Below are 282,291 nucleotides of genomic sequence, written 5' to 3' on the forward strand. Positions count from 1 at the left end.
TGTGTGCAGACCCTCCTGGTGCAGGTCCCAGGGGCGGAGTCCTCACCTGCCCTGCTGTTCGCTGTGGTCTGGGTCCTCCAAGATCGGCGGCTACAGAGCCCTGGCTGGTCACTAGCCCATCCTGGTGCGAGGCCTCACTGTGGCGAGGCCCACTGATGCTCTTGTTACATTTTTCCTCCATGTCAGGGGCTGAACGTGCGCTGGGCTGGCCCACGTCCATGCAGGGCAACACCCTCACATCTTGCCCTTTTATCTAGAAACTCTCCCGACGAGATGAGGAAGGACTTTTCATCCCACTTCCAAGTCTCCTTAGTGGTTGCCCGCATTTCCCTGGCAGGCTTCTTTGAAGTCCAGTGCACTCAACACTACTGGGTGGGGCCCTTCTGGGGGACTGTCCCGGGCGCGTTGGCGAGCCCCGAGGAGCACTGTGTTGGTGAGGATGGCGGCCTGTGGGTCCCTGCCCGGGTTTCGGGATGCTGCCCGTGTGCAGCTCGGATCATCTGCTTCTGTTCCGTCTGTGCCTATGCAGGTGCTGGTGAGTCCCTCCCTTCTGAGCTGTCTTTCTCCCTCTGAAGCCATCCTGAACCTGTCAGTCTCCAGGGCCAGTCCGCAGCTGGCCAGCCCAGGCTGGCCTCAACCTTGCAATCTTTCTGCTAAGCCTCCCAAGTCACTGGGATTACAGGTGTGCACCACCACATTCCCGCTCTTCCCCTTTACCCACCATGTTCTCTCCCGGGGCTGTGCCTCCCCTGCTGTCCTGCAGCCGTCCGCTGCTCTCAGCTGCACCTGCAGACCCACAGAGCCCGCCATTTCTCAGGTGTGACCATAACTGGTGCATTAGCCAGTTTGTGTATATGTTCTATTTTGGATGGCTTTTCTTTTCTCTGCTCACTTTGAGGTGAGACCTGTGCTCCTGTATTGTAGATGTCTCTCTGGGTGGGATAGGGTGGGCTGGGTCCTTTCTCCAGCCTCTGGACACTCAGGACTTTCTCTCCTGTTCTCCCAAACCGAGACTATTCTTGGTCCAGCCCTCTACGTGCCAGGCACAGCTCAGCCCCTCTCTCCTGTCCAACAGGCTCCTCCCTTGGCAATTTGGAGCCTCACCCAGGAGCTGATGCTCAGGCTGAAAATCTGTCCTGGGAGGTGATCTTGTGGGGACATTCAGCATCCTTGAGGCCTGGCTGTCCCAGTTCTCCATCCTCTTCCTCTGTTCCCTGAGGCTCTTTGGCCACCTGGACTCAGGGGCCCTGGAGCCCTCTCCAGCTCACTGCGCAGGTCATCTTGCTGATCACCTCCGTGTGGTGCTGCTGCTGTCCCAGGGCCTCTTGTGTTGGGGTCCCTCTCTGTCCCTCCTCATCCACACATCCACGGACCCCCAGGAGTCCACGTAGTCCTCTGGCAAGACCACGTGGTCTTGCCATCCTGAGATGGCTGGGAAACCGTCTAAGCAGTCCTTCAGGATGCCGTCCAGGGGAGCTTGTCAGCAGCCGCCCCAGTTTGTCCTGGCTCTCTGCTGCCAGGGCAGAGACGTGGGGGCTCAGGAACCACGCTGTGCTTGTGCCTGAGCAGCGATTGCTTGACTTGTGTCCTGTTGTATTTGGCCAGGCAAGGACCTGCAGTGTCCCGTCCCTCGTGTTCCCAGGGCTGTAGGTGACACTTCTCAGGTTGCTTAGTTCTTCCTGTTCATGAAAACAGAGGCTCTAGTCCTGGGTCACCTGCTGCTCTCTGCAACATCCCCAGGCTCCGTCCTTGGTGGTGCTCCACTGGGAAGCAGCTCTGGGGCAGCTGAGCCTGTGGCCTGCAGTTCACCCACACAGACCCGAGCTGCCGTGTGCAAAGCTGCGCTCCTGCCTTCGGCTCGTCTTCAGAGGCTCGGCTCCGACCTTGCTGGCCGCTGGGATCCTCCGGAGCCTTCCCTCCAGGGCGCTCCAGCAGCCCTCCCTGGGGGTGCTGCAGACGGCAGACGTGGATCTTCAGCCCAAGCAGATCCGCGTCCCAGTCCCAGCTGAGGCAGTTGCTGGCTGCACGTCCCTGCGACTCTCTGGGGAAACTGGAGTTGGTAATGTCCTTCAGAGGGACGGGACCCTGCAGGTCCTTGCCTGGGAGGGGTCTAGCTGGAGCAGAAGGCCCTGGACTGCCCTGCTTTCTGGGGGCAAGGGGCCTGTGGTGCAGGGTGCCACTGTGGGATCTGGAATGTCCTGCTTGAGTCAGCTATTTGCCACTGTGACCAAGAGACCCAGAGAACAAGTTTAGAGGAAGAAGGTTTAGTAGGCTCAGGGTGTCAGAGGTCGCAGCCCATCAGTGGCCGACTCCATCCCTCTGTGCCCAGGTGAGGCAGGACATCATGGCAGAAGGGCATGGAGGGGGAAAGCCACTCAGGACGTGGCACCAGGAAGCAGAGAGAGCTGTCCTCACTGGGGACAAAGTACAGACCCCAAAGGCATGGCCCCTCTTCCTCCACACCTCACCAGCTTGCAGTCAATCAAATCAATCCATTCAAGTGGATCGATGCGCTGATGAGGGTGATGTTCTCAAGCACAGTCACCTCACCTCTGATTCTCTTACATTGTCTCACACGTGAGCTTTTGGGGACACCTCATATCTAAACCACAACATCCCCCAACGCAGCAGTGTTCAGAGAGGAGGAGCTTTGGGGAAGTGAAGGGGTCTTGGGGTGGGTCTGACCCACCAGTGGATTAATCCACTGATGGTCACAGCTGAGTGGACACTGCGAAGGGTAAAACCTGTGGGGTGTCGGGAGCCCAGCTGGCAGAAGCAGGTCTCTAGGGGCCTGCCCTGCAAGGGCCATCCTGGATCTGTCCCGTCCTCGTGCCCTCTGTCCTCTTCGTTTGCCCTGCCCCGCCTCAGTCCACCCACAGTGCAGCCAGCCCGCTGTGGACTGAAACCATGAGCCGGAATAAATCTGTCCTCGTCTCGGCTGCTGTTTTTCGGGTATGCTCACACAGTAGCCGAAAGCTGGCTGAACAGAGGTCTTCCTGGCTCCTGGGGAGACTTGGCCCTTGGGAGCAGGGGCTCCTTTCATAGTTCTTAGACCACGGCGGGGGGGGCATTGAGCCAAACACCAGAGGAAATGTGGGCTTGGAGTCTCCCCGCTCCTTAGCAGAGGTCGGGGGTACCCAGGGCCCCATGCCTTCAGAGGGTTTGGGCTGGTGTCATGCAGGCTGTTGGGGGTCACTGGGTTCTTAGGCTCCGGCTCTGGCCTCTCAATATGGGGGCCGGGCGCTGCACAAGGAGCCTCGGGGGGCGCTGTACTGTGGGGGCCTCCGGTGTGTGAGCTGGCCTCATTCCAAAGATGCTCCCCAAACCTTAACCAGACCAATAATCTTATGTTGATGGACAAAAATTAGTCTCTGAATTCTAATGAGACTCTGCACCCGGGAGACAGACAGCTCATCTGAACATTAAATGAGAAAAATTGCCACTTTTGCTGGTTCCTTTAGAAACTAATTTGCATTCTGTCAGCTTCCATAATGAAGGGGAGCTGCAGATACTGAAGGGACACGGTGCGGGTGGGGAGCCCTCTGGCCTGGCTGGGGAGGTGGCTGTGCTGGTGGAGGAGGTGGGCTCTCAGCAGAGGCTGTGTCCCCCGGACCCGGGGACGCTCTCCTGCCTGCCCCTCCTCTGCCGGCATCTCAGACGGCACCACGCCTGCCCAGAGTCCTGCGGGGGGGAGACACAGCCTTCTCAGCCCCCTCCCTTGCTGTCTGAGTCTTGCCTTCGGCAGGTCCCCCTTGTGTCTCTGTGGGATTTGAGCAGGCCGGGGTCCCAGGCACCAGGGACACTAGGTCTCTGCTCACCACAGTTGTCTGTGTGGATGAAAACCACGGTGGCCCCTGTTTCCTGATCATTCAGTGTTGACAGGTCCATTCTGCTGCTCTGACCTCAGGGCTTCGTCCATAGGACCATCCACTGGCCTGCGTCCACCTGCAACCTGGCCAATCTGGATGGTTCTAGAAGATCTCCCCACATACTGGGCTCCTTGGTGCTGCTCACCGGCCACTGAGGCAGGTGGGGGAGTGTCCGTTCTCTTCCACGGTCTTCTGGTGGCCCAGGCAGGCTTCCTTCCGGCACTGGGGTTGGTGTCCAGGCAGCCCAGGCCTCCGCTGCTGCTTACAGCCTAGTTCCAGAGCTGACCTGGCCTCGCTCCTAGAACCTCGGAGCTCACAGCAAGTGACAGGCATCCGACTCCAGGGCAGGAGGGAGGCCCTGTGTCTGGACAACAGGGAGGGCAGAGGTTACTGTCCATAAAGACCACCCGCCTGCCCACGTCTGACCATGGTGAGCCGTGGCCCTGCTCTCCTGCATGTGGCTGGTGAGACGTCCACCTCTAAGAACCTGGCACTCATTCAGCGTAGGAGCAGCCCCCATCCCTGTGCCATGTGTCTGCTCTTGACCCTAACACCAAAGTGGGGGGCCACAGAAGCACAGGACCATGGCAGTTGGCGGTCCAGCCAAGAGAGGAAGCCCGGGAAGTGGCTGGGGAGGCCGCTCAGGCACCCAGCCAGCCAGGCTCCGGCACCACCCCGGGGCAGAGACGCTCTTGACCTGGTCCCATCCTCTTACCTGGAGGATCTTCCTTCACCCCAAGGTCAGAGGACTGAGGCCTCAGGCAGCCCTGCTGCTCTTCCTGTGTCGCAGGCAGGGTTTCACGGGCTGTCCTGGCGACCCCTGTGCCTCTCCCGCATCCTCACACTCAGGGCGGGGCCCCGGGTCAGCCATCTGGGCTGCACAGAGCAAGCTGGCTGGCCCTGCTTGGGACCTGGCAGGCTCTGCCCCCCCGGCTCTGGCTCTCTGTGCCCACCCTGCCTGTCCGAGGTGGAGCCCTGTCCTAGGCTCTTTCCTGCCCACAGGAGGGTGAGGCCCACTGGCCGCTGCTCATTCTGCTCTGCGTCCTTCCCTTCAGTCCAAGTTAACCACACTCCCCGCAAGACTCCTTGTGAAATGTGGCTTCTTAAGAACCCCGTCTTACGGGGTCCACGCAGGCCGCAGACCCGCCTCAGGCTTCTTCCCGTGGGGGATGCATGCTGTGGAGGTGGGACTTTCCCCCTGGGGCCCCGCCCAGCTTGGAGGCTCCGACTCTTCCTGAGGGCCCCTCGAGGGTCTTGTTGGAGGTGGAAGACCACAGGAAGTGCCTGTAAACCAGCCCCCTCTGTGGGAAGCCATTCTCGCAGGTGATTGGCCACCTCCCTGATTGGGTGTGAGGCGTTCTGGCCAAACTGTGTCGGAGCTAATCCCCACCTCTCCAGGTGCGAGAGCCTGTCCGTGTGGGGGTGTGACTGACCATTGACCCTGAGACCAATCACTGACCCTGACCTTGGAATGCTACCCCCCTCGACCTTCATTGGATGGAATTTTCCCCTGAATTTCTTGTTCCCCAATAAAAGGCCACTCCCTGGCATGCTCTCTCTCTCTCTCCTGCTAGTCCTGAGTAAGCCTTGCTGCCCCACCAGGTGGCTCGAGGCAGGAGCCAGAGGGGAGAGCCATGTCGGACCTGGTCATAGAAAAAGGTAATTGAGTCTTGTGTGTTTATTTTGATCTCACTAGTTAACTTCTATGCCACGAACCTCTTTAATGAAACCAGCGAGCTGGCCGCGCGGTGGAATTGGCACCTAACGAGGAGGCATTTTAGTTTAACTAGATTGAGTGGGAGCGCGCTATAAAGATAAAGGAATTGGTGACAATTTGGGGTCACAAAAGTACCTGGAGGTACTGAAGGAACGAGATGTTAAATTAATTAAAATGGTAAATTCAACTTCTACGGATAAGGAGATGTATCTGACTATTCTAGACACCATAATTAATCAGAAAGGAAAACAGATTAAAAAAAAACTCAGTTATTACAATTCTTAAAAGTTGTAGGCGAATTTTGCCCTTGGTTTTGTGACCAGGAATCCCCAAATTTACTTACTTGGGAGAAACTAGGGAGGAAATTACAAAAAGTTTGCCTTTCTAATGAATTACCTGGAGGCATAGAAAATATACAGAAAACACGGACAGGCTCTTGCACCTGGAGAGGGTGGGGATTAGCTCCGACACAGTTTGGCCAGAACGCCTCACACCCAATCAGGGAGGTGCCCGATCACGTGCGAGAATGGCTTCCCACACCCCTCCCCAGCATCTGGGGCTCAGGCACCTCTGAGCCACCCACTGGATTTGCTTCTAGAGTTCTCCCTGTGCAGGTTGGGGAGGGCTGAAGTCCTGGTCTTCCCTCCTGGGCCTGCTGTTGTGGTCTAGGTGTGAGATGTCCCCAGAAGCTCATGTGTGAGTCAGTGCAAGAGGGTTTAGAGGGCAAGTGATGGTTAAGGGAGCCTCCACCCAATCAGTGCATTAACCCTTGATTGGGGATTAACTGGTGGTAACTGTAGGAGGTGGGCAGGTGGGTGTGGCTGAGGAGCTGGTCACTGGGGCGTGCCCCTGGGTTTATATTTCGTCTGTGGTGAGGGGAGTTCCCTCCCTCTCTCTGCTTCTTGGTGGCTGTGTCCTGAGCTGCCTGCCTACCCCACACTCTTGTGCCATGACGTTCTGCCTCACCTCAGGCCCCAAAGGTCGAGTCGGCCATCTGTGGACTGAGACCTCTGAAACTCTGAGTCCCAAAACATGTTTCCTTCTCTGGTTGTTCTCATCAGGTCTTTTGATCACAGTAGCAAAAAAGCTGACTGAATCATGGTCAGAAGCTAGGGTCCTGTCAAGCCCCCGCCAGGATGCAGGGACTGTCCTGGGGTCGCCCAACCCGAGGCCCCCAACGAAGCTGCTCTTGACCCAGCTGAGGGTGTGGCCAAGTCTCCACAGCAAAGTCCACGTGGCCAGCAGCCTGCCTCACTTCTGGTGCCGAGGTGGGCTCTGAGCGCCTTTCACAGGGACCGGTACAGGCTGGCACACAGAGGGGAAGAGTGTGGCGCTCAGAAGGGGAAGGAGGCTGGGGAGGCAGGCTGGGGTCCGAGCCTGAGTGGGGCCCCGGGTCTTCCGACAAGGCATCACTCGAGTGCATGGGCGCGAGGCGTGTGGGTTTCCCATGATCCACTGAACACCACACCGCTGTTTGCCCGACGACCTCTCCTGCCCTCCCACATCAGAGGAATAATACAGGCAGATCATTAAGTCGGCCACCAAAGCTAACAGCTGACATTGGCACTAATTGTAATTAAAAATTAGCATAGAAATGTGCTTTTAGGAGATTAAAATTATTGGTAGGTCGTGGCCCCGGTGCGTCACCCTAAGTGATGGACAGCAAATGAGCCTCGCATTAAATAAAGTATGTCTAATGGGCTTTCGGGAGAGAAAAGATGCAAATTCATTGATTTTCCTCTCTCCTTGATTTACAAAGGCGCCTCCTGCATGGGTAAACACCGCGGAGACCGCGCACGGCGGCGGCTGGCCGCTTTGCAGGCAGTTTCTTCATCAATTTCCATACAGGGCGACGACCTCTGATAGCAGCTCTGTTCCGTAAGCAGTTTCCATACTCTGCAAATTGTATTACATATTAGGAGTATTATCTCCCTGCAGCCAACTATCACCTAATGACTGTCGCGTGGTGAGTGCGTGTCCGACAGGGGAGGCGGCTCGCAGCACCCTCATGGTGCCTGGAGCTGGTGGAATCTGCGCAGCCCCGCGATGGGCACCGGGGCTGCTGTCAAGGGGAAGGAACATGAAGACAGATGTGCCAAGGGCATGTGCCAGTGCAGCCGCATCCCTCTTCTCCCTCCGCCAGGGTCCCCGAGGCTCGGGCGACAGTCGGGCTCCCCAGACTGCGCTGGGCCAGCCTCTCGACCTTGCAGGGCCAGGGTCTCTCCCTGACAGACAGAGGCAGTGGCCAGCTGGGGTCTGCAGGCACCATTCAGTGAGATGCCTGCCCGGGGGACGCTCGTCCTCCATTCACAGATTAAGTGGCTGCACTGGCTCCGTAGGGTGACAGAAGTGTCCCTGTGCTTGGCAGCACATGGGCTAGAGGGTAGCAGAGGGACGGACAAGGGAAAGGACAAGTGGACAAGGCCAGAGGTCACCACAGCACGGGCAGAGGAGGCGAGGGGCATGGGGGGGAGGGCTGGCTGGGAGGCTGCGGCCACCGAGGGCCTGCTGCATGGCGTCTGGCGAGTGTGAGGGAGTCACGGGCGCACAGATGAGAGGTTCCTGGGCAAGGCAGACTTCAGGCGCCCCAGGGTTAGGGGACAAGCTGCCTCAGGGCAGTGCCGGGGGAGGGCTGAGGGGAGGGCCTGCGAGGACCCTGGTGGTGCCCGGATGCTGGGCTCCTTCCACCCACAGGGAAGGCAGGGGAGGCCGGTGGATCCTGCTTTCCAAGGCCGGCCTGGCCTCCGTGCAGGGCCTGCCCAGGGACGTGCACACGTGGGGGACACGGAGCAGCCTGGAGGGGGGAGCTCGGGAAGGCTGGATTCCTGCATGGTGGATCGCCCTTTCAGGAGCGTGGTTGGGGCAGGCTGGTGACAGGGTGCAGGGGAGTGGGGAGCCCGGGGAATGCCCAACCTGTGGCACAGTCACAGGGGCATGATGGGCCCTGAGGGAGGTGCCAGGCCCTGTGGGGGACCAACCTAGGGCTGCCTGCAGGCCCACTGAGAGGCCAGTCCTGTCTCTGTGGAGCAGGTGGAGCGTCAAGTATCCCCACTGCCTTCCCCACTCATGTGCCCCCGGGGCCGATGGGTCCACCAGAGAAGATACAGGACACACGCAGAGCCCCACGCCAGCACCAGGTTGGTGCCATGTCTCCCCCACCCACTGCCCACTGCACCTCCCTGGTGGTACCAGGTCAGCCAGGGTTTCTCTGGAAGCCCCAGCCCTGCCCCAGACCTGAGATGGCAGGAAATTCCTGCAGCCTCCCCCTCCTCCCCACGAGCCTCGGCCCCTGCCCCATGTGTTCTCCCAGAAGAGGGCCAGCTGCTGCTCCTTCGAGGCTGCGTGGTTCCCACCTGGCCCCGGGAGGGGCCCAATCTCCTGTACCACAATTGCCCAGCTGAGAACCTGGAGGCCGTCAGGGTCAGGGGACGGTAGCCTTCTAGCTGGTCTCCAGCTCCTGACAGGGCCAGCGCTCAGCAGTCTGTGGCTGGAGGAGGGAAGGTTGGAAGGACACCCGTGGGGTTTGCTGGCAGGTGATTGGGGAGCTGAGATAGATAGATAGAGACCAGACCCTGGGTGGAGGGCGCCTGTCCCCCCTTCCCCAGAGGAGGAAGCACACACTGAGGATCACCAGGGCCCTTGGGCCCCTCACCGTGGCTCGGGAGCCGGTGCCCCCCGAGGAGCCTCTCGGGGTTATTTTTAAAACGAGCTGCGGAGCTGTGGGCCAGGAGCCGCAGCCCATCTCTCAGCGCCGGCACCTGTGGCCTCTGCCCAGGAGCGCAGGTTGGCTCAGAGCCTAAACTCCCGGAGATTAATGGATAAAGCAATCATATTCCCTAGAATTGGGTCCTGAAGTCAAAGAAAGGGATGAGGAAGGGGTGGCGGGAGGAAGGTTCTGCAGGCAGTTTTATTAACCCCTCTGTGACCTCAGTGATTTCTTCCCGGCGCTCCCTCTGCCCTCCCCTGGGCCGCTGCAATTGGCTGGCATTTGTGGAGCCAGCTGGGGGCAGGGGGGGCCTGAGAACAAAGCCGCCCGGCCCCCACCACGGCCAGTTCACAGGCTCCATCCATCCGCCAGAGGAGCTCCGCGGCTGCGCTCAGACCAAGTGAGCCGTTTAGAGGGGGTGGACGCCTGCCCTCCCAGTGCCTTTCAGAATATGGGGGACTTCGAAGGCGGGTTTGCTTTCTTTAATAACATCTCTGTTTGTCCTGGAGGTGCCCCGTGGGCGGATCTCAGCTCCCTGTGGCCAGCAGCAGAGGCAACAGGGGTCCACTCCCCGGCTCCCCACGGTTTAACCCAGGCAGCGTAGCCCAGCCTGCAGCACCCGCCGACCCCATGCCTGGCCTGCCATCTGGGACCCTGTGACCTCACCGTCTCCCACGCCTCTTGGCCCTCCGTAGCATTCCTCCAGCAGATTTCAGGTGGAGAGGAGAGCCCGGAGGCATGTGGTGGCTTCCCTGATGCTCTGTCCCTCTGCCCTCCCTGGCATGGCCACAGCTTGCCATTAGCCACCCCCAGGTGTGGGAGCATGGCCCTGGTGTGAGGGCTGACGTGGCCCGTGTCACATCCTTACAGCAGTGTGTCCTGCCCGAGTGGTGCCTGGGGAGGGTACAGTGAGCCCTGGGGACCCCAGATGCCCATGCTCCACACGCCAGCCTCTGAAGCGTGAGGGAAGACCAGGGTGAAGGGGAGGGGCAGGAGGCACAGCAGGGTGCAGGAGGGAGCCCAGGACACAGATGGGGCTCCGCAGCACCAGGTGACAGTGTCAATTCAAAGGGACATCACTGGGGGAAGTGCTCACTGGAGCCTCCTGCCATCTAACCCCCTCCTCTGTAGGTGAGGTTGGCTCAGAGAGTGGGTCCCTCTGAGCCCCTGAGTCCTGGGACCTGCACTGGGGCCAGGGGCTCCTGCAGATAGCTCCTGTGCAAAGAAATAGAGGGGGCCTCAAGGGGCTGCAGCCCAGGAAGGGTAAACGAGAAGGAACGCAGCCCCTGAGCCAAGGGAATGAGCCCCCCGGGGAAGCCTGCCATCGACTGGATGGGACTTGCACATTCCTGCAGACTGTGAAACCAAGGAATCAGCCTCCACTGTACCTGGACTTGCCATGCTCTGGGTCACCTGCCACAGACAAAGGCAATTGCCCCCAGGGCACACCTGTCCCAGGCCCTGCCAAACCTGAGTGCACAGTGCCGGGCAAGAAGCACAAGCCTGGGAGCTGCCTGCTCCTGCAGACACGGTGGACGGCACGGGCAGCGTACCACGCCCAGGCTGGATGTGAGGTGCCAAGCTGGGGCTCCGGGCATCAGTTCAATGAAGCAACTCAGAGGCAAACCCAGGGGGCCAGGAAAATCCTGAAAGGAAGGTGCTGAGAAGACCAGGAAGAGTCAGGTGTGAAGCAAACTAACCACTACAGGGGGAGACATGGCCGAAATGCAAGCCGGACCTGAGATGCTCCCCGGGGAGGCAGGAGAAGCAGGAAGGTGCCTCCTAAACAGCAGCCCCCACAGCGACGCGCCACCTTCCATCTGAGCCCCGCTGAAGTTCCCAGCCAAGTGCCCACGACTTAGAAGGTGCCATCTGAACCCTGTCTGAGTTCCCTGTGGTTCAGTGGACCTGGCCCCCCGTGCCCAGCCTTGGGCAGCCGCAGCCCCCACCCATCCCCAGAACTTTCTCACCTCCCACACTGAACCCAGGCCTGCTGAATGTGAGTGGCCGCCCCGGCCAGCCCTGGCCACCGCCATTCTGCCTCCCGTCTCTGTATCTCTGTGAAGTGCAGTTCTAGTCGCTCATGGGTCCTGTCACTCATCATGTGAGCTCCAACTCTGCCCTGGTGCAGACGGTGCGGGGCCTCCTTTCCCAGCTGCGCGGCATCCCTCATGGTGGACCTTCACTTTGGCACGTATCTGGGTGCCTGGGCTCCTGCTGCCTGTCTTCTGCTGTGAGCACCGGGGTCCAGTGTCTCTGAGACCCTGGTTTGAATTCTCCTGTGTGTTCACCCCCACAGTGGCCAGATCACCTGCTGCTTCCGTTTCTAATTTTGGGGACCAGCACCCGGGGCCCAGCACCCTGTTTTCCTCAGGGGCCACCCCTCATGCACTCCAAGAGCAACCTGCAGGATTCCAGGTGTGGCATCCTCACCCCCGAGCACCTGAGGGACCTGCGTTCTGGATGTGCTGTGCCAGGGGTGGAGCTGGTGACTGACCGTGGGGTGCATCACCCCTTGTGTCCTGGCCTCAGAGTTCACGTGGTGTCCCTCCTGGTTCAGGAGGAGGGAGACAGACCCCACTGCCAAGGGGGTCTTACCAAGTGTGGCTCTGCAAGGGCCACATGGGCCACAGCGTGGAGCCCACACACGGCCCGCTATCCCGCAGATGAGGCAGCCCACAGCCCAGCGACTCAGGCACCTGTGATTTCCAAGTCCCCTGCATACTACCTTAATTATGGACACTAATCCAGGAGTTAGATTAAAAACAACCTAAAATTCATGATAAAATGGAGGCTGAACACCTCCCTGTTCCAGCCATTCCTCACCTATCTAAGGGATCATGCGTTAAATGTGGAGAGACCTCGTCAACCACATTAGAGGATGCATTAGAAACTTTCTTCTGTTTACTAATTATTTACCAAAATCATAATGCATTCATGTGGTTTTAATCCAGTTTGCTAATAACGGAAATATTAACTCAGGCTAGAAGAAATTTCTCCTAGCCCTTGGAAATGAAAACTTGCCAATTGGGTGTGGGTGTGTCTGTGCATTGGGAGAGGAGTTGTGATGAGGCTCTCAACAAACCCTCTACAGAAAACCACGTTATCTGAGGCCAGAGTCCTGTGCAGGGTTCACCAGAAATATGAGCATGAAGTAAGAAAGTAAGTGAGTTGTTTCAACTGTGCTGGGAGCCATTAGCCAAGTAAGTAGGTATGACAATTTCCTTGCCAGCGTACCCCATGTTGCAGTGACATTGAATGTATGTGACCTTGCTCAAGGACCAAGGCAGATTAGGGTGTTCCCGGTTTTAAGATAATCGTGTTTAGGGCATTCCCAGTTTAGGTTCCAGGTTTAAGGTTTAAGATTATTCCTGCTGGGAATAGGGCGTATCCTGCTGCCTGAGTTCCCCTTGAGTTCTCACGGGATTCAGACAATATATTTTGGAGATAGAAGCCCAGTGGAGGTGGATTTGGGCAGAGAACGTGGATTTGGGAAGTGAACGTGGATTTCCCCAGAACGTGATTGTAGACGGCTGGTGTGAGTTCGGGAATAAAGAGTTGCTGTTTGAATCTACAAGCTGTGTGGTGGCTCGTGATTGTGTGCCCAGCCAGACTGCGGCACAACTGCAGCTTGCAACAGGAGCTCACTCAGTTTCTAACAAGTTGGATGATACATAGCATCAATGACTATGCACCTCCATTCCATTACAAATATTTTAAATAGTGAGGCAATAATTTTGTTTTTATATTTAAATGCAATGAAAATCACTTTTTTGCCACTACATTTAGGATTGTCACTGTTTCTTACAAAGTGAGACTGAATTTTGACTTTTTCTCCTTCCTGTGTCCAGGTTTAAATTCACCTTATATGACCTCTTGGAGCTCAGTGAACTCCCAAAATCTGTGGATTAATGTCTTTGGACAATTTTGGGAAATTTCTTGTCATTTTCTCTTTTAAACACTTTTTAAAATTTCCTTTTTTAAGCAGTTTTAGGTTCATAGAAAAAGTGAGTTGATTGAAAATAAAAAATTGGGCAGAGTGTAAGGGATTTTCCACGTGACCCCTGTCAAATACACACGGTGGCCCCAGCTAACCCAGCAAGGACTGGCCACCATGGATGAGTCAACAGACACATAATCACCAGAGTCCATGGCTCGAGGGAGTCCACCCTGTGCCTGTGCGGTGATGCGTGTCTGCCCCCGGGGCACCACCCTCCCTTGCTCCATCCCTCAGGTACCGCTGGCCTTTCACGGTCTCCGTCCAGAGGGTGGCACATGGGTGGCACAGCCGCAGCCTCTCAGGCTGGCTTCTCTCACCCATGACATGCCCTGGGGCTCCTCTACGACTTTCCTGACTCATCTCCACATCTGGTGGCACTTCATGGTGGGAGATGTTCTGCTGATTTGAGTAAATGTCGAGCATCCCCAGTGGCACCGGGAGACTGTGACAGTCTTGGAGGAGGTGACTCAGTTGTCTGAGTCTCTGGGTTTCTCTGGGCCTCCAGGTTGAAGTTGCGAAGAGCGTTCAGAAGCTCGCTGTCCATTCAGTTATGATTTCTGTGTCTGCCTTAGTTTCACTTTTCCTTATGTAGATCTTGGACATATTTTGTTGGATTTATGTCTAAGTATTTCATTTTTGGATTGTTAGAGCAAAGAGTGTGATTTTTAATTTCAAATCCCCCTTGTTCGTGGCTGACCACTGGAAAAGTACTGACCTGGTGATTTAGCCGTGTGCTCTGCGTCATTGCAGGATCGCTTGCTGGTTCCGGTCCATGTTTGGAGACTCCTTTTCCACCAGGTGAACATCTCATCTGCACGTCTGCCTGTTCCTCCTCCTCAGTCCTCTTGGTTTCTATGTCCTGTCTTGTCCCATAGCCTGGGCTTCCAGTGCGAGGATGGGAACGGTGGAGGGGACAATCGAGTTTCCCATGGCAGGTGTGACGGCAGCTGCAGGTTTCTGTGGATGTTCTCTGTCAAGTTGAGGAGGGTCTCTGTCTCCAGTTTACTGAGAGTTTTTATCCAGATTTGCTGTTTTTCCACGTCTTTCTGCGTCCACTGATGGGATCGTGTCAGTTTTGCTTTGAGCCTGTTGATGGGGTGGGTCACATTAATGGACCTTGTGTACCTGGGATGCCGTCATCCGTGTGCGTCATTCTTCTTCTGTGTGGTTGGGTTGGCCTCGTGCACGTCCCACTGAGGAGCTGTGCGTTTGTACTCACGAGCAAGACGGCTGTCCCTCTTTTCCTGCAAAGCCTCTGTCTGGTTCTGATGTCGGGGTGATGCTGACCTCACAGAGTGTGCTAGAAAACACCCCCTTTAACTTCTGCTCAGACAGACACTGCAGGGTTGGGGACAGCTGCTTCTTTAGATATTAGGTAGAACTGACCAGTGAAACCATCTAGGCCTGTGGCTTTCTGTTTGGAAATGTCACTAATTACTGGTTCCATTTATCTGGTAGCCGTGGCCTGCTCACACAGCCTGCTTCTCTGTAAGATCTGGCAGATCCTGCCTCTCAGGGAAGCGCTGTGTGTCACCGAGGTCATCAACTGTGCAGACAGAGCTGTTGGCAGCTGTGGCTTCCTGCCCTCAGCACCCAGGCGCTCGAGTGACGGCCTCTTTCTGATGCTGGGGTTGAACCCTCTCCTCTCTCTCAGCAGGTCTGGCTGCTGCCCTGGTTTTGATCTCGTTGTTTCTGCCTTAGTTTTAGTGACGTCTCTTCTGCTGCGTGCTCTGGATTTGGTTTGTTCCTTGGTCCCTTCCTGAGGTGGAAACTGCGGGTGCTCTAGTCTGACTGTCTCCTGTGTTCCTCATGCTGGGGGCTCCCACCCCCCACTGGTGCTCTGCAGTCCACTAATTTAGAATTTTCATTTATTCACAATATCTTAAAACTTCTCCTGAGGTCTCTGTTCCAACCCAGTGCTACTGAGGATTGCATTGCTTAATCTCCATGTCTGGGGATTTCCCAGGTGTCCTTCTGTCACTGATGTCCCACCTAATCCCACTGTGGTCTGAAGGCGTGCATGGGTGACATCTGTTCCTCTGAACCCCAGAGGTGGGTTTTGCCTGGGTGGCGCTCCTTGTGTGTGTCCTGCTGGGGCGTCTGCACCCCCACTCCACAGAGGAGGGAGCCAGGGGTAGGCACTGCGGGTAACAGTCCCAATGTCGGGGATTGGGATGGACAGAGCTGAAACCCAAAGCCAGCCTTGACCCGCCAGTGAGGAGAGAGGCTGCAGTGGGCAGTGTGTGCTCTGGGCTCCCCGGGGGAGGCGGCTGCCCTGGGTGGTGGTGACCCCAGCCCCACCAGACCTAGCTTGGTGATGCGTGCCCCTGGCTCTGGAGAGTGGGCTCCTCCCTTCCTGCTCTCCTGGGCCCCCACACCTGTCCTGCTCTGTGGGTAGGGGCACTGGCGTGTCCACTGCCACCACTCACGGGAATCCTGCCTGCCCTGGACAGGGTCCTGGTTTCTGCCCAACTCACCAAGCCCACAGCCACACTGCTAATTCCTTAATAAAAGAGCATGTTTATGAAATCTGACAGCATCGGGGGAGATTTTTAAATGCTGTACATTAGGCCTTTCATGGGGAATAGCTAATGACAGGCAGGCTCAGCGGAACAGAGATTTCATCTAATATCAGTTTCAGGAAAGTCAATTGCGGGGTTATTTCTGCAGATTAAATTAACTTTATTTGGAGGTCACCTCCTGCAGCTAGATTGAGAGAGACAGATACACAACAGCCGACGCTATCCGCGAGACATAATCCCACAGCACAAACAAGGCTATGTGTCCCCCGAACCTCCTACACGAGAAGGCTTTACCAGCCCTCCCAGCCTTCACACGCAGGCTGAAGGGCAGAAGCGTGGGCCAGTTACCAGGAGCGTGCCCAGCCAGGCAGAGGACTCCTCCTTGGGGTGGCTCCAAGTGTGCAGAGCGCCGTGACTGTGCTCCAGCCGCATCTTCACTAGATGCACAGAGGGGGCCCCGGGTGGACCTGCGCAGGGGCCAGGAGCCTCCACCACAGTCAGGTCAGCAGCGGGAGCAGCAGACCCTCGGACGGGCTACAGCGCCCACTTGGCTGTGCCTTAGCATAATGTGACCAGAGACCTCCGCGGGGTGGACCCTCAGGGACCCACTCCTCTCCACTGGCTGGGTGTGGGCTGTGTTCTTTTCCTCTCTGGTGTCAGTGGCACAGACCTTGCTTGGTTTGGGAGTCAGTGAGTGCCATGCCAGGCCTCCCTTGTGACTGGAGCTGAAGGGTGGTGCTTGGGGACAGCACTGAACAATGCTACCTCCCCCCACCAGCCCCACACTTATAGCTCCGGAGCCTTGGCCTTGTTTGGCCCTGTGTGAGTGCAGGGGGCTGAGGGGCAGGGCCTCATGTGACCCCTGCGTGGCATGTGAAGGACCAGAGGTGCGGTCACACATGGCTCCTGCCCAAGCCTGTCACCTTCAGGTCTGGCATGAGACTCTGTGTGTCCTCCTCAGTGCATGTCCAGGTCTCAGGTGCAAAGAGCCTGGAACGGACGCCGCCTGGGAGTCGGGATTGGCACAGTCGCGCCCTCTTGGTACTCTGGCCTTGGCGGGGGGGCTCCAGCCCCTTGTCACCTCCCCAGCCTTCCTCCTGGCTGGATTCCTGCCTCCACCCAGGCAGGCTGGTTGGCAGGGGCCATTGGAGTTGTCTCTGGCCACGGGCTGTCTGTAGTGTGCCTCTGCCCAGCTTCTGCTGTGACCCCTGCACTGCCCACATCACCTGGCACCCTCTTCCTGCTCAGAAACCTCATGTCCAGGGGGCCCTTTTGGCCCCTCTCATGGGTTCTTCTTCTGGCCCAAATGGAGTGAGCCCCCCACCCACCCAATGCTAACTCACTCAGAAGTGGGGAAGGTGGAGGTTGCTCCCTGACCACAGCCCAGCAGCCCCGTCCCCACCCGTGGGTCCAGGTGTCCAGCAGGCACCACATTCTTTCCAGGACAGCCGTCACAGGAAGAAAGGCGCGGGTTCTGCTGGCAGCCGCACAAGGCCACCTCTCCCTGCTCCCCTGTCGGATTCACGTCCCCTTCCCTGCCACCTCCCCGGGGCCGTGCAGCTGAACTTCAGGCTCTCCAAGGCCCGAGCAGGGTACTGCTTACACGGCGGCACCCAGGGGCAGGTGTGGCGAGGAGGGGCACGTGCAGGGGCCGGGTCTGTGGGCGCCCTCCTCCAGAGCCGCCACACCCTCTGTCTGGTGTCTGCTCCACACTCTTTTGTGTTCTTATGATGTGGACACTTCACCTGGGGCCCCTCCTCACACCTGGAGGGCAGGAGGCTGCGCTGTCTGCTGTGTGGCCGAGGTGCTGCAGGCGTGGAGTTCATGGGGCGGAATTGAAACCCCCCACCCAGGCTCTGGTGGCCGCTCCTCTGTGCTGGGCTTGGCAAAGGGCAGATTTCACACATGGGACGAGGGGCTTCTGCTCCTGGGCCTGGCTTATTTGCTTAGCCGAACGTCCTCCAGGTGGGTCCCCGTGGTCACCACGACAGGATCCTCCCTTCCGGGGCTCGGCAGGACTCTGCTGTGCATTGGCATCTGATTTCCTTCTTCCTGTGTGTGGACACTCGTGTGGCCTCCGAGTCTTGGCTTCTGTGAATCAGGCTGCTGTGACCCCCGAGGGCGCAGTGAGTCCTGGCTGCGCGGCTCCCTCTCCTGGGGGTGTGGACCCCGGATGGGGTTCCTGGCACCTCCTGCTTCAGCCCTGGCCCACACCTGCCCCCGCATCACCCCGCCTCCTGCTAGGATGTGGTGAGGTGTGAGGCGGGGTGTGACGGGGTGAGTCCATGTGTGGCTGGAAGTCTCCCCCTGCCCTGGAGAGAGGTCCAGCCCTTCCCACCCACCTCTCTCGGGCCTCGTGCTGGGGGAGGTGAAGGTTGCTCCCTGTCCACACCCGAGGGTCCATGGCCCTGCTCCTGCTCATCCTTCTTCCTCTGACCACGGTCCTCGGGCTCTCCCAGGCTCTCTCTGCTGCTGCACTCAGGGCAGCACCCAGCACTAGGGCCCTGGGACCCTTGGGATCCCACGGCACCCTGGGAGGCCTCGCCTCTCCCTAAACCCTGGGACCCTCCCCGTGGCCTGCTCTGGAGCTGCTCTGAGCGCCCTGTGCACGCAGCCCCCCCCATGGTGTGACCACCACCACCAGCCGTTCCCACTCGCACATGCTGTGCCTTTGGGCTGGCGGGGGGCGCTTTAGGCTGGGTCCTGACCAGAGACCCAGGAGTGTGGGGATGTGCTGGGTCAGGGTCTTTGCAGATGTAAAATAGTACTGCGGGATGAGGTCATCCAGGATTATCCTGCAGGGGCCTAGATCCAATAAGTGTCCTCACAAGACAGAGACAGAGGAGGAGGCCACACATTGACAGGGCAGAGACTGAGTGGCATGTCTGCAGCCCTCCTGAGGCCAGGAGGACCCTCTCAGAGCCTCAGCAGGGAGCACATGGTCCAGCTGGCGGTCCTTGGCCGTGTGCCCCAGGGAACCAACACAGGTGTGTCAGGAGGACCCTCCTCACTCCTCACCAGACCACTCAGGCAAGGCCTGGGGTGACACTTCACCAAGTGCCCTGGTGCTGACCCTGCCCTCCTGGACCCTGTGCCTCCAGCCCCCTCCAGCCCCCTCCAGCCCCTAAAGCCCTCCCTGGGATCTCTGGCTCCTGACCTCCCAGTACTCTGCCAAGGCCCCTGGTTCCTGGAGACCCGGGGACTCCTCCCCAGCCAGCAGGAACCCCCTTCACCAGGGACTCCAGCCTCCTTGCTCAGGCCTCTCCTGGACAGCTCCAGGGGGACCTTGCCTTTGGGTGTGGACAGGACCCATTGCGTGCTCAGGGGAATGGAGCTCCACGTGGCCGCAGGTGGCCCCGAGCCTCCAGGAACCAGAGGTCTCCGTGTCGTCGGCTGAGAACCCTGGGTGTGAATGGGGGGGCAGGAGGGGCCCCGGGGGGGCAGCAGAACAGCCCCCTTGAGCAGTGGGGCTGACCCTTAGTTACGTGAAGCTTCTGTTTTTGACAGAAACGATGATCATACGTGTGACAGGGCCAACATGACGTGTCAGCGCGGGTCCCGGGCCTAGCTGTCCGCCACTGGAAACCCTTTCTCCGGGGGAGCTCTCCCGGCCGTCTTGAAACACAGGAGGCTCTGTGCCTGTCCTGCTGCCCACGGCTCCTGTTGCAGCAGAACTGGCCCCCATCTACCACACTGCACCCTGGGCTGTCCTCCGCCTCCCTCCCCAGCCTCCGGTTCCTCCCTCGCCCTCCCTGCTGTGACAGAAATGCCCTGATCCCACTGGAGCCACTCCCCTGCCTGGCTGCTGCCTCCCTCACGGGCTTCACCTGTGCTGCTCCAGGCGGCGGGACCTGCCTCCCTTGGCTGCGGAGGGCTCCCTGGGTTTTCTGCCTTTTCTTCACCCGGTCACTTGCTGGTGGGCACTTGGGTGGACACCTGGCAAGAACCAGGACACAAAAGCAAAACTAGACAAATGGGTTGGCATTGAGCTGAAGGGAACCCCAAAGGGCAAGACAGTGGAGCAGACATTCTGAAAGGGAGACGCCCAAGTGGCGGAAGGTACTGGAAACCATGCTCGGTGTCAGCACCCGGGAAGGCTCAGCAAACCCACAGTGGCCAGATTCGCCTCTTTCCAGTGGAGACGGCTGTCAACAAAGAGTCACAAAAGGGCGGGTGCTGGAGAGGGGAAAGAAAGGGGCCCTCCCACCTGGGAACAGTATGGGGGTGTCCAACACTGAAAGTGACCCACCTGCCTCAGCCTGGGCACGCCCTAGGAAACGGCCTCCACATATTGAAGAGGCACCTGCAGGCCCAGGCTCCCACCTCCCCAGGATGCTGCCCCATGGTCCCCTGCTCCACCTTCCTGCTTCAGGACACCTCTCCCAGGCGCCCACGGCCCTCCTGGCTGGAAGCTGTGGTCAGCAGGCCATCCCAGGGCAGGCCCGGCACTGCCGTGGGACGGCTCAGCAAGGGCCTTGGAAGCAGAGGGATGCTTCTGTTGGTAACAGCACAAAAATGGCTATCAGGGGACCCACTGGGCAGGTCTGGCCCTTGGGATGGGTGTTGGAACAAGGCCTGGAGGTAGCATGGCCTCCCGAGGCTGGGGGCTCAGGACCCTCCCCGGTGGCAGGGCCCTCTCTCGGCAGTGGCTCTCCTGTGTCCCCTCTTCTGCTGGTGGGCCCCTTTCCACCTGTCCCTGTTCTTCATCAACCCCTCTTCAGGTGTGTGTCTAACTAATGTGCTGTGGGGGGGGCTCTGGGTGGGGTGGTAGGCCCTGGTGGCCTCTGACCTTCCCCAGGGCCCTCCCAGCAATGGACCAGATGCTGGCTGTGGCAGGATGACCTTGCCCACTCTCTACAGTCTCAGGGATGTCCAATGGGGCTCACTAAAGCCTCCATCTGGCGTGTCACTCTGGGGGCGCAGGGATGGCAGGTGCCTCGCACCAGGTACTGCGCCGCTCCTAGAAGGTTTTCCTCAGTGGACACCATCCTGTCCTCCTTCAATGGCCTGAGATCCGTCCAGGATGTCTGTGTTCACTCCAGCTGCATTGCACAGGGAAATGAGGGGGATGAGGCTATTGCTGGAGCCGAGGACATCAGCTGGACACCTGGAGATCACCCTGCGTGGGACCTTCCTTGGCTCCCCATGGCTGGACTCCACTCACTGACCGCCTTACAATACCCTGCAGTAGGGAGCCACTGTCCTCAGCAGAGAGCCAGGTGGACATGCAGAGCCTCCTGCTGGGGCAGCACCTTCTGAGAGTGACGGATAGTCCCTGTTCCTGAGAAAAGGCAGTGCTGGGGTGTCCTCCCTGACCTGGGCAGCCTGGGACACACACACAGGCACGTACATATAGGTGCACACATAAACATGCACACACCTCACACGCATGCTCAGACAGGCACACACCCACAGCTCACATGTTCCCACACTCATGCACATGTACACAAATGCACACATATGTACGGGTCACATGTGCACACAGGTACTGCTCACGCATGCACAAACAGGGCCCCGCGTGGCAGGAGAACCTCCTCAGCACCCTCCTCATCCCCGCCACCCGCCCTGCCTCAGGGGCATCCTTTGGACTAAGGACTTTTTCCGAAGTGAAAGTAGATGATCCACCAATCCACTTTCTCTTGACCCTCCCCTCTGGGGGTGCACAGGAGGGTCTCAAGAAAAATGTCCCTGCCCGAGTGTCTGGTCACTTGGGCGGGAGGTCACCTCCACACATGGACCCTCAGGAAGCCCCACCCAGATCCTGCTCTCCAAGCTTCTGAAACCAGCTACCAAGGGCCAGGCCAGTGGCTAGCCCCCAAGTCGGACAAGCTCCAGAATTTGTACCGGCTGAGGGCCATTGAGCACCAGGGGCCCCCACCTCATCTGCTTTCTGCCCACCTGCCCCTGAGAAGTCCCTGGAGCCCCGCCTGCCCCTGGAGAAGCCTCTCCTCTCCCCTGGAGGCCCCGCACACTCTGAGTGTGGCTGCCTCTGCAGCAGTCTCCTGGACAAAGTCCCTGCCGTCTGACCATGTCTGGCTGGGTTCAGTGCATCCTTCTTCACGGCGGGGCAGGGCCTGAAGAGGCGGAGACCCAGGGGCTGCTGCAGGTGGAGCCCTGCCAGGGAACAGGATGCTGGAGGAAGGGCGAAGCCTTCTGCCCCAGAGGACTCCTGGTGAGCAGTGGGGTCATCTCAAGGTCATTCTGTCCTGCAGGTGGTTTCTGAATCAGTGAACACGGGCCACGCAATAGAGCAGATCCCACATCATCACGGCCACATCTGTGCCCTTGACCTTCCCAGGGGTCAACAACCAAGCACAGGGCCAGCCCTTGTCCAGACAGGAAACTGAGCCCCAGAACGTGGACACCTGAGCTGACTGGGCTCCTCTGGCGGCACACAGCCTCCACGGGTCCCATCTCCAGGTACTCCGGCATGTTGGGGGGGGCACCGTGCACCCTGTCAGCAGACTGAGAAAGCAATTCCTGAGAGCGTTTTGATAGATCACTCAGTCACCAGAATCAGCAGCTGATAAATATTGAATTGCAGTTCTCCACAAATGCCCCAATTATCTCCCCAAAAGCAAGAATTAGTGCCGCATAGCAGCGCGTCACTAAATGTCATCCAGCTAATTGAATTTCTTGATTGACTAAAATATTCCCAGTTCTGAAATTTAGACAGACAACAGAGAGGTTTTGGCAATGCTAGCTCTTCCCCTGAGGTTAGGCTGGGAGCAGTAGCCTTCTCCTTCAGCTGCTGGGGACCTGGGGAACCCGAAGAGGTGACCATCTCTTCAGGGAGTGGGGCGAGGGCAGAGGAATCCCAGCTGGACAGCTCTCCATGGGGTGGACTTGGCTCAGGGATGCCTGGGCTGCTTGGACACCCGGCCTCTCCAAGTCAGGTCCCCCCAGCCTCTCCAAGTCAGGTCCACCTAGCCTCTCCGTCAGGTCCCCCCGGCCTCTCCGTCAGGTCCCCCCAGCCTCTCCGTCAGATCCACCCAGCCTCTCCAAATCAGGTCCCCCCAGCTTCTCCAAGTCAGGTCCACCCAGCCTCTCCAAGTCAGGTCCACCCGGCCTCTCCGTCAGGTCCCCCCGGCCTCTCCGTCAGGTCCCCCCAGCCTCTCCGTCAGATCCACCCAGCCTCTCCAAATCAGGTCCACCCAGCCTCTCCGTCAGGTCCACCCAGCCTCTCCAAGTCAGGTCCCCCCAGCCTCTCCAAGTCAGGTCCACCTAGCCTCTCCGTCAGGTCCCCCCGGCCTCTCCGTCAGGTCCCCCCAGCCTCTCCGTCAGATCCACCCAGCCTCTCCAAATCAGGTCCCCCCAGCCTCTCCAAGTCAGGTCCACCCAGCCTCTCCAAGTCAGGTCCACCCGGCCTCTCCGTCAGGTCCCCCCGGCCTCTCCGTCAGGTCCCCCTGGCCTCTCCGTCAGGTCCACCCGGCCTCTCCAAGTCAGGTCCACCCGGCCTCTCCGTCAGGTCCACCTGGCTCCCATCTGGAATGGGGTCCAGTCCCCCAGCCCACCTCCTCCTCTCATTGCTCAGTCTGGAGGCCCCCACAGTTGCTCAGAGCTGGGAGGTTAATACTCCATAGGGTCCAGTCCTGCCAGTGGTCTCGCCTGCCTCTGGGGCCCCATCCACTGCATATGGTCCATGTTTCAGTGGCCCTGTGCATTCGGACCAGCTGACCTATAGTCGTGCCCTGCGACTGTCCTTGTCCTGTGGGAAACCCCTCCTCTCTTTGTGCCCCATGCCACCTTTCTCCCAGGGACATGTGCAGGTCACAGAAGCGAAGACACCACCTCCTCCCTCAGCGCCGCGCGTTTCGGACACAGCTCCAGGGTCGGGCCTCCCTCACCCTCTCCTTCCTCCTCCCTTGTCTTCTGTCCATCCAGCGTCTCGGGACCCTGCCTTGGAGCAGGACCTCCCACACACTGGCTCAGCCCATCACGGCAGGGGCCGCATTCTGTCTTGGCATCTGAGATTCTCCCTCACATATAAAATAGGGAATCAGAAATACGTCCTGCCCAGGGGACTGCTGTCCAGGGTCCTGGGAGCCGTCCTTGCCCTATTTTCTGGGACTTTGCTTCAACAGCTCTCTCCCTCTGTGCCTCCAAGGGCTCACCCAGCAGCTCTTACAAGAGGTGCAAGTCCCTTCCGCCTTCCAAGCAGAGAAGGGGCCTCGGGAGCGTCTTATTGGCACATTCTCGTGGCATAGGGACCCTCCCTCTTTTCCTGTGCACCAAGCCCCTGGGGAGCACTGATGTCCTGCCCACCCACCTGCGGCTCATCCAACAGCCACTGCGCAGCCACTGGACATGCTCTTGCAGGGGTGACCCCAGGTCCACCTGGTCAGTCCCTGGGCTGCCTTTGGCCTCATCTAGAGGACTGGTCTGAGGTTGGCTTTTCTTCTCACCTCCCAGGGGTCCCCCCCAGCCCAGGCTGGAGGGCCCTGGAGGGCTGGGCAGCCAGCTGTCGGCTGTCAGTTGGAAACACAGGAGCAGAGGCTGTGGGGAGCAACGATCTGGGTTTCAACAGTCCTTGGCTCCCTGAGCCCTGCAGGCTCCCACTCACTCTGCCGCAGAGCCGTCTCTGGAGTGAGTCGACTTGACAGTGTCCATTTGTGCTTATTGAGCACCTACTGTGACTGGCTCTGGGGGTTCAAGACAAGCCTCCTCCCTGCTCTCCCAGTGCCAGGGGCACAGGAGGACCCAGCCTGGGGACAAGGCAGCCTGCCTGGGCCAAGCGACCCTCCCCAGGACCTCTGCAGCCTGCCCTCTCCCTGGAATCCAGCCCTGGAGTGCAGAATCCCGTCACATCTGTTTTCATTAAGGGCTTGAGAAGCACCTGAGCCATGGCAGGCTGTGGGGAGAGCAGTTACGGGAGTGCTGTGGGCCTGCTTCCCTCTCCCCGAGTCCATTTGTCACCTAGAAATGGATCTGTAGATAGCACGGAAGCAAAACGCTGTTCATCTGGGAAATGTGCTCTTTGAGTGCGTTAAAGACACTTTGAGTGCTTTTGGGTCAGAATATTCCAGATAGCACCAGTCGAGAGCCTGGGGATCAGGCCATGTGTCACCCTGGGCCTCTGCTCTTGAGCCCCCACCCAGGGCTGTCCAGCCACAAAGGCAGGTGAGGAGCTTAGCCAGGGAGGGTTACCCTGTGTTCCCAGAGCTGACCGCAGAACGGCCCCGGGAGAGTGGCCAGGTTGAGGTCATGGGGATGTGTGTGGTTGGGATGGGAGAGTGCAGCGCAGGCGAGAGGGGACAGCCACGTGGAGGACAGTGGACGATGGGAGGAGGAGGAAGCAGGCTGCCTGCTGAGTCAGGGGTGCCAGCCCTGGATGCTCAGGCCCCTAAAGCCAGGGTGGCCCTTCTCAGGGCTCCTGCCGAGGGCCTGCCAGCCTGCCAGGGCCTTGATGCTGGCAGGAGGTCCAGCAGCAGTGGCCACCTGCAGGGCCTCCTGTGGGTACACCTGGCAGACCCCACATAGAAGGAAAGTGACTGAGGCCATCACAGGTCGTACTAGGTGCCCACTGCCATGCCCACCCTACAGCCAGCGTCTCAGCCTGTCCATTGCCTTGGTCAGGATGTGGGCTCTGCTGCAAGGACCCTGCTCAGCAGCCAAGGCTGCCCATCAGGCCTGGCCAGGACTCAGCAGAAGGCCTGGCCAGGGAGGCATTGACCTGGCTGCTGGGGCCCTGGCTGTCCTCATTCTCACCGCGCATGGCCCTGCACAGGGCAGCTCCGCACACTGTGGCCGGTGTGGGAGGGAACAAAGGGGGACGCTGTCATCTCCCCGGAGAGGGGGCCAGAAGAACCGTGTTTCCTGGGCTGCCCTCTGCTCCTTAGAGGTACAGCCGCAGGTCCCACGGTGAGGGCAGGGACCAGCAGGTGGGCCCCCTACCCCTGCCAGGGAGCACAGCAGCCCACAAGGGGCCTCCTGCTGCTGTCCTGTGGGAGGACCTGGAAGGTCTGAGTGGGTGTGGACAGCAGCCTCCCACCCCTCTCCACACTGGGAGGGACTGAGAGCACCCAAGAGTGAAGTGAGCCCAGGGGACCCCTCATGCACTGGACTTGGGGGCCCAGGGACCTGTCTCTACACCCACCTCCCCCCCAGGCCTGGAAGCCTCATGGTGGAGGAGCCTCCCCTTCTCTGGGTGAGGAGGTCCTGAGAGGAGGCGGAGGAGCAGGTGGGCAGAGAGGAGATGCCCAGGGTCCCCTGGGGCAGCGGAAGGAAGGGCTGGGATGGAAACGGGGACCTCTTGAGAAGTTCTGGAGCACTGACCTGGTGGGAGTCTGAGCACACAGAAGCCAAGGAGCCTTCAGCGGCTCTGGCCGCTGCCAGGGAGGCCCAGAGGACCTCCGATTGATGGAGAGGACAGCCTGCTTGGGTAATGAGAGGATTTTATTCCTTTTTATTAACAAACAAACTCTTCATCAAAAGTGGGCGTCTTGTCAGGTTTCTAGAGTTCCAACCACTTATTAAAAATGAGCACTTTTTAAAACAGAGAAGGAATGAGGGACTGGCTAACTAGCTGCCTTCCTGGGAGCACTCAGGGGCCAGCTCTAAAGAACTTGTGCAGCAGCTTCACTGAGCCCCAGGAGGAAAGGGGGGAGGGGGGGAGGAGGGAAGTGGGGGACGGGGGAGGGGGGAGGGGAGGAGGTGGAAGGAAGAAAGGGAAAGGGAGGGAGGAGGAGCACGGAGAGGAGGATGTGGAGAGAAGGTGGAGGAGGAAGGGAGGAGAGGAGGAAGGGGGGGAGGAGGAGAAGGGGGGAGGAAGGGGAGGGGGAGGGGGAGGAGGAGGATGGAGAGGAGGATGGAGAGGAGGATGGAGAGGAGGATGGAGAGGAGGATGGAGAGGAGGATGGAGAGGAGGGGAGGATGGAGAGGAGAGGAGGATGGAGAGGAGGATGGAGAGGAGGATGGAGAGGAGAGGAGGATGGAGAGGAGGATGGAGAGGAGGATGGAGAGGAGGGGAGGATGGAGAGGAGGATGGAGAGGAGAGGAGGATGGAGAGGAGGATGGAGAGGAGGATGGAGAGGAGGGGAGGATGGAGAGGAGGATGGAGAGGAGAGGAGGATGGAGAGGAGGATGGAGAGGAGGATGGAGAGGAGGATGGAGAGGAGGATGGAGAGGGGAGGAAGATGTGGGGAGAAGGTGGAGGAGGAGAGGACGAGGAGAGGGAGGAGGAAGAGGAGGGGGAGGAGGAGAGGAGGAGAAGAAGGGAGGAGGAGGGAAGGGAGAGGAGAGAGGGAGGAGGGAGAGGGGGAGAAGGAAGGGAGGAGGAGGAGAAAGGGGGGAGGAGGACAAGGAAGTGGGGGAGGGGAGGAGGGGCAGGGAAGAAAGGAAAGGGAGGGGAGGAGGAGGGTGGAGAGGAGGGAGAAGGTAGGGAGGGAAAGAGGGGGAAGAGGAAGAGGAGGGGAGAAGAGGGAGGAGGAAGGGGGAGGGGAGGAGGGGGAGGAGGAAGGGGGAGGGGAATGGGAAGGAGAAAGGGGGAAGGGGATGGGAAGGGGGAGGGGAGGGGGAGGAGGGGGAAGGAGGAGGAGGGGAGGGGAAAAGGTGGGGGAAGGGGAGGGGAGGAGGGGGAGGGGGAAGGGGAGGGGGGAGGGGAAAGAGCAGGGGGAGGAGGAGGAGGGAAGGAGGGTAGGAGTGGAGATGGAGGAGGGGAAGTGGAGGAGGGGGAGAGGAGGAGGGACAGGGGAGGAGGAAGAGGGGAAGGGGAGGAGGGGAGGAGGAGGGCAGGGAGAGGAGGGGGAGGAGGCTGCAGGGCTGCGGAGGGGAGAGCAGGAGGAGGGGCTGCCACCAGGGGCGCTGGCCAGAAGTCATGCAGACCCAGCTCAGCAGTTAGCGTACACAGCTGGAGCCCCAAGAGCCCAGAACTGTGCCATCCAGGAACATCTGTGTCCCCAGTGATGCTGTGCCCCCACCCCCCCCCCCGTTGCAGATACAGTCTGGCCTCTGCAGGTGGTCACTGCTTGACCCTGCGGCCTATGGACTCCATCTGACCACAGGACAGGATTCCTGCTCCAGGGTGGAGGGCTGGAGGGCACAAGGCTGAGAGCTGAGGGCTGGGTAGGTGACGGGCCTTGTGGGGGAGCCCCTGTGTGTCTACCTGCCTGCCTGCCGTCCATCGCCTGCCTGCCATCTGTCACTCAGCATTATCAGTCATCTGCATGTGGTCCACGTCACCCCCTTGGGCCACGTCACCGAGTGCCTTCTGGCCTCCTTGTTTTGCACAGACCCCTGTTGGTGACTTTGGCTGGGAACCATAGAGACCCAGCCTGCCTGCGGCCATGGCTGGGGCCTGCCCCGCGGCTCTCCCCCTGCAGCCCAGTCCTCCCTGGGTCTCGCTCCTTCTCCTGCACTTAGCCTGGCACCTCTTTCAAGGCGAGTCTACCAGGAACACACTCCCTGGGTGCTGCCGGCCAGGAAGTCCCTCTTCCCCGACCACTGGAAGGATCTCCGCTCTCCTCCTGGTTTGGGGTTCCCATCATCTGTTTTCAGATGGTGGTGAAGTACGCCACATACCGTCCCCGTCTCCTCCATTCCACAGCTGGGGGCACAGAATACACTCCTACTGTCACACTCACTGCCGTCCACCCTCAGGACTCTGTCTGTCTGTAAAACCAAACTCCATACCCACTAAACAGCACCCCAGCCCTGGGCCACCCTGTTCTCGTCACTGTGGGTCAACCACTGTCCAGGTGGGATCACCATCGCCCAGGGCCCGTCACTCTGTGGCTGCTCATGCCCTCGGGGGATGCCTTCCAGGTCACAGCCCCTCCCTGATGAGCGCAGTGGCCTTCCATGGCATCTGCAGCCCACAACCACAGAACTGCTTCCCCGTCTCGGCTGCTGTGGAGAAGCCACCGTGGGCATGGGGGGAGCATGGGTGGAGCGTGGGTGGAGCATCCGTGGAGCATCCGTGTACAGGTCTCTCTCTGACACTGGACTTTACCCGAGGCGGGTGTGAAACCAAGTGGGACTGCCGGGTCACCTGGCGACTGTTTCCATCTGCTGAGCAGGTGCCCGCTCTTCCCCAAGGTGCTGGGCGGTTCCCTGCTCGTGGGCAGAGCCCGAATGCCCAGTGCTCCCTGTCCTTGGCACAGAGGTCCTCACCAGTATGAGGGGACTGCTCCAAGTCCTGACCTGCAGCTCCTGGGGAGGGGGAGACCCAGCGTTCTCATGCACTTACTGCCACTTGCCTATTTGCTTCGGGGAGCGTTCTGCCCACGTCCCTCTGTCCCCGGTGCCGTCTGTTCTCACATGCTGACTACTTTATCCATTAGAGCTCTGAGATGAACCACTCTTCTCCTGAATCCGAGTCTGCTCATTCCGGCACCCTTCCGTGTCTGGTGCTGATTCTTACTCTGGACTTTAAATTGGGCTTTTTGTCTCTTATTACGCCTTGTGGTCTCTGATACCATCCATGATGTTCTGGGACAAAGGAATCACGGCAGACGGGGCTGTGGCAACGAGGCACAGAGCGGGGGAGGCACGTCTGATATCCTGTGGTCAGCCAGTCTTCAGGGACCCTAGGGCTCCGGAATGTCGCTTCTCAGGCACTTTATTTAGTGTTTAGACCAGTTTTTCTGAAAAACAGGGCCAGAGCAGCTGAGGTGCCACACGCTGTCACCCAGGCCACAGTCACACCATGGGCAACTCCGGATGCTGGGAGGAGGACCAGCAGGGTCTCCAGCTGTGTCTGGTGGAGACGTGAGGTGGGCAGCCACGTGGACGGCCGGCTGGTGGCCTCTTACTCTCACCCCATGACCTGGCCATTGCATTCCTTAGTCTTTGCCCAAAGGAGCTGAAAACTTGTGTCCACATACACAGCTGCACGCAAGCTGTCCAGCCATGAAGACACGGAGAACCTTAAATGCGTATTGATAAGCCAAAGGAGCCCATCCGAAAGGCCTTGAAACAGGTACTTCCACTGGGTGACCTTCCGGGAAAGGCCGATGGACAGAGCACTGAACAGAACCGCCTTCCATGGCTGCAGGGTGGAGGCTGACGGGGGGACACAGGACTTGGTGACACTGTGGTGGTGGATCCCTGACCTGGGGCATTTGTTCAAACCCCTAGGACACCCAGCACCCCCAGTGCACCCTGACGGGAACGATGGCCTTTGGTGACGGTGACATGGGTTCATCCATTGTCACAGACGCTCACTCATCTCTGGTGTGGTTTTGAGGGGAGGCTGTGTGGAGGGCAGAAAGTCCCTGGGGGCTCTTTACCTGCCTTTCCACTTTGTGGGACCCTAAAGTGATGTAAAATGTAGAGATTGGTACAGTAAACACAGGGCCAAGTCCTGGGGCATGCGGAGCTCCTCTGGCCACTGCTCCTGTCCTCCAGCCACTGCTCGTGTCCTCCGGCCACTGCTCCTGTCCTCCAGCCACTGCTCCTGTCCTCCAGCCACTGCTCGTGCTGGGGCAGCACAGGGAAGCCACACGCAGGGCCCACCCCCCGCTGTCTCCATGGGGAGCTCAAAGCTGCTGGGGTGACAGTGGGCAGAGTGAGAGCCCAGGGAGCCCACCACTGTGAATCAGGGGGTCAAGCAGCCTGCTCAAAGGAGGCCACCCGAGCGCCAGGGCAGGCAGGCAGCAGGAGGCCCTCTGACCCCAAGAGGAGAAGGGGACAAGAAGCCCAGGTGACCCCCTGAAAGGGCACCCCAGCTGCGCCTGACGGGGAGGGCGTGCAGAGCCCAGGTGGGTGGCGGCCTGCAGACCTGGGTCGGAGTGTACCTCATCCAGGGCTCAGCTGCAGGCGCTGCTCTACAGTCACCCAGCTGCCGGGGATACCCAGCTGCCGGGGACACCAGCCCCATTCCCTGGGGTCCAGCTGGGCACTGCTGTCTTCTCGGCTCTCTGGTTCTCAGCACCTCGCCCTCACATGATGCCTGGGGGGGACGGGGGTCACCTGTGGACACCTCTGTCCTGGGCGAGGAGCTGTGGGCAGGAGGACACGTCCACAGCTGTGCTGGCCCAAGCACTGAGCCAGGGGCCTGGAGGTCAGCGTGAGGCCACAGTGTGAGACCCAGGTACCTTGGGCCTGGCTGCTTCTCTCGAGGAGACTTCTTTTAACTTTCTGAACTTCAGCAGCAAGTAGACGTGATCACGTGCAGACCTCAGCAGGCCACCTCTGGTCAGGACGGCTGTGGCATGTCACATGGGGACGGCCCCTGCATGCTCATGGACCCCAGGGCACTGTACGAGGAAGGGGATGGGTCGAGGACAACCCTGTGCTGCCTGTGACAATGCTGAGCCTGCCTGCCGGGAAGGGCTGGCCAGTGGCACACAACCTGGAGGACGAGGGGACAAGGGCCTCGGCAGGTAAGGGGAGCTTTGGCAGAAACCGGCCACCAGAACTCCGAGTTTTTGTTGCGCTGTTAGCAGGAGAAGCCGGCAGTGGCCTTGCAGCCTGGTGCTATCCTGGGCTCTGTCCTGGGTGCTGTGTCCTGGGCACTGTCCTAGGCACTGTCCTAGGCGCTGTCCTGGGTGCTGCCCTGGGCTCTGGCCTAGGTGCTGTCCTGTGCATTATCCTGGGTGCTGTCCTCTGGTCTTTATGACACTTGCTGTCCTGGGTGCTGTCTCCCGGTCTCTCTTCTGGGTGCTGTGCTGGATACTATCTCCTGTTCTCTATCCTGGGTGCTGTCCTTGGTTCTGTTCTGGGTGCTGACTCCTGGTCCCTATTCTGGGTGCTGTCCTGGGCTCTGTCCTGGGTGCTGTCTCCTGGTCTCTTTTCTGGGTGCTGTCCTTGCTGCTGTCCTGAGTACTGTCCTCAGTGCTGTCCTGGGTGCTGTCTCCTGGTCTCTGTCCTGGTCCCTATTCTGGGTGCCTCCCTCCTGGGTTCTGACCTGGGCACATTCCTGGCCACACCTGCTTGGTTTGCACTCTGCAGTGGGGGTTTCCTTTGTCATTCAGTCCTCCTGAGGCTGTGACTGGATTAACCTTGAGAGTGGACATAGGACAGGCTGCTGACAGTCTGACAAGAATGAGTATTGACTCCTCGCTCTGGGGAGGAGGTCGGTTCCCCTGGACACGTACTGACCTTGCTTCGTGTGGATCAGTTGAAACCCCTTGGGTCAGTGATCTCAATGTTCCTTTCAGCAGGAGTCCGTGTCCCCTCCCACTGCTACCTGCCCCGGGACGCCATGCCAGGAGGGCAGGCCTGTCTGTCCTCTGGTCACCATCGGGCAGGGAAATTTCCTCTCAAAGTCTCTGAGGCCCTCCTGACTGATACGACCTGCGGCCCCTCAAGGAAGTTGGGGCCCGTGCCCTGCAGGCGGCTCCTTGCCGGCCTCCTGGGGGACAGGATGGGAGACAAAGAGAGAAGCTGCCGGGCACATCCCTTTCGTGCGCTGGCAGCCTGTCCCTGCTCAGGGTGCAGAGCCACTCTGAGTATGAGGAACAGACAGACCAGCTGTGGCCCAGGTCACTCTGTCCCAGGCAGCCCAAGGGAGATGGGGAAGGGAGGGCCAGAGGTGGACGTTCCAGGGCACACAGCAGCCGTGCCTGGACTTTGGGTGTCACATGCATGAGGAGCTCTGGGGTGGTTGGGGTGTGGGCTGTGGCCCTGGGAAGCACCCTAACTCTGGGGGACACTCCCTCCCCTCCCAACCCTGTCTAAGCAGGACCCAGATCCTGTGGGTCAGCAGCTCCTGTGAATTCACCGAAGGCCCCAGGACTCTGATTCTCAAGGAGCCCCGGACCTGGACCTGCAGAGCCTCGCTGCAGCCAGAGCCCTTTAGCACTCGGGAGACGAGGCTGGGCCCCAGGCCTTCTGGGCCCCGTCTTTCTGCCATGGCTGGACAGGTGTGGAGGGTCCTGTCACCCAGCTTTCCCAAAGGACACCACTAGAGCTGACCCTAAGTGTCTCTCAGGTCAGTAGCGGTGAATGTGGGCAGCTGCCTGCTCAAGACCGTCCTCCCCTGAGAGCATGTGAACCCTAAGAGTACCAGGAGGACACACAGGTGGACCAGTGGACTCCTCCCCAGGTCAGGGGGCTCCCTGGCCTCTGAACCAAAGAATCTCTGTGGAAACACACACCGTGGACATGAGGTGTCATGGAGAAACCCCGGGGGAGACGCAGGACCGAGAGAAGGTGGGGAGACAGGTGAGCTGGGCTGACCAGCCCCTGCCCTGTCCCGGCTTGGTGTGAGACAGTGGCCCCTCACCTTCAGCAGGACTGAGGAGAGGATGGGGAATCTGCTGGCGCCCTCTCTCCCAGGGCAAGGGTGGAATCCCGCAGGGCAGCAGAGCCCGGAGTGGCCACGGCTCACAGGAGCTAGGAGGCTGGGTGGCTCAGCCATTGTCCCCATTCAGGAGGGTAGGGGACCCTCAGCCAATGCTTCCTTCACCCTGTCCAGGCGTCACACCAGGACATCACTCTGCCCCTCGGCCGCTCTTATCAGCAGGCGCCACGGCTGCAGCCCAGGTCAGAGGCCACCCTGGCTGGGACGCGTCTGCACACGAGCCTGCACCGTGGCACCTGCTCTGCTGGCTCTGGAACAGGCTCTGGAGGAGGCCCCTGGAGCTGAGGTGGGACGTGAGGCCAGGTGGCCTGCTGATGGGGCGTGGGTGGTGGGCAGAGGATGGTGGGCGTGGGTCCTCAGGCAGGCTGCCCATCAGGCCGCGCTGCCCCTGAGCTTCTCCAGGGAGGCCCCTGCTGACCTCAGCTGTAAGGCCCCATGGGAAGTGCAGCGTCCAGTGCTATTACTGTCCTAGGCCACCCTGAGGACAGGGGCACCTTCTCAGACCACTTCTTAGGGCCACAGCTCTGGGACTTTAGTGTTCACACCAGCCTCCCTCCCTGGGATTGTGGGTGCCATGGGTTCTGCAGCTGCCGCTCCCCAAGCTGGTTACAGGGCCCCACATGGCGCTCTGGTGTCTGTGACCCTGCCCTGCAGTCCCCCGGGCTTTGCTGGGGTCTGCGCCTCTCACCCCTGATCCCTTGAATCCTTCACAGCCGGCGGGAGAGGCAGGTGGAGGGAGGGGCTGCATAGAGGAGCCACAGCCCCTCTGGGTCCCGTCAACCTCAGGACTGTCCACCTGGGCTCTGCTCTCCTGTGAGTCAGTCAGAAGTTGAGCTGGGGATGTTTGTCTAGGGGACAGGCATGTCTCACTGTCAGGTTTTATAAAGTTATGGGCTTTTAATATGACAAAAAATCCAAATTACAGTGTTGGTGTCTGTTAAGTGCAACGAGGTCTGCATCTGAGTCACAGGTGTGCAGGTGTGACCAGGTTGCTGTATGGCCCCAGGTGCTCCACCCTGACCCCTAGCTTGGCCCCCTGATCATTGCACCCATTGCACAGTGAGCTGTTTGCTGGACACCTCGAATCTCTTCACACCCTGTACCCTGTTTGCTGGACACACCTTGCCCCTCCAGTCCCGCTCTGTCTCTGCATGTGGATTGGAAGGGTTCCCCAGACAGGAGGATTCTGCCATGAGGCCCAGGAGGTTCCTTCCCCAGGACCTCACATATGCAGGACTTGGTGCCACAGAGGTCTCACAGGGCAAGGCTCAATGCTGTGATCATGCCACTCTCCCAGACCACCTGTGGGCTCTATAGGTTGAACACTGCACATTCAGCTTTCTACATGATCCTGCAGAACAGAAAGATGGCAACTTGCCCCACACAATGGAGAAACATCCACCTACCCACAGGTGCATCCATTCATCCACCTACTCACCCACCCATCCACTCATCCATCCATCTACCTACCCACCCACCCATCCATCCATCCATCCACCTACTCACCCACCCATCCATTCATCCATCCATCTACCTACCCACCCACCCATCCATCCATCCATCCACCTACTCACCCACCCGTCCACTCATCCATCCATCTACCTACCTACCCACCCACCCATCCATCCATCCATCCACCTACTCACCCACCCATCCACTCATCCATCCATCTACCTACCCACCCACCCATCCATCCATCCATCCATCCACCTACTCACCCACCCATCCACTCATCCATCCATCTACCTATCCACCCACCCATCCATCCATCCATCCACCTACTCATCCACCCACACATCCATCCATCCATTCACCTACTCACCCATCCACTGATCCATCCATCCACCTACCCACCCACCCATACATCCATCCACCTACTCACACACCCATTCACTCATCCATCTACCTACTCACCCAACCATCCATCTATCCATCCATCCACCTACTCATCCACCCATCCACTCATCCATCCATCTACCTACTCACCCACCCATCCACTCATCCATCCATCTACCTACTCACCCACCCATCCAACTCTCCATCCACCTACCTACCCATTCATCCAGTCATACATCCATCTACCCACCTATCCATCCATCCATCTATCCACCTACTCTCACACCCACCTACTTATTTATTCATCCACTCATCCATGCACCTACTTCTCTACCCACATACTCACCCATCTCTCCACTCATCCATCAATTCCTCTATCCAACCAGTATCCAACCATGTATCCTCTTATTCAACCATCTATCTACCCACCCACCCACTCACTCACCCATTCATCTACCTATTGCCACCCACTCATCCATACGTACCTCTATCCCTCCAGTCATCCATTTATCTGGAACAGGCTCTGGAGGAGGCCCCTGGAGCTGAGGTGGGACGTGAGGCCAGGTGGCCCTGCTGATGGGGCGTGGGTTGTGGGCAGCAGGATGGTGGGCGTGGGTCCTCAGGCAGGCAGCCCATCAAGCCAATCTGTCCATCCACCTACCCCTGCACCCACTCATCCATCCACCCATCCATTCACCCACTCATCCATCCATCCATCCACTCATCCATCCATCCATCCATCCACTCATCCATCCATCCATCCACTCATCCATCCATCCATCCACTCATCCATCCATCCATCCTTTGTTCAGGGAAACAACATATAAATAAGTGAACAGATTGATAAAGTGATCCCCATGGGATTACCGACATGAAGCCAAGAGCGGAGCAATGTGAGCCCTGGTGACTGGGGAGGCCCACAGGGTGCAGGGTGTGAAGAGATTCGAGGTGGCACAGCAAGGGCCACCTCACTAAAGAGGCTGTGAGCCCCCGCTCAGAGTTCTCACGGTCTGGGGAGGAGGGGCAGGGTCTGGGTGGATTAAGAGCCTGTCTCCTGTCTACTCTGTTCGTGACAGGAGCCAATGTGTCCCTCCCTCTCTTGTGACTGAGTAGACAAGGCACCTGAGCAGTCCCATGGGGACCTGACCCTCAAGAGTGCCCTGCTGTCCAGTGGGGGAGGTCCTGCAGATGATGCTGGGCTGTCTGCAGAAGGACAAGGTGCAGCCCAGAGAGAAGCCTGGGGCAAGGCCATCCCAAGGCAGCCTGTCCCCTGCCCCCGTACAGGAAGCCCTCTTTATTAGCCATTGCGGCCTGGTGAGCCCTTGTGAACCCTTGTGTCTCAGATTAATGCCACAAGCTGGTGGAGAGAATGAGACCTGGCCTCCACCATGGCGGTCCCCTGGGTCCAGCGCAGGTGGGCATGGGGGGATGTACATCGTCCTCCCTCAGTGTCCCTGGAGAGTGTTCCAGGAAACTCGTAAATACCAAAATGCAAGGACGCCGCATCCCTGATGTAAAATGGGCTATTTGCATACTCTGTGGACAGCCTCCTGTGTACTTTAAATGGTTTCTAGATGACTTACAATACTCGATACGAAGTAAATGTGGCATAAAAGGTGCTTGCGCTGAATTGCTGATGGAACAAGTGTAGGTGTTCAGCGCAGAGCAGCCTCCTAGGTCTACATCAGACGCGGCGGCAACAGTGAACATGCTCCTGAGTATTTTCCACCTGAGGGCCGGTGAGTCTGCAAAGCAGAACCGTGGACAGGGAGGCCACTTCCCCCACACCCTTGTCCTCTTCTCTGGCACGCGTGACTTGAGACTCTCTGTTGGAAAATGTCTGCTTAAGGACGCCCTCTGATTTGGACCCTCAAGACTCTTACCCAGCAGGACAGGCTGTCCCTTCCCGGAGCTGTGTCTGCAGCACAGAGATCTCGTCTCTCTGTCCCTCGGAAGACGTCCTGGAGGATGCACGCTCAGGGTGGAGGGCAGGTGTGTCCTGCAGGGAGACACAGGGGGCCCAGCGTCGCCAGCAGTGGGCTGTGGGGCCGGGAGGCGCCCGGGTTTGGCATCATCTGTCCAGGGGACGCGTGGTGGAGAGGTGGCCTTGGGGGCTGGAGCGCCTGTCCCCTGGAGCACACAGTGAGGCTTTGCAGAGAATACGGGCTGTGACACTCATGAAGGCTAAAGTGATTAGGACGCCGTCCATCTCAGTGTCACAGCCATTACATCAGCAATTACCATAACAGCGAGGAGCTCGTGATTGATGGAGGTCGTAACGATTATTTTTGCAATAGTACGTTAGAGGATTTTTTGGCAATAGATCAATTTGAAAGAAATTGAAAGATAGTTTTCCAGTGAGGAACTCCAGTGAATTAAACAACAAAGAACGTGCGTGTGTGTGCGTGCGTGTGTGTGTACGTGTGCATGGATGAGCAGTGGGGTCACTCTCCCTACTCCCTGACCAGGAACTGCCTAAGTGTCAGTGAACACAAATTCTGAGCAGGCTCTGTGACCCCAGACCTACGGAGGAGCTGACTTCTATGACACAGTCTCAGAGGTTGGGTCCCAAGTGTCCCTGGGACTGGAGGGCTGTTTGCTGGACACCTCGAATCTCTTCACACCTCGTCGAGCCAGCCGGTGACGGAGCTCCTGAGAAGTTGCATGGCCTCTGCTGAGTCTCCCTGCCTCCTTCCTACCTGCTGCTTCAGGCCTGAACCACAGGCAGCTCCGGCCTCCAGCCTCTACCACACTGCTCTGCATCGTCCACCTCCTGACGCCCCTGCATGAGTCCCACCCCCAGCTCAGCCTGTCCAAGCCCAGCTCAAGACCTTCCCCTCGCTTGGGAATCACTCACTGTCCTGCAGAGCCCGGGGCCACCCTGTGCTTGCCACCCAAGCCCCTCAGCCAGTCAACACGGGTTTGCCACTCAGCACCCTGGACGTCCCTCAGAAACCTGGGTCACCCTCAGGGCTCCCTGCCTGTCCCCTCCCACGTGTGCAGGACACCCTGAGCGCTTGCCCCTCCCTCGGTGCCTGCACACCCTTCGTCTCTTCATGGCGTCCTGCCTCGAAGCTTCTTCTGACCTCCAGACCAGGCAAGCGCCCTGGGACAGAGCCCCCTAGAGTTGTGTCTCCCTCCTCCCGAGCACCTCACAAGTTGCACTTTTCTGTTGGTGTGTTTGAATAACGTCCGTTTGTCCTGTTATACTGTGAACTCCACAGGGAGGGAGTGGTGGCAAGTCTAACACATTGCTTCCTCGTGGCTGGGCACCCACGCGTCTGTCCCTCCCTCCCTCACCGGCAGGCTCACTTTGAGCAGCCGGTGGCAGGTGGAGGCTGCCTCAGGGAGGTGGCCGCTGCCACATGGCGGCTGACAGGAGGAAGCCTGGCCGTTGCATGGTGGCCCAGGGGACAGTGCTGTTACCTCTCCAGTCCTAAAGAAGGGTCAGACGTGGGTCAGGAGAACCAGGCAGCTGTGGGGGAACAGCTGGGCTATGCAGGGTCAAGGGCCACTTAGACACATCTGCACAGCCAGGTGTCACTTAGCCACGAACACCCAAGAATTGTGTCATCGAGTGGCATCTGGAGTGTGCTTGCACAGCTGGGTGGCGGCTGCAGATGCTCTGTCACAGGGACTGGCTACTCCAGCAGCACCACAGACCTGTGAGGAACGCGTCACACAAGGACCTATGACTGACAGCCATGATGTCATTGGGCGATAGTGACGACTCGTGGCATCTCGTAGTTATCTTAGGGCACCACTGCCACATATGTGGTTCAGCCTTGGCTGAGGCACTGTTATGGGGTACATATATATATGCATTTTAATATTTTCAAATAACCCAAAAACAACTGCACATGAAAAAAGGGTATACAAGCCATTGTGTGGACTTTGAAAATCATTGCCTTCCCTAAAATGAAATCAATTCAACCAAGCTCAGTGGGCCATGTCTGTAATCCAAGTAACTCAGGAGGCTGAGGCAAGAGGACTGCAAGTAGGAGGTCAGCCTCAACAACTTAGCAAGACCATGTCCTTAAAAAGAAAGAAAGGGGGGGGTGACTGGGATGTAGATAAGAGTAGAGCACCCCTCGATTCAATCTCCAGCACTGGACAACAAAACAAAATAAAAACTAGATTGAGCAGCAAGTCTAAATGCTTCCTGTCCTGCCCTGTCCAGTAGAAACAGTTCCAGGAAAAAAAGGCACACGATCTCAAGATGCTCCCAAATTGGGAGAGAAGTGAGCTGGAGGCAGCCCGAGGAAGGCCAGACACACTGGAGACCAGCAGACCTCACCCCGTGCAACAGGCCACTTGTCCATGTCTCCAGGCAGGCTTAAAACTGCAGCAATTCAAAGAGAATACAGGCAAGTAGGTGGGGGGAAGAGACCCAGGGTGGTCATTTAGAATCTCTTAGACAGAAGTCAGGGAGAGAATGACCATGGGGCCACTCTCCACATGCCAATGGACATGATGTTGGAGAAAGCCACCGCCATCAACAACCCACCCCACAGGGGCGCAGAGGGTAAGAAATGGACCTCAGATAAGCTGCATCAAGGAGACCTGTCCACACTGCATCCCAGCCACTGGGTCCCAGAAGGCCAGGCCTCCTGGGATGACCACCTTGAAGAAGCCACAGGGCAGCTGAGCCAACACTGGCACAGAAGAAGGAGGAGAAAGGAAGGAGTGGACGAGACGAGACGAGAGGAGGTGAATGTGCCAACAACCGGAGAAAAGGAGACCCACGAAGGCCTTCCCAGGATGAGTTAGTCTCCATTAGGACACAGTTCCAACAAAATGAGGCTTCAAGATGAGGGGATTCAACCATGATGAGGAGAATATAGAAATTTCCGAGCTCTGGAGACAAACTGAGATAAGAAGAGCCACAGTTTGCAAACCAGAACATTCAAATGGTGACGCTGATGCAATTCCTGGCCAGTGGAAGGAGATGAGATTGAACCAGGGATAAAAACTCTCCCCTCCAAGAAATCCCACTGCTGAGTCACACCAAGCACTAGCAGAGGAGCAAGTACTAGCTCTTCCTAAATCATCCCAAAAGTTTAAGTTGGAGAGACTCTTTGAAAACTCATTCTGTGGCCCCGAGAGCAAAACCAGAAAATAAGCACACACACACACAAAAAAAAAGAAAAGAAAAGAAAAAAGAAAATACAAGCCAATATTTTTTGATGCAAAAATCCTCAACAAAATACTAGCAAACTGAATCCAACAGCACACTAACTTGTTATTTACCACAATCAGATGGGATTCATCCCAGGAATGCAAGGACGGTTCAACACAGACAAAGCACATCACATCAACATGACGGAGGACAAGACTATGTGACTATCTCAATAGATGCAGAAAAGGCACTTGATGACATTCAATATGATTTCATGATAAAAATGCTGAACAAATTAGGTGCAGAAGAATGTGCCTCAAGATAACAGATGTCACATATTAAAAGCTAACAGCTAACATTATGCCACATGAAGAAAAGTGAAACTTTCTCACAAAGATCTGGAACAAGACAAGGACAGCCACTCTTGACACTTTCATCTAACACAGTACTCCAAGTCCACCCAAAGCAACCAAGCAAGATAAAGAAACCAAGAGCACCCAAACTGAAAAACAGGAATAAAAAAATTATCACTGATTGAAGATTACATGATCTAATCTATAGAAAACCCCAAAGACTCCACCATAAAACTACTAAAACTAATAAACAAATTTAGCAGAGTTTCAGGATACAAAATCAAAATTCAAAAACCATGTCATTGCTATATGCCTATAGTGGATTATTATTGTTAAGGTCTGTAAACAAGTCAGGATGGCGCCTGGCAAAATGCAAGAGGGAGTGGTTTGTGAAGTAATGGCAGCGAGCCATTAAGTGTGGAGATTCCTGATTGGTTGACTGCTGTATTGAGTTTATGTTAATTAAGATAAGCTGTGTGGAATGTACAAATACCTCTGCTGTCCTACAATAAACGGCTCCTACTCCTGCTGTATCAATCTACACAAGTTGCTTGTCAGCCCCCGGTTATTTTGCTGCAGCAGGACTGCGGTATATTATTATTATTATTGATTTATTAATTATTATTATTGTTGGTAGCAAGGATTGAACTCAGGAGCACTCAACAACTGAGCCACATCCCCAGCCTTTTTTCATATTTTTTTATTTAGAGACAGGGTCTCACTAAATTGCTTAGGGTCTTGCTAAATTGCTGAGGTTTGCATTGAACCTGTGATCCTCCTGCCTCAGCCTCCTGAGCCACTGGATTACAAGCGTGCATCACCATGGCTGGCTTTAGTGAATTATTTTAAGTAGAAATCAAGAGACTGTTCCATTTTCAATAGCCACAAAAATTATGAATGAATTTAACCAAAGAGGTGAAAGAGTTCTAAAATGAAAGTCATAAAAGAAATTGATGAGAACACAAAGAAATGGAAACACATCCTGTGTTCGTGGACTGGAATCCATGCTGACACGTGTCCACAGCACCCTGAGAGATCGACAGGTTCAGTGCAACCCCATTAAAATACCAACGGATGGGGCTGGGGATGTGGCTCAAGCAGTACCGCGCTCGCCTGGCATGCGTGGGGCGCTGGGTTTGATCCTCAGCACCACATACAAATAAAATAAAATAAAGATGTTGTGTCCATCGAAAACTAAAAGAAAATAAATATTAAAAAAATTGTCTCTCTCTCTTCAAAAAAAAATACCAATGGATTTTTTCCAGACTAGAAAAAAACTGTCCTAAACTTTTTAAGGAAGCACAAACCACTGTGAATAGCCAACGTTCTCTTGAGCAGAAGGAAGGAAACAGGAGGCCGCACAGGGCCTGACCTCAGCCCAGCACAAACCCTTGCCCTCAGGCCAGCAGGGTGCTGCCCGGGAGGACTTGCAGACCAAAGGACAGACCTGGAGCCTCGACGTGAACCCACCACCGATTTTCTTGTTGAAAACACGCTGGGGAAAAGGCAGTCTGTTTAGTAAGTGGTGCCGGGAAATCAGATATCCACACGCAGAACCAGGAAGCCAGGCTGCCGTGTCTCAGCAATTACAAAAGATGGACTGAGAATGAATTACAGATGTGGAGGTGAGGCCCCAAACCATGACACCATCAGGAGGAAACTCAGGGGATCCCTTCGGGGCTTTAGAGTCGACAAGGAATTTGGGGGCAGACCCTAAAAACACAGGAAATAAACGCAGACAATAAAAGACATCAAACTAAGAAGCTTCCAAGGAAGCAGTCCCGGAGTGGAGAGGTGGCCCAGACAGGGGGAAGTGTGGGCAGACTGTGCATCTGACGCTGATATCCAGATCGTGAAAGGAACTCAACCAAGCCAATTGAGAAATGGGCACTGGACCTGGGCAGACCGTTCTCAAAGAAAGACATGGGACAAAGAGGTAGGGAAACAGGAAGGAACGCAGTCCGAGCATTCATCAGGGAAGGTCACTCAGAGCCACAGCAAGATGGCACCTCGCTCTGGGGAGCATGGCCGGTATCACAGGGCTACAGAGAGCCAGCGCCCAGGACTCTGGGGGGCAGGACGCCTGGCCCTGCTGGGAAGAGCACCTGACAGCAGGCTCCAGGGCCTGGGGGTCAGCACCCAGCACACGGAAGCTGCAGCCAGGGGCCAGTGAGGAGCAGCGGCCGAGCGCCAGGCCAGAGGGCAGAGCCGGGCTTCCATGGGCTGGCCACCGCCGACCCCCAGGGGTTGTGTGGGTCAACACTGCTGACCCCGGGTTGGCCCAACGTTTTTCAGGTGGGCCACCTAGAGTATGAACCTCAAAAGAAGAATGCTGAGATACTGGATTTCTTCTACTCTCACACCCGGGCTTTCAAAGAACCGTTGGCTAAGCTCAGCTAAGATGGGAAAAAAATGTTTGCGGATTATATGTCGAGAAAGGACTTGTGCAGAACACTGAAAGGCCCCCATCACAACAGGCTAAAAAGGCATGTTTGTTTAAGTGGTACAGTATGTAAACAGACACTTCACCAAATAAGATGAAAGATAGCCCCCAGGCCTTGAGAAGCTGCCCCAGGAGGTCCCTCACCAGGGAAGAGCAGACGACCACTGGCCCCACAGATCCTACAGCACACACCCACGCGGCCAGCACACACCCACGCGGCCAGCAGGGCCCAGCAGCATGCTCCTGTGCTGTTGGAAAATTGCAACATTAAACAACTACTTGGAAAATTCTTCGGCAATTTTGTATAAAGTAGGAAAAGTACTTTTCGGGTGGTCAGTAACATGCCTCGCAGCATCTGTTCAGGAGAGACGGGACCGCGGCTCAGGAGAGACTGGACGGCGGCTCAGGAGAGACAGGACGGCGGCTCAGGAGAGACTGGACGGCGGCTCAGGAGAGACTGGACGGCTGCTCAGGAGAGACGGGACGGCGGCTCAGGAGAGACGGGACCGCGGCTCAGGGAAAGACGTTCACCTGGACTTGGGCCATTGGGCCAGGTGCTCCATGGGGGTGAATAAGGCACAGGGGATTGAGGGGTGGCTGCCAAGAAGACCCCTAGAGGGACTTCCCTGGGCACGGGAGGGCCCCCACCAGGGCTGTGGCTCTGGGTGGTCCTGGATTTCTGATTTCACTCTCCCATGGCCTACATGCCATCTTTCACTAAAACAGGACAGCAGAGGGCTCACCAAGGGGAAGGAGCAGGTGGACACCCCTCCTGACCCCGTCTTATCACAAGTGGAGGCGTGGGTGGGGCAGGGCTGGGACAGGGACAGCTGGCTGGCGTGGAGCTTCCTGGGGGCTGGCCTTTGGAAGAAGGTGCTGGACACAGGCAGGTGCCGTTTCTTCTCCGTGTCAGGGGCCCTGGCCAGGTCAGGCTGAAATGGAGCCTGTCCCACTCGGCTGCTGCCTCTGGGGAGAGGTCACACCAAGGCCCAAGAGCAGGGAGTGTGGCCCGTAAGCAGCCTGGGTTGCTTGTGGCTTTGTCCTGATCAGGGCAGGATCTGCAGGAGATGGCCTTGGGCATTCAGGCAGAGGTCAGCCTGGCCATGCTGTAAAAGATTGTGTCTGCTGAGCAGGCTGGCCACTGCCTTGTCCCCGGCCCTCCTGCCAGCCAGGGGGTCACAGATGGGACTGGGGAGAGGCTAGGTCCTTTCCTGACCACTGGCCTCAGAAGCCACCTGAACAGCCCATCTCACCATGGGATCTCTGACCTTGGGCTGCCCTTCCTGGGGACAATGGTTCTGCGTCCCACACACATGTGTGTATTCACACTTGCGTGTGTGTCTACACCTGTGTTTGGGTGCACTTAGCACTGAGTGTGAATCCGTGGTGCACTGAAACCAAAGTCCACTGAATCAGTGGAAGGGACCCACCTCCCGGGGCCTAGTGGACTCCCGGCAGCCGCCAAAGCCCCAGTGGGTGCTGAGCAGAGGCACCTGTCAGGCCCGCAGGGGGCGCCCTGAGCCAGCTACACTGGGTCCTGCCCACCTCTGCCCTGCGCCTGCCCTTCCCCCTCCGCCCATCTCTTCTCCCAGTGTGGGGACACCAGGCTTCCTGTCCCCCTGTGCTGGGATGGCTGACCCCTGGGCATGGTCCCACCTCAGGGCAGGAAGGTGGTTGGGTAGCGTGGGAGGGAAGAGCTAGTGAGTCACACTCCTTTGTGGAACGAGAGGACAGTCCACTTTCTAGGTAGGTCCCACAGTATTAAGACTGAATTTCAAGAAGAAAAACCCATAAATCACAAAATGAGATGGCAAACTGGAATCAATACAGAGACATGGCAGCCATCGCTCTCGTGTTTCAGGAAATGGGAGACACCTTCATAAAGCTCCAATAAATAAATCACACTTGCTTTAATCGCTGGATCGTAAACCGGATTTACGGTGTCACCGAGAGGCCTCCTTTAGGATGACACGCTCACTCCTCCGCTCCCTGGGGGTGGAGGGCAGGACCAGGGGGCAGGCCCAGCCTCCCTCCCTCCAGCCGGCTGCAGGCTGCAGTCTGGGCGTGGAGGCCCTGACATGAGGCTCTGGCTCACCGCCTCTGTGAGTCCTGGCTGGCCAGGGGCCTCAGGGGGACCAGAGCCTGTGCCAGGAGCTGCGGGTTCAGGGGACACCAGGGAGAGGCGCTGTGCCCCCAGGGCTGGCTTGGGGCGGGCCTTGCCAGCCTCCCCTCCACGGGGGAGTCTCAAGATCGAGATCAGTGAAAACCAGCAGGCGCCCTGGCTCTGCGGGAGGCGCAGACAGCTCCCCAGTGTCCCCTGCCTGGTGTCGCGTGCTGCGGGCTGGAGGGTGACCCTCACTGTACAGGTGGAGCCCTGGGGTGCGCAGCACTTGCTGGCCTCTCCACGTCTGTCTAATAAAGCCCTGGCCTTGCTTCCTTGAGTTCCAGAGCCATTCTGGCCGCTGATCAGACCTCAGGGGGTGGTGGGGGCAGGCTGGATTTGTACCGGGGGGACCCACTGACATCTCAAGTGTGGGCGTCTGGCCAGGGCCGCGCCTGCCCCCTAATGCTGTGGCCTTCTTCAGGCCTGAAGGCTTGTCCTACAGGCAGACTTGCCCCAGCTTCCCGCTGACCTCCCAGTGTCACCTGTCATGAGGGCAGCTGTGGGACACGGGGCACGGAGTCACCAAGGAAGACCTCAGAGTCCCCGCATCCCAGGAGTTGTGGAAAACGAGATGATCAGAAACACAGGTGCACAAGTCCCCCTAACACCGAGCCGTGTCCCCGGGAGGCAGAAGACCCCACCACACAGGCCTGTGTCCCTGGGGCGCATGTTCTGCTTGAGGGGCTGTGCAGCTGACCAGAATGTGGGGCCGTGTGCGAGAGGGTGAGAGCGGCCAGCGGGGCTTGAGGTGGGCCTGGAGGGCCAGGCCGACCCTGGAGGGCGAGTCTCTCCAGGAAGCAGCGGAGCTCAGGGAGCCCAGGGCGTGGAGAAGTTAGGATTCTCTGCAGAAGGCGCGGTCAGCCTGGCCGGTGCAGAACTGCCCAGGGAAACAGGCCGGAGCCTGGGACCTGGACCCCCACCCCAGTGGGCGGGGGCTGCCAGCTTCACGCCAGGTCTCCCTTGGTGTCTGCCCGGTGCTTGGGTCCACCAGGCCAGGAGACCCCGGCACAGGTTATCCGGCCAACTTTGCAAGGGGGGCCGGCTCTTGGCTGGGCCTGGCTCCCTCGGAACAGCCTCTCCTGTGGGCCCTTTATTGCTTCTGGGCACCACGGGATGAGAGAACCCTCAGCTCCACTCCCTGCAGGCGGCTCCTGAGGATCTCTTTCACCATCTCTCTGCACAAACAAGCGAGGGAATTAACATTGCCCCCCAACGTTTCACACATTAAAATGCAGTCGCCCTGAAACCCTGATGTTTTTGTTTAACTGTCAAAAAAGAAAATGGGATTTTTTTGGCTTTGGAGCCCTGTGGGAAGAACGATTTGCCCCAGCAGGAGGGCTGGAGGCAGGCTTCTCCCAAGTCCCCGAGATGGGGACCCTGCCTGGCTGAGATGGCTCGGGCTTCCAGCCAGTGGCCGATGCCTGGGTTAAGAGCTCAGAGCTGAGGAGAGGCCCAGGGGGAGGTCTCAGGCCAGCAGCCTGTGCGGAGGGGTGGGTCAGCGGCCAGCTCCATAGAGGCCCTTCCTGGAAGATCACAGACTGTCGCGCTCTCTGTGAGCCAGGCGCCCAGTGGTCCTGGGTCATGCGCCAGGTGGGATCTTCCTGGGGACATGGCTGCCAGCTGGGGGTGGAGGGCAGGGCGCCAGTGGGCTCTGCCTGGACACTGGACCTTGCCTCTGTTCCAAGCCGAATAGGGCAGAACAGAGTGGAGTCCAGCCTCAGGAAACTCCCTCAAATTCGATTTTTGCTGGATTTTGCTGATAAAAATGCAGGCAGCCAGTTCAGCTTGAATTCTGGATGTGCAGTGAATTTTTCATTCTGAGTGGGTCCCTGCAACAGTTGGGACTTACCGATACTACACTGTATAAATGGTTTACCTGAAGTCCAAACCCCCGGGTGTCCTGTGTCTCATCAGCAAGCTACCCCAGAACAGCTGGGGTGAGTGGGGACAGCAGGAGGAAGGCTTCTGGGTGATGGGGCAGGGGTGTCCTGTGGCAGGCCTCTGGACGGGCATGCATGTGGCCCGTGAAGGGACCCTACTTCCCCTGCCTTGGGCTCTGGAGGGAGCACTGAGGCAGCCAGCAGGAGGATCTGAGGAGTGGAGGGAGGTCCCCAGATGTGCAGGTGGCTCAGATGTGCCTGGGGAGGGGTTTGACTCCAAAGCCCTGAGCTTCGAGTCCTCTGCCGGGTTAGGGGGCAGGGCAACAGCCCAGGTGGACTCCAGTTTTCTGACTCTGGATGGGCACAGCTTGCAGCACCTGGGCGCACTCCATCAACTGCGGGAGATGCCCAGCGTCCTCCTGCCCGGGCAGCTCCCGTCCTGACCCTCAGGGCTCTGGAGGGCAGGTCTGGTCACATGGCCTCCAGTTCAGAAACCTTTACCACCTGACTCCTGATGCCCTGGACTGGCTTCTCCTCTCAAAAGGTGTTTGGTGACCGCGTGATCCGATCCCTGGCCACGGCCACTGCCTGGCTACACCAACACCCATGGCCGCCTTCTTCCTGAGGCCGGATCCTACTCAGGACAGCTGCAGACTCACCCTTAAGACCCATTTCCAGGCGACCCTGCAGCTGGGCTTAGCCAGATGACAGGTTCCGTCTGGTCAAGGAGAGGCCAGCAGAAGTGGAACACGGCCATGTGCTGGGTGGGGACGTTTGGTCAGGAAGGAGTGAGGGCACAGCCATGGCTGTGAGATCCTAAAGGCGCTGAAATGTTGCTCCTACCCAGGGGCGTCGCTGTCACGACGTCACAGTGTGACGGACAGGTGACCCGCGTCCCTGCAGCAGGCCATGCTGGTGTGCAGCACCTGCCCCAGGGGGGTGGACAGCACGCGGCCGTGTGCAGGTGGGGCTCCTGCTAAGGTGCGAGCACTGCGCTCCTGGTTCACCTGCCGTGTGCACTTTGGGTCACTGAGGGTTCTCTCACCTGTATGTAGTCCGCAGTGCTACAGCCCGTGGCCCACACGACCGTCTGCGGTGCACACCCCGCGCTCCGCCCGCCCCACGCTCTGCCGCTCAGGCTGCTCTAGCGCTGAGCCACACCGCCCTCCCAGGAGCACCTTCTCCAGCAGCGGGGCAGGCGCCTCCCGCCTGGGGCTTCCTGCAGGTGTAGTGTCACAGCGCTGCCGGGCCCGTGAGCGGGGCTCTCCCTTGTCCAGATGTGGCTGTGTCCGAGCGAGGCAGCAGTCACCTCCCCTCTGCCAGCATTGCCACTCTTCCTTCCCTGACTGCACCCTCCCGTCCTGCTCCTGGGGCTGGCCCTGCACAGGAGCTCTGAGCCTGGGGCTGGCGCTGCCCACCCCTGCCCTCCAGCACAGTGGACATCTCCTGAGTCCTTCCTGACAAAGCCCTGGGAACCCTCCCCTAAGGGGTGTGCAACCCAGAGGGGCATCAGACACAAGAAAAGTGGCCTGGATTTGAGGGGTCACGCCCAGTGGGCAGCGGACAGGGCCAGCTGGGCCCCAGGCCAGCATCTTCTCATGGCCTGTGCAGTCTCCAAAAGCGGGTCACACGGTACACAAGTTAGCCAGTCAGTGCTCGGTGGCCTCTGGGATTGCAGCTCCTGAGCAGGACTTGCTGTCCCCAGAGAGTCTCCTGCTCTCTGCTGTGGTCACAGCATCTTCCCCAGAGCCCGGGACAGGTGAGCGCTCAGGAAACGCACGTTGAGTGGACATGAGTGACTCAGGACTTGCGTGGACCAGGTGAGCAGGGCCTCACCCTAGCACCCAGCGTCCCACCCAGTGCCAAGGCTGCCCTACGTGGGCCTGTCAAGTGGACTTCCAGCCTCCAGCTGCATGGTCTCTGGGAGTTAGGCCGAGTGGGGGGACCTGGGAGGCTGCAGCCTGTCACTCAGAGACACCCTGACCTTGAGAAGCACCTTCAAGTGAGGCGCAGGGCCTGGTGCCCAGGAGCCAGTCTTCTCGGGCCTGAGGGCTGCCCGAGGGGCTGGTCCCTCTCAGGGACACAGGCCAGGCCCCCAGGGCTTTCCCCAGCTGGAGCTGCCGTCCAGGGGACCCGCTCCTGCAGGTAAGTCGGCCTCGCCTCTGGGGGGTGCTCGAGGCTCGTGGGAGTCATTGTCACCGCCAGGTGGGCGTGGGCCCTCTGGGAGCCTGTGTCATGGCCTCAGCATGGTACCCGGGCTCTTCCCCAAAATCCAGAGCCGCAGCGGGTTCTTTTCTTCCCAGGAAGCACCCCACACAGCAAGGAAGGCGGGTCCCCGAGGCAGACTTGTCACAGTTGGCCAGAGAAGGGGGTCCCTTCCTTTGGAAATTGTGTGTGTTGGGGTGTGACTTTGCTCCACAGATCACAACCCTTTCTAACACAGTATCACTAATAGTCTTCATGTTCGTTTCTTACTGGATTTATTTTCCCCGTGTTTTTATTGGTGCATTAAAATTGTGCATGTCAGTGGCATTTGTTGTTACAAATTCGTACATGCACACACGATGACAGTACAGTTTGCCCAGGGTCACTCCCCACAGTGTAACTAGTATCAACAAATCTTTACGAGTGTGTAAGCCTCCGACTTTCAAAGCTGTTTGACTAGTCCAGGTCCTCCGAGAGGCCGTAGGAATGTTAAGCCAGCTGGGTATTTCTGTGGGGAATGAAAGCTGCTGGGGTCTTCCCTGGGCCGGCAGTGGTCATGAGTCTCCCTGGGAGGACCATGGCCCAGATTGCAGGCTGTAGCTCACGAGCTCCACGCCCCTCCTGCTCGTTCTGGGCAGCTGTTCGTCTTTGCACACGTCTTGTGGGCTCAAGTGCCCAGGTAGTGTATATATTTTATAAAGTAAGTCCCTGGTCTTCTCATCTTTTGCATGCTATTGTAAGGATTCACACGTGACCCAGGTGGGGTGGCGTATGCTTGTAATCCCAGTGCCTCAAGAGGCTGAGGTAGGAGGATTGCCATTTTGAGGTCAGCTTCAGTAATTTAGAGAGGCCCTAAGCAACTCAATGAGACTCTGTCTCAAAATAAAAAATAAATGTGGCTGGGGATGACACTCAGAGGTAAAGTGCCTCTGTGTTCAATCCCAGGTACCAAAAAGAGAAAAACCAACCAACCAAACAAACAAAAAAACAGATCCACAGTGAGAGCTGCAGCTTCTACCGCCAGCGTTCAGGAACGGTCAGCTTTGGGCCTGTGCTGGACACGCTTGTGCAGGCCTTTTTGAAATCCTTAGGGGTTTCTGCACATGTGCTCCTGTCACCCCTAAATACATCAACTCTTTCTTTCCTTACAAAAAAATCAACTCTTTCCTTTCAATCTGTGTTCTCAATTTTTTTCCATCAATTAGTATTGAATTCCATCAAATGCATTTTCTGAATTTATTGAACACTTTTTTTTTTTGTTCTGTGAACATAGAGTATTACACTGGTCAATTTTAAGGTCAAGTTTACATCCCTGGGACCCCCTGAGGGTAGTGAAACCTGAGTGTGGGTAAGTCCTGTGCACGTGACGCTGCCGTGCTTCGTGTGACCTGTGCACATCTTCTCTTTGAGCCTTGGGTCACTTACCACAGGCAAGCACCGTCCAGGAGGCTGTGCGCTACACTGTGCGGTTCAGCAGAGGTGCGGTCATTCCTGATCTGTCCAACCAAGGCTGGTCAGCTGGATCTGGGGGCATGCAGAGCCCGCCAGGGAGGAGAGCACAGATGGGCAAATGTGCACTCACACACTCACACTCTCACACCCTCACTCACACACACTCACTCTCACACTCACACACACTCATACACACGCACACTCACACTCTCACACATGCACATTCTCACTCTCACACTCATCCACACACACTCTCTCACACCCTTACTCATACACATCACTCTCACTCTCATACACACATACTCATGTACACTCATACTCTCACACACACTCACACTCTCACACCCTCTCACACTCTATACACACACTTACACACTCAAGCACACTCATACTATCACACATGCTCTCTCATACTTACACACACTCTCACACTCATACACACACTCTCACACACACTAACACTCACACACTCTCACACACTCACATTCTTACTTTCACTCTCACACTCTCACACTCACCCATACACACAATCACACACTCATACACACTCATGCATACTCATACTCTCACATACACTCACACACTCATACAAACTCTCACCTTCGCTCTCACACACACTCTTTCTCACACACACATTCTCACTCTCACACACTCTCACACTCACATTTACACACTCTCACACACCATCACACTCACACACATAATCACACACACACTCACACACACATTCTTACTCTCACGCTCTCACACACACTCATCCACACACACTCTCACATTCTTACTTTCACACTCACACACTCTCACACTCACATTTACACACTCTCTCACACTCACTCATAGACACTCACACATACACACTCACAGACACACTCACCCATACGTGTGCCGGGTCTGTGTCTCTGTGTGCCTGCGCTTGCCGTGCCTGGATTCCGCTTGCCAATCCTCTGTGAACACTTTCCCGTGTTCCTGGTGGTCCCTAAGCTGGACTCGCCTGCCTTTTCCCCATGGTGACGAGGACCCGGCTGGACACCGATGCTCGGCCTCCCCTGCTTGAAGGAGTGGGTGCTCCTTCTCCCCAGTGCTCAGCGGGGTGCGTCAGGTGGAGTTTCTTTAGGAGAAGACTGGAGAGCGGAGCCCGACGCCCCTTCAACGCACCGCTCCGTCTGATTCTCATGGCTCATGTCGTTCAGGAACATTCCATCCGTCTCGCTCACTGGCCTGAACTCAGTCCCCCTCCTCCTCCTCCGCTCCATCCTGTGTCGGTGCCAACGTCCCCTCTCTCCTTCACCTGACACTTGCTCTCCACCTCTGCCTCGTCCCACGTTTCCTGCCTGGCTAGAGGGTCATTGATCCTACCCATCATCTCTAAGACCCCGTCTGACCCCGGGGTCCCTCCCAACGTGAGGAATGCTCCGACTCCTGTCTGTCTCCACAGTAGGGCAAAACCTAAGCAGACGGAAGTAACAACGCTGTCCAGACTCAGGAGGGAGTCCAGGGAGGCCGGACTCTGCCCCACGAGGGCGGCAGACAGCTGCATGCAGAGGACCACACTTCTCAGGACAAGGCCGTGACAGGTGGCCCCGGCAGGCTGCACCCGTGGGAGCACAGCGCTGTGGGCTCACTGTGATGAGCTGGAGAGTGAGGAGCCCCGAGGGGCCAGGCTTGGGCCAGCCGTGCTTTCGTGGGTGTCACTTGCAGGTCCTCACAGTGAACATCAGAGAGAAATCAGGGTGCTACCCGTCTGGGGGAGAGACCCTTGCGAGGGGCCATCCTGGTGAGTGCATCGTGAGCTGAAAACGTTGTCAGTTGGTAATGCCCTGCACACCCCTTGCGCACAAACACCAGCACATCAGAGGGCCTGCTGTTTGTCCTCTGACCGTGGTCCACAGGGAGCTGGGGATACTGCCACTGCCCAGCTGCAGGGAGAGCCTCATCCGGCATGCCCCCAACCTGGGAAAAGGTCAAACACATCTGGTTCCTGCTGAGTGACGGTGGCTCTGCACCTTTGTGAAGTCGGATGTCCTTAGAGGAGCGGGGCTGGTCCAGGGCCCTCTGAAGCACGCTGCCCGTCCTGGTGAGGTCTGCCCTCAACAGAAGCAGCTGTGCATGGTGACATAACTGTGGAGCTTTGTTCAGCCCTAAAGAAGAACGAAATTATGTTGTTTGCGGGAAAATGGGTGGAACTTGGGAACATTGTGTTAAGAGAAATAAGCCAAACTCAGAAGGCCAAGGGTTGCACGCTTTCTCTCATATGTGGAAATTAGAGAGGAGAAAGGGAAGGAAAGTGGGGGATCTCAAGAAGATCCAAGAGAGACCAGGAGAGGGAAGGGGCCTGGTGGGAGGAGGGAAGGAAAGGGGAATATGGGGCCGACACTGGCCAAACCATCTTGTTCTAGCATGTGCATGGATGACCACTCCCAGCAGATTCCAAGGTCGTGTAAGATCACCGCCCACCAGTTATAAAGATGGAAAAAAGAAAAAAATCAACTGGAAATGAGAGAGACAGAGATAGAGAGGGAAGCAGTTGTACCGGAGCCAGCCCACTGGGGTTGTATCAGAGCCTCACCAACCTGGGTGCAGGAGATACCAAGCCCAGGGCCCTCCAGCTGTCCTGTCGCACTGAAGGGGAAAATCCAGATAAAACTGAGCAAGAGGCTCACTGAAGACACCACCTAAACATAGGACTGAGCACGCAGCCTGGTCCCCACACCTCCCCCACCTCAGTAAGACCCAGGTAAACCAAGAGCGGGGGCAGGAGTGTGCACCTGGCACCTGGCCCAAGAAGGGAGCCCCAAGGGCAGGGAAGACAAATTAGGACACGCAGGACTGGAGCCACCGACACCTCCAGGTACACAGCCCAGGCCCAGCCAGGTGAGTGCCCCGCCGTGCTTTAAAGGATTCTTTCCATCAGGTGCTTTTATGCACATCAACATACCTTCCTGCCAGTGGAAATGTGCAGAGGGCACTGCCAGGCTGCAGCAACAGCCAACACACAAATAAACAAAATAGGGCAAGACAGTAGGAGGGGACAGCGAGCACTAAAACCAGAGGTCAGGGCTGGGATGAAGTCACGGTGGAGCCCCTGCCTAGCTGGGTTTGCTCCCCAGGTCCCAAAAAACAGACCAACAAACAGCTGGAAAAGACGTATTTTGGAGCTACCAGACGGAGAATCAAAAATGAGTATGATCTGTATGCCAAGGACTTAAACGGGAAAGGGGACACACAGGCAAGACGCGGGGTACCGTCAGGAGAGAGATGGAATTCTGAGAGTGGCTCGAAAGGAAAGGCGAGGGGTCGAAAGCACCGTGACAATGAAGAAGGACTTTACGGCAGCCTGGCACAGCTCTGGAGCGACTCAGTGAGCTCCAGAATGTGACAGTGACACTCCCCAACGGAAGGCAGCGAGAGCCCAGTGAGGAAGTGAGGAGCACAGCATGGAGAACCCAGGACGGTGAACGCAGCGCGACACACGTGCAGGGCCCGGAAGGACAGGAGCGCGGGAAGGAGCCGGTAGGTCTGACGTCGCGCAGACCCTGACCACAGGTCCCAGCGGCTCAGGGGGTAGAACCAGGTGGGAGCCCAGAGAGGGTGGCAGGCTCCTCCAGTCCACCCACAGAAGGCCAGCAGGAAGGGCGACCCAGGGCGTGGACTCCGGTTCTCTGCCCCACTGCCGAAGGCTTCCCACCCTCCCACTCGCCGTCTCCAGCCAGCTCCCTGTCCACGCGGGTCCTCCTCGCCGTGTGAGATCAGGTCGCTGACCTGGGACCACACTGAAATGTTAGATCACTGATTTCAAGCTGGTTTCTCACTTTTAACACGAACACTGAGACTGTACAAATTAGTCTATGCCCCGTTTAATGGAATTGCACCAACGTAGCTGTGTTGGGCTTCAGTGTTTGTGCTTTTAGTTTTTAGTCTGTTCATGTTTTTAAATGTTTCATGTGATTTTCTCTTTGATTCATGGATTATTTAGAAGAGTTCAAAATACTTGGGGATTCCAGATGCCCTCCACTAATCGGCTTGTAATCCAGTTCCCTCTTAGTCGGAGAACATGCGAGTTATGATCCAGTCCTTCTGGACTACGAGGCTGCTTTTGGTAATCTTGCTGGTTCAGATGCGCAGCTCTGTTCTTTTCCACGTCGCGGCCTGCACTTGGAGATTTTTCACTTTCTCTCTCATCTTGTGATGGTTCTGATACATGCAGAGTCACACGGCCACCATTGAATCAGGATGCAGAGTAGCACTTCGACCCAAAGCCCCTCCACGCTGCCCCCATACCTAAGGCCTCCACACCCGGCACTCCCTGGTGACCACTGTATGGATGTGGGCATAGGAGGCTGGCACTTTGAGATGTTTGCTTTCGCTTTAGCCCCATGTCTTAGAGACGTGTCCACCCTGGGCGTGATGACAGTGCGTTCTCTTTATTAAAGATAGTATCCTGCTGCACAGATGGCAGCTGCAGACTCCTCTGCTGTAGGACGTCCGCGTGGTGGACAGTCAGAGACACACCCAGCTTCTCCTGGCCTTTGTTCAGGTTTCTGTGGGAACAGAGCTTTCGTTTCCTTAGCTGAATACCTGCGAGTGGGGCCCAACTCACGTGGTGTCTGACTGCCCCAGAGTGTCTGCAGCCCGCATTCCCACCAGCAAGGATGCACCGTGTCCAGCTGCTCGGTGCCCTCACAGCGCGCAGTGCCGGGTGAGTGTGTGTAGGCATGCTCTTTTCCATCCCAACAGGCGTGCGACATGTCTCATTGTGATTTTAATTCACTTTTCCTTAAAGGAGCCCCTTCTCATTACTTATTTGCTATTTTCTATGGGCCCGTTTTTAAATTGCTTTCTTGCCGTTAAACTCTATGTCTTTTGCATATCTTATCATATATGTGCTTTGCGTGTGTTCCCTGGCATTGAACGGATGCTTTCTAGGTGTTGATGGTGAATTCTGACATTTAATGTATCATGTTTCTGACATACGCTTTTGGCTTCCTAGGACAGCATTCTTTCCCCAATCCTGGGTCATAATGTTTTCTCCTGGATTTCCTGTAAAATGTTTACAGCTTTTGACGTACACAGATGACTCATCTTAAACCGATTTCTTGCTTCCTTTTCACGATGGGGCCTCCACACATTGCCCAGCCCCTTGCTTCAAACTCCTGGGCTCAAGTGCATGATCCCCCTGCCTCAGATTCCAGTATCAAGGACCATGAGCACGTCCCATTGTGCCCAGCTCAGACTCCTTTACAGGAGGTGGGCTCAGGCCGGGCTTCTTTCTATTTATTTATTTGTTTATTTGCATATGGACGTAAAATTCTGTGACAACGGTGTCCTCTCTCTACGGAATTGTTGTTGCAGCTGTCACAAGTCCCCGGCCACCTTGGTGTGGCACCTTGGTGTGACACCTTGGTGTAGGCTGTTTGAACTCCGTGCAGCCGCTGACAGGCGCCCGTCCCTCAGCTCCTCCCACTGCCGGCCACCGGGGCCCCTCGGCGCTGTTCCATGGGTTCTCAGACTCTCCGTCACCTGTGGGATCAGCTTGTCTACAGAACACTGCCAGGATATGCACAGAAGGCAGCTAAACCTCACCCTCACCAGTTGGGGATCATTTTTACCTTAAATACACTGAGTTTCCCAAATCACGGACCGGCTGTGTCTCTGCATTGGCTTGGGGGTTCAATTCCTTTCACCAGGGGTTTGTGGTCTTCAGAGTGTAGACCCCATGCAGTGTTTGCTGACTTCCTCTCCCCCTCCCTCTCTCTCTCCTTCCCTCTCCCTTTCTCTCCCTCCCCCTCCCCTCCCCCTCCCCATCTTTCCCCCTCCCTCCCTCTCTCTCCCTCTCCCTCCCTCTCAGTCTCTATGTCTTTCTTTTGGAATTCATACAATTTTTAAAATTCAGTTTCTCCTAACTCATTGACCTTGGAGTCTGCGAGTTTGCTAATCCCCTGTACTAATTCTAAGAGGTTTTTGGAGATTCCGTGGAATTACCCACATTGACACTCGTGCTGTCTATAAATGGAGAAATTCCTTTTTCTTCCTTTGAGCTCTCCGTAAGTGTGTTTCCTCTTCCCCTTCCTGGGATGGCCAGGCCTCCCGCGGGGTGATGGGGTGTGGTAGGTGGACACACCTGTCTTGTGCCTGTGTCAGAGCAAAGCAGGCTTCTCCATGAAGTACGGTATTGGGCCTGGCATTTTGCAGAGTCTGCTCCTGGTGTGAAGGAAGACTTTTTGATTGCTGGTCTGGGAAGTGATGCTTACCATGAATGGATGTTGAATTCTCTAGAATAATTTCCTGCATCTATTGATGTAGCTTTATGTTTTTTCTTTAACCTCTTTGCATGATGGATTACATTGATTTATTTTCAAATATTTTAATAGATTAGCACTCCTGGCACCAAACCCACTTGGTTATAATGTATTACTCACTTTGTAAATTGCTCGATTTGTTAGAATTTTATTTAGCTTTTTAAGGCGTTTTTGTATCTATATCCATGAGGAATATGGGTCTACGGCTTTTGTTTTAGTCTTGTGATCTGTATTTTCCATATCCTGGTGAAGCCGGCTTCATGAAACGAGTTTGGGAGTGTGAACTCGTTAAATTTTTCAGAGGACCTTTATAGAATTTTTTGTTGTTGTTTACATGTTTTGCTAGAATTTGCCGATGAAATATCCTTGGAGATTTATTTTCCAGAAAGTTTTAAGCAACAAATAATATTTCTTCAATAGATAACAATCAGCATTCAGCAGATATTCGTAGGCTGGGTTATTTCTCACCGTGGAAGCCTGAGATGGGTGCCCATTTTCAAGTCTTGCATTTTCAGTCCACTGTTTGGGGACTTCCTGGGTGGCTTTCTAACCCTGAGCCACACTGCCCTCAGGCGTGACATTCTCATCATGCAATGCTGAGCTGTTTGCTGGTGGTCTCCTCTCATTGGCACCTGTTCAAGGCCCCCTCCCCACTTACTGCAAACCTGTGTACCTACACCTCCGTGTTACTAGGTTCCCCTGAGATTTTCAATGATGATTTCAAAGTAGCAGCTTCTGATTTTATTATACTTTGGTCAGAAAGACATTCTACATAATAACAACTCATTAATTTGGGGGGTTCCCGTACAGTTTTGCTCGTGGGTGATTTTGGAGCACATGCTTAGGGGTGTTGGAGGGAAGGTGCCTGTGGTATTGCTGAGGTCACGGTGGCTGGGTCTCCCCATGAGCACACAGCTGATCACATCTGCTGATTCTCCCTCCTGTTCAGCAATCACTGTGGAGTCCCCGTCCTCAAGTGTGGCTGTGTCTTCCACCCTATGGGGCCAGCCTTGGCCGAGTGCTTTGAGGCTGGCTTACTGTCCATGGGAGTCCCCAGTCAACCCCAGCACATGTGCCCCACACTCACACCAGAGGCTTTGGTGACTGTGAAGATCTCATGCACCGGCAAACCTATCCCCCAGGAGAGGCATGGCATGCTCTTGTAGCAGGGGGTCAGCTTTGCTGGGGTCTCCGGGTGGTTGCAGGAGCCCCCAGCCCCAGCTTCTGGGTACCTGCTGTCCCCAGCCCAGCTCAGGGCAACCGCACTGCCCACTGCCAGCCCTTCTGGGCCCCGCTGTCCCCCTCCTAAGGAGTGCAGGCTTGGGCACCATGGCCCAGGAGAGGACCTGTGTCTCCTGTGCACTCCTGAAGGAAAGCGAAGAGAGGACTTGCCCCTGAGGCCTGTGCCCAGTGCAGTGCTGTCCTGGCCTTGAAGAGGGTCAGGAAGGACAGGCATCCAGTGTCTGCGTGTCTGAGGCACCAAGGCGGGGCAGTGGGTGGCAGGAGGCTGGGGAGCAGGGTGCTCCTGTGGACAGGGCAGCCACCAGAGCTTCCTTCCCAGGGCAGTAGGGAGGGCCTCTGGGTGTGGTGTCCCAGGTGGGGCTCGTGCCCAAGTGTGAGCCCAAGGTCCCTCCCACAGCAGCAAGGCCCAGTTGGGCTGACCCCACCCACATCCCAGGCTCCAGGCTGTGGCTGTCTGAGGTCCAGAGCTCCACCTTGGCCCCTGGAGGGAGCTGGGAGGAAGGCTGCCCAGACGCTGGCCACCTTCTCATACCATATGACAGGTGCCAGCCTCCTGTCCCGAGCCTTCAGCCTGTTTCTCAGGCAGTGCCCATTCCATTGCACAGTGTGGCGCTCTGTTGTCCTCCGCCCACCCTCCCTGGAGCAGGCAGGCCTGGGCAGCTCTGGACTCTTCTTGCTCTCCACCCCTTGGCACCCACAGGCCCTCAGCCCTGACCATCCTGTAGCCGCCCAGCTGTGATTGGGTTCAGCCCTGCTCCTCCTGCCATGTGACCTCGTGGTGAACCGGGCAACAGGGAACCATGGGTGGGTTCGATGAGAGGATGGAAAGTTCCAGGCAGGTATACAGCAAGTGCTCAGTAATGTTGGTCACCAGATCTCCTCGCCCCTCCCAGTCCAGCTGGCACTGTCGAGTCACTAGGCCTCGCCAGGTCATTCTGTGCTGTCCCTAGAGCAAGGCCTGCTTGCCATGTATCTCTCTATCCTCTGTCAATCATCCAGCCATTACCCATCGCTCCACCCACCAGTCATCCAGGCTCATCTACCTCCCATTCACTGCTCACCTACTGCACTCTCCATCCATCCACGAATGCACCCACTTACCCACCCCCTGCCTGTCCTCCCACCCACCCGCCATGTGCTCTCTCCCCATCCACTCACTGAGGTACCCAGCACCCACCTCCCCACTCGCCCCCGTCCTGACGCTCTCACGGAGTTGAAGATGCCCTGCTGTGTGCCAGGCCTCCCGGGCTTCCGGGCACCAGGAACCTCCCTCGCCTCCAGAATGGGCAGGCCAACGCTCCATCAGGACGGTGGTCCCCGGCCAGCTGCTGGTCAAGCCAGGGGAGGGGAAGATGCTCAACGCAGCCTTTCTCTGATATCCAGGCTTGTGTGGGGTGTGACCTGGCACCAGGATTATTTAAAGTCCCAGGTGGCTCTCATGTATTCGGGGACCCACTGAGCTGGGCAGGCACACGGAGCAGGCCTGTGAAGGGGACCGAGACAAGGCAGCAGGGCCAGGCTCTGTCTCTGGGTCCCCACTGCAGGGTGGCTCAGTGCAGCAGGGTGTTCTCAGAAGTTAACCGTCTGCTCCCTCCTGCCTGGACCTCAGGTCTGTGTTTGTGTTCCGAGCCGCTGCATCGATATTTGCTGCTGAACTAACAAAGAGGGACACTCTCTCCTGCTGGTCACCCTGCCTGGCTCCAGGGGTGAGTTGTCAATGGTACAATCACAGCGTTGTCAACACTGCACAGACGACTCGGGTGTCTGCCCCAGGGGAAGACACGAGAGAGCCATGACTCCTGGCTGGGCTGCCGCAGCCGGGAAGGTGACCGGAGTCCACAGCCAAATGGCCATCCTGAGGCCTCATTTCCATGCAACCATCCCATAAGCAAATAGTTTGATTGTGTTAGTTGAGGGTAATTTTTCACACTTCACAGTAGCTGCTCAGTTTGCCTGCAGATTCTGCTGACTCTACTAGGAATTTACACAATAAAATAATGGAAAAACTACAATAACCAGTGAAGCCAGACCAAAAGTCTCACTCAATCAAGCCCTCGGAGCAGAGCGCACTAATGGGCCCCGGGCAGCCCTCGCTCCATCTGTGGGTCCACTCACCAGCGTGAGGCCGTAGGGCCAGCGTCCCCATGAGCTCTTCCTGGCTTTGCCGATGCCCTGCATCCTGCTTGCTGAGCTGGGTCTCGGCGCTGCACAGTCTCTGAACGGCAAAGCCAGGCACCTGGAGTGGCGGCTCTGGAGAGGGAGGGCACTGGAGGACAGGAAGAGAGGGAGCCCTAAGTCCTGGGGGCTGCAGGTGCCTCGTGGGGCCCAGACCTGGGAGGCTGGGGGGAGAGGAGGCCCCAGTGGCCTTGGCAGGGTTCTAGGGGAAGGGGCCACTTCAGAAAGCAGGACTTGGATGTCCCTTGCTGAAATGGAGGCAGGGACAGACCACCAAGTTTGTGAAGGGCAGTGGCTGGCATGGCATCCCCAAATGATAGGACCACGACCCTACTCCCACCTGGGAAGGTGACCTCATCCGGGCAGGGCCTGATGATGCAGCGGAGCATCATCAAGAGTCCAGAGTCAGACACCCGGGTGGGGCGGGGAGGCCATCCGAGGCTGCAGCAGAGACCGAGCAGCACAGCCACAGCCGAGGAGGCTGCAGGAGGCAGGATAGTCCCAGGGATCCACTCGGGAGTGTGGCCCTGCCCACGCACAGCTCTGATTCTGGCCTCCAGACTGAGAGAGTGGACGGCTGTTTGGCCACCCATGGTCCCAGGGGTCTCACGCCCTGCAGCTTAGTCCAGGCCCGTGCTCAGGGCTTTGTGGGCAGCGTGTGGTTTGACATCCCCACGTGTCCCTGAAGATCCACTCTGTCCCCATGACCAGAGCTAAGTGGGGACTCTGGAACCCCAAAGCCCAGCCGCACCGTGGAAGGGAAGTGGGAGGAAGACAAGCTGACCCCATCTCATTCTCATGGAACTTACCCTCCACGCCGGGTGTCTGGAGGGAGGACTTCACGGCTGCCACCTGGGAAGGTCAGGCTCTGTCCTCACCAGCTGCGAAGTGGGCTGAGTGGGGCCTCTGCTGAGGACAGTGGTGGCCAGGCAGCCTGGGGCAGGATAAAAATGACCAGGACACAGAAGAGAAGCAGGCACCGGTGTGAAGGGCAAGAGTGGGGGGCAGTACCTGCTCCCTGTGCCGACTGACGGCCACCTCCATGGGGGCTGGGCGGGGGCCAGCCTCATGCAAGTTCCGGTCCCCTATTGGGCAGGGCCAGGGGTCAAGGAAGAGGAGCAGCTGAGACCGATCTCCTCCAGATAGACAGCTCTGAACTGTGTGTGACACTGACTGGCCTCGGGAGCAGCCGGTCACCTGAGAACAGCATCACATACTTTTCTGTTTTTTGCTCAAAGTCAGAGATCTAAAAATTTTTCCAGGCAGAAGTGTCTTGTGAGACACATTCCAGGATCCTCAGCGGGGGCCGGAACCACAGGCGGTATGGAGCCCTGCTGAGGCTGTTTTATTTTTTTATTTCTATACTCACCTGTGCTGAATTTTAATGAATGAACTTGGCACAGTGACAGACTCATGACAACGGCTGGTCATGAAACAGGTGTTACCGCGACTTCCTGTGGCCAGAGCCATGTGGACGAGTCTTCTCTGGAGTTTTTTGGAACAAAGCTGACCGTGGGTCACCAAGGCCACAAAGGGCAGGACCATGGACAGGGCGACTGGACGCTGGGCGAGCCCCCGCCGTCACCCGAACAAGCGGGCTCTCAGAAGGCCTGCTGCCTGGGCTGCATTGCCGACCTCCCTGTTTGCCTCTCAAGGCTGGTGCTCGCCCTGGACACAGCTGCTGCCCCCCAGCCCTGGGAGCAGAGGCCAGGCCAGGCTGGGCTCACAAGTGGGGCTGATGCCTGGCTGGACCTTAACCGTGCTTGGCCACCTCCCTGAGAGGGGAAGGCAGAACTGTCCTCAGGGTTGGTCACGCCAGGTTGGCCTCTGCCTCCCCAGGCAGACTCTCCACCAAGCCTCCTGTGGGCTTCCGCCTGCACTCTCCAGGGAGGTCCTGCTCTGCACATCACAGGGGCGCTCCTGCCCAGCTGTCACGGGCCTGGCCCCTGGGAGCCCCATGTTCCTCCTTAGGCCTTAGGGCTCAACCTGCAGCCCCACAGGGCCAGTCCCTGATGTCCTTCCAGCTTTGCCGCGGGCAGGCCCCTGTCAGGGCTGAGTCCCATTTCTCCCTTTGGAGACATGGACAGAGGACAGCAGGCATGGTGTGCACTGCAGACCGAAGACCAGACACTCCTCTCCCACCTGGCCCCCCAGTGTCTGCAGAGCTACCTACCAGGGGACAGAAGCCCTTGTGGCCCCTCCAGGAAGCCCAGCAAGGTGGGCAAGGTGGTAGGGGACCACTTCCCTACGGGCCACCCAAGAAGCTCAGGGGACAGAGCAACTACGTGGGCCCTCTTCCTCGGGGTCACCCTCAGGAACAGCAGCAGCGTGCTGACCATCGCATTTTCTAGCAGAGGGACTCCCTGGGACCACAGCAGCTGGGCTGGCTTTTCCCAGTGACATAAATCCACGCTCAGGTCCCAGAAGACAGCAGGCAGCCAGGCCCTTCTCCCAGGAAGGTGGCCAGCTCTTCCTGTGGCCTGTGGGGAGGGTGGCCTGTGGGTCACAGGGGTGTGACCCCCCACTCCACATCAGGCGGCCTCAGCCCTAGGTGTCTGGACGTGGCTGGCATGGGGACACGGGCCTGGACAAGAAGGGATGGCCTGAGTGGGGGACCAGGTGAGCTGGCCCTGGATTCTGGCTCCCAGGCCTGGAGCGACAGGCTCCTTGGGCTGCACCCAGACCTGGCTGGGGGATCTGACCCAGGGACAGCCCCGGCAGCTGCCCACAGCAGCATCTTGTGCCTGGTTGGCGACCTCCATCTGTTCCCTGGCAGTTCACCACCGTCCCGTTCTGTCCGCAGGGTTCACTCCTGACAGTGCGCCCTGCACTCCTGAAAGCCTCTCTCATCCCTGTCCCCTCCGAGCCTGAACTTCTCCGACCCAGAGGGATGGATGCCTCACCGCCCGGGTATCTCCAGACAGGATGGAAGTTCTGAGGGACTCCGACACAGGGAACCAGCAGGATCCGGCAACACTCGGGGCTGTGTCCCCCCCACACACACACTGACATCCCCCTGACTAGGGGATGCTCCGGAGCCGGGGCCTTCAGGAGAGCTCAGGAGACCTTCCTGCTGCCCCCATGCAGCCCCAGAGAGGCAGAGGGGGTCGAGGGCATCTGGATGTTTATAGGACGGGGAGGGGACGGAGGGCAGAGGGGGCAGGAGGCACAGGGTCAGGGGTGAGGTGAGGGTCCACATATCCTGCAAGGTGTGCATGCACAGGGGTCTGCAGCAGGGGCTCGAGAACCCTTTGGAGCCACATTCTAGACAGACATCCCCCCGGGGTCCCTCTTGGGCTGATGGCAGAGTCACAGGTAGGCCGTCTTCACCATCGGTTGTGCTCAGCTGCCAAGGAATGGGTGCAGCCCACGTCAGGGACATGCAGACACCCAGGCTCTAAACCACGGTGTGGAAACAGAGCTCGGTTAACCCCACACAGCACCTCCGATTCCAAACCCACCTGTGGAAACCGAGCCAGCAACTGAAGTCCAGATGTGCTGCCAGGTCCCACCCTCCAAGTGTGACCCTCAACCACCTCCAGATGAGCAGCATGAGCCCGAGGGCCCAGGCACTGGAAGGAGAGTGTGCAGAAGTGGGTCTCGAGGGCCACAGGTCCACGGTGCCCCAGAGCGATAAGGGCCCAGCCCAGGGGCTCAGGGTCGGGGCGAGGGGGGAGGGGACCCCAGCGGTGGCGTGGTCAAGACCCGGCCTGGCTGCGATTGCCAGGGGAGAGGAGGCTGGTGCTGGAGAGAGGAGCAAGAGTGGACACTGAGCTGGAGGAGAGGAGTGAAGGGGTGAGACCTGTGGGGCCTGGAGCTCCCCGCGGTCACCACCCCGACAAGAAGGGGGGATCGGAGGTGACATTGCAGGGGCACGCTCAGCAGAACCTGTCAGCTGGACAGAGCACACGGGTTCTGTTGTCCCCAGGAGGGGAAGACGGCATGATCTGTGCCACCGCGGGAGGCCTGGGCCACCTGCCTGGTCTTGGCAAGGTTGGGGGGACCTCGGGGGAGGGGCCCACAGGTCCAGGGGCTCAGACTCCTGCTTCTTGGCCTGGTGTCCATTCCAAGGGACAGTGTCATTTCCCCACTTTTCCAAGATGAATGAGTGTCCCCAAGATGCTGACTTGGGCACAGACAGGTGCGGCCTTCTCTGAGTCATCAGTGGCCCCGTGGAGTCCTTGTATAGGTCGTTGACAATGTGGCATGCAGGTCCTGCGTCCTGACAGGCAGCAAACGGCTCACGATGTCTTCCCCACCACGTCCGAGGCCGTGAGGCCACTGGTCCCTGTTACCGGGACAATGAGACCCAACAGCTGAGTCCCCGAACAGGGCAGCCTCGCTTCGCCTCCGTGCTGGGGGTGCACGTCCTGGGGGTCCCCTCGCTGGCTCCAGGCCCAAGGCTCTCCAGAGGCACCTGTGTGAGTCAGCGCTGTGCACCCGTCGCTGCGTGCTTCAGGTCAGACAATAAATGGCACTCAGAAAAATTAGTCCCGAGGGTCGGGCCAGAGTCTCCTTCAAATGCCCACCACGGCACTCTAAATACTTCCGATTTCCTTTTGAGCTATTCACTCACGGACCTGTGGGTGCACGTCAGCTAGAACAGATGTGCAGTATCCTCCCCAGCGTGAAGGGCAGGAGGATGCGACCCTCGCAGCTCCCGCAGCACGTCCAGGAGCACCTCCTTTTCCACGCCACAGGCTGTGGCCACCTTCATCTGGTCTAAATGCACAGCCTGGCCGGGGTTGAGCAGATCTCCCCTCGGCTGGGAGTCCGCGGGCCTCTGCGTGGTTGACTTGGTGCTCGACAGGTCAGGGCAGAGGGTGGGAGAAAGGCCCCAGCCCTGGACAGGCAGCTCTGTGCCCAGAGACGCTGAAGGTCTTCTAAGTGTGGTCAGCTGCCCTCTGGGGGGATGGACGACCATACAGATGTTCCTGTGGGAGGATTCCTCAGGAGCTCCCTGCACCGCCTCCCTGGCTCTTCAAACCCTAGGGGCTGCTGTCTGGGCACAGGAGGAGCCAGTCTGCAAAGCAGGAGGGCAGCCAGCACGTCAGCCAGGCAGGGTGGCAGAGGTCAGCTCGGCGGGGGGTGTGCCCTGCAGGCTCACTCCAGGTCCCCTGCTCTTTGGAGAGGAATTACAAGCCATCCTGTGTCTGAGGACGGCTCCTCTGAGGCTGTACCACAAGGCTGTCGGTGCTGGGGACTGTGGTCCACAGGGTAGCAGGTCCTGGGTTGGGCACCCACATTGTCTCAGTGCTGAGCTGGGTCTGGCCCCTCCCTGGAGGCTCCCCAGGCCCAGCCTCCTGCCATGTGGGTGCCATTGCTCAAAGACACCAGCCCCTGTATTCTGCTCCAGCTCCCCAAGAACTGAGTCTAGAGCAACGGCAACTTGTGATCCTTCTCTGTAATGAGAGCGAAATGAATTCAATTTGTATCATTTCCTATTAATGTTGAAGTCATTGGACTGGGATCCAAATTGTGAGATGTTATTTTCTCATTGAGGGTGTAGTGCTTCTTCTAGGCTGTGTTATAATTTTAATCCTTCATGTTCTGAAAAGCATTATAATAAGAAATACAAATCAGTTAACCTTCGTCACACTGGATCTTAACTTCTTGGTGAATCCTGCGCCTTCTAAGGTGGCTGCTGGTATAGGGCTCCTCTGCTGGTGAGAACCCGGCTCCCAGGGTGACCGGGTCCCGGCCTCATCTCGTGCCAGCCAGATCGGAGCAGGCCAACACCCTCAGTGGCACACCAGGGAATGGGGACATCTGTGAAGGTGGATGGGCCTCTTGTGAACCAGGAGCATCGGATGGACCGGCCACTCCCAGGTGAGCAAGGAGCTCGTGGTGGCTGGCATTCCAGCCCTCCTGGGTCCAGGTGTCCTCCCCGCACACAGGCCATCCTCTGTGGCCCCCTGACTTGGGACCTTGTTACAAGACCTCACTGGATTTCTCTCCCAGGTTGGTGGCTGCCTGGTGACTTTCTCAGCCTAGCCCTTTCTTATCCTGTGGACCTGCCCATGGCTACCTTGTGACCAGTGGGTGAGCATGGAGCCTGCTGGCCATGGAGAGCCTCATCACATCCATCCCATAATAATCTTGTAGCCGGCACCAGTACCACTGTGTCTGATAGATGAAGAGCCAAGTGGCCCCCCCTGGTCACCTGCTGGTGGGTGCAGGCTGGACCCAGAGCCAGTGCTCATGGAGAGTGGACGAGGACAGCAGGTGCCAGCATTGGGCGTTTTGCTGCAGGAAACTCTGGCTGCCTGTTACCAGGATTGGTGCAGCTCGGGGCCTGGGAGCAGTGGGGATGCCAGGTTGGCTTGAATCTGGACCCCTGTTTAGTCTCTGTGTCACCAGGGGTGGGTGGCCTCTCCTTTCTGTGCCTCTGTTTCCCTGACTAAAGGAAGATCGCTGCTCCCACCCCAGGGCCGTCCAGGATCGAGTCACTGTGCAGCTGCTGCCTGTGTGGAGGGCCATCAGGAAGCAGCAGCAGCACCCTGTGGGCCTGGCCAGGTCCTGCTCTCCTCATGCACCAAAGGGAAGCCACGGCACCATGCCACCTGTTCACCGTCACCCCTGGGGCCTGCAGACCCAGGCACGGGCCAGGCCCTGTCTGTGCTCTTTGGTCTGCTGCCTCTCTGTTAGGTATTAGAAGTGGACAAACGTCCCCAACAGCATCCAGTCCCTCCCTGGACCACCAGGCCACACCAGCCTGGTATGTCCCACCTGGACCTGCACCACATCCCGGTCACCTGAGTGATTGTTATTCTGCACACAGTATCCCAGTGGCTTTCCAGAAATGGACTGGATTAATACATGGGCACAAACGCCCACGGGGTATGGAAATGTGCGGAGCTGCTAATGATGTCATTAATATTGTGTCCAGCTCCGGTGCAGCCTAAGTGGACCACCCGTTCCTCCGTGGCCATTTTTCATGCTGCAATCTCGCTCCGTTCCTGAAAGAGCTTGCTGCTGGCCACTAACTAGTCCTTGGCAGACGTGCCTGCGCGGATAACGATGTTCTTGCTGGTGAACTCAACTCTGCCTTCCCGAAAGCCCTCCCCAGGTTGTCGCTGAGCAAGCGTCCAGGCCAGTTAATGGCCCCGGGGTAGATGGAGTCCCTCAGCCCACTCTCTCCATAGCCTCAAAGAGTCCCTCCTGTCTGGGTAGCAACAGGCTGCCCCTTGTGGAGGCCAGAGGCAGGAGGACACCCCAGGATCAGCTGTGTCTTGCAGCACGTCTGTCACATAAATCAAATGTCTGCTCCCACATGAGGCCAGAGGGGACCATGTTGTCACGAGGAGCTGGCGTGCAGTCCTCTCCCCTGGTCTGTTCCCAGCCCCTGAGGGATGCTGAGACAGAGACAGCACCAACTCTGAATCCACTGTGCTCCTCCCTGTTTAAAGCTACATAAAGTGTGATTTATAAATCAGGCACCCTAAGAAATCAATGACAATAGCTAAAAATAAAATAGAACAACGAACAATATACTGTATTAAATGGCCAGCATCACTGGTCACCACCCATTTGGTGACCAAGACCAAGTGACTAATGGCAGGAAGCACTCACAGCGTGGATACACTGGAAAGGGTGCCTCGAGTCCCAGGCTGGACAGAACAGGGGGTGCAATACTGCCGCACGCTGCTCAGAATGGTGCACTATTAAAAATCATGAAGAGTTAGGTTCTGGAAATTTCCATTTAGTGTTTTCCAAGCCTGGTCAACTGTTGTTCATGGAAGCCTTGGAGAGCAGATCTGTGAATGGGGGGTCTGCTGTAAAGTGGTCCAGGTTCAAGCAGACCTGCGCCCAGGCCATGCCCGCCGCCCGCCAGCTGCAGGTTCTCCGTGGCCCTGCTCATCTGTGCCTCAGCAGGATGTGGAGGACCTTGCTGCCGGGACACCCTAAGCAGGGACACAGTCGTCATCAGCAAGGCTGTGCTCACCGGTCAGATCCAAACCACAAGAACAAAGCCAACAAGGAGCCACCGCCGCCCTGTGTCACTGAGACAGAATTCACTTTCTCTCTGCTCAGCAGACCCTGTCCCCACTTGTCCCCATTAGTGTCACCCTCTGAAGTATTTGACAATGATGGTGAGACGACTTGCATTGATGACATTCAACAACGGACCCTGAGCCTTGCTGCAGGCAAATCCTGGGTTTCCAGCAGAATCTGGAAATGTGGGAGGGGGTGGCGAAGCCTGCCTCCCACCTGGGCTCCCTGGTCCCTTGTCAAGGCTGACACCACTGATCTGAAGGGGTCTCCTTTCCCTTTGTGAAGGAGGAGGCCCTGGGGGACATTAGCACACAGGACCCCACAGTGGGTGAGGTGGTGGCCAGGGCTGTGTCCCTGTCCCCCTCCAGGTCCAGAGCCTGTGGTGACCAATCTTGTGATAGGTCACTGTCTGCACCATGAAACTCCAGGAAGGCGTCTCTGTGTCCACTCCAGCTCCAGATTCTGGGGCCTCTGGATCCTTGCTGAGCACCGCCCAGCTCCACAGACTGTGGCCCGTGGCATCCTGCTGAGCACCGCCTGTCTGCCAGGTGACAGGTGTCCCACAGTTGACTCAGGCGGCCCTGGAAGCTGGGAGGACACTAGGGGAAGCTCAGGAGCGCTGCTCGCATTCCCAGGGAGTCCATTTCAGGACGTGCTCTGCAGACTCCTGACAATGAGGACGGTGGAGCAGGGCACTGCACACCTGGGCAGGGGAGACGCAGGCGGCCCTGCTCAGTGCAGTCCCCCTGGGGCGGCCCCGGAGACCTGCAGAAGGTGCGCTCCTGGTGGGCAGTGGGGCAGAGGGTGCCATGCCCTGCTGGGGAGGTCAGTGGCCTCTGCGAAGGCCATGCCGGGGATGTGGTTCGAATGAGCCTTTCTGCATGAGACTGGTCCCCAGAGAAGGCCCCTTGTAGAATACTAACTTCGGTTGTATCCTGAGGGTCTGGAATGCAGAGACCCTGGGGCAGTTGTTCATGGGCTGGGGACAGCCTCCCTGAGAGCTGCCCACAGTGTGATGGGGATCCTCAAGGCCAAGGTGCTGGAGATCAGCAGGGACCACAGCCAGCATGTCCACGGCCCTCAGGTCTGCCTGCCACCTGTACCCCTGTCCCCCTGCCCCGGAGGCCCACCCGACATGCTTGGGTGGATTTGCCCAGGTATTTCAGAGTTGGTTGGAAATGATCTTTCCCTGGAGTCGACCCCAGGCTGGATTGTGGCAGGGCTGTGGGCACCCTGAGGGCACAGGGTGTCCCCTCACAGTGCCCAGCCTCTGTCTATTGTCAGTGCTTCAGATGGCACCTGCCATTGGTTGACAGACCCCAACAACCAGAAGCGAAAAACAAAGGTGTGCACGCGCTCCCTTGCAGGCATGGCGCTTCCACACAGGCATGGCGCTCCCACACAAGCCTGCACGGACAGCTCAGTGCCCTCTCACCCAGGAGAGCTCGCCGGTGAGAGCACACACCAGCACGTGTGTACGCGTGAGCTTCCACGTCCAGACCATGGGAGCACACACACAAGTGCATGAACACACACATGCAGCCAGGTGCGCACATACCCGAGCACACACTCGTGCATACACAGAGCACACCAGGATTAGATGTTATTCCGGCATTAGATGTCACCCCCCAGGCCAGGACACTCTGGTGCTCACTCTCCTGGGCAGCTCTGAGGGGAGCAGGCGGGGGCGGCTCTGCCTCTGGGTCCCAGAACACGGGGCCCTGATGCTCACGGAGGCACCGGGGACACTGGGGCTGGGGGCAGAGAACTTGCCCTTGCTCTTTACCCCCAGTGTCCCCCGCCTGTCACCTGCATGTGGCAGTGCTGTCCCTGCTGCCCTGACTTCCCGAGCCTGCGCTCCCTGGTGCCTGCAGCTCCGGGCAGCACACGCTCCCAGAATGCGTTCTGACACATGAGCGCTGGATGCTCACGCGCCGCAGAACCTTGTCTGCTTGACTTTAAGATGCACGGTCCTCCCGGGGTTTGCCCAGCGCGGCTGTGAGATGGAAGGTGGCAGCAGACCTGCTTTTCATGGAGTGCTTTGGAGAGGGAGGGAGGGAGATCCCGCAGCCCTGTGGCCTCTGCAAGAGTCTCAGCTTTCACATCCTGGGAGAGTCTCAGACTCCAGGAGGCCTGTGCATAGAGCCACCGGAGGCCGGAGAGCCACCGCCTGACCAGGAGCAGGTGCTGTTTTGTGGGGAAAAGGGGGGTTGCAGACGTCTGGGGCGAGGAGACCTCCCAAGCTGCCCCTCTCAGCAAAGCAACAGGACCTTCCCTGACCTCCCACGGTCACCGGACATGAGCCCCTGGGACAGGACCCACCACCATGGGAAGGCTCAGGGCTGAGCTGGGAAATGTTCCTGAAGGAACTTGGGAACCACCCAGTGGATCTGGCAGAGGGCGGCCCTTCCCTCTGGTCTGAGTGACAGGGCGGGGCTGCTCTGCCCTGGTCCCAGGTGACAGTCTGTCAGTGGGTGAATCCCGGGCTTAGGGCTGCTTTCACCCCTCTGCCACCCAGGGTGGAGGACACACGGAGCAGCCAGCTGTCCAGAGCCTGGGAGGAGCCCTCTCAGACCCCCCTCACTGGCCATGACAGCTAGTGGTCTGTGGCAACTTGAGTGGCTGAGGACGCCCAGAGAGCTGGGAAACGCGACTCCTGGGGGTGACAGGGGGCCTTTCTGGAAGAGACTGGCCTTGAAAAGCACGAGTAACGATGGATGGCCTGCCCTCGCAACCGGGTGGCTCCGTCCCACGCACTGTGGACCAGGAGAGAAGGGAGAGTGCTTCCTCTTCAGCTGGGACCTCCTCAGACACTGGTGGGTTTTGGGCTCCCGCTGGTAAGTGGCTCCTGTCCCAGGGGCTGGCGATGCCCCTGGCCTGGCTGGGTGGCAAGCACCCTGCAGCAAGAGAAGCAGGGCCGGTCCCGGCTGCTGCCAGTTAGTAGAGCCCAGAGCCCCTTCACGCAAAGTGACCTGGAAGCCCTGGCTCTCTCCTTCCAGTGTCACCCTGACAGGACAGGTTCCCGGTGCAGAGCCCCCTGGGGACCTGGGGACAGGCATCATGAACCGCTGCGGCCAGCAGACCCCAGGCCCAGAGGCAGCCTTCCAGGGGCTCGACAGTGGCCCCGTGCAGCCAGGTCCCCAGAAGGTAGCTGTAGCGAGTGCCACACCAGCACGTCTGTCCCACGACTGTGCCCACCGTGTGGCACCGCCTGTGAGGTGGCACTGAAGCGGTGGCGCTGCTGTGGCCGTGGGTACTAAATAAAAGGATTGCAGAGGCCCGTGTGGCCCTGAGAGCCTGGGCTGGGTCTGCCCTTGGGGAGGCGCCACCTTCAGCCCCGTGCCCCAGGGAGTGGCCGGGAAGTCTGTTGCGGCTGGCTTTTCTCCCCACTGGACCCGGGCCACGCTCCTGCAGCATCGCCAACCTGTTGGCCCCACCCCACCCGCAGCCACGTCCCCCGCTGTGCACCCGTGGGCTCTACCGCTCCCTCCCGTCTGGGCGTGATGGGCCCGTGCTGCAGATACACAGAGAGCTGCCTGGTGCCCACAGGCCAGCTGAGGAGCTGGACACCAGGACAGAGAGGAGCTTTGGCTTCTGAGTTTTGCCCATGCAGGGAGCAGACACAGGAGGCCGCTGCAGAGGCAGAGGGACGCTGGGCTTCGCTCCCACCTCTCTCTCCCCACATGTTGCCACAGACCCCGAGCCCCAGAGGCATGGCCCAACTGTCCCTCCTCATCTGTGGTCTGGACGCCATGCTCAGGTGGTGACTCAGTTTCCCTCCACTTTTGCTGGGCCCCACCCTGCTGCTAGTGACGGCACGGGGCTCACGTCTGTGTCCTGAGGCACAGGGGTCGTCTCCCCACCAGCCGCACTGTAAGGGTCAGAGATCACCTTGAGATACCAGGTGGAGGTGACTTGGAGAGTCACAGGGCCTTACACCAGGGCTTTACTGTTCAAGGGAGAGCTGGTGACAAGACATCGGTGGCCATGACATCGACAAGCTGTGACTGGCTTGTAAGGTCACAGGAGACCTGGGGCGTGGGCTGCCAGGGCAGGACCAGTGGATCTCAGCGGGTTCCAAACAACCCCCTTGGTGCTCCAGCAGGTGCTAGAGCCAGGCTGAGCTGGGGACAGTCCCTGGTCTCCCTGCGGGGCCAGTGGCCCCCACCCCTGTTGGCCAGTTGGCCTGTTTGAAGGTCGCAGGGTCTGGCAGCCGATCCCCTGCTGGGCGGTTGGGCAGCTAACTCCCTCCCCCTGTTGAGCAGAATCCCTCTCCTCTGATTTCCACTCTCCCCTCCACCTCTGCAGCTGCACAGTCAATCCAGTCCCTTCCTTTCAGGTCTGCCCTGTAGATATTTGGCAGGGGACGGGGGATGGGGTGGGGGGATATTCTCATACATCCTGAATCCTACCGCCCTGAGCCCAGCCTCACAGGGGCCTGGGGCCGTCCTTGGCATGTGACGAGGTCCTTGTCTCCACTGGTCTAGGCCATCAAGGCTTCTTCTCTGTCCCTGGACGCGCCCTGGACTGTGACGTGGGAGGGGCGCTTGCATACCCCCATGTCCAGGAAGGGCTTTGCCACATGCCATCTGTGCCTGGCCTCTGCATTGCCCTTGGGAGAATGTCCTGGAAGGCAGAGGGTGGCTTTGCTCAGGGGTTCCCCAGCAGAGGCAAAGATGGAAACTTGTCCAAACCCCAGCCACGCACAGTCTGACCTCGCTGCCAGGGAACTCCTGGCTCCCCAGCTGAAGGTCACCGCTCTGGCCTCTGAGCTCTTTGGTGAATAGCAGCCTTAAAACTGAAGCTGTCCATTCTCAAGGTGTGAGCAAGGCGGGGTCACTGGGAGCCAACTGCTCCATCCCACAAGGTCCCAAGTGCGAAGAGAACCTGCCTCAAGCCTGTCTCCTCCCAGGACAGGTGGCGGGAGCCGTACCCTCCTCTTCAGTCTTGTGCCCCTTTCCACTCAGGCCCGTGGTTCTGCCCCATCCATCTCCTCAGCACCCAACCTGAACCCCACAGAGCACCCCTGCTCCCCTCTGCAGGACCAGCTCACCAGGTGGCAGGTGGCAGCCAAGGCCTGGGCTCCCTCTGTCCTGCTTTATAATGACAATATCCATTTATTGTGCCAAGCCCCGTCTCCAGCCACCTGCAGGGAGGGACGTGCTCCTGGAGCTGACGTCTGGGGCTTGGTGGCCCATGTCTCTTCTTACCCTGCCTCAGCTCTGCCTCTCTCCTGAATTCTTGTTCAAGCCTCTGCTGAGGGGTTGGGACCCCTGCAGCCGTTCTGCATGCTTTTTCTGAGCTGCACCGTGGCCTTGTTATTATTTTTATTATTATTTTAAGTCTAAGACATTATCCAATAATTCACGTCTTACTTGCCAGACGTGACGGATGAGGCTCCCTGGACCCTTGTGCCTGGGTGGGGCCATGCACCCAGCTCTGCCCCCACAACTCTGAGCAGAAGCGACAGGCAAGACTCTCGGGCTGAGCATCCGATTGTCAGGACAAGACGGTGACCATCTCTCTGCTCCCTCTGGAATAGTGACTGTCACATCCGAGACGGTGGCTGCTCATCAGCCTGGGGCCCTGAGTGACCCGCATGGGCTGCCATGTGAGCACAGGGCATAGCAGCCCTGCGCTGTAGCCAGCCGACAGCTATGGGCTGTTCATTCCCGGCTTCCTTCAGCACAGGAGGGTGGTGCAGAGAGGGCAGAGGCCTAGCACCAGGGAGCAGGGTGGGTCCCCAAGAGCCCAGCTTCAGATCCGGCATAAGGGGTGGCACTGGACCCACTCCAGCAGGCTGCTGGGCTCAGGACTGAGAGCCTGTGTCCTCCCAGGACAGGTGGCCAAGGCAGAGTGGACCTCAAGCTCCAGAGACGGGAAGAACAGGTGGGGGACAGGTAGAGCCCCTGTCAGGAGGCCCTGTGCGGAGCTCAGCTGGGGATGCCTGGAGGCCGGGTGGGGTCTGCACAGTGCAGCGGCCACCATGGCCCAAGGCACCCCAGCCCCAGTCAAATGGGACCTGAGGCCCATGAGGATTGGTGGCCACTTCACAGCTGAGCTGCTCCACTCAGTTGCCATCCTGGACCCTCGGCCTGGGCAGCTGCGGAAGTCTCCTGGGGTGGCAGGGCTGGAGAAAGACGGCCCCTTGGTCCCCAAGTCTTCCTACAGCACACATTGCCCTCCCCCGCCCTGGCTACTGCATTAACCTGCCATGAACCGCTGGGTCACAGAGACCGGCCTCTCCAGCCACAGGCTGTGTCTGACATCAGGTGCTGGCAGGTTTGGTGACCTTTGCAGGTTCACAGACGTCACCTTCCTGGGGTGTCCTCACCTGTGGGGACATGGCAGCTCTGTGCATCTCCCTCACAAGGCCCTGACCCCATTCACCAGGCTCCATGGCCTAATGGCCTCTGGAAGGACCTCTCCCCATACCGTCACCTTGAGGTGGAGCTTTAATGTGTGTGTTTGGTGACACAAACCCGGCCACAGGCACTGGGGTTGTCTGAGCTTATCTGGGCCACACTGGGCCTGTTCAGATTCGGCACCCCACCTCCCACTCTGGGGCAGCTGCCATGAGGGCAGGTGGGTGTGGGCTGACCAGGCCTGGCTGTCCTCTGCTGCTGTCCCACACAGGGCCGGGCGATGTACATGAGGACGGTGGGGCACGTGCATCCTCCCTGGGAGGCCACGGCAGGGCTGGAGAGGGTTCCCCAGGAAAGATGCAGGCTGCCCCCAGAGACCGTCGTGTCCAGGCTCCTACTCATGGGTTGTGGTGTCAGAGACGCAGGAGGCCCTGGCTCGGACCAGGAAGGAGCTGGTCCAGGGGCCATGCATGAGAGGACTGTGGATGTGAGAGCAGCACATGGACAGGAAGAGGAAGGGCAGCCCCCAGGTCCCATGCCCAGCCCCTTCCCCATTCCCCAACCATGCAGGGAGACGGGGAGCCATAAATGCAGATCTTAACTTCCACCTTTAGATCAAGAGTTTGTCACTGCAAAACAAACAACAAACAAACAAACAAACAAACAAAAAACACATAAAATGTGAGCTGAGGTGTTTGAGAGCCGCGTTCCTGGCGCCCAACGCTGCTTCTGATCCTGTCCTTTTTCTAAGCTACAGGCCACTGGCTTCCTCCAAGGACTGAGGAGGCAGGAGGAGACCCACCAACTCAGGCCGGTCTTCCTCTCAGGGTCCTTTGCATTGGTCTCTCGCCCTCCCAAATCCCTCACCCTCAACCCAAGCTTGTGTCACACACACACACACACACACACACACACACACACCCCTTCCAGATAGGAAGTCCCTCCAGCAGGGACTGACGCGTGCTCTTGGCGTGCACCGGGAAGCCCTGCTCTGGTGGGAAGAACCTTCACGCTCAAGCGGGAGTCCCAGGGAACCGCCCGGGACCTGGTGAAGTCCTTAACAGATGAGATCCTCTGCGTAGAGCACTGACTTCCGCCCTTCTCCAGAACCAGGCGAGGTCTCCGGGAGAGAGTGGGGATCTCACGGACAGGACCGGTCACCATGACAGCTGGTTGCCATGGAGCTGGGATGCCTGGGGACTTGGTCTCTTCTGCGTGTGTCCCCTCACGGCTCTTCCATGGGCTCCTGTGGTGGGACTCCACCTGCCACATCGTGATCCTGCAGAGCCGTGGCCAGTCACCAAGCAGACGCCTGGGCCACGTTCCTGGACTTCAGACTGGGATAACAAACCTCTTTTCTTCACAAAGTGCCCGGATCACGTTTTCCTCTTGAGCAACACAAGATTGGTCACCATGGCCGCTCACGTGGGTCCTTGCGCAGGGGAAGCTTCAGTCCATTTTGGCTGATTGAGCGACTCTGGCGAGCCCTGGCCGACAGCCCCGCATGGGGAGGAGAGACAGCATGCCCACCTGGCTGCCGTGGTCGGGCGCCTGTGGGGCAGCGCCCGCCTGCACTGCCTCCTCTGTCTTGCAGTGTTGGTCCCGACTGCCCTCCTCAGAGACGTCTCCAAGGAGCTGGCCTAAGTGACAGTCCTGGAGGCTGTCTGCCCTCAGGGCTTCTCTCACAGTGGAAGGGCCGGTGGTGCAGGCCGAGTGGAGCAGAGACCCCCGGGAATGGGAGCCGGCAGGGCGCCCTGCTCCTGGCCACTCTTCAGGACCATTGTGAATGGCTTGGCTCCAGCAGGCGCTGCTTCCCTGCAAGCTGGAGAAGGCAGGCCTCAGCTCGCTCCCTGATGGCACCCCGGAACACCCTCTGTGTCACCCACCACCCAGAGTCCTCCCGGGGCATTTTTAACCTCTCGCTGCCTCCAGACTCCCAAGGACACCCATCCCCCCTCCAGGCACTCATGTCTAAGTTCTGTCCATTTGGTGACGTGCTGCCCAGATGGCAACCTGGTGTATTGCTGAACGCCACCACTGCCGTCTCTGGGCACTGCCGTCTCTCTAAGTGACCATCTCTGTGCTCGCATCCCGGCTGGCTGGTGCACTAGCTCAGGGTGGCAGCTTCCAGGTGGCTCAGGCCTCAGAGCCTGGGTGTCCGCACTTCGATTGTTGTTCCCCCATGATGGCCCCGTGCCTGGAGGAGTGGAGAAGGCAGGACCTCAGCTTTGGGAGGATCCCAGCTGGAGAAGCCCCACAGGTCCCCCTGTGCCTCTCTGGGCTGCCTCTGCTCTGCAGCCCCCCGTCCTGAGCCTCCCGGCAATGCCCTTCCCGGTGATGCCCTTCTGGGCACTCTCAGTCCTGTGGCACAGGCAGCAGCACAGAACCACTGTTCTCTCTCAGAATCGCTGAAAGGAGTGTACCCACCCTAGTGCCAGTCAAGTGAAGGGTGACAGGCAGAGAGTACAGCTGAGACCTGCTCTGGTCATACCATCGCAGGGCGTGTGTTGACTGAGCCTGAGTTCTTGTTGCTAAGGGTGGGACTGGTGAGCCGCAGGCCACCCTGAAGGAATCCCACTGCGGTCAGGTTTGCTCCTGAACCTGACAGCCACATGGCGGCACGGACTTCCAGGCTGTCCCCATCCACAGGTGGCGCTTACTTGGAGTGGCACTAGCGCCTCCACTAAGGGCTGAGCCCTTCGGGGCTGGGAGGCAGGCGTGGGTGGCAGCAGAACCTCACAATTAACATTCTGTTCCCTGAAACTCTGCCAAGCATAGAGCTCTGGAAAGCCAAGCACCAGAGCGCTCTGAGGCCACGCTGCGTCCTGCTGCCATAGGACGGGGCCTTCAGATGGTTCAGGGTTCAGGTCACCCCAGCAGCTGTCTGGCTAAAGACACACAGTGATTGCCTGTGTCCATGAAGCAGCTGAGGATTAGTCCTGTCCAGTGCCCGGCTGGGGTGTCCCTACCCAGCTTGTGCCAACGTGTGTGCTCTTCATGTGGCGGAGATGCCAGCCCAGGGCAGTGAGGGCTGGTCTCCCCCTGGAGGACTCTCCTGGGGGTGCCAGAGGGAGTCACCAGGGGCTGCATGGTGCTGACCCCCAGTCAGACTTGCAGACCTCCCAGAGGGGTGAGGGTCTTCCCCTCAGGCCCAGGTCCTCTGCATCAGGCCCACTTTTCAAAGAAAGCTCTGGTTCTGCCCTGGGAGCCCACTGACCTTGACCACCCTGTGCCACTCTCACTTGTCCTTGGAGGCATATGGAGTCCAGGGTGGGGAGCCAAGCAGAAAGAAAGCCTGGGGCTCTCGGGCTTTGGGCACCACTGCCAGGCACTTGGCCAGGGGGAAGGACCCAGACGATGGCCCTGGCAGAGACATTATCCCCTTATCTACGGGGAAGCTGGGGGCCTGCGAGTTTGGGAGACTTGTCCAAGGTCAGAGACCCATAAGAGGCAGCCACAGTCCTGCCACATATACCCTGCTTCACCCCTCCAGATCCCTGGGGGCCACGAGAGACGGAGGCTCAAGGCCTGGTGCTCGAGGCCCCGCCTGGCGAATGCCACAGTCAGCCACAGCCCCTGCTGGCTTTCTGAGGCAGCAGGCTCCTGGGGGTCCAGCCTCCCCCCAGCCCTGGAGGAGGCTGGGTCCCTGCCCTGCTCTCTGTGGGAGCTGGAAGCAGCCTCTGAGACAGACGCTCTGAGCATCCCTGGCTGTCTGCAGCCTCGCGCGGTGACCCCTGTGGGCACAGCTGCCTCCCGCACGGGGCTTGGAGAGGAAAGCCTCAGAGTAGTGGGTGACAACCAAACAGGACAGGTGCCGTTGCCTGGCCCCTGCCGGCTGCAGAGGACCTGGCCACATGTGCCTCACTTCACCTGCAGCCGTCAGAGGAAAGGGGAGCCGCCGTGGGCGGTTCCACTCCACAGAGGGGAAGCTGAGGTCCTGGTCCCCTCGCCCTCTGCTCCTGGCCACAGAGACTGGCGCTCTGCTCTGAGTCTCTGGGCATCAGCTCTCCCCGTGGACAGCCGGGCCCCACTGCTGCAGTCCTGAAGAAGCCCCTGCCGTCTCGGGGGCACCTGGTGTGCTCTTTTCTGACGTTGCTTTTCCACCCTCTCACCAGGGCATCCTTCTGTGGCCAGGGAGGTGGGGGTGTCAGGGTGGTCCTCCACAGCCCCACGTGGCCTTTGGAGGAGGTGGCCCTGGCCAGAGGAGAGACCAGGTGAATTCTGTTCCCAGCCTGTGTGGGAGGATGCGCTCTTGTTCCTGACTGTCAGGCACGTTGCACGCTCCGTGTGGTCCCCTCCCCAGAGCCCCCAAGCTGGCACCACACGACTCCTCTTCGTGGCTGAGGTGGCCTGTCCTGTGAGGACTAGAGGCCAGAGCTGGAAGAGCCGCGTGCCACCCTTTCTGATGATGTGACACCAAGTCCTTGCTCAGTTTCCCCTGACACACAGTGACATTTCTGCAGACCGTCTCCCCAGCACTGTTCCTGGACTCCAAGCTGGTCCACACTGGCCGAGTGGGGAGGAGCCCAGCTGAGCCTGCTGCCCCGGCGGCCCGGTGCTCTCCAGCACAGCCCGAGGTGGCTTGCGGCATGCCCACAGCGTCTCCCAGGCGCTGCTCACCAAGGGCCTCCCAAGGCAACCACACGCCTCTCCTCAGACCCGTGGCCCAGCAGAACAAGCAAAGGCGACTGGACTGAGGCCCAGGCACAGTCTGAGACTGGCAGGACGACAGGCAAGCCGATGGGGACGGCGGCCCAGTAGCTCGTCTGGGGAGTCGTCTGCCCACAGGGAAACGCCCAGCACTCTGACTGCCGGCCTGGTGATTCTCAGCGGACCCCGAGGCTCTCGGGCTGATAGGAATCTACATGCCATTAAGAAGAAGAGCGAGAAGCGGTGCAGATATGGGTCCCGTCAGCTCCCGGGCAAGGGGAAAAGAAGGTTGGGGGCAGGACTGGGAGTGTCACGTGGAAATGAACTAAAACCTGCCCGTGAGCCTCCCGGGCTCTGGCTCACCGGTCCCCAGCTCTTTCAGTGTCACCTCTTCTCTTGCTTGTTGGAAAATGAGCTGTCTCCTGTCCACTGTGCTCTCAACAGCACAGGGGGCAGCCCAGTCACCATGGCCCCCGCCCTCCGCAGCAGGTGGGGGCTGTCTCCAGCCCAAGGGAAGCAGGGCCTGGGTGCAGGGCCACCTGCCTGGGGGAGGGCTCTGCACCCGCCACCCTGTGGCCTCTGAGGTGTCCCCAGGCCAGCGAGAATATTGCAGGGAGGGCCTCTGCCGGGGTGACGAGGGAAGGCGCTGTGTGCAACCAGCATCTGTGACCTTCCCCCACTCAGAGACAGACTGAGGCACCCTGGGTGGGAGAGGAAGCAGGTCCTGGGGACCGGGTGGTCAGGCTGGGAGGCCCGGTCAGGGGTAGGCCACGCCCAGTCCCTGATAGGCCTGCCTTCCGTGGCCGACTGCTCCTGCAGCTCCGGCCGCTGTGGTCATGGCCAGCCGCCGTCTCTGGGCAGCACTTCTGAGGGCCTGCTGTGGCCAGCCGAGCTGCCTGGAGGGTTCCATGCAGGGTGAGTGTCTGGGTAGGAGACACTGTTGCCATGGTGATAGTGTGGACGGACAGCAGGGAGGAAGTCGGGACCCAGCCTGGCAGGCTGGACACCTCCCTGTCAGTCACTACCCCTCTGAGTCCTCAGGACTGTCCCAGGGCACTGTCTCAGGGGCACAGCCTGTGCTGGAGCCAGTCAGCCCTGGGTGACCCTACAGGTGATGGTGCCCATCCTGTTGTCAGGAAGGTACCCCGTTGAGAATCCCGAGGAGGCCTGTGTCAGTCGGGCTCTGCAGAGTGGCACGTATCCATGACGTGGTCACCGGTTTGTTTGCGCCACTCTGAGTCTTTTCCTTTGTGTTTCTAGTTTAGAGTCAGCTCCTGGGACATTTCTGCTTGGAATTTGGTTGGGATTGAGCTTGACCTATAGATACAGTCGGGGAACTGAGATCTTATAAACACCGTGTTTCCCACCGGCAATGTGACGCATTTCCCCTCGTGTTTTCTGTCACTGCTATTAAGGTTCCAGTTTTTCACACAGATGGTGTTAGTGGGATTCTGTCAGCTTTGTGTGGCTGCGACCAGAAGACTCAACAAGAAGAATTTAAAGGAGGAAAACTTCTTGTGACTCGGTGTCAGAGGTCTCCACCATGGAGGACCTGCTCCCCGGCTCTGGGCCAGGTGAGGCAGATATCATGCCAGAAGGGCATGGCACCAGGAAGCGCAGAGAACTCTGCTCACCAGGGCCAAAATATAAGCCCCAAAGGCACACCCCAGTGACCCAGCTCCTCGCCACACCCTACCTGCCTGAGTCACCGCCCATGTCAGTGACAAACTCATATCAGTGCATAACCCCCTGAGAGGTCACACCTGTCATGATCTAGCCATTTCACATCTGAATATTCTTACGTTGTCTCACACATGAGCTTTGGGGGACACCTCATATCTAAACCATAACTTGCCCCAATAATCTGAACCTCCCACCCTACCCCAGCTCTTGAAGACCCCACCCCCTGTAGCACCTCCGCCCTGGGGACCACGTAGTCAGCACATGGTTCTTTAGGACCATTACAGATCCAAGCTGCACAGCAGATGTGTTTCATGTCTTCTTAAATTTGCTCCTAAGTATGTTATTTTTAATGCAACTTTAAATCTGTGTAGTTTCTGAAATTTTCTTTTATTAATTCTTATTCTTAATATACATAGATGTACAATGAATTTGCTTCTGACTATGTCCTGTGGAGTTGCTGAATTTGCTTATTTTTCTTCTAAAAGTTGTGGTGCTTTGATTGACTTCTGACCTGTTTGGCGTGATACGTTATTTTCAGGAATGTGTCATGGGACCTCCTAGAGTCTTCTGGGGACTTTCTTATCTGGCTTGTTAGGAATACCTATCCCTGGGATTTCACTGTCCAGCCTTTGTCGGGTCTGGGGGTCAGGACTGCATAGCCTCTGCCTTATTTGTTTGGAAGTTTCTGTCTAAAAGGTATGTCTTCCTTGAAGGTGATAGAATTCCCTAATAAAGAATAACTTTCTCGAAAAAACATTGTTGGGATTTTGCCCCAGATTTTCCGTTTCTTATGCTAGCTCTGTGCATCGTGGTTTCCAGCATCTCCACCTTAGCCAAGTTGTAACTTCACAGCATAAAATGCTTTCTGATTTTATTTGTGCGTTATTGGTGGATAACGTGTGTTTTCCAGCCTCTTTCTTCATCAATTTATCCAGGGGTGCATCAACCACAGTGATCTTTTTAAATAACCGTTTTCTGCCTTCATTCATTTCTTCTGTTGTCTGTTTCCTATTTCATCAATTTCTCCTGACACTTTTATTGTTTTCTTACTTCTACTTCCTCGGGTTTAATTTGCTCTATCTCCTAACTCCTTACAGTAGAAGGATATGTGACTGAATTCATGAATTTCTTATTTTTAAATCTGAAAATGGAATCAATACATTTGCTTCTAAGCCCCATGTTAGCTGCATCCCCCAAATTTCGACCCCTAAGTGGCCGAGAAGTTAGTCGTTAACTTCCGAACACATCGGTGTTTATGTAACAGCTTTGTCGTTGCTGTGGGCTGTAACTCCCTGGAGGCTACAGATGATAAATTGCACCCTTCAGTCCTGGGAAATTTGTCGAGTTTGTTTCAGGTGCAGCTTGCGGTGAGTTTGGATGTGGCCCTCTGCGTTCTGCTGTTTGACGGTGGTGCCTGTAACTGCCAATCAGCTTGGAGGGGTGGGGACTGCAAGCCCCCCCCCCCCCCCGCCCCCGCTGACTTCATTAATGTTGACGCCTATGATCTCTTGAGGCCCGCCCTGCTGCTGTGGATCGTTTTTTCTTTTAATTTTGCTGAAGCCTTGCTTCAAGCCTTTAAAGGATGCGCTCTGGATGTTTGGCTGTTCCTGTGTCTTGTGCACACTGAGCACTATTTTGTTTTTGAATAAAACAATCATTTTTTTAAATTTCTACTTGTCTTGGAGTCTTCCTTGATAGCAAGTCAGCCCGTGGTTTTTCTGTTGTGTGGCTCTTGGTTTTACTTGAACTTGTGTCTGCCTCTCGTTTAAGCTGCAGCTCCTGTAAACTGCGCGTAACTGAGTCTCTTTTTCCGTCCATCTGCCTCACTTTTCGGTGAGTGTTTTGTTCATTGGTGTCTAGAGCAGCACTGATGTGCTCTGTGCTGTGCACCGTCCCTCTTTCTGAGCTCAGGTACCCGGGTCTGTTCTCTTCCCTCCTTCCTGTCTTTGGATTCGTCAAGCGTGTTTTACTGTGTTTTTTCTTCTTCTGCTGATTCTGGTTCTGCCTTGCTGAAATATGACCGTGTACAATAACACACCCCCACTCCGAGAGTCTAATGTAGTGGGTGTGTCTCTCGGCCGCAGTCAAGATGTGCAACTTCTCCAACGACCCCCAGCCCCCAGGCCCAGCCCCTCAGCTCTCGGCCAGGCACGTCCACCTTGACCCCCGTCCAACCCCTCGGCTTCCACTTGCTACAACTCTATGTCAGTCGTATCACCCATGTTGGTCTTGAGTGGTCCCTCCCCGTGGCCTGGCCGCCCACGTCACGCAGTCCTGTTACTCACTTGGCTTTGCTGCTGACTGTTCCTAATTCACATCAGCCGAGAGGACCTGTGGATGGCGTTTGAGTGGCTGTCTCCCTGTCCCTAGGTGACGATGAGGCCAGTACCCCTGAGCTTCAGAGAAGCTACTGACAACTTCAGAATGTCAGCTGTCCCTTCACCTCCCACCACGGAGGAGGACCACGTGACGGTCCCCTATCTTCCCAGCTCTGGCCTCTGAGTCTTCCAGGTCCTGACCATCCAGACGGTGTGGAGCGGCCTCTGCTGGGCTCCAGCTTGCACCCTCTGGAGGCCGGTGGGCGGAGCATCTTCTCACCAGCCTGCTGGCCTCACGGCGTCCCTGGCCCGGCACCTGCTCAGGCTCTGCCCGTTTCTTGGAGCTCTTCCTGTCCTCCGTTGCTGAGTGACAGCTCCATGCACCTTCCTCAGACGCTTCATCTCTGAATGCTCTTCGGCTGTTTCCCCCACTCTGTGCTTCTCCTTTTTTTATTCTCATACATGCTTTGAAGAGCAAATATTTCGATTTTAATCAAGGCCCTTTTCAAAGATTCTGCAGTTCAAGTTTCTAACATCTTATTAAGAAATTTCTGCTTAACACGGGACCACTACGTGGTTCTCTTGCTTTTCCTAAAAGTTGGGCATTTTTATGATTCTCATGTCGCACTACGATCCCTTTGAACTCAGCCGCTGTACAGGGGTAACTGAGAGCCCTGGGTCTCTTTTGTGGACACACATTCTTTGCAGTGTTGTTTACTGAAATATCACCTTTTCCCATCAAATGTCTTTTGCACCTTTGTCAAAAGCCCACTGGTCACTGTTCTCTGGGTCCATTTCTGGACTTCCCCTGGGTTCTATTGATCTGGGGGTCTCTACACCAACACCTCCATGTGGCTCCAAAGTCAGTCTTGGGAGCAGTTCGTGTGAGTCCTGAAAATTGTTCTTTCTTGAAGCCGTTTGGTCTGGTACAGTGCCTTAGCTAGAAACCCCTGCAGGGACGTTGGTCAGGACCCCTTTAGAAGCACAGTGAGCTGACTCAGAACCCTAACTCAGCACAGCCCTTCTTCCTACTCTCGGTCCACGGCGTGTCTCTCCACTTGTTTGGTTTTTGTGGTGGCAGGTGACCACCCCTCAGTGTACAGGCCCTGGGACCTGGCAGGCTGCACATGCTGCTTATCGTTCAGACTCCCCAGATGGGGACAGTCTCCTGCATTGCCAAGAAGACGCCATCTAATCAGTGGACGTGCTGAATATCGCCCAAGTACTGAAAGAGAGAGAAATGATGAAGAGCTATTCACACAGAAGCAACGGAGCACAAAAGCAGACCAGAGAGAAAAGAGGACCAGAAATCTCGGGGACAAAGAGAAAGCAAAGAATGTGATGTGCCTGCTCCGCTTCCCTTTGTCCACACTTTCTTTGAGGGACAAAACTCCCCAATAAAAAGACGCCATCGAATGGGAAAAGCAAGCTCAGAGGGCCGCTGTCCAGCTGAAGTCACTGTGCGCAAGGGCATGCGTGTCTGAGACGGAGGAAACGGACGGTACGCAAGCAGAGGGACACAGTGGGAGCCGGCCCGGCCCCACCAATGTCAGACTGTCCTTCGGCAGCGCCATCAGGAGGACGGCATGCCAGTCGCAGACACGCAGGCATCCGACGTGGGAGGACAGACAGCAGATGGTGACGGATGGGGAGAGGCGGGCGTCACCCACCCCAGCAGCACGGGGAGCCTCTGGACAGTAAAACACGAGGGCTGTGGCCCCAGTGGACACGCAGAGTGTCCACCCCAAGTAGAGGGCACACATGCTTTTCCCAGAACCTTCTCCAGGCTGAGCTCATCACCTCTCAGGACAACCTTAACACATTCACAAAAATCCCAAGCATCTCAACCATCTCTGCGATGGAAGGAGTCAGGAGGCTGGTAAGAGGGGGACACGGGAGAGTCCACAACACCCGGGAGTGGACCACACCCTGAACCACCAGTCCAGAGGAAGCAAAGGACTTCAGGGTACCTGGAAACAGTGAGACGACTGTCCTAAGTGGGTGGGCAAAGCAATCCCAAAGGTGAGTTCATGGAAATCCGCACCCACCTTAACAAGAGGGAATATCTCAGAGAAGACACCTGAGTCACCGAATCCAAGGACTTAGAAAAAGAACCGATGAAGCACAAGCTAGCAGAGGGGAATAACAGGCACCAGAACAGAAATAAACCAAAATGGAAACTGCAGAATATGTCAATAAAACTGGGTTTAAAAAGTGAAAAGAATCAGCAAATCCTTACATGAAAGGGTGGGTTTCTGTTTGTTTCAACAACTTTTGAATCTGTGAACACACTCTCATTATTTGCCTTCATTAAGGATGGTATGTTCAGACTTACAGTTTTATATTTTTTAATATTACAGATATGCTGTGTAGAAGAACAGGGTATGATGCATAAAAGGACATATTTTTTGCAGTGCTGGTTTTGCATATTTCCAAGAGAATACGAGATCTTTCTTCTTTGATGTCCTGGACAGGAGACAGGGTGTATTAGTTTCCAGCTGCTGCTCTAACAATTCACCACCAACTGGGTGCGTGAAAACAACACTGATTTATTTTCTTGCCCTTTTGCAGATCAGAAGCCTGTTGGGCCCAGCTGGCAGGACTGTGCCCTTCTGTCCTGGAGGCTCCAGGGTCAGTGTCTCTGTGCCTCTTCTTCCTTCTGAGCTGTCTGTGCTCCTTGGTTCCTTCCTGCATCTTCAGATCCTCAGAAAGCTCGTCCGTCCTTCTCACCATGCTGCATTCTCGAGTGGGACACTTCTGTCCCCCTTTCCTGTGCTTAAGCACTTTTGGAACTAGAGTGGGCCCACCTGGGCATCTAGGAAACCTCCCCCATCAAGGTCCTTCATTTAATCAGGCCTCCAATGGGCCTGGGGTCTGGAAGCTGGGTGTGTTTGGGGCGTTTTCTGCCAGCCCCACTAATGACTGGGGCTTCTATCTGAGGGTCCCAAGTCCAGTTGCTTTTACACAGCCCACGGCCTCCTGCCAACGCCACCTCGAGTCATATGGTGCTGGCAGTCTAAGTTGTTCCCGTCTTGCTGGGTTGCGAGGATAACGTGGCTGCTCCGGGGCCTCTTCTCCTTAGCTCTGGGCTTGGCAGCCTCCTGCTCTCTGGTGCTTTGGAAGGTTCTAGGGCAGCCCAGCCCTGAGCCCTCTGCAAGCAGGGAGTCTTTTGACCGTGCCCACCTTGGGCTTTTCTAGGTCAAATAGGAGTCCAGGAAGGGTGCGGTGGGGCAGCAGGACTCGGGCATTTTCTCCAGGTCCCGCAGAAAGAGCAATCGGACAGCAAACCAGGGGGACGCTCAGAAAACACTGCAGAAGTCGGTGCTGGTGGCCGGGACCCTGCGTGCAGGAGCTCTCTGGAGGAAGGCCTCTGCTGTGGTCTGGAAGGGAGATGCCCACTCTCCTGCCCTCTCCCTGTCTCTTCTACTCTGTGAAGTGGCGGCCACCCCACCTCTGGCCTGCAGGCTGGCCTAGCGAGCCGTTGTTGTGGCGTGGGCACTCGGTGCCTTCCTTACCCATTTCTGCTGTGGGCCACAGGCACAGGACAGCCCCGTGTTGAGCCTCACGAGTGTCTCTGGCTCTTTCACTGGACGGAGCTCTTGAAGCAGAACCAGGAGTCACCTAAGAAGTCAGGGACAGAGACTCAGATGGGTACGGAGCTTAGGGGTCCTCACCTGGCCCACCTGCCGCAGCCGCATGCCCTAGAGGGTGTCAGGCCCGGCCCCTCAGCATGGAGTTGCAGAAGTGTGGCAGCACCATCAGGAGGGGAGGAAGGAGACCATGGCTGAGGTGAGGCTGGGCTTCCTCCCTGGGCCTGGGGGCAGCAGCCACCTTGACTTTTCCTATCAAAGGCCACTGCGTCCCAGTGGGGTAAACAGCTGCCTGGCCTAAGGTCGTGAACAAAGCCACAGCTCAGCACTTGGGCCTCTCCACCAGGGACGGTTCCTCAGGACCTGGGCTTCCTGTGCGGCCCCCACTCCCTGGGGCTCGTGAAACACAACTTTCCAACTTGGCGGGTGTCAGTAGGCTTAGACCGCCTTTCTGAGACCACAGGGGTGAGAAGCATCCCAAGTGCTGGACCAAGTCCTGACCCCTGGGTCTTCTCTTTAGGATTTGGGCAGAACCTGGGAGCCTCGAGGGTCACAGATCTGGACGACACAGTGGCCGCCTTGGGGTTAGGAGCACTGGTCTCCACACCCAGGGCCTGAGTTGCCCCAGGCAATCAGTGGGATAAACAGGCTGCCCGCGGGACACAACACGGCTCTGTGGCCTCTGGGACCTCCTCTCAGCAGGCATCTTTCTGACCACTGGGCTCCCTTTCCCGATGGACAGACCTCTGTTCCCTGGGTAGCCCTGTCCTCTGTCCCCTCTGGGCCTGTCCTTCTCCTGGATAAGAGTGGCCCCTGTGGTTCTGACAGCCCCACTACATCCTGTCCCCTCTGGGTTCCCAGGAAGGGCAGGGAGCCTGGTATCTCTGGTGCTGTCCCTGTACACCAATGACCAGGAACATGGCAGAGGCTTCTGAATTGGGGGTCACATGGACACAGGTGCAACACCAGGGCCAGGGGTTTTGTGCTTGATTCAGGCTCCTCGTCTGAGAGATTCAGGGACAAAGCCAGGTGCCTGGGAGAGCTTCCTGGGCCCCACAGTTGGGGGCTCCTCTTGGTGAAGAGGCTCTGAGTTTGAGGATTACAAGAGAGAATTGTGTGAGAGAGACGGAGACAGAGAGGTCTCCAGGGCAAGCCCCATGTCCGGAGGCTGCACAGGGAGGGGTGACCAGCAGGAGTCGGAGCCGGCTTCCCAGGAGAGGGACTTGCCCCAGCTCCGCGTGGACCAGGACGCCTCTCCTGGAGATGGAGTGGGGCGTGGTGCCCGCTCAGGCTCAGGCTGATGGGGCGGGAGAGCCAAGGCCCTCGTCAGGGAGCCGGTCCCCGGACAGGAGCGTGAACTCCGCGTCTGGCGCTGCAGCTGGCCTGACAGCCATGCGGTTGGCGTGTGTGATGACATGAGGCTGGCTGGGGGAGAAGTTTATTGATCACCTGCTGCTTTACAGGGCATCAAACAACTGGCTGAAATGCGTCTCTCTACAAATTGGCTGGATTTACGGCTGGTCTGACACTGAACAGATGGAGGCTGGGACACAGGCTGCCCAGCCCAGGGAGCCTTCTGCTCTCTGTTCCCCCAAGTGCCCGAGGCTGGGGACAGGGCACGCTGGCACCCACCGAGTGCAGGAGGACCCCATCTTTCCACAGGTGGGATCATAGGAACCAGGAGCCAACTCGGGACGGGGGTCAGGGGCTCCTGGAGTGTAACGTGGAGCCCCCGGGCCTTTCTGCAGACCAACTGGTGTTTTATTTTGCAACAAATACGTCATCAATTTGCTGTCCCAAGGATCTGGGTCACACAGAAATGCAGGAATAAAGGCCCATTTAGCATTGTCCTTAACAGCCCTGTGATTCCGGAAACCGCAGACTTCCATTTCTCCCCAGGGTGCTGTTCCTAGGTCAAACCCACAAAGGCACCGTTGAGGAGCTCTGCGGACAGGGGCTGTCCGTGCCATAAATATTCATGTGGGGAAGAAGACAAGGAAACTGAGGTTCAAGTCCAGGCCATGCTGTGTGGAGCCCGACGCCCTGGAGCTGCAGAGGCCCGTGGAGGAGCACCTTCCCTGTACCAGCCCAGCAGGGCCGTCGGACGGGAGCCTTGTTGGGCCGGCTGGGGTGGAGCTCTGAGATGCGGGGAAGAGAGGGGCACCCTGCAGAGATCCCAGCACCAAGTGCCTTGGGAGGACCAGAGGGGACCAAGTCCTGGCTCCATCCTCACAGCGAAGGGAGAGTTAGAACCAAAGCAGCAATGTCACAGGCAGGCCTGGAGCTGGCCCTGAGGGGACGCCTCGGCAAGCCGCCACCGCCCCCCCAAGGTAAGGCCGAGCTGAAAGTCAGGAGCGTCTGCCCCAGAGGGGCGCTGCGGCCTGAGACCTGGAGGGCAGACAATGTAGAGCCTCTCTGTTGGTGTCCTCTCTGGACAGCGTCCTCGGGAGCCACACACTGCAGGGACGATAAACAGTCATCTTGCGACTGTCGGGGACCGAGAGTGGATCAGCTCCAGGTGAGGAATCTCCAAGGACTGCAGTCTTAGGGACAACCCGTGCTCCTGTGAAGTTCACCTCCAGGAACCCCTCTGGCTTCTCACAGCCCAGCCTTTGGGCAGGAAGAGGGACAAGTGACCAGCATTCTCCGCAGCAAAGACCCACTCGGCAGGGGATGGGGCATCTCTCCACCGTGGATGCCCTAGACTTCCTGTCACACCTACAGGGGCAGAGAGTCCGAGGCATTGTGACAGGCACAGCCCAGGGCCAGTCCACAAGGAGACTGAGGCTGAAGATTAGGCTCCTTTGCCCCATGGGTCCCAAGATGCCCACCACACAGGGGGTGCAGCCAGGGCAGCCATCAGGGGACTGGAGGGACTCGATGTCTGGGACCCAGGTTAGCACAAGACCTCACCCCCAAATGGGTATTTAACTCAGTTCCTAATAATAGACACATTGTACTCAGCTTTAAAAAGAAAAAGCGGAGACAAGCTGGGCTGGGGGTCTCCAGAGGAAGAGAAGGAGCTGGTCCGTAAGCACGAGATGGGTCACAAATCGGCACACCCCCGTCGGCGTCTGAAGGCCCACAGTCGGCCACAGCAAGCCGCAGAGGAGGAGCCGGGTGCAGCCGGAAGGGCTGAGCCCCAGGCCCACCGCGTGGGTCCCATCCTGCTCTGTGCGGTCAGCAGTGGGCTGGGTGGTGCCCCCCCACAGTGGTGAATTCCATGTCACCTTGATGGGGCCACAGGTGCCCACATAGGACATTGAAGATCAAGTCTGGGTGTGTCATGAGGGTGTTTCTGGAAGAGGTTAGCGTTAGACCTAGTGGACTGGGCTCAGCAGATGACCTCCCCAGCGTGGGTGGCCACCATCCAATCTGTCCAGGGTCTGGATCAAACAAAAGCCTGACTTGGCTCTGCCTGACGTCCGCAGCCAGACCTCCATCCTGCCCTCCTGCCCTCGGACCTTGGTGCTCCGGGTTCCCAGGGCTTCTGACTCAGACCGGGTCTAACCCGTGGGCCTCTGGTTCTCAGGCCTCTGGGCTTGGATGAAGCTCTGTGACCAGCACGGCCTGCCCTTCAGCTTGCAGACCACAGATCATGGGATCAGTCCCCATGGTCACGTAAGCCAATCCTCCAAATCAAATATCTCTCTACGTGTCTACCGATGCATCCTGCGTCTCCAGGGAGTCCTGACTAGTATAGATTTTGGTACCAAGTAGTTCTATGGGAACAAAATTTTAAGACCGAGTTTTATAAATTGGTTCTGGGGTTTCTGGAATAGCCTCTATAATCTGATTAGTTTCAAAGACACTAACGGCCCTACATCTGGTAATAAAGAGAGCTCTGTGAGACTGGGGCGTGAACTGTTTGTACAGACATGTAAGATATCTGCATTGCGTACTCCTAACTGTCCACTGGTAAGAAACAAAAGCTGGGTGGGTTTGTATATGATAATTTCAAATATTTAAAGAAAACTAAGAAATACGGTGATGCTGCTTGTTGCTTCTATTTTTGGACAAAGTGGTAAGAAAAGAAAAAAAACTAATACACTTGGGGATTTGAATTCTTGCCATAAGCAGCGCGTGAGTTCCCCCAGATCTCCTAGGGGTGCATGAAGGGAACCCAGGCTTTTCAGTTCCCAGCACTTTTAACCTGCTGGAAATCAAACATAGATCTCATCCCGTGAGAAGCTGAAGCGCAATGCAGGTGGACTCCGGCCCCGCAGGGTGTCCACTCCAAAGCGAAGGCATTAATTCAGAAAGGATGGGACCCATTAGCTGTACCAGGACACATGGAGCCCCCAGATTCCAATGGGACTTGGGCTGTGGAAGTGAGGTCCTTGTCCTCAACAGAGCTGGCCTCGCCACCCCAGTGCCACAGGATCACCTCTACAGTGCTTCAGCCTCTCAACCTCCATCCAAGGGGACTGGCCAGCAAGGCAGAGGGAACGGTAATGGCCTCCCCTGGGGCAGCTTCCCAGAGGAGAAAGGTGCTCCTCCCAGGACCCTGTGTCCCACTTCTCACTCACAGAGCCTTACCGGCAAATGTCACCAGGGCAAGGGTCAGGATGACATTTTGTGAAGGGAAAGTTGATCAAGATCCCTGAGACCCCTGGCTGCAGGGTGACAGGCCCCTGAGCTGCGACAGTGCCCGTGTGCTGCTGGCCTTGCCACCTGAAAGTGCTGCTTCCCGTGGCCTTGGGGACAGGGATGGAGGAGGAGGCATCCACTGGGTCAGTGGCTGCACACCTGGGGCTGGGAGTGTCCGTTTGCTCAAGCAGGAGACCACATGTGGCAGAGCAGCTGCCACTAGAGTCCCACACGTGAGCTGGCCTCCATGGCTGCCCTCCAGGACTCCTTCGCAGCCTGGGAGGGAGCGGATGGGTGGCCTCCCAGGTCCTGGGTGGCTCTGCTCCCACAGGGACTGCAGGAATCGTCTGGGCTCCACCACTTCCTGGGCCTCAGTTCCCACAGCTTCCGCCCGTCCTTCGCCCCCTCGGGAGCCCTTACCTGCCAGTCTGGAGCCCCGGGTGGGGATTCTGCCAAGTGCTGAGCATTCCTATCCTAATGTTTCCTGGAGAAACAACAGCCGCACGGTGGGTTCAGAGGTCTGTTGGACCCACTGGGAGGCAGCCCCGAGGAGGTGAAGCTCCCCTGAGGGTCCCCTGGCTGGAGGGCTGCATGGTATTTGGCTGTCCTGGGTCAAGGTCTGCCCAGAGCCAGGGCCCAGCATCCCTGAAAGGTCTGACTGATGCCTTTTTCCCTGTGCAGTGACCCTGGTAAGGTCGCTGGTCCCTTTGGATAAGGCTGGAAAGGGGGAGCGTACCGATCTCTAGCAGTGGGGTGGGGGCTTCCCGAGGGGCTCAGGCCCCCCCTGGCTCCAGGGCCCTGGGTCTGTCTGCTGGTCCAGCTCTGGGATCCACTGAGGCCTGTGACTTGCCATTCTTAGGATGCAGAGCAGACTGTGGTCCCTAGAGCCACAGCTTTTCGGCTTGTATAAATCAAGGGGGACGCAGCAGGCTCCTGGCTGCTCCATTCCTGAAATGCAGGACCGACCCCCAGAGCCCCAGATCTGTGCGTCAGAGGACCCCAAAGCTGGCGCATCAGGGGCTGTGTCTCCATGTGGCCGTAGGAGGCAGTGATGTGCCGCATGGGGACTTGAACACTGCTCCTTCCCTGGGTCCCCTCGTGAGCTGGCTCCTGCCCCCGCATTGGCTCAGGGTGGAGTCCTGCAAACTACCGTAGTGCTGTCTTCTGGTTTTGCTGTCAGGGTTACCTGTTGTGGCTGATAATGCGGTGTGGATGTCCCTTCACTCATCGCCTGGGCACAGTGTGACTGTCGCTCCTGTGTGAGCCCGAGGAGGGAGTGGCCTGTCCTGGCACACCCAGGGCTGGAGACCCTGGTGGTGTCCTGTCGTGAGGATGAAGGGGCTGTGCCAGCCAGCCCCCCTCCAGTCGGCACCCGTGGCATCTGGCCTTGCCCACGTCCACACTGACGTTGGTATCGTGGATTTGAATTTTTTAAGTCTCATTGCTGTGTGTCAATGTCTCTCATTAATTTAAGGAAGAGTGAGATTAAATTCTTCCCACGTCCATTGAGCTTTTGTTTCCTCTTCTGAATTGAATATTTATATCCTTTGCCTAGATTTTTTTCAATTTTTTATTGGTTTGCAAGAATTGTTTACATATTCTAGATTAAAAAAAAAAAACTGTTGCATTGGATAAAATATGTGTTGCTTTATCCTTGATGGTGGTTTGGTTGGATAAAGGATTGAATCTTGGTGCAATGGAATATATCATCTGTTTCCTTTAGTTTTTATGCTTCTGTGTCTTATTAAAGAAATAAGAACATAAATAAGAATTTAAAAGGACATTTTCTTCTAAGATTTTAAAGTTTTGCTTTAGCATTTAGATCCTTATGCCATCTGGAATTCGTTTTTGTGTGGTTTGGGGAAGGGCTGGATTTCATCTTCCCATATGGCTGGCCAGTTGTGCCCGCACCGTCGGTGGACTGGCCCACCCATCCCTCTCTTGTTGGTAAGGAAGACTTCATCGCGAGCCAAGTGTGCACGGGTGTTTGCAAATGCTCTGGGCCTCTCGCCCGCCTCCCTGGTGCGCTTACACACTGCTGCCCAGAGCCGCCCAAGTCCTTCTGTCTCTCTGCTGTGCTTCTGTCTTGGATGTGGCAGGATAATCTGTTCGCAAGCTTGTCTTTATTTTGGTCTGTTTGTTTACTGAATCTCTTCCTTCCTTTCTCTAATATAAATAAAAGACTTTCCTTGGGCTGGGTGTGGCTCAGCGGTAGAGCACTCGCCTAGCACTCGCAAGGCCTGGGTTCCATCCCCAGCACCCTAAAAAAGAGAAAAAATTGCATAAAGGACTTTGTGAACTGCTAAACTGAGCCACTCCTCCCAGGGCACCCTGGCGGCTCTGCAAGGAGAGTACCTTGACGGCATCGGGGCCAGGTGCATGTCCAGGTGGGCAGGCCCCCTGCTGTCTTGGTGTGGTGGAGTGTGGCCTGCGGTGTGGACACATCCACACCAGAAGCCGGCGTCTGCCAAATAAACAGGGGCAGGAAGGGACGTGAGGTGCGGGGACTCTGTTGCAGAGCTGAGAAGAGAGGGACTCCTCGAGTCACACACCAGAACAGGGGGCGTATCCATGAAGAGGACAGAAAACACGTTAGAACAGCCACCCAAACCAGACGCTGCCCCAGCACTTGGAGACTCTGGCCAGGCCCTCGCAGCCACCCGCAGGTCCCTGTTGGTGCTTTTGTTGATTTTGGGTACTGGGGTTGCTGGGCCTTAACCACTGAGCCGCCCCCCAGCTCTTTTGATTTTTTATTTAGAGACAGGGTCTTGCTAAGTTGCTGAGACTGACTTTGAACTTGCAATCCTCCTGCCTCAGCCCCCTAAGCCACTAGGGCTAGGTCTCTCATTCTTGAGACAAGAAAACTCAAACATGGAGGTGGTGAGCTACTTACTCAGATGGTAAAACTGGGACCCAAAGCCTGGTGTGACTGTTGGTGCACCCCAACACTAGCACACACCCTGATAGCACCTGTGTGCCTGTAAGGTTCACACCCATGCATCTCCGTTTAATTTCTATTGGAAAGAAACACTTTAGCATAGTTAACATATCAAACAATTCAAAACATTATGTATTTTAAGAAACCCTGCAGAGATGCCCTCTCCTTCCCAGAGGCAGAGCCTATTAACAAATTTCAGCAAACTTCCTAGAAATCTTGCCACAGGAATTTTTCCGCATTTTTGCGTGTGTGATTACTTATAAATCACCCTTTTAAAAATATTAATAGCAGCATGATATCCACCCTGTTTTGCATGGCTTTTCTCACTTAGCGATACATTTTGGAGATGTAATTTTAATCTATTCTCTTTTAATGGCTCAGTGATATTCCACAAGCTATTTACCCAGGCCCATATGGGAGATGCTTCAATAGATTCTGGGCACTTGTGGTTATTAAAGAGTGGGAATCTCAATAACGTGTAATACTCATGTGCTCCGAGATTGTTTCAATGCTTCAAGAGCAGGGGCCCCCGGGGCCTCCCTGAGAAGAGAATGGAGGGTCAGGAGAGCAGGCTTGGCCAGAAGTCACTTTGTAGCCTCGGGCTTTGCCCACACCCTGACCCACTGTGCTCTGCCTGCGCATCTTTGGCTGGGAGCTGCTTCCTGGGCCCTGCCTGGGGATCTTCATTTTTGGAGGGTGAGTTTTGGGTAGTTTAATATTCTATACGGTTTTATCTAGAGTGTACTTTGCATCATTAAGATCAGCATCTCAGCACCTACGGGTATAGTCTGATTCCAAATGTTGAATCCCTTGGTTCCTTGATCAGAGTGCTTTCCTTTCTCTCACCTCCTCCTCTTTGTTAATGTCATATATGGAATTTTTGCCTCCATACACCCAAACTACATGCCTCTTGAACTTTGTGCGTGTATATCATATTTTGAATATGTTTGGTTCCAAGCCTGAAAGAGAATGATCTCCAAAAAACGTAAGTCACTTCTGCATTACTTATTATTAGACGTTTTTGAAAGAATTCAATTAAAAATTTTCATGGCAATGATGATTTAAAAGAAAGTAGCTAGTGGATATTTTCTCGATTTTAAATATGGAAATTGGTCTATTCAGACTTAAAATATCATCTAAAATGGATTTTTGGTCTCCTCTTTCTATGTGGGTATACAAACCCCCCACCCCACATCTGTGTGTTCTGAGAATCCAACCAAGGGTAAATCAAAAACGTGTGCAAGCAATTGACCCTTTACTGAATATATAGATTTTAAAGAATCATTTCCCCTAAACAATGAAGTGTACCACAGCATTTGCATTATACCAGGTTTGACAGTGGTCTGGACATGATCAAGTCCATGGAAGGATCACCTGGGCTGTCCTCCAGCACTGGCCATCTGAGCTGAGGGGCACAGGGACCCAGAGACACATCAAGACATATAGGTACACAGACAGAGAGACACACACACACAGAAAGACAGAGACAGAGACAGACACAGAGACAGACACAGAGATGCTTAGGGGCACACAGACACACACACAGACACAAGACACACTTAGACACACAGACACAGAGAGAAAGACACACACACACAAACACACTCATAGACACACAGACACACACCTAGACACACAGACACAGAAAGACACACACACACATACACACACTCATAGACACACCTAGACACACAGAGAGAGAAATACACACACACACACACACATACACACACTCTTCAATAACCCCCTACCTGCTTCTCCAGGGTCTCGAGGTGGTGCTGAGGAAGCACCTCCCGGGTCCGTGGGCAGCTTGCGTCCTGCTCTGACCCTGGCTGTGTCTGCACACCTCCCCTGAGTGTCCCCAGGGAGAGTCTGGCCACACACTCATGGGGTTCCAGAAGCTCTCTGGAAATGCTCTTGGGTGCTTTGCCGGGCCCCGCCCTCCCTTCTGTTTTCCACGTCTGTTTCTCAGTTGGGAAATGACTCGCTTGCTGGTGGCTTGTCCTCAGCCTCTGTGCCGGTCACCACCAGGCCCCGAGCGCCCGGCCATGGTGTTGAGCCTCCCAGACACCTGGAGAGAGGCCCCAGGTGTGCCTCCTGAGCAGGCCTGGGCTTTGTGACAGCGTGCGGCCTGCTCTGCACACACCTGGGACTTGGTGGGCCTCTCTGTGTGCAGCGTGGACCTGGACACACTGCCTGCCCAGGCCCCTCGTGCTCTCTGCCTGGCCTCACGGCAGCACGTGAGCCCGTTCCCCGGAGCAGGAGTCTGGGTGCGCAGCGGTCCCCGTCCCTGGATCCCTCTGCTCCTGACACTCTGGCTCTCTGGCGTTCCCCAGTCCTCGAGGCTCTTGTCTTGCGCTTTCCCTCTGACGTTTTGGAAGCCGACCACCCCTCACTGGCTCCTTTACGTCCTTGGTTGTCACCTTTACAACTCTCAGAAGCACCTCAGGAGCCTGTGCCTGCCCTTGCTGTCCTGCCACGGCAAAGGGGAAGAACGACCGGCTTGTGTGTCTGCCAGGTGTCCCCGCGTCCTGGCTCTCCTGGTCAGGTACTGCGCCAGGACGTGACGGCTCCCCTCTGACCCGGAAGGTGTGAAATGTGGGCCTTTCCGCCTTTACCTGTAGGTTCACTCAACCAGGCGCCTCACTGCTCTGCCTCCGCCCGCGTGTGCGGCTTCCGTCCCCACTCAGGGCACAGCAGCTGCCCACGGAGCCAGCGTGTGCTGGGCAGGTGGTAAGCCTGGGAGTGCAGGGCTTCTGGCGCCCTTGGTGCAAGAGGCCACGCCACCCAGCTGTCCCTGAGTATGTCCAGGACACTCGTGCAGTGACACAACCACTGGTGGGGCATGTCCCATTGACCAGCACGCAGGACTTGCACGGGCAGTTCATGTCATTCCTCAGCAAAAGAAGGCAGCGTCCGCCCCCTGCTCAGCAGCAGGCTCACACCTGCTGGCCTGCTCCACGATCCATGGCTCCGGCTCACCCCTGACCTCTTCCCTGCAGCCTGCAGGCCCGAACGCCTCCCTGCCCCCCGCCCCACGTCTGCGTCCTGTGATCAGCATGAGCCAGTTGCCCGGCAGCACACGGCCCCTCCTCCCCCTTCTAACAGTCCCTTGGTCATCTTAAAACTCCTCTACCAAGGTGTCATTTGCATACTACAAATGGCCACTTTTGAAGTTATAAACTTTAGTGGTTTTAGCATAGTCACAGAACTTGGAGACTATTGCCACCATCTAGTTTTAAAACATTTAGAACGAAATATCACGTCCATTAGCCATGGCTCTCACTGTCCCTTTCTCCTGGCAACCACCGGTCTATGACCCGTCTCTAGGAATCCGTCTGTGCTGGAAATTTTATATAAATGGAGTCACTGACGCATGGTCTCCGTGGCTGGAGACGCTCACTGTGCATACTGTTTCTGAGGCTCACCCTGGTGTGGCCTGAGAACGTGCTGGTATCAGAGTTCTCTGCAGAAGAAGGACGCCTGTGCATCTTCGGTGACGAAGACAGGAGGCGGGGAAGTCCCTAAGCTGCAGTCCCAGGAGAGCCAGCGTGACGGCACAGACCTCGCTCGAAGCCTGCAGGCCCGGAGCACTGAGGCGGAGACCCGGGTCCCAGCTCCAGGACTTGGCAGAGCACTCACCTTCCTCAGGCCTGGGTGGGTTGGAGGAGCCTCCCACCCTGCAGAGAGTGCCCACCTTCCCTGGCCACAGCCAAGGCTGGCCTGCTCGGGAAGCGCCTCCCAGACACGCCTGGAGAGAGTGTCCAACGGCTGTGTGGGCACCTGAGGCCCAGCCACAGCGACGCCTGGGTCGACCTCATGGTAACGCACCTGCTGCGGTCAAAGGGTCTTCCTCCGTGGACTCTCACTGCTGTCCACTCCTGGGTGAGCCCCACAGGCACCTCTGCTTTCTGACTGTTTTGAGCAATCCTGCTGGAAACCTTCACGTCGGTCTCTGGGTGGACTTGGGTTTTCCTTTCTCTTGTGTCTACACCAAGGAGAGAACTTACTGTGTGGCTACTCTGTTTCCTGAAACTGCCAAACCATTTTCCAAAGTGCTGTGACATTTTTAGGTTCCCGGCAGCCATCTAGGAAGCTTCCGGTTTCTCTTACCAAAGCCCCCTCTGGCCCGTGCAGTCGTTCTCGCCACACTGCTGGGTCTGGAGAGTATCTGCTGTGATTCTGATTTAAGTCCTGCAGCATCCTTTCAGGTGTCTCTGGCCATCTGTACCCTGACGTCCAGGCTCATTTGGTGATTTGCCCCGTTGTTTGACTTCTGAGAGCTCCTTCCATGATCTGTAAAGTCCGCGTGCTGTGTTGCTTGTGGCCACTAAAGTCTCTGCTGTTACTTCAGTGACCACCTGATGATGTGGCCAAGCTGGCCTTAGATACTGGCCCTGTGGGTCTCACAGCCTTCCAGAGGGCGTCTCTGTACCCAATGGGGGAGGATTTCAAGGCTCGAGTGTCCCAGCTGGGCCTTTGCTCTCACTTGCTGCTTGTGCCTCAGATTCTGCCCGACGTAGCGCTCAGGGCCTTCTCGGCCACCCCAGGCACCTTCAGAGACCTGCTCAGGCTGAGTCTCTGCTCCCCCGACACGTGGGAAACCTCGGGTCCTTTACCCTCGGGCCTTCCATCTCGGTCTGACGTGTGGTGGGTCTCTCCCTCGCTCCAGCTGGCATCCCGGCCCCTAGTTGCTGCCGCCTTCCCACTGGTGGCTTTTGACCCTGCCCTGAGTCACCTCAAGCGATGACCGGCCCCACGACAGGCCCTTCCAGGGAGCTGTGAGATCAGACAAGTTGTGACTTTTCTCAGGGGACTGGGCTTCCTTGGGAGCGTCCTGTCCTGCAGCAGCTGCCGGGCTCCTGGTGACCACCGGTGTGGTTGTGGGGTGGCTGGTTTTCAGGGTCACGGTGGAGCTGGGTAGAGGGAGACGGGTCGGTCAGGTTCAATCTCCAGCCCCCTCCCAACCCACGCTGTCCGTGAATGAGCGCTTCCGGGTTGTGACAGCCCCGTCAGTGTCCAGTGCCGCAGTCTGGCTGGGCACAATCAGGAGCCACTTGTCAAAAGAAACTAACTTTATTTTTAGAACCACACACGCCAAACAAAACAGCCTCTCAGGAAAAACCCTCAGAGCCTCAACTGCCACCACCGGCTTTCCACAAGCCTCTCTCTCCCTCACCAGCTTCTCTCCACCTCCCACAATCCTCCTGCTCTTGAGGCCGATTGGCTGGGTCACGTGGGCGGAGCCAAAAAAGTCCCCCAATGAGCAGCTCCGTGGTCTGAAAGGGCAGGGAAACAGCCCAATGAGCATCACGGCAGAGGAGCCAATCAGCTAGATGTTGCTGGGGCCGAGGAGCCAATCAGCTAGATGTTGCTGGGGCCGCTGTGAGCCAATCATCAGACGGCAGCTGGAAGTTTGCTGGCAGCTGGAAGTTTGCTGGGGCCCCTTCGGCTGTGGCTCTCAACAGTCCAGGCTTCCAGGCAGGCTGGGGGACAGCTGCTGCTGGGCTCCTGCTGCTGTGACGCAGGGGCAGCTCCTCAGGGATCCCACTCCGCCGCCCCAGGAGCTCTGCAGTCCCCAGGTATTTGCTTGGGGCTCGGCAGACCCCTGCTCCCTGTGTGCCCTGGCCCCTCGTCAGCTCCAGAGGCCCCTCTGAGATCAAGAGAGGGGCTGCTGAGCGGCACAATAGGAGACCTGCCTGGGGCTTCCCAGGGTCCCGTCCCATCCAGGGCTCAGCAAGGCCTGCTGGGGTGGCCAGGAAGGCTGCGCTTCCTTCCACAAGAGGGGCACTTGGGGTAGGACTGGGGGCGGTGCACAGGTCATGTTCCCGGCAGACGCCACCCTCCACAGGGACCCTGTTGCCCTGGGACTCGCTGATGCTGTCACCGTGTCCCCATGGTGCCCACCCCACACAGGGCACACTCTGTACCATTTCTCCAGGGAGACCTTTTTCTCTGGGTTCAAACTGTGACAGGGACATTGTCTCGGAGGTCATAGGTGGTCTCCTCACCCCTCTGGAGGACTTGGTGCCTTCCGTGAGGTTGGTGACACTCTAGCTGTCCCTGATGGTCACGCACCTTTCCCCAGTCTCGCCGTGTGGGACATTTCCCTTGCACCCAGGCCTGTGGCTGTGGTGGTCTCTGGTCTCACCATCGTTTCGTTCCTGTTTATAGTCGACTTTCCTTGGAAATGAAACACAGAACTCTGGTTCCGTCGTGTGACGGCAGGAAACCCGCTGCTGGGTCTTCAGGAAGTGAAAGGGAGCCACCTAGGAACAGGCGGCAGCAGTGGGGTGGGGTGGGGTGCAGACACAGAAGGAGGTACCCAGCTGGGGGTCGGAGAGCGGGGCCACGCTTTTGTTGAGAGAAGTCCCTTGGCCACTCGACTCTGAGACAGAGCCCGCCTCAGGCTCAGTGTTTCAAGAATGTTCTTTAAATCCAACAAAGGAGGTAAAAGGCCAGTGCGGGCTCTGCAGGGGCGCTGCTACCCTGGCTCAGCCACGTGGAGGGGACGTGCCGTCACAGCACAGTGCACACAGGAACAGGAGTGCTGCCCCGGCAGGGCTGGGCCAGGCAGGGCCCTGGTGCAGAGGTCCTGGGTCAGCCCCTGCTGTCCTCTGGGTCCCACTCGCTCCTGGTGGCTCCGCAGGTTACTCTCCACACACCTGTGAGGTCCATGTGGGCCGGGCAAGCTGGGAACAGGGCTCCTGGCACTCGGCCGGCCCTCTAAGGCTCCTCACCCTGGCATCCTCGCAGCTGCGTTCACAAAAGCCACGGAGTCAAGGAACCTGAGCACCGTGCTCAGAGCAGTGGGCAGGACCCCGCGACGCCTACGCACCGTGAAAGACGGGGGCCCTGTCGTCTGCAACCAGGTGGACGTTCCTGGAGGACAGGTGCTGAGTGGGACGAGAAGATGCAGAGAGACAGCTGCTGGCACAGACCCCTGACGTGGGGGGCAGAGAGGCGAGGGGCTGCCCAAGGGGGAGGGGGACGCAGCCAAAGGGCAGGCAGCGGTGGAAAGGCTGGAGGTCATCCGCTGAGGGCCGTGGCCTGGAAACTTGCCCTGAGGGCAGGCCTCAGCTCCTCCCAACCATGAACAGCCTCGGCCAGGCAGCGCCAGAAGCGGGTAGGTGACTCTGCCTGGTCCTGGAATCTCCTGGGTGTGTGCACACCACGGCTCAGGCTGCAGGCCTCCCCCGTGTACAGTTTCATTACAAAGCAAAACACACGAGTAACGCACGTCCATAGTCAAAGGGCTCTCCAGCGGGCTGCGGTTTCCTTGGCCACAGCTGCCACCCGTGCACTTGCTCTGGGGTCCAGGGCAGAACCCCACCGTCCCTCTCAGGTCTGGGCGTCACCTGCCCATCCCCTGCTCCTTGCCCCAGCCTCCCCGGGGCCACTCCAGAGGCCGCTCCTGGGGCCTCGGGACAGGATCAGCTCCTGTCTGCAGCTACCTGCTCCAGTAGGCTGGGCTTCTTCCCCAGACCCCCGTGGCCTCTCCTCCGCCTCCCCCCATGGTCTCTCCCCTGCCAGTGGTCTCTCCCCCCACCCTCCATGGTCTCTCCTCCCCGCCCCCCCCATGGTCTCCGTTCCCCCCCCCCCCGTGGCCTCTCCTCCACCTCCCCCCATGGTCTCTCCCCTGCCCGTGGTCTCTCCCCCCTCCCTCCCCCCGTGGTCTCTCCTCCTCCCCCCCATGGTCTCTCCTCCCCCTTCATGGTCTCTTCCCCCTCCCCGTGGTCCCCCCCCCCCCCCGGTCTCTCCTCCCCCAGCCCATGGTCTATCCCCCCCCCTGGTCTCTCCTCCCCCCCCGTCTCTCCTCCCCCCCCATGGTCTCTCCTCCCCCCCCATGGTCTCTCCTCCTCCCCCACCCTGTGATCTCTCTTCCTCCCCCTGCGTGGTCTCTCCTCCCCCTCGTGATCTCCCCCCCACGTGGTCTTCCCCCCCCCCGTGGTCTCTCCCCCCTCCCCATGGTCTTTCCTCCCCCCTCGTGGTCTCTCCCCCGGCCCCATAGTCTCTCCACGCCCCGCCCCCCGTGGTCTCTCCTCCTCCCCCCCATGGTCTCTCCTCCCCCTTCATGGTCTCTTCCCCCTCCCCGTGGTCTCCCCCCCCGCCCCCCATGGTCTCTCCTCCTCCAGCCTGTGGTCTCTCCCCCCCCCCCGTGGTCTCTCCTCCCCACTCGTGATCTCCCCCCCACGTGGTCTTCCCCCCCCCGTGGTCTCCCCCCCCCCCATGGTCTTTCCCCCCCCCCCGTGGTCTCTCCCCCCTCCCCATGGTCTCTCCTCCCCCCTCGTGATCTCCCCCCCCATGGTCTTTCCTCCCCCCTCGTGGTCTCTCCTCCCCGCCCCCCCATAGTCTCTCCACGCCCCCCCCCCGTGGTCTCTCCTCCCCGCCCCCCCCATAGTCTCTCCACCCCCCCCCCCGTGGTCTCTCCTCCAGGGTCTTCATCTGGGGTCGACCCACCCTTTGCTGCCTCCTCTGTCTGTCGTGGCTGTCCCTCTCTCCTGTGCTCTCTGCTGTCCTCTTGCCTACCAACATGGCAAGGCCAGCGGCCACTGCAGACGCAGTTGGTCAGATCATCTCTTCAGCCCTGGGCTCTGCAGGAGGGTGCCGTGCCCCTGGGTGATGGACGGGACTGCTGACCTCAGGCCCAGCACAGGACCACGTGTGGGGGGACAGAGATGTCACGGCACCAACTCACAGAACCAGTTTCTCTTTCTTCTGTGTTGCCTCTTCCTTGGGCGTGACGTCCATCGCCCTTTGTTGCCGTATCCCTGGGTCCACTGGGTTCTCCGTCCAGCAACCCCAGAACCCACCATCAGCCCTGATGTGCCACCAGGACTCCACCTCCCACGGGACACAGTCCCCACCTGCAATGGCAGATGACCTCAGGGGATGTGACCCCGACTGCCCTGGACATACAAGGTTCTGTGTGGGATCTGGAATGTCCCCAGAGTTGGGCTTTGGGGAAGAGACGGGATTGGGAAATGTGGCCTTATCAGTGAATTGGTCCACCGAGGGGTTGAGGATTTGAATGGACTGCTGGGGGAAGTGGGACTTTAGGGAATGGGGCATGGTTGGAGGAGTAGGTCACTGGGGGAAGCACTTGGGGACTGTGCCACGTCCCTGGCTCCTGCTCCGGCCTCTGCTTCCTGGTTGCCCTGAGCTGAGTGGCTTTGCCCTTCCACACCTCCCACACCTCCCGCCATGGGCTGCCCAGGTCGGTGCCATCTGTGCCCCTGCTCTGGTTGCTTCTCGGTCCTCCTCCCACCTTCTGGGCAGTGGTGCTGCCCTTCAAGGGCGTGGTCTCCATATGTGGTCAGCATGGGCGAACAGAGGCAGCCAGCCCAGACCTCAGCACACAGAGGACACGTTTCCGGCTTAGGAGGGCTTGGTGCATCTGAGCCAAGCTCCTTCCACCTCCAGGCCACCCGGGGTCCCCAGAGTTCCCTGGGCTGTTGGTGGATGGAGGAGACAGAGCTGGGTGCTCTGGTGGGGGTAGGGGGCCAGGAGGGGGTGGCACCAGCTTTCCGTCTGCATGAACAGGTCCAGAGCCGCAGGAAGAAGAGCCGTGAAGTCAGTTCACGTCGGGGAAGAAGGCTGTCCGTGGGCCCTGGGGGATGTGAGCCAGGCTGAGTGGCCAGGCCTGGGCTCTGACCCGCTGCACCAACACCCCTGTGAGTCCACCTATTTTTGTTATTATCACGAATATTTATAGCTGATACTTAAGTTTAGCACTTGATATACAAAGGTCTAATCTCAGTCTCTCATATATTAATACAAATAATAAAAATTAAATACCAGTAAGGGATTTTCGGGCTGCAGATCAATTTCACGCCTGCATTCTCTGGAAGCTTCCCTTGATTCGGCCTCATTAATTCCAGCACTTGTGGGCTGGGGACGCTGCGATCCACTCTATATTGCCGAGCTGCATGTTCTATTCGTGCCCAGGGATCTGTGCCTGCCTGGGCCCTCCCAGGGAACGGTGAGGCTCCCGAACCAGGACAGGACCTCTGCGAGGGATTCAGCACAGCCATGAGCCCCCACCAGCTCCTGTCCTCCAAGGTAGGCCACCCTGTCCTGTTAGAGCCAGGGCAGAGGCCCAGTAGGGCAGAGCACTGGCCTCCAGCTGCCCAGCTGAAGAGCCCCTGCCCTGGGAGACCCAGGTGCCCGGCTGCACAGGCCAGCCTCATTCTGAGGCTCCTGGCATCTATGTGGCAGCCAGGTAGATGCCCACTGTCCCCAGCTGTACTGGCCAGCCAGTCCTTATCCATGTCTGGGGGACGCAGAACCGTGATCAATTTCCCCAAAATGTAAATTGTATTAAAAAAATCCATACCTCCGGAGGCTTGGTGATAAGGCCATAAATCCTGCTGGGAAGCAGCACTTGGGTGGAGGACAGATGTCTTATTTGTTGGACGTAGGGAGGGCCCCTCAGCCCCCTCCTGGCCCTTGGCCATGTGTCCTCCAGGAAGGCCCCACCTCCCTTCCCCAGGGCCTCTCTTGATGCCACCTGAGGTGGTGGAGGTCAGCTTGTCCTGCACCCTTCACTTGGCTGGTCTCACTCCCAGACCCCTGGCTCCCGTTACACACTTGCCCACACTCACCACTGAGCACAGTGGTCAGAAAGCCAGGCGGACCTGTAGCTTGTGGCAGGTGGTCAGGGCAGCCAGCCTGGCAGGGGTGGCACTGAGTCATGCCAGGGAAGGACCAGGACAGTGTGACCCAGTGAGCCAGCAGATGCTCAGGGCTGGTGCTGGAGGGAGGGTGCTGGAGGCCCCCCAGACGCTGCAGGTTCCCCTGGACTGCTAGGTCTCTGCTGCTGCCCGGGAGTAGCAGGCTGCTGGCCGAACCAAATCTCCTCACTGGAGCCAGGAGAAGCCCCTGGGGACAGGCCACCTTCCCAGGGCCCCAGGAGATGAGGGCTGAGACAGGGCTGGCTCCCCGTGAGGGGCCTCCCACAGGACCTTGCTGCTGGTGTGCAGCCGGGAGGAGGAGCCGTGAAGGATCCTGTGCTGGGGTCACCAGACTCAGCCACCCTGCAGGGTGCTCTGGGTGCCCTGAGGTCAGGGGTGAGGCCACGTGTTCCAGAAGGCACTCCTGACCCATGCTCAACAAGCCCCCTAAAGTCAGCTGCCCCAGGAGCAGTGTTGAGAAGGGTGAGCACAACCCCTCCAAGGTGCAGTGTTGATGGGGTGGGATCCACACAGAAGGTTCTAGAACAGTCCCGTGCCCCCGGACCACCTCCCCATCTCTGGGGGCTGTAGGCTCTGCCCAGGGCTGAAGCTCACGTCTTTTAGAGATCGTGGCCCAGGTAGACACTCAAACTGCAGGTGGCAGTTCCTGGCAGATAAACCTGAGAATGGAATGGAACCCGTCCCAGTTCCAGCCCTACGAGACATCGCCAAAGAACCAAGATGGCAGTGAGCGGGTCCCTCTAGCACCAGGGTCCTGTGTTTCGCCACTGGATTCTCCCAGTAGCGAGAGATGTCCCTGGCAAATTGTCCAGCAGGCAGGGTCCCAGGGCCTCCTGGGCCTGACCCAGTGGCCCGGGCCCCGCAGCCCCGCCTTGCGCAGCCTGACGGAGGCCCCCGTGGGACTGAGTGGAAGTTCTGGCCCCAGAGCCACAGACCAACTGAGAAGATCTTCACCTGAGGCCATACTGGAGTGTGTGGGTCCTGGGTGCACCGTCACGGTGACCCTCTGAGAGGAGGAGAGGCACAGAGACAGGCACGTGAGACGCCCGTGGCAAGGACGGCAGAGATCACAGCAAGCCAAGGAGGCCCAGGTGGGCAGCACCACAGGAGCCGCGGCCTGGCAGACGCTGCCCTGGCCTCAGAGGCACCAGCCCTGCCACAGCTGGACCCGGGCGTTGCTCCAGCACATGAGACACCCTTCTGCATCTGTGCCATCCTTACGGCAGCCGGGGAAGCTGCTCCGGGTAGCTCCCTCCCTGAGCCTCACGCGGCCTCCTGCAGCACCCAGCCTCCACAGCTGCTCTAGAGAGCTCCTGCATGGGCCCTGCTGGGCTGCGGGCCTGGGGTGACTCTTTCAGGGGGTGAAGGGACCCCCAATGGGAGGATTCTGTTCAGATGGAAACTCCATTCCCTGCTTTCCGACCGGGCCCCCTCCCGGGCATCTGGCTTGCTGTTCTCCACGTGCCTCCTCCAGGCCCATTTTAAACAGAATCCATCAACAATCAGAGCGTGAGGCGTCAGCCCAACTCCAAGAAGGGGGACAGGGATGACTGCTGAAGGGTGTCTCCCGCTGGAGATACCGGCCGCCCAGCTGCTCCAAATGGCTCCACTTCCCCGGCTGTGTCCCCCTTCTTAATAGCCACGATGTCCCCCGAGCCTCGAAACTGGGACAAGGAATTTTTGTGCAGAGGAAAGCTGGGCCGCCCAGGCTCCGGGGACTGGAATCCATTTCCCGCATCTTGGGCAGGTTCTAGGTGAGGGGCCAGGGCTGATGGCGCCAGGGACCTGCAGAGGAGGCCTCTCCTGTGGGGCACAGGGAGGTGTCCACTGTTAGGTGGACACAGCTCTCAGGGCCCATCTGGAGCAGAGCCAGGGAATGGGCAGGGGATCTGGGCAGGAGGCTGAGGGCTTCGTCAGAACCTTGGAGCACATGCGGTCCCCGCTGACTCTGCCGGACTCCTGGATCTGAAGAGAGCCCGGAGACCTGACCTGTCCTAGCCAGCAGGTGATTCAGCTTTGTAGCTAGACCCGCGGCAGGAGTGCCCAGCCTGTGCTGATGTTCTGATGCCCCCTGTCCTGTGAGAGGGAGAGCTTCATCAGAACCATCAGGATGGCTCTCAGCTCTGGGCTTGCACTGTGTGTCTGGTGCTGCCCAGGGACCTCCCTCCTGTGGCAGGAAACAGTGCAGTGTCCAGCCTGGGGGCACGAAGACTGGCTGTGGGGTTTTGCCTCAGCCCACTGGGACACTGGGGGCTGCCAGCCCCAGGACCCCTGGAGATCTAGCCAGAACACGGGAGCCCAGCCCCCATCTAGAGCTGGACCAGCAGGGACACCAGCACGGCCCCGAGAGCAGAGCCAGGAGCCAGGCAGGGCTGCTGGCTCCCGCGGGCAGGGGGCAGGATGCCAGGGGCACGAGTGCTCAGTGTCTGGGCCCGTGGCTTGGAGGTCACCTTGCCTGGCCTGAGAAGTGGACCCATTCCTACTGCCCTCTGAGCCCATCTGTGCCCACCTCATGAGACTGTCCCAAGGGCCAGGCAGAGCTCCTTGGGTGTGGCGGGACGGAGGCTGGGGATGCAGGACAGGCAACGTCAGAGAGGAGAATGGGGCCGAGGGCTGGGAGGGGTCTCTCTGGCACTCGGGGCTTCGGGAGGGGCATCTGGGTCCAGGCAGAGGCAGGGATCTGACCCCCAGTCACCCCCTTCCAGGGCTCATCAGGCCCCTTGGTACCGAGGGCACTAGATGAGCAGACAGTGCCCATGTGCCCTGTCCTCCTGCAGGGCTGACCTCCACGGGGGGGAGATGCCATCCTGGGGCTGTGTCCCTGAGCGCTGCGTTGGCAGGTAGGGGTTGGGATAGTCTGTGGACGGAGGCAGGGCCCTGACCAGAGGAAGCAGCATCCACTGGGACGCTGAGGGGACCCGTGGTCCTTGGTCCCTGAGCCAATGCAGCTGGGGGTGATTTGTGCGGTGCTTCCCCGTCACAGGGAGAAAGGAATCCACATGTGACCCAGCTGTGACCACGGACCACTGTCACACAGGAGGCAAGACCCTCTGAACTCTGCACCTGAAACTGGTGAGCACAGCAGGAAGGTGCAGGGGAGCCGCAGTCGGCTGAGGATTCGAGCTTTCCCTGGAACGACTCCCCAGGACCGTGGGAGTAGCGTTGGCGGAGCAGACGGAGGAAGGAGCTCAGCTTGTCCTGCAGCACCTGCCAGCTCTCCCTGCTCTTGACGAGAGCCCAGTTCTCATCTTGCACTGGTCCCACGGATTACGTCACATGCCCTTAGCACACCCTCCTGTAGCCGTCTGCCCCTGAGAAGCAGCTTGGGCCAAGGTCAGGGTGACAGCTGGAGGAACTCGGCCTCGGATGGCAAGTGCCCCAAGCAGAATTCCTAGCAAGTGAGGCAGAGGAGACTAGAAGGGGGCGGAGGGCTGGCTGAGGAGCCCATGCCTGCTGGACGGCGCTGCAGCACCCTTGCTCCCTGCCCCTTAGTCGCCCGTGGGCCAGAGCCTAAGGAGGCAACAGAAGTCAGCCACCAGGGTCCCTGTTGGCTCTGCTCTGGGCCACAGGGTGCAGCTCTCCACAGGAGGACAAGGCTGTAGGCCCAGGGACAGCTGCACACAGCCCCCAGGACACACTTCCATGGAGAGACGGACCCCCCCCCGGACCATGATCCAGAATGTGGCAGCGAGCTTGGAGGTCCTGTCCAGGAGCCCTCGGAGAGGCGTGTGGGCACAGTTCCCGGGGCTGCTGCACCTCCAAGGTCCCTGTGCTGCATGCAACCTGTTGCTCAGGACTTCCCCTTAGCCACCAGGTAAAGAGAGAGCAGGACAAGCAAGGTTTGCAGCAGGAAAATATCAATATTGCAGCAATATTGAGCTCTGAGTTCTCAAATTGTAGGAGATAATGGACAGAAACGAGAACATTATCGAACATCCAGTGGGTGCTTTGGAGCATTGAGTGTCCACCGCTGCTGCCCATTAATGTCCCACTGCAGGCAAATTGAGTAGTGCCGAGTGACAGCTGAAGGCTCACTGTGGGAGGAGCGCACCTTTGAATGTGGTGTCTCCAGCGGGGGGGGGGGACCAACTGAGGGCCGTCACCCCGTTAGGCTGCACCCAACCTTGCGCTTGCCGTTTTTGCTAGTGAGAGATCCCACTTGAATCCTGAATCCTGAGAGCATGATTCCCTAAAGAATTTTTGATGACGTTGAGGTGACTTTGTCAGGACCCTTCTCACCCCTGTGCCATCCACAGATGCAACCCCCAGGCTGTTCACCACCCCATCCACCCACCACCCATCCTCATGACCAGCAGGGCAGGCGAGGCAGGCCCCTGGCCGCAGGCTGCTGCTCGGCCCTCATAGTTCACCTGCTGACACATCCTGACATCGCCAGACCTCTCTTTGGCCCTGCAGCGAACACTCAGCCCTGAGCCTCAGTGGCCCAAAGACGCCACCTGCCTATCCCAGTTCCTGGGCTGTCCCTGTCCCTAGCTCCTGGGGGTCCACACTGTGTGGTGCTGGCATCTCAGGACGTGTGCCCTGACTTGGTGCTGGGCACAGGTCGCGGCACAGGTGAACACCTGCTGAGTTGAGGGATGAGCGACCCAGATGAGGGCAGCAAAGGGGTCAGGCCAGAGGGTCCACGTGCCCCCAGGCCCATGCAGAAGCCCCCGCCACAGTCGAGCTATGTGCTGTTCCCGCAGGCCTTGCCTGTTCCCCAGGGGACCCTGGGTACTTCGCCTCTTCCATGTGTAAGTCCTGGGGCTGAGCCGGGGAGGCACCAGGGAAGGAGGTCCGAGCAGAGCTCCTAGACGTCCTCGGCTGGGGACACCATCTTCTCTTCAGTTCTCCACGTCACTGTCCACTTGTGCTGGTCTGTCCTTTGTCCAGTGTTTTACAGGCACACCAGTCCCTCAGGACAGGCCACCCATGGGACCCTGTGCAGGTCAGGTCGATCCCCACCCAGGCCCAGGGGACAGGACTGCACATGCTTTGGGACCTGTGACAAGGGGCAGCTGCAGCTCATTCCCTGGGGTCTCCAGAGCTCTCTTCTTCCTCAGGGCCTGGGTGTCTTGGTGCAGGGCTTTCCCGGGCACTGAGAAGTCCTGGGATGCTGATGCTGCCCGTCTGGCACCAGGCTGGTCATCAGGCGGCTTTGCCTGTGTGGTTCTCAACGTCCAGCACTTGCAGACTGCAGATAAGACACATCAAAAGTCAGACACCCTCCGTGGCGCCAGCTCTGGTGGGGCAGCCCTACCTCCAGGGACCAGCCACCTATGCCTCGGTGCTTGGCCAGGGCCTGGTGCAGGATGATCCAGGCATCTAGCCAGTCAGCTGAGGCCTTGGCCGCCTCTGAGAATCCACACCGCCCTCCCTGGTCTGGACTTCAGGGCTCAGCCCCGTGAGGACAAGTCTCCAGGGCCTCACTTTGCCCAGCAGCTCAGGGTGCTTTGCAGCAGTCTGGGCCTCTTTGGGAGGCACTGTGGGGCAGGGACTGTCAGAGCAGAGACGGGCATCTCACTCGGAATCCCGGCAGACCTGGGCTCGCGACCTTGACCAAGGCGGTGGGTCCCGGTCAGCACGAGCTCCTCTCAGCCCATCCAGATCCACATGGCAAGCAGCAGGTGTTGGGGATTGTGCCATTGTCTGAGGTGGACGTGGGCATGTGCGGGCTTCTCGGCTGGACAGTCTGCCTGCAGGCTATGCCCCCCTCCAGGGCCTCTCTGGCCATTTGTCATGGTGGCCGTCACTCAGAGGCTCACATCTGTGAAGACGCAGCCCCTTGCCACAGTGGTGGCTGGAAGGCGCGGAGCACACGGTGGGGTTGCTCTTGGAAATGGCTCATTGGAAAAGCATTTTCTGCTCAGCTGCGGGTTTTGCTGCAGGGCTCGCAGCACATGAATCTGAAATACAAACTCGGGGTGTCACGGGGAGAGTCTGACCTTTCCCTGCTGCTCACCACACAGTGGCTCCTCACCGTGACGCCTCCAGAGCACTTCCTCCCGGGGACACTGCTAACCTCGCTCCTGCCACCAGCCGCACCGGGGCCTGTCTTCCCAACAATTTGACCGTCATGCGGGGAGCACTGTCCCAGCAAGTGCATGTCTCCCAAACCAGTGAAAGTGACGCTACTTGGAATTTGGTCATTGCAGATGTCATTATGCCAGAGACCTTGAGATCACAGTGGCTCAGGGTGGCCCTTGAATCCAATGACAGGTTTCCCTAGTAGATAACGAGAAGAGAGACACAGAGGAGATGTCACACAAAGACAGAAGCAGACACTAGCGGTGCACGGCCACCAGCCAAGGACGCCTAGAGCCACCAGAACCTGTAGGAGACACAAGGGACCCTTGGCTGGAGACACTGGGCAAGAACGGCTCTGGTGACCGATGGGTCAATGATCTCTCCTGGGCGAGAAGGAGGGGCATTTGGGCATTATACATTCTGGGGTGAAACGGTCAAAGATGACCAGGAGCTGACCACCGGTCCCTGGTGTCCTGCTGTGTGCTGTGCTCCTGCTCTCCCCAGGGCGCCCCTTCTCCCTCTGCAGGACCTCTGGGGGTTGGGCCGTGGGGAGGACTGTGGACGCCCACATCACGGGATGCAGAGGGAAGGCAGGCCGTGTGGGCCCAGCCTGCTGGCCGCCCCTGCTCATGGGCTGAGGAGCGCGTGGACTCCACATAGGAAAGCCTGGGCCAGGGACACAGGGCGCTGAGGTGAGCCAGGGCTTCCTCGCTTCTCAGAGAGGCCGCAGCTGCCCAGCCCTGGGGGCGTGGCCTGGGATGAGGCCAGCTGGCTGAGGGCTGGCCAGGGGAAGCCAGGTGGGCAGTGCACCCCAGGTTAGTGATGACACTGTCACCCCGGGTCCCTGGAATGCTCAGGCTGGGGCTCTGCTCACACCTGCAGGCAGGCTCCACGCGGAGCCCGGGGCCCTTGTTAGTGTAATCATTTTTCAACCCTGGGGGTTGAACCCAGGGGCACTCCACCATTGACCACATCCCAGTCCTTTTTATTATTATTATTTTAAATTTTGAGACATGCCTTGCTAAGTTGCCAAGGCTGGCCTTGAACTTGTGATCCTCCCTCCTCAGCCTCCTAAGTCGCTGGGATTACAGGCGTGCACCACGACCCCCGGCCCTTTTTGTGATCTTTACAATCTCACAGTGAGAACGTGAGATGTCCCTAACCCATGTGAGGGGCCTGAGAGGACCAGTTGGTTGTCTATGATAAGAAATTGTTTTGGATGAAAACCAACTGCATGAGCCAGCATGCAGCCTGTGGAATCAGGGGCCTCCTGTTGGGCCTGGACCTCTGCATTAGAGGACAGCAGACTCATGGAGGCCAGCACTGTCAGCTCAGAGAGCAGCAGGCGGGCTTCGAGGTGCCACAGGGTCTGTGCGACGGCCCAGGCGCTGTGCCACTGAGCCGGGCTTGGTGAGCGCAGGCAGGCTCTGCACAGAGCTGTGGGACTCCTCTCCTCCAAGTTTGCATCTGAGTGACAGAGGAGGATGGACTCCCTGTGCCCAGCCAGGGGCATCTCAGAGGGGCTCAGCCTAATCTTCTCAATTCATGAAAAACAAGAGGAAGCTGGCCCTGGTGCAAGTCCCTGGCGAGGTTTTGGGAGAAGATGATTCCAAGCCTCCCTCTGCCACTGTGATTTCTAAGGGGGTGACTGCGACACAGCACGGTGGCTTCCCAAAAATGGGCGATGGCGGGGGCGTCCCTAGACACCTGGCGCAAAGGTGGCCTCTGACCCCAGGTGTCCACTCTCAGGCCTGTGAGTGCATCTGCCTCCTCAGGCACTGACCCTGGGCCCAGCCCCTCCCGAAACTGACTGCTTCCCTGCAGAGCTGGTCTGCCGAGAGGGGCCCTGCGTCCCCCTCACCTCCTCCAGCTGGCCTGGCCGTAAAACCCCTGGAAACAGACGGCTGCAGAATGTCTCCCCTCCCTGTCCTCAGCCACGCAGGTGGCCAGACGCCTTGCCCTGCGCGGCTGATGGGGGGAGAGCCCCGGCCACCTCTGGCTTCCCTGGGCCTGCTGTCTAGCTGTCCAGGTGGAGTGTGGAATTTCTTGTCATTTCACCCCTGCCACCACAACCTCACGGGGGTTCTTGTTTTTTTTGCACTAGGGTTTCTGATAGCCCTGGGGCTTTGCAAGGAAGGGTGGATGATGGTCCAAGTTGGTCTTGAAGCATCAGGAGCCCTGGCCACAGACGAGTCCCTGGGAACATTCAGATGAGTGTGGGGGGCAGCTTGGAGAGGAGCCTGCAAACCCTCACGCACTGAGACACGTGCCAGGTGGGAACGGGCCTGGCCAGAAGCCTGCTCCCGTGTGCGGGTTCCGGAAGGATGCGCCCAAGTCCAAGACACCCCACGAGCTCTCCTGCTCCCTCACTCTGGGCTTTGATGGGCGGGCACTGCACCTGTGAGTGTCGGATTTCTACAGACCCCGTGCTGGCCGCCTTCCCTCTGTCCTCCTGCAGGAGAGAAGCACCTGCCTGTGCGGGCGTCGCCTGGGATCATCCGGCAGCACTCCGGGGTGGTGGGCTCGGACGCCTGCCCAAGGCTGGCTTGCAGACAAGGAGGGCAGGAGCGCCCATCCTGACCACCTGTTCCATCTGTGCTGAGTGCAGCTTCTCGTGGGAAGTTAGGGGGTGGCAGGGACAGGCATGTAGCAGGAGGGTTGGCGGGTCCTCCATGGTGTCCCCAGGTGACTTCTTGGTCCCTCTCACCACAAGCTGTGCTGCAGAGAGGCACAGCTGCCCAGGGACGTGCAGAAGGAGCCTGTGTGGGAGGCCCAGGGCAGGCCACGGAGCTGGGGGGCTGCTCTCACTACCCCAGGCCCCAGGGCCCTCTGGCCCCAGCAGCCCCCTTGCTCACTCTGCCTGCCTCTGTGACCGTGGGCGGCACAGTGCACACACCTGGGTGCTGGATGCGGAACCTGGTGTGGACAGATATCCCCTATTGCCAATCGTGGTCGTGGGGGGCTGGGCATCCACCTGGAGGACACTCGGCATGTGGCATCCCTCAGGCCTGGGCAGGGATGGCCCTTGGTGCCCACAGACACCACACCACACAAGGATCCCCACACACCCCTCGCCAGGCAGCCTCCACCTGTGAGCAGAGCAGCCGTCCTGGAGACGCAGGCCCTGTCGTGTTGCTGGGGGTCTGCTCTGAGGGGCACAGGTCCAGCAGCTGGGAAATGACCAGCCAGGCCTGCAGGGAAGGCTACCTTCCTGGGGCCTGGGAGGGTCCCTTTTGGCTTAGCTTTGGCTATCTCCCTGACCACGTGATGAGCTAATCTGGGAACTTTTCTTGTCCCTCACACGTGGTGACCGCCTGGAAGGCTCACAGGTGGGGACCACACCACTACTGCTGAGGGGAGGTGGGGACCATATCACCTCCCCTGTGACAGGAAGAGGGGACACACCACTGTCCCTGTGACAGGAAGAGGGGACACACCACTGTCCCTGTGAGAGGAGGAGGGGCCACACCACTGTCCCTGTGAGAGGAGGAGGGGCCACACCACTACTGCTTGTGAGAGGAGGAGGGGACTCACCACTGCCCCTGTCACAGGCGGAGGGGACACACCCACACCCAGGCCCAGGGCCTCTGCAGGCCTGGCCCCGCCTGCTCCAGTGGTGCTTCTCTCCACTTGCCCCCCGTGTGCCTGGCCTGGACCTCAGAGAAGGAGACTGTGTCCTCCATGGCTCAGACCCCCCCTGCAGCCCCCTGCCCCCATTTCTGTGCAGGCCACCTGTCACCTGCACACAGCTGTCCTCCAACACCCAGCCTCACCCAGCCAGTCGGGGTTCACTGCTACCCTCCTTGCTCTGCGCCCGACGGCCACCTAGGGCCTCACGACTTGCTTTTCTCCTTCCAGGACTCATCGAGGGTCATTCTGCCTTGGAGGACAATATTCAATATTTAAGAACCACTTGGGCCAAGATGTGGCCTCCAGGTCCCAGGTGGAGGCAGAGGCCCTACCCTGCCCCTAGGGCACCATAGCCTGAGAGGTCCCTCTTGGACCCTGGAATCCAGGGCCATTTCCACCCTCCCCTCTCGCTCCACCCTGGGGTGTCCTGTGACTCAGCTTTGTCATTTCATCAGGACACAGACTGTGCCACCACTGGGGACAGGCTGACCCAGGCGCAGTCAGGGGAGACTGAGAGAGAGAGGGGTCTTGGCCGGCTCTGGTGACAGGGCAGGGCATGGAGGAAGCACCTTAGGAGAGGACCGCAGGGTGGACCTTGCAATAGTCCCTGGTGAGGGCAGACCCAACGCCTCTCTTTGAAGTATCATTTATTTTCCTGGGAATTATAAGAAAACAAATCAAGGAGACGAGTCGATTGATTTAGATCATACAAGCCCAGATCAGGCACTGAAGCCCTGGGGGCAGCTAGAGGGCTCTCTGGGCAGCTCACCCAGCCCGGGGAAGACGGTGCAGGAAGCTGAGAGGGAGGAGAACTCACCGGCCGGCCGCGAGGCGTCCGGCTTCCCACAAGAGCAATATGCTTTCTTCATGGGGCACTGTGTTTTCAGTAAGTCTGGTAATGAAATTTTGAAAAACCCAGTGACGTTGATCCAAATTTTATCTGGAAAGCCTATTATTGAAATTGATAACACCAGCCTAATGCGTCCTAAGTTACGGGCATAGAAGATGATAAATCTTGAAAATTTGCATTGTATAAAAATGTTTTAGTAGATGGTTTTGTAGTTGGAAGATGAGCTGACTTTTTGATTGGCTGCTACAGTGCCCGAGAGTAAAGATAAATGCTGTGCAATGTGGACGTACCTCGGGGGAGTGTTTGGGATGATAAACGGCTTTTCTGTGCGGTTCACAAGCCTTGACTTCTAATCGTTTAGGCCCATTTACTGCTTGGAATCCGAGGCACCTGCGGGAGGCTGGGAGGCTCCTGGTCCGCTCTGGGCCATGGCGCAGGACGGTGTGGGCTGAGGGCTGCTGGGCTTCCCTGTGGTGACTCCTCAGCCTCCTCACCTGGAGGACCGTCACCCCGTCCACTCACCCTGCAGCCCATCACCAATGCAAGGAGAGATGAGTGGCAGGGAGGGAATCACCCGGCCCCCAGAGGGTCAGCAAGCTCTCCTTTACGCCACCGCAGTCGGCCAGTCAGGCACGGGAGGGCCCATGGTGACGGAAGGAGTCTGGGTTTATAGGTTACAATGAGGGTGAACTAATGATGGAGACTGAGGCCGGACGTGCTGATTCGGGCCACCAGGAAGGCAGCTGTAAAAAGTCCGAACTCATTGTCTCCAGGAAAAGCGTGGAACTCGGGGTTCACTGCTACCCTCCTTGCTCTGCGCCCACGGCTACCTAGGGCCTCACTGTGTGCTCTTCTCCTTCCAGGACTCGTCAGCAATGGGAAAGGGCCAAAGTCCAGGCCCGCGGTTCGGCCTCCTCCCTTCAGGGCCCATTGGCTGGGAAGGGGGGACAGTTGGCTTTCCCCCTCAGGGACATTGCTGCTGGGAAAGGGTTCCCTGGGAGAAGCTTAAGATAATTGCACCCCACCTTGTCCTCTGAGCCACACTGTCCCTCCGTCCCCCCGAGCCACACTTCCCTCCATCCATCCCCAGGGCTGTCTCGAAGGACGATCACTTCTCAGGACCTGTCCTGAGCCCTATCACGCAGACCTGCGGCCAGTGGACCTGCTCCTCCGGGAAGAGCCAGAAGCTCTGGTGCACTTGGAGAAGCCCCTCTGCCCCTTCAGCTGTGGGTCCTGCTGTGACTTCTCTGTGACTGTCATGAGAACCAAATGCACCTGTGCGGAAGGATGGATGCCCCAAACTGGAGGTGACACTGTGAGGTGAGGACGGGTGGCACGTTGCCAAGGTCTCGAGGGGCCGACTAGAGCATGGGCATGATCTAGGGTGTCTGCTCCCTGGCCCCCCGGGACACAACCCCCTGGGCAGACCAGACAGAGACCTGCAGTCCCTCTGCAGCCGCCCACACACTTCTGGCTTTTCTCTGTCATTTATAAAATCTGAGGTCGAGCCGTGTTTGGTGAGAACCTGTTGAATCCCTGCCTTCCTCCAACTCCACTGTGAACCCCTGGCTCTGTGTCGCCCCTGAGCTCGGCCCGGGCTGGGCACCACTGCACAGATGGTGAAGAGACCCGCTGTGCACCAGGGCTTCGTCCTCAGGGCGATGGGCACCTTCTGGAATTGGTGACAATCCTGTGAATGTACTAAAAGTGACTGAATTGCACTCTGAGGATGGTGCATTTGATGTCATGTAGGTGATATCTCAGTTAAAGGACCCGCGGCCTTTTGCTCTGATCCGAGGAGTAGCCGGGATTCTACAGGCTCCTCCCCATCAAGCACCAGGGCACCTCCTGGAGACAGTGTGAGGGACAGCGGGGGACACTGGGTGGCACAAGAGAAGTGACAGGATTGGGAAGCCAGGATGGAGGGACAACCCAGCCTCAGGCGTCTCCTGCCCCCCAGGGAAGAGAGGGGAACTGAGACCCAAGGCTCCTGACCCCTGGCCTGCAGCACAGGGAGGCCAGCAGGGTGGGGCTGAAGGCCCCTGGCAGCACCTCAAGTCCAACACCACCCAGGAGGTACTGGCTGGTCCCTCCAGAAATGTGCCCTTGGAGATGGGGGCTCTCCTTCCTTGCTGGGCTCAGACTCCCGTTTCTGCTGAAGGACAGGTGTAAGGAGGCAGCAGGAGGAGACCCGGCCTCTGCAAAGGCCCTTCTGGCCCAGATTTCTTCCTTCACACCCTGGGGGAGCAGGGTGTGGCCACAAGCCTTCCCACCAGGGACACCTGGGGTCTGGGGAGTCCTTCGCTCCACTTTGGCAGCACTAGAGGATAGTGTGGGCCCCACTGGCACCAGGTAAGCCCAGAAACCAAAATAACATGACAAAGACAGAAAGTTAAACTGTCATGAAACCAGAGTCCACAGAAGTTGTCCTGGCTCCGCCCGCTGGACACAGAAGGCCTGCCGCTCACAGACGCCCCAGCCCCACAAACACAGTGCCCAGCAAGTACGCAAGGGCCGTCTGTGGAACCCACCCACCAACACGAAGACAGGACAGGAGCGAACACCCAGACGGGCAGGCGCATGGGGATCGGGCGGGTCTGAGGTTTTGCACTAGGGAGTGAGCACTGGAACTCACCCAGGCTATCACGTGCTCCACCACTGAGGGAAAAATAGAAGTTATAAGAGTGAGCAAGAGTGAAAACACAGAACCAAAAGTACAAAGATGAAAACACCTGAGGATGGTTCCCTGACAGAGTGGAGTTTAAGGAGCAGAGAGCCAAGGACCCTGGGGACGGAATGGTGGGCCCACCCCGGCCCAGGTCCAAACAAGAGCAAGGAAGAACCTGGAAAGGAGCCTGTGGGAAGATAAGAGACCGTCCCCGAGCGCAGGAGGCAGGTGGTGGTGGTGCGGAGAGCCCCGGGAGAAGGAGCCGTCCACAGAGAGCTTCCGGAATGGCAGAGGCAAGAAAGCTGGGTGCACCACGGGCCACTGAACCCAAATAAAGCCAGACCAAGATCCATGGTGACCAAAACCCTGAACTCCAGGGAAAAGGAAAGTTCTTGAAACCAGCCGGAGAGGCCGCGTCAGCCCCAAGAACTCCACCTGAGTGACGGTGCCTCCTCTGGAACCGTGGAGACCCGGGAGGCAGCGCGCAGCTCTCAACTGCTGGAGAACCACTAAACTGTGGATCTAAATCGGGCAGCGCTGTCCTTCAGGAAGGAAGGGGAAAGGAAGACATTCTCAGATGAATAAAAACTGAAAGAGTTTGTCACCAGGAGATTCACCCTCAAAAAGCAGAAAGGGGACGGCCCTTGAAGAGACCCCGACATCAGGAGGGAGCGAGGAGCAACGAGGAAGGGAACCAGGACAGGCAAGGGCTGGTGCCCCTCGGGCCCACCCACTGCATCTTATGGTCAGAACAAATGACACCTGGGTGCAAACCCCAAGCAATGGTACCTAAGTTGTGGACGGTGCCGTGCACAGGAGAAGCCAGGTCTCCTGGGCGGGGGGCAGTGCTGCTGCCCATGGACCCTTGGGAGCTGCCCGTGTGTACAGAAACTCCCAGAAGATGCTTCCAACAAAGGAAGACCGGGCCCTCAACAGAACCACGCCACCTGGAGGAAGTCGAGCAACAGAGAACTAGGATGAAAGGAACCACAGGAAATGAACCGAGCGGCAGAGTTAACCACCAACCTGCCCATGATGACCTCAACTGCAAACAGCAAGAATGCACCAACTACGAGAGACCCCAGAGCTTGCAGAATGGGCAAATGTGTGTGTGTGTGTGTGTGTGCGCACACACATGGGCACACATGTGCACACAGACACGGTCCAAGTATAGGCTGTTCCCAAGAAAGCCCTTCCTGCTTAGCGGTCCAGGTGGCTGAATGCCAGCAACAGAGAAGGAAAGACATCATACAGACACAAACAGAAGGAAAGGCAGGGGCTTGTCACCATCCGATAAAACAGGCTTCAGACAACAAAAGGAGAGTCATTGAGAGATGTTATAAAAGATCAATCTGCCAGGAGAAATGGCAATCCTGAGCGTGTGCACCACCAGACTTCCAACCCTGGGAAACCCAAGGCAGGACTCATGGAGCTGGAGGGAGAGAGTCAAGCCACAGCCACAAACAGGTGTCAGCACTAGCCTCCAGCTCCCAGTAGGACTGTGAAATGGAGGACCCGAAAGACAGGATCAGGAAGCAGGTTCTGGCGGGCACAGGCAGAGCCATGCACAACAGCCACCCGGCATGTCACCCCCTGGCACACGAAGGCCACCCACCACCACATTGCATCCTGCAGCAAAGGAGCCCAGCAGGTTTAAAAGATGGATGTCCACAGTGTGGTGTGCTCTCCCACCACAGGAATCAAGCCAGAAGTAAATAAAGATCTTTAAACATGGAAATCAAGCCTCACACTTCCAAGCAATCCATGAGTTGAAGAAGGATCCTAGCGGAAAAAAGACGTTAACAGAACCCAACAAAAGAAAACCACGGCAGACCAGAATCCACGGGATGCTGCAGTTAAGTCAGCGCTGAGCACGGAAAGCACTTTACATAAGCAAATTTCTATAAATGCTGTAAGAAATGAAAAAAGTGTTCAAATCAATAATCCAAGTTCCCATCTCAAGGACCTAGAAAAGAAAGGCAGAATAAACACAAGTGAGAGGGGAAGAAATAATGCCGACAAGAGCAAGAGCCAATGAGAGGAAACCAGCAAGAAAGAGAAAGATCAATGAGGCCAAAAGCAGCTCTCCAGAAATTCAATAAAATCAGTAAGCCTGTGTCAGCACTGAGAAAAATAAAAAAAAAAATATGAAGGAAGAGACTAACACACACTACAGATGCAATGAGGGTATCACTAAAGAGCTTACAGTCTTTAAAATAGGATAAAGAGATTCTGCAAACTTACTCTGACACATTCTGCAACTCAGAAGACCAAGTCCTCAAAACTTCAAACTATGCAAACTGAACCAAGATGAAATTGATAATCTAAATAGTACCATAATCATTAAAGAAATGGAGCTTTTTTAATTGAAAAGTTTCCCCAAAGAAATTTTTAGGCTCAGAAAATTTCACTGGAGAATTCTAGCATTTACAGAATTAACACCAATTTTACACACTATCTTCCAGAAAACAGAAGGGGAAAGAACACTTTCCAATGCATCTCTTGAGGCCAATATTAACTTGATACCAATACCAGATGAGCAGAGTACAAAAAAGGAAAATCCAAGACCAATATCCCTCATGAACCAACCTAGATGCAAAATTACCAAACAGAACATTACCCAACAGAATTAAAATACATAAGAAGTAACTCTATATATGACCAAGTAGGATTTATTCCAGTTACATAACATCTGGAAAATCAGTGTAATCCACCATAATAGGCTAAAGAATAAAATCATATGATCACTCTAATTGATGCAGAAAAAGCGTTGGAAAAAATGTAACCTTTGTTCATGACAGAAACTCTCAGTAAGTGAGGAGCAGAATAGGAATACCTTTAAAGAAGAGCACATATGGAGATCCTATATCCAGAACTATATTTAATGGTGAAATGCTGAACATGTCTCCCCTAAGAGAACAAGGCAAGGTTGTTTATTCTCACTACTGTATTCAACATATTACTAGAAATCCTAGCCACTGAAATAAAGCAAGAAAAATAAAAGAAAGATACAAAATTATGTCTATTTGCAAGATACATGATTGTCACAAATCAGAAAATCCCAAGAAATCTACAAAACAATTCTTGGAACTTATAGCTCCTGTGAGATTATAGGGTACATAATCAACACTCACAAGTTATATGCAAATCTATATATAGATAGAGAGCGAGAGAAAACAGAAATGAAAACACAATAGCATTACAGTCCCCCCAAAGACCAAACACTTGCAAGATCTGTATGCTGAAAATTTTAAATGCTGGTGAAGAATATTTGAAGAAGACATGACATGGTATGTCTATATGTGAACAGACATACCACGCTCATGGATTGGAAGACTTATAGTAAGGGGCAAGTGGACATCCAGAAATAATGAACCTCCATGTAAAATTCACACCTTACAAAAAATTCAAGTCAAAATTGTTCATAGACTTCAATTTAAATGTGAATTAAAACTCTTTTTAGAAAAAAAAATGAATAGTCTCTTCAGGATTTATAGTGGTGCAAATAGTTCCTGACTTGATAACAAGAGCACTCTCCAAGTCCATCTGAAGAAAATGAACAGCCGAGCAACAGACCACAAGTTACACGGGCAGAGTACATCCCAGCCACAGAGCTGACAACATGGAACAAACTCCCAATGTTACCGTAAGAAATAGACAAGTGAATCAGAAAACAGGCCCCAGACACCATGAACATGTGCTCACTCAGGAAGCAAATGCTGACCCACACCATGGACCCACCAGAACGGATAGAGCAGGAGTAGCACCCCCACAGGCCCAGGAGAATCCAAACCCACAGGCTGCCCACATGTTGGGGTTTGGGGGGCCTTAAAACACTAACTGTGCAATTGTCACCCAGCCCAGAAGTTCTACCCTTAACCTTTCATCCCAGGAAAACAAACACATTAACACAGAATGTGGAGCTCGCTGTCCATAGGCTGAGATGGGGCACGTGGAGCAACCCACCAACATCCAAAGCAGCTGTTCTCGTAGCAGCCCAAGGTGGGAACAGCCAGGGCTTGTTCATCCCAAGGGTCAAACTGACCGTGGCCCATCTGCCCTGTGGAGAACCACCCAGCAGCTGTAGCAGCAGACCCCGACTCCAGAAGCAACTGGGACCCTCCAGGAAGTGCCGAGGAGCAAAGCCTCAGTCCCAGGAGGGTGTAAGCCAAGCTGCACGATTCCTCTTATCAAGGACAAAATGCCAGAAACAGGACAGATCAGTGGCTGGCAGAGGCCAGGGCTGGGGAGGTGGGAGTGGCCATGGAAGGGCAGCTGGAGGGATCCTCACAGTGAAAAGGGTCAGCATTTGTCTATGACGATGAACACATGGCCCTGCATAGAGTCTCTCTCTCTCTCTCTCCCTCTGTCTCTCTCTCTCTCTCTCTCTCTCTCTCTCACACACACACACACACACACACACACCCATGAACTGGGGAAACTGGAGAATCTGAAGGAGATTGGTGGCAGTTACTGACTTCAATACATTCTGCTACTATTTTCTAAATGTCACTTTGGGGGAAACTGGCCAAGTGTGAAAGAATTCTTGATTATTTCTTACAATTTCAGGTGATTCTACAATTACCTCAATAAAAATCACGTGTGTCGACTTTGAGTTATCACCAGAGTGGCCCCCACACAGGGACGGCTTAGACTCTGCTGCAGGAGCAGGCGGTGGGAACTCCAAGGAGGTCCCCTTGGCCTGACGGGCACCAAGAAGAGGGGCAGCTCAGGGGTTCGGCGTGAGACAGGAGGAGCTATTGGACGCAGGGTCGGGCTCCTTCGAGAGCCGCTTCCCTCGCGATGGCCAGATGCACGTTCAGGAGGGCCGTGACTCAGAGTCACTGATGGTCACTGTGTTGTTTTTGACAGTTACGTGAGAAAGTCACTGCTCCAACTGCTCAGTAAAGATGCCCTCACTGCACGGGCCCCGGGGTCCCTGGAGAAGGCACCGGGCACTTCCTCTCCAAGAAGCAGGACTCTACCTCCAGCCCACCTGGAGCCCACCGCAGGTGTCTGCATTCGGAGCATCTGAGGGGACGATCAGACCACAGCATTGAAACGGGGACAGGGTGACCTTGGAAAGGAAGTCCCAACCACAGGCACGGCTTTCACCCCACCTCCTACCCAGCTCCGTCACCTCCATTTGGCCCCAACAGGCAGCAGCCCCTGCTCCAGGCTGCCCTCTGAGTGAGGGGCCCTCACAGACCCTGCAGCCAAGGAGGGCTTGAGAGGCCACTGGGCCACAAGCAGATGGACAGAGCTCCCTGGGCACTGAGCAGGTGGCCCGGGCCCTGGAACTGAGCAGGGTGAGCCAGAAAAGGTCAGAGGTCAGTGTGGGAGCCCTTGGCGGGTCCACAAAGATGAGCCTCTTGGTGGGGGCAGCGTGGGGAGGCTGGCGGCCCCGGGGACAGGCCAGCCGGTCCTGCCTGTGAGGCTGCTTCACAGGTGGGGAGCTGGAGCTGGGCTCAGGGGTGCCCCCATCTCATAGCTCATGGTCACGAAGATGAAGTTAATCCAAGGACGTGGCTCCCGGCAGCCACCCGCCATCCTCTGTGCCCGGAGCCATGGAGGACAAGGGACGGGTGCCCAGGGGCTTCAGGCAGAGTGACGGTGACCCTGCTTCTTCCAGGAGGACCTATGGGATCTGCACAGGGGAGAAGTGGAGCTCAGGAAGACCCCCACCCCGTGCTCTGTCCCCAGGTCAGCAGCTGGCGGAGTCCTGCGGGCAGATAAGTCCCCTCTCTGTCCCCATCGGGAGCAACCAGAAGCAAGGCAGGAGAAGCACCTGTCTGGCCTGAGGCCTGCGGGAGACGATGGTGTCGGTCTCCGAGGCCCCACAGAGTCCCCACCTCCCTGCACCCCAGCAGCTGCGGCCGGGGTGGAGAGGTCCGTGTCCGTCCACCTCTGTCCACGGTGGAGGGCGGAGCCTCCCTCTTGCTTGGGGTTCTCATAGATTCCTTTGGTCAGTGGATGTTTCCTGACCGTCCCTGACCTGTAGCCAGAGCAGTCGGGGGAGAGAACAAGGTGGGGTTGGCTCAAGAGAGAGGTCCTCAAGGGGAATCCTGGACACCAGGGGACAGCAGAGCCCCCCAGAGTGAAGCCGTCTGAGGCCAGGGGTGTCTGCCGGCAGGAGAGCCCAGCTGCCCCACCCTGCAGGTTGCCGGTGTTCACCGGGGGTGTGCTCTGTCCTCGGGGCTCCCTGGACAGCAGGGCTCTCACCCCCCTTGGGTGAGGAATCGGCTGGCAGGTGAGCCACCCCGAGCTCGGGATGCTCTTCGTCCAGGGGTGCCTGGGGGCCGGCACTGCTGCAGCCCAGCCTCCCGCTCCCCACTTCCTCCACGCCCAGTGCCCCCGGGAGGAGACCTGGCCAGGGCCTTCCTGCAGGCTCCCTCTGCCGTGTGCTCCCACCTCCAGCTCCTGGCCATGTGCCCTGCACAAGGGCACTTTGGGGCCAGGTTTGGCATCCTGTTCCTGCTGGTGGATGCCCACAGGCTGCCAGACTCCACCTGGGGGCCACGTGTCACTTCCCCAGCCCTGCAGCACCCACGTAACTCCCTGGCGTGTCTGTGTGTGGGCCTGTCCACGCGTGTCCCTCAGAGTGTGGCATCCCAAGACCCCACGGCCTGGCCATGCTGGAGACTGGAGATCTCGCCCATCGTGAGATGGTCACTGGGGTACCAGTACTGGTCCTTGTTCCCAAGAGAGACCCAGGCTCCAGAGCTGGGTGGGGGCAGCTGGGTGGCACGGGCACCCTGTCCTTGTCCTGCCCCACCAGGTACTCCCTGCTCTCTGCTGCACACCCTGGGAGCCCCCGGGGTCGACCCTGAGGAGAGGAGGCCAAGGCCATGCCCAGGAAGGCTGTGCACTCTCAGAACCTCCCAGCCGTGTGGCCTGGAGCACCTGCCCCCCATTCCCCTGGCTGTGGAGGCCGAGCCGTGGAGGTTCTCGGTCTCCACTCACCTTCCAGCTCCTGGGCCCTGCTTCCTCTTGACGGTGCCCTCATGGCCACAGCCGCCCACTGGGCAGGGGACTCCTCAGGGCCTGTCTCTCTGTTCTTCACTGAAAGGGGCCCTGATGACCCCAAGAGGCGACTGCCCAGCTGCCCTGAGGAGGACGCAGAACCATCTCATTCAGAACCTCAGCAGGAGGGTGGCCAGGAGGTGCCCTGAGCCGCGGGTCCACCCCGGGCTCCCCTGTCCAGCACCCGTGTCCTGCCTGGCCAGAGTAAGCCTGGGAGTTGGCTTTGTGTCCCCACCTCCCCTGCCCTCCCACCTCCCCTGCCCTCCCTCCTCCCCTGCCCTCCCACCTCCCCTGCCCTCCCTCCTCCCCTGCCCTCCCACCTCCCCTGCCCTCCCACCTCCCCTGCCCTCCCTCCTCCCCTGCCCTCCCACCTCCCCTGCCCTCCCTCCTCCCCTGCCCTCCCTCCTCCCCTGCCCTCCCACCTCCCCTGCCCTCCCTCCTCCCCTGCCCTCCCCCTCAGGCCCAGGGCCAGCACCCAGGGTGCAGCGCCGCCTCCTCTCTGCAGCCTGGAGCTCTGCTGCCCCGCGCCCTCCCACAGCTCCCACCCCGGCTCATCGTGCCCACCACCTAGAGAACGTGGGCAACCGCAAACCCAGGGACAGAAAGCTAGGACTTACTACAGACTGCGGGCAGCAGGGGACAGCAGGGCTCCTGCCCACAGAACGTGGATGAGCGTGGTAGCCAAGGCCTCCCTGAAGGAAGGCCACCCGGGGGGAGCCCAGGCCCTGCCCCAGGCCTCTGTGACTTCCAGGCTTTGCGTTGGAGCTGGCTGTGTCCCTGGGGGTATTTGGATTCCCAGGGGGACTGAGACAATGGGGCCAGGTACCTCCGTTCCTTAATCCACTGTTCTGGAAGCTTCTCTGAGCCAAGTGCTGCCCCACCTCTGGGGGCCTGGGAAGAGCACAAGATCCAGAGACATAGGCGGGCCACACGTGCAGGACAACCTGAGCCCCTGTCCACCGGGAGGAGGTGGCCAGGGAAGGGGAGGGGTGGGGAGGGCTGTGGGGAGGGGGACAGCAAGGGATAAGGGAAGCTGGGACAGGCGATGGGTGTGGGCAGTGACAGGTCAGGGGTGTGGGCAGTGGGGACAGCTCTGGGCTTGGAGGAAGGCCCCCCCCTCCGCCCCCAGCAATGGTGGTAAAGGCACGGTCTCCGTCAGTTCCCGTCTACACCTACCCAAGTGAGTCTCAGGAAACCAGGGACAGCCCTTTATAGGGCTGACGTGGGGCAGCAGGCAGGCTGCTGTCCCCCAGCAAGCCCACCTCGGGGCCCGCCCACCTCCTGCTCCTTCCCAGCAGGGCCGAGGTGCCAGGGTCGTGCACACTGGCGCAGCCTCTTCCTGCGAGTCGCCACCTGTGGGTCCTCCTCCCCAGGGGCAGGGGTAACCTGAGAACCTGCCCTGGTTGGCACAGAGGCCGCTGAGCCTGGGCCCTCAGCCCAGCACCCAGACCCCACCCTCCTCGCCCGCATCCCTGAGAGGGCTCCTGCCAGGAACCCCATGTGAGGGGCAGGTACAGCGGCCAAGGTCAGCCCTGATTGCAATCCTCTTGGACTGCCCAGTAGACTGAGCCATGTGTCATTGACCCCTAACGTCCTACAAGATAAATTTCATTACTGTCTTCACAAGGCCCACGTGTACACGGATAGCCATGCCCATCACAGTGCCTGCAGCCCACGGGGCCGAAGTGGTGTTGCAGAGAGAGCGTAAGCTCCACTTATCTTACGCAGCTGACTAATTGCAACAAGCCGAGGCCTTTCACAGATGCAGTGCCAGGCGCTCGGGTGGACCCTCCGCTCGTCCCAAGGACCCCCAGCAAGCTGGCCCTTCGTCAAGCACCCGAGACGCTCCTTCAGGTCAAATCTCACTTTCCCCAGGTCCGTTTTCCAAGATCAGGAAAAGTGAGGCTGACCATTTGGCTCCTTGGTGGACAGGAGGCACGAGGAGACCAGCTTCCCGGCCTCCCAGCAGGGCCTGCCGTGGACCTCTGTCCCCGAGACCCACACGGAGCTGCAGCCCTAGAGCTGGAGGACAGCCACGGATGGTCCATCAGGCCCTGACAGCCGCCCACCCCCACAGGCCCCCACCAGGCCCCCAATTCCCAAAAGCTGATTCAAGGGCTTTTGGCAAATCTAATTAGCAAAATGTTTAAGACAATTGGAAAAGAGTAGACGTGAAGAGGAAGGGCTGGGGCCTGCTGGGAGGGACGGGGAGTGGGGACGGGGAGCCACAGAGGATTGCAGGGAGGGGGCTCTGCTCCTGCCCCCCCAGCTTCTCCAGAAGCTCCCAGTCCAGAGCACGGCTGAAGCTTGGCTGCGGGCTCAGGCACAGACATGGGGGAGGCTCTGGGGATGGAAGGCCCAGCACGGAGGAGACCGCCCTGGTCCTCAGCCTGGCAGAATGAGAGCAGAGGCTGTGGGTATGGAGACCCCAGCTGCAGGAGGCTCCCAGAGGCCAAGGGCCACCCAGAGTTTGGAGAGAAGCTGAGGTCCAGTGGGTCCTGTCGCCTGGCTTCTGAGCACCCAGCGGCTCTGATGGATGAGGAACGGCCAGCCTTGAGGCCCAGGTCTCGCCTGACCCCTGCATCCCCCTCCTGCCAGGACCATGTCACTCTCTGCTTGGTGGATCTGGGTCCAGGGTCTTGAAGGTGGAATCCCTCGCTCACCATGTGACCAGGACGGGAGGAACCAGGTGTCCAGGCCTGCAGGGAGGCCGGCTCCCGCTCCCCCTGGTCTGGTGCGGTTCTGTACCATCCTGCAGCCCGAGGTTTCCACCAAGGACTGTGGGCAGAGCCTGGGGGGCCTCGCTGGCCGTGCCGCCGCCCAGCTCCCACCCTGCCTGTGGTGCAGTCCCCTTGCCCACCACACCTTATCCCTGAGCTTGGTGCCTTGAGGTCCGTCTTCTGCACGATCATATCTGTGGCATCACGGAACACTCCGGAGCATGGGGGACCCAGGGCCACCAGGGCAGGTGTTCACATCTCCGCCCAGGGCTCAGCTTAGGCTGCTGTCCTGCCTGTTCTGCTGCTAAGGGACACTGGAGAGAAGGAAGGTGGTTCCTGTTCCTGTTCCTTGGGGAGGAGAGGACAGGAATGGTGGTGAAGAGCTCATCTATCTAAGACATTTTTAAACAATAATGATAAAAACAAACAGGTATGATTTTGAAACTACATTAGGAGCAATGGTCAGTGGGGAATGTTCTGGGCTCTTGTTCTCTGGCTTCATCTATGTTCAGGACAGTTCACGAGCAGAAGCCGGAACGTGTCAGGAACTGCAGTTAGTAGTTGAGCCAGTCACGGAGGAGCCTCCTGCCCAGCCCCTGCCCCGGTGGCCCTAGAGCGGTGGCCCGGCCTCACGCTCCTCACTGATCTCCCGCCATGTGCCTATCTATCTACTGCGTTTTCTCGGGGTCTGCTGCCGGCCGTTCCTGGTGTGTCTCAAGAGGCTCTTGGTTGCTGGCTCTTCAAATCATTTCCAGTGTGTCACTTCACCCACCGCCTGGATCCTGCAGGAGGGCTCTTCCTGGAAGGAAGGAGCTGGTGGCTCTGACTCCACCTGGCCACCTGGGGCCGTGGGCACCTGGTGGCCCAGCAGCCGCACATCCCCTGCTCCCGGCTCCCTGGTAAGGACCTGGGCCCCCTGGGACCTCGAGTGCCGTGAGGGAAGACCAGGGTCCCTCTTGTTGGCAGGGGGTGGGCAGCACAGGAGGAGCTCAGCTGGGAAGCAGTGGCAGCCCACCTCGTGGGGACTGTCACCCAGCCCTGCAGAGCACAGGATCCAGGAATTGGAAGCTGGCTATAAACAAGCTACTGGCAAATAAGGCAAGCCACCGAGCCAAAATGCAGGACGTTCCTCCAGCTCCCGATGGCCACTGGGCACTGAAGCTACCGGCCTGCCCACGGAAGAAATGAGCATGAATAAGAGAACACGTATTTGGAAAAGCTGCCATTTTGATGAATGTGCGGGAGGCCTGGCTGTGAGGCCTCGGATGGATCTTATTTTGGGGTAGCCTCAGGTTGCGATTAATTGTCCCCCCTTCCTTCCCAGCCTCTGTTAAGGGAAATGGTGCTGGGGTTGTCTTTCAGGAGGCAGACACGGCTAATTATCAATCCCACTGGCAGCTGCTCCTGCTGGGTGCAGGACAGAGTGGGCGTGGCCAGTAGGAGCAGGTGCCTCTGCCCGCTGCACCTGTGTCCCCAGGCAGACGTGCTGCTCCTGCAGCCTCTTCCCTGGTGGGTGCTGGGGCCTGGTTCCCCGAATGGCTCTGGTTTCACATGGAGCACCTCCTCGGCACGGCCTCCCATCCTCTGCCCTGAGAGCCGCCGGTCAGCGAGGACAGACAGACAGCTCCAGAGCAGGGTCCTGGCCCCAGCCCTCCCTCAGGGTCCCGCCAAGGCCTAAAGGGTGTCCAGACTCCCTTGTGGCCAGCCTATTCTCCCTGTGGGTGCAGTTGCTCTTGGGATGGGCTTCTGCCACAGGAGCTGGGCTGCAGGGGTCGTGTGCCCTCTGCTCCTGACCCCCTGACCCAGGAGACTCCCCTGGCCATCCTGGGTGGCCACCCACAGCTGAGCCCAGCACGTGACTGTGAAGGACAGCAGGGAGCGCTGGGTGAGGGGAGGAGGCTCTGTCACTGCAAGGTGTTGGGGGGAGGGCTGGCCCCTGCCCTGCGGCCAGGCCGTGTGCGTGGGGGCAGCTGACCTGTCCCAGCAACACTGCACAGAGTGCTGCAGGGAGGGGCCGGGGAGCAGGGCAGTCCTGGGGGTCCAGTCTGACAAAGGGCCCAGAAGGATCCTGAAACCTCCCCAGGGGAGAAACCAAGAAGTTTGCATAGGGACGGAGCGAGGAGGGTGGACAGGGCACCTCTACTTCTCCATGAGTCTCCACGGAGATTCAGGGCATCCCGGAGAAGGCTCCGGAGCACGCAGGTGTTTAAACGTCTGTGAGAGAGGAGCTGGAGGGGCTCCTGCCTGACAGCGGGTGACACAAACCAGGGCACAGGGAGGGCACAGGGAGGGTGGAGGGAGGGCAGGCGCCCTGAGCACAGTCCAGTCGGGACGTTCTGACTCAGGGAAAGGTCCCCTCCCCCACCCAGGCAGGACGCTCTGCCTGGTGGACCAGGGGCACAGCTGCCTGTCTGTGTGGACATGGGGAAGATCCAGCTCACAGCACGCTCCTGGGTAGGTGCCTCGGTGTGGACCCCAAAGCCAGTGGAAGAGGGAATGTGGAAGAGAGGTGTGTGCGCGACCCCTGGTTGGGGAGCACTTCTAACCTACATCGGCACCTGGGAAGCCATAAAGGGTACAGAGGAGCGTGTCCCCCAGAGGGCCAGACCCCTGCGGGGAGGAGAGAGGCAGCAGAGGGCGGCCCTGCAGGAAGCCCCCGCAGGCCTGACCACTATGCTGTGCCCAGAGCTGCTGCAGGGGGCTTTCTCGAAGACAAATGGCTTAAAAGAACATCAGGCCACGTGTGGACGCGCCCTGGCAGACAATTCCCAGCGGCCAGGAGTCAAGGGAAAACTGCACCAGCACCCACAAGAGGCAGGTTCTTTTGATCAGGAGACGTAGGAGCTCTTCTCCCAGGGAGGCAGGAAGGAGGAGGGGCACTTCCTGGAGGCTTCGTGAAGGGGAAGGGTGTTCACATCACCGCTGGTGTGAAGGGAAGGGGGCCAGGCAGCACCTGGGCTCTGCCAGCTCTGCTCAGCACTCATGGGGAAGCTCCTCCCTGTTCCCCAGCATAGTCCCCATGCCCTTGGCCCCAACCCCTGTGAGGTCTGCACAGCATCCAGCCCCCACCTTGCAGGAGCTGGATCCAGGGCCCAGTGGTCAGGCCAGCTGAACATCCCAGGCTGCAGGAGGCCGAGAGGAGGGGACCCACCTACCTCTGCTCAGTTTGGGATCCAGGCACCTCCCAGGGCCCCGATGCTGGGCACATGTGATGACGGCAGGACAGGGAAGCCGGCCCCACCAGGGAGAGGCGGAGCCACCCAAACAGCAGTCCAGGGCAGCACTGCTGGCGGGTCCCCTAGGCTGGGTCTCCTGTCCTCCCTGGGCCCAGGCTCTGCCCCCCACTGTGATGATGCCCCCCCCCCCACCACCACTCTCAATGGAGGCCTAAGAGCCAAAGCCAGGATGCTCCTGCCCTTGCAGGAACGTGAACATGGACTGCTGAGCAGAGCAGTGGGCAGGAGCGCGAGGCCCATGTCCAGGGGGCTGGGAGCAGCATGCTGCAGGACTTGGACGGTTCTCATGGCCATTTGTCTGTGATTAACTGCTGGGTCCAAGCCCAGGACGCCCCCTCCAGCCCCTGGCCTGAGCCGCATCTGCTCCTCCAGGAGGCCTGGGCACTGGGCGGTCAGGCACACTGGGCCTGCTCCTCACAGGCCATGCCGGGGCTGTCCATAGGAAGGTCATGGCAAAATGCACTCAGAGGGGCACCGACGTAGCCTGGGACCAGCCAGGAAGGTGGCACGAGCCAGGGCCCACGTGGCCCCAGGGAAGCGTGCAGAGGGGGGTGCTGCTGCTGCTGGGCGGGCAGCAGTGGTGGGTGGGGCCCCAGACATACATGCACCCGGGACCCAGCAGCCTGCGCCTCCTCCCAGGCAGGCCCTGGCCCACCCTCGTGTTGGAGGAGGACTCGGAGTCCCCCCGTGGCCCGCGGCCCTATCACTAGCTGAAGCTCCTCCTTGCTAGGGGACAGCGTGGGCAGAGGTGGGCCCAGGGTGCACCTTCTAGACACCTGCTGCCTCGTGGCCTCTGGCTGGAAGGCAGGATGCTACGGGCTCGGCCCTGCCAGGGACACCATGGGGAAGTGGCCTCCTTGGTGCTGATGGACTCGGATGGTGAGCACGGAAACCTTTGATGCTGACCCTTCAGTGCAAATGAGCATCAAAGAAAGACACTAACACTTCACGCAGCTCAGAAGGGAGCTGATCGCACATTCATCCCGTTGTCCGTGGTTGGCAGAAAGCTCTAAGTACCTTTAATACTTTCTAAATCTGACAGTTTTAATTATTTCCCCTGCGGCATTATTGATCCAGCGAGTCAACCTGTGACTTTGAAGGCCTTTGTCAATACCCACTGCCAATACCTGGCCCCGTCCTGCCTTGGCAGAGAGGGGCCAGCCAGGGAATAGGCCCTGGGTTGGGGCCTGTGGCCCCAGTGAGACTCCCAGAGCCCCCTGCTCACCCCTCCACAGCTGCCCTGTCCTCTCTGGAGAGCAACGACCCTGGAGCATCACCCAGGCAGCTCTCAGCCTGCAGCTAAGATGTGGTGAGGACCACTGTCCAGGCATGGCAGGTCCCCTGGACACAGGGCAGGGCACGCCCTAAAACCCTGCCAGCCAGTGTGACCCAGCAAGGGCTCCCTCTGGCCAGGCAGTGTCCCTTCAGGGGCTTGCAGGCCAGTCTAAGGGTCAAGTGCCCTGCTGAGCAGCTTCAAAGGCTAGTGGGAGAGGACACGGGCCTCCCTGGTGGCACTGGCTCTTCTTCTGACACTTCTGCTCTTCCCCCAGGTCTCCTCCTCCTGGAGAAGTCATGGATGCGGGCACATCAGGTGTCACTCCACCCACTCTCCAGCTGCATTCGCCCGTCCCCCCCATAACCCTCTGCCATGCATGGGCAGCGACTAGTGGGCAACTCCCCGTGAGAGTGGGGGCTTCCTGGCCCTCTCCAGCGTGGGGTGAGAGGCCACTGGGCTGGCGTCTTGGACACAGGTGCAGATCCTTCCCACTTACCCAAAGGGGATGACCGGAGAAGAGAAGGTGAGTTTCCCTGTGGGATGGGCGAGGTCAAATATCCCAAAAAGCAAGCTCTCCGGGCGTCCTGCTGAAGGACAGGCCCTGGCCCTCTACGCCTGGCGCCGAGCTGCCGAGCTCATGTGTCACAAATACCTTCTCTACCATCTCTGCCAATTCCACGTTGCCGATGTTATCAGATTTGTCCATTTCTGTGTTGACAAATCTGCCTTTCTTCACAAGGACCAAATTTGAAACCTGCTGGGAAGGTGGACCTTGGCTGCCCGTTTGCAGTGGTCATCTGTCTCTGCTTCCCCTGGCAGGCTGTGACGACCTCGACACGGTTTATTACAGCTCTCATTCCAACGGTGTTTGGCAGGACAGCCGTGTTCGCGAGCCAGATACCCATGTGTTCTCTGGTCTTTTCTGGACTCCAATCTCTGTGCCCTGTGGCTTGGCGTCCCTGTGCCCGCACGCTCTCTTCTGAGAACCTCGCCGCGCTTCCCTCCACTCCTCATTGGGAAGCTCTCTGCGTCGTGTTTTCAGGGCTGGACCTGCCAGTTCTCTGCCTCAAATAGACTTGAAGATTACATTTTGCAAAATACAAAATTGAGGCTTTGATCAAAATTGCCCTGAATCTACAAAGTGAACTGGGAAGCATTTGTCTCTTTGCAGTGTTAGGTCTCCCCACAAGCACCTGGCATGAGGGGTGACTCCAGGTGGCAGCCTGATGGCTTAAGGGACACTGGGAGAGCTGCAGGCACTGATCTGCATGTCTGTGAGGGTGGCTCAGAGGTTGGCCTGCAAGCCAGCGAGCCGTGGGACTCCTCAGCCTGCCGGAAACAAGCTGCCCACCTGTCCATCATCCACCCACCTGTCATCTGTCAATCAAGCTATCGTTTCCATCATCTGTCTTTCATCTAATGTCTATCTTCTGCTTATCATCGATAACCTGCCTACCTGTCTATGCAAGATCTCTCATCTCTCAGCCTATCGACCTCTCATCTGTTAATCTATTATCTATTCTCTCTCTCTCTCCTGTCAGTTCTGCCTCTCTGGAGAACCCTGACTAGCACACATGATATGACTCACCTTCTAAACAATCTCCTATGTCTTTCCAATAATATTGATATCGTTTTATATTAAATGTGCCCACTGCATTTCTGATTTTTCTAGTTTTCTATTGCATACATGATGTGATGGAAACGAGGATTCCCACTTGATGTCCCAGGAGAATAGTAAGTCTCGGGGCTGAAGTGTTTGTTCTGGAACCGAGACTCCTGCGGTACCTTGAAATACTGGCAGTACTTTCCATATCAGTCCATTGAATTTTCCAAACACACTCTTCCATCTGTATATAGTTATATACTTTTAAAAAGCATCTTCCATTTTCTTAATTATTGTCTTCTTAATTGACAAATAGCAGTCGTGCCTATTCCTGGGGCACAATGTGACGTTTTGACTTAAACGTGTGCTGGAAAGATGCAAACAGCTAATTAGTGTCACTGGCTGGAGATGGAGCCTAGCGATTTTGGGATGCACAGTACTGTGGGCTGCGGCTGCTGGGCAGTGCAGCGGGGTGGGGGGAGGAGTCCACCTGCCCTTTGCTCAGCACCTGCAGTGCCCCTGGGGCTGACTTTCCCTTCCCAGGCACTTCCTTCCTCCTGTTAGTCACCGAGTCCCCTGTCCCCCTGTGGTAAGCCACTTCTCCAGGCCAGGTTTCCCATTTGTCCCCAGGATGCCTCGGTGGAGAGATGCCCAGTGTGGGGGCAAAGCCTCACTTTCTGCTTAAAATCCGGCCGTGCGTGGAGAGGGCCCAGGCCTCTGTAGAAATACCACCGGCTCTCAGCGCTGTTAGAGGCTGGCCGTGGGTCTGCGTGGGCTCTCACAACCACTCCGAACTCCCGCAACTTCAGAACTGCCCCGGTGTTTACTCCGCGGAATGTGGAAAGCGCTCTGTGCTGCTGGGGAGGCTCACGGGTTGATTTGCTTCAGAATCTGTTACTGTGCGTGGACAGGTCCCCTGGAGTTGGCATGCCCGGTGCTTCTGAGCTGAAGCCTCTTCCATTGTGTCGCACGCTTTTCAAGTAGCCGTCAAAGCTGTTTCCTGGGCTCAGGGGGCTCTGGAAGGTGGTGCCTGTGTGGTGAGCCCCAGGGGAGCACAGGCCAGGCACCTGCTCCTGACCTGGGTGGCTGGGCTGGCCCCCGGCCTTCAGCTTCTCCCATAGCTGCTTCTGGGCTCCTTCAAACAGCTCTTCCACTTGCATTTTCCAAAGAACATCCTTTTAAGATTTTGCTTTAAAAATGTATCATTATATATTTTAGATTGTTCTTATGATTACGATCATCTTTTTTTTTTACATTTTTCAATTTTTTTATTAGCATTTCAGAAAAGAAATATTTAACTCTTTGACCAAGCCTAGTTCTTTTTGCAGCTTTCTTGAGATGTCTCACTGACTGATATCTGAAAAGTGCAGCATTTAAATTGCCTGGTTTGAGCAGGTTGGGCACAAGCAAGAGCCAGGGCCACCACTGACCTTCATGAGGCCAGCCCCTTGCCCACCGGCCTGGTCACAGCAGCTGCTTGGCCTCATAGGAAAGTGTCCAGAATTCCATGCAATGAAATCAAGAGAAGCTCTGTCTGTCGGTGACTGTCTTCATTCTGTGTGGCAACCTCGGGGGCCCCGGAGCAGAGCACACCTGCAGGTGGCTTCCTCTGTCACCCAGCAGAGTCCCGCTGAGGGGACCTCCATGGTCAGTCCACACTCTCTTCCGGGGACGTCGTGTGGTCTGTAGCGTTGTCGGTTGCCTGCAAGTCTACCTCGAGCTTTCCCACGCCTGCCTCCATGTGCACATGAGTCACCTCTTCTTGGCCGTCCCTAGGATGGGTGGCTGCACCATGCAGGGCCACCCAGGCTTTTGAGGAACTGACTGCCAGACTCCTGTACAAATCCACGCCATTTCCACATCCACCAAGTGCCAGTGTGGAGGCCCCACGTCCCACCTACCGCCAGCCATCCGTCTACCTCCCCATCGGAAGGCAGCCCCTCCCGCGGGGGGTCGGTGGCTTCCTCGGTGGCTGGCGAGTCTGGTGAGGCTCCGAATGCCACTTCCCAGTGTGATTCTCAGGTAGAGGCCTGCTGAGGCCGTGGCCTCGTGACCGTGGCTGCACTGTGTGTGTCATCGAGCTGTAAGAGCGCTTCATGTCTTTCCAGGGCAAGTTCTTTGTTATTTCAAAGATTTCAAATATGTCTTCTCTGTCTGTGCCTTACCTTTCCGTCTTCATTGTATTTCTTCTGCAGGAAGCAAACTAAACTTCTAGTGAAGCCCAATTTATCGTTACTTTACTTTCTAACGTGTTCGTATTTGTACTGAACTCAAGGAGAATTTGGCAAGCCTAAGGTGACTAAGATTTCTTCTCTGCATTCTTCAAAAGGCTGTGGGTTTGACCCCGACACACGCCGCACAGGGGAGGGCACACCTCCATGTCCGGCTGTCCCAGCGCAGGTGGTGAGGGCCCTGCTCGCCCGGCCACGTCCACCTCTGCAGCCTCCCTCCTGTCCTTGGGTGTGACGTCTGGCTCTCTTCCAGGGCAACACCTTCATTTCAGCACGTGTTGGTGGCCACAGCTCCTTGGTGGTCTGGAGATTAGGTAGTGTGATCACTGGGACCATCTCCCTAGATGGCCACGTGGATTTTATAACCAACTGGACCATTTCCATAAATAGATAGATTAAAACCCCAGGGTGATGTTTCCTGGATTGTATTGGCTTATTGAATCAGTTTCATGGGTTGTTATCTTCACAACAGTGAGTCTTCTGAGCCATGAACACAAGCAGCCCTCCATTTATTTGCAACTTAAAAGATTTTAGCCAATTTCGGGGTTTGTAAGTACATCTTGCACATCTCTTATCACACTCACCCCAGAACCGTGCTATTGTAGGTGTGATTTGCGTTTTGCTTTCTGGGCTGCGTCGTTACTGTGGAAAGCACAGCCCATGCTCGGACTTGCTGCATCTGTCCTGGCTGATTCCAGCTGTGCCTCTGCGAGGTCCCTGGAGCTCTACCCGATCGGCATGTGGTCTCAGAATGAGGACAGCTCTGCTGGCTCCTTCCCCACCTGCAGGCCCGGGGTTTTCCTGCCAAATGGAGCAGGCTAGCGCTTGGAGCTCGCCGGTGAGCAGAGCCGCCCCGGGGGCTTTCTCACAGAGTGTGGAGATGCTGGGCGTCCGTGTCCGCCTCGGCGTGTGGAGGCGTCCACTCCATTCTAGTTTATTTGAGTCTTTTTGTGAATGGCTGTGGGCTTTCACCAAGTGCATCTGCTGTGTCTTCTAGAAGGACCACGCTTCCCTGAGCTGTTCAGACAGCTGATGTGCCGAGCTACAGGGTTTGCTTTCCAAACCTGAGCCCGACCGTGCAGCCTGGGGAGGAGCCCACTGAAGCGCCCAGTCTCCCTCTGTCCCCTTGAGCGTTGGTCCCACCGCACACGCAGTCGTGTCTGGATCTCCCCTGGTCTGGGTCTGCATGTACGTGTACATCACATGATTCACTAGTACACGTACATACCATATATACCATGAATATGCAGTTTTCCTTGCCATTTTAAAAATAAAAGTAAGTGGGAGTCTTTCCTGATGCAGGTGATTTACGCCTTCTTTTTTTGGTCAGTTGGCAAGAAAAAATAAAAGAAAGCGTGCATACATTTTATTGATGTTTTCTAACAAGTGAGATGCCATCTGCCCCAGATACCCACTCTGGGGACTTTCTCAGAGTGAATCGAAGCCTGCGTCCACACAGATGGTCACAGCCTCCGCCACAGGTCTAGCGCGTGTCCTGGAGGCTGAGCAGGCCTCCCTGTTTCCCCGGCCGTGGGGTCTGGCTCTTCCTTGGGGCGACTTCACCCCTCCTTCGTGCAGGGGAGCTGGATCCTCGGCTTCTGCAGCGAGCCAGAGGAAGCCCAGGCCTGCGCTCTCCGGCTGCTGGCAGGGCTCCGCGGGGCTCTGGGTTTTCCCAACCTTAGGGAGTCGGCCCCGAGCCGGGCCTGGCTCCTCTACTCCTGTATTCACCACGCCGTCTCTCTGTTTATGGAACGTCCACACTTCACAGAGCAGAGTGACCAGGGCTGCCGGGGGCCATCTGCCCAGCAGCTGATGTCTCCTTGGGCTTGGCTTCTACCCAGCTTCCCCCTGGGGCTGAGACCCCTTTCCCTGGTCCTTCCCATGCCGAGCGACTCAGCTTCCGGACATCAGCCACATTCCTCGAGACCCGAGCCTTCGTGGTGGGGAGAACGCCAGGTCCTTCTCTTCTGCCCTCTGTGGGCATCCAGGTACGGGCCAGCTGCTCTGCTGCCACCTCTGACCCACGGTGGCTGTGGCCGATGTCAGGGAAGAGGGAATAGGAAAGGAAGGACCAGGGTTCCTCCCATTCCTGGCCCCCAGACGTCCCTCCCACTCCCCAGACAAGGCCAAGGCCACTCCTGCAGGCCGTCTCTGGCCGTCAGCCTGCCCTGCTCGGCCTGGGCTCCTCTGCATCAGCTCAGGGGTCCTGGAGGAACTGCGAAGGCCACTGGAAGTTTGGAAGGTTGGCCCTGGTCTCCTCCTCCCGGTGCCTCCCTCCACCCTCCGCCCTCAGAGAGCTGCAGCAGGACCCGCAGCTGCCCCCCCCCCCCCCCCGTGGGACACTTGGTTCTGCATGCGGACTCCTGGCCTCGAGCCTGTCCAGCTGGTGCTCACGAATGCCCATTCCTCATGTGGACACTGAGCATCTGTCCCCTGCTCCTGTGACCTGCCTGCGTGGTCTGGGCCCACCCGGGGCTCCTGGTTCCACGGGACTCTGTCTCTTTCTTCACTTTCTCAACAGCCTCTCTGAGCTTGCAGGACGACCTCTCTTTGTGTGCGCCCGGCCGGGATGCTCCCGCTACTGGGCACCGTGCCCTTTGCCTACACAGGTGGCCCTGCCACCGAGGCCACGTGCCGGCTTATCGTCCCCCTTGCGGTGCCGGTTGGTAGGAGCACTTCCATGCTTCTCAGCTTGGATTTCCCACCTGCACATGGTGGGGACGGGGACGACTGGCTTTTCTCACACTTTCCGCCCGCCTGATGCCATTGGAGGCCAGTCTCTGCTGCCGGCCATTCCAGGTGCCGCCGCCCCTGCTCCTGGGTCTCCTGGTCCTACAGCCATTTCTGGTTCCCCTCTTTGGGCGCTCTGTTCACGGACCCAACCTCACAGTGAGGATCTCGGAGGACCCGCGGTGCCTGCACACCTGCCGAGCTGGCCTCCACCCGCTGCCCTGATTTTGAACATTTTCCTGGTGACATTTTTCCCTGGTAGACTGTGTGATCTGCTTCCTGCTCCGTAAGCCACACAGGAGAAAACCTGCCGAGTCTTGTGGGAACTTCAGGAAAACCTGACCCACACCTGTGGTGGACATTTCTGTCCTAAGACAGCCGGTCGCCTGCGTCAAGCCTGTTTTGTGTGTTGTGTATGCTTTTCTTCGTACAAGTCGTGTTAAATCAGTGCTTCGGTCTCCCTGGAGCCAGGAGAACAGGAGCGCCCAGTCCTGGGGACGCGTGCTCTCTCAACAGAGGGGTGGATGAAACCCGGTGTGGGAGGGAGTCTCAGCTGACCACCCCCAAGCTGTGTGGCTCTGTGTGAGTTGCCTGAGCTCTCTGTGCCTCCAGGCTCTCGGCTCGAGGATGGGGAAGAACCTCCTCATTGCACCCCAGGCTGCTCTGCTCCTGGGGCAGGACCTGCCCACCTGCCAGTCTTCCCCACCAGGCCCAGGCCTGAGCCATAAAAGCTGTTTTTCTGAAGCAAAAGTTCTTCTGGAAGAATGGGAAGGCTCTGGTGCCCTTGCCTGTGTGGCGCGAGGTGTCTCCACCTCCAGACGGTCACCATGGCAGGCCAAGTCCCATCTGGCCTCTGATGCTCTGTTCGTTGGAACCCTGCCCCTTGTCATGACATGCAGGTGACGCCCCTCCACCACCTGGCCCTGTCACCTCCCTGGTTCCCTTTGTTCCAAGAGGAGTTTCTAGGTGGGACCAGCAGGGAGGTGTCCAGTGACCCAGGTCCCTCTAGCACACCACACAGCCTGCCTCAACCTGACGCCTGGAAGTCGGGCACCATTGGCTCAGTGCCCCTCGTGGCGGCCCTTACAGACCCCAGGCAGGCGCTGGGGTGGGAGTTCCCACAAAGCAGAGGTAGAGCACGCTCCAAGACCCGTGCTCCCTCCCAGCCCTGCGCTCCCTCCCAGTCTGTGCTCCCTCCCAGCCCCGTGCTCCCTCCAAGTCCGTGCTCCCTTTGAGCCCCATGCTCCCTCCCAGCCAGTGCTCCCTCCCAGCCCCGTGCTCCCTCCCAGCCCCGCGCTCCCTCCCAGTCTGTGCTCCCTTTGAGCCCCGTGCTCCCTCCCAGCCAGTGCTCCCTCCCAGCCCCGTGCTCCCTCCCAGCCCTGCGCTCCCTCCCAGTCTGTGCTACCTTTGAGCCCCGTGCTCCCTCCCAGCCAGTGCTCCCTCCCAGCCCGTGCTCCCTCTTAGCCCTGTGCTCCCTCCGAGCCCCGTGCTCCCTCCGAGCCCTGTGCTCTCTCCCAGCCCGTGCTCCCTCCCAGCCCGTGCTCCCTCCGAGCCCCGTGCTCCTTCCCTGGTGGTCCCGGGGAGCTGTTCCGGTGGCACCTGAGCCAGGCTCCCATGATTTCCAGCTTTTGTTTCCCTCGTTTTTCAGGGTGTCCTTGTTTTCTGGCCCCAGGTCCTGTGCGGGCATTCAGGATCAGCCTTGGGAACATGGCCTCCTCTGCTGGCCACTCACACCAAACCCGTGGGCAGCAAGCAGCACTTTGCTGAGTGGTGGGCCAGACTGGTGTGGATGGGCAAAAGCCTCGGAGAGAGGGGCCTTGTGGGGAGGTGCAGTCACCAGACAGAGGGTGTGGGGTGCAGGAGGCTCCCAAGCCTGCGGGAGGCTGTGGGGGTGGCACAGGGCAGAGGTCCATGGGTGTGGGGAGTGCCATGGTCCAGGCAGGCGCTGGCTGGCCACGGTCCTGGGTACTTCGAAACTCCTGATCCTGAGTTCACCACCAGCAGACCTTTCCCCGACCCGTCTTGTCCCAGATCATGTGCTACTAACTAGCAACTGGTGGGACCCCAGCAACATGTGGGATTGACTGCAGAGGGTCAAGGCCACGCCGTGTCCCTGTTGATGGAACACAGCAAAGCTCCAGGTGACAGGTCAACTGGGTGTCGCTGGGAGGACCCTGGTCACCTGTTTGGCCCCTCCAGGCTTCCGTATCTGGAACAGCACGGGCCAAGATAAACCCCAGCTGCTCCGGGACAGTCTTCAGTACCTCTGTGTAAATACTGGTGGTCACAAACGCTGACAGGATGACTGTCCTTACCCAGGGAGGTGTCATCAGACCTTCCACCAAGGTGCCGACCGCCCAGCTGAGCTGCCTGCAGGTTGGTGGTCTTGGCACGTGGCACGGGTGGGACCTCCAAGTCACAGCTCCAGCATGAGGGCAGCGTGCTGCCCACCAGCTGCCCCTACAGGACAGGGCTGGGCTCCCGGGCCAGGTTTGGTCTGGGAAAGACCCGTGACAACACAGGCCCGGCTCTGGAGAAAGTGGGTTAAACCAGCACAAGGAAGGCAATAGCTCCCACCGGCCTCCAAGGCGGCAGGGCCTCCGCTTCTGTAGTGGAGCAACAGCATTCAGTCTGTGGGCACCTCGGGCAGCCTGACCCCCGAGGACGCGTGCGTTTGCGTGGCAGCCCATCGGGGGGTCAGGAAGAGCTTTCTCCTGGATGTCTGTCGGCTGAGGAGGCACGGGGAGCCGAGCTGTAGCTCTCCCTGGGTCTGGGAGTCCCCGGAGCCAGGAGCACGGGTCGGCCCTGGGGAGCACAGGTCCTGCTCAGACTGTGTGGAGCAGTGCTGGCCCTGACCAGGCCTTTCAGTGCTTAATAAGTGGGGAAAACTCAGAAAAGTCACTTGTCTTTGTGGGGAAGTGGCCGTCGGTTTGGAATTCCCACTGGCCTGCAGGACGCTCTGGGGAGATGAGCCTTCTGTGTCCTTAGTGGGCGTCGCGGAATCTGGAACTCGCTGGGAAGGAAGAGGGACATTTGCTGAGTGTGGCTGAGTCTCTGGGTCCCAGGATGTCCTTGCAGCAGCTACTGACAGAAGAGAGCTGCTGTGACCAGAACTGCCGGACCGTGGGGTGGCGTGGGGTGGCGTGGGGAGGAGAGCCTTCTGCCTGTCAGCAGGACTGCGGACTGTGCTCTGCCAGATCCCAGGGAGAAGCCACAGCATGTGAGAGAGACGGAGAGGGACCAGCCCAGGAGCAGGGAGAGGCTGTGGCTTCCCACTCTGTACCAGGGAGGCTCCAACCCTGGCCTCTAAATCCAGCACCAACTCGCCCACTGGATGTGGAGTTCACCTGGCGGGGCCTCTGGCTGATGGAGAGGGTCCTCACGGCCCCGTGTGAGGCACCACCTGTCAGTGCCTCGTGATGGCTGGGTCCTGCAAACCCGCTCCAGGCTGAGCAGAGGACGGAGCTGGCTGTTCTGGGCACCAGTGCTCTTCCACGGGGAGGTTCTGCTGCTGCCAGGGACAGAGCCAGGCCCTGGCTGGGCGCTCTGAAGAGAGAACTGCCCTTCTGTGAATGTGGCCTGTGGTTTGGGCTCCTTCCGGGGCCCCCTCCTGGCCTTGAGCTGAAGGAACGTGGTTGGGGGCTCATGCTGGAGTGAAGCCCTCAACACGGCCCAAGGTGGCATCCCGGGCACAGGGTGGGGCTCTGGGAACTCAGGCCAGCCTCAGAGGCCTTAGGCCCACTGCCACACCGTCTCTGGGCAGCTTGGGCACTGGCAGGCCCCTTAGCATCCACCTGCTCTCTGTGAAGTGGGGCAGGGGCGTCTGTAGCCTGAGCGTGTCCACAGTGGAGTCCCTTGATGGTGTCTCTGGGATGGGAGCCCGGGGCCAACAGTGTCGCCTCCTTGCTCACTGTCACATTCCCATGGGGCGGGATGGAGCTGCAGACAGTGGGGACTCTGTCTAGGTGTCCTGGAGGGCAGGGGAGGGAGGTGCTGGGGACGACAAGCCCCACCTCTGATACCAGAGACCGAGTCAGGCTGAGCGGGGCTGTGGGGTGGGCCTGGTGTGAGCCTGGGGCTGTGATGTGGGCCTGGGGCTGTGGGGTGGGCCTGGGGCTGTGGGGTGGGCCTGGTGTGAGCCTGGGGCTCTGGAGTGGGGGGGGGCTTTGGGGTGGGCCCGGGGCTCTGGGGTGGGCCTGGGGCTCTGGAGTGGGGGGGGCTCTGGGGTGGGCCCGGGGCTCTGGGGTGAGCCTGGGGCTCTGGGGTGGGCCTGGGGCTCTGGAGTGGGGGGGGCTCTGGGGTGAGGCTGGGGCTCTGGTGTGAGCATGGGGATGTGGTGTGAGCCTGGGGCTCTGGAGTGGGCCTGGGGCTGTGGGGTGGGCCTGGGGCTGTGATGTGGGCCTGGGGCTCTGGGGTGGGCCTGGGGATGTGGTGTGAGCCTGGGGCTCTGGAGTGGGCCTGGGGCTGTGGGGTGGGCCTGGGGCTGTGATGTGGGCCTGGGGCTCTGGGGTGGGCCTGGGGCTCTGGAGTGGGGGGGGGGCTGTGGGGTGAGGCTGGGGCTCTGGGGTGGGCCTGGGGCTCTGGAGTGGGGGGGGGGCTGTGGGGTGGGCCTGGGGCTCTAGGGTGGGCCTGGGGCTGTGATGTGGGCCTGGGGCTCTGGGGTGGGCCTGGGGCTCTGGAGTGGGGGGGGGGCTGTGGGGTGAGGCTGGGGCTCTGGGGTGGGCCTGGGGCTCTGGAGTGGGGGGGGGGGCTGTGGGGTGGGCCTGGGGCTCTAGGGTGGGCCTGGGGCTGTGATGTGGGCCTGGGGCTCTGGGGTGGGCCTGGGGCCCTTCCTACTGCTCTTAGGGCCCTAGCCTGTCCAGGCAGAACCCAGTCCAGCCCAACAGGCCTTGCCGGTCCAGCCTCTTCTACCAGCCCAGCATCTGCAGGGAGCCTTCCCCAGGGGCAGGATAACCTGGTCCAGTCGAATCCTATTAAGGAACAGACAACATTGAAAACCAATTTGAAGTCCACGGAGCCCCCCCCACCCCGCCCCCCGCGGTGTGTCCTGGTGGCCACTGACACCCGCCTCCCAGACCCATTTTACTCTGGTTGCAACAGCTCCACCAAGAAGATGGCTTAATCCAATTGCTGGCTCCGCCCCGGCAGGAGGCCTGGGGTGGCATGTTTGCCTTCCAGACTCTGCAGGCGGTATGAAAACCGACAGCTCCAGCCTGCGCCAGCATGGCGTCTGCGTCTCGGCCGGGCTGAACGTGGATGTGCTATTTTGAGGGTGGCTGGGCAGGCTTTCCTCCTCCCCCCAACCCCCAGGCCAAGCCTTTCTCAGACGGCGCAGCCTGCAGTTGGCAGGTGCCCCCGCCTGTTGTGCCATCATGGGAAGCTGGACTTCTGTGGAGAGGACAGGGTTTGGAACACGGCCTGCAGGCGGGGGCTGCTGCAGACCCCCCTCCCTCTGTCCTGCTCCTCTTCAGTGGGGCCGTCGCTGGAAAGTGCCACTCCATCACCAAGAGTGGTCGTCCTGCGAGGCTCCGGGTGACTGGACACACTCACCGCCATGCTGACAAGTTGAGGAGTAACTTCCAGGAAACCGGAGGTGAAGCTGAGACCTCAGGGAGCTCAGGGTCAGCCCAGGGCAAACTGCTGGGCAGTGGGGTTTGGAAACACTCGCGTGTCCCTGGAATCTGGTCCCAACCACGTGCTGCACCATATCCAGGGAGCAGGCAGGCTGTGTGAGGTCACACTCACGCTGTGCCCCGCGTGCTTTCTGGCCTCTGCATAAGGCAGTCAGAGGCTGCTGAGCACACCATGGCTGCAGGACACCTGTCTCTCCCACCATCGCCTTCGTCTCTGTGAATGGCCCTGGAGTGCCTTGCACCAGGGTGGGCCTCTGGGGAGGTGACGACTGTCAGCATGGGCTGACCAGCCTGCCCGGTGCACTCACAGTGCACTGACCACAGGGCTAAGCCAAGGCTGCCCAGAGGAGTAACAGAACCTTGATCCTCATTTGTTACCGTCCCTGCTGGTGAGGACGGAGATGGCCCTAAGGCTAGTCTGGGCCTCCGCTTGCTGCTGTAAGTGAAGCTTTACTGCAATGGACCCAGGCCAGCCCGCTTCCCCACTGCCCAGGGCCCCACCCCCCGGTGGCAGTGGGGCTGGGTAGCTGTGACACCGTGTGGCCTATGAAGCCCAATTGTTTTCAGTCTACCAAGGTATAGTATCAGCTCTTATTCGCCCTCGATCCTGTGTCATCTACCTCTACAGAAAAATCAGCCAACCTCTGGCTTCCCCGAGGCCTTACAGAGACCTCAGAGAGTCCCTCGTGTGCCATTGGGTTCCCAGCTACCTGGACCACGCCTGGCCCGTGGTCCTCAGAGTGGAAGTCAAGCTGAGCACTTGAGTTAGGAGATCGTTGATGTGGCTCAGAACAAGAGCACACTTTCTGGAAGGTTCTACCAGGCCCACCTCAAGCTCCTCACCTGGGCAGGCAGTGCCAGGTGTCCTGCTCTGTCCTGGGCCAGGATGATCACAGTCCTGCCTCCCCTGTGTCCCCAGGCTTGGAGCACACCCAGGGGTGGGGGACGGAAGCCTCCAGAGAGGCAGAGAGGTGGGGATGCCGACAGGTGGTGCCCTGCCAGGTGTCTGGTAGCTAGGAACTCCACTTCACCCTCCTGTGGTGAGCACTGGCCCGGCTCCCTCAGCCCAGGGCATCAGGGGCATCAAAGTGGCTACCTTTAAAATAAGGTGCTGGACCCAAACTCTGTCTCCCTCCTTGACCTGAGAAGTGGAGGAACGTGGAGCATGTCTCGATCCTCCAGAAAACAGGTGCTGCACCCCCAGAGCCTCACCTGGGAATGGTGGACACACCCAGCCGAGCCATGCCAGGGGACCTCTTGCAGGGTGCTGGCCGAGCACTTGGCACCCTGTAACCACAGGGTGCACAGGGCAGAGGCCAAGAGGGAACGTGCCCCCAGGGCCTGGAGGACTGTCAGCTCCTGGTGTAGGAGCTGGCAACGTGCCAGGCCTGGGCGGAGGCCTCCCCGCTAAGTCCTGGCCAGCCCTCAGGGAAGCAGCCTCACTTTGCCGTCTGCCACATAAGCCCGTGGGTCCTGCTCTGCCAGCTGTGGCTCAGCCTCAGAGGGGAAAGAGCCAATAACTTCCTGGGGACCTGTGCCGGCCTCCCTGCAGCCAGCACATTCCTCAATGACATGGTGGCTCCCTGACTTTTGTTCTTCGAGAGCCACACACATCACCAGACCCCCGTGGCAGCCCACATTCCAGCATACCCCTTACTAATTCATAAGCCGGATGCTAAATCAGGCTTTCAACAATGTTCAGGACAGGACTTGTCCATCCACTGTCCGCTGTTTAATTACTTGACTTTGTTTGATTTTATTCTCAGAATAATTAGCCCACTAAGCATCTAATTATTGCTAAGGCATGCATTATCAGGATCGGCGGGGCAGCTCCGGGAGATGAGCAACCGGGCTGTGTCTGGACTCCCTCTCCCAATGCAATGACGTTTTGAAATGGTTTTCTTTTAATAAGGCAGCTCTGATCTAGCCCAGCCCCATCCTGGCTGGGCATTGTCTGCTGTGCTACATTCTCAGGCTCTGGTTTCCTTTGGAAGCAGCGATGTTTCCAATTGAAAGCTGAGTCCAGAAACAATAGCTCGGACTCAAGGTCGAAGCTTTTTTTCTAATCCAAAATAAACAGGGTAAACCTTTTATCTGCTGGCTCTAAGATGCAGCCGGCCCCACTTCCCCCAATTATTAAAGGTGCAGGATCCACAAGCCTGCAGCAGATACTGGGTCTGAGAGTCTAATTAGAGAGATGGCAGATAAGTGGAATGGTTTTAATTTATCTAATCATGGAGTTGATGTTGCCGGGGGCATGCAGTGTTCACTGAGAGAGATTTCTATCTGAGTGTGCTCTGGTGATCGGGGAGGGAACATGCTGGGCTCTGATTTCTTGGCGATAATTTCAGAACGTGTCTTTCTGTAGCTGAGAGGCTGGGAGTTAGCATCAGCTGCACTGAAGCTGGCCCTGGTTCCTTGTGTCTGGGGTGTGCCTCAGACAAACCCAGCCTCTTGAGACCGGTTCTGTAGGCCATTGTCGGGGATTTCACAGGAAAATGCACCCAAACTCTCGGATGCCAAGTTCTGCTTGTCTTCTCCCTAGCCACTTTGCAGGCCACAGTGGCCAGTGGGCAATTGCCTTCTAGAGGCCCGGTTCAGAGCTCAGTCTGCCTGCCTAGCTTAGACCCCAATCTCATGGCAGGTCTGGCAGGGCCCAGCGGGCACCAGGGCATGCAAGAGCCCTCAATAAGGGGAGCTTCTGCCACCCTGGGTTGTGTCCATGGGGGTCACTGCCCAGTCTCTGACTTGCCCTGACTTTCTAGTGACCTCCACCCTCTTCTGGGGAGCATTTGTGGTTTTGAATGAGGACATACTGTTGAAAGCTTCAGGGTCTTCACTTGGGAACAGGAAGCAAAGCCCAGGATGGCCCCAGAATTGCCTTTAATGTGGTCCTAGAAAGAGACCCTGCGGGCGGAGGGTCCCTGTGCCAGGGCGCTCAGACTGCTCTGCCCTGGAGACAGCCCTCCTGGACCAGGTTGGAAGAACAAGCCTGGGTTCAGCCCAGAGCCCAGGAGAAGTGCCAGCAAGGGCGGGATGGGGTGGACACAGAATGGCCAGGCCACCCCAGGCCCACCCTCGCTCGCCCCTGCCAGGCAGGAGATGTGCCCCCCGAGGTCTCGCAAGGACTAACTAGAGCGAGATCTCATGGCGTCAGATGCCCACAGGGGCACTTGTCCTGCAGGAGGGACAGTGGTGCCCCAATGTCCCTGAACCCGTGCACGGTCAGCCACGTCCCTGTCGGGTGGGGCATCTTGTCCTTGAGAAGGAAAGTGGCTTGGATAGGCCCATCTTTATAATCTGTGGGTGTGTGAAACCCTTTTCAGCTTTGGGGGAAGAAGCTGCAGCTTCTGAAGACAGGGGAGGAGGGTGCCGAGACAGGGCTGCGGAGGGCTTGCAGGTGGCAGGGCAGGGAGGGCTCTGACCCCTCCTCTGAGGCCAGGGCTCCAGCCTTAGCTGTGCCGGGAGCCAAGGGAGGCTGGGGCCAGGCAGAGGCAGGGCTGGGACTTTTGATATTTTGTTTCATTTGTTATTTTGGAGTCCTCACATGCTGGGCAAGTGCTCCACGGCTTAGCCACACCGCAGACCCAGGGAGGGTTTTGTTGGGATGGGGCAAAGGCAGGTGTGAGGACACCCAGGGTGTGCAGGGGGGTGGACAGCCCCTCGCCTGCCCAGGCTCTGTGCACACCCGCAGTCCCAGGGTCTGGCTCTGCCTGTGGGCCTGGCGGCAGGTCTGGGTCAAAGCCACAGCAGTTGGAGGCACAAAGACAGCCTTCAGGGAGGTCCCAGCCCAGCCTCTGGCCCGCACCCTCCACCCACATGGTGAGGAGCAGAGGGACGTGGGCCAGGCAGGTGGCACCTGAGCCTCTGCCTCTCCGTGGGGAGTGGAACCCACTGGTGGACGAGCGTCGAGTGAGACCATGTCTGCAGCACGCGGAGAGCCCAGGAACCGCCAGTTCAACTTCACGTCGACCAGCTGCTTGGTGTGTGCCTTGAGTCTCAGCTACTCAGGAGGCTGAGGCAGGAGGGTCACAGTCTGTGGCCAGTCTGGGAAACTGAGCGAGGCACCATCCAAGTTAAACACTTTTTCAAGGGGCTGGTGTAGCTCAGTGTCAGAGCCCTTGTCTACACTGTGGCGCATGTGTAAGGCGCATGGCTGCTCTGTCCTCTGCTCGGATGAGGTGTCTTTCCTTGCCCTCTTGGTCATGGGGAGGCTGTTGCCATTGCTTCCCGTTTACCTGCCTTCCCAGGCCTGGGACAAAGGAACTCACAGTGGGCCTCTGTGGTTTGCCCGGAGGCTGCTTTACTCCACTGTGGCCGATTCTTCCTGCTGGGGCGACGCCTGGTGGGTCAGGGAGCATCGTTGCAGGGCCCACGTCTGTCAGAACGCTTCAACCCAGAGAGAAGCAGAGGGGCCCTGAGCCCCGCCTGCTGGGGACTCGAGGGGAGGGAAGGGGCCAGCACTCTGGTGGGCACCAGGCAGAGGTGATTCTGACGGTCAAGGAGATCCCAAAGGTGGACCCGGAGGAGGTCCTGAGCCAGTTCCAGTTGCAAAGAGGGCTCAGCACAGGGAAGGTGAGTGACCCCACTAGAGTAGCATGGGCCGGGGGCTGGCAGGAACTGGGCACTTCATATCATGAGGATTGGGGCCCAATCCCCACTCTAGAGGGCCTGGGGGAGGAAAGGCATCAACCAGGCCCTGGTACTGGGTGCTGGGCACTGGACGGGCAGCAGCAGGACTCACCCTGAACTCCTGGAGCCCTGTCCTCTCCTTTGCTTGGCAAAGGGGCTACGGCAGGAGATCCAGGTGGACTTCACCTGAGAGGTCTGTGGTCACCTGGGCAGAGCACCCACACACGAGGGGCACCTGACACAGGGCCGTGCATGCCAAATTCTTCCACCAGAGGCAAGACCCATCCGGTCACCAGGGCCTGCAGCAGGCAAAGGACCTTCCCCCGCCCCCCGCCCTGTGTCCCAGGGCTGTGCCCCTCAGGAAGGGGGCGGGTGTCCAGCTGTGACCCTCCCAGCGGGGCTCCTGTGGCCTCAGGGCGTCCCAGACCCTGAACATGGAGCTCCACCTCTCTGTGACTTCATTTTAGCTAAAAACCTCCAAAATCTGAGAACGAAATGAAATCAATAAACCTAAAGAGGTTAAATGAGAGCTTTGACCTTAAAAAGGAAACACTGCAAGTGACTTTGAGTCGGTGACTTGACTGGACGTGATTGGAGGCTGAATGGGCGAGTGAAGACAGTTTTAAGCTGCGTTCAGTTAGCAGGTTGCGGCAGTCACCTCTGTGCTGTCACCTAGCACACGAGCACACCTACGTGTGTGTGTCCTTGTGGTGTGTGCACGGGAACAGGCGCCGGGGGCACCAGAGGCGCAGCTGTGATTAGTTAAGGCACATTAACTACGCTAAGTACAGGAGTCAATAAGCACGTTCCGGAAGCCGTGGCCGGTCAGGCGAGCAGTGGGCTGGCGACTCCTCCAGTGTGCAGCGGGCCTCGGCCTTCCGCACACAAGGCAAGCAGAGGTGGGGGACAGGCGTGTCTCAGGAGGACTGTGGTGGGTGAGGGCGGACGGCCCAGGAGGAAGGCCAGGGTTTGCAATTCCTGCCTCAACAATACACACCCAGGGTTCAATCCCCAGCGCTGCAAAGATAATAAATAAGTAAATGCACAAACATAAAGAAAGCTCCAGGCAATGGCCAAGAGGAGCCCAGAGGGAAACTCGTAAAGCAAGAATCCAAGGAGCAGCGTTGGCCAGTTCCTATGTGTGCTCCTCACGCATGCTCTTACACACATGCACACGTATGTAATGGGGGTAGCACGGGTGCCCTGTGTTTCCATGTTAGCTATGGGAACGCGACCCAGGGCCGGCCTACCTCCCCCTCACTGACCCTCTGCTGGACAGGCTACAGGCCTCACCGGGTCTCCAAACCAACTTTGCCATCTCTACAGCGCTTTGCATTCCTGACACACCTTGGAGCCAGGACCCAGGGGAGCATCGTGATGAGGTGACACCCTCAGGCAGGTGCCGGGCAGGCCTAGGTCCTCAGTGTGTCCCACCCCATGGAGGAGCCCACAGGAATGGGTGCCACGCTGCGGTCACAGGGGCAAATCTTGCTTCATCAGCCGGATGTGGGTCCTCTGCTCTGATGCTCTCTCTTGAAGAAAGCCCTGATGGTAGGAGGAGGGTGTCCGGCCCTCTGTTCCCACGGATCTGCTCACAAACAGCGGCCCCTGGAAAACCGTCCCCGGAGGGCCCCAACTCTGCAGGTGCTGTGGCTGGGTCCCACGGATGTCCCTTCCCGGGCAGGCACAGCTCCAACTCCCTAAGGGGCAGCTGATGTACTTCCGGAGGGAGAAGACCGCTGTCTGTGGGGAAGAGCTCCCAGCTCCGTGAAGCACACGTGCCTCTCGAGTCTCGGAACGGCCCCGGTGTCTGAGGCTGAGCCACAGGCAGCACGTGTTCAGGGCCGTTGTCCCCGTGTTTTCAGTGGTTGGGTTTGTGGACAGCGTGAGCAACTGCTTCCGTGGCCGGCTCACCACAGCCCCGTCACCACAGGCGCACAGGGCTCTTAAAAAGCTGACAGGAGATAGGTCACAGCGGCATGTGATTATGGGACCAGAGGCGACGGGCTGATGACCTCGAGGAGTAGCCGGGCTCAAGCCCATCAGCAGCAGGTCCCCCTCACACGGGGACCTTCTCAGAGAGAGCACTTGGGATTCGCTCTCGGCGGTGGAGGGGCTCTACCCGCGCATCCAGCTGTGCTCGCCACCTGCGCCTGGCGCCTGGGGGCCGTGGGGAGCCCGGCCTGGCCTGGGGTCCCTGCTTCCTTCCTCTTTCTATCTTGCCAGCGTCCTCCTGCCCGAGGTCCCACTGCTGGAGCCCCGACAGTGCTCGGCCACGCTTGTGATCCTCACGAGAGCGTCCAGCTTGTCAACAGGACAGGGTGAGAGACACCCGCGGAGACGGGAGCCGACTTCCAACACCAGCGCAGACGCCCGTCACCTTATCCAGCCTGGCGTGGGCGAGGACGGGCTCCACGCCTCGTGTTGGGGCCGCATCTCCTTCCAGCCCTCTTGGTACCAACGGACGATCACAGGGCGCAGGCACCGTTCTCCACGGTCACCATGGCTTTTGAGGACAGGGGTCAGTCCCTCCTCCAGGCTCCAGGGGGGCAGGTCACAGAGGCTCCCAGGTCAGCTCAGTCAGACCAGGGGCTCGGGGGCGGGTCCTCACGGCAGCCCAGCCCTTTGCCCTGTTCTGAGGTGGCTCCTGAGCGTGGTGGGTGGCACGTTACACGGAGCCTAAAGCAGGAAGGGCCTGGGCCCTGCGGAGGAGCTGGGGCGCTGCAGCCTCCAGTCTTCAGAGCTCCAGGCTCAGGGGGACACTGTTTACGCCCTGGGGTTGGTGGTGACCTTCTCAGAACCTTAGGAAACTGTAGGGACTGACATGATGCCGACACCCAAGGTGACTCTGCTAGGAGGTGGGCCTTGTGCCGAGGGCACGGGAAGGAGGCCTTGTGGCGGGACTGGCACCCTAATCAGGAGCTCCAGCCAGCTGCCCACCCAGGACAAGAGGCCAGCTGGGAGGAACCTGTTGGGCCACGGCAGAGACAGCTCCCTCAGGGGTCTGGTGGCCTCTCCTCACCCCAGGGCTCCTCCACCAGTGTGCAGCACTGCTAACTGGCCCTGTCCCACCCACCCTGCTTGGGCAGCCACATCCCCTGCATCCTCCTTCTGTGGACACTGGGCTGGGCGCCACCCTCAGCAGATGAGATGACCGCACAGGGGTCAGGGAGCCTTCCTGGAGTCACACCCAGCAGGAGTCACAGCCCTGTTCTTCCCTGAGCTGTGTCCTCTTGACAGTGTCTGCACAGACGCCCCCTGGGAGGGACAGGCCGGGTCACCACTGGCCTCTGTGCTGACATGCACCTGGCCCTGCCTGCATGTGTGGGGCAGGGCACCAGGAGGGTGTGGAGGAAGAGCCAGGGGCAGAGCCCTCCCTGGAGGGGACCACGGCCGGGAGGGAGCTGCTCCGACTGTCCCTCACGAGCTGGCCCTCCGTTTCCCGTCAGCCAACACTGCAATGAGGGACCCAGGGACAGGCAGACACGGAGCCCAGGGGCAGCACACGTCACCCGAGCCCCACAGAGCCCAGCCCAGGGGCCATCGATGATGCCCCACCCCCGTCACAGAGGAGAGTGAGGGCAGAGAGGCTGAGTGGCCAGTCCAGGTCCACTGAGAAGGCGGTGGCAGGAGCGGGCCTTGCGCCTGCGTTCTATCCGCTGTCTCCCTGCGGTGACAGAGCCTGCCATGTCTGCTGTCCTGCTGGCAGTGTGTGCTCACACGAGATGCAGCCGGCGCTCGGAGGAGCTGGGGCCCCCGACTTGATTGCTCTAGCTCTGGACGTCCACTCCTGGCTGCTGACCCCTGTGCTGCTCCGTGCTCTCTGTTTCCCACCTTCCCCGGCTCCACCCCTCGCCCTGCAGGGAGCCTCCTACACTGTCCTCTGCCACTGTGTCCTCTCCTGTCCCCTTCCAAGCAGGCCTCTCCCTGGGTGCTGCGCCTGCCCGGGCTCCCTCCACACCTATCACTAGGGGAGGAGCCCTGGCCACCGGACAGTGCTCCATCAGGGAGAGCAGAGGCCACACACGCATGCACACGTGTTCCTTGTCTCTTCATACGATGTGCGTGCTGCCTCGAGGGCCATGGGAGGGTGGTAACTGGAGTGACCCCTCGAACTTGGAGCTCCAGGACCAGGGGAAGACGGCTGTCTGTGTGACCCAGCCAGCGCCGGCATTTCGTCATCGCAATGAGAGACCGACACAGACGTCTCTGGCGGCCATGTTTCAGCCTGGCCTGGAGCACACACCTGTTCTCCCGACACCCCTGTGCAGGCGTCTCTGCACACCTGGGGGGCTGTGCCCTGCTTCTGGGACGGTCCTCCCCTGCCCTGTCACCGCCTTTAATCTATGTCAGCCGTGGCCTACCTCGTCCTTCATTCAGCAAAGGTTTATGGCTCACCCTCCACGCCAGGCCCCGCAGCAGCCAGTGGGATGAAGTGAAGTGACCGGCAGGAGCCCTCAGGACACAGGAGGAGGGACACAGCACTCGCCACGGCTGTGAGAAGGGCGGTCCCTGTGACAGAGGCTCACAGAAGGGAGGGGCTGAGGCCGATCTGCAGGTTAGCTGGCTTTGCACAGCCTGGCCCTGGGACTGTCCTGAGGGACAAGGTGCAGACAAAGGGACCGTGAGTGGTAGTGGGGGGACAAGGCCAGAGAGCGGGTGGGAGGAGCCACGATGCTCTGCATGAAGGAGAGGCCACAGCCAGCATGGGCATGACAGCTCTGGGGGGGCCGTGGCCATGTGGGGCGCTCATCCTGACAGTACCCCGGGGAGGTCACTGCTGGTGGCTCAGCAGCTGCCACGTGGCTGAGAGGGGCCTGGCCTCAGAGTCAGCAGCCCCAGGGCCAGGGGTGCAGCCTTGCAGTGCTGACGTGGTTGCTTCTGTGAACCGGGTGAGAGGAGGCAGAGTACAGACAGGACATGGCCACGTCCCCTGTGGGTATGGAGGCCCTGCCGGCAGGCATCTGCAGCCCTCCCACCCAGTCAGCCTTAGTGCACAAACAGCAAAAGTGGGCAGCAGCTGTCCACTATGACTCCTGACGCCTTTGAACTTGAGGTTAACCATCTGCTCTTCTTTGAGATTTGCCTCTGCGAGAGCCATTACTCAGGTCCTTTCAACCCTTGGAACCCTGATTTGGGCACTCTCCCTCCCCATGCCCCAGCCCAATGCTGGGTGCTCCCTTGAGAGCTTTCTCCTCATCTCTGACTGGACGCCATGGCCATGTTCCCAGACTTGTACCAGCTCTTGCTGCAGAAACGAAAGAGCTCATTGTCACAAGAGTTCAAGTGTAAAGTGAACTGGGGCCAAAGGGAACCAGGTTAAAGGACAGCTGTGGGAAAGATGGACCAGATTTCTGCAAAACCTACTCATGCTGAACCTCTCTCCCACCCTAGGGCAAAAGCAACCTCAAGAGGACCCCAGCAGAAATGCACTCGGGACCAGGCAGCAACCATCAGAGTCACCTGGCAATGGGCCTTGGCTCCACCCTTTTACCTGTGTGATCTCAGGTGAACTGCTTCACCTTTCTGAGCTGGAGCTGCATCAACAGTCGGAAGGAATTGTTCAGGTTCTAAGGAGGAAGAATGGAGGAACATTTGGGAAAATGCTCACATAGCACCTGGCAACAAGCAGTAACTGTGATGACAATCATTACCACCACCATCACCACCACCATCACCACCATCATCACCACCATCACCATCACCATCACCATCATCATCATCACCACCATCACCATCATCACCACCATCACCATCACCACCACCATCACCATCACCATCACCATCACCACCATCACCATCACCATCACCATCACCATCACCACCATCACCATCACCATCACCATCACCACCATCACCATCACCACCATCACCATCACCATCACCAGCATCATCATCACCACCATCACCATCACCATCACCAGCATCATCACCACCATCACCATCACCATCACCATCGTTATCGCCACCATAGCCATCATCACCATGAACATCACCACCATGACCACGATCACCACCATCATCATCACCACCATCATCATCACCAACACCATCAGCAGCACCAAGACCATCTTCTTTCTCTTCCTCATCATCATCATTATCACCATCATCACCACCATCACCACCTTCACCATCATCACCAAGATCATCACCATCACCAGTATTGCCTTCATCCCACCATCATCACCATCGTCACCACCATTGTCATCATCCCCAGCATCATCATCGCCCTCCTTGTCAGCGTCTCCGTCATCCCCATCATCCCCATCATCCCCATCATCCTTACATGAGAAACAGCACTCATCCTCAGCACATCCCTAAGGAGCTTCAAATATGACTTGGGGCTTCCTATAAGATAGCACAGGGCCTCTTTCGCATTCTGGGTCTGAAGGAGCCTTGGCTCAGGAAAACCCAACTGAGATGCATGCCTGGGCACCTCCTGGGGCGCCCGTGCCCAGACCTCTGTGGCACCAGCTGACTGTCCACAACACAGGGGCCTGGGTGGCAGGGACTCGGGGCTGCAGGGTTGAAAGCTGCCCCGGCAACCCCAGCACTCAGGAAGCGTGGCGTGCTGGTGCAGGCTTCTCCTGTCCTCGTCACCCTCCAAGGTACCCGGGAACACAAGACGCACAACCCACATGGGCAGGCAGATGAGAGGAGCAGCCTGGGGAGGAGTCCATCAAATCTCGGGGGCGTGAGAGGCCCCACAGGTGCCCACCTACTTGGCACCTCCAGCGAGACCTAAGAAGGTCTTCAGGTGGGGCTGCTGGAACAAGGCTGCAGGGAACCCTGCAAGTTAGGAAGCAAGACACGCGTGATCCAAGGGTCCGAGGCCCGAGCCTAGCTGGGCCACCTCACGGGGAGTACTTGTGCCCAGTCCTCTTGCCCCCCACCACGGTGGCCTGGGGAGACCTCTCTCTGAGAGGGTGGGATGGATCCACTTGAAGCCAGCCACCAGGATGGACTGAGGGTGGGGACTGACGTTGGAGGACCCAGCCCACCCACCTGTCAGGCTGTGGCAGCTGGATCTGCACCCGTCCCGCCCCTTCTCCTGGGGGCCTGACAGAGTCCCCACATACTGGGGCTCAGTGGTGGACAGGTGGCTGCCTGTCCTCTGTCAGTTCAGCCAGTGGTCAGGGATGCCACTCGACACAGGCCTCTGGGTCAGCCTGTAGTGTCTCTGCATTAACAGGCAGGCTGTGACCCCAAACCTGGGGACACTTCCAGGGTGGAAGGGAACGCAGTCCTTAAACGGGGACAGGGACTCAGCGATGGGGAGGCCTCCTCCTGAGGAAGGACCAGCCTCGAGGCACACTGGAGTCCAGGAGCCAGCGGAGAGGAAAGCAGGAGGAGCTCTGGGAGACCAGAGCCTCGAGGAGCCAGGGTCCCCACAGCCACCTTGGAGGCTTCCGGTCCTCGCCGCTGCACCCCACCTGCCGCAGCCTGCTAGGGGCTTCCTCCTTCTGAGGACGAGTGTCAGAGGTAAATATGCCCCTGACTCTGCCTTCCCTGGGAAGCTGCTACGAGTGTCCCCTTGAACCCAGCCAGAGGAGAAAGTCCTGGGGTCCAGAGAGCACCAAGTCCGACAGAAGGTAAAGACCCTGGTGAAGACAGGCCGAGCGCTCCGTGCTCAGCAGAGGCAGCATGGAGGGACGTCTGGGCCGGATGCTCTGGGGGCAGAAAGAATCTTCTAGAAGGCCCAGCATACTCCCTCACACTGTTAGGAGGTTTTCCTCCCCGCGTGCTGATAAATGACACGTGGCCAGAGAAGACACTTATCATGGGGGGCACAGTCCCCTGACTCACTGGGAGCTCCGCAGGACTGATTGCCCAGGGTGCCGAGATTGGGACCCGGGTGGCAGGACACGCCTGGGGTTTGGAGAGGAAGTGAAGGACATAGACCCCTCACTCCCCGTGGTAGGAACATCACTGCACACACACACACACACACACACACACACACTCTAAAGGGGAACAAATGTGAAGGTGCCTGAGCACAGGGAGGCAGAGGGGCTGGTGGGGCACCTGCTTCTGAGAGATAGGAGGTGCCCAGGCAGGAGACGGACACGGCTGGTCACGTAAGGGGCCTCGGGTGCCACCCGCCCAGGGTCCTGCAGGGATGGACACTGGCCACGTGGAAGGGTCTGCAGTAAGGGCCAGGATGTGGGCGCTGGCTCCACCTAGATGCAGGTACGGGTTGGTTCTGAAGTGAGGCGCAGGGCTCAGCCCACCATGTCCTCCAGGCTGAGGGAGCTGCCTGGGCTTCTCCTGCGGCTGCAGAGGGGTGGCCACCCCAACACACTGTGGGCTCCAGGGCTCAGAGCAGGACTGCAGGGGCATCCAGAGGGGCAGTGGCCTTGGGGGAATAGTTCCAGGACCCAGGGACCCCACAGCCCCTCTGTTCTCCTTCCTCCCTTTGGGGCTTCGGGGAAGACAGGGTCCTTGGGAAGTGGGTCTCTGTCTGGCCAGCGTTGGGGGCGGTGGGAACTGCCATGATGGGAATTGCAGCACTAACCAAGCCCTCACCGTGGCCTGAGGGTGAAGGAGACCAACGCCAGCTCACTCCCCAGTGACTGGCACCTCAGAAGCACACGGCCAGGTCATCCTTGCTGTGAGTGTAAACAGCAAGGGCTGAGCTGCGAAGACAACTGGGAACAGAGGCCCACAGCCACCTCCCCCAGCAGCGGGGGCTCTGCAAAACCAGTGCTGGTCGCTCAGGCGTTGGAGCAGGAGAGACCTTACAGGGCCCTCCCCACTGGGGTTCCCAGCCTCCCTGCCCATTTGGCTGCCAGAACGTCCAGGTGCCAGAGGAAGAGGCTCTGCTTCCAACCCTGCCAGGCGGCCACGCAGACCCTGCCTGGTGCCACCCGGGCACCCCAGAGCTTCTGCCGCTGAGGATCTGAACCTCGGAGTGGCAGCCCAGCCCAGGGAGGGCGCCTCCTCCGAGCTCAGAAGTCCTTGCGGGGAGCAGAGGCAGCCAGCTTCAGCAGGGCCCCCGACTCTCACTCTCTGCTCTTGATACACGTTCAGCAAGCTGCCCCCTGAGCGTGGCCACCTGATGCTGTGTGCAGTCTGCAGGGGACAGGCAGAAGAGGCCAGGGCTAGGGCTGAGCCCCAGCATGGGCATGAAGAGGGAGGAGCCAGAGGACGAGAGTCTCCGCAGCAGGGCCGGGTGGAGGCCCAGGGAACCAGTGGGCACCAGGAGCCCCGCTGGGGACCTTGTGGCAGTGAGGAGCACTCTGATGATGGCAGGGAGTGGCCTGGTGGCCATTCTTGGGGAGCCACCTCAGCCGGACGCTGGCTTGGCCCTGCTCTCGTGGGGTGTGGGCCCTGCTGCCTGCGTTCCCTTCCTCCACGCGAGGAATCTCAGTAATGAAGCAGCAGCATTTCAGAGTCGGCCCTCGTGTCACTGGTGGTGCCTGACAGGCACCCTTCTGAACCTCACCTGTGCCTGCCCTGGGGATGAGCCCACCTTGTAAGGAGCCAGGGATGGGGACACAGAGTGGGGCGCTCCGTGGGGCTCTCCCTTGCCAGGGAAGGGCTCCGAAGCCAGTGTGAGTGCCCAGTGGGGGACGTGTGTCCGTCTAGTGGTGACAGCACTGCAGTAGGGCTTCCAAAGCCGGCGGCTGCACCGGGCGTTCTCCATCCAGGCAGGACCTGTGCTTGCCCGGAGTTTCTGGAGTCCTGTGATGGGAGAGTGGAGCAAGAAGAGGGTCAGCCAGGGAGGCGCTGCCCCTCAGGGGGCTCAGGACACACGCCGCCCCTCCCCCGCCAAGGCCACGCCAGTCGTGGAGGGAGCTTGGCCGCTGTCCCTCATCCTCAGGAGGGCCGCGATGCGGTGGGCGCTGGCTCTCGCTGGCCAGATAAGCTAGGGTGGCCCCCTGGTGCCGCAGTCTGGCTGGGCACAAATCACGAGCCACCACACAGCTTGTAGATTCAAACAGCAACTCTTTATTCCCGAACTCACACCAGCCGTCTACAATCACGTTCTGGGGAAATCCACGTTCTCTGCCCAAATCCACCTCCACTGGGCTTCTATCTCCAAAATATACTGTCTGAATCCCGTGAGAACTCAAGGGGAACTCAGGCAGCAGGATACGCCCTATTCCCAGCAGGAATAATCTTAAACCTTAAACCTGGAACCTAAACCGGGAACGCCCTAAACACGATTATCTTAAAACCGGGAACACCCTAATCTGCCTTGGTCCTTGAGCAAGGTCACGTACATTCAATGTCACTGCAACATGGGGTACGCTGGCAAGGAAATTGTCATACCTACTTGGCTAATGGCTCCCAGCACCCTGGGCTACTGCTCTCCCCTGACCTAGTTGATAACGACGCTTCACGTTAGCTTTCTTCGAGCTTCGTGGGGTCAAGTACCCATATTCTCAAATTCAGCTTCCTGACTTTCTGGGGTGCGAAAACTGGTTTCCTGAGAACTGTGGCCTCACCATCTCCTGGTCCCGGCCAGGCCACCGTGTCCAACCTCTGCTACTCAGTGTTGAGCCCTGATGGCTGCTGAGGCGGACGCTCCCTCCCGCTGGTCTTGTTAGAAACGTCCTCAGTTGAAGAGGACGTTCCTGGGAGCCTCCGCGTTGTTTGTGCAGAGTCAGGGAAACGCCATCCGGTCCCGTTTGGAGCTGCTTTCTGTTTATATGCTGGTTAAATAAGATGCTGAAGGCAGAGGGTGTCTTTATCCCGTCAGCCTGTCCTGCCGTGTCTGGCCGGGGCCTCAGCACGCTTGGTGCTTGCCTTCTATGGCCCCTGTGCCCTCGTTATTCAGGTGTCACTCCCCGTCGGCACCTGGTGCCGATATTTTTGAGGAGATTGTTACCGTTCCGTGTCTAGCAACTGCTTGTTGGTATAGAAAGACTATTAATTTGTGTTTATTGACTTCACGTCCAAACGCCTTTGAAAATCACCGTGAGCTGGCAGAGCGCGGTATTCTGTGTGATCACTATGGGGCCGGAAGATGGGAACCCAGGTGCCAACAGGAAGAGAGACATTGTCACGTGTGTTGGTGGCAGTGGCAGCCACCTCTGTGGGAGGCAGAGTGTAAACCAAGGCATGGAAACCCACGCGTGGTGAATGACACACGTGCCCCGGGACACAGACACCCCCCTGAACAGGCCCGGGTTCCTGCACCCCCACAGACGCTTGCAGCAAGGGCATCTGCTGGGAGAGCTGGGAGTACATCCAGAAACCCCCAGAGTCCAGCATCCGCCCTGGGCCACCCGGGCCCAGGAAGCAGGACACATTCCAGCAGCACATGGGGAATGAGTGAAGGCTCCTATGGGCAATGAAAGAAGAAATGTTCGTAGAGGTTCAGACCCATTTGATTGATGGTTACGTGCTGATTGACTGGCAATCTTTCGCGTAGTTGATGGGCAATGCTTAAACTAATTTTCAGGGAGAGAGCGCGGCGGTGGGTGCTCCCAACATTGCCAGAGATGAGACGGCAGCCTCTGCTTTGGAAGGAACTGGAACTATCTATGCCTGTTAGACAGACACACGCCCTAACGGAGAAACCCTGGGGCCTCACGCGGGGGCCGAGTGGAGTCCACACACGGCGGCTCCCTGGACGCTGGACACAAGAGACTCCACAGCCTCTCCACTCCAACTCTGCGTGGACAACCCGCTGTCCAGAGGGACCACCCGAGGCGCTCTCCAGTCCTTCCCACCCTCCTCTTGCTGTCTGCCTGGCTCCTCCCTTGTCCCAAAATGTGTCCAGACACCCCTCCTCCAGGAAGCCCACCCTGCTCCTGGCCCTGGGGCCCACGTGCAGCCTCTGGTTTGTTTGCGGCCATGACACAGGGTGCCTCTGAGGTCTTGGACACTGAGGTGTGGGCCCCAGGCAGGGACTCTGCCCTCTCAGATTCCCCCTAGAGCCCAGGGGGAGGCGCAGGGTGGGCGGGTATCTGGCCTGCTGCACAGTGTTCACTTCTCCCACCCCTTGCCTGGCCACGGGGGCTGGGAGGGCCAAACCAGAGCCTGGTGTCTTCATGGGAGCAGCCTGCAGGGGGTAGGAGCAGCTCTGAAGACCAAGTGGAGGACTTCCTGGGGGCTCTGCCCCCGTCCCATCCTGAGGGCTCCTGACAGGGGGGCCCTGTGGGCCATGGACCTTGCCAGGGTCTGCACCTGTCTCCCAGCTGAGCAGGCTGCAGAGCCCTAAGTGGCCCCTTGCCCTGATCGTCTTTCCAGGCAGGGATGCCTCGAGCAAGCCACAGAGCAGGAGGGCACGTAGAAAACACCCCGGGTCCTGGGTAACGGGTCCCCACAATTCAAAACAAGTGCTTTGAGGTAGCACTTTGGAGTCATGATCGCATTTTCTGGGCAGCTTAGTGCCAGCTGCTGGGCTGGGCTCAGAGGATGGTGGGATGGGGGTGGGGGGGGGGCTGAGTCTCCTCCGCACCCAGCAACCTGCAAGGTTATTGTCCCTGTGACCTTTCCATCCCAAAGAACTGTCCTCTGGAATCCTCTGCAGACACCAGACACCGCAGGCCTGGCCAGCAGAGCTCACATTCCTCCTGATGGCTGTGCCGAGCTGCTGGGCCACGTGCCTGCCTGCCCAGGGTGAGGCCAAGGAGATGCATCGTCTTGGACCAGAGCCAGACCCCCAGAGGCCTGCTGAGGATCAGGCGCCCCGGGCTGGACCTGAAGGAGAAAAGCAGCCAGGCGGGGGAGACCCCTGAGGGAGAGCCTGCACCAGGGGTCTGGCAGGGTGGCCGTCCCTGAGTGGAGACAGCCCTGCTCTGGGGGGACAGGGCCGGCAGGGAGAGGACAGGGAGCTACAGATCTGCCCACTCTGAATCCCACCTGCCCCTCGCCCTTGGCTGGCCTTGGGACACTCATGAACCTCTGAGTCCTGGTCGGTCTGTCAGGGAAGGGGCTGACGGTCCACATTCACCTGTTGGGAGATGAAAGCCGCCATTTGTAGGTATCTCCCCTCTGAGGGACACTCGGCGGTGGTTGTCTTCTGTCCTCTCTCCTTGGGTTGTCCCTAAAAGGGACAACCGTGTCTTTTTATCCACGTCCCTGAAAACAGGTTCTTGGGGTGTAGGACAGCTGCTGTCCTATAGCCGGGAGGCCCTGGTGGGCTGGCCCTGAGCCCCTTCCCCGAGGCCATCAGCACAGGATACACTCCTGCCCCTTCCACCCCAGAGGGGGCTCGTGGTGCGTGTGGTTGACCAGCCCTGTAGGCCGCAGGGCACCAGGCTGGCACCAGGCCTCTGCAGAACAAACCCATGATGGACAGTTTCTCAGCCTCCTCCATCATTGTCCCTGAGCCCCCGTGTGCCTGAGCCCATCAGGGCCCTTGCCCTGGGCTCTGAGGACAGTGTGGGCTGTGAGCTGGGACTCAGGCCTGGCTTCTGCCACGTGGACAGCACTGGGGTGGCCTCTGTGCAGGTCCCTGGACTTCTTTTGGTTTGGGGCTGGGTTCAGGAGTGACCCTTGCCAAGTCCTGCACAGCCCAGTTGTGCTGATTTCTAGAACGCTCTCCCTGTCTGGGGCGCTTCCTGCTCCTCATTGCAGAACAGGCCCAGGGAGGCCTGCCTTCTTCCAGCTGCCTGGGCATGGTCTCCCTGCCTTGTCACTTGGCTCAATTTTATATTCAAACTCGTCTTTAGAAGTTGCATAAAATATTAAACGGAATGGTCTCGGGTGGCCTCCTCTGCCGTGGCCTACTTTTAGGGTCAGCACAGGCCCCTCCGAGCCAAGCGTGGGGGCCTCACTCGCTGGTTCTGCAGTGTGCAGGGAGCAGAGGCCGCGTCGAGGCCAAGGTCCCACCACAGCGCTCAAGTCCAGGATCAAGAGCTTGAAATTTAATTTAAATCGAAATGAAAACGACTTACAGGCTCAGCGTGGCACACTCGCATGGAGACTGTCTGATGAGGGGCGTCTGTGGCCCACACGTCAGTGCAGACAGCGGGACCCAGGCTCCTCCAAGGGCCAGTGATTCCTGGCTGGCAGGGGAGGATGGGGAGAGGAGGGAGGGGACGGGGGGAGGGGGGCGGGCAGGTGGCCGGAGCCTGGGCCATCCCTGAGCTCAGGTTGAGGAGGCTGGGCTGCAGATGCCTGAGAGAGCCCCATGGACGCCTCAGTGCATAGATGGACATCCAGACATCCTGTGCAGAGATTGGGCCCCCTGGGGAACCCCCATGTCGATGATGAAACAAAACGTTCACTTTCCTGAGCTTCCTGAAGAGGTGCTGGCCTGTGGGAGACTCCTAGACGTCAGTGCCCTGGGTGGACACACCTGCAGGACCCTGGGCCCCGGCAGCACACATAGCTTCCCTCCTCCCTCAGGAGCCCTGGGCAGGCTGCCAGGAGCTGTCCATCTGAGAGCCTGGTGCCCAGCAGCTCTGGTCACCATGGCTTTTATAGCCCTGGTGAACTCCCAGCAGCTGGACGTTACCAGCCTCTCAGCCCAGGTGTGACCAGAGGTACCTGCAGTGACCGCAGAGCCGCAGCAGCCTCATGTTCCACCTGCTCAGCTCCCCAGAAGGCCTTCACCTGCTTCATGGCGAGGTGTGGTCAGTGAGGATGGACAGTGGGCCCAGAGGCCACTGTCCCAGAATGCTGCTGCAAGTCCTGGGCCCTGGATTGTGGGTGGAGGCTGTGATTCCCCAAAAGGACACTTCCTTGGGGTCCCCGGGAGCTGCCTGCTGAGCTCTGCAGCTCAGAAGCCTTTGGGGGCAGCCCTGGCCTCTGTGGTGCCATAGCCCTGGACTCCCAGGCTTCACCCTGGGCAAACACACTCCTTGGGATTGATTGCACTAAGCAAGTAAGTCTTCATGCCCAGCCACTGGCCACCTGTGCATCCTCCTGGGCCACCAGCCTTCCTCGCTCTTGTCCCTGGGCTGGGAGAAACTCTGCCCCATCTCACTGTCCTGACGGACACAGGGCTGGCCTGGAGGCCGTGCAGAGCCTCCTCCCAGGTCCAGATCGGGTGGGAAGGCCAGCGTGCCCAGCAGGCCTGCGCATGCCCACTCTGTTCCTGAGTCTCCAGCAAGCAGAGCGAGGCGGGCGGAGCTATGTGATCCACCACAGGCCTGCATCTGGCCAACACCTACCCCTGCTGCGCCACTTCCCGTCACCAGGGGAGCCAGAGAGTCACTGACCACGGGCGGGGCCAGGTTACCTGCAGCAGGGCTTCTGGGGGCTCGACCCTGATTGGTGTGTGGGTCCAGCAGGTTCCAGGAGCCCATCTGTACCGTCTCCTGTCCTGTCTGGCATCTGCCCAGCCAGGCATCTGTCCTGCTCGTCTGTCTGGGAAGCGGAGGGGCAAGCTGCTTTGGCTTTCCTGACAAGCAGTGAATTGTGTGGATTATGAATATCAGGTTGCAGGTGACAGGTGACAGACGTTGCCAACCTTCAGCTCCAGACTGAAATAACACAGTATTGACCTTGCTCAGAAAGGCTACCAAAATAGAAAGCTCAATACTCTCTATTTTAACTGACAGTTAAAAATTCAATCAATCTGCCCCTTGCCAGACACCTGCATGTGTGTAATCAACCTAAGTAAATGCCCTCGGCCCGGCCGGGCGGGGTCTCTGGGTGAGTCTTGGCCCTGGCTTTGTGCATTCCAAAGACAAGTCCTTTAGGAAAGTCCCCACCCCCGTCCCAGGACGTTTTCACACCACTGAGGAGGGAGCCGTGGCAAGGAACCCAGGTGGCATCGCCCTGGGCCAGTGCAGACTGCAGATAAGGTCCTGCCGTGGGTGGCAGAGGCAGAAGGAGACATGCCAGATGTGCCCATGGCCACATGCATGGCATGAAGGGGCAGTGACAGACCCGCGATGGGGGACAAAGCTGCTGGGTCTCTGAAAAGTCCACAGAACCTGAATCCTGCGGAATAGAATATGTAACAGGAAAGTAAACAGTTCCAGAGAAAAGAAACAAAGTCTCAGCAAGACAAATCCTGGGTCAGCGCAGAGGAAAAGGGTTGATACTTTTCTCTCTTAAGAAGTAAAAGCCGAGTGACATTCCGCTGAGTATGTACACCACGTTTCCTCCATCCGTTCATCTACTGAAGGGCACCTAGGCTCTTCCATAGCTTAGCTACTGTGGATTGAGCTTCCCTAAGCACGTGCCAGGTGTGCTGGGTCAGTTGTGCCACCAAGGGAAGGGATGAGTGACACGCGTCTTCTCTCGCGTCCCCACTGCCCTTCCCAGGACACAGGCCCAGGCCGCCTCTTCCCATGCTGCACTGCAGAGTGGGCCGTCCTGTTCCACCTCAAGGCCTGGCTCCCTGCCCCTCCCACTCGGACTTCAGAGGGACAGAAGGACCAGGCGGCAGGCAGGCTGGGCCCAGGGCACGTTCCACGTCGGCCTGCGCCCACCAGCCTGCGACTCGGGGAAGCCCCAGCCCCGTCCTGGGATTTGGGTGTGAGTACAGCATGGAGCTGCTGCTCAGGGCCCAGAGGCTGCTGTGTCACCGTGGCACCCAGGGGCCCTGCGAGTCTGGACAGGAAGGACCCCCGGTGGCAGTTGTGATTGTGATATTGACACCACCAGAGCTAAGGCTCCAGAGAACGTTCCACCTGAGCCCCGTGAGCCGCCAGGCCCTCGGCCTCCAGCCGTCCTGGGGCACCTAACCCGGGGCAGGCGAGAGGCCGCGTTGTGCTCTCCAGACCTGGGAGCTCTGGCCTGAGTGTCCACCCCATCCTGTGAGCCCTGTGCTGGGCCACACGGCCCGGGGATACCCGGCAGGGCCCCTTTGGAATCTAGGTGGTTTCTCCCACCTGCTAAGACCCAGATCTACACTAGAGTGGACTGTGACCAGGACACCCTACAGAGGGGTGCCCACTGCTGCCAGGCTGTGTCCAGTGTGAAGCTCCTATTAGACCCAGGGTCTCCACCCTGGGGCCCCCTCCACAGTCCGTCTCCTGCAGTACAGTCGCACTTGGTCCCAGCGCTCTCACGGCACCAGCCCTCGGCACCACGCAGCCGACCAAAGGCAACTTTGGCCTGGGAGACGTTCTAGGTCTGGAGTCGGCAGAGGCTCACTTCTCTGTGGCACACACGTGTGAACGTGCACACAGGTGACCTCTGAGGCGGCTGCCCTTGGCATGTGGAGGACAAAGAGCTGCACTGGGCGGACAGGCCTTGGTGATGCCTCTGCTGCCCAGTCGTCCCAGAGCACAGGCACGTGGACCCTCCTCCTGCAGGCCCTGGTTCCAAGAGCAGTGTCCCCTTAGTAAGGGCAGGAGTCGAGAGCCAGGACCAGCCTCGACTCCTGACCCTGGAGTCACAGTGGCCGGGGCCATATTCGTCCTGTGGAGGGAAACAGCTTCTAGAACCTGTGCCTCTGGGACCCAGGCCAGCAGCTGACCTGCCGCTGAGCTGAAGCCAGGCGGTGTCCGGAGTTAGTTAGCAGAGGCTGTCTGTCCTGGCTTCAGCAAGCTGCCTCCAGGGCAGAGGAATGCAAGACGCATTGCTTGTTTATTTATCCTTCTTCTGGTGCAGGCTGCAGCCCCTCCACACGGAACTTGGCCGTTGGTTCTGTTTAAAAAAAAAAACAGTAATCCATTCTACCCTCGGATTCTAAACTGTTGAAGTGTCGTTTTAATCCCTGTCATCCAGTACCCTTGACACATCTGTTCCTTCAGGGCCAGGTTGGAATCTGATCTCACACCCTACAGAGGGGGAGGGAGACACAGTGTGGTGGCAGGGGTGCAGAGGCCAGCCACTCAGTGCCACTGGGAAGCCACCAGGGACCTGCAGGGAGCCACAGACCCAGGACACTCAGGGGGCAGGGGAGAGTAAAGCCAGCTCAGGGCAGACCAGGCCTGAGGGGGTGGAGAGGTGGCTCCATTCCTTCCTCCTTCCTCCTCTCACTCTGCAAGACTGACCACAGCCCGCCTGGGGGACTGGGGACGGTGAGGGGGAGGAAGTGCCCTGAGGGCCTCATCAGGAAGCGCTGGGGAGGCTGGCCCAGGGCATTTGATGGAGGCCTGGACCAAGCCAGAGACTGTGGGTCTCAGCAGAAGAGGTGGCCTCAGGCAGGGACACAGTGTGGGGGCTATGCTGACTAAGGCCACTCCTGTGGTCTGGCAGGATCTCCCAAAAGAGGCTCTGCTTTTCTCGAATACTGAGGTGGTCCAGGGAGAAGCAGCCCAAGATGACCTGCTGGGTCCCCGTTGCCTGCAGGGACATGGTCTCCTCACACTTTTCTGCTTAACCACCTCTAGTCGGCCTCACAGACCCAAGATGGCAGCTCCACCTCCAACATCACATCCTCATTCTAGGCAGAAGAAATGAGTGGGCACAGGGAAAGCCACCAGTCTGTCTCCTCTCAAGTCATCCTCTGGGGTTTGCATCGTGTGACCACCAGCCAGGAGAGAATTTCCACGGTGGGCATGTCTACCTTCTCTTTCATTTTGCATGCTTGTTTGGAGAAATCTGGAAGAAGAACAAGAATTCAGGGGAGACGTCACTTCCTCAACATCCTCTATGTTCCCCCCACACAAAGACGTTGAGACTCACCGAGCTTCCAGAACTTTCCCAAGTTACCCATTGCTTGGCCAATTCAGATCCAAGCAGATTGCACCAGATGCATCTCCCTGAGTCCTTGCATCTGGCTTTCTGAGGGGGCCCTGTCTAGGATGTCCCACCCAGGGTGGCATCTTCCACTGTAGGCCATGAGTCCCATGTGACAAGGACTCAGGACATTTGATTGGAACTTAACTGTGTGCTCAAAGCAAAGCCCTAATCTCACATTAACCTGACGCTTGGAGCTTGGTTTATTTCAGTGTTTATGGTAATTGTTTTTGATTTTTTAAGATAAAGGGGACAGAGAGTACCTGGTAGGAAATGAAATTGACAGTAAGTGCTTATTATGTCATTATGCAATCTTTAATATGCATATTTTTCTCTGTGGTTGGTAGCAACTAAATCCATAAGGACTGGGTTTTAAGAAGAATTTTATCTGCAGAACCTTCTGGGTACAGAGAGGGAGGAAAGGCTCTTGCCTGGAATGGCCGAGTCCACCGACCAAGGCCAGGTCTCTGGAGGTGAGGGAGCTGCCGAGAGGGCGGAGGGTGGCCTGAGACCCGAGGGGACAGAGCTGGCCTTGCTGACGGAGCAGACGTACCTGCTGGCTCTCACTGTCAGGGACTGGCTGAGCCTCTTTGGGCCCCTACAGCACAACGCCACACAGTGGGCACTTAGGGACAAGCGCATTCCTCAGCCTGGGGTGCCCACCTTCAAGGCACCAGCACATCCCCAGTCTGCTGAGCCCTGGTCCTCCTAGGAAATGGCGGCTTCTTGCTGGTCCTCCAGACACGCTTCCTGGCCACCAAGCTGGGGCAGCCCAGTGGTCCCTGCTGAGAAGTGACAGTTGAGCATTAGAGCAGAGCAGGGTGGCAGATGGGTGCAGCCGGGTTGGGACACTGCAGACCAGCGCCCAGGTGAGCCAGGACACATGTTGTCATCCACCAAGGCTTGGCCGGGTCCAGCGTGGACACCACTCTACACAGCTCTGTGGCGCCAGGCCCCCGGTCCCCAGCATGCGTGATTCACTGACGGCAACCTCCGGCTTCCCGAGAAGCTGGGAGAAAATGGAAGTCGGGCAAACCCGATCAGGATCCAGGGCTGACCGACAGCACTGCTGATTTCCAGACCCCATCAGCGTAAGTCTGGACCAATAGCGTTGACCCAAGAGCGTATAGACCCCTAGACCAGCGCTCTCAGACGGCCACCCTGGACACTCCCCTGTGCCCCGCGGGGCTTCTGTGTCTACACAGCCTTGAGCTCACTGGTCTCTGGATTCGTTCTCTGAATTCATGAGACAAGAGCCAGGAAGAAGGATTGGGCAGTAAGTGTGGGTGGGGGCGGCTGCAGCCTGGACGTGGACAATGTTAAGAGCTGACCCCTGGCTGCGGGGACCTGCGACCTCAGGCAGACTCCACCTGCCGCAGAAGCGGGGAATCGATCTCACCTCGAACTCTGGTTTCAGTCACGTGATGGAAAAGACGGGGGGCCCCCTGAGACAAGGGGCTCCCTGAGGCGGCTCTTGTCAGGCCGGGGTCCCCTCCAGGGCTTCCACCCTCAAGCCCTAATCACCCGCTGGCTGAAGGCTCAGCTCCTGCCGCCACCTCCTGGGGCGAGGTTTCAACCCATGTGATGGGAGTGGGACGGACATTGAGCACCTGGGGATTGGGAAAGGGGTGTCCAGAGGAGCCGGGGGCTGGCTGGACACCCTGGCAGAGCCGTCTTTGGGAGGAGTGGCCGGTGTGACTGACCCCACATGGGGAGAGACCAACAGGAGGCCCAGTGGAGAAGCACAGAGACGCTCGGGGTCACAACTGCTCACACAGAGGCAGGCGCGGGCACACAGGGCTGGGGCCGCAGGAGCAGAGCTGGAGGTATCCGCAGGAAGTCCCCCATCCAAGGGTCCCCGACACCATCTGACCCCACACTCACAGGGTCCTCCGGTGCCAGGCCTGGGCTCCAGCGCCATCTCTGTAGGGCCCCTGGACCCCTGGTTCTCCTGCTCCCCAGGCCTGACCCCCATGTGCTTTAGGGTTTTCAGGAACTGCCTCGTGATCCTAGGCAGCGAGGACAGAGTGCCTGGACCCACGCACAATGACCACTGCTCCAGGCCTTCAGGGGGCCCTGTGAAGCCCTCCTGTGGACCAGGGGCAGCAGACGGCGAAGGAGGGCATGCTGGGGGTAGTGAACATGTGGAATGGACAGGACTGTGGACTGGAATGGGCACATGGACTGGACAGGGCCTGCTGGGAGGGGCATGGGTGCTGACCCTACCCAGAAGACAGCTGAGTGACCAGGCCTGATGCTGCCTCCCATCTCCCCAGGTCCCCACACTTGCCCAGGAGCTGAGTTGGGCCCTGCCTCTGTGTGAGAGGGCGGCAGGACTCAGGGGAGGCCCGCAGGACTCGGGAGAACCGCAGCCCGAGCAGCGTCGGGGGAGGAGGGAGACCGGCTCCGTCTGCTGGCTTGAGTCTCCGGACACCCACAGGACCTGCCTGCCCAGGGGCTTCTGTGGGCTCTGCTCCTCTGTATTTAGGCCTGGCTGAGGTTTGGAGGGGACATGATGGGGTGAGGCCAGCTCTGCTGTGGGCATCACAATCCACAGAGAAGTAGAGTGCACAGAGTGGACGGGGTGAAGGCTGGACCTTTTCCCCTCGCCTGCCTGGTGTCACCAAGAGAGTGTTTGCCCTCCTTCCCTGTCTGTCACCACCCTGGGGACACTTGCCCTTTCAGACAGGTGTCTCCGCCTGCCCAGAACCTCCCACATTGTCACCGGAGGAGCTAAACCACCTCCAAAGAGCCCACTGCTCAGGGCTCAGGATCTGTGTGGACGGGGCTCTGCGTGTGCTGCTGGCCACGGGGGCCCAGGCTGGCCCGAGCCCCCAGTGTGTGTTGAATAAATGAACGCTCACTCAGGTGCCCAGGTGCCCCGAGGGAAGGACTGCGGGGAGATGAAAGAGGGCACACCCAGACACTGCTGCGGCCATCTCTGGCGACACGTGAGGGAGACACACCCCGTGTCTGCCTCTGGGTCCCCAGGGGTCTCGGGCGCTGTCACACCCCCTCCTGATGCTCGGGGACGGTGGCGTTATCCATGCACACTGAACATCAAGGTCAGTATTTTTAGATGTGATTCTTTAATTTTTGAAAACCCTCCAAAGAGATTTTAGTGATGGGTACATTCTGATAAATATAAATAAATGTAAGAGCTATAAAAATAAACTTCTCAAAAACTTTCAGTTCTCTTTTCCTTCTGCAGGGGGCCCGCACGTGTACTCTGTGGGGAGAAGGAGGCCCAGCCCCTCACCTCAAAGCAGGAGGCTGACACAGCCCGGGCCCTCTCCAGCCAGGGCTGGCCCTGGTCATGGTGAGGCTGTCCCGTAGTGGACACAGGGTGTGCTGAGCCCCTTCCTACCTGGATGCTGCACTCACTGGGGTCCTGGTCCACACCGAGGTCCCGTGGCAGCCCCAGCTCTGAGTTCTCAGGCAGCATCCCTCCTACTGTGCAGGGACAGCCCAAGAGCCACCAGCAGGACACCTGGCCCACCTGTCCCTGGGGCACAGGACAGGACATGCTGCCACAGAGGACCGCCATGCACTGAGGTCGGGGAGCTCGATGGCTGGCCGTGGAGGGCAGGTGGGAAGGAGGGGCGGCTCTGTGTGGGCAGGGGCCCAGGAGCCCCACTGTTCCGTGCTTAGGTCTCTATCCAGAGGCAGCGGGGAGCCACAGCTTGTTAGAGGCCCGAGTCCTGCCCTCAGACCCAGATCCTCCTTCCCACCACAACTGGCCTGTGGCCTCATCGACCTCAGGGCGTCACTGTCTGCCAGGGACCAGCGAGGACACCGGGGAGTCTCAGATGTCCTCGTCCAGGACACTCTGTGTGCACTCAACCCATCTGCCCTTGGTTCTTGGCCGGCCACACCACTGGTTGGCGTCCCTGGCCGCCTGTCCTCCACGTGACACTGGCATAGAGCCACTCGGTCCAGAGTCCCTACCTGCTGCTGCACCTTCTGCCCTCACACCCCAAGGACGGGCCTCTGTGGCCCGAGGCTGGGAACATCCTGCCTTGGCGTCCAGCCCCCTGCAGATGGCCTGCCCTGAGCTCCCGGCTCCGCTGCACCCCCGTGCGCCCCTGTATGGCACCGTAGGAGCCCCAGCATCTGCCCTTCTCCCCAGCCCCTGCCCTGCTTCCTCTCTGTGGTGTGGTCTCCCTGCCTCCAGGCAGCCCCCCGACTCCTCCACCACAGAATGGACTTCCTCGCCTGCCCTCGGGCCACTTCCCTTCCTGGACAGCTCCATAACTGACCGGTACCAGCCAGCTGTTGAGCAGGCAGCACGGGCCCAGAGACTATGGAGCCAACGACGGAGTGAAGCCGAGGCCCTGCCACTACAGAGGTGGGGACGGCGGTTCTCCCCTCCCTCTCCCCCGAGGTCCATGGTGGACAGTCTGCAGAAGAGCAACGATACATTATTAATTGAATTAAAGCAAACTCCAGATAGTCTTACCCTGAGCATTCTTGCATACATTTGGCAAATTAAATATCGACTTGACTGATGCCCAAATCATCCATGGCTGTGACGCTCCGAATGTGGGAACCGCTTCTGTCCAGAAGTGAGTGTCCTCGTGTGGTGGCCTTGGGAGTGTGAACAGTCAGGTGGTCCTTGCCCTGCGGAGCCAGCAGCTGGATGTGCCTGTGGTGTGAGGGACGCCAAGGCCCTGGACTAGGCCTGTCGGGCCCATTAGGATCCGGCCAGTGAACAGGAGCCAGGAGAAGTGTTCGGGGCCCACAGGGCCAAGCCCCTGCCTGGGTGGGATGCCCGCCGCCTCCCGCGGCCTCCTGCCCCACGCCCTTGGTGTCTTGGTGCCACCCTAGAAACCTGCTTGACGGACGGTTCGACCGTCACACCTTCACCGCTCCCGAATCCGGGTCTCACCCCGCAGCCCGGGGAAGTGGCCGAGGGCGCTGTTCAGCTGCACCCTGGCCTCGTGCTGGCCCTGCCCCCGGGCCCACTGCCCCTCATGAGGAGCGTCCCCGTCCCCTCCAGAGCACTTCAGTTTGCTCCTCCACATCCTCCTACGTCCTCCACGGTCCTCGGTGCTGGCCCTGCTCTTCTGCACCCGCCTGGCCCGGGAGCCTTCCTCAGCACGTCGTCAGAGCCGCGGCTCAGCCCAGCGGCCAGCGCTCCTGGACGCGGTTCCATTTCGGTCCAGGACGCCTGGGCATCGTGGGGTTCCCGTGGGGAGGGGTCAGGAGCACGTGGATCTGCGCTCTCCCACCCGTGTCCTGCTGCTACGCCACTCCCTCCGGTCCTCCACCCTGACTCCCAACGCAGGTGGGGCAGCCGCGTCTCCTCCCGACAGGCAGAGGAGACATCTCCATGGCCCGGAGGGATGCAGGCTGCACCTGGGCTCCTGCCTCACAGGGGTCCCGGTGACCCGGAGCATTCCTGAGCCCCTGCCACCTGCCCTCACTGTGAGGCTCACTAGCGCTCCAGCATCTCAGCACGGGCCACCCTGTGACTGCAGTGGTGACTTCAGGAAATGCCAGTGGTCAGCAGAGCTGAGAACCTCACTGCAAAGACCCAGGGACCACATGTAGGTGTGCACATTCACACGCAGGCAGGTCGCACACACGGGCACAGACGCACAGGCAGCACACTGTGCATGCTGACACACTCACGCACACGCGCACACATGCAAGTTCAGACATATTTGTGTCTCATGTGTGTGTCCCACATACAGATGGTCACGTGCATGAGCACGTGTACAGTGTCAGGTGCTGTCCTGGGCTCTGGGATGGAGCGAGGGACACCTGGATTAGACCACATGTTCCAGAGAGACAGATGGAGACCGGTCCATAAGCACTCGTGGGCCATGCTTCGAGGGTGTGAGCCGCAGAGGAAACCTGTGCTGGAGAGGAAAAGGCAGGTGGGGATCAGGGCCTCAGAGCAAGAAGGGACCTGGCGCCCAGGGCCACCGCGCAGGCCTACAGAAGAAAGGCTGTGAATTGTGTGGGTAACTGGCACACTGGGTGCTGCGCCCTATCACATGCCCGCAGTGATACACGCAGTGGCACTACACACAGTGAGCGAGCACTGTGCACGGATGCCCACATAGCCACCCTTGCATGCACGTGTGCAGATACACACCCACTGTGCACACTCAGATACACATGTGGTCACCCGTGCAGCCACATGCACAGTGAGCAAGACTCCGCACACAGACCCAGACTTTACGCAGAGATGCACACGCAGGCCTCGCACAGTGAGCACGGCTCACACCCGAACAGAGAAGAACATGGCCTGGAGAGTCAGCCTGGGCACAGCCCGTCACCCAGGCTCTGCTGGGCTGGCACCGGCAGCCCTCCTCTGCAGTGTTGGGGCACCAGGTGCGTCTCCATCTGGTATAAAAGCAGTCACACTCTGGACCTTTTAAACCCTGAGACCTTTCAAACTAGAGACGCTAAGGGCATCTAAAGCACTCACTTGCTGCTGCTCAGATGAGTTATTTGGGGAATGTTTGCCTTAAACTTTTCCCTAAGAAATGAGACCTTACGAATCCAGTCGAACCCTGCTCCATAGACTCTGCCTGGTGCCTGGTGCTGACTGGTGAGCCCCACCCCAGAACCCAGGCCCCAGAGCCCCACCCCAGAGCCCCACCCCAGAGCCCAGGCCCCAGAGCCCAGCCCCAGAGCCCAGCCCCAGAGCACAGGCCCCAGAGCCCAGCCCCAGAGCCCAGGCCCCAGAGCCCCACCCCAGAGCCCAGGCCCCAGAGCCCAGCCCCAGAGCACAGGCCCCAGAGCCCAGCCCCAGAGCCCCGCCCCAGAGCCCAGGGCCCAGCGGCATCCAGGGAGCCCCCCTTCCAGGTGTCAGTGTGTGCATGCACCTGGCCGGATGGAGTTGGATCGTGTATTTTACAAAATAGATCCATGTGCCTGGGGTGCATCTCGGAACCGTCTTATCTGATACTTACCAGATGGCCACGCACAGAGGCCACTGACTCCTCTCAACCTCGTGCGCCTGGCCGTTCAGGGAGGAACGCCCGGGGTCGGTCTGCTTCAGGGCGGCTGGTGCCTCGGGCCGTCCTGGGCACACTGCTTGGCACCTGCCAGTGAGACGCTGTGCACCGCCTCCTGGGGGGGCATCTAGAGCCTGGAGGCCCTGAGGGGACAGCTCCTGCCCGCAGGCTCTGCCAGCGCCAGGAGCTTCATCTGCTTATCCCACAGACGAGACGTGGAGCATCATCACGGTTTTAATTTTCTTGATTAACTGCGAGGTGGTGCACACGGTGTGAGCTGGCTAACGAGCTGTCCACGCCCCCCCCCCCTCCTAGTAATGAGCTGTCCGTTGCACAGTTCTGTACAGGATGCTCTCTTTTATGTTTTCAATGATTTATAGGAACCTTTTGCATATTTTAAATAAATTTGCTATTTATTTTATGTGGTGTAAATCTTTCTCTCCATCTGTGTCCTTTATTTTATTTTCTCGTTCTGCGATGCAGGAGGAGCTTTGCCTTGAATGGGGTTATTTTAGTTGGATTTTGTTTTTTCAGAGTGTGTGTCAGAAACCTCTTCACACTCCTGTGTCGGACTGCCGTCTCCTTGTGTTAGTCAGCTTCCCGGAGCTGCTACAAAGCACCTGAGAAAACCAACCTAATGAACTGAGAGGTCTGATTTGGATCGTGGTTTCAGAGGTCTGTCCTGGGTCACTTGGCCCATCACTTCTGGGGCTGTGGGGAGGCCGCCCGTCCTGGTGGGGAGCACCTTGCAGAGGAGGCTGCTCACCTGACAGTCAGAAAGTGGAAGAGAGAAGGGAAATGGCCTCCAGCATCGCCTCTGAGGGCACGTCCCCAGTGACGGAGATTCCTCCCACCAGGCCCCACCTCGAGGGTCCCACCACGAGGGTCCCCCCACCTCCAGGCCACGCGACACACTGGCAAGGAGCCTTCCGCACCCGAGGCTTTGGGACCTCCAACCCAAGCCCAGCTCGCTGTGATTTCTCCCACAATGTTAAAGCTTTTCTTTCCTGAGGTGAGTGGTCGTCCACCCTGTCGGGAAGGCAGAAGCCCAGCTGAGCTGCTGGCTCTACAGCCTCCACCCAGCCTCTCCATTAGCTGGGCCTCCTTTCAACATGGCGGCCTGGGTCACCAGGCTTGTTAGACCCCCCGGGCTGCATGGTCTTCCCTGGGTAGACAGGGATGGAGTCCCATTGCACCCTGCCTTCTTCTGGCCACCTAGAGTGCCTGGACGAGGGTGGGGGAGAGAGACGGAGGGCCCTGTCCGTGTGGGCAGTGTCACGGAGTCTGTCCACCTGCTGTGAACTGCCACGGGTCCTCCTTCTCCTTTTCATTGTGTTCTCTTTGCCCCACAGTGTCCCCATGTCTCCACCAGCCTGCTCCAGCCTGGGACTTTCCACGAGGGTCCTGCTGCTCAGTGGCATCAGGCTGTGGTGCCCGGTGCTCTTGCCTGGGTCCCGGGCTGGCATGCAGTTGGCTTCTCGCCTGCACTGTCCTCAAAGCCGAGGACCCACACTGGGGACTGGAGTGTGTGCTCTCTGGTCTGTTTTGGGGGCTGGGCCTCATCCTCTTGCAAGGGAGGGGCTTGGTGCACGTGGCCTCCTCCTGCCGGGGTGCGGCCACCCAGGTACCCGGGCTGCCTGTGGCTCCTCGTCGAGTCCTCTCGGTTTTTAAGTTTCTCATTGAGGATGTTTTACCACACGATGCTGTCTTGGGGTCTTAAGGGGAGCTCCTGGCACGTCCTGCGTCTCCCAGAGCCCCCTCTTACCCCTCTCGTGGCACCTGATCTTACTGCGTGGCCTCTGCTCACTTGGAGGGTGATTAACCAGAGTGAGCGGCGGCTCAGCTACCTGCACAGCACGTCTCCCTGGGGGAGCCAGGTTTGTTGGTCCCTAAGCCATGACCTGAGTGTGACATGGATGTGCCCACCTGGTGCTCAGCAGGTGGAGGCCATCAGCCATCACAGGAGGAGTAAGGAACAGGCCCTCCGGTTGGAAGCAGCAGAGAGGGCTTCTCATGTGGCAGGAGGCTTCTGTCCAAACTGGTCACACTCAAGTTGCTTTTAAAATGACTGTGCACTTGACCCCTGGCAAAGTACCCAGGGACGTCCTCCTTCCAGCCAGGCTCCTGAGGAGTGAGGAGAAAGGGCACAGGCTGTGCCCAGGTGGACAGTGTGCCCCCTCCTGCCTCCTGCTGAGTGGGCCCCAGGGAAGGTGCTGTTCCCCACAGCAGCTGAGCCACGTCGCCTTGTGCACGTGGACCCCAATGGTGAAGCGCTGCGCCTGGGAGGGCGTCGAATGTCCAGCTGGGCCCACAGGGCAGGGGATGTGGACAGTCTCTACTCAGGAAGAAGAGTGACAATCTGGGTCAAGGAAAATGTCCAGTGTGTGATTAGAGCTGTGTCTCCGTGGCCGTGCTTACGTGGCAAGACAGACGGATGCAGGACAAGGGGGGGAGGCCCAGTGACCAAAGACGCAGACGCCATGGATGGAGCTGCGTTCCCACGTGCTTCACCACCAGCTTCCGAGTGGCATCTAAATCAGACAGGGCACAGGGGGTCTTTCAGGCAGTGTGTGTGCTGGGAGACGCAGGGCGCCGGCGTTCTCATGAGCAGTGCGGTGTGCAAGCTGCTCCCTCATCCGCCTCGTCTACGCCTGTCTTGGAGGTGACAGTATGTGGCCCTGTGGAGTTGTGGTCCTCCTCAGGCTGCCAGTCCCCAAGACCACCCCGACCACCCACCCCAGCCTGCTATTTGCTAGGCTTTGATTGAGGAGCGGGAGGGGACGCACAATAACCCCCAGCTGGTGCAAAGTCCAGCAGGGATGAGAGGCACAGAGAAGGAAAGCCGGGATGGCCGGGCTGCCCAGCTGGCACAGCCGGGGACAACTCTCAGCAGGGCCTGTCTAAGCAGGTCAGTGTGCCCATGGGACCTGAGGCCAGTGTGTGCCCACGACACTCAGAATTGATGCTTTGCCAAGCCCCTGCCCAGGAAGAAGATACGTACTGCTCAGATGCAAACACTCGGCCGTTTTGTAGAGACTTGCGCATGTGTGGACTGTGGTGTTTTTGGCGGTCTTTGAACAAACCTGCCTTGGATTCCCTGGTTTCTGGACTTGAGCGTCCTCAGGACCTGAGTGTGAGTCAGCCCCGTGGGGATGCGGTAGGTGGGCAGTTGGAGCTGGTGTGCAAAACCTTAGTGATGGCTTCTAAGGCCACATCCAACTCTGCAACCAGGAGCCGAGAAGGGAGCCCTCTCCCCATGTGTTAAGTCTAACTCTTGTGCCCACGTCCTGGGGCGGGACCTGAGGCCAGTGTGTGCCAGCCTGGAGCTCCGAGCAGCCTCCAGACCACAGCCAGGGGCCGTGTGGGGCATCAGCCCAGGCAGGGATTTTGCACGCTTGCTTTGAAGCTGAGTGGCATGGTGGCCTCTAGAGCCCATGTCTGCTGGGACCCCTCTTGGGGAGTGCTGTCCCACGGCCCTGTGTGTTGCACGTCTGTCCCACATGTCCATCATTAGTATCGACATCTGTGCGTACATTAAAGCTGTATGGAAGCGGCACATCACAGCACATCACTGCCGCCTCTCTCCTTCTGCCTCCCGAGTCAGAGCTCTGAATTCCGTCCTCCCCGCTGGCCTCCAGGTGTCCCCTCAAGGGCCGCTCTGATGGCCAAGCAGCCTCCTTTATTTTTAATTCCCCAGCCAGGACGAAGATCATTCTCCCTCTCCTCCGCAATGAGTCGCGGCCTGGTGACCCTCGTCCTAGCACATCCACCGGGGACACCTCACCCTGGGAGTTTCTTGAAGGAAAAACACCTAGAATCTAAGCTGCTGAGTGACAGAATTGTGCAGCCACTGCCCTGGGTGTCAGGTCTCTCTCCAGTCTCTGCAAAGCCACCTCCTCGTCTGCTGCCCTGGCTGCAGGGATGCCCTCTAGAGCCTGGGGTTCTGCGGGCCCCGGCTGTCCCCTGGCTCCTGCGACCTCAGTGCAACTGCTGGTGCCACACCGGTCCCCAGCTGCCGCGTCCCTGCCGCTGCTCCTGGGTCTTCCTCCCCCGGCGCCTGCTCCTTGGTGGGTTCTCTCTGTTGGCGCTCCCCCAGGAGTGTGGTCCCTCTCTCCATTTGCACATGACTCTTTTTCCGCTAGGCGCGGGTCCCTGCTTCCAGTCAGGAGTCTGTTATTTCACGGTGTTCCTGGTGTCCCTTGTCACTCAGGCACTTTTGAAGTTGACAGAATCAACTCATCCAATACTTGGTTTGTGGTCAGAGCTTCCCGTACCTCGCCCAAGGCCCCCAGCCGACCCACGTCATGAGATATCCTCCTGGACGGTTTCCAAGACCGTGAGTGTGTGTCTGTGAGTACTCAGAATCTCAGTCTCTGTGAAGGACACGTGTGTGTGCAGAGCAAGATCAGAAGCTTAACTATGGCCGTCACAGATGCCGTCACCTGGTGGCACATGCGTGGTGCCACGGATTGAAAGTCACACGTGAACACAAGGAATTTGGTCCTGTGATACCTACCACACGGAGCAGGGTTACCTTTCCACAATTGCATGACAACACATGGGCACCGCTGCACGTCACACACGGAGCCACTTCCCCAGGACAGCCAACACAGTCCCACACCTCCGCTCACAGCAGTGCCTGGCCAGGCCCACGGGAGGCTGTGCTCTCTGCTTGGTGCCAGTGGTCAGGCCACCTCGCTACGGCCACAGGATCTCCATTCATGTCTGCTGTGAACTCCCAGCATCTTCTTGTGTATTCTTTGTCCTTCACTATTCAAATTAAATTTAGCACCTCTTCAAAAATTGATGAAAGACATTTTTGCTATTTGATGGCGTACTTACAGATTGACTTTGGGAGAAAATGCAATGCTGGGGGCATGAATCCATCCCCTCCATGGCCCATGGATTAGGGTTTACTTTCAAGACTATTTTATAAGGTTCTGTGCTCCTCTGTTGGACATCTTATAAGGTGGCACAGGGAACTTTTTGCTGTGACAAATGGTGAACTTTGAAGTCCTCCTTCCTTGGTGGCCTCACAGAGGTGCTGTGACCTGCTCATGGGCCTACAGCCTACCCTGCTGCTGGGAATCTGATGTCAGGTCGGCGCACCCACAGGATCATGTTACCCTACTACTCGCTCACTGCCCACTGGGTAGCCCTTTGCTGACTAGCACCATGCATTTGAGATTAGCAAAAGTGACAGAGAGACATCTATGGGAAAAAAAAGAAAACAGAAGAAAATTCACGGTGCTCACTTCCCGGCAGGGAGACAAGGTGAGTTAATAAATAGAGCCGTGCACATGTGCTAGTTTGGTCACTCTTGGCCTTCTAGGCCAACCGCTAAGGCACCTTGCAGCTAAGGCACCTCTCCGTGATCCTCTGGCCTCGGATCCTGGTTATTTTTCCTGTCTTATTGCACTGGCTAGCACTCCCAATATATTTTTGACCCAAAATGGTTTTTATGGACTCTCTTTGTGCTCAGGTAAAGTTTTCTCTGTCATTACACAGGAACACGGGTCCCCTGTGAAGTAAGGCAGTCCCTTCCTCAACCCGCATTGGTGAGAGTCTGACTTTCCCCTCCTGTCAACCGAGGCCTTTCTGTGCCCAGTGGAGACGATGGTGGCGCATGTTCCTGCTCCTGCAGCAGAGGTGGCGGCTCAGTGTGGCGCGATGGCCAGCGGCTCACACCTGGGCGTCTGGGCGAACGCCCCCCCCCCGCCCCCCGTGTGGGTGCCCTATGGGTATGGTTTCTGCTGTGAAGGGGTGGCCTCTGGGACGGTCCCCCTCCAACACCACGACACTTTGTGCATCCCGAGGTGGGATTTGTTTATATTTCAGTTATGAATTTTGAATTCATGTTTGTAAATAAATTGAACTTTTCCCTTTCCCACATAATGGAAATCTAATTTTTGGATCAAGAATAGAGACTCCTCATAAAAGAGTAGAGAATGTTTCCATCTTTTCTGATTTCTTGAAAGATCACATAAAATGACGATTTTTTTCTTGCTTTGGAGTAAACCTGAGCTTTTGTTTTTTTGGCTGGGGGCAGTCATGCAGTTGATTTAATGAGCTTTTTACATATTGCTCATGCTTATAAATCTACGTACTTAGTCTATTTCTGACTGGACTTATTTTGGTGAATTATATTGAATTATCCCCTATAATTCAGAGTTGTTGGGTTTGGAGGTTAAAATTGCTCATAGCATCATCTTATTTTTAAACCCCTGTTTAATCAGCACTTAGAGACTCTTCTCCTTTTACACTGCCTGCTCCCCCCCCCCCCCGTCTCTTTAACTGACCTCTCCAGCACAGTGCCTATTTTCTTTTCTTGAAAAAGCAACAGCTTTGGGTATTTGTGACCATTTGTATTATCTTTGATTCTGATTGTGTTAGTTTAAGCACATTTTTCTATTTGTTAGTGTCTTTGGGTTGTTTTGTTTTTCTCTGATGTTTTAAGTAAAGCTTAATTCTTAGACTTTTCTTACTTCACTAGATAGTGTGGGCAACGCTTTCCATTTAAATGAGTGCTTCCTGCAAGCCGGAGCCGTGGGCTGCACCCAGCCCTCCTGGAGTCTGCAGACCCAGCCCGTGGGGACCCGCCCCACCCACCGGGCTGCTTGTTCTCCAGCACTGCTCTCTACCCCAGCAGCACAGCCCAGCGGGTGCCACAGGGACAGGCTTCAAAGAGATGTCCCTACTATTGTTACTACTATTGTCGGCAGATTATGGCTGCGTGAACCGTGGTGTACAGTGGGATTGCCTTGGTCGGCTTCGCTCTGCTGTGATCACGATACCCCACAAAAACAATGCTCGAGGAGGGACAGTGTCCTCTGCCTCATGGTTTCAGAGGTGTCAGTCATTGGACAGCCGACTCCACAGCTCTGGGCTCAGGTGAGGCGGAACATGGTGGCGGAGAGGCGTGGAGGAGGAAGCAGCTCAGGGCTTGGCAAGAGGGAGCGCTCCACTCACCAGGGACAAAACTAAAATCCAAAGGCTCGTCCCCGTGACCCACCTCCTCCAGCCACACCCCACCTGCCCACCGACACCACGAGTTAATCTGTTCATGTGGATCAATGCACAGGTTAAGTTGTACCTCGTATATCTAATCATCCCGCCTCGAAAGGACTTGCATTTTCTCACACAGGACCTTCTGGGGGACATCTTATATCTCAACCACGACAGGGATGTTTTGACGAACGTACACAATGTGGAATAATCACACCAACCTAATCAGTGAGCCGACTGTTTACCTGTTGTCATTTTTTGTGATGAGACATTTGAAACATGCCTTGCAGCTATTTTGGAGTGCACATTAGCTGTACCCCCCCACCGCCCACCGCACCCCCCACCCCACCCCACCCCACCCCCTGTGCGTTAGATCTCAAGGGCTTTGCTTTCCGACCCTCTAAAGAAAGTGGCCCAGCCCTCCTGATGCCCTTCCATGCTCTGGGGATCTGAAGAAGTACCAATCATGGTTTTATTTTAAACATTCCCTTCTTTCTGTTTAAGTCTTCTTTGATTATTGAGTTCTTTAGAAGTAGGTTTTTTCTAATTTGTTTCAATTAGTTGTGCATGACACTGGAATGCATTTATGCACTTTGACATATCATACATAGATATCATACATACATAGACGGGATACGATTTCTCATTTTTCAGAGTGTACATGTTGCAGAGTCATATTGGCCATGCAGTCACATGTACACATACGGTGATAATGTCTGTTTCATTATGCCATCTTTCCTATCCCCACCTCCCCTCCCCTCCCCTCCCTTGCCCCTCCACCTATCTCAGGTAACGCTATTCTTCCCTAGTGCCCCCACCTCATTGTGAATCAGCATCCACATATTAGGGAAAACACGTGGCCTTTCATTTTGTGGGATTGGCCCACTCATAGGTTTTTATGGGACTGTTTCTGATATTTCTAATTTTGGTGTGTGGTATCAGAGGATGTGTCTGCCAATTCTGATTTTTTTAGTAATCGCTGAACTTCCTTGGGATGCCCTGTGAGTGTCTGTGTATTCTTGATTTCCTGGGTTCAAATTTTCTGAACAGCTGACACAAACTTCCTGAGCTCACCAATCACACCGCCAAGGTCCTCTAACTGAGTGGGGTCTGTGTGTCTCTGGTTCTGAGCTCCATGGATCCAGATCCTCTTCTCCTTGAGGTTTTATCTGTTTTGAAGTCGTAGGACACCTGCGGTCACAGTAGTTCCGAGGGACAGTTCCCTTCCTGGTGATGTGCTGGCCCTGAGCCTCCATAATGGGTTGGTTAATATGTTCTCTTCCTACCCAGACAGCGATCCCAGCCCCTGCTGGCAGCACTCAACACTTTGTATTTCTCTCCAGTCTCCCCAAGCCCCACTTTTTGATAAGTCTCTTGTGTCTTTTGATCTGAAGACCCTATTTTTCAAAGCAATGTAGACTTTCTGAAATTAGGAGTCAATTTTAAAACTGCTGAGCACATTTAAAAGCGCTGTTTTAATCTATAGTTATACCCACTGAGCCAGAAATGTTCTGATTTGGGGCACCTTCCCTTTGGAGCTCAGAATTGAGTGGCCACGTAACTGACATGGAAGAGTCCCAGTGAGCGGCAAGGTGAAGACCTGGGTGCTTCCACAACCACACCTGGGTGCAGATGGCCCTCAACTTCCTTTCTCAAAGGGCCAGAGAAGTGGCGCCCAGCACCCTGGGCAGAGAGGACACGGGGAAGGAAGGACGGGCAGGAGCCACCCCCAGATGGTTCCATGTGCTTCCTGAGAGCCAGCTGCTGCTCTGGGCCACGCCAGTGACCTTGATAATTCCCTGAAGGGCCTGCGGCTGTGCTTGGATGGTCACAGAGACCTGGGTTACTCTTGGATGTGCTGGCCGGACGCCTCACGGCTAGGTTCATGCCAGAGGTCTCCAGAGCACCTCACAGTAAACAGCAAGGGTTTGGGAGACTTTGGTGTCAGCTCCGGGCTCACGTGGCCTCAGGGTGGTGGTTGCATCGGAGTCTGGGAAGGGATGTCTGTGTCCATGAAGGAAAAGCGCCCAACCCTGGGGAGGGGGCCCGCCCAGACCTGTGGCAGGTGCTTCCTGGACAGAGTGGGCCCTGGGCCTGCAGGGCTGGGAGGCCTCGGCCCGCACTGGGTTAGATGAGTGCAGAAATGGCTAAACAGGGCAGGAGGCCTTTCAGAGCTTGGTCGTCACAGACAGAAGGAGCCGGGGTGGACAGGCCTGGCCCCTCAGCCTCGCAGCTGCACGGAGGGTAGCCTCCGCCAGGGGTCTTCACACAGAGCTCAGTGTAGTCAGCAGAAGGAACTCTCTCTGCAAGGGACAGTGACCTCACCTGCCAGCTCCCTACTGGGGCTTACGTTTGATCCCACTTCCCCCAGTTTCTGTGTCTCCCTCCTGCATGCAGCAGATGCTGCTGATGAGAGAATCTCCAAGACCTAAGGCCAGAGGAAGAGAAGAGGCCGTGAGGTCGTCTTGCCACTGGGATGCACCCACAGTCACGTGTCCTCGTCACACAGAGCAGGCGCACCGGGTCCCTTTGCGGTGCACTTGGCTCCCAGTGTTTTCTTGCCTGTGGCCTGCTCAGCCTCAGGCGCTGTGTGGGGATTTTAACGACACTGGTCGGGGACAGAGCACTGCGCTGGACCCGCAGAGAGGACAGTACGGAGGTGCATGGAGAAGGTGACTCTCGTGCTGGCCATCTCCTTCCCTGACCTGGCCTGTCTCCTGCAGGGGAAATACCAAGGGGGCTTGTCAAGAAGGGACTCTTCTCTGCTCTGTCCCGCACCTCCTCCTGCCCCAGACCTGCCCGTGAGCCAGCTGCACGTCCTCTCTGCTCCCAGGAAGGCCCATACCTGCGCCCGTGGACACAGTGCAGTGTGGACAGTCTCACGTGTCCGAGGCTGGGGGCACCTATTGGACACGTGAGCATGCTTTTTTATTTCTTGGTGTTGGGAGTTGAACCCCGCGACTGGCCGGCAGCGTTCGACCACTGACCACGCCCCAGCCTCCGGACATCTCCAAGTCTCAGCATTTGCTTGCATTGCTTCCGTGAATGCCAACGCGCTTTCTTTGTGATTTCCCTCGCTGCCCTTCCTGAGGGCAAAGGCAGGGTGTCCTTAGCGTCCGTCTGGCTGGAGGCCCAGGTGTGCACTAGAAACTCGATAAATGTTTGCTAAATCCACACATTTGCACAGCTGAGAGACCCATTGAAAGGGGCAGTTTTGCTCTAAGATGTTAATTGTGTGGCTTAATAATGATTTCTATTAATTAGGCTATTAATTTTCCAAACCTAAGCTCTGGGGCCATATGGATATTTCTCCTGTCCTCAAATAAAGCCAACACGTATTGACCTTGGGTTTTGAGAAGGCTCAGGGAGGGAGGGGGACTGAGCTCCCTCTGGGTTAAGCCGCTACAGGGCAGAATCAGGCTCAATAGCCATTAGGAGCCAACGGCTGTGGGCCTACGATTTTATTGGTTTGGGATAAATAACTCAAGAATAAAGAAAATCTTCAGTACATTTTATTTTAGAGCCCCCCACCCGGACTAACCTGTTGAAATAGTGTGACATTTGAAGGAGGGTCTCTGCTTTGTCTGATCAAGGTGAACGCTTACTTGAAGTCAGGAGGACACTAGGTTCCAAACTTCCCTCGCACATCGTGTGCACCCAGGAAAACTGGAATCAAGAACTACGTTGACTCTTGGTGTTTTTTAAAAATAATTTGTGGATAGAGCACCTCTCCCTTCCTGAGCCCACACCTACCCCAAGGGCAGCCGCGCTGGACTCTGATGCCGGATGGGAACAGAGTCCTAAGCGAGGGCCAGGCTCAGTGGCAGCCCCAGCCGGCCACAGGTGTGGGCCACCCAGGCGTGGCTCCCCAGGCCCACACTGCCCTCCCCTTGGCTCAGAGGTGCCAAGGCTGTGCTGACAATAAAGAGGCCCTCCGCCCAGCCAGGCCCGCACCAGGGCATCTCGGGCAGGCAGGGGGGGGGCACCAGTCCCCCGGCAGAGGGCCTCCCCACAGCACTGGCTGAGAAACCAGAACTCACTCAGCAGAAGGAAGGAAACAGCCCCACGCGCAGCCCCGCCCACTCTCTACCCGCCTGGGTGCTGGCCAGGGCCCCGCCGCTGACCCCCAGCCGTTGGGTAGGGCATGCCCCACACCCGTCCTCCGTCCTCCACTGCCCCATTCCCACGGGCAGCTGTGGTTTCCCACCATGTCCAGGTGCAGGGAAGGAGTGGCCACAGGCCACCCCAGGACTGTTATTGAAGCACCGTCTCTGAAGGGTGCTCCCTGGGAGCAGCCTGAGGGAGCTCTGGGCCAGGGAGGCCCGGTCCTCTGGCCTGGAGCGGAATCTCCACAGAAGCTGGGACAAGCAAGGCCTGGTCTGGAGCTGGGCCCCTCTGGACGCTGCCCTCCTCAGCGGAGGCCACGGTGTAATGGGGAGGGCCCCAGGGCAGCAGGAAACAAATTCATCTGTCCTCCAACCTGGCCGCGTCAATCGAAATCTGTGAAACCAGAGCGCAAGGCCTCCTCCGAGACGTGCCTGTGGAAGCCACCTGCAGGCTTCTGGTGGCCAGAGCCAGAGGCGGCTGCCCTCTGCCAGGACTCCCAGCAGCTCTTCCCTGCCCAAGGCCACACTGGCCTGCCTCGCTGGGGAGGGTCTCTGGGCTGCATGCTGCACCCCGAGTGACAGGGTGCCAGCACAGATGCCACCTGGGGCTCAGCCTTGAGGGGTGCAGGTGTCTCCCAGAGCAGAGATCCTGGTGCTGAGGGGCTGCAGCCAGCTTCAGCCTGGGAGCCGCTCGGGCCAGACTGGGCACATGGACACTGCTAGGGTGGGGGCTGCTTGTCCCCTGCCTGGAGCAACCCGGAGGAGGCGGCTCTCTGTGTGTGACTTTCTCCAGAGGAGCGGGTATGGAGTTAAAATTGGATTTCTGCTCAGATTGATTATCTAATGTGATAGAAAAATATACAGTCTGGGAGCAAATTTAGATTTCAGTGAAAAATTAAACTGTTATACCAAGTTGCCCACTGAAGCATTAAATGCATTCTCTATATAATTATATCTGCAGAGAGTGGCGGAGAGGTGGCTGTCACTCCAGCTGCCTCTCTGGAGGCCCTCAGGACACCAGGCACAGATGCCACGCCGCCCGGAAAGCGCGGGGGCGTCCTAATTGATTCGCCTGCCTTTCCTGGGAAGAGCTGTCCCCTGCCTGCGGGTGTGGGACCGGCCAGGGAACGCCCTTCCTCAGCGCCTCGTGGGCGGTGGCATAGACGGCTGGGCTAGCAGGGAGAGCGGGACAAGTCCTGTGTTCCTGGGGGGCCCAGTCCTCGGCTGGACCCCAGGAGACCTGCAGGCAGAGAGGCCTTCCTGGGGAGCTGAGGCACCTCTTCCCCGGCAGAGGCTTCTGAAAATCAGACCCTTCCCTCCAGCCTGCGGACGCCCCTGATCTGTCACAGCAGCCATTAGCAGTACAGTAATGAGGTCCCCCAGGCCAGGGGTGCAGGATCAATAGCGGAGATGAGCTGATGTAATTGGGCTGGCTTCTCCTCCCCCACCGTCACGTTAGGTGAAGGACCCTCCCACGAGTCCCTGTCTCCGCCAGGGTCTTCTGTGCCTGTCTGGGGACCCCGGCCCTGCCAGCCGCCCACACCCATTCCTCAAACCAGATTGGGCTAGACGTGTCTTCCCAGAGGTAAATAAATACACGGAAGAAAATTCATAGAATAATCACGCTTGACCCCGCTGCGGGGGACCATGAGGGAAGGGGGCTGGGGGCTTCCTGGAAGGCCACCCGACCCACAGGGAGGGCCCAGCCACACCCAGGACATGACCCCAGGCCACTCCTGGCAGGGCTTCCTCCGACCTGCAGGATGAGCACTGCTGCTGGCACCTCCAGAACGTCCTGCCGCGGGAGGAACGGGGTGCCCAGCGACCAGACCCACCTGCTCGCCGCTGGGCAGTGGGGCCTTCCTCGCCACAATCACCATTGACTTCCGGGAGCAACAGAGACTCTTGATACTGTCGAGAACTGAGCTGCAAGCTCCAGTTGACCTGGGAGGGAGCCACTGTCCTCAGGGACACAGCGGTGACAAGGTGACATGCCGCGATCCCTTCTGGTGCTTGGAGGCAATTAGCCCTGAGAAGGGCCTTTTCTTTCCTTCTCTTGCTAATTGTTTGCCAGACAAACTGCCCTGATTGGGGGTCACCGGGACTCACAATCCCCAGGAGCTCTCAAGAGTTCGCCTCCTTGTGACAACCTCCCCAGGAGAGCCAAGTCTGCCAGGACCCGGCGGATGCGGACCTGCTGGCAGGACCGAAGGCCGTGCAGTCTGGCCTGTGTCCGAGAGCCATCAGGCTGCGCAGGCCACAGCAGCCCAGCTCCTGAGCTCCCGGTGGCCAGGGCTGGGCTGGGCTGAAACACGAGTCCTGGCCACAGCGGCTGCTCCCCATGACCCCACTCCTGCTCACTGCTTTATCCAAGTGCACCCAGTCCTGTCCCAGTCACTGTCCCCAGAGGAGGAGAACCCACAGGACTTATGTGAATGGAGACGACAACTGCAATGGGGGAGGCTGGGAAGTCCCGTGACCTGCCTCTCACACAGAGACCCAGAAACAGTGGGGTAGGATCACAGTGAGTCCAGAGGCCCGAGGAGCAGGACAGAGGCACTGTGAGCCTGTCCCCGCAGGAGGAGGTGAGCCGGGCAGGCTGCTCTTCCTCGGCCTCTTGCCCTACTCAGCTCCTCAAAGCTCTAGATGACACCATCCACATTGGGGCCACCGATTCCAACGCTGGTCTCTTCTCGACACACCCCCAGGTGCCCCTGGACGAAGGTCCACCCCGCTGTCTGGGCAGCTCGCGTCTGATTACATTGACCCAAAGGAGCTGTCGGGGCCTCCTGCTGGGAGGGTGGCCCTGATGCGGTGGTGTGGCAGGGACAACACGGAGCCAGCCTGCGGCAGCCGGAACCTCAAACTTTGTGGGCCTTTCTATCACGTGGCCACGTAGTGTCCGGGAGGCCACATGCCCCTGCATGGGGTCCCCCCTGCACCTGGCTCTTCCACGCGTAGCACCTCCAATGCTCATGGTGGTCCTCTCCCACCTGAGCCCTGCTGCAGGGCCAACCTCAGCTCCTTCCTGAGTGTCCCCCCCACTCCGGGTGCTGGCTGGGTGCTGCTGGGTGCTGGTCCTGCCACCTTTGAAGCTCCTCCTCCCCCAGCCAACAGCTGGGACAGAGACCAGGCTGACTACCTAGCAAGGGCACCGGAGCTGTGGCCTCCCGGGGTGGCCGTGGTGTGCCAATCCATGGCTGTGTGGCGACCAGCAGGTGAGGCGATGGTGTGCTCTCGAGGCCAGTCTCTAAGGCTCCCCAGGGCTGCACAGCTGCAGGGCCTCAACGCCCCTAATCTCCACACAGCTCCTTGGGGCCCTCAGCTGGCCTCAGAGTAACGGCTTGCAGAACTGGAGGTCTGGCTGCCCCTCCCTGAGCAGAGGGGAACGGGAACACTCCTGTGGACAGGCACAGGCCTTCCAACACCCAGATGCCGCCAAGGGACACCTGTGCTCCCCAAGTCCCTGCCCCCGCAAACCACCCAGGCTCACCACGCCTCCCAGGAGCCCACCGGAAACTCTCCTGAGTGGCCACAGGCTCACAGAGCAGGACAGACAGACCCCGGTCTGCCTCCCTGGAGAGAGGAGGAGTCGGTCCCCTGCTGAGTGTCACCTCGGACCCCGAGACAGTGTGTGCACCCCTGTCCCACTGGGGAGGGATGAGTGACCCCACCAGCACTGGCTGGGGAGAAAGCCCCTGCCCCCGGCCTCCTGGAAGCACAAGCTGAGGAAAGCCTGGACCAGCCCCCAGCTCATCCCCCAGAGCCGCTGTCACCACAGTCTGACCAGCGGCTGTGTGCCCAGCCTTCCCAGGGCAGCCTGATGGGCAGGGAGCCCCCTCGAGCCTCCACCTGCTCTGCACACTGCGTCACACCGGCAGCCACGGGAGCGGGAGGAGCTGGCAGGCCTTACCCCACGAGAGGTGTCCTCACAGACACGGGCAGCCAGGCTCCGCCACCAGTGGTCCCCAGTCAGGCCCCCACGTGACAGAGAGAGAGGGAGGAAGGGCGGCGGGAGGACAGGGGAGGGAGAGGAAGGGGAGAGAAGAAAGATGGTGCGAGGGCGATGGCCCCAGGGAAGGTAAGATGGACAGCAGGCAGCAGAGAACCACGGGCTGCCCACGCCAGCCTTCCTGCCTCCCCCTTCCTCCCTCCATCTCTCTCTTCTTCCTCCCTCCTCCCTCCTCCCTTCCTCCCTCCCCCTTCCTCCCTCCCCCTTTCTCCCTCCCCCTTCCTCCCTCCATCTCTCTCTTCTTCCTCCCTCCTCCCTCCTCCCTTCCTCCCTCCTCCCTTCCTCCCTCCATCTCTCTCTTCTTCCTCCCTCCTCCCTCCTCCCTTCCTCCCTCCTCCCTTCCTCCCTCCTCCCTTCCTCCCTCCATCTCTTCTTCCTCCCTCCCCCTTTCTCCCTCCCCCTTCCTCCCTCCATCTCTCTCTTCTTCCTCCCTCCTCCCTCCTCCCTTCCTCCCTCCTCCCTTCCTCCCTCCATCTCTCTCTTCTTCCTCCCTCCTCCCTCCTCCCTTCCTCCCTCCTCCCTTCCTCCCTCCTCCCTTCCTCCCTCCATCTCTTCTTCCTCCCTCCTCCCTTTCTCCCTCCTCCCTTCCTCCCTCCTCCCTTCCTCCCTCCATCTCTTCTTCCTCCCTCCTCCCTTCCTCCCTCCCCCTTCCTCCCTCCATCTCTCTCTTCTTCCTCCCTCCTCCCTCCTCCCTTCCTCCCTCCTCCCTTCCTCCCTCCCCCTTCCTCCCTCCATCTCTCTCTTCTTCCTCCCTCCTCCCTTTCTCCCTCCTCCCTTCCTCCCTCCTCCCTTCCTCCCTCCATCTTGCTGGGAGCCATTAGCCAAGTAGGTATGACAATTTCCTTGCCAGCGTACCCCATGTTGCAGTGACATTGAATGTACGTGACCTTGCTCAAGGACCAAGGCAGATTAGGGTGTTCCCGGTTTTAAGATAATCTTGTTTAGGGCGTTCCCAGTTTAGGTTCCAGGTTTAAGGTTTAAGATTATTCCTGCTGGGAATAGGGCGTATCCTGCTGCCTGAGTTCCCCTTGAGTTCTCACGGGATTCAGACAGTATATTTTGGAGATAGAAGCCCAGTGGAGGTGAATTTGGGAGAGAAGGTGGATTTGGGAAGAGAACGTGGATTTCCCCAGAACATGATTGTAGACGGCTGGTGTGAGTTCGGGAATAAAGAGTTGCTGTTTGAATCTACAAGCTGTGTGGTGGCTCATGATTGTGTGCCCAGCCAGACTGCGGCATTTGGTGGCCCGTGCGGGGAACTTCTGAAGCTTGGAGGTAAGTGAAATTGCTCGCCCTGAGGAAGAGCGAAAGAATGGGTGACCAACTCAAAAAACAATGTGTTATTGTTTTGATTTATCTTGTTTTTGTTTCAAGCTGCCTATCCCTAGAAATTTCTCAGGCAAACTGGAAAAAATGGTTGACTAAAGGTTTGAAGTTTGTCGGCCCTGAGGAAGAGAAAATTGATACAACGATTTTTTATTCCGTTTTTGTTTCATTCAGTTTCGGCTTTGTTTTGTGCTATCTTATTGGGTTGCGTTATCTTTATAGTAGATTAGAAATTAGTAAAAAACAAACCGAAAAGATGTTAAGTAAATTGTTAGAGGTTCAGACCATGGAGAAAGACATTTTAGATCAAGCAAAAGAGAAGGTCTCTCGAGCTAGTCAGACAGAGGAAGAAAATTTAAAGGAAAAGGGGTTGTTAGGAAAAAGGCCACAACAGGAGGCTTTTAGTAACTCCGTTTTATCACAAGAGGGCGTAATTCAACCAACAGCCCCACCGATGGAGACAGCTGAGTGGCCCTCAAACCCCGTAGTTGATAAATGGGATCCTGAGACAGGACCTCAAAGATTAGCATGCCCTGTACTTGAACAGGCAGGAGGGCAGCGAATTCACCGTGCTTTAGATTTTAAAACAGTGAAGCAGTTGAAGGAGGCTGTAACAACCTACGGGCCACAAGCTCCCTTCACGGTAAGCATGGTTGAGTCCATTACTAACTTGGACATGACGCCAGCAGATTGGGCTAGCATGTGTAAATCTGTACTAAATGGAGGACAATATTTGTTATGGAAGGTTGCCAATGAGGAATTTTGCACGGAGACAGCTAGGCGAAATGCAGCAGCCGGTTACCCTCAAAGAAATCTAGATATGTTGTTATGAAAAGGACCTTATGAGGGTCAACGGCAACAAATTGAATATGATCCTGCTATATATGCACAAATTGCTGCAGACGCAGTTAGGGCATGGAAGACTTTACAAGGACATGGAGATTTACAAGGTCAGCTATCTAAGGTAATACAGAGAGTTAATGAACCTTACGCTGACTTTGTAGATAGGCTAATTCAAACGGCTGCCAAAATTTTTGGGGATACAGAACAAGCAATGCCATTAATAAAACAACTGGCTTATGACCAAGCAAATCGTTGCTGCAGAGAGGTTATTAGACCATGGAGACATGAAGATTTAAACACATATATTAAATTATGTAGAGATATTAATGAACAAGGGCAAGTCTTGGCAGCTGCAGTACAACAGGCTTTAGATGCCAGGCCAAAAACATGCTATGATTGTGAACAAACAGGACATTTTAAAAGGAATTGCCCCATAGGAGGAGGGTTTAACAAAAGTAGGTATCAAAGGAATAGAATACCAGGTATTTGCCCACGATGCCGTAGAGGGAGACATTGGGCTAATGAATGCCGTTCTCAAACCACCATAGAAGGTACTCCCTTATCAAAAAACGGACAAAGACCAGGTATTTATCCAAGATATCGTGGAGAAAGGCATCAGGCTCCATTGCCAAAAAACGGACAGGGGGGCCCAATGCTCCGGGGCCCACAACCACAAATATACGGGGCAGTGGAGGATCCCAGCAACACCATCAGGGTAGTGCCCAGGACACATTGTCCATTAAATCCCTCATCAGACAAACCCGAGGGAGCGCAGGGTTGGACATCTGTGCCTCTGCCAGAGCAGTATTAACTCCAGAGATGGGAGTTCAAATCATTCCCACAGGAGTAAAAGGACCTCTTCCCCAAGGAACAGTAGGCTTATTACTGGGACGTAGTTCATCTACATTAAAAGGACTTATGATAAGTCCTGGGGTAATTGATCCCGATTATGTAGGTGAAATAAAAATTATAGCTAGTTCTCCAAGAGGTATATCAGTAATTTCACCTGGAGATAGAATAGCACAGTTGTTAATAATACCCAGCCTACATAATAAATTTCCTAGTCATAGTGTAGAAAGAGGTTCCAGGGGATTAGGCTCCACAGGTGTAGATTGGGCTATGTTGTCTTTAAATTTAGATTCTCGCCCAATGCTAAAACTAAATATTCAGGGTCATGAGTTTAATGGGCTACTGGACACAGGAGCTGACCTTAGCATCATATCTCGTCAAGAATGGCCAAAACATTGGCCATTACAACAAGCCACTCAAACGCTTCGAGGCCTAGGAGTGGCGACTAATCCCCATAGAAGTTCTATGATATTAGATTGGAAGGATCCTGAAGGATGTGAAGGAACTATACAGCCATATGTATTGGATCATCTTCCTATAAATTTATGGGGACGAGATGTCCTAGATCAATTAGGTTTGACGTTAACAAATAACATCAATCCTAATGCGCCCACTACTAGGGCTAGACAAGGCTTTAGGAAAGAAAAAAGATTAGGAAAACAAGGGCAAGGTATAGCAGCACCAGTACAAATAGATCAAGGAACAGACAGACATGGGTTGGATTTTCAGAAAGGGCCACTGAGACAATCAAAATTACTTGGAAATCAGAAAGACCAGTGTGGGTTCCTCAGTGGCCCCTGACTAAAGAAAAGACACAAGTAGCCCATGATCTGGTCAAACAACAATTAGCGGAAGGACATATACAACCTTCCATATCTCCCCATAATACTCCCATTTTTGTCATCAAAAAGAAGTCTGGTAAATGGAGATTATTGCAAGATTTAAGAGCCATTAATAATGAGATGGTTGTTATGGGACCTGCTCAATCAGGGATTCCTCAATTGTCTGCTTTGCCAAAAACCTGGCATGTTTTAGCTATAGATATTAAAGATTGTTTTTTTTCAATTCCAATTCATCCCAAGGATAGTCCACGTTTTGCATTTACTATCCCTGCATTAAATCATGAAGGTCCTGATCAGAGATATGAATGGAAAGTACTCCCTCAAGGGATGGCTAACAGTCCAACTATGTGTCAAATATATGTTAACAAAGCAATCCAGCCACTTAGAAATCAAAATCCTGAACTACAAATATTTCACTATATGGATGATGTATTATTGGCACATAAAGATAAAAACATATTGCTGGAATGTTATGCCACACTTACAAACTTATTAAAAAATTATAATCTAGAGATAGCAATAGATAAAGTACAATTAAATTTTCCAATTAATTATTTAGGAGTTCTATTATCCTCAACCATGGTCCGTCCACCAAAAATTCAAATACGAGTAGATCAACTCAAATCACTTAACGACTTTCAAAAGTTATTGGGAGACATAAATTGGATAAGGCCTTATCTAGGTATACCAACAGGAGAGTTGGGACCTTTATTTGATATTCTAAAAGGTCCATCAGATCCAAATTCACCCCGCATGTTAACTCCTAAAGCAAGAAAGGCATTAAAAATTATTGAAACATATATGGAAAACATACACTTGGATAGAATTGATACAAGTTTGCCTTTATTATTTATTGTACTACCAACAAAAAATATTCCTACAGGAGTATTTTGGCAAGAAGGTCCATTATTGTGGATACATTTATCTTATTCTCCTAACACGATTCTTACTAGGTATCCTGAGGCTGTAGGACAATTAATACTCAAAGGAATAAAAGCAGCGAAGGGAGTGTTTGGAATTTCTCCCAATAAAATTATTACTCCATATACTATGGATCAAATTGATGAGTTAGCTAATGAGTTAAATACTTGGGCAATAATCATGTGTAAATCTAATGTTTCATTTGATAATCATTTACCATCTAATCCTTTGTTGTCTTTTTGGTCTAAGCATCCTGTAGTTTTTCCTAAAATGACAAGAAAAACACCTATCATGAATGCTCCAAATATATTCACTGATGGGTCTAATAATGGTACAGCAGCAGTAGTTACCCCAGATCGAACTTTTACATTTTTAGTACCAAAACAATCAGCTCAAAAGGTAGAGCTTAATGCAGTTTTACAAGCTTTTTGATGTTTAAAGATTCTGTATTTAATTTATTTTCTGATAGTCAGTATGTAGTTAATGCTATAGTATCTCTTGAAGATGCTGGTAGGATTTCCCCTTCTTCTACTGTTTTCTCTTTGTTTTCCACTATACAAAGTCTAATCTGGGACAGAAAAGATCCATTCTTTATAGGACATATTAGGGCACATACAGGATTGCCTGGAGCCCTTAGTTTAGGCAATGATTTAGCAGATAAAACTACACATGACATACATATTTTCTCTACATTTGAAGAAGCTACAAATTTTCATAAAAGGTTTCATGTTAATGCTAATACTTTACAAAAGCGTTTTAAAATAACTAAGGAACAAGCCAGACATATAATAAAACAATGTCAAAATTGTGTGACATTTTTACCACAAGTTAATCTTGGAGTCAATCCTAGAGGACTGATACCTAACCATATTTGGCAGATGGACGTCACACACTTGCCAGAATTTGGAAAATTAAAATATTTACACGTTACAGTCGATACTTCTTCTGGATTTTTGATGGGCTCCCTTCATGCCGGAGAAAAAACTAAAGATGTTATAGCTCATTGCTTACAAAATTTTGCCACTGTGGGCGTTCCTAAACAGTTAAAAACCGATAATGGTCCTGGCTATACCTCTACCTCTTTTAAACAATTTTGCTCATCATTTGGTGTTACTCATATAACAGGAATCCCATACAATCCACAGGGACAAGGCATAGTTGAAAGAGCTCATCAAACTATTAAAACATACTTATTAAAGCAAAAAGAGGGAATTGGAAGGGGGTATATATCCCCCAAAGATAAACTTAAAATAACGCTTTTTACTCTAAACTTTTTAAATTTGGATTCATCAGGACTTAGTGCTGCGGAAAGGCATATGTATCCAAAAAATGTACATAAGCCTAAAGTACTTTGGAAAGATATTCTAACAGGACAATGGAAAGGTCCTGACCCAGTGATTGTCTGGAGTCGGGGGTCTGTTTGTGTTTTTCCACAGGGAGAACAGCAGCCCATTTGGATTCCAGAGAGATTAACTAAAACAGTTTCTACAGATCGAAAAGAAGATGATTTGACTCAAATCCATAACAGCTGATATCCAGAACTCCAGCTTGGCCATTCTTACATCTGCGACAGTGATTAACCAGGATGCTTTTTTCAATAGCTATTTTATTATTGCATTTTTCCACATCATAAGGTTCTATTTTTATTTTTTGAGCTCATACAAACCTAGGTTAATGTTTTTCTGATCAGTTTTATTTTTTGACTGTGGAGTTTTTAAACATTGCAATGGAGATTTCACCTAGGTAAAGCTACAAGGCCTTTACTATTTTCTTATGTGTTGTACGTTTGTGTACACTCTTGTGTTTTGTGTTGTATGTCTGTATGTGCGTATGTCCATATTTCTTATATGAGGAGCGCTCATGAAAAAATGGATCCGAATTATTATTATTTTTTTATTCACGTGATTTAAATGGTTTAATTTAAATTATGTAAACAGCTGTTAAGGATTGTTTTTAAAGGTGGTTAACAGATCTGTTTGTTTACTAGTTTAAATTAGGTAAAAGGCTGTTAAGGATTGTTTTTAAAGTAGGTTAACAGATCTGTTTGTTTACTTTCACCTTTCCTTTTCATTATATTTAATAATTCTTTTCAGGATAATGTCTCTTTAGCATCATTGCCAGAATTCCTATCTCCATCCCAGTGCCGGTGAAGAACTCAACAAGTAATGCTCAATCAAAGAGTCAACTTACTTTGGGAGGAAACGGATTTTGGGAGGAAATGGACATATTGATAGATTCCTCTGCTTTGAACTGCTTGCAGAACTTGCCTGGACTATGTAACTATCGTTTGGTGCAGCGAATTGTGGTAATGCTGGCATATCTTTGCTGATGGTGTCACTAGTGATGCAATTTTTATTTCCTTGCCAGCGCACCCCATGTTAATTGTGGTAGTGCTGACATATCTTTGCTGATGGTGTCACCAGTGATGCAATTTTTCCCAAGGAGCCGTCAATTGGCTTGGTGTCGTGGCATTTCTGTATCCTCCTCCCTTCTGCTAGTGATGGTCTAAAATTTGGGGGCCAATGGCTTATGCTGGACCAGTAGTCAGTGACGGGTATGATTCAATTGCAGTGGTATCAACCTAAGACAGGAGGCTGACGCCTAAAGGTCAGTTTTCCGATGACGGGTAAGAACCATATGTTGAATTGGACAACCTACCAGGCACGGTCCTTAAGCCACATTGCTTGTTGTTTAATTAATCAGAAGGGGGGAGATGCTGGGAGCCATTAGCCAAGTAGGTATGACAATTTCCTTGCCAGCGTACCCCATGTTGCAGTGACATTGAATGTACGTGACCTTGCTCAAGGACCAAGGCAGATTAGGGTGTTCCCGGTTTTAAGATAATCTTGTTTAGGGCGTTCCCAGTTTAGGTTCCAGGTTTAAGGTTTAAGATTATTCCTGCTGGGAATAGGGCGTATCCTGCTGCCTGAGTTCCCCTTGAGTTCTCACGGGATTCAGACAGTATATTTTGGAGATAGAAGCCCAGTGGAGGTGAATTTGGGAGAGAAGGTGGATTTGGGAAGAGAACGTGGATTTCCCCAGAACATGATTGTAGACGGCTGGTGTGAGTTCGGGAATAAAGAGTTGCTGTTTGAATCTACAAGCTGTGTGGTGGCTCATGATTGTGTGCCCAGCCAGACTGCGGCACCATCTCTTCTTCCTCCCTCCTCCCTTCTTCCCTCCTCCCTCCTCCCTTCCTCCCTCCATTTTTCTCTTCTTCCTCCCTCCTCCCTTTCTCCCTCCTCCCTTCCTCCCTCCTCCCTTCCTCCCTCCTCCCTCCCTCCCTCCTCCCTTCCTTCCCTCCTCCCTTCCTCCCTCCTCCCTTCCTCCCTCCATCTCTCTCTTCTTCCTCCCTCCTCCCTCCTCCCTTCCTCCCTCCTCCCTTCCTCCCTCCATCTCTCTCTTCTTCCTCCCTCCTTCCCTCCTCCCTTCCTCCCTCCATCTCTCTCTTCTTCTTTCCCTCCTTCCTTCCTCCCCCCTTCCTACCTACCTTGCTTTCTTCCTTTCCCCTACCTTCCTCCTTCCTCCTTCCTTTCATCCTTCCTCCTCCTTCCTTCCTCCTCCCTTTATTCCTTCCTCATTCCTTCCTCCCCCTTATTCTCTCCTTCCTTCCTTCCTACCTTCCTTCCTCCTCCTTCCTTCCTTCCTCCTCCTGCTTTCCTACCTTCCTTCATTCCTCCTCCTTCCTTCCTCCTACTCCTTCCTTCCTCCTTACTTCCTACTTTCCTTCCTTCCTCTTCCTTTATCCTTCCTTCCTTCCTTTCTCCTCCTTTCTTCCTCTTTCCTTCCTTCCTCCTCCTTTCTCCTCCTTCCTTCCTTCTTCCTCCTTCCTTCCTCCTTCCTTCCTACCTACCTTCCTTCCTTCCTCCTTCCTTCCTTCTTCCTCCTTCCTTCCTCCTTCCTTCCTACCTACCTTCCTTCCTTCCTCCTTCCTTCCTTCTTCCTCCTTCCTTCCTCCTTCCTTCCTACCTACCTTCCTTCCTTCCTCCTTCCTTCCTTCTTCCTCCTTCCTTCCTCCTTCCTTCCTACCTACCTTCCTTCCTTCCTACCTTCCTTATTTTCTCCTCCTTCCTTCCTCCTCCTGCTTTCCTACCTTCCTTCATTCCTCCTCCTTCCTTCCTCCTACTCCTTCCTTCCTCCTTACTTCCTACTTTCCTTCCTTCCTCTTCCTTTATCCTTCCTTCCTTCCTTTCTCCTCCTTTCTTCCTCTTTCCTTCCTTCCTCCTCCTTTCTCCTCCTTCCTTCCTTCTTCCTCCTTCCTTCCTCCTTCCTTCCTACCTACCTTCCTTCCTTCCTCCTTCCTTCCTTCTTCCTCCTTCCTTCCTCCTTCCTTCCTACCTACCTTCCTTCCTTCCTACCTTCCTTATTTTCTCCTCCTTCCTTCCTCCTCCTTCCTTCTTTCTCCTTCCTTCCTCCTCCTGCCTTCCTACCTTCCTTCATTCCTCCTCCTTCCTCCTCCTTCCTCCTCCTTCCTTCCTTCCTTCTTCCTTCCTTCCTTCCTTTCTCCCTCCTTCCTTTCTTTCTCCTCCTTCTTTCCTCCTCTTTCTTTCCTCCTTCTCTCCTTCTTCCTCCCTTCCTCCCTACCTCCTTCTTTCTTTCTTCTTCCTCCTCCATCCTTCCTCCTTCTTTCTTTCTTCCTCCTTCCTTCCTTTCTCTTCCTTCCTTCCTCCTCCTTCTTTCCTCCCTCTCTCCTTCCTTCCTTCCTCCTTCCTTCTTCCTTCTTCCTCCTTCCTTCCTCCTTCCTTTCTACCTTCCTTCCTTCCTCCTTCCTTCCTCCTTCCTTCCTACCTACCTTCCTTCCTTCCTTCTTCCTTTCTACCTTCCTTCCTTCCTCCTTCCTTTCTACCTTCCTTCCTTCCACCTTCCTTCCTCCTTCCTTCCTACCTACCTTCCTTCCTACCTACCTTCCTTCCTTCCTTCTTCCTTCCTTCCTACCTATCTTCTTTCCTTCCTCCTTCCTTCCTACCTACCTTCCTTCCTTCCTCCTTCCTTCCTTCTTCCTCCTTCCTTCCTCCTTCCTTCCTTCCTCCTTCCTTCCTTCCTCCTTCCTTCCTTCCTCCTTCCTTCCTTCTTCCTCCTTCCTTCCTCCTTCCTTCCTACCTACCTTCCTTCCTTCCTCCTTCCTTCCTTCTTCCTCCTTCCTTCCTCCTTCCTTCCTACCTACCTTCTTTCCTTCCTCCTTCCTTCCTACCTACCTTCCTTCCTTCCTCCTTCCTTCCTCCTTCCTTCCTTCCTCCTTCCTTCCTACCTACCTTCTTTCCTTCCTCCTTCCTTCCTTCCTCCTTCCTTCCTTCCTTCCTCCTTCCTTCCTACCTACCTTCCTTCCTTCCTTCCTCCTTCCTTCCTTCCTCCTTCCTTCCTTCCTTCCTCCTTCCTTCCTTCCTCCTTCCTTCCTACCTACCTTCCTTCCTACCTAACTTCTTTCCTTCCTCCTTCCTTCCTTCCTTCCTTCCTCCTTCCTTCCTCCTTCCTTCCTACCTACCTTCCTTCCTACCTACCTTCCTTCCTTCCTTCCTCCTTCCTTCCTCCTTCCTTCCTACCTACCTTCCTTCCTACCTACCTTCCTTCCTTCTTCCTTCCTTCCTTCCTACCTACCTTCCTTCCTTCTTCCTTCCTTCCTACCTACCTTCCTTCCTTCTTCCTTCCTTCCTACCTACCTTCTTTCCTTCCTCCTTCCTTCCTACCTTCCTTTCCCCTTCCTTCCTCCTTCCTTTGTACTCACCTTCCTTTTTTCCTCCTTCGTTCCTTCCTCCCCCTCCCTCCCCCCCTCCTCCCCCCTCTCTGAGGTGGCCTCCTCTTGCCAGGTCTGTAGCTGACCTTCTGCTGTGCCTTGAGCTCCTGCTTTGTGTCCTTCAGAGACCAGACACAGGAGGAGGATGCAGCGGGAGGCCCTGTGGCGGGAATGCTGAGCACCCCCTCTGCTGGAAGCGGTCTCCCTGGACCAGCCTGGGGTGGGCGGGGCTCTGGCCCGTCACTGTCTAAGTGGGCTGGCGGCTCAGAGAGCCTGCCTTTTACTCATTAGAGCAGGTTTTTATGGGCTAAGTGCTTTTCAAGGGTTTAAAATGCCCTGAGACTCTTCAAGAGCTGTGGGAGGGCGGCCTCCGCGCCTCCCCTATTTATCAGCTGTCCAGGGCGGCGGGCAGGGGCTGTCGGCTCACAGAGAATGCAGCACATCCCCCCGCTCCCACCTCCCCACCCCACCAAAGCTCTGCTCAGAGGAAGGAGCGGCCAATGCAAGTGGACGCCGTGGGCTGTATTTCCCCCAAAGGGCCGTGGACGATAACAACGGCGTTTCTTCAGATTAGGAGAACACTCCAGACGTTCAAGCCCTGCCGTAAGCAGCTTCTTCTTCAATCCTGACAGCAATCCACGGGGACGAGAGGGTGTCTGGGGTGGGGCGCGTCCACCGTGGCCTTTCCTGGAGTCCTGTGAGCAGATTGTGGAGCTCAGCCATTATGGAGCATTAAACTGCATAAGCTGATAAATAAGTAAGTCACACTAAAGCCAGAGGAGTGGCATAAATAAAGGCCTTCTGCAGCCCAGCCACTAAAACAGGCTGTTAAACCACCAGTCAAGGAATGAAGAGACACTGTCCAGAGAAGACATGCGGATGGTGGTGTCCCAGAAAGAACCACCGCAAGACCCTCACCTCCCCAGGAAAGTACCCCAGGAACCAAGAGCAGAAGATTGAAGACACTGTGCACCTGCATCCGTGGAGGCTCCACCCATGACAGTGGAGTGTGGAAGCGGCCCAGGGTCAACCAACCCAGGAATGCTAAACAAAATGCCACCACTCATCCAGTGGAGCATTAGAGTCAGCATTCAGAGTCAGCCCCGAAAAGGAATGGGTGGGCCACGCTACCTGGTGGACCTAGAAAAAGAACACCTGGTCACAAGTGCTGTAGGATGCCCCTTAGGGAGGTGCACAGGTGGTGAGTTTTTGAGAGAGCAGACTGGCGGCAGGGATGCCGGCTGGGCCAGGAGGAATGGGGAGCAGCCACATGGTTTCAGCTTCCTCTGAGATGGTGCCGATGGTCGACATTTTACCCTCACCTCTGCTGAGGCTGCACACCCACCTGCTCCCCAGCATGAGGGTCTCTGACTCCTCCTCCTGGCTGCTGTGGATCTCAGGGCCCCTCCCCTGGGGGCCACACCTGGGCCCTGGATCAGGATCCTGTCGGAGTCCCTGCACCTCCTCACGGAAGCCAGCTCTTCTCTGCAGGAGGCTGGGAACCAGCTTGGGTCAGACCAGGGGCTGGGACCCCGCCAGATCCTGCTCCACACTCCCGGGTCCTCCCCTCCCCACGCACAGTGTGCTTTCATTAGCGCACCCCAGTCGGACACAACAGTGGCATCGCGTTGGCACCGTCGCGTGCGCCCGGCATGGGACCGGCTTCTGGTCTGCTCCCTCTCCTCTCTCTGCCGTCCCTCCTTCGACCTATTTGCTCTTTGGATACACACAATGAGGAATGCACCGTGGTGTGTCGCACGTGCCCACGTCACGGAGTTCCCCGGGAGGTCCTAGTGCCCAGCAGCGTGCTCCTCTCAGGCCTGTGCCCAGCCACCAGCGTCTGGCCAGAGCTCACCTGCCCTGGACACTGGCGGCTGCTCACGGCCCAGCAGAGGCTCTGCACTTGGATTTTACAGAAATGGGTTCTTCCCGAATTGAGAGGGAACACGTGCTCATTCCAGAAAAGCTTGGAGATGCAGAGCTGTTCACAAAATAAACATTAATCAATAGCAATTAAGCAGGCCTTGTTAACATCTGGCACACGTTCTTTGCGGCTTCTTTCCATAACAATATATCATTTTCCCCTTAAAATTGGAATTCTGCTTTCTATGTGGTTTATGACCAGATTTTATTGAATTTTTCTGTTTACAAAGATAATATATATCTTACAGAGGACATAGAAAAGCTGAAGAAAAAAATAAGGAAGTGAACCAACAGTGACTCCCACGACTGGGGGGGGGGAGTCAACGTGGCGGGAGGCTCCCACAACTTGGGGGGGGAGTCAACGTGGAGGGTGAGCCACGAGGAGGCAGCTCCGTCGCCCCACCCCCCGCAGGCCACAGGAAGCAGGCTTCCTGGCATGTGGAGGGACAGGACGTCTTCACGTTGTGCTCCGTGTTCCTGAAACCAGGAGCCCTCGGTGTAAGATGGGAAGAGACCAGGGATCCAGCTGTGTGTGCTGGGCTGTGTGGGAAGGCCGCTCTCCAAGGTCCCGGGGGCGTGACCCAGATCACCCACCTGAGGCTCCCGTCGACGCAGCCGTAGGAGTCCACAGAGCACAGAAGCAAGGCCACCAGAGAGCCAGGGCTCACGCTGCTGGAGACGGACATAGAAGCAGAACAAAGCGACCAGGAGCATTTCAGATATCCACCTCAAATGCAGTCAGATTTGGTCCAAAACATCTGCGGCCATCAAGAAGCCCATGTGATATTATCTCCTTATTAGTGTCCCCCTGAGCATATTTTAAAAGATTGAGTCACTTTTATTAGGAGAGAAAGCTCCCTGGGCAGAGCGGGATACTCCTTGGGAGGCTGATCTGCGGCTGGCGCGGGCCGCAGGCCCCTAATGCGTGCAGATCTGATTTCCCCCGTCTCCCGCAGAGCGCTCCTGCCTGCCTGCCCGAGCAGGAGTGCGCAAGTCTTTGGGTCACTTGATTGTCCTTGCGCTGGGCTCATGGACAGAGCAGAACACGTCCTGCCCCTGTCCCTGTTGCCGGACACATGCTTTCAGGCAAGGACAGGGAGATTATTCATATGGGAAATGAGGGGGAATCCTAGAGGGTCCTGACACTTCCGAGGGAGAAGTGCTCTCCTGCTTCCTTCATCTGCTGGTCAGAAGGTCAGCCGTGGCTCTCTGTGTCTGTGTGGAGGAGGAGTCCCCGGAGGCCGTGGCTGGAGGACGGGCCGGCTCCATGCCTGCCGCTGAAGCTTCCCTAGGCTCTAAGGGGCCGTGTGCCCCTCTTGGCCAATCCCTTGATGTTGTCTTAAGGACACTTGAGCTTAAATTTGTTCATTTATATTCTATTTTTCGCCTTCCATTTCCTGGCTCCATGCCCTGAGTGTTGGTCCATTTTGGCTCCCGTCCACCCTTCGTGAGAACCGCCGGGGTCGCGGGTCCAGCTCCGACCACGTCCGCGGCTGCGTCTGGACTGTGCGTGTTCTGGGTCCACATCTGCGGTAGCTGGAGCGGGCCACTGCTGCTCCTTTTGATCATTTAAAAAATGTTATTATCCTAATTTTCCCTTTATTTCTGGAAGCTCTGGTTGTGATTTTAATCTGTCTCAGCAAGTGGATGCTGTCTTGGAATTTCTACTTTTTAAACTTACTGAAGTTTTCTTGGTGATTTTTAAAAAGTTTTTCCTACACTGAGGAAGAACATGCACCAATCTGTCCTAGTGTCCGAGCGCTCGCTGTGCTGGCAGCAAACCACGTCCTTGGGACGCCAGGCCTGCCTGTCCCCTTCTCCCCTGGGCACGCCTTTCCCAAGGGCACAGTCACTGAGATGGAGACATCTTCCCCATTCCACCCGGGAGGCTCTTCACTGATTAATATTCACATCCCAACGTCTGTGCCGTGTGGGAATCAGAATCACAAGTCTGCCTTCTGGAAGGTTCTGTGTTGGCCAAAACTGGTGCTCCCAAGCCCCGGCTCCCACCCCTTCCCGGGGTCCACCCAGGTCTCTGATCGTGTCTGGTCCCCCTTCCGGGTGCTTGCCTGGGCGGGCACAGAGCTGACACCTGCCACTGCGTGGTGCTCACCTTCTTAACCCAGAGACCTGCCGCCTCATGGCACGGTGGGAACGTCACCCCCAGACCTAGGACTGGCCTGCTGGCCTGTGGCCTGCCTGCCTTCATGTCCCTGGGAGCTCGCCTCCTCCCAGCGCCCCTCAGGGCAGGGCCCAGCACCCTCCAGGTGCCCGGCCACCCTGGCATAAGCTCGCGGTTCCGACTGACCCGTCACCTCTGCCCCTTTGCCCCTGTGCAGGTGGAGAGCATGCAGCACCAGGTCCTGCCCAGCCCCTGCTGCCTGACCCCCCACCTGAGGCCCTGTTTGACCAGCTTCAGGCATGTGATGAGAAGGAGGGACGGCGAGGGACGGCCGACACACGTACCCCAGCATCTACCTGCTCATCTGAGCCCCCGAGGCACAAGGCACCTGGAGGCTCTGGGGGACGAGCCTCGGAGGCTCTCAGGTGGGTGTCAGAGGCTTCCAAGGTTGGTGAAGCCTTTTTCTCCATCGCTGGCCACTGACCACTTACTGGAGGAGCTGCCCATGGCCCTCGCTGCCTTTCCTGTTCCGCCTCCCCCCATATCTGCCTGCCCAAGGCCACGGCCGCCTGGTGTTCCTGGGCCACCTCCCAATGCAGTCACCTATCGGAAGCCAAGGGGCCCCGAGGGCAAGGAGGTGGGAGAAGCAGGACAAGGAAAGAGGGTCCCAGGCGCAGGAGGGCCCTGGACAAGAGGCCGAGGAGGGCTGCTCTACCTGCTCTGGAGATGGGCTCCTGGGCCCTCATGGTCCACAGGGGCATTGCTTCTGGGTTGGGAACTGCCTGGGAGCTCAGCAACACGGGCTGCGGCCTGAACCTGCCCACATGGGCACTCAGGCTTGGGGGTGGGCAGCCGAGGACACATGTGGCTGCCAGATGCTGGCCACCTGCAGGGGGGAGTCCAGCATCAGAGCTGATGGGTCGCTGGTGCAAAGCCCAAGGTGAGTCGGGCCGCAACCCTGCACGGGTGAACTGGCTGGCGCCACAGGGGGTGCGAGAGCCAAGTGTCAGGGCAGAGATCAGCATTCAACCTGAGGAAGCATCCGACACAAACCCAGCAGCACAGGCCAGTGGCTGGCCTGGACAGTGTCCACGAGAAGAGGGAGGTTGAGAACCACGAGGCGGGGCCCTCTGTGGAGCAAGCCGGGAGTGAGTTCTAAACCAGTGATAGTTTGGATAAAAATAAAGTGTGTAACAAGTAAAAATGAATATGGTACTTGGAGCAGTACTGCTCCCACAGTCCACAGGACGAGGAGCACAACCCGGGGACACAGGCTCAGGCCCGGCAGCCCAGGGAGTGTCCCTGCTCTCTACAGGCAGGTCTGCTGTCCTCGTACCCCGTGCAGGTTGACTGTGAGCTTCCAACAGGGGCCAGGCTGCCCAGAGCTGGTCATCTGAGCCCACACGTGGTGGCAGGGCAGCCTGGGCTACAGAGCGGGCTCCCTGAGGTCAGGGAAGGCTCCTGGGGCTGGGCATTTTCTTGCCTCTGTTCTCTCCTGGGGAGCCTCTGAGGATTCAGTGTCTACACCCTGGAAACCTCCTTATTCCAAGCCAGGCCTCTCAGACACGGTGCCAGTGTCTGTCTTCACCCAGTGTACCCGCGACAGCTGGGCCTGTGCCGAGCGGCTCCAGGGCCGCCTTGCTCTCTGCAGTAGGTGCGCCCAGGGTGGAGGAGCGGCTGGATGAAGGAGCCCTGCAGGCACAGACAGTCGGCAAGCTCGGCCGTGGTCTCCAGGCCCTTCTGCCTCTTGCCACCCAGAGACGTGGAGCTGGAGGGTCTGCAGGAAGGTCCCTCCCTGGTTTCCTGAACCCCAGCCTGTTAGCAGCCCTCAGAGGAGGAAGCAGGGTGGCCCTGTGGCTCCAGACTGCAAGCAACGCAGGTAGCCCTGTGCAGGTGGCCCTGTGGAGGTGGCCCTGTGCGTGTGGCCCTGTGGAGGTGGCCCTGTGGAGGTGGCCCTGTGCAGGTGGCCCTGTGCAGGTGGCCCTGTGGAGGTGGCCCTGTGCAGGTGGCCCTGTGCGGGTGGCCCTGTGCGGGTGGCCCTGTGGAGGTGGCCCTGTGCAGGTGGCCCTGTGTGGGTGGCCCTGTGCAGGTGGCCCTGTGGAGGTGGCCTTGTGGAGGTGGCCCTGTGCAGGTGGCCCTGTGTGGGTGCCCTGTGCAGGTGGCCCTGTGGGAGTGGCCCTGTGGAGGTGGCCCTGTGCGTGTGGCCCTGTGGAGGTGGCCCTGTGCAGGTGGCCCTGTGGAGGTGGCCCTGTGCAGGTGGCCCTGTGGGGGTGGCCCTGTGCGGGTGGCCCTGTGGGGGTGGCCCTGTGCGGGTGGCCCTGTGGGGGTGGCCCTGTGCAGGTGGCCCTGTGGAGGTGGCCCTGTGGAGGTGGCCCTGTGCGGGTGGCCCTGTGCGGGTGGCCCTGTGCGGGTGGCCCTGTGGAGGTGGCCCTGTGCGGGTGGCCCTGTGCGGGTGGCCCTGTGGAGGTGGCCCTGTGGGGGTGGCCCTGTGCAGGTGGCCCTGTGGGGGTGGCCCTGTGCGGGTGGCCCTGTGGGGGTGGCCCTGTGCGGGTGGCCCTGTGGAGGTGGCCCTGTGCGGGTGGCCCTGTGCGGGTGGCCCTGTGGGGGTGGCCCTGTGCGGGTGGCCCTGTGGGGGTGGCCCTGTGGAGGTGGCCCTGTGCGGGTGGCCCTGTGCAGGTGGCCCTGTGCAGGTGGCCCTGTGCGTGTGGCCCTGTGCAGGTGGCCCTGTGCGGGTGGCCCTGTGCAGGTGGCCCTGTGTGCGTGGCCCTGTGCGTGGCCTCCCCCTTCCTTCACTCACTTTTGTTGGGCCACAGACCTAGGCAGGAGCCCATCCCTTCTGCTCACAAATAGCCTCAGGGAAACAAAGCCAAGGCCCCAGGCATCATGGCAAGAAGTCCAGAGCCGGCTCCCACCAGCCCGCGCCCCTCCAGGCCTGCCCCTCTGGCTGCAGTCTGTCCAGCTCCACGCAGGACCCCAGCCGCCCACCAGGCTGGACCTCACACCCTGAGCAGGCTGCTGAGCCTCCCGTGCCCGGCAGTTCTGTCGGCCCTCTGGTGGACCGTTGATTCTTCCCTGACAGCCCTGGAACTCCCTGCTCCCTGTCCGCTCTCCCTGGGCTCCTGCCCCGAGGACCGTAGGCATTCTGAGTAAACATTGGCATGCACAGCCTAACTGCCTTTGCAGAAACCTTCGTGCGTCCCCTTGTAAAGACAGATTTTCCTGCTTCTCTGCGAGATGAATCATGTCCCCTAAACCTATCTGCCGTGTAGCTCCTGATTTTCATACATCATGTTTTCCTGGGGTTTGACTTTAAGATAAGTCGATGTCCCGTTCCTCCCTGAAGATACTGTTCTGACGAAGAGATCCGTCTCCTGGAGGAGCAGAGCGATTCACAGGGACTTCCCAGGCCTCAGTCTGGTGGCCTGCATCTGGGAGGGGACCAGGCTTGGTCAAGAGCCCAGAGCCCATTCCCTGGGGCCCAGGCCCGGAGCACAGGGATGCCTGACACCCCAGCACTCCACTCGTTACCTTTGCTTTATTTCTAAAATCCGAGCCTCTTGTGCAACCAGAGCTGGTCCTCCACACAGCCCTTCATCCCGCCAAGCACAACGTCACGTGACCTCAGACCCGCAACCTCATTAACAGGCACCGAGAGGCCCAAGCATGTCCCTGCTCCACCATATGCTGCATGAACAGACCCTGGGCCACGTGCCCACCAGGACCTTCATCCATCCAGTGAGGCTGTGCAGATTTCATGTCCTGGAGACAGGAAGCGCTTCGCCCACCCCGAGGTGCCCACGGACATCAAGAGTACCTGAGTCTCTGGGACCTGCTGCCGGCTCCCCGTCTTTAAGACCCAGTTTAAACCAGACAAATTTTCACCCTGAGTGTAGCAGTGACACTGCTGAGCCACCGTTCTTGGCCCTCCAGACTCTGTTGCTACAAACCTGGACAGTCCAGGGAACTGGTCTTCAGGAGGGCAGTGCCCCAGTGGCACTGAGAGTGGGGCCCGTCCTGAAGGACGAGTGTGGTGGCTTGCAGAGAACGTGGCCAGGTTCCCCACACAGGTGGCAAGGCCAAGGCAGAGCCAGTGAGCTGTCACCGAGTGGGGGACGGCAGCCGGTCCCCCGCTGAGCTGCTCTCGGCCATCTTGGCGTCAGTGGGGTTCGTTTCCTTTGGAAAGCTCGCGTTGGGAGAATTCGCTTCACAGGGAGAAACCCAGAGCAGACCCGCCCTCCACAGCTTCCCCGTGACAGATGGGACCCCCGGAAAGAAGGCCGGCGTCCGGCCTCCCGCAGCCCGGCTTGGTAATTAATAGCCAGCTGAGGAAACTTGATTGCTGTCCGTGGGTCTAAAAATGGCTAAACAACATCCCGGCCAGGAAGGTCCGGGCCGTATTCATCACCATTACAGAGAGCAATTCGGCTTGTGCTTGTTAATCAATCACTGCTCTCGCTGGGGCTTGGGCCGGGCTGGTCCCCGAGAGTGGACAGCCATCACCGCTCCCGGGCCCAAGTCCAGGCATGATGGATTGCAGCTGCCGCGGGCTCCAATCTGGACGGGGTTATTGGGGAGCAGGCTGGCTGCACACAGGCGTCTCTCCTGATGCAAATTATGCAAATAGAAGGAGGCAGGCGAGAGTGGGCGCCAGGGGTGAGAGTCAGACCATCCTGCCCATGACGGGGAGGGTCGGGGCCGTGCTGCCTGGGGACCCATCACAGTGGGTGGGCAGGGCGGTGGGTGGGCAGGACGGTGGGTGCACGCCTCCCCAAGGTGGCCCATGCCCCACACAGGGCGTGCAGCACCTTCTGTGATGGTCAGAGCAAGGGTTGGTTCCCGGGGAAGCAGCATCTTAGCATGGAGGGGGGGACTCCCCCGCAGAGGGCAGGGGTCATTCAGCAAGGGGGCCTGGGGGCACCCACCCAGGCTCAGCAGCTCCTCTGAGTTCAGGACAAGAACGAGGGACTGTGTGGACCAAGGGACCATGCGTCCATGTCTCTCTGGTGCCCGTCCACGTCCTGTGTGCTCGAAGCCCTCTGTGCCGTGGATGTCACTCTTTCTTCCCACCCGAGAGCAGAGGGGAGGGACGCCTGAGTGAACAGTGACCACAGGCCCTCCCCCATCCCCATTGTCAGGCCATCTTCCTGCAGTGACCAATCACACACCATCTGTCCAGTCTGCAGTGCCAGCCAGCAGTGGCCCTTACAATGTCACACTCCGTCTGGGGATCAAGCTGTCTGCATCTCGGCCTGCTGCTGTGTGAAGGAGCCCCTCTCCTCTGCCCAGGCAGGGGCTTCTGCGCAGAGGGCAGCACAGCCCACCATGACCACATGTCGGCACCTGGGGCTCCCTGGGCCACCTCCTCTGTTCCAACCTGACTCTGGCATCCTCTGTACCCAGCCTCGCTGCCCAAAGTCCACTTGGCACTGACCAGCGTCTCCAGGAATCTGGTTAGAATCAGGGGACCCAGCCCACCCAGCCCTGCTGCCAGGACATGCCCCAAGGAGAGCCCAGTGGGTCTTGTGAGATGCTGAGCTGCCCTGTCCAGGGGCTGACCACGGTCAGCCATGGCCTCTGTCCCCCCTTATGGCTGGGTCAGCTCCGTGGAACGTCCTGGTTTCTGGGTGAACAAACGCCTCTGCCCAGCACCTGCTTCTGGGGGTCAGGAGCAGAAGCCACGGACACAGGTCTGTGCCTGCCCACTTCTCTGGCCTGTGCCTCAGTGTCCCCATATGGAAACTGGGACAATGACCCAACCTCTCAGACAGCCCAGAGAATCGGTGACAAATACGGAAGAGCCGGGCCAGGGGCGGCAGGTGACAGTAGAGCATCCTGGGGCCCCGACGCCTTCAGAGCACGTCATTTGGTGTGAGCCCCCAGCCTCAGCGCAGGAGCAAGGACAGGTGGGCTTTCAGACGGAAGGTCACTCGGGAACAGAACTGAAGGGAAGGAGCCGGAGGGGCCCAGCACTGACCCAGGCCAGCAGGCCCAAGAAGGCCAGAGCCCGGGCGTGGACGGCTGTTGCCAACGTGCTGCAAGAGGACAGCACTCACGAGAGCTCACGGCGCTGACCTCCCTGAGGACCACCTCCCCGGGCAGCTGTCCTGATGACTGTCCTCAGCTGGAGAGGGGCGGCCCTGAGTGTCTCTGACAGCCATCCACCCACACTTTAGACCCAGGACACGGCCTTGGCTCTGCTTGAGGGCCCCTCTTACTGGACAACCCCCAGCTCGGCCTTCCTCCCCCCACCACTAGGGACGGACGGCAGCTGGCCCCTTGTTCCTCCCACACCTGCCCCAGCTCAATGGGTCAACAGGACAGAGGGGTGATGGAGAGGAGGCCCAGGAGGGGCCCTGAACAGAGAGCCTTCCAGACGACCAGTGCTGGGCCACTACTGCCCGGGACAGCTGGGGATCTTCTGTCTGACCCCCCCCCATTGTCTAGAAAATGTCTCCTGGGACATTTCTGCCTGTGGACGAAAAGGTAGATGGACTCCTTGTCTGTGCATAAGCTGTAAGCCCCCATCCCTCCCAACCCCACAGCCCAGCTGGACCGCCGACCAGGTGCAGGGAGCCTGGCCATGCGGGTCTCTGGAGAGACTCTGGAGGACATGGCTGAGGTTTCCTGTCCTGGCACAGGATCCACATAAACAGCCTCAGCTGATTGCTGGCGGATGCCTCCCAGGGCGGGCGCAGGCCACCTGCTCGTGTTGGGCAGATCAGTCGCTTCACCCAGGCGGCAGGGCCACGAGTCTGAGCCCGAGTCTCACCTCGAGCAGCTGCTGGCCTGTGGACTGGTCTGCTCTTCCTGTGTCCACCTGCTGCAAGGCAAGCCACAGAGGGAGAGAGGAGAAGGAGGGAAAGAGAAGCATCAGGTCCTCTGTGAGGACACCGGAGCCCGCCATGCCACCTGCCTGCCTGGTCCAGGGGACCTCTGCTGTCACAGGTGAGGAAGTGTCACCTCCTCACAGCACAAGTGGCAGGTGGACCTGGCGAAACCGCAAGGAGGCCACATCAGGGAGTGAGCTGAGGGAGGCCGGGCCTCTCTGCCACGGGCTGGCCGGACCTAGGCAGCCCCTGGACCTCGGGTCGCCCTCCTTCCTGCCAATGGGGGCTGGGGACGCTGTTGCCGGTGCTGAGTCCACACCTCCAGGTGGGGAGGACCCGGTGCCCAGCTATGGGTGGCTGCAGAGGAAAGGGCCAGAAGAGCTGGAGTCCAGCTGCAGGCTACCAGGGCCTCGGGCTCCGGGCTGGGTGCTCTTGTCTCCTGGAACTAACCAGAGGGGAGATTGGGAAGTCAGGCCCGAGGGAGGGCTGCAGGGAGAGCAGGAGGGCGCTCCTTGGTTCTGTGCTTAAAAGCAAGTCCACAAGGCCCAATCGCCTGGTGGCCCCGAACCCCACTTCTGCATGCACAACCCAAAGAATGGACAGCTGGGTCTTGGGAGGTCTGTGGGCTGTGCCGTGGGCTGGGCTCACAGCAACACGGTTCACAAGAACCGAGGGCAGAGGCAGCCAGAGTGTCCATTGATGGACAAGGGGGTGAAAAGATTGTGGGCCCCCGGCCATGTTCACAGCAGGAAGCAGCACCGTGGGCCTGGAGGCTGGGGAGGGAGGGCACTCTAAGGGGACTGAGCTCCAGCGTGGGCAGGTGAGAGTGATCTAGAGGTGACAGTGGTGACGGCTGCCCAGCAGCCTGGATGGGCTTCATGCCACTGGACAAACGTTGCAAATGGTGAACTTCACGTTCTACGTGTTGTTCCAGAGGACAGAAGCCACACAGAGGCCCGGGTGAGTCTGGCAGCACCCCTTGCTGTGCCCACAGGACGACTCCGCCACAGAAGCAGGGTGTGTGGATTTCCTGCCCTTGAGTGGTCTGTGAGCCCTCCTGTGGGGCCCGAGGCCGAGGCCATGTCCCCTCCTCCACATGCCCCTCCGGCAAGGAGCTGGCATCTACTGGATGCTGCCTGGGGTGAGAGCAAGTGTTAACAGCGCTGGGGGCCCGGCCTGCTGGGAGGAGGGCCTGAGTGTCATCCCGTGGGCTGTCCCCTGGGCCAGGCACTCCCTGTCCTACCTTCTGAGCACCTGTGACATCCTGGGTGCTCCACAGACAATGGGACACAAGGTGGGATTCGAGGGCGGTGGGACCCAAGGGGTGGTGGGCTATGAGGGGCGGTGGGATTCAAGGTGGGATTCAAGGGGTGGTGAGCTACGAGGGGCCAGATGGTACAAGGTAGGATTCGAGGGGCAGTGGGATAGAAGGTGGGCTACGAGGGGCGGTGGGACTTGAGGCCTGTGGACCCTCCTCCTCCCCTACCAGGCCTTTGGCACCGTGGGCCTGCGAGCTCTCGGGGAACACCCTCCTGTGACGAGCGCTGGCCACGGTGCCCAGGAGCCAGGAGACACAGGGCGCAGCGTGAGGCCGTGCCGCGGCAGGACTCTCTGCAGCTCCCTGGAAGCAGCGATGGACGCAGGTTTCAGGAAGGACCTGTGCCACCAGGCCCAGGGAGGGCACTGCTGGGGCTGGGAGACGAGGGGGGCAGAGCAGGGGCCCAGGCAGGGCCGTGCTGGCCGGGACGGGAGCAGGGCATTGCAGGGTGGGCGGCTAAGCGATGGTTCAGAGGCGTGGGTGTGGACCTCCCGGCCCAGCATCTGTGGGGGGCTCTTCCACAGAGAGGCTGCCATTCAGGAAGGAGGAAGCAAAGGGGCTGGGCCGCGCCTGCGCTGCAGGCAGACTGCCTTAGTGACAGTAGGCCTCAGGGAGCCACCTGTGCCCAGTGCAGTGGGGCCACGTGGCCCCTCCCAAGCCCTGCCCTGCGTCTCCCCGTTGGACAACTGCCATCCCCCAGGACACAAGCAGTTGTGGGTGCAGTTCCTAAATACCACCATTCACTCAGCCAGTGCTCTCCTCAACCCCCTGGGTGGCATCTTAGAGGGGCCCCCGTGTCAGGGCTGCCACTCGGATTCGTCCCCGTAGGACAGTCACCACTGTGGTGCAGACCAAGCCCCTCCTGCCTGGTTTTCAGCTGTTCAATCTCCATCTCACACTTAGGTGTCGGAAGTGCTGTTTGGACAGATGGGGCTGTAAGTAGTTCCCCCAGGGACCCCTGTACCATGTCCCCGAAATGATGAGGACAGCAGAGTGAACATGGTTCTTACGGTCACAGAAGGCCCTGGACCCAAGCACCTTCCAGGTGTCTGAGAGGAGCCAAAGCGGCCCTGCCACCTGCTGCCCGGGCTGCCAGAGCTCAGGACCCTGGAGCTCTGCAGTGACTTCCTGGCCTGGGTTCCGCTCAGCAGGGCCACAGCCCGTCCTGGGGCTCTGCAGCAGTGGCCCGTTCACTCTGCAAACCCTGCTGAGCCACGCAGTCCAGGAGTGGCAGGGTCACCCTGAGAGACGCCTGCCCTGGCAGGGCTCCCAGTCAGCAGGTGTGCGTGGCCTGAGCTCCTGCACACGCTCCACACAGACGCACAGGGACACGCAGGGCACACGCTTCTCCCCGCCTCCGTCCTTGCCCAGGTGAAGCCTCCTCAGCACAAGCGCAGTTTGCAACGGTGCCCACTTCCGATGGGAAGTGTCGGGCCCCTGAGTAGAACAAGCACTCATGGAACAGGTGCCCTGCCACCCACCCGGCTCCCGGGGAGTGTGGACTCAGGAGAGCCACACCCTGGGGCCAGCGACGTCCAACGCTCGGCCACGGCCGCTTCTGCTGCTGTTCAGCAGAGGCGGGCTTTGCCCACGGCCTCTGTGTGCACCAACTGGCAGCCCTGGTGACCCAGGTGACCCACACCTGAAGCGGGTGCCCTCTGTGTGGGATGTGGCCTGAGTGACCCCAGTGTCACTCCAGGACCTTTGAGAGTCAGCAAGGCCTGATGCTGGCATGTTTAATGGGGTTTGTGGACATGACTGCAGGTGCCCAGGCAGTGGTAAGAAGTGACACAGGTGCCCCCACCACGGTCTCATCAGTGTCCTCAGTGCCAGGAGCTTGGAGTCCGCACCCCACACCCCCGGGGCACTCGGGCTCCGCTGTGGCTCCAGGCCTGGAGGACCGTGGCACCTGTGTGGGTTTCTCACCCACCTTTACCCACTGGGCCCTGGGCACCCCCTACAGCCCATGCACCCAGCCCTGCCCACCTCAGAAACCGCACTGCATTTGGCCTGCAGTGCCCAGGTCCATCCTGACCCCGGGGCTCCTACTGCCCCTCGGGTCCAGCCCAGGCAGAGCCCCCTTTGGGAACTTCCCCAGGTGTGTGCTGCCCGAGACTCCAGGAACGCCCACAGGCAGGTGAGGAGGACGTGCCTCGGGGCCAGCGGAGCTGCCCGCCCACCCAGCCCTCCCCCCTCGCAGGGTCCCCATCTTCCCTCCCTCCTCAGTGAGACTGACCGGGGAACTGGGCCTGGTGTGGAGGGGGCTTTGAACCTCGTGCTCCCCTGGGCTCTGGGCCCCTCACAGCCCTCAGGGGTGCCAGCTCTGGGGCGGAGGTGCCCTCACAGGCCCCCATGGGTAGGAGGCGGGCGGGAGACGCACTGAAGCTGTGCTGTCCCCTGGATGGACAGCTCCAGGCAGGAGAGGCCAACTGAAGGGGAGTGTGGACAGTGCTGTATGGCGTGGCAGGTGGCCAGTGGACAGGTTTGCGTGGCCCAGGGAGGGGTGGGGAGGCCAGCGCAGGGAGTGGCTGGACAAGAAGCAAGCCTTTCCAGGAAGCGCCCCACGTGCCCTGCGCCTCCCTCCCTCCTGCCCCTCAGGGAGGTTCCCAGGGTCTGTGGGGAGGGTGGTCAGGGAGCTGGGGCACCTGGCTTCACAGGGGAGCAGACAGGCCCTGGTAGTCCTCTGGGAGGACCATGAGCCCAGGCACACACCTGCTGACTCCACAGGGTACCCACAGTCCTCGCTGCCCACCGAGGTCAATCCCATACCAGACAGCAGGCCAAGGGGGCGTGGAGACCTGGGGTGCATGTCCCTTGGTCACCCCCATCCCCAGCCCAGTGCCTGCAGAGTAACTGGAGCCTGAGGGTCCCCAAGAGCCTGTCAGTGGATCTGTCCCTGCCATGCCACCTGTCACCTGGGGCGCGCTCTCTGTAGCCTGTCCACATGCTCACAGACACCTTGGTCTGAGCTGTAGCTGCTGATGGACACAGTCCCACCCAGGGAGGCAGTTGGTTGGAAATCTCCAAACGCTGCATTTGCTGGTTCCAAACACCCAGTGTCCTGAAAGAACAAGCCCAGGAGGACCTCATGACAGGAGGGACGGGGAGGGCTGGCTGCCTGCGGACCTGCTCCCTGCCCTCTGCTCCCAAAGCCACACGGAGTCCTGTGGCACCAGGCTGCAAGGCACCCCTGCTCCAGGAAACTGCGGCCCTCGCGGGCGCTCAGGGAACACCTGAGCCTGGCCCGGCAGCAGCTCTGAGTTTCTGGCTGCAGTTGATCCGACTCATTCTTCCAGGCCTGATTGACATTAATTAAATATTTCAATATTTGCATCAGAGAAAATGCACCGGAGCGCACCCCCGTCATTTCTGATTGAATTACCCGGCTGCTGGGCGACTCCTGGAAATGAATACATTCTCAGCATTTTTTTCTGTTGAAGGTAATTTTCACGGCTGGTTTAACTTGTAAGGATGATCGAAAATATTAATAAAACATTTGATGTCTAAGTTTGGGTAGAAGCTTAATAAATGAGATGGGCATATTTCACTTTTGTCACATGGCTGAAATTGTCTTAAAGGGGGTTGTTTGAAAAGGAAGCCCCTCTGCGGGGGCCCAGGTCCTGTGGTCTGTAAGTCCTTCAGTGTCTAGTTGGGAGAGACGGAAGCCCCCCACCGCTGCCTACCCTCTCAGCTGTGGTCACAGGGCGAGAATGTGACCATTGGCTGACCCACCACAAGGGCGGGCTCCAGCATCGTCCTCAGCAGGAGGGCCACAGTGACCGTCTTGTGGACGTTATCCCACAAGACACTGTCTTATGGAGGAGCTAGGCTCCACCTAGGAGCTGGCATGTCCCAGGTCCCCATGCTGAGGGTCACCACAAGCCACCCATGTGTCACATGTGGAAGACTCAGCCCTGGGTCTGGGTGCCTGCAGGGGAGGTGCTGAGCCTGAGAGGTGTATCCAGATAAAGCCACCTCCCCAGGGACAGAGGTGTCTCCTGAGCCTACTCCCAGCTGCACTTTGAGATCCTGAAGGAGAAGAGTGACCATTATCCGGCAAGATCCGTGGGAAAAGAGAATGTGAGAAACGTTTCATAAAACACATTTTCTCAACGGAGGCCCCAGCTTTAGTCAAACAGGAAGGAGGAGAGATGGAGTGGGGCCAGCTGCTCCTGGTGGCCAGAGCTGCTTGGGCAGCAAATGACCTGGGCCACTCCCCCAGCCCAGACCAGCGTTGGCTAGGGAGGAACGTGGGTGGGCAGCATGGGCCCTGTGGCCGTGGGCATCCTTGAACCCCTCTGGAGGGAGCCGTGGAATCCTGGCTGGATGTGGGCAGGAGGGCAACACTGCACCTGCCCCTCCACCGCCCCGGCCTGGAGCAGCAGGCGCAGGCTGCAGGTCTGTGTCCAGGAACAGGGCCTGGTGGGCGAGGGTCAAGGTGGCAGCAGCGATGCTGGACACACACACACATTGGCACAGAGATGCTTATCACACACACAGTTTCCCTGGTGGTTTGGGCCACAGCCAGCAACCCTGATAAAATGAGAGCGCCCGTGACACCCTTGGACAGATTGTGGCCGACCATGAGGCAATTCTGGCTTTGCCAGGGCCTCTGTGTGGCTGACCAATGCTGAGGTGTCCAGGGCCCTCCTGGTCAGCCCTCTGCCCTCACTGTCCTGAGGTGCTCAGTGCTACTCAGCAAGGGCTGCTTGATTTCTTTTGCACTGGCCACAGGTTGTGAAGCTGATCCTGCTGCCTGGGAGGGGTAAGCAGCAAGTGTCCCTTCCTTCTCTCAGTGCCCTGGGATGTGAGAATCCACAGGGCCTCCCTCAGCCATGCTGTCCCCTGCTCCAGGGCAGGGACTCCGCATCCCTCAGCTGAGAGGTGGGGTGCACGTACCTACCTTGGTGATCCCGAGGCAGGGTGCTTCTCGCCCAGTTCTGGCTTCCTGCCTCTGAGGACGCTATTGTGACAGTGAGTTCGTCATATGAAGCTCTTACATAATGAATTGATTTTGTGGAACATTTTCATTCATTTGAAAAATGTCTGGCCATTTACAGAATGTGAATCACAGTACAATTAGACTCCATATTCAAGCAACCAGTCTTTGCAGTGCAGTATTGGAATGTCACAATTTACAAAGTGCTTTTAATTATTTGAAAAAATTACATGCTGATTGGTATGTTTCTGCAATTAAAAGTATTTCCTCCGAAATGTGACGATAATGTGGATGTTCCCACGACTGAGACGTTGCGTGTCTGCCCTGCCTTCTGCAGCCTGAGCCCGGGTCGGGTACGCGTACACTGGGGCGGCAGCAGGGAGCTGGGTCTGTCCTCGTCCCAGCCTGGGCCGCTGCCTTCTGCTGTGGGGGCTCTTTACTCCCCACCGAGGGCTCTTTCTTTCTGCAGAGGGGACATGACCATGAGGTGGGGATCCCCTGTGAGCATCCCACTGCTGGGACACACTGATGGGCACAGCTCCCAACAAGGGTCTGTGTGAGTCCAATCCAGGGTCCTGGGGTCTGACCAGAGCTCTCAACTGAGGACTTGGCTTCCACGAGAACATGGGAGGAGCCTGGGCTCCACCCGGCGGCCAGCGTTTGTGTCCCCAGGCAGCTGGCCCCACTTGGCACAGCTTTTTCCAGCCTCCTGCACAACCTGAGTGTCCCAAGGGCCCGGGCTCTGGAAGTCCCTGGTTTTCCCGATTTTCCACCCCTGAGCCGCTGGCTGGATGGAACCCCCTGTGAGGACCCAGCCATGGAGCCAGCTGCCCCACAGGCCCTGGCAGACTGGCGCTCAGATCCAGTGAGCAGCAGGTGTTTCTCTTCCGACTGGCAGAGAGAGGGCTCCAGAGATGGGGGGTCGAGTGGGAGAGGCACCGCTCAGGTCACACCTGCCACCCACCGGAAAAGCCTGCCCCTCTTGCTCCTGTGCAGGGCTCTCGGCCCAGGGACTGAGCCCAGGTGGAGGATTTGGCCAGCAGGGCACGGCAGGGCACGGTGCCATGCAGGTCCACCAGGCAAAGGTCGCCAAGCTCAGGCGCTACTGAGGGCAGAGGAGTGCAGCTCAGGGAGCAGAGGAAGTGGCTGAAGGCCACCAAGGTGCACGGCCAGCAGCTCAAAGAGGACCTGACCCTCCTGTGTCTCCTGGGTTGACGCCCAGCACGTGCCTGTCTCCTCCTCCCCTCCCCTCAGGCGGCCTGAGCAGCCCAGCCTTGCAGCGGTTTAGAACAGCACTGAGGTGACAGCACGTCACAGAGACAAGTAAACACCCTCAAGGGCTGCGTCCATTCTGGGGACCCAGTGTCGCGTGTGGGATGGAGGAAGAACACCTGAGCCCCGTAAGGGGACGTGACTCACCCTCCTTACAGTGTCAGGTCTGAAGACATGTGAAAGTGCGTGCTGAGCTGGCCAGGCGGACAGTGATGGGCAGCTTCCCGGGCAAGTGGCCCAGGCTCGCCCAGCTATGTGGAGAAGTACTTGTTGAGTAGACTAATGCCCGTGGTCTGTGGCTGAGCGCCAGAGCTTGCCCTGGTCACCTGGGTCACCTCGTCCCATGGTGTGAGACCTTCAGAGGAACTCTGCCCTGGGGTGGCAGTGTCCCCTCCTGCCCCAGTGCAGCCTGCGGGGCCCCCCCTGCGGTGTGGGGGTGTTGTGGTGCGTTCGCCATGACACGCCTCAGTGGGTCCCTCACCTGCAGCTCCAGGGCAGCGAGGCACCTCAGGTGATGGCAGTGGGTGGCCCAGGGCAGCTGCACATGGTCCTGGGGCTGCCCTCCTGGTCTGTGCACACATGGCACTGTGCTGACCTCCTCGGTCCCCAAGGAGAGGACGTGTCGCCTGGCACCCTCCCGTTGGCTGGTGGGACCCGGGAAGCAGGAGCATGTCACCTTAGTTCTGTCCCTTCTGCAGGATCAGCAGAGCCCAGCTCCCGGGGACTCTCTGAGGGCACGTAGGGCTGGAGGATGATGCCGGCTGCCTGGTCAGCAGGTGGAGCCCACGAGGGGGCACAAGCCATCAGACGGCGTGTAAGGACAGATCCTGAGGACACAGAGACCAGAGCCACCCTGGGAGGGGTCGGATTCTCCAGGCCAGGCTGCGCTGGCTGTGGGCGGAAGTGGGACTTTTGAAGCAGGAGGAGACCCAGCCTGCCGTCTAACAAGCCCGCAGGTCAGGGAGACGGCACGAGGCAAGCAACGCCCTGGTGGTGAGCAGACTCAAGGTGATGTCGGGCGTGGGCTCTCCCAGTGGGCCCTGAGGACTCGCACCTGGGAGAATGCCCAAAGCAGCTTCCTGCGGCCTGGTGTGCACTGGCCATGGTCTCTCTGACATCCAGCTTGAGGTTGGGGAAATGGGGCTCCTAGGGGCCTCTTGGATCTGTGTCCCTTTCCCCACTGGCTTTTTGGGGGTCACCCAGTGAGTCCCCAATGCATTTCCCCTGCAGGCCCCTGAGGTCACATTGCCCAGTGAGCAGGCTGCAGGGGCCAGGGAGACCTGAGTCCTGCCTTCGGAGCTGTTGGGCACGCGGAGCCTCTGACTGGGGGCCCTGGGGAGTCACCAAAGCCTGCGGCCAACGTCCTCCCTCACTGAACTGTTTGGGCCTCCACACTTGTCCAGCAGGCAAAGTCACCTGTTCCATTCAGAGGACCAGCAGCTGGTAGCCGCTGACACTGCGCCCCTGCCTGGGCCTGCCACCATCTCCCCACGAGGAAAGTGACCCCTGAGCCCATAGGACTGTGCCCACCTTGGTGACAGTCCCTCCTCACTGAGGCTTGGCCTCTTTCTGAGCTGAGGGTGTTAATTTGACTTTTTGCTTTGTTTTGCTTTGTCAATTATTTTTGTATCTAATTCATACAGTCATGTGATTTAATGGTTGCAAAAAGCTACAAACCTGGGGGATTTATACCTAATTAAGTGATATGATAATGAGAAGTATCGAGGTCAACCCACCGTTTTAACAATTACTGTTTCCTCTGCGGAAGGCCGTGGGCTGCAGGTGCTGTGCTGGATGGACACTTCCCGGGTGGGGAAGGGATGGCCTTCAGGGTCACTGGACGGCTGGGTGGGCTCGGCCCTCCTCTCGAGGTCTTCTGCTCCTTTGTCTCCCCCTGCCCTTGGGAGTGTGGCTGCAACCCCTCAGGGAGGAGGCCTGGGGAAGCCCCAAGCCTGGTCCAGGGTCTGGCAACCTCCCCCACACCTCCCCAGCTCCCACTCCCCAGGGCCTCGGGGAGCTGAGCCCCTGCCCTCCCCAAGGCCTGGGGGCATTAATGTAAATCAGCTGATTGCCAGTGAAAGGTCTCATCAAAGATTAAATAAGCATAATTTAACTGAGGGAATGATAATAGATTTAGTTAAGAAGAGAAAAAAAGGAAAATTGAATTAGAATGCATATTTGAGGGAAAATTGGAGTTTAATATAATTACACTTAGAGATGAGACAGATTACAATTACCATGTTTCAGAGGTGGAATGTTTAATTGTATTATTTAAAACGAAGCCTGTGTCTCTGCCTCGTAACAGGTCAGGAGAAAGGTTTGCAGGTGGGGGTGCCACCGCCTCCCCCCAACACAACAACCTCAGCACCAAGTGCAGCCCACTCCCACCGCCCAGGGCCAGGCCAGACCAAAGGTCCCTCTGAGCACCCTGGCCCCCAGGGCAGGCCCTGGCACGGCCCTGGCAGGAGGGCAGAGACGCCTGGCTGACAAACCTCTTCCGGGTCAGTTTCCTCTGAGCACAGGAACGAGTGGATTTTCAAAGCAGCCAAAGCCTCCATTCCACCAAAGACTGAGTTCTCAGACAGCAGCACCTTCACCCTCCACCCACCTGCCTCAGGAGTTCGCTGCCTGCCCCTCTGGAGAAGGACCTGCTGGGGTCTCTGACGAGCAGGCTCCTGTCCCCGCAGAACCCAAGGTGGGCACAACGCTGCAGGGAAGGAGGGGAGCATGCCCGCCCCACATGGGCCTGGAGCGCCTGTGTGCCCTGAGTGCCACCATCTCCACCATCCCTGGGCACGAGCTGTAGCCCCCGAGCCCTGCAGACTGAGTCACTATGTACCCCCCAAACTCCTGAGTCGGGGTGAAAACCACGGAGCCTCAGGAGGCAGCCTCGATTGGAGAAGGACTCCTACAGAGCTCACCAAGTAGGAGCAAGGCCATGGGGGGCCCTGATGGAACAGGACCAATGGCCTCTGAAAAGGGATCTGGACACAGGGACAGACCCGTGCAGACAGGGAGACAATGGCCGTCCGCAATCGAGAGCAGATCCTCCCTCACGGTTCTCAGAGGGGACCCGCTGCGAACACTGGGTCTCAGACCTGGGTCCCACGGGGCTGTGAAGGGTGCCCCCCGGCCCCAGCCCAGGGTCTGAGGCACAAGGCTGTGAAGGGTGCCCCCAGCCCCAGATCTGAGGCACATGGCAGTGAAGGGTGCCCCAGCCCCAGCCCCTGGCCTGAGGTGCTGGGGTGCAGCAGCCCTAGCGAACTGACAGTCATGACCATTAAGACTTTCAGAAACGCACACAAAATTCCCAAAGAAGACCCGCAACTGGCCACAGGCCTAGGACAAGGTGCTCAGAGTCATCGGTCACAGCAGGACTGCAAGTCCAACCCCAAGGAGAAAGCACCATGCACCAACCTCCCTGCAGGCTGTCAGGACGTGCCCTAACGGGAGCTCTCGTTCCTGTGGGACGGAGGGACATGAGCCACTCTCCCCCAGCAGGAGCACCTCCGTGGGACCAGGTGGTCCTCACTGTGTCCCCCAGGACCACACAGGTGTGGTCAGAAAGGTGCATGGTGGCTTTAGTCACAGGTCTGCAAAGCCACTGCGCCCATGAAGAAGAGGGGAGAGAGAAACAGTGGTGCTCTGCAGTGGACTCCTACTCCAGAAGGCCCCGAGACCTGGGTGCAGGGCAAGGGCAGGGGTCTCAGGTGGTGCAGGGTCAAGGTGGCCCAGGTGAATGCACACTGCAGAGCCTCCGTCTCCAGCAGCCTAGGAGAGGTGAGCCTCCGTCCTGCTGCCAGGGAGCTCCCCCGGCCATGGTCAGGGTTCAGAGCAGCTGGGAAGGGGCACAATAGGAATGTCAAGATGCACACATTCATCAAGTTCTATCACCCCCTCGGGAGGGGTGCGTGCACTCGTGTGCTGGTCGCACCCCAGGGTGAAGCTGGATACTCACAGGAGTGTTTCCAGAGCTATGGGCTCCAGGATCGCAGGGCAGCTGGGCTCCAGCTCGGCCTGAGCTCCAAGTGTGCTGCCCTGTGAAATGGGGCAGCCCCAGCCAAGGCCCCTGAGTGTGCAGGGGAATCGGCCTGCAGGGCTTTGCTCCCACACCAGCAGCTCAGGACACCCTGTCTCCAGAAACGGAGTCTACTCGCCTGTGAGTGGACCTCATCCACGGGGACAGGTGAGCTTACCCTGAATCCCAAGTCCCCTGGCCGCTCAGCTCTCCCATGAACCTGGGGCAGCAGGACAGGCTGCTGAGGCCCAGAACCTCCCACTTCCCCGCTCAACAGGACTAGCAGGGCGGGGGGCAGGCAGGACGCCACCCTGACTTGAGGGCTCCTTCCCAGCATTAAGGATGTGCGGGGTCTGACCACGCCGGCTGGTCCTGTGCCTAGTCCACACATTTCGCACCCTTTCTGAGCCCTAGTGCTATTCTTCTCCTTTGGGTGGTCAGCCTGCTAGGCAGCTGACCCCTCATGGTGTGGGGCTTGTGGAAAAGCCCGCCGGCTCCCTGAGTCTTCCTGAGAGCCTCTTTTCTCTCCCTGGGGGGGCACTTTTTGTGTTTGGATGGTCCTTCGCCCAGCGCCCTGCTTACCTTCAGCAGCAGGCTCCGTTTGGCCCCTGAGCCCCCATCCTCCTGACCACCTTCACAGAGGGGCCTCCTGGGTCTCTGAAAACTTGCCCCCTGGCTCACTGGAGGGTCCAAGGGCACCGAGGGTCCCAGGGCCTGTGAAGCTGGGTTTCCCTGCTGTGGAGCCAGGGATGGCGGGTGGAAGGGTGAGGCCAAGGTCCAGCAGCTCCAGGGAGAGGGCGGACACAGGGAGACTTGGGGGTGAGGGCCGGTGGCCCAGGAGCCTGGACCCGGGCTCAGGGGCCTCTGCCACATGACTCCTTTCTTCGTCCCTTTGTGCTGTGCCAGTCCCGGACCCAGGGATTGATGGCAAGGAGAGTTCTGGGGGCTGTGCAGGGCAGGGTGGGGGCTTCCTCTGGCAGGGCCTTTGTGCTGACCCTGGTGGAAGGCGGGCGGGCAAGGCTGGGGGGCAGCCAGACTTGGGACCCGTCCTCCTCCAAGGCCTACTGATGAGGGCTGAGCCTCCCTGGCTGCCACCTCTGGAAGCCTCCTCCAGCATGGGCTGTGGTCAGGTGGCTTCCTGGTGGAATGCACCCCAGTGGTCAGTCCTGGAGGCCAGGGTGAGCCAACCTTCTGCCCTGGGGAAAAGCCCCTCTCAGGTGCCACTGGTGGTGGTGACCTTCCCGTGACCTTCCTCCCTCGCTCGTGGCTGGTGTGGGGTCTGTGGCTCCAGAAAGAAAGCAACTTTCCACCCTCCTGGACACAGGGGACAGACTCAGGAGTGGACCTTGTCCGCGAAGGTGCAGGAATGGAACTGGGGTCAGGTGGCACCATCTGAAGGAAGGTGTTAGCTGCTGTCACACTGACCACCAGTGTCTTCTGGGTCCTCCTGTCTCCTGCCCTGGAATTCCTCCCTCCCAGAGTCTACAAGACAGGGACCTGGACAGAGCGGAAGGGACGTGGCCAAGTGCAGGTGGAAAGGGGCAGACAGCTGCCCGGGGTCTCTGCACCTGCTGTGAGCGCATCCCTCCTGGGCACCTGTGCCGCCGTCTGGAGCCGGGAGTGGCCGTGTCCTCACCACGACCCGGGGCATCGTGCTCCCCGGTCACAGCGCCAGCCTGAGGCAGGTGTCCCGTGGCAGGTGTCTCAGAGCTTTGCTGCAGCCACCCTCACTGTGCTGTGCCAGGCCCCACAAGGGACCCGGCCAGAACAGGTGAGGGCAGCCCTACACTAGGGGGAACGTTCTGGGGGGGGGGGGGCAGTGCCATCAGCCTCCAGGACTGTGGTGTAGGCCCCACCCAAGGCTTGACACCACACACTGCCTCTGCGTGGGCTGCCGTGGCCTGCAATGGCCTCCAAACAAGCCGCCCCACCCTGCCCCCCGAGATAGGGTCCCTGCCAAACCGCCTGCTTATCAGAGGACCAGGAGCAGCCCCTGCTGACCAAGGAGTTATTCAAGCCCCTCGGGTCCTCCTTCAGGGCCTGGGGCCACCCAGCCCCTCCTCCCTGCGAAGGCTGCTGCTCACCCCACTCCTACCTCACCTGGAGGCCTCCTGCTCCAGGCCCAAGCATGCGTGACTCACAGCTGATGGCCTCAGACACGCCAACCGTCCCCATGCTTGGCAATGCTTTCCCAAGGGCAGCAGAGCCATGGACAGCGGTCCACTCCATTGTCCTCTCCCAGGTACGGGTAAGAGGCTTAGGGGTTCAGGCCTGCAGCAGTGAGTTCAGCCCTGGGCACGGGTTGTATCTGGCTAATTAGTGCAGTTTTTCCAAGAGCAGAGTTGGACGCACTCCTCTCTGGAGAGCTCCGGGAGGCATCAGGCCCATGTGTCAGGGAACTGTAAATCTTCAGGGAAATTGTCAAATGTGATTTTCTTCTCGTGATTTTATTCCTGAGACTTGCTTGGCTTATTAATAAGTTGGCTCAAAAGAAATGACCATAAATAGCGATATGGTCACCCTGCCCTCGGAACCCACTCCAGCTCAGAAGAGAAGGGCAGATTCCACGGCCCAACGTGGAACTGAAGGGAGGAAGACGGACTGGTGGGGTCCTCCAGGGGTGAGTCGGTGCACGGAAATAACCCCACTTCCCGGCCGCAAAACCAGCCAGGCATCACGGGGAAGCAGCTGTGGCCGAGCCGCGTTTTCCTGGGGCCTGGGAAGAACGCTGTGGCCAGAGGATTTTCTCAGAGCACGGCAGCAGCTCTCCTCTTAAACCTCAGCTGCAAACCTGCGCTCCTGAGCCGGATCCAAGGCCAGAGGGCAGGGTGTGTCGGCTCATCCCCCTCCCCTCCTGCCATCAGCCAAGACTGTTCACCTGCGCAAAGCCCTCAGGTGACCGCCCACGGCACTGCCCCTGCCCTCCTGGGACCTGGCCTCCTGGGACCTCCCTCTCTGCCCTGCCCTCCCCCGCCTTGGTCTGGTCTGGCCTGAAGTGCGCTTCACATGTTCACTTCCTCTATTTCCCAGGCCTTAACATCGTGGTGGCCTTGCTGGCCTGTGGGAGACTGCTCCTCCCACAGGGCGGGCTATGGCAGGGGTGGAAGCCGAGCCCTTGGGGGCCTCCTCTCCCAGGCAAACCCACCAGTCCACCCCCCACCCCCTGCTCTGCCTCCCACACCAGCCAGTAACCCCTGCCCTAAATCCCCAGAACCAGAGACCTTTAACTAGAGGCCACCTGCATCCCAGAGCCCGGAAGTTCCTCCAAGGATCCCTCTGAAGCTTCTCCTGTGTGCCCGCAGGTTCCTAGAGCTTCAGAGTCTGAAAAGCCCCTGGGCTGCGCCCTGAGGGCCAGGTGCCCCTAGAGCCCGCCCTCACGAGGGACAGCAGCTCAGGGGCAGGCAGGGTCCGCGGGATTGACCTGCAGATCTGAACAGTTGCCACTTTTTCTCCAGAGCTCTTTCAGGCTGAGCCAATGCCCACCGTGGGCTCTTGCTTCCCGGGTCCTTCATGCCCTGGACGTGGGAGCCACCTGTGGTTGGGTACAGGCTCTGCCCAGGACATGGGAGCCACCTGCGGTTTGGGTACAGGTTCTTCCCAGGACGTGGGAGCCACCTGTGGTTGGGTACAGGCTCTGCCCTGGACGTGGGAGCCACCTGCGGTTTGGGTACAGGTTCTGCCCAGGACATGGGAGCCACCTGTGGTTGGGTACAGGCTCTGCCCTGGACGTGGGAGCCACCTGTGGTTGGGTACAGGCTCTGCCCTGGACGTGGGAGCCACCTGTGGTTGGGTACAGGCTCTGCCCTGGACGTGGGAGCCACCTGCGGTTTGGGTACAGGCTCTGCCCTGGACGTGGGAGCCACCTGTGGTTGGGTACAGGTTCTGCCCAGGACGTGGGAGCCACCTGCGGTTTGGGTACAGGTTCTGCCCAGGACGTGGGAGCCACCTGCGGTTGGGTACAGGCTCTGCCCTGGACGTGGGAGCCACCTGTGGTTGGGTACAGGCTCTGACCTGGACGTGGGAGCCACCTGTGGTTGGGTACAGGCTCTGACCTGGACGTGGGAGCCACCTGTGGTTGGGTACAGGCTCTGACCTGGACGTGGGAGCCACCTGCGGTTTGGGTACAGGTTCTGCCCAGGACGTGGGAGCCACCTGCGGTTGGGTACAGGCTCTGCCCTGGACGTGGGAGCCACCTGCTGTTGGGTACAGGTTTTCCGTGCTGTGCCTACACACAGTCAGGCGACTCCCATTCTCTCATCTTCTGTCAAATGTTCATCTACTTTTGCTTTTTATGTTTGTCACATGGTCTTGGAAGCGAGATCGTCACTGTAGGAGTCATGCCCCAGTCTTCCCCTTCAGCAGGCTGGGATTTCTCTTCTGCAGACAATGTCCTCCTGTGTTTCCCCAGGGCTTCTCTGATGGCTGTCACGGTTCCTGTTATCATGGGCCGTGGGCATCCTGCACACCTGTCAGCTCCCTCCTGGCCTGGTGGCTCGGTGGCATGGCAGACATCGCAAGTGTCCCCAGACCAAAGCCGCAGCTCTGCAGGCCTCTGCATGGACGTGCTCAGAGCAGTTCACCAGGTAGCATGTCTGTGAAGAGCAGCAAGATGCAGCACGGAGCTACAGAGTGCTGGTGGTGGCAAGAAACAACCTGCCAGGCACTGTTGAGGATTGTTTTAATAGGTGAACAAAAAAGGAGGTTAACAGATCTGTTTTTTTACTTTCACCTTTCCTTTTCATTATATTTAATAATTCTGTTCAAGATAATGTAAATTGTTCAGAAAATTGTTTTCTTTTAGTGCCTGCTGGACTGTTACATAATTTTTTCTTTAGCCATTATTGCCAGAATCCCTATCTTCATCCCAGTGCCGGTGAAGACAAAGATAAAACCAAACTACAGCTTCTACAATAGCCATCACTGAACTGCTTGCAGAACTTGCCTGGACTATGTGTCACTTGTATGCATTGTGAACTCACCTGTATGCATTGTGAACTATCTGTTGGTGCAGCGACTTGTGGTAGTGTTGGGGTATTTTTGCTGATGGTGTCATCGGTGGTACAATTTTTCCAAAAGGAGCCGTCAATTGGCTTGATGTATCTTCCTCCCTTCTGCTTGTGATGGCCGTTCAGCTAAAATTTGGGGGCCAACAGAGGTGAGGCAAAGAACCTCACCCCCCCCCCCGCTGGTGCAAAGACCTCTCCACAGGTGTGGCTGTATGCTGGACAGGTAGTCAATGACGGGTAAGATCCAATTGCAATGGTACCAACCTAAGACAGGAGGCTGACGCCTTGAGGTCAGCTCATCCGATGACGGGTAAGGACCATATGTACTATTGGACAACCTAAGGCAGGCACGGTCCCTAAGCCACATGCTTGTTGTTTAAACAGAGAAGGGGGAGATGTTGAGAGCCACAGCCGAAGGGGCCCCAGCAAACTTCCAGCTGCCAGCAAACTTCCAGCTGCCAACTGATGATTGGCTCACAGAGGCCCCAGCAAACTTCCAACTTCCAGCTGATTGGCTCCTCTGCGGTGATGCTCATTGGGCTGTTTCCCCGCCCTTTCAGACCACGGAGCTGCTCATTGGGGGACTTTTTTTGGCTCCGCCCATGCGACCCAGCCAATCGGCCTCAAGAGCAGGAGGAGTAGGGGAGGTTGAGAGACTTGTGGGAAGCCAGTGGTGGCAGTTGGGCTCTGAGGGTTTTCCTGAAGAGCTGTGTGGTGTGGTGTGTGTTCTAAAAATAAAGTTCGTTTCTGCTTGACAAGTGGCTCGTGAATTGTGCCCAGCCAGACTGCGGCAAGGCATGAGCCCTTGTCCTCCAGCACCTTCCTGCCTCTAGTCAGTGTGGGCGGGGCTCTAGTCAGTGGCTCTAGTCAGTGTGGGCGGGGCTCTAGTTGGTGGCTCTAGTCAGTGTGGGTGGCAGCGGTGTCTCCTCTGCACGCTGACTTTGTACCCAGCACTGTTTGATTTATGTTTAGTTCTGAGTGTGCACAGGTGGCTGGTCCTATCACCATCTGAGAACTCATGCCTCCTTTCCAGGGTCACGCCATTGGTATTTTTTCTTCTTGTCCCACTTCCCTCCTCTGGGGTCAAGGTCACATTCAAGAAGCCAGAGCAAGCCGCTGGGTGCCATTGTGCAGATAAACGTGAATGCTCCCGCAGGCCCACCTCCAGCCCTCTGCATTCCCCCTGCAGCACGCTGCCCACCTGCCCTGTGTGAAGGACTTGTCACCTTCCCGCTCTGACCTGCGTGGCCTGGGGTCCAGCCATCAAGTTGCTGGTCCAAGATCATCGGTAGCAATTCCTTGGCGTCTAACATCCATCTTTGGAACTTGCGTTCACTTTCCCTTCCCCGTGAAGGTCGTCTCTTATTCTCATGTCACGTTTTTCCTTCAGTTAGAAATCGCGCTTGTTAAACCTCATCCCTGGTTCTTGGTCTTGGACTGATTCTGCTGGTCTTTAGTATTTCCTTCCACTTTTGGCAGACTTGCTTCAAGTTCACCGCACACCGCAACGAGCGCTCACTTCCTCTCATGACTGAGTCCCTGCCGGGCTTGACGGAGGGGCGCTCTCTCTGCCTAACACGGAGCTCTGCTGTGGCCCTCTGTGGATCAGCAATCTGGTGTCACTCAGTGATGGGGACATCCTGGCAAGTGTGTGTCTGGGGTTTCTGTCCTTGTCCAAGCCCCACAGAGGCCTTGTGCGCGGCTGGGTTGTGGCCAGTGCCACCATGGGCAGGAGAGCGGGGCTGCTGCCTGAGCAGGTCCCGGCTGACCAACCTCTCCTGCGGCGTGGCGCGGCTGCCATTTCCTTTTCCTTTACTGTGTCCACCTTAGGATTCGCTCCTTCCAAAGACACATTTTTAGGTTTTGAAAAGTGTGTTTCTCTACTTAAGTCTTATTTATTGCATAATAATCAGGGGAAATTGTGTCGATCAGAACACTGGAGTCTCACTGGAGCACTCATTAGTATTGCTACCATGTGACACATACAGACGCTTCCCGGAGACCAGAGAGGTGGTGTGTGCAGCTCACCTGTGCGCTGGACGCAGGGTTCCGTGCGGTCTGGGTGCTGCCTGCCACTCAAGTCTCTGGTGGTGCGTGGCCTTTTATAGGGCGGATTAGCTGGCCCTTTGTGTCATGAGCACGCTGCGGTTTGCTGGCGCGTTGAAGCTTTCCCCGAGTGAGCGTCACGTAGGATGCTAGTGCCTAGGAACTGACCCCACTTCTGTGACCCAAGGCGCCTCCTCACCCTGTCATTAGGGTCTCAAACTTGGATGAGCTACATCTTCAAGTCCCCATTTCAAGGCTTTAGGGGGTTTTCTGGGGCTCCCAACTCTTGAAGTCTCAGCAGCCTGCTTCTAGGTAACGTCCACGACTTCTCACCTGGGCCACTTTTCAGGCTCCGGTGGCCGCCGGTGCTTACTGCCACCTTCTCTCAGATCTGCTTCCTAGACTTGCCAGTCCCTCCTGTTTTCCCCCTGCACTCCCTCTCGTTCTCGCTGAGGCCCCTTGTTTAGGTGAGGATTCTGACCAGGGAAGTCGGGTGGATGGTAAATTCTTTGGTCCTGAATTGCTGACCTGGGTGCGTTTTGCTATACCCACCGCACCCCTGAGCATGGTGGGGGAACAAGGCTCCGCTTGGCTGGCTCCGCTGCGGAGGGGTCTGCTGACACCCACCCCTGCCTTCGGGTGGGGCCTCCACCTGGGCAGTGCTTGAGCCCGTGCTGTTGCCCCCGGTGGTGGGAGCGGCTAGCGGGTCTCATCCTGCTGGGTAGTGTGGGGCACTTTGCCGCTGGGCGGCTGGCCCTGCTCACTCTGCCCCTGCACAGCCTTCATGGCTTCCCGCGCAGGTGCAGGGACGGTGCTCAGCTCCCAAGGAAGTGGCTTTCCTCACATGACGCCCTCCTGGGGACGTGGTGATCAGGCTCTCCCTGGCTCCTGGCCGCTCCACTCCCGGCTGCGTCCAGTCTGTGGCTGGCCCTCCTGCTACGTTCAGATCTGCGTCTGCATTCCTTTGCTAAGGTCGCCAGCACGGCCTTGTCATGAGATGCCCTTGGGTTTAGCGTTTTACATGCCCTGCCCTCATCCTCTCTTTGGACACCCTCCATATATTTACTTAAAAACCTGTCATATATTTTCAGCTGAAGTCTGTTAATGTTCTGACCATGAGTTCTTTGTTTCCCTCTTCCTCAATATTAGTTTTCCTGTGCATTTTGGAATTTAGGGCCAGCCTGTTTGGAAAGGAAAGAGTTGCTGTGTTGGCCTTCCCTGCCCTCCAGCCCCTTCCTGCCCCCAGACACACGCCCACTCCAAACCCTACCCCTGACCTGATGCTGTTGATGGTGCAGAAAGCCCGCTGCCTTGGCACGTGTGAGAGAGCAGAGCGGGCTCCAAGACAGCGGGGGCTGGCTGTGCCCCTGACGCAGGCCACACTGAGCTGCTCCAGGGCAGGGTCTGGTCGGCCCCTCACCCACACCCCACGTGGTGCTGCTAGGAGGTGGAACTAAAGCATTAAAGCCCCTCTCTCTGGAACTTTAAGTGATCTAAGAGTCCCCTCCCGGAACCTGCTAAGAGCAGGTGCTTCCACCAGCAGTTTCCCTGTGAGAACCGAGCCGTTCTGTGGAGAGCTGTGGGATTCTGCTCAGCTCCCAGCCCCCCTTGGCAAATGAACTAGCCATGCACCAGCCATGCTCAAGGTGAGGCTGGTGAGCGCGGCTGTGCTCCTGAAGGTGGCACTGCCAAAACAGGTGGCAGTCACGTGGGGCCTGAGAGCGACAGCTGGCACACGCCTTGGCCGGCCCCCGCTCTGACACACCTGGACATGAACATTGGCTTGGACTTGAGTGGAGTCGGGGAATGTCTGCGTGTGAGAGGAAACCGGGGCATTTCCTCCAGGGTCTTCAGTGCCTCCAAAAGCACAGACATTGGTCTAGACCACAGGACCAGGGAGACTCCATATCACAGCCACAAGGTGGGACCCTGAGTTACACTCCAGGAATGTACCGTATGTCAAAATGCACTCTACTGTCACGTCTCTCTCCAAAGAACAAATTAAAGAAGAAAGGCAGAGACTTCAGCTTGGTGAGTTTTGTACAAAGTCAAGCCCAAGTCAGGGAGTAGAAATCCCAGTGAGAATCCGTATACAGACACACACACACACACACACACACACACAGGTGCGCCTGGCTGGGATGACGTCCAGCCACCTGCGGGAGGCTCTGGGAGGTCCGTGGAGCTGCAGGTTCCCAGCAGCAGCACCATGCTTTTATCTGCATTGATATTACTAGGACACAATTATAAAAAAACAAACTCACTTAACCTGGGATAATGACAGCAGGAAAATTGCTCCAAATCTGGATTAATGGAAGTGAAACGGCGGTGAGCCCGGTGGTGATTATGCAGAGGTTAAAAGCTTTGCAAGAAGCTTTTCAATAGCTGGCTCTCCCAGGCCTCGGGGACTGGAGCAAACTCCACGTATTTATTCAGGCTGAGATTCTGACTCTCATTTAGACTGCTAAATTAATAAGCTCGGAGACCTCTCCCTTCCCAGCGACGCTCCGCCTTTCATTTATCCCACAGAGATGCATTAACACTCTGTAAGGCCGTCCATTATGTGGGATTATTAATTCATCAGTTACTCAGTTGAAAAATCTGATGAGTCAGTACAGCCAGTCCTCGGGAAAGTGCAAGACCTCCGTGAAAAACAGCAGACTGCCCGGGAGGCAGTGGTCGGTGAGTGCAGCTCCCAGGCCCAGCAGACTGTCCGGGAGGCAGTGGTCGGTGAGTGCAGCTCCCAGGCAGTTCCTGGTGAGAACGTGAGGATGGGATCCTCCCAGGCCCAGGCTCACTCCCTGGGGCAGGGCACCTCTCGGCTGACCCCTGCCCCTGGACACCATTTCCAGCTTCCTGGTGGAGGGGCTGTAGGGCAGCAGGAACACCACAGGCCCAGGGCAGGAGAGGTCTGGCCTCTGCCTCACAGCGGGGTGCAGGACAAGGGGAACAGTGAGGCCTCCCAGGACCTGTGCCCAGGACACAGGGTGGGCTCTGGGCCCCCAAACACCTCCCAGAACACACCCCTGGAGTCCCTGAGTGTACAGAGTTGAACACCCCAGAGACCCAGGGCTGCGACAGCATGTGGCCGCCTTGATGGGGAGGCAGCCCCCGGGCCCCTGCTGGACCCCTGACGACACGTCTGCAGAGACACGTAACGAAGCCATGTTGAGCCTCAGGAGCGGCCTCTACAGCTCGCCAGCTCCTGGGTGCCTCGATCCTGTGACGAGCCCCCACGAGGGACCCTCCATCCTCGGTGGCCCTCGCAGGGCCCCCTGCACCAGGCACCCCACACCCTGGCCGTCCTGGCCCTCTCTTCATGGCCTCCGGTTAGCCGCCCCAGTGCAGGCAGGGACCCTGGAGGCACTGAGCTGCCCTGCAGTGGGTCTGAGTCATCAAGCCCTCGGGACCCTGGCCTGTCTGGGCAAGCCCTTGCCGCTGTCGAGGGGCGGGGCCAGCTCGGCATGGACAGAAGGTCGGCTGAGGCTCATTATCACGGCCCGAGGCCCTGGGCTGGATTCTCAGGACCCAGCTTCATTCCCACTGTGGACGCTGGCAGGGAGCCCCAGCTTCCCGTCTGAATCCTTATTTACCAGATCAGAGGGATTAAGGGCTGAAGACGGACTTCCATCAATAAGGAATCACACCTTGCGGGAGACCTGGCAAGAGGCGGCCAGGGACTTGGCAGAGCCTTGTCATCCAGAATTGGCTGAGGCAGAGGGGCAGCCCTGGAGCCAGCAGGGTGCCCGCAGGCAGAATGGCGACTGCGGGGAGGTGCCAGACTGGGGCAGGGTGGCCGCTGGGTCCTGCTGAGCCACAGCACGCTCTGAGGCCCTGGAGGAAGTGGGCACTGTGCCCTGTGGGCAGAGCCGCAGAGTGGGGACAGAGCAGTCGGCTCACAGCTGCCACGATAGGGCAGGTCTGCTGCCCTGCCCATTCTCAAACCACACGGCTGTCCTGCCCCAAAGCCCCCACCTGTCCGCTCATTCTCCTTGCCCAGCAGATGGGGTCTGCCCAAGGTGAGGAGAGGACAGGGTATGTTCCTACCTCTCCCTGGGCTCCCTGACTGTAGCACCAGGGTGGCCCCACTGGAGAGCCATCCGGCAATGGTGGCCAGCACCTCGCAGGCCCAGCCTGTGGCTCAGCCCTGGCATTGGGCAGCAGTGAGGGGTGGGAGGCAAGAGCTGGTCATGTTCAATCCACGTCTGTGGAGACCCTCATCCCCTTCCTTAGTGTGTGTGTGCACGCGCACACACGCACACGCTCACACACTCACACACTGACACTGACGCTGTCGTGTGTGGCCTGCCATCAGTGCGAGCTGTGGCCCGAGACACAGAGACATGGGCTCTGGCCCAGGAGGGCTCCGTCCACGTGGTGCCTCTGCTGGGGGACCGTGTCTGTGTCTTCTCCCTCTCCCGGCCTCCTCCTCTCCACCAGGGCCATAAACCCCTCAGGGGGATTTTGCGAAGCACTAGATGGGGAGCTGTGCAGGCCAGGCTGCAGCACCGCTGTCACCAGCCCCAGGGTCACCTGGGTCCTGATGCACGCAGGCTCTGAGCGTGGCCCGGACCCTGGCCGTGTTTCCACATGAGCACTGCAGTAAGCACTGAGCCCCCTCTTCCTCCACTTCCTGCAGATGGTGCACCTACAGGATTCCCCAGGCTCACGGGTGGCTGGGCAGCAGACACTCACAAGTCCTTTATGTCCAGAGGCAATGTCCCCACCAGCCTCCTCCAAGGGCTGCACCTGTTCGTGCCAGGCATGCCTCACCCATGTCACCCACGGGGACTGTGGCCTCCCGTTTCTTCTTCCCTCTCCCTCTCCAGGTAACAACTGTCAGGGCAAGTGGGAGGTGACCAGCAGCACCTCACAACCACATGGTGGTGCAGGGCTGCTCGTGTGTTGGACCCCACAGGCAGAGCTCCACCAGGAGGACCCCAGGGGCCTGAGTCCAGCTTGGGACACAGTGACATTACCGCGTGTGCCAGGAGGGATGCTGTCTCTGTCACAGGCTTTGGGAGGGGCTGGAGACTCAGACCTGATGCCATGTGTCCTCCAGACTGCTGTCCTCTGGGTGTGCATCCACGGCAGCTTCCAGCTCATTCCGGCCACTCTGCACAGCCAGCTCCCACCACAGGAAACCGCAGCCTTGTGTGGGCTGGCGAGTGCCCTGGAGTGTCCTGGGCTCCGTGCGCCATCGAGCTGGCCTGTGATGACAGCTGGCCCTCACTGGCTCTGGCCACGTCCTGGTGCCCTGGTGACGGGGACACGGCTGCTCTCAGGAGCCTGTGTCCTGGTGGGGACTCATGCAGGACAGCAGGCCCAGGGTGCGAAGAGAAACTGCCGATGAGGGTGTTCAGGGAAAGATGTCCACAAAGGTCGGGGAGGACAGGCCGGCAGGGGCGTCACTGTGTCCCCCAGGGTGGGCAACTCCTTTAAAAATGAGACCAGTGTGACAAAGTGTTAGGTTTATGTTATTCTGTGGTTTATTTTTATTGTACATTTTCATTTACAAAAAAAAAGGGGGAAGAGAAAAGTGGAGAGGGAGGGAGGAGACAGGGGTGGAGAGGAGGGGGAGACAGGGGCAGAGGAGGGACGGCCCGGGGACGCCAGTGAAGGAGGCTGCCGGCAGGGACAGCACAAAGGGCCTGGGCCCTCTGCGCCCTGAAGAAGGCGGCCTAGGACAGAGGGGCCTCCGGAGCCTGTAGAGTTGGGACTGAAGAGCCGGGTGCAGAGCAAAGCCAGGGACCCTGGGGGCACGGGGACCCTGGGGGCAGGAGGGCACTTCCTGTTCTAGAGGCCCCTGCTGGGGCTGAGGGGGAAAGGAGGACATAGGAAGGCTGAGGCCATGTCCCCAGAAAAGACCATCTCAGGAGGCCTGGTCAGAAGACGGGGCGTGGAGGCACCTAGTGCTCCGCTGCCTGTCCCCTCCAGGGCCGCGAACGTGGAGAGAAGCTCCGGAGATCAGCGGCGCTGGCCTGGGCAGCTCAGGGCATCTGCAAGATGAACAGCCCGTGTCTGGGCAGTCCACGTGTGGCAAGGCTGCCACACGTCTGTGCTCCAGGAGGAGGACCGGTGGCCAGGCTACCTGTGATGGATGCCAGCTCATGGACAGCTCAAGGCAGACTCAGAGGGACTGGACGGGCTGCGTGGCCACCCATGCCTGGGGAAGCAGAGGCCCCCGGGGCTCAGAGAGAGGCTGAGACGGGGCCCATGTGTGGAACCCTCCTGCCGCGGTGCTGGAGGAGAGCCCGGCCACAGTGCGCCTGCTCCTGTCTGTGCCGGGTCTCAGCGTGTGACCGTGGGTTGTCCAGGAGTCCTCCTCGAAGCCTGGAGCAGCTGTGCTCAGGATGAGGGAGACGGCAGCCTGCCTGCTCCACGGCTGGCACTCTGTTCTGCGGGTCCCTGGTGAGGAGGCGGGTGACCACCTAAGGCCCACTCTGAGGACCACAGGCCCTGGCCCACGACAACAGTGCTGCTGGATGGGAAGGGAAGCTGGAAAGACGCAGAGCTGACCGTGGCAGCAGCAGGAGGCCGAGGCTGGGGGGAGCACAGGCCTGTGCCCACTGAGCTCCTGGGCCCCCCCGACAGCCACTGTTGCCCACAGGGAACTGGCTGCCCTGGACACTGCACTGCAAGAAGAGCCTGCAGAGACGGCTGGGAGCTGGGGACTTCAGAAAGAAGGACACTCGGCCCTCCTGACACGGGCAAGGATCCACAGAGGGGGTGACCCAGAGGCCTCCTGCAGATGCAGCTCAGATAGGGTCAGTTGTCACCTGGCGGGTTTGTAGTGGCCACTGTCCCAGGCCACTACAGTGGTTCCTCCCGCCCCAGTGGCCGGGTACTCACTTGACTGACAGCTTGGAGGCTCATCCTGCGGCTTAAGCCGAGTCTGGCCTTCAGCCCAGCATCCGATTTCTCACAGGCCTAAGGGGAAAGAAGAGGTTGGCCTGGGCTGCTCGCCGGCCACGCTGGGCAGACATGGGGCACCACGACCCAGCCAGATTTCCTCTTCAACTCCTCCTCAGCCCTGTCTCTCCTGGTGCCAGGTGGCCAGGTGTACTGCCCCTGACCCTGTAGCTAAGCTATACCCTGGGCTGCCCTTCCTCCTGAGGGTCACACAGTCCATGGCAGGTGGCCTGGTGCACTGTCCCTGTCCTGTCCCTGAGCTGCACCCTGGGCTGCCCTTCCTCCTGAGGGTCACACAGTCCATGGCAGGTGGCCTGGTGCACTGTCCCTGTCCCTGCAGCTGAGCTGCACCCTGGGCTGCCCTTCCTCCTGAGGGTCACACAGTCCATAGCAGGCCTTTGTATGTGGTGCAGCAGAGGACCTGGGGACTTCAGGTCAGGTGTGGTGCTGCGTCCTCATGGGGCACAGGCGAGGGCACACAGCCGACACACCTGGTCAGGTGGGCCCAGGCTGGCTGGGACACCCAGGGAGCCATGTGCTCAAGGACCTCAGGCCAGGGTTAGGAGCAGGTCAGGAGGGTGTCCGTCTGCAGCAAGACCAGCCTCTCAGGGATTCGGTCACAGAGGGACGTAGCTCACTCCAGCATCCCTTCCCCGGGGGTAGCCCAGGAGGGGCAGGCTGGAGCCTCTGCACCCTGCCACAGGGTCCAGGCAAGGGGAACACCATCCCACCTCCCCTGGGTCCACTGCTCTGAATGGACCAGAGCCCTTGATGGCGAGTCTGTCCACAGGTAAACAAACGTGGAGGGTTTCTGTGCAGCCAAGGTCGCTCTGGACGGATTAGCGCAGGTAACAAGTGGAGAGAGGTCGTTGCGAGATCTGGATCCTTTAGGCAATCGATAGCCGGAGGATGAAGAGAAGGCTCTCGGCTTAGAGCTCAGGGGGGAGGGCTGTGAAGGACAGTCTAGGAGAGGAGACCCTGACGGCAAATGCGTTGGCTGCAGGAGAGACGGGAGTCAAGACCCAGCCTCATCAGAGGGCCGTCCTCTGGGCTGGCTGTGCCCTGACCTCGGGCAAGGTGGGATTGCTGGAAGAGGGTGGAGGGCTTGCCCCGGGGGAGAGGACGTTTGGTCCTGGGGGCATCGGGGGCTGGCAGCAGGAGCCCTGGGAGGCCCCATCCTCCAGAGGGGCCGGCAGAGTGGGCAGCGCACCTGCTGCAGGCTGTGCAGAGGATGGCCCGAGGAACCCAGCTCACAGATGTCAAAGACGGTGCTGCAGACAGCGACTCACCTGCGAGGGCCCAAGCTGTGGGTCACACCAGGAGCCCAGACTGGCCTCAGGCTGCAGCAAAGCAATGGGCCTGTGCTTGCAGGTCTGGCCCCACAGGTCCCACCCAGAGCAGCTCAGAAAGCCCTTCTTATGCAGCACCCACAAAAGCACCAAGGGAGCATGGTCACCAGTCACCACGTGCACAGGACAGTGCAGGGCACTCCCCGCAAAGGCCCTCAGCCTGTCAAGCTGGATCGGCTCATCAGGGCCAGAGGCCAGGGCCTCACGGGGAAACGCACGCCACCTTTTCCTTGGCTGTCCTGGGCTGCAAGGCAGGTGGGTTTCAAGCATTAAGATGGGCCTCCTGGGCTCATGGAGGGAGAGGGTTACCCTGTGACTCTTACGGTGGGACCTGCTGGGGCTCCTGGCTTTCCAGTTAACTAAACCATCAACACAAACTGTCAAGCAACCAGGAAAATTATCTTCGACAAGTAAAAGTAACAGGCAGGATGGGTTTGATCCAGCAGCTGGATATTTTCATAAAGCATCTAATTCTTTTCCTCTCCCAGGGACAGCCCCTCACCTTCACCCCATGGCAGAGGTATGGGCCAGGTACAGCTGAGTCCACCCACAGGCTTGCTTGATAGCACAGAGGGGACCATTGTTGGGTGGTCCACTGTCCACTAGAACCTGGGGTTTGAGTCCAGGTCCAAGGAACTCACCTCACCATGATTCTTGACCTTTGTATGAGTGTTTTTGCCTTCCCGTGGCCCCTGAGCCCCTTCGGACAGGGGGCCCCTCACCTCTCTGTCCACCTCCCCTGTGGTACACAGAGCCCCCAGTAGGTCCACCACAAGCAGTACCTGAACTAAAAAACGAGAACAGGAGGATCTCCACGAGGCCACTAGGTGACGTCCATTGTGCATGGAGACCAATGGACACACAATTCTAATAACTTCTTTAAGGACACAGAGGGTAAAAGATTGAACATGGCCCTTGAAGGGGGCCACCCCCGCCTGCTGTCCTTCCTCTGTGGGTGAAGCAGCACACGTCGCATCCTCTGTGTCTGGCTGGCACTGCGATGGCCCAGAGGCTAGACCCAGGCCAGTCCTTCACAGCTCTGACCAGCACCCCCACCCCACACAGCCTGAGTAACAGGGAACCCAAGAGAATTCAAAACCAACCGGCCAGCACAGGCCCCCCTGGCCTGGACACCACTGCATGTGCCCTCTTGGCCCTGGTGGCCGTGCTGGCTCTGGGGGAGGTCTGCTGCTCTGAACCCTGGGCGCCTCCTGTCCATCGGGAGGCTGCTAAAGCTGCCTGGTGGATGGAGCACGGTGCCGGGCAAACCACAGCAGCATTTCCAAGGCGCGTGTCGGTTCTGGGTTTTGTTTTTTTTTTTAGAAATATAAACGGTGCTGACGCCTTCCGAGAGGGGAAGTGCTCTGCAGGCATGGGGCAAGGACCGGGCAGCACCTGGCCCCGCATGCCAGACCCGGAGCCCCACCGGCAAACCCTCACTTGTTGGGCGAGGGTTGGCCATGCCCTAAGCAGTGTCCTGCCACAGTGACACACCGCCGTGGTTTCTGCCTTAGGGAGTGGAGCCCTGTGGGGAGGCAGAATGCGAGTGGGACAGACCTGGGCAGTACAGCAGCTGGAGTGGGCCCTCAGGACCGTGGAGCAGGGCTGAGGAGGGCCATGTGGATGGCCGGAGGGGGGACGTGCTGGGACATCGGGGGAAGCCTTGAAGGGGAGGTGCCCGGTGGGGTCAGGGCCCTGAGATGGCTGTTGGGTGTGGGGAGAGCAGGGAGGACAGAGGGGAGAGGGGGTCAGCTGAAGAGGAGAGGAGGAAGCCAGGGAGTCCCCAGGGGCTGCGCCGGGCCGTGGGCAGGCCTGGGCCTCCCTGTGCCCTGGGAGGGGCTGAGCCGAGCAGGGTGGCCGAGCTCCTGAAGGCCCACAGGGTGGAGACTCTGCCACCCCAGGAGATGGACGGCGGGCTGTGGGGCATTTCCAGACTGACTCTGCAGGCGCAGGCAAGAGTGGGGTACGGGAAGGAGAGGAGGCCAGTCGGCCAGGAGGTTTGGTCTCAGGACAGGGAGGTGCAGCAGCTGTTTGGGGCCTTGTCAGGCGGGGTGTCCCCAGGGAGCACCCTCTCCCCCGCGTGGGCTGCGTGTCACCTGTGGAGGAGGCTGAAGAAGGTCCCTGCTCAGGAATCACCCGGGGAAGCCCTAGCTCTCAGGACCACGGTGGGACTCTCCGGGAAGGCAGAGGGGACCCCAAGGCGTCTTGGCTCTTGGAGGTGCTGGGTTGCTGGGAAGAGGTCCTCGGCTGCACCTGGGCAGGGGCTGCGGGAGGGGGGCGAGGCCCGACCAGCAAGGAGGGGCTGCAGCCAAGTTCCCAGGAGGCTCACGTGGGGTGGCTGCTGCTCCTGGATCCCAGGGAGCAGGGGCAAGCTGATGACCAGGATCTCCACATCACAGAGGGGGCTGCAGATGGCTGTCAGGGCCGTGAGCAGGCACCAGCCGGGACACCCGGAGGCCCCCCCAGTGGACGAAGCTTTATTCAGCCAGCTCTGCCCGACCTGAGCCCAGGAGGCGGTGAAGGGAGGACTCGGACAGGTCTGCCTCTAGGTTGACACTCCTGCGGCTGACACAGAAAACAGGCTTCAAACTGCCCCAAAGGGTGCCCTGAGAAGACCCACGTGGCACGCCCGAGACTCCCTTTACCCACAGTCCCGGGTCCTGCATGTGCTCCCGGAGGTCACTGGGAGGGACTAGGAGGAGCATCCTGGGCCTTCGGGGAGGCTGGGTTGAGTCTGAGATGCCAGGCTGTCCCTGTGACCTGCGTTCAGAGCCCGCTCGTGTGGCCTTGGGAGTCTCAGCCCTTCTTCTTCCTGGAGCAGCCGTGAGTGGCTCTGGCTTTCAGTGAGTTTGCTTTGGTGCTGGACACGGGGCCAGGCCTGGTGTGTGCCAGACAAGCGAGGCTCTGCCGTGAGCCTTGCCTGCCCTGGCTCGAGTGTGAAGTCTCTGTCTCTAAACACACCTTCCCATGCAGGTGTGCAGACGTGACCCATTTCTGAGAGTCGATCTCCTGCACTGAGGCCTTGGAGAGCTGATTTGCTGGTTCCACAAGGTTCTTTGGAGGGGAAGTATGTGCATGTGTGTGTGTATACATGGTGCATGCTGTGTGTGCAGAGTGTGTGTGTGCTGTGTGTGTGGTGTATGTGCAGAGTATATGAAGAATTTGTGTGTGCGCAGTGTGTGCAGTGCGTGTGTGTGTGCAGTGCGTGTGTGCAGTGTGTGCACTGTGTGTGTGCAGTGTGTGCAGTGTGTGTGTGTGCAGAGTGTATGTGCAGAGGGTGTGTGTATAGTGTGTATGTGCAGTGTGTGTGTGCTGTGTGCGTGGTGTATTGCAGAGTATATGAAAAGTTTGTGTGTGTGTGTGTGCAGTGTGTGTGTGTGCAGAGTGTATGTGCAGAGGGTGTGTGTATAGTGTGTATGTGCAGTGTGTGTGTGCATGTGTGTGTGCTGTGTGTGTGTGCTGTGTGCGTGGTGTATTGCAGAGTATATGAAGAGTTTGTGTGTGTGTGTGTGTGCAGAGTGTATGTGCAGAGTGTGTGTGTGCAGAGTGTGTGTGCTGTGTGTGTGTGCTGTGTGTGTGTGCTGTGTGTGGTATATGTGCAGAGTATACGAAGAGTTTGTGTGTGTGCAGTGTGTGCAGTGCGTGTGTGTGTGCAGTGTGTGTGTGTGTGTGTGGTGGTACCGTGGGACTTTGGCCTAGGAGCACACATCTGGAACAGGGAGCTTCCTTCCCTCCTTCTGAGTCACCTGCCCTGTGTCCTGCCTCCCCACGTCTGCTGCGACACTCGGGACTGGTCCGCCTGGGAGGAGATGGGCCGGCGATGGTTCCCTCTCAGGGGAGGCTCCTGCTCCACCCGGGGTTCCGCCTTAGCCGTGGGGTTTCCTGGGAATTCCCGGGGGTGCTAAGGCCACCCCTCCCGTTCCTGACCAGGATGGCTCCCATCACACGCGCCACCTTTCACCCAGAGCTTCCTGAGTGACTATCCGCCTTGCAATGGGTCTCCGTGCCGCTGTGGAGGGATCTGAGAGTCCGTCTGCGCACCGCCAGCCTCACAGCCGCTGTCTCGGGGCGCAGCTCCTCTGCCGCCGCTGGGTTCCATCGCTGGTGTCCCCTGAAGGCGTGCTCGGCCACGCTCCCGGGAGAAGGCAGCCGCTGTCCTTCCTGAAGCCCCGGGTCTGGTCCGGCCGCAATACTCCGTTCTTAGGAACAGACACAGGACACGTCCTGTAACCTGCGGCAGGAGGACCCTCATCATGTGGCCGCTGTCCTCGTCGTCCTCCTCATCCTCCCCGCCACCACCTGTGGCCATCTATGTTCACACTGGACTTCTGTGAGGCGGGGTGTGGAGGGCGCTCCGTCCCCGTGGATAACTGCCCCCCAGGGGGCCACCCTGGCTGTCCAGCAGGGAAGAAGCTGGCACCCTGCACACCAGCCGTGGTCCGAGTCCTGTGCTCCTGGGAGCCGGCCGGGTCTGTGGATCTCCATCATGGAGGCTTGGAGAGAGGCAGCCTGCGGGTCCTTGGAGGCAGAACCCTCCGCGGTCATGGCCCAGGCAGGGAACAGCCTCCCGCCTGGCTTGGAGAGCGCCTCACCATCAGCCACCCTGCTGCTGGGCAGCAGGGACCGTCCTGGAGGGACAGTGTGGCCCTACAGCCAGGCCACACTGTGTCTAATGGGATGGAGCCACAGAGGTGACCTGCAATGCTGGGAGCCATTAGCCAAGCAGGTGTGACAGTTTCCTTGCCAGCGTACCCCATGTTGCTTAGTGGAAGGACTCGTGGAAATAGGACATTTTGCAGTGACATTGCATGTAGGTGACCTGGCTCAAGGACCAGGGCGGATCCGGGTTTAGGGAGTTCCCGGTTTAGGTTCCAGGTTTAAGGTTTAAGGTCATTCCTGCTGGGAATAGGACGTATCCTGCTGCCTGAGTTCCCCTTGAGTTCTCACGGGATTCAGACAGTATTTTTGGGGAGACAGAAGCCCAGTGGAGGTGGATTTGGGCAGAGAACGTGGATTTCCCCAGAACGTGATTGTAGACGGCTGGTGTGAGTTCGGGAATAAAGAGTTGCTGTTTGAATCTACAAGCTGTGTGGTGGCTCGTGATTGTGTGCCCAGCCAGACTGCGGCACTGCAGAAAGAGCAGGTGGCCTGGCCCCCAAAGATTGTTACCTAGCGATGGCACAGCAGCTGTCCCCTGGGACAGGGTGGCTTTGGGTCCCTTACATGTGCCTGGCTGACCCAGGACACCATGCAGAGGCCCTGTGTGTGCTTTCTGTTGCCCAAACTGGAGCTGAAGCCCAGGACCCATCCTTTGGACCTGTCTGTGTCCCTGAGACGAGGTGGGGAGAATCCTGGCCCTCCTCGCTGCGGCCAGGGGCTGCTGTTGGCTCCCCCCTTGACCGCTCTAAGCCACGTGAATCCAGAGCAGCAGTTGCTCGGGTGGTGACCTCGGGTGCCTCTGCAGATGTAAGCCACGTGCCCCGAGGTGGCACAAAGGTAAGAACTGAAGGACAAACCGCCGTCAGTGAGGACACTCTGTGCACAGTCCCGTGCCCCCTGTGGGGCTGCCTGCGCCAGGCGCTGGGGCTGCTCCTGGTTCCCTCCGTGAGGGCGGGAGCTCCCCCCCAACTCTGCCCGGGAGGTGGCTGAGGAGGGGCACAGGATCTGCACACCTCAGCCGCCAGGCGGTGTCTGCTCTGCACCGTGGGCAGCTGGGCCTCCTGCATGGTGGGGACCCCGAGCACAGGGCATGTAAACAGAAGGTAGAGACGGCGTGCTGGGCCCGGGGCCCTCCTCCTCACACGAGGTCACTCTCACCCTCCGGCCCTGCCCAGCTGCCCCCGTGCTGAGGAAGGGGCCCATGCAAAGCTTCCTGGAAGGCCTTTCCCCCAGAGGCCCCAGAGGCTGCTGACCCAGCCCCAGGGTGGGCAGGGGCAGGCAGAGCAGGAGAGAGGAGGCCCGGGCACACTCCCTGCCTGCTGACCCCTCAGGGAGAAGACCTATCTCCTCTCACTCGGGGTCCACACTCCACTCCCAGGCAGGGGCCGGGGTTAGGATGGCCGCGGCCTTGCCCGCCTGCAGGTCTGTGGCCGTCCTCAGCACGTGCTGCTCAGGAGCCCGCTTCGCCCACCTGTCCCCAGGGCTTCGCCACGACCATCTGACCCCACTGCTGGCACCTGGACCTTCCCCAGAGCCACCCTGGACCCTCAGACGGGGAGCCTGGAGAGTCCTGGCTGGGACCTGAGTCCCGCTCTCTGGGCGGGGCTTCAGCTGCCTGTTGGAGGCCCCCTGCCCCCTGGGCCTTCTCTGTGGCCCATGGCCCATCACCAAACCCTATGTGCCAACCTGGTTGTCCCCCAGCCTCCATCTGGGACTATACCCCCAGGAAGAGGAGTTCCAGGTCACGACCCCAAGTGACACAATTCACACCTGGTGGCAAGTGAGTGATCACCACAGTCCTCACGGCAGGGCAGTCTGATCGCCTGATCAGTTCTCCCCAGTGTCCCACGTGGAGTGTCCCTCTCTGCCTTTCATGATACAATTTAATTTATGTACAGATTTTCCTGAAGGGCATGGACGCCTCCTCGCTTTATGCCCCAGTAATTCAGTTTTAAACCAAGCATAAAAACTCAATAAACAGCAAAGAGCTAACGGTAGACGCCAGGCCCGTGACCTTTCACTGCTATTTTGAGTAAATGGAGCGGGGGCAGGAGTCGCACACCAAGTCCATCGAAGATTTTCCATTGTCTGTTAGAAAATCAGCCGGAATTGGCAATAATTTGATAGTTCATGCTTGAGAGAGCTCCCAATTGGGAATGTGAGGCCCGGAGATTGGCTCGCGGGGCCATCGGCTCTCCCTGACCTTGAAACCGTGCCCCGCGGGGACACCATAATGAATTCAGGGAGCCTGCATCGAGTCCCCAACTCTGATAAGTGGAGGAGAAAATGAAGATTTGCGGAGACACCACGTACGCAGATTTTTCAATTGCTTTCTCAAATATCGCCTACGCGGTGGGGACCTCCAGACGGGGTCCACCAGGACACACAGCGCGTGCAGGAGCCACACGGTGAATGGAGCAGGTACCGCAGGGGTCTAAGCCAGCCCTGTCCCTCCTGGGACCTCCCAAGGATTCCTGGTGAGGGATTTGAGCTGCGACTCCCTTAGTCCCCAGCTCAGAGCACAGGTCCTTGCAACCTGAAGTGGACTCTTGAGCTGGACTGGAGTCCAGAGGGAGGAAGGGCTCCCTTTGAGCAGGGGGAGGACCCGTGACCATTGGAAAGTGCTTCTCGTAGGAGCCCAAGGACCTGCCACTGTTCCCCTGGGCTCTGGGGTGACATGGAAACACCTGCTTGCACTCCGTCTTCCTGTGGTTCTAGAAGTGACTCTGACCTTCTGCAAGATGACCTGACTCTTGGTGGAGGCTCAGAGTCCCCCCCGGGGGGCCATGTGGACATGACCTCTTCCGTCTGCTCCCTCCTTCAGAACTCAGTGGCTTCATGCTGCTGCCAGGGTCCTCACACTCTGTGTCACCCACCCACTCTGGTCACGGAGGCTGTGTCAGCCCTTGAGGCACCTTTGAGGCCACCGAGGCATCCTGGTGGCTCCCAGACCAGAGGTCACGAAGGGTGTGAGTGAGCAGAGGGAAGCCACAGGGAGCGGCCTGGCCCTCTGCAGGCCTGGCGCAGCAGGCAAGCTGCAATAGGGGAGGGGAGCGCAAGCTTCCTGTTAGCTCTTTGGGTGCTCCCAGAAGACAGGAAAGACCAGGCAAGGCAGGGGGTGGCGGGGGGTCACCTGGCAGTGGTCCAGGTGGGAACCGAGGCCGGGCACAGGTCATGGAGTCTGGGTGGGAGCAAGGGGCCAGGCTGTGCAGGTGACAGGTCCCAGCCTGAAGAGTCACAGACCTCCCACTAAGGAGTTCCAGTTGGCCTGGGCTGTGGCCGCAGGGACCCAGGTGGGAGGTGGGAACATCTGGACGAGGGGCCACACTTTGGCCCAAGGGAAGCTTCCAGAGGACATTTATGGGCCCCTGGGTTCTGGGGAACTGGAGAGGCCGTCATCTCTGGGGCTTTGCTCGGATGTTCAGAGAGGGCCACGGGCAGCTCTGTGGACAAGGGTCAGGTCCTGCAGACCCAGTGCTGACCTGGGCTCGGGGGAAAGGGCCTCCCTCATGTCCCGTCGAGGACCTGCAGTCTTGGGTGGGGATGGAGGGTGGTGTGACCAGGCTGAACGGGGTTCTCCTGCCTCTGACTGCCCCGAGGGTACACGCCACTGCCCACGGGTCCCTCAGCCTGAGGCCCAGCAGGGGCCTTGTCTTCTAAGCCTGCCTTTCCCTCGCTCCCCATGATTCGTGGACGTCTTGTCTGTTCTGAGTCCAAGTCCGCCGTCCCTCGTAAGTTCTGCAGTGGCTCTCACTCTGCACGTGCTTTCTCACGGCAGGAGGGGCCCCATGCCCAGCAGGTAGGTAAGAGTCAGGGTCTCCAGCCTACGACAGGCTTTCTGCGTCCTGACCCCATAGGCTCCACTTCCAGAACCTGACACTTTGTCTTCTACCTGTTGGGGTTGGACCCAGTACTGATGTTCGTGTGTGTCGTGAACAGAGATGGACTTCACTGCTTCTGTCTACCATGGGAGTAACCAGCCCTGTCCCTCCATACCTATGCCACAGCCCTGGGCCATCTCTTGACTCGGCCACGTGGGTCTGGTGTCTGCCCTGTTCTGAGTGCAGTTGGTGGAGGCACGCAAGGAAGGAGGGGAGATCCTGGCGGCTTTATTAGCCTTGAGGTCTCCCCTTTCCACAGGAGGGGTCAGCATCCTGCAGTGTCCCAGTCTCTACACGAACCATGTCCTTTCAAACTGTTAGGTCTTATTTCATTTTTTCAGAGATTTTATAATTTCCTACAAAAATGTCCACCCTGAGCTGCTGGCTCCCCTGCCCTGGGAAGACCTAGGCCTGTGCCCATGGGGCCCGCTGCCCGGCCATCCTTCCTCGCCATGTAGGGTCCAGCTTGCTGTCCTATTGTGGGGATGTATCTGCCCCTGAAAGTGGGCTGGGGACACTGACGTGGGGAGAGTGGCAAACGTGCTTGGCTCCTGCTTCCTGGGTGTCAGCGGCACCTGCTCAGTGGGGAACGGCGTCTCCGCCTCAGCCCCGGGACGGTTCCTCAGCGCGTGTCCACCCTGCCCCAGTTGGGTCTGTGGTCCTTCTGGGCTTTGGACCTGTTTTGGTCACCGTCCTCTCTGTTCCTCGGTAGCGTCTGGAGCAGAGGGTTTTTAAGCCTGAAACATACACAGTGTTCACGTGGCTGCCTCGTCCAACTCACTGATGTTCACAAGTCCCCTCCCCTGTGACCTCCACGCCACCCACTGATCTGCAGGGTCAAGCTCATCTGGCCTTATTCTCTTCATACTGCTGTGTTTTCTGATCTCCTTTTTACTTCTTCATTTGTACATGACGTGTTTGAGTTATTGACATTTTCATTAAGTTATCAATTTACTTAATGATGCGATGTTAAATTACCCTACAGACGCCCAGCTCTGCTTCTCACTGTTCAGAGGACGTTTTCTGTGTGTGGAATTTGTTGGTTGATGCTTTTATTTCATTTTGAAATCATCATGCAAGGAAGTGGGATTTCTAGACATGAGCACAGGACAGGGTCCTGGTGCTAGTTTGGGGCCAGATAACCACGGGCACCCTGGACACAGGAGCCCCCCACCAGGGACAGGTAACCACGGGCACCCTGGACACAGGAGCCCCCCACCAGGGACAGGTAACCACGGGCACCCTGGACACAGGAGCCCCCCACCAGGGACAGGTAACCACGGGCACCCTGGACACAGGAGCCCCCCACCAGGGACAGGTAACCACGGGCACCCAGGACGCAGGAGCCCCCCACCAGGGACAGGTAACCACGGGCACCCAGGACTCAGGAGCCCCCACCAGGGCACCCCCCACCGTCCCTCCCCGCAGCGCCTGGTCAGAGCAGAGCCAGGCCTGGAAGGGGTGGGGCTGGCGCTGTGAGCACGGTCTGGCCTGCACTTGAGGACTCTGGGTCCTTGTTGGCACCGTGCCCGTCAGTGCTGAGCAGCATCCCAGGGAATGTGCCCCCGTGCTGCACCCTGTCGTCCCACTGGTGGAGCAGAGGACCAGAGCGTGGTGTCCTACCTGGGGAGCACTGAGGGACGTCAGAGGCCTCTGTAGCAGGGCCTTTCCCACCTCTGCACTCTCCCTGTCCCCTGCCAGACTTCACTGTGACCACGAGAGCAGGCGGGAGGAAAGTTCACTGGTTTCAGAGGCCCAGGCCACGGTGGGCCGTGTCCACTGCTCTGGCCTGCGGTGAGGCGGGACGTCGTGGGGGAGGGTATGGTGGAGGAAGCTGTCAGCTCATGGCCGTCAGGAGGCAGACAGCCCCAGGGCCAGGAGCCAGGGCAAGACAACCCCAAGGGCACCCCCAGTGGCCTCCTCCCTCCAGCTGCCACCTGCCTGGTCACCACCCACGAATCCACTCAAATTATCGATCCATCACATGGACTGATCCACGGATGAGGTTTCGGCTCTCGGAACGCCATCTCCTCACTCTGGACATCCTGCAGGGTTCACACCTGCGCTTTGGGGCCACGCCTTAACATGCCACTCCCTCCTCCCTTCTCCCTTCTCACCCTCATTCAGACGGGTCCTGCCACACCCAGAGGGGCGAGGGGAACCTGAAGGACGAGCAGCTGGCCGATCCCCTTGGTTGGCCCCCTCTGTCCATCACGTCTCTGCAGGCCGCCTGCTGGTCATGGAACCTGAGCACAAACACGACTGGTCCCCCTGGGCCCCAGGCTCAGCGACGACGAGGTGGGGCTTCGGTCAGTACAACTGTCCTGCTTTCCTCTTCCACGACCAGAGCCTGGGCCATGGGCCTCCAGCCAAGTGAGGGAGGCCCAGACCCTCTCCCCACACTGAAGTGGGATGGAAGAAAGATGGAAGGAGACACAGGACGGACACAGAGACTCTGCAGCCCCGAGAGTGTCCTCACACCTTCACGCCCAAAGCCAGTGTCCTCCTAAATCCCTCACCACCAGACTTCTGGGACACCTACCGACCTTCACCCTCAGCCTTGTTAAAGACAGTGGGAGCCTCTTGCTGTGACCCGTGCCCAGGGCATTGTGGATTAGCCCCGGGCTGCACCTTGAAGCAGCTTAAGCAAAGGAGACGAGAAACCATGACCCAGCCATGTTCCCAGTGTGACCCACCAAGCAGGAGCAGGAGCAGACTCAGGGTCAGGCCCTCGGGATGCACCACCCCTGCGGTCACCAGGCTGACGTCCTGCCTACAGGCCTGCATCCTGAATTGAGGCCCCTCCCCCTGCTCAGCTGCCCTGCAGAGGCGATACCCCCATGTGGCGTGTTCATGGATAGGTGATAGGTTCTTCCGTGGGGGGGCTCGGGCTGCTCCCCTCTGGGGCTACCTGCAGGAAGGATGGGGGAGTCAGCTCCTGAGGCAGGCTGTGGTCAGAGACGGCCGGCCTCCTCTCGTGCGGCTGGCCCAGCTGCCTCTCCACACCACGGTCTGGAAGGTAGCTCTGGTCCCCCCCCATCCTCGTGGGCACTGGGTGGTCCGTCGTTTTAATTTGGTCCTTTGGGCCAGTGTGCTGGATGCAGCACCTCACCTGTCATTAACTTGCATCTTCCTGGTGGCCAGGGCTGTCAGGCATCTTTTCTTGCACTCTTGGATGTTGTGTTTCTGCCTCGGTGAAATTTCTGTTTCCACCTTCTATCCATTTTGAAATTGTGTCTTCAAAGCTGCTGAAGCTGCTTTTGCTGCCGAGTCCCCAGTGTTCCCCGCACACCCTGGATACAAGACTTTGTTCAACCTGTGCCTGTCTCTAATTCAGGTAACAGGGTGTCCTACCGCTGGCGTCTCACAGGTCTCCGTGTTTCTGTTTCATCCTCCTGCCCGGCTGCCCTGTCCGGGACCTCCTGTCTCGCCCACCTCGGGACGCTCTCCCGCGTTGCCTTCTTTCTGTGTTTGGGCCGGGGTGGAGGTCTGGAGTCTTCTGTGGAGGCCACCCAACGCCCCCTACCTTTCCTCGGAGACTTCTCTTCAGCGAATCACCTTTGTGCCACCGATGGAGGATGATGGGCCACGTCTGGGCCTGTCTCTGGCTCCCGTTCTGTGCCGTCCATCCCTCTGTCCATCCCCCCCGCAGCAGCACAGATCTGACACCATCGGGGGACGATATTTCCTCCTAATTTGCATGATGTCCCAAAGCACTCTTCTGTTCCAGTTTGTGTGAACTTTAGAAATGCCTTCTCTATGTCTCAAAAACCCTGTGCTGGGATTTTAAGTGGACTTGGATTAGATCTGCGGATACACAGGGAGAAAACGGGATTCTCTTCCGCCGAGGTCTCCACGACAGGCGCCCCAGCTGATCAGACCTTCTCTGGTCAGTCCACATCTGAGTCTTGCACAAAGCATCTGCGGGGGTCTTGTTAGAGTGGACCCTGGGCACCTCGTTGGTGGGATGATGGTCACACTAGCTGCAGGCCAGAGCTGCCCCTTCATCCCACCCTGCCCCCTCCTGGCTTTGTGTTCTGTGTTCTACGTGTTTCCCCCGATTTCTTACCACAGAAGTTTGTGTTGTCAGTATTTTCTTCTTGATGTAACTGACAGGTTCTGTACATTTCTCCTGAGCACTGCTTAAGCTGCGTTCTATAAATTTGGATATGATGTATTTTTGTTTTTGTTCATTTCCAAATATGTCTCAATTCCCATGGAGGCTGCCTCTCTGAATCATGGATTATTTAGAAGTGGTTTTGTTTTTAGTCATACATAACATTAGGGTTCATTTTGGCATAATTATAAAGGCACGGAGTGTTATCTGCTCTGGTTCAGTCCCCGGACTCCCCTTCCCTCCCTCTCCCGCCCCGTCCCTCCCCTCCGCTCCACGGATCCGCTATGTACTTACAGTTTTCAATTAGTGTTCGTCTACTCCAGGCCTGTCTGTCATCTTGTAAACATTTTCATTTAGAGACTGATGCATTTAGATGTATGTCTACTATTTCCGTTTAACTATTTTCCTAGGAGAGGAGAGGAGGGCCGGTGGTCCATGCGGCTCTGTTGGCCCTGGGCTCCTCTGTACTGTCCCAAGGAGTCACAGGGGCCTGGGGTGCCACAGCCACCACTGCTGCTGCTGTCCTGCGCTGTTGAGCCTGGAGCTTGCGAGAAGAACAGGCCAGACGGCAGTTGGAACCCCCTCCTTCTGGGTGCTGGGAGACCCCTCCTCATTCCCTGGGGCACCTGGGGCTCCTCCTGGGGCTTCTGTCAGCACGGGGTCCGCCTGGTGCTGGGGCCAGAGCGGGGCTCAGGCCAGGGGACACTGAATTCTGGAGACCATGGCTGTGAGAGGGCCTCAGCTCCCCAGTCTGCCTGCTGCAGGCTCCAGGGCAGGGCCCGCTGGCCCACTGCGTCCAGTGGAACCCCACACTGGAGCACGTGGGCTCGGTGCTCCCTCAGCTAGCCCTGGCCCAGAGCCCCGGCCCTTCCTGGCACTCAGAGCCTCTGGGCTGTGTCCGCAGGGTCTGCGTCTTCCTCTGTGGGAGATCCCCAAGAAGCGTCCGGTGTCCGTCCCGACTTTGGGTTGATGTGCTCTCTCCTCTCGTTTCTAGGGAGGTGTGTGTGACCAGCTCATGTCTCTTAGTTTTAGCAGATTTCTTCCTGTTTTCTTGGTTTTCTGGGCACAACTGTTTCAATCACAGCGTCCCCTTTCCTCTCACTTGTGTTGTTCGTTGTTGGCGTCTCCTAACGCACGCTCCGGAGACGCCGGCCAGCTCTTCAGTGGTGTAACTGAGGATGAGCACCTGGCTGCTGGGCTTATTGAAACGTCTGTCATGCTTTCCTGTTAAAACCATATTTTGTTCTGCTTAATCACACGAAGGGAATTTCTTTTATTCTTGAATTGCGCAGCCTGTGTCAGACTTCTGAGTCAGCAGGGTGTCTTTTCTGGGTCTGTTGAGTGTCCTCTGCTCCCCCCCCATTCACCTACGGGAGGGGCCAGGCTACTGGACAGCCTGATTCTAAACACCACGTGCGTTTCTGGAGCCGATGCCCCGTTGCCGGGCTCCTCTGCCCTTTGGGGAGATGTCTGTCTCTGTTTCTCAAGCTGAGCCTCCGTGTCCTGCCCGACGGCACACCTAGGCCTACTTTCGGGATGTGGGTCCAGTGATCCCCCCACTCCCCTCAGCAAATCCCAGCATTCCCACTCTCCCAACTGAGGCCCGGGGTGTGGCACAGCAGCCCTGGCCTCTGACTTGTGTCACCTGGCCTGAAACTTGTCGTGGGTCCCGACATTGAAAGGGGTATTTTCAAAGCAGCTTCTAGTCCTCTGTGGCCAGAGGTGGTGGCTTCTGGGCTGAGGTGGTGGCTCATGCCTGGAGGCAGAGCCTGTCCTCTGGGGTCTGAGCGTCATTTTGACAACATGCTGCCCCATACCTGAGCCTCTGTCTGCCCACCTCTGTCTGGCCCACCCCGAGGCAAGGGTCTCATGTGGAGGGTGCCTCCCCTGGGGTTGTGAGGCCGCCTCCCTTCTGTGGCCTCTGGGCCCCCCAGGATGGCTGCAAGGCTGGCGTGCATGGCCCTGGGTGGCCACAGAGGCCAGAGGTGGCCTCTGTGGGGGCACAGCCAGACCCTGCACTTGGCCAGGAGTGCTGAGATGGCTGACGAATCCAGCTCCCAGCCTGGTCCTTCAGGGACTATGTCAAGGGAGGAACTACTCTCCGGGTCCGTGAGCTTGATATTTATGCGTAAAATACTTAGCTGTGTGGCCCTCATCAACACCAGGCGTTCTGACTTAGAGCGCAACAGGCTCTTGGGGCAACGGATCTTAGATATCACTGGGCCTGGGGCCCTCTGGGGCCCCAGTGCATGACATGCAGGGTATCTGGGTGTCAGACTCTGGGGAGCAGGTTAGCACTCGGCCTAAGACACGTCACAGGGACATGAGGAGGAGGCTGCTCACCGATGCATGGACACCAGAGTCCGGCGGCTTCAGAGCTGGCGGCTGCCCTGTGGGCGTGTTCCTGCCCTGTGCTGGGTCCCTGCCCTTTCTGTCTGGAACCAGCTCCCCAGGGTTGATCTGTCTACACTCTGCTCAGAGAACAGCTCCTGGTCTGCTTTATCCCAGGCTGCTGTTGGCCCGTAACTAATTCACCTCCCTCCTTGCTCACGCTCTCTGCTCCCTGCCGTCTGTCTAGGGCACTGGTTGCAGGTTCTTATCTCAAACAGGTGGACTCCATGCCTCTCTCCAGGGCTTGTGACATCCTTCCCTGGGTGACATCCTTCCCTGGGTGACGTCCACGTGTTCTGGTGGGGGGAGCTTCTGTCCGCCCTGCCTCCTGCTTGTTCTGAAACTTCTGGGGTCTCACCCTCACCCTGTGACGCTGCAGAGCCTTCCGTCATTTCCCGGGGCTCGGGACTGGGTCCTGTTTCATTCCTAATCTCTATGGATCCAGGAGGAGAGCCCGCCCTGCAGAATCAGCCAGGTTGACGTGCTCCACATGGTGACAGTGGAGAGGCAGTCCAGAGAGCACAGGAAGACAGGATCTGAGGAGGGTCAGTCTACACAGTTGGACTCCATGCCCTGGTGGTAATTCAGCTCCTGACGCAGGCACAGTCTGAGGTGGACCTGGTCCCCTAGTGATCTAGTTCCCATGACAGGAGCACACTCTCTGAGGAGCGCTGGGTACACTGGAGGACTCAGTCCCCCGTGTGTAATGCCGCTCCCTGTGTCTCCCTAAGTCATGTCTCTGATTCTCAGACAGACGGGATTCTTCACCTGGAGCCTTCTTTTGTTAGATCCCACAATGTGGATCTTGGCTTTTTGTGGTCAGCTGTTATGTTTCTTGGTTCATACAAGTTCTGGACTTAAATTTTCTCCTGAAAAAAGTCCTTTCCATTACTATGTGCTAGGCCGTGGCTTTGCCTGTAGGACTTTCCCCTGAGCTCTACACCTTCTTGTGGGCATTCATACTGATGCCTGCTTTTCACCGACTTTTGCATTTTGCCTGAAATTTCTATTACGATGTTTCTTGTGTTGAATCAGCTCCTTGCAGACAGCAGGTAGCTAGTTCTTTGTGTTTCTTGGTTTTTCTTTGTTCAGCCTCTTGTCAGGCTCTTCATTTACGTGGTGAATTCAGTTCACTGTCATTTTGTGCAAATGAGATGCTTGATTTTTCTCCCTTATCAGCAATTCTGATTCCCCAGAATTTTTCATGTTTCACATATGAAACATGAAAAAATATGAAACATGAAAAAACTATTGAAATCAAGCTTTTCAAATAGTTATTTTCATAATGACATAATCACATTTAAATAATACAATAATGGAATAAAATTGTAAATTCTTACAATTAAAATCATTTTTACATTGGATTGTCCAAAACTTTGTTATCTAATGCTGGCTTTTCACTTTTGAACTGAAGAATTCTTCTGTACTTTTGTATTCCAATAAAAAACGGTCCCTTATTCTGCATTAAGTAAATGCTCAATATTGAGCTCCCATGAAGACTAGCACTGCCTGTTCCTGCTGCATATGGGGCTTCTGGAATGTTCTGCCTCCTGCCTTCCCACCTCGCCTGTGGAAGGCTCTCGTCCTCCCCTGTCCCCCCAGCCCCAGATCGGCTGAGCTCTGAGGTGGCGTCCTGCTCCTCAGCACCCTCACATGCCGGGCTCTGACTGCACCGGACCTGGTGCTGGACTGACACCAACCCTCCACGTCCTCTTCCCACCCCTCGAAGTCCTTCTTCCCCAGCTTTACTGAGACCTGATGGACAGAGAGGAGTTGACACCCTTGGAGGTATGCGATGTCATGCTTTGACCTGTGTGTGCGTTGTGCAAAGACCACAGGCCGGGGAGACGGAGGCAGCCTGAGCCTGCTGTCCCGGGCTGCACATTACAGCTGCAGAACTGACTCCTCGTATGGCCTGTGCCCTCTGACCAGCATCTCCCAGCTCCGGCCACCCCACTCTACTCTCTGCCTCTGAACTCAACCTTACACACTCCACGTGCTCATGAGGTCACGGGGTTTGTGAGGTCACAGGGCCTGGCTGCTTCATAACATGTGTCTTCCAGCTTCACCCACGTGTGGCAAATGCAGGATTTCACCGTCTTTCAAGGCTCAATAGTATCCCATTGCACACACACACCATGTTTTCCTGACCCAGTCATGGAGTGGACACTGAGGTGGACTCCACGCCGTGAACTGTGCCACCGTGGACATGGTGTGCAGGTGACTCTTGGAGACGGACTTCATTTATTCTGGGTGAACACCCAGGAGTGCACAGCTGTACTTTTCATTTGGGGGCCCTCCACAAGTTTGTGCCTCCACCAACAGATGCCAAGGCTGCCTGACCTCCACACCTGGGCAGAGCCTGCCTGCTCTCGGCCCTGGCCAGCTCTGCCCACGGGTGGCAGGTCAGACCCAGTGGGTTTGACTTGCATTCCTCAGCAGTGTGGAGCGTGTTTGCAGGGACAGCCGCTCAGTGCTGACTCACGTGCTGAGGTCCTGCTCCTCCGTGTTCCCACCTGGCCCCCAGGAGGAGCGTGGGCCCTGTCTCCAGGCTGTGGCACTGCGTGGCCTTTCCTCTGGGCACAGACTCCTGCTGCTGCAAGAAGAGAGCCTCCTCCTGCTGTCACGCCACAGCTGCAGCCAGCAGCCAGGAGCCCCTGTGGCGTCAGCCAGAGTCCCACCCAGGCAGGGCAGAGCCAGGTGGCCCTGCGGAGCTCGGGTGGGGAAGGTGGTGCAGAGGGAGGGAAAGGCCCTGGGAGGTGGGCTGGCTGTGTGGGCTCCGGAGAGGCCGGAGCAGCCCCGTGGGGGGAGTCCAGGCAGAGGCACTGGGGACCAGCTCCTCCACGTGCCAGGCCCTGCCCAGCCCCAGGGCCCAGGAGGCACCACCAGCATTGTTCAGATGGGAAACGGCGGGTAGTGGGCCCTCAGGCCATCGAGAGGGGCTTCCAGAGCCCTGGATGAGTGGATGAGTGAGTGGGTGAGTGGGTGAGTGGGTGGGTGAGTGGGTGAGTGAATGAATGAATAAGTGGATGAGTGAGTGGAGGAGTGAGTGAGTGAGTGAATGAATGAATAAGTGGATGAGTGAATAAGTGGATGAGTGAGTGGATGAGTGAGTGAGTGGGTGAGTGAGTGGAGGAGTGAGTGAGTGGGTGAGTGAGTGGAGGAGTGAGTGAGTGAGTGAGTGAGTGAATGAATGAATAAGTGGATGAGTGAATAAGTGGATGTGTGAGTGAGTGAGTGGCTGAGTGGCTGAGTGAATAAGTGGATGAGTGAGTGGATGAGTGAGTGAGTGGGTGAATGAATGAATAAGTGGATGAGTGAGTAAATGGATGAGTGAGTAAATGGATGAGTGAGTAAATGGATGAGTGAGTGAGTGAGTGAGTGAATGAATGAATGAATAAGTGGATGAGTGAATAAATGAATGAGTGAGTGGATGAGTGAGTGAGTGAGTGGATGAATAAGTGGATGAGTGAATAAATGAATGAGTGAGTGGATGAGTGAGTGAGTGAGTGAGTGGGTGAGTGAGTGAGTGAGTGAGTGAATGAATGAATAAGTGGATGAGTGAATAAATGGATGAGTGAGTGGATGAGTGAGTGAACGGGTGAGTGAGTGGGTGAATGAGTGAGTGAGTGAGTGGGTGAGTGAGTGAGTGAATAAGTGGATGAGTGGATGAGTGAGTGAGTGAGTGGGTGAGTGGGTGAGTGAGTGAATGAGTGAGTGAGTGAGTGGGTGAGTGAGTGAGTGAGTGGGTGAGTGAGTGAGTGGAGGAGTGAGTGAATGTGTGAGTGAGTGAGTGAGTGAGTGAATAAGTGGATGAGTGAGTGAGTGAGTGAGCGAGCGAGCGTGCGAGTGAGTGAGCGAGTGAGGGGGCTGTCGAGGGGGCTGGGGTGGGGAGCCTGAGTTTCCTCCTGGGAAAAGAACCCTAACGGGTGGGCTCCTTCCTTCCCCAACGAGTTTCACCCTAGAATGTGTAATGACTCAAGTTTGTCACTAAGTAACGCATCTTCATTGTGGAAACTTAGAAAACAGAAAGACAGTAGGAGATAGGTCACTCCACCAGGCAGAAGGGGACGTGGCGCCATCCGGGCAGCCCGGGCTCCTGGGGTGGACTGAGTTCATGAGCGGGGCCTTATCCAGGGTGAGGGGGAGGTGGGCTCAGCCCGGCAGAGTGGGGAGCCACAGGGGCTCACTGCTGACACCTGGGCTCCTTACCCGAGCGCCAGTCGGATGTGGGCGACCAGGGTCTCCTTGGGCACTGAGGCTGAGGGCCATCCCCAGACAACTGGGCATGGCTTTTACTGCAGCCCGCCGGTGGCACCTCTCAGAGCTGCCACACACTGTCACCTACATGCCTGCCTGGGTGTGCACAGAGGGCAGGCTGAGGTCACAGAGGGCACGCGATCCCTTCAGTGCCGAGGGCGTCCTGTGGCTCCTTGCCAGTGAACCACCGCATGGCTGGGTCGTGGCTCAGGTAGCATTTCCCAATCTTCCCTGGACGTCAAGACGTCTGAGACGCCCACACAGATCCAAAGAGACTGGACAAATAATGCCAGATCCCAGGAGAGGGACGTCACCCCACGGGTGCCAGGTACTCGACACACCCCTGGGGAGTCAGGGTGGGGAAGGCAGGGAGGTCCCTGCCAGAGCCAGGTCACCTAACACTTGGAGGTCAGGAAGAGGGGCACCTGCAGGTGAGGGAGAGGAGGCCAAGGGGCCCAGGAGGCCACTGGAGGAGGAGGGAGCCCGTGTCCCTCCTGCACTGGAGCCAAGGGGGAGGGAGGCCGTGCTGCGTGGGGCGGTTCCAGAGAGAGGAGGCAAGTGGAGAGGACACGAGAGCCGTGGGAGGGCGTGGCCAGCAGAGCCCAGACGGCGTGGGCAGTGGGGAGCATCTGCAGGCATGCTGGCAGTGAGGACACATCTGTCAGGTCCAAGAATGACCTGCCACTGCCCCAGACAGAAGCCTCTCCCGGGCGACTGGGGGAAGAGGCAGCACCTTTGCCCCCCAGGTGACTGGGCTGGCAGAGGAGACTCAGCTGCTCACCGAGCCATCAGGGGACACTGAGTGCCAGCCCCAGGCAGCTTCACCCTGGGCATGGGGACAGCCAGCCCCCGTGGGAGTTGTGGGAACTCGCCAAGTTCAGGTAGATACATACACTAGGTGCCCTCTCCCCGCTTCACAGGGTGCAGGTGGGCGGGGAGGAGGAGACACCTTCACCAGGTGGCCCAGAGGAGGCTGGCACATGCCCACGCACACCCACTCTTACAGCAGGGCATGGCTGACCGGCCTGTCCTCCCACAGCCCCAGAGAGGCCCATCAGGGTGCAAGATGCCCGTGAGCTGGGCACAGGCTGGAGCCTCCCTGCTGGCTCACCCTGGCTGGGCCGGTCTCACCTCTGTGAGACGAGGAGATTGAGGCCCTTTATCTAAAAGCCACTCCAGCTCCCAGGGCTTTGAGTCCAGGCTTCACTAGTGGAAAACAAACATGTTTATGCTGAGACTATTTTAGCCGATTGTTTCCTGGAGTCAATGTTATTTTAAAGGCAACCGGAGTTCACTTAATTGGGTTCTTCCTGCGTCCGGATCCCTACAGGAACCTGGCGACCGCGGTCCCCAGCGTGAGTCTAGCTGTGAGGCTGGGGTGGGAGGAACACGGCTGTCCAGTCCCATGCTGCCCGGAGCCAGCCCAACCTGGGGCACGAGGGGGCGTGAGGGGGCGCCAGGGGGCGTGAGGCACAGAGTGTGCTGCGGCCTCATAGCCTCTGAAGAAAGGAGGCTGAGGTCTCCACAGGGCCCCGTCCCCTACCTGCAGGGTGTCACAGACGGTGGCCCTGTGGCTGGCCCTGTCCAGGGCCAGCTCCCCTCTGCAGCTCAGTGCCTTGTCCTCCACACCGTGGTGATGAGGGAAGGAGTGGGAGGGACGCTGAGGTCTGGGAGCTCGGGGGAGGCCCCAGCACACTGGGTGCCCTGTGTCCAGCATCCCCAAGATGGCTCTCGGCTTCTGAGCCTCCCCAAGGTGGATGGAGATCGGCAAAGTCGGGGACAAGATCCCATCCCCCTTGGCTCCAGGGAGGCTGTCTGCATGGAACTCGGACTCTATACACTTTTTTTGTTTGTTTTACTTGCTGATTTGTCAGTAGAGAAAGAGCCATTACCTGCACCCCAAAGTCCCATTTTGCTGCCTGAGGTCCACTCTGGAAGGGACGCCGGTTCCTGGCCTGGCAGACCCACAGCTCGGAGGCAGTGTGGTCAGCTGCTCGGCCACAGAGGCAGTTTGATTCTAGTCCAGTGTCCGTACGTTTCAGAATTCCCTCGCAGGCTCTTCCTAACTCCTCCACCCGGTTCAGACATGGGGCCTGGGACGCCCTCCACAGAGGCGTGAGCGGTCGCTCAGCTGCTCTGCCCCCGAGCGTCTCCTGTTGTTTTCTGGACTCTGGCCCAGTGGCCAGCCCTGCAGGGCTGTCTTGACGCTCTTCCTGGCCCGGGTTGGACCTGGAGATGGTAGCCGAGGGACACTGAGGGGTGCGGGCTTTGAGAGCGTCCTGGGCCTGCTCACTCTGCCCCCATGGAGAGGACAGGGATGGCGAGGGGAGAGCTGTGTGAGGACATCCCCGTGGGAAGAGGTCTGAGCCCACCTTGTGCTTCTCCATCAGGACAAGACCTCGGGCTCCAGCCAGCTCAGGAGACCGGGGACACATCCTGTGGAGCCACAGACCAAAGATGAAGAGAGTGGTCCTCAGCTGACCCTAGTGCCGCCCAGCATGAGCTCACAGTGCAGAAAGAGGACCCAGGGCACCCTCATGGACCCGGTGGCTGGCCCTTCGGTGGTGGCTTTGGTGGAGGCTGTGAGACTCTCTGGGGAGGTCATAGGACGTGTCTGAGACCGAAAGACAGGGAATGAGCAGAGTGAGGAGCCCAGTCGGGCTCTGGGGGCCCCGGGGCCTCTGCAGGTGTGGCCACCCAGTCCTCAGCCTGGAAGCCACAGGCTGGCCTCCGGTGCTCCCCCTGATGTCAGTGCACTGGCGAGTTTTGTCCCTTGTCTTGATGGGATATCCTGTGGCTGCTCTGGATCACAGCTCCACCCCCGCGTCCATCACCTCTGCTCAGGGCTGGGAACGGCCCCTTCCTCCGTCCATCCACCCCTCACCCATCCCTGGCCTCTATCACGGTGCCGGGTGGGCGCAGCGTCTGGGCTCCTTCCCCGCTCAAAGGCAGCCGAGGGAGAGGGGACAAGCCACCGTACCACTAGCTTGCACCTGAGGCCCACGTCACGCGGGCACCTGCGCCCACCACGGGCTACAGCATTCCCAAGCACGTTCCAGGCGTCCCCACCCCCGAGGGCTCACTGCGGCTCACGACTCCCACCGACTCAGCTCCTGCAGGTCTCCTCCCCTCCAGGCTAGCCGGGACTCACACTCACTGGGTGACATTGTCCCCGGCAGATCTGCCACACTCGTCCCCTCGTGGCCCCAGCCAGCGCCTCGCTGGTCCCAGGCAGCAGGGCACAGTGTTCCCGTCCTCTGCTGGCCTTGGGTGCTGGGAGCCCCTTCCCTGTGCCCGGCCTGGCGGACTAGGCCCCGCCGCCCCCTGCAGGAGGCAGACGCCCCTGGTCCAGATGAACTAGCCACGTGACAGCAGAACCCTCTGACCCACAGCAATGACCAGAACTGACGAAGCTGTGAGGGAGGCCCACTGTGCACGTGACACAGACAACCAGCCTGAGAGCCCGACAGCGAGCCGCGTTGCACCCGCGGCAAACACTGCCAAGGGCCGTCCCTGCCAAGACCGGGACTCGCAGAGCAGGCCAGGCCGTGGGTGGGGTGGGGGCCGGAGCTCAGCGCACAGGAGCAGACCAGCAGTGGCTGTGGAGGGGGCATGGGGACAGGGCCCAGGTGGCAGGGCACGTGCTGTGGGTTCAGGAAACTGCCCACTCAGACATGCCAGCTCTCGGTAGCTGCTTCTGTGGCATTTGTGGGGACAACGGGCAAGAATGTCCCTGCATGCTTCAGGTGGCTGTGGAAATCGAATCCTAGTAATTACTGTTTGGAGTCCTAAGTAAAAGCAAACTGATCCAAAGCTCTACAAATAACTCCAAATTTGAAATAATCTGAACGTCCACAAATATGGAAAGGCCATGTGGTCTTCGCTGGAACCACAGGGCCATTTTTCCCGAGGTTCCTGGCGTGCACAGGTGCGGCCATCCTTGGTGCCCGTGGGGATTGGTGCCAGGGCCCCCATGGATGCCCAACCCAGGGTGCCTGAGGCCCTGGGCAAAATGATGAGGTGTTTGCATGTGACTTGCATAGCCCTGTGCCGCCAAGCGTCTCTTGGTGACCCTAACACCATGTGTGGGAAGTTGGTGGTCAGCACTCCTCCAGGAGCAAGGACAAGGAAAGGTCCACGTGTGCTCAGACCCCAATTCCTGGAGCCCCTCAACGCTGGTGGCTGAGTCTGTGCCTGTAGAACCCGCAGACACACGTGTGCAGGTGTCCATGTGTGTGAACGCGTGTGGATGTCCCTGTGGGGGCTTTTTGTGCCCCACCCTGGCATTTGTGCCCTGAAATGCTTTGAGAACTCTGTCCCCTCCACACTGGCCTCAAGTGGCCTCTAGGGCCTCCCATGTAGAACCGAGAGGCCTCCTCTCCCCACCCTCCGTGCTCCTGGAGAAGGACCAGGTCCTGCCATTAAACACTCCTGTGAAGCCACAGCCAGAGGCAGCTGGGGCCGGGGCCGGGTTCTCCTGAGTGGCAGAGCACAGACTGCCTGGCCAGCCTGTGGCACTGTTAGCCACACACACCACCCAGGCCTAGGACGGGGTGACGGGGCTCAGAACGCACCTGTGTCCGAGGCCACCACGCTTGGTCCCTTGGCCCTTGCAGGTCTGGGAGCCATGCAAGATGGCACCTCCTGTGATGGGATGGACACTTGCTTCCGCTGCTGCACAGGTGAATGCCGACTGACCGCTCAAGTGGCCTCCGGAACCGGCAGGGAAGTTCTTACGACCCAGAGTTGAGTAGAATGCTTGCTGGGAACTGTTACGAGGAACAGAGAAAACGGAGCCAAGACACAGGAGCCCCAGTCCTGCAAGACAACCAGCAAATCCAGTCAGAGACAAGAATGCAGAGCGTCATGGCCAAGCCGGCTTTTCCAGAGCTCAAAGGCAATGTGACATCCAGACACTACCCATGCACTGCGTCAGCTTCACGAAGGAGAAAGGAATCGTCATCCTGATAGTCCAGAAAGACGTGCCCGGAAATCCAAAGCCACGTGGCAAAAATGTACAGCAACTAGGAACAGAAATAATTTCCTTAATACCGTAAGGGACACTTGCCAATAAGCCTGTCACAAACATTGTACACAATGTTAAAACGCCAAAGCCACCTTCCTGAGACAGCAAATATTATGTGTCAAGAGACATGAAGCCCAGGCACCTGGTCAAGCTCAAGTCTACTGTGCCATGAAGGTCCCCTCCAGGTTGACAGGGGACCTTCAACACACTCTGAGGAAAGCAGGGGACCCTCAGTGTGGGTGGGCCTGGTGCAAACTGTCGAGGGCCTAAGAGCCAATGTTGGGTTTCCTAAGAAAGGGATCCAGTCCCCTCCTGCAGCAGGGAGCCTGGGTTCCCAGGCGCTGGCCTGCCCTGCAGGTGCATGAGCTAATTCCCCTCAGACCTCCTTCTGTACCTGTCTGTCTATCCATCTGTCCGTCTATCATCTTTACATCTATCAACCTTTCTATGATGTTGCTATCTCTTTCTATGTATGTCTCCCCTATCTTCTACCCATCTTTCTATCATCTCTTTATCCATCTATCAGTCTATCATCTGCACATCTATATTTCTATTAATTTTCTAGTAATCGATCACCTATCAATCTATCAATTTTCCTATTGATCATCTACCTATTAATCTATCATCTATCCATTTATCAATCTATTTATCAATTTTCCTATCAGTCTTTCTGTCAATCCATCACCTATTGATCTACCTACCTGTCATCTGCCTACCTACCTACATATTGATCCATCACCTACCCGCCTCTCAATCTTTCTACCATCTGCCTGTCCAATCCTGGGGTGATGCTGGTTTGGGGGACGGAAGCAGCCCCTTTGCTTGAGACCCAAGCCCAGGCCCCGGCCCTGGCCCAGGCACTGTGGAGGGCAGATTGTCCAACTGGGGCAGGTGGGCATTGCTCCCAGGAAAGAGTGGACAGAATGCAAGGCAGTTTAAAGAGCAAACCAAACCACTGCAGGGATGTCCAGCTGGCCCAGGGGGGAGCAGGGTCAGCCCCGTGCTCCGAGGGTGAGGCAGCACAGGCTCCTTCCTGCCAGCACTAGCCATCCTGGAGAGCGCCAGCGCTGCCTGTCTCCCTGCTGTGCGCCAGGCTGGACCCTCCTGTGAACTTTCTTCCCTCTTGAGAAAAGAGAGAGACCTCTCCGGGGTCTTTGCTAAACCCTCGCCAGACCCTCTCTAGCCCCTGTGGCTGGCCTCTGTGCTCTGAGCCCCATGCTCAGCACGGCCCCTGGGCACGTGACGGCAGCCCTAAGGGCACAGGTGATCACCCACAGCCTCCCGGAGCAAATGCAGAAACCACGGGTTTCATACATTCCTGCACATTTTGTTTACACCAACAGCAACTTGGGAGTGGGAGGACCGGGACAGCTGGGCATGGAGAGCCACAACTGCCCCTGCCCCAAGACCAGGCATCTTTCCTCCTGGTGGTGGTCCCCAGGAGCATCCTGTTTAACCTGAGAGCATGTGGCGCTGGGGAAGGCCTGCTGGCCAGGAAGGAGCACCACAGCCAGGGGTGGACTCCGCACCCAGCACTGTCTCAGGAGCAGAAGGGACAGAGCCACCTGGAGGATGTGGGTGGACAGGCCCCTGGCCGACTCATTCAGATAGCTGCTGAGAGGCGGGCCTGGCTGGACAGCCCCGAGCTGCAGGACCAGTGTGGAAGCTGCCTGCCTCCAGGAGGTCGGGACTCACCTTGCTCACTCTTCTTTCCCCAGGGCCCAGAGCAGAGCCTGACACCGGGAGGCCCCGAGGGTCTGCAGGAGGCAGGGAGGAGGAGAGAAGGCGGAGGAGACAGGCCGCCTGCCCAGGGCCGGCCCAGCACCTCAGACCCAGGCTCAGCAAAGTCCTGCACTTGGGGATCGCTGTCTCCAGCTACAGAGGAGAGCCCCAGGGATCAGAGAGCCTCGCCGTCACCCAGCATGACACAATCAGTGCTAGCAGTGTCAGGGAAGGAGCTGGGGGTGTCCAAGGTCAAGGGCCACACTCCCCCCCTCCACAATGCACAGCCAGGTCACGGGCGGCCAAAGGGGCTGCCTGGGGTCACACAGGCAGGAGGCTCTGCTGACCCAGGTGCAGACTGAGGACGGACTGGGGTGATGAGTGGGAGCCTGTCTGAAGGGGACGCCCCGTCCACCCCTCCCACGTTCCAGCCCCTTGGAGCCCCCTCTCCTGGTTGAGCAGGGGTTCTCCTCTTAGGGGCGCTGCCGCGAGATGGCCGAGGATGGCAGAAGTGGTAGAGGCACAGGCGCCAAGTTGGAAAGCAGCCTGTCACGGGGACTCTTTCAGGGACGAGGTTGCCCCTGCTGCTGTGAGGCCCCAACAGCCTAAACGCACCCTGTCCCACCGAGCACTTCCCAAGCAGTGTAGCAGGCAGAGCCAGGGGCAGGTCAGCGTCTCCCGGATGATGGGCCCTGGTGGGTGCACGGCTCCCCGGGATGCTCCCGCCTGGCCCTGGGAGAGCCAGTGGCCTGAGGTGACACCTGGGTCCCAGACTCCTCCCAGTGATGACCTTGCCCAGCCCCTCCTCTGGGGAGAAGATGGTGGCACCTAGCTAGAGTGCTCCAGGGTGACCAGAGCTCAGCAGAGAGGGGCTCAGAAAGCCCTCCACCCCTCCACCCGACACCCTCCATCCCCTCTGTCCCTTAGCCCCATGCCTGTCCCTCCACCCACCCACCCGTGCACTCCTCCACTCACCCCTGACCCGTCCATCCCCCAGCGTCCACCCACTGCTCCATGCACCCCTCTACTCACCCGTCTGTCCACCCCAGTTACCGCCTGACCACCTGCTCTTGCACTCACCCCTCCATCCATCTCTCCATCCACCCACCCTCTACCCACCCGCCTCCACCCACCTGTCCACCCACCTGTCCACCCACCTGTCCACCGCCCTCTACCCACCCCTCCACACCCCTCCTAACGTGAGGCAGAACACGGGCTGGAAAGGCTCTCCTGAGCCCGCTCCCAGGACAGGCAGAACCCAGGCAGCCCTCAGGCCCGGCTGGGCTGAGCTCCTTCCTATCTGTCCCTCTGGTTGTCTCCTGGGCCTCTCTGCTCTGTCCCTCCACCTCCAGCTACTGGCCCATGCATGCCCTGGTCACTGTGTGCCTTGGAGGAGGTCCTGACCTCTGACTCCCCACAGGGCTATGGAATCAGTGTGCTGCTGTGGGCCTGGGCTAGGGCTGTCCTTGTGTGCCACCTGAAGGACCAACAGATGAACCCTGCTTCGTTTGTTGCACTCAGATCCAGGGCTTCCTGCCCACCTGCAGTGGCCCCTCCCTGCCCACATGCAGGGGCCAGATGCCTGCTGCAGGCAAGGGAGGAGCCTCAGGTGTGAGGAGGGCTGAGCAGGCCGAAGGCCCAGGAGCGACTCCCTGGCACCCCCTCCGTCCTCTCCTGGGGGCGTGGGGAGCAAGCCGATAGCCTGGTCAGCATTCCAGGCGGCCAGCCCACTGCTGACAGCGCAGCCACAGGACGATTTACAGCTTTATTTCCTGTTACAAACTTGAGTTTGTAGATGATAAATGGGCGCTGGAGAGTCCCGAGCCAGCAATATCACCTTGCGGGCTGGCTGGAGCTGGTCTCCCTGCTCAGCACAGCTTCAGGGGCTGCCCTCCAGCCACCCGCCGACGCTGCACCCGGGCCACCCGAGCCAGGCCTCCCCATCACTAACAGTGTTCGTGCTCCGTGTCACCAGCTGGGAGGCCCTGGCTGCAACCTCTGGGCAGAGCTGCCGACCTGCTGCAGGGGGTTTCTGAACAATGTGCAGGGCACTACCCAGCCCGTCCCTCAGGGGGGACTCTTCCAGCTCCCCAAGCCCTGAGCTCAGCCTAGACACTGGGGGCCTGATGGTCACACAGAGTCCCTGGGTGCAGGACTTCAGTGTGGAGCCTCAGCCTCCATGGAAGTCAGGAACACAGGGGCCAGGAGTTAGGGCCAGCAGGCAGCTGGGGCAGGGAGGACCACTGCCTGTCCCCCTGAAGGGCCCCCACATGTGACAGGGACCATGTGCTGCCAGCCTCAGGGTTGGCATCCTGCAGGCAGAGACACAGGCCTGGTCCAGGCCAGCGGGAACTGTGACATGGTGACAACCTGCGGCCCAGTGTGAAGAGAGGGGTCCCTGAGTGGCCCTGCCAGCCAGGCCCCAGGACAGGGGACACGCCAGAGAGAGCAACGAGGCCAACTAGGCCCCATCCCTGTGCTGACCGGCCCTGCCTGGGCCCCTCCACCAGGTGCCGGGCAAGCCCCACGGACCTGACCTCCCACTTTGTCCACACACTCTCATGGGTGTCTGGGTCCAGCTTGTCCCTGCAGACCCCAGAGGGCTTCAGGAGCACGTGGATGGACCCTCTGCCAAGTGCTGTCCACTTACTCCCCCAGGGGGCTGCTCAGGGTCATCTGAGGTCCTGTGCCCCGGGAAGGCCAGCCCCGTGCCTGTCCCTGCCCCTCACTCTCAGGGAGGGCCAGAGTGGAGACTGATGGGTCCCAACCCAGACAGCAGGGCCTGGGGCACACAGAGGCCTCTGGTACCCCCACCCCAAGGTGACTGGATGCTGGGACTCAGGGAGCATTCCCTGGGGGCCAGGGTCTCTGGAGGGTCAAACACAGGACCCCCAGGAAGGGCCCAGCCCATGTGCTGTGGCTTCTTCCACCTCACCAGGGTGGGCACCCCTAGTCGGGGCGGTCAGGAGAGACGGGCCATCCGTCTCTCGTTTTAATTTGGAAATCAGACAGTGTTCACGTTCCATTATGAGGGGGAATTAGTTGCCAAATCCAGGGGAGCCAACCGAGAAGAGAGTGATCTATGGCTTCGTTAATCAGGGGAGACAGCAGCTGGAGGCCACGGGGCCAGCAAGGCCACCGAGGAGGGCAGCAGCCCACAGCCAGGGGTGGGCGGTGCGGACTGCTGGCCCCTGCCCCTGCTGCGGGCTGCCGTCCCCAGGCACCCTGTCTGGCTGCTCCTGGCTGCCTTGTGCCTCCCCGGGTCCTCCTGGATGGACTTCCTGGTGTCTGTTCTGTCCCTCTCCTCTTCCCCCTAGGACCCCACTCCCAGCACCCACCTGGGGGGGGGCGGCAGCCACCTGGGTGCAGCTGGAATCCGAGTTGGTGCAGAGGGGTGAGGACCAGGGCCAACGGGAGGAGGCCTGAGAGACAGTGGCCAGGAGATACCGGCTCGGATGGTTCTGGATTCTTCCCTCACCTTCTGCCCACCCTGCGGATCCCAGAGGGAAGAGCCAGGAGAGGCGGGGCCCGAGGCAGGGAAGGAGGGAGGACAGGGACAGCAGGAGGACATGGCCTGCCTTGGAGCCTCCTCCCCAGGGCCAGCCAGCGGGAGGACCCTGCAGGGCCTCCAGGAAGCAGGACCAAGGCCTTGCGCCCCGTCTGTCCCCAGCCAGCTGTGTGAACAGGAGCCCTGAGCACAGAGGACGCAGCACCCAGGGTCTCATCAGCACCCTGGGTGATGGGCGGGCACCTCCTGGGTGGCGTGGAAGGTGGGAGCCAGGCTCAGCTGTGCCTCTGGGTCCCCTCCCTGGAAAGACCTGGGCACACAGCTCCTGTCCTGCCTGCCCATGGGGGTGCCCCTGGTGAACCCTGCCCAGCGTGGCCTATGGCCAGGGACATCTGAAGTGCCCGGCTCCCACAGCTTCTTCTCCTACCGACTCCACGACAGCACAGCCGGTCTCAGCCACAGGGGACAGACACCGGAGGCCACGTGAGGACAGCTGGAGCCACACAGACATAGAGGCGCCTGGGCCGTGAGCACCTCCCCGGACCCTCCAGGGAGAACCGGCTCGGCTCTGAGACTGGAGCTGTCCCGGCTGCTGCTCAAGGCCCGGGTCTGGCATCCAGGAAGGCAGGACGCTCTACCTCCTCCCCCGTGGTGGTGTGGCCCTGCTGCAGGAAGGCTCTCCCCTGGCCGGGGGCAGAGTGTCCACCACTCAGGAGCCTCTCCTCTCGAGGTGATGGTGGGGCACCGTCTCGGGAGCCGGCAAGAAAGGGATGCGGCCAGGGGCCAGGCCTGAAGCCAGGACAGGGCTGTGCCCACAGCTTCCCACGTGGGGAACCAAGGAGCCCTCGCCCCCTGGCTGGGTGCATCTGGGGAGCCCCTGGGCCAGCCCCCAGCCTCACCTTGTGGGGATCAGGCACACAGGGTCCACTGGGCACCTCTGGGGTCCCTCTGGGGCCAGTGTGACCTCCCAGGGTGGTTCAGGCTTCTTCCCTCATGGACAGAGGGCCATTCCTGTGCCAGGAGGAGCCTGTGCCCTCAAGTGGGTGCCCAGCGTCACACCTGCTTGGAGGCAGTGCTTGGCTGGAACCCATCTGGACCCCAGCCACCAGATCACCAGCCAGAGTGGACACTCTAAAGAGGGTGGAGGCCGGGTGAGTGTGCCCCAGCGGAGCCCACCACGTCAGAGCAAGAGTACCGGGTGGGGTTGGGGCAAGGGAAGTTGGTGGTCCTGTGGGTCAGCCCAGAGGGGTCATGCCCACTCCCACAGTGGGGAGCAGGCTGGGACCAGCTGTGACAGCCAGGGCCCCAGCTGCCCGCCAGGCCACAATGCTCAGCGGCTCAGGTGACCAGCCAGCTCCTGCCTGCTGCCCAGCTCTGAGGCAGGACACAACCCCCTCTGGCTAGGCCTTTGGTTCCGTCTTTCATCTCTGGGCTAAACCAGATGGTACGGGAGAAACTAAGTGCCCAGCTAAGGAGGGCGGGAGGTGACGCCTGCTGTCCGCCCTCTCCTGCCCCACGCTCCAGGATCTGCTGTCTGTGGACTCGGCAGAGTGACGCCCTGAGGAATCTCCAGGAGGACATGCCAAGCTGGGAGACACCCTCACCGGGTGGCCCCTGTCCTCCTAGGTCCCTCCCCTGGCTTAGCTGGGTTCAGGTGACCTAATAGAGAGGAGGGGTGGGCACCTTGAGGTTTCTTCCTGGGCCTGCCTCCACAGGGACGCCCCAGGGGCCCCAGGGTGTCTGCACAGTGGGGGTCTCAGGGTAGAAGGGTTTCTCGGGGGCCCCGAGGAAAGCAGGGCAGGCTGGTGGCCACGCTCCGTCCTCCTCCCTCTTTCTTCACGGAGCCGGTCCTGTTGGGAGCAGGCAGGGGCTTGCAGGGCGGGTCTCACCTGCTCAGCAGGCCCAAGAGAGGGGCCTGCCACGTCTGGCTATCAGGCAGGGGCGAGCCCGGGAGCCGGCGTCTGGGACGTGGCCGAGGTGGTCCCGGCAGAAGCAGGGGCACCGGGGTCAGGTGCTGTCTGCGCTCATTCGGGGCCCATGGGGAGGGGGAGGGGTCACACCAGCTATCTCAAGGCACCGGGGACCCTCCCTGCACTCAGCAACCTCGCAGACCAAAATAAGGTCCGTCATGTTTGGTCATTCTGCAAAACAGCCAGAAGTTTCTCAGTTCAACACCCCATTAGCTGATAACTCAGCACAGATTCTCATCTAATGTGACTATATTTTATACAGATTATTTCGGACAAGAATTCAGTCCTTAATAACATTGATCTTCATAAAATTGTCACCAAGCATCTTGTCTCGGGCCCCGCACTTCAGCACGGTTACAAATCAAAGCAGGAGACAGGCTGCGCGGGCCTGCAGTCCAGAACCCGCGGTGGGCCCTCTGAGGGTCCAGGCCTGGGTGGGCATCGTCTGAGGGCCCCCGGGAGTGCTCTGGGGACCCACACCCAGGTGAGGACTCTGGCTGCCCACTGGCCACACCCTGCGGCCATGCACCCTGGTCCTTCTCAGTGAAGGGCAAGTTCCCGTCCTTCCCGGCCCCAGCGGCGCAGTTGGGGGGCGTCTGGCTCCCTTGACAGTTGGGAATGGATCTGATGGCTTTCTCCAAAGGCCAGAGGGCCCGCGGTGCCCACTGGCTCTGATGGGCGCCCGCCGGCGTTTGACGGAAGATTTATCGCCGGGCTCGGCGGCCGCGCGGCGTGGCCCTAATACGTTATCGGCTTGTTGAAATATCAATTTTGCACATGGCTTCACACGGCTGCCTGCGGCCTGCTCAGGCCTATTACTTAATTCTTCTGTCATTAAGAAATCCAATCTCTGACTCCGCGGCGTGGGAGGGGCGGGGGAGGCGCTGGCTAATAGACCTCGAACCATCTGCTAATTGTGGTTCCTCAGCCCTGAGTGAAAACGCGAGGGAACCCAGTGGGTAATGGACGGGCCAGCACCGAGAGCTTCGCCGGCTCCCTCTCTGAGCCCTGGTGGACAAGCACAGCGGGGGGGGGTGTGACCCCGGCCCTGGGGGTTCAGTCTGCAGTGTCCACGCCTTGCCCCCTGCAGCTGTCCCCAGGGACAGAGGACCGAGCCCCTTGCTGAGCGCTCAGCATCCTCCACTCAGGGCGTGGGGCCCCTGGATGCCCACCCCAGGACCCCTGTCCCTGCAGGCCTTGGGCTCCACCTCGTCCTCTCCTCCAGGGGAGCCCCTGTGTAATTGAGGACATTAATTTATTTCTCCATCCTGTTGGCCCCATGCTAAGCAGGGCCCAGTCCTTGCCCCAGGAAGCTCGTGCTTCCAGCCATTAATCATCCCCCCTCTCTCTCCTAAACCCTTTCCAATAAAGAGATCCACGGGGCGCACCTTGACGGAGCTGTCCATAGTCCACCAACACCTATTCAGAACCAGGTGGAACAAGGGCAGGTTTCATGAGAATCATTCCCAATGTAAACGACCGTAAACAACTGGTCTTCCTGTGACTCAGCACAGGGCCCCGCAGCCTGCCTCGCGGGGACCAGGCGGCAGCTCCGTCAATGCAAACGCTTTGTTCCCAGCTGCTGCTCATGAGCCGTTGGCCAAGGTCCAAGACAGGTACCTGCTTTGCCTCCGACCTGAGGTTGCCATCTGTATTGTCGGTAGCCTTCAAACAAGCGTGCCTAAGACGATGCGCCGAGCCCGTCAGCCCTGCTGGAGGGGCCTGGCGGGGTGCTGGCCCTGCTGGTCACCTGCTCTCTGTTCAGCCACCATGGAGCACCGGCTCTGAGCAAAGGCCCCGGGGCACGCGGCACCAGGTGCCTCCCTGAACCGGAGCCTGGTCCCCATAAGCTGCTGCTTCTCCAAACACACTCTCCTCCGACCTCCCTGTCCTGGAGCCCAGCAGCTGGGGGGCTTGGGAATGTCGGGGTCCCAGTGCCCAGCTGCAGAGCCTGAGCAAGCCATGTCTGTGGCACACCCCACCTACACGTGGCCGCTGGCAAAACCAAGAAGCCAGGAGAGCTCGCGGGCCAGCTCTGCTCACAGCGACGACGGTTTTTACTGCAAGACAAGAAAATCAGAGCATTTTGAAATGCATCTAACTCTGGTTGGGAAAACATAACAGGAGGTGACAAGTGCCTCAGGGAACGTGGTCCCCCAATTCCTCCCTCCCCAGCCGCCCTTCACTTCTCCCTCGAGTAGTTAGTAGGCACCGTCCCTCGCTCACTCGCTCACCCGCTCTGCCACCTCTTGAGGGCCAGGTTGCTGTGTCTGGGCTTGTCCCACTCCCCGGGCTCCTCCCAGGCCTCACAACTCCAGCAGCCGCAGCGTAGGGTTTGGGGACCCAGCGCCTGCTCCACGGTGCCCTCGGCCTGCAGCGCCTTCTGCCGTGGAGGGAGTGAGCTCTCTGGCTGAGTGTGCCAGGGTGAGTGTGCTGGGAGCCCTGCAGAGTCCAGGGCCCCAAACCTGACGGCCCTGGCAAGGGTGGTGGCCTAGGTTGGGAACAGCTCCTGGGACTGGCACCCTGAGACCCAGGGTGACAGGCGGCAGCAGTGGAAGGGGGTGCGGCCGGGCAGTGAGCGCTGTGCCCTGTCTACCGCTCAGTGCCTTCAGTGGACGATGGCTGGCTTTCCCTGGGCTGAGGCTCTCAAGCACAGGTGGCGTCGGTCTTGCGTCCTGCGTGTTTTCTGATTCTGGCCCAGATCACAAGAGAGGACAGTCCACCTGAGAAATCCCTCCATGTTCATGGCCAGTCAGAGGCTCAGGACCCTCCACTGTCACAGCTGTGTGGCCTGTGGCAGCTTCCTGCTATGCCACAAACGTGGCTGCCCCGTGGCAGCTGTCCCTGCTCAGGGACGCATCCCACTGGGGCGGGACAAGGCCCGTAAGCGCCCTCTTCAAGCTCAAGGCCAGTCACCTGCAAACTCCTGGGGACAGATGCGTCCCCATTCACTGGAGGCTGAAAGTCCACACTCTCCACCCATGAAGGGTCACACCCAGCATGTGGACCGCCCAGCAGCGTGTCCCCCTGCAATCCTGCTCCCATGGCTGGCTACCACGCCATGTCTGTTTGCCAAGGTCATTGGTGCCTCAGTGTCCATAGCTGAATTTCTGGAAAGGTCATGGTGGGGTTAGATGAGATGCCTGTGACCCATTGCACTGCATGTGGCTGAGCAGGGCCCGAAACACTGGGCTGTCACTGTCACTGGGACTGGGTCCCTGTGTCCACGTCCTGCACAACAGAGCCCTCCCCTGCCCGGCCCCCTCCTGAGCAGTAAGTGAAGTCCTCTCAGGAGGCTCCAGGAGAAGAAGCCCGGGGCCTAGCAGTCACCAGGCCGGCACCCAATGCTGCGTGTGCATGGCCTTCCTGACAGTGGGGAGCACCCTGGGCCTGCCACGTTCACTGGCCAGGCTGCGGGGTCCCTGATGCTCAGGGTGAGCAGACGCATTGGGACAGCGAGCTCCCGCAGGAGAGGAGGTGGCCGGTGAGTGATGGACGGAAGCTGACCTTGTCCCCTGCACCCCCCACCCCCGGTGCCCACAAAGTGTAACTTGATCAGAGAGGATGCCTCTCACAGCCCAGGAGCACACGGGTCGGCAGCCATCGGCAAGGGACAGAGGGAGGGTGAAAGCCAGGGTACGTACCTAGCGCCCAGGCTGGTCTTAGAAGGACAAGGGCCCCCGCTGCCTCTCTGAGGAGGGTCTTGACCCCAGCCAGGTCCTGGGAAGATGGGTGTCCCAGCAGGTCCAGGGGGAACCGGTGTCCTCCCCGCCCAGCTCACCGCCCATGTTTCTCCTGCACACGGAGCCTCTCTGCCGGTAGACCTCAGGAGGACAGGCTCTGGGTCCCAGGTGCCATGTGGAGCTCCACCCTGCCCCCTTCCTGACCACCACCACAGGACGCCCGGCCCTGGTCATGGACAGACACAGGCCCGGCCCTGCATCCCGCTCATGAGGTGGACCTTTGGACATGGCTGGAATTCCACAGGTGCTCTGAGCCAGCGTGGGCTGTGTCAGGGTTCACGAGAGAAAGCCTCTGAATGATGACTAGAGCAGCCCATGTCCCCGCTTATTCCCAGGCCACGCAGAGGGAACGTCCCACCCTGGTGCCACCCTGACACAGGCGGGACCGAGAAAGCACTGGTCTCATCCACAGGCACACTGAGGGTCTGTCCGTGTCAGCACAGACCACAACCCAGTTAACCAGCTTCCTCCATCCACAGGCTTTGGCCCTTTTACAAAAACCAAAGCAAAGGAGAAAAGCCACCCACCCCCACCTTGTTTCAACAGGACGGAGGTTCTCCGTGTCCTCCCAGCCTGGGACTCCTCTGAGCAGTCCCCAGGCCGGCACCCAGTGCTGCTCCTGTGCCCAAGGCCTGGGCGCCGCTTCCTGCAGACAGAGGCTGCTCCTGGGGCCGGGGGTGGGCAGCAGAGCCCCCACCCCACCTCAGAGGGAAGGCCGGACCCGGGCCCCTCTCTCCAGGAGCAGGAGTGTGACAGGTGTCCCAGCCTCGGCCCTTCTGCTCAGTGGGGTTGCAACACTCAGGGGTTCATATGGAGGGAGCCCTGCCAATCCAGCCCGTGTGGCCCACACAGATTGGAGGGCCGCTGGTGGCTCCCCGTGTGACACTGCCCGCTGGGCCTGAGACTCCCAGGATGACCAGCACGGCCCAATTTCCTGTTCTGAGGCTTGGATCCTCCAGGAGCATAACGGGGACACTCTCCCGTCCTCTTGAGTCCCTTGATTAGGTAAATGGGGTTTGGGACACACACGTTGCACAGGGCATCTGCTCTCTGCCACGAAGCCCTGTGGCCCCTAGAATATGACCCCAGCAACCCCCAGGCTCCCCAAGTCTCTGCCCACCCTGGACAGCTGGCCGATGGCCCTGCCACCCTCCACCCTGCCCGCTGACTCTGCGGGCCCTGACATCCCAGGGCCTCTGCCTGGGGCACAGCTGCTCCCGGGCCCTAGTCCTGGTGGCCTTCCCTCATTAGAGGGTCCTCCCCATTGTGTCCCTGACAGGTAGTCGCGCTGCCTTGTTCCCTGCCACTAGGAAGTCTTCGGAGGCTTTAGAATGCTCCGGCTTGACCACCTCTCAGCCACGCGCTCTCCTGCCTTCCGGGGCCCGCCGAGCATCCAGTGGTGGCCCCTCTTATTTATCAAGCAGACACCTCTGTGGACTTCCAGTTTGTCATCAAGGGGCGCAGCCCGCAGCCTCGAGGAAGGCCCTTGAGGAGGGCCAAGGACCAGCAGCTCTGTACCTATCCCAAGGGACTTGTGCACCCGGGGCCCTGGACCAGGTACAGCAGGACCTGCCCCGCATCAAGGAGCACAGCGTGGGAAGGGGCAGGAGGTGGCAGAGAGGTCATCACAGCCTCAGAAGTGCACTAGGCGGGTACAGGGGTGCAGGGCCGTGCCCTGGCCCACCTCCCTCCCGGCACCCCCATCAGCGCTAGCCCCCTGCTGAAAGACAAGCGCAGGGTGGCGCGTGGCCCCAGGCTGGCCTGTGGGGTGAGGCTGAGCGGATTCCCGACAGGAGCACCCTGGGTGGGAGCATGATCCCCGGCTGAGCCACGGGAGAACCTCTGCTGCCCGTGTCGGCTCCTGGGAATGTGCGGATCTGGTTTTGCTAAACACACCACCTTGCAGAATGGGCGCTTCAGAGCTGGCGAGACCAGCCAGGCCCCAGAGCGAGGCTGGACCTGCTGCCGTTCCGGGCGCTGCCTGCTCTTTGTAGCTGGTGCCAGGAGGAAAGCCGCGGAGCCGCCGTGGCCGCCACAATGGGCTATCACTGCGCCCGTCCTATTAGGAAGCACCGGCTTCTCTGCTCGGAAGATTAAAATTTCGGGAGTCAATCCAGGTCTTGTCTGACATGGCATTTTGGAAGCAGAAGCTCAGAAACTTTTGTGCTCCGTGGTAATAGGATAACATGCTACAGTAGTTACAGTAATTGCCAGCTCTTCCTCCACGGGCCCCGCGCCCACGCCTGCTGGAGGCCAGGTTTCCAGGGCGGCGGCTCCAGTGGGAGCGGCTCAGAGGCGGCAGGCACCACCTCCTGCAAACTCCGCGGAGTGAAGGTGCTATCTTCTGCTCACCTGCTCCCCAGAGCCAGGACCCTGGCCCCTGAGGACCCGGCAGCCAAGCCCCAGCACCCAGCCGGGTGGAGACGGAGGGCAGGGACACGGGAGGCCACACCAGTGCCCTTGATTTGGACAAAATCCTCCTCTGAACACCAGGGTCCTCATCTGCTATTGTGGGCAGCAGGTGGGTCCATCCTGGAGGTCGCTGTACCAGGTAAAACACTCATTAGGTCCCGGTGACAGCGCAATGCCCCTGCACTCGGGACAGTCACCTTGTTGAGACGGCAGCTCAGGGCGTCTTAGGGATCCATCTGTGTGTCTAAAGGTGGTCTACAGCATGACCTCGTGGAGCTGAAGGTGGGCACTGCAAGGGGCAGCTGAGCCCGGCTTTCCTGATGTAAGGAACAGCCCAGATGGGAGCCAGAGCCACCTCCGGAGATGACCAGGCACCCCAAGATGGCAGGCACGTGGGGCTGGGGACGGGTCCCTGTGCCCAAGAGGCACACGCCTTCCCAGTCTGGGCTGCAGTGGCCTCGTGTGTGAGGCCAAGGGCCGGGATGCTCGGACCGCCTTGCTTCCTTGTGACGGGCAGTCACCGGGTGCCCAGAGCTCCCTATGGGGACTGGGACGATGTGGCTGACACCTGTGGAGAACAGGTGCTTCCAGAGCGGGGACAGGTGAGGCCAGGGAGCCCCTGGCTGGGCTGGGCAGAGGGAAGCAGGAAGGACTATGAGGGGCTGTGCAGCCGGACAGAGCCTGAGGGTGGGAGCAGCCCGCCTGCTGCCCCTGCGCCTGGACGTGGGCCACTCTGACAGCTGCTGGGGCCTCCAGTGTAGGGGACTCCAGCCCCAGCAGGCGGTCAGCAGAGCCCAGGAGGACCGGCCAGTCTATGCCATGACTAAGGGCTCCACCATGCGCTGGCCGATGGCCACGCCCACTCAGAAGCCACAGTGTCCTGTGCGCTGCAGTCCAGTCTCCATGACGACCGATTCCTGCTCCTAGGTCGGCCCCGAGCCCCACCGCTGTGTAGCCCTGTGCCCTCCCCAGAGCAGCTCTTGACTCTCTCTTGTCCACCTGAGGAAGCCACGGGCATCGCCTGGCCTTTTACTCCATTTTATTTGAGTTCTAGGGTTTGAACTCGCTGGTTCGACCCTGAGCCACATCCCAGTCTTTTCTATTTTTTTTAAATTTTGACTCAGGATCTCACTAAGTCTTCCCAGACCATCCTTGAACTTGAGGTCCTCCTGCCTCAGCCTCTGACTGGCTGGAACGGCAGGCATGGCCACCACACTGACTGCAATCTCCTCTTGCTCCTGTTGGGTCCCCTCCTGCCACCCCTGCCCCTGCCGACACTGCCTCGTCCTGCAACCTGGCCAGCTCAGCCTCTGGCCTCTGCGTGGCTGGGGCTTCCTGAGCCCTCCTGGGACCAGGCCAGCCTGGATCCTGAGCCGCCTGCCCTCAGGTGCACCAGCCAGGGTCCCTGCTGTGGTGACCAGGTCAACTTCTGTTGAGCAAGGACAGAACCTTTCCACCTCCTCGTGCCCCTAGCATGGCCCCTCACAGAACCCGTGGTAAGGGGGCCCTTTCCTAATTGTTGAGGACAGAGGTGGAGGGGCAGTGAGGGGAAGGGAGGGGCAGGAAAGCCCAAGAGAGGGGACAGCCATGCTCAGGGAGCCGCTTGCACAGGGTCATCCTGTGGGTTCACAAAGAGGCTCCATGAGAGACACTGATGAGTGGAGGAAGATCCAGTGGGCCCCAGAGAACTCCTGATTCAAGGAGGCGACCGAACATCCGTGGAGCAAGCAGACTAGGGCCTTCAGCAGGGTCTCCCGTGAGTCCCTGCCCACCTGAGGGTGACAACCTTGGACCATGGTGGCTTCTCGTGGTGGCTCCCAGCCTCCCTCAGGAAAGTTCTGAGGTTCCTGGCCTGGTCCTCCACCTTTCACCTCCAGTCCTGGTGGCCTAGCCAAGGCCAGGCCACTGGGAGGACCAGGCCAGGATGTCTGTCCTCCCAGGAGCATGGCCGTCGATGGCCGGCTGGTGTGCAGAGCCGGTGGGTGACAGACGGAGAAGGCTCTGCCGACTCGGTAGGCAATGGATAAGCAGATGCTGCACAGATGACGGACACAGGTGACGAGGCTGGTGGCCACGGCAGGTGTGGTCTGTGCGTATGCATAGGTGTGTGTGTGTAGACTGTGAAGCTCCTCACTGCTACCCTTGAGCTACTTTGGATTAGCACAGAGAGTTTTTCAGGGACCCGCGGTGAGACACCCTCCTGTCTCTACAGCTGCTGATAGCAGGGCGTCCTTCGGGAGTGGAAGCACGTGGGTGGATCTCGGGATTCACCAAGGACATCGCAGGCTGAGCCTTGGAAGAAGCCGCCACACACGTCAAGACAAACCCCTGCACACAGCTCGGAGGTGCTGGGGTGTCCGAGCCGTCCCGGGCCATGGTGGGGACTCCGGGATCTTGGGCCTTCAGCCCACAGCTCTGGGACCACCCGGGGCCACGTCTGGGAAATTCCGTCTGTGCACTGACAGTCCCTCTGCACATCCCAGGAGAGCTCATGGCCCGTCACGTCATCGGAATGCACCAATTCAAACTCCCGAGCGTCTTGTCTTCCTGGGTGTTTCAGGAAGCTGCCAAGGTGGCTGGTGGAGCCGCGTCCAGCTTCTCCCCTGCACTGATCTCCGTAGGAAACCGCGAGTCTCGCGTTCTGAACCCCTAGGGAGCCTCAGAGAGGGTGGAGCAGCTCTGACACGCCATCCCGCAGAGTGGGGCCACCCACCTGCCGGCCCCCCAGGGGCTGCTGGGTGCCAATTCCCAGCCAAGTTCTGCGAGGGTGGGGGTCCTCAGGGGCACCGGCCTCCCCTGAGAAGCAGCACCCTCTCAAAATGGTCCCCAACCGCCCTGCAGAGGCCAGGCTGGCCTAGCCTCACTCATCCCACCAGTGCCTGTGGACCAGGGCCCTGTCTCCGGCACAGGACCCAGGAGCCAACCAGGAGGCCACCTGCAGGAGGCCCGTGAGACCCCGTGACACATATGCCCTGCGTGTGGCACACACACAGCTGGAGAGAAGTCAGGGGCCGTAGCAGCCCCTCAGGTAGCCTCGGGCAGCTCTGCCCACCACCAGGACCCCAGGGGTGGCAGGGACTGGTGCAGCACCTGACTCCTCCCACAGGGACTCCTCAGCCAGGGAGGCCTCAGAAAGGACAGTCGGAGGTCGTGTCCGAAACACCACCCGAGGCCGGGAGGCGCTCACTGCACCCTCCCCGCAGGAAAGACGCCTCGACTGGGTAGGAGAGCAGGGGCCAGCACCTGGGCCGGGGTCGGGGCCCTGAGAGCAGTGGGACCCCAAGCAGAGCAATGTAGGGAGACGAGTAAGAGCCCGGCCCCTGCCTGAGGCTGGATGAGGCATGCGCTTCCTCCGCCAGGGCCGGGAGGCCCAGCTGGGGTCCAGCACATGCCCCAGATGTCCACTCCACTGGAGGGTCTTCTGGGCTCCTTGGTGCTCACCCTGGGAAGCCCCGCCCCGTCATGCAGGGTCTGGCTCCCAGGAAGGAGGAGCTGCCGTCTCCCGGGAAACCCCGCTGGGCCCAGCCTCCTCCCCACCGCTGCCTCACTGAGGCACTCCCTCCCCCACTCAGCGTCCTCCTGAAGTGCTCAGAGACACAACTCTGGCTGCTGGCTTGAGGGTGAACGTGGACACAGCCAGAGGCCTCGCTGCCTGGCCTCGTCCTGCCCCCTGCCTGAGCCACCCTGGTGTCCCCTGGCTGGAGCAGCTCCTGCCCACCAGCCCCCTGGGCTTGCCGAGGACCCTCTTTGCCTTCCTCGACAGAACCTCCTTGGCCAGTCTTGGTAATGCCCACGTCCTTGTGACCCCAAGAGCCACACTCACTGGGCACCCGCCCTTCTGCCCCGGGCTTCCTGGTTAGGACGAGGAAGCAGGAGTGTAGACGCAGAGTTTAGGGGCTCAGAGTGGTGACAGAGGCAGCCCCTGCACCACACTGTCCCCAGGGAGTGAGGACTGTCTCCCCAAGGGTAGCTCAAGAGGTGCCAGGAATTCCTGGGCCGTGCCCGTGCGCAGGGTCGCCCAGACGGAGGCTGCGTGGGAGCTGTCCTCCCACTTCCCCACAGGGGCCTGCGGGCAGCTGAGGGCCAAGGGGCTGGAGGCCAAGTGCCATTGCCCTAGGGTGAGTGTCTGGAGAAGCCACCGTTCCAAGCCCCTTCCTGAGGTTTGTGCTCACTGAGGAACGACCTCCCACTCCAACCAGGCCCCGCAGCCTGCACAGGGACGCACACCTGCAATCCCAGAGACGTGGGAGGCTGAGGCAGGAGGATCACAAGTTCAAGGCCAGCCTCAGCAACTTAGCCAGACCCTTTCTCAAAATAAAAATTATAAGGGGCTGGGACTGTCGTCCAGTGGCTCAGTTCCTAGTGTGGAAAAACAAAGGAGCCCTGATATAATCAATCAGAGAGCCAATCAGAGAGCCAATCAGAGTGGTTCACCTTTACACCTAGAAATGGCAGCAGGGTCCTGCGGAAAGCTGGTCCTGGTGGGATGAGCAGCGAGGCCAGGAGGTGCAGTCAGAGCCTCGGCCCAGATCCTCGGTGGCTGTGCAGGGGTTCCCTGAGTGGAGCCCCCTCCCCATGCCCACACGGGGTGGTCAGAGGCAGACACAGGGCGGTCTCAGCAGTGGCCAGCCCCAGTGCCCCTTCCCAGCCAGCTGAGCCTGGCTAAGGCGGGTGCTCGGCCCAGAGCCTTGCCCCCTCCTCTCCACCTCCTTAGCCCTGCAGCACATACAACTGGGCCCCTCGGTTCGGGTGCGTTTCACCGACCAGCACCAAGACTGCCACTAGCCAGGGTCTGCCTAGGCAGAGCTGGACAGGCTCTGCTGCCCGGGAGAGAGGAGCTTTGCTAGGCTAGGAAGCAACGGTGTCCGGCCTGCAGGGGCACCTCAGCTGTCTATGGAGGGACGTGGGGCTGGGACAGTGGGGACAGTGGGCTGGAAGGCCTGGGCCTTCTCCTGGGGTCTCCAGGTGCTAATGTGCACAAGTCTTTCAGTGGCGAGGCAGCAGGCCAGCACCCCGCCAACTGTCCAAGTCGACTACAGAAGCCGGTCCTATGTGATGGCTGATCCACTGCAGGCCATCTGCTCAGATAGTGGCTGCAGAGCCCCATCGGGGGCGAGTCCCTGTGTGGAAGGGGGAGGGCAGTGGGCGGTATGCCCACCTCCTAAGCTGGAGGTGAGGGTGTCCAGCTGCAGGGAACCAGGCCCACCCTCCAGGTCATCCTGGGGGCTCCCTGGAGGAGGTGGGTCCATTTGGGCTTCAAAGGACAGAAGGGGGAAGGTGGAGAGGCCCTGCATGGCCACATCCTACCCACGACAGAGCTCTCTTCAGAACGGCAGAGCAAGTTTGAAAGAACGTTCTGGAAGGAATGTGCAGAAACAGGAGCTCAGGTGGTCCCCACACCTAATTGTCTCCCAGGGGCCCGGAGCCTCTGATTGCCTCTCCTGGAAACGGCAGAGTTGGAATTCCACCTGAATATTCATATTAGGGGGGACTCGGGGACCAGATGGTGTCACGGGCCGACTGGCTGCGTCTGCCTTTGGTCCTGTAATGAGTTCATTTACAAAGGCTGCGTGCCTCCGAGCGGCTTCGGGGAACTGAGAGAGAGACGGGGACATTTTCTCCAGACTTTAATGAAGTGTTCTTGATGTGGGCACCTTGCTCTTATAAATTGGGGGAGAGAATCCGATCGCACCAATTACCGTGACATCTCATTTATCTGCCGTCGTCAGGGAGGAAGCTGTTCAGCCTAAATGAAGTTTCCAGATTACTGAATTCCGCTCCTCTGAGCCGACTCTCCTCCCACTGGGCCTTGGGACGGAGCCACAGGGTGCGTCTGTCCTGCTCGCTCTGTGTCAGGTGGGACCTCCGTGCCAGTCTTGGTAATGCCCCTCTGCTCTGGGCCTTTCCCCCTCCAGCAGGACAGTGCTGGGGACAGCTGCCCCAGAGAGACTGGCCCAGTCTGCAGCTGCACCTGCACCCCAGGTCCTGGGGCAGGCCTCTCCGTCTCCCCAGCCCCTGGGCCCTCCTGGTCCCCACCGCCACGTTTCTGTTTCCCTAGGATTTTCATCCCAGTCCCCCTTCCTCTCCTCAGGTGGTGACCCGAGGCTGATTCAAATCCCCAGCCAGAAGGGCCTGGTTGTCCTCTGAGGTGTGACACTGAGGACCCTTGAAGATTGCCCGGCACAGATGAACTGGCAATGCTGGTCCCGGGCCCTCGTGCCACCAAGTGCATGGAGCACCTGTTTGAAGTACGGACCCGAGAGCCGAGAAGCCCTGGGCAGTTGACGCAGCGGCCTGAGCTCCCGTCTCCAGGGCTGCAGGCCTCCTGCCCGGCTGCCAGGGCTTCCGTCCCGCGCCCTCTGCTCCAGCACCAGGCTGCCATCCCACTTCCTCCTGGCAGAACCGTGTGCTGCAC

The 282,291-nt window shown here is 58.4% G+C and overlaps 1 long non-coding RNA gene across 1 annotated transcript; it reads left to right on the forward strand.

The window, feature by feature from the left end:
- Positions 1-12,562: 12,562 nt before the first annotated feature.
- Positions 12,563-191,137, forward strand: LOC131424155 (uncharacterized). Its single transcript, XR_009226712.1, has 2 exons — positions 12,563-12,775; positions 191,026-191,137. It is a non-coding gene; the product is annotated as an uncharacterized LOC131424155 (long non-coding RNA).
- The last annotated feature ends 91,154 nt before the right edge of the window (positions 191,138-282,291 follow it).

This window comes from Marmota monax, unplaced genomic scaffold (assembly GCF_021218885.2).
Source record: "Marmota monax isolate L192 unplaced genomic scaffold, Marmota_monax_Labrador192_F-V1.1 WCK01_AAM20220418_F8-fsc00234, whole genome shotgun sequence".
Classification (NCBI taxonomy): Eukaryota; Metazoa; Chordata; class Mammalia; order Rodentia; family Sciuridae; genus Marmota; species Marmota monax.